The sequence below is a fragment of the Dunckerocampus dactyliophorus genome, chromosome 17 (genome assembly GCF_027744805.1).
Source record: "Dunckerocampus dactyliophorus isolate RoL2022-P2 chromosome 17, RoL_Ddac_1.1, whole genome shotgun sequence".
NCBI lineage: Eukaryota > Metazoa > Chordata > Actinopteri > Syngnathiformes > Syngnathidae > Dunckerocampus > Dunckerocampus dactyliophorus.
In genome coordinates, this window is record NC_072835.1 from 22,575,932 (window position 1) to 22,829,551 (window position 253,620).

General features: G+C 43.1%; 5 protein-coding genes across 22 annotated transcripts; 2 read left to right on the forward strand and 3 right to left on the reverse strand.

Annotated features, from left to right (window-relative positions):
* Positions 1-68,217: 68,217 nt before the first annotated feature.
* Positions 68,218-74,302, forward strand: dipk1b (divergent protein kinase domain 1B). Its single transcript, XM_054758268.1, has 5 exons — positions 68,218-68,631; positions 69,694-69,828; positions 71,369-71,476; positions 71,566-71,742; positions 72,256-74,302. Exons 1-5 carry the CDS (start codon positions 68,566-68,568, stop codon positions 73,066-73,068), a joined length of 1,299 nt encoding a protein of 432 aa, XP_054614243.1. The 5' UTR covers positions 68,218-68,565; the 3' UTR covers positions 73,069-74,302.
* Positions 74,303-75,978: 1,676 nt separating this feature from the next.
* mrps2 (mitochondrial ribosomal protein S2) lies at positions 75,979-77,733 on the reverse strand. Its single transcript, XM_054757792.1, has 4 exons — positions 77,195-77,733; positions 76,872-76,985; positions 76,675-76,795; positions 75,979-76,564 (listed from the first exon to the last, which is right to left on the reverse strand). Exons 1-4 carry the CDS (start codon positions 77,250-77,252, stop codon positions 76,018-76,020), a joined length of 840 nt encoding a protein of 279 aa, XP_054613767.1. The 5' UTR covers positions 77,253-77,733; the 3' UTR covers positions 75,979-76,017.
* A 378-nt stretch (positions 77,734-78,111) lies between these two features.
* ppp1r26 (protein phosphatase 1, regulatory subunit 26) lies at positions 78,112-86,727 on the reverse strand. Its single transcript, XM_054757791.1, has 5 exons — positions 86,493-86,727; positions 82,115-85,058; positions 79,302-79,419; positions 78,670-78,737; positions 78,112-78,595 (listed from the first exon to the last, which is right to left on the reverse strand). The coding sequence occupies exons 2-5, from the start codon at positions 84,988-84,990 to the stop codon at positions 78,529-78,531; spliced, it is 3,129 nt and encodes a 1,042-aa protein (XP_054613766.1). The 5' UTR covers positions 84,991-85,058; positions 86,493-86,727; the 3' UTR covers positions 78,112-78,528.
* Positions 86,728-87,561: 834 nt separating this feature from the next.
* On the forward strand, positions 87,562-99,421 carry ttll11 (tubulin tyrosine ligase-like family, member 11). 4 transcript variants are annotated; one of them, XR_008566602.1, is made up of 11 exons: positions 87,562-88,663; positions 90,441-90,540; positions 90,620-90,753; positions 91,132-91,422; positions 93,874-94,158; positions 94,235-94,330; positions 94,405-94,517; positions 96,749-96,976; positions 97,062-97,168; positions 98,466-99,040; positions 99,155-99,421. XR_008566602.1 is itself a non-coding variant. In XM_054757984.1 (11 exons), exons 2-11 carry the CDS (start codon positions 88,193-88,195, stop codon positions 98,771-98,773), a joined length of 2,133 nt encoding a protein of 710 aa, XP_054613959.1. In that variant the 5' UTR covers positions 87,562-87,965; positions 88,067-88,192; the 3' UTR covers positions 98,774-99,421. The 4 variants fall into 4 exon arrangements, 3 of the variants coding, with proteins under 3 accessions (XP_054613959.1, XP_054613960.1, XP_054613958.1); XM_054757984.1 differs by having other exon boundaries at positions 87,562-87,965; positions 88,067-88,663; positions 98,466-99,421; XM_054757985.1 differs by having other exon boundaries at positions 87,562-87,965; positions 88,537-88,663; positions 98,466-99,421.
* Positions 99,422-102,274: 2,853 nt separating this feature from the next.
* Positions 102,275-206,362, reverse strand: dab2ipb (DAB2 interacting protein b). 15 transcript variants are annotated; one of them, XM_054757968.1, is made up of 18 exons: positions 205,999-206,362; positions 199,142-199,266; positions 198,571-198,694; positions 161,186-161,313; positions 153,429-153,547; positions 124,121-124,274; positions 122,028-122,126; positions 120,348-120,902; positions 113,878-114,022; positions 112,410-112,554; positions 112,089-112,325; positions 111,800-112,001; positions 111,139-111,326; positions 109,817-110,684; positions 108,712-108,849; positions 107,105-107,307; positions 106,936-107,023; positions 102,275-105,418 (listed from the first exon to the last, which is right to left on the reverse strand). In XM_054757968.1, exons 1-18 carry the CDS (start codon positions 206,042-206,044, stop codon positions 105,251-105,253), a joined length of 3,732 nt encoding a protein of 1,243 aa, XP_054613943.1. In that variant the 5' UTR covers positions 206,045-206,362; the 3' UTR covers positions 102,275-105,250. The 15 variants fall into 15 exon arrangements, with proteins under 15 accessions (XP_054613943.1, XP_054613942.1, XP_054613944.1 ...); XM_054757967.1 differs by having other exon boundaries at positions 161,177-161,313; XM_054757969.1 differs by lacking the exon at positions 108,712-108,849 and having other exon boundaries at positions 161,177-161,313; positions 205,999-206,359.
* Positions 206,363-253,620: the final 47,258 nt, after the last annotated feature.

Below are 253,620 nucleotides of genomic sequence, written 5' to 3' on the forward strand. Positions count from 1 at the left end.
GTATTTACTGTATTCTAAACTTAAGAAAGGGTTTAAAACGTAGTGAGGAAGAAGGACAAGGAAGCCAAAAACGTACCACTTCCACACGGGATGGGAGGAGAACTTCTTTTCACTCTGTCATGTCGGACATGCCATGGCTGATTCCATGCAGTGTGATGGTAATCTAATGTCATGTCTCAATCATGGCATGGTGGCCAGAATACTACACATGCCGTCATCTTCACGATCCTTTGACGATCTTATCGAATTGCATTTGACCTTCATGGGGCATGCCGTACAATTGAAATCCCTTTCATAATTCAGGATTCAAAGTTGGAGGGTAAAACATGGATCAGTGTTGTTTTTACTGTGTCCGCTTTCCACTTTGCTCAGCTGGACTCACTTCACTTCACACATTTGACATTTATCAGTTCTCCAGCCTGTGATTGATGCGGCAGTAAAACAAAAAACATGCCCACCAACACACCGCCACCCATTCCGAGCCGCAGCCTCCCAGTTGGGAAGCCGGCCATGTTTCCCTCCTCTGTGCAAAGAAACCGACATCCCATCCGCGGAAAAGAAAACACGACCTTGTCTTGCTATCGCTCTCTTGTTTGTCAGATGCAGTTTGTCTAAATATCATTAGGCCCTTCCAGGTCCCACACGTGGAAATCCATACGCCGATTCGCGCAGCAAGCTGACAGCAGCGCGACTCCACCGAGAGGAAAATGCTAGCGAGGCTCGATTTATCTCGTTTGCCGGACATTTGCTGATGCTTGCGGCACAAAAGAGGGGAAATTGCCCTCCCGGTTATTTGTTTCTAGCGTGTCGCCCGACAGGATGGCTTCTCGTAATAAACGCCAATTTGGATTATCTGAAGCGCTTTGCAGTGCATTTGCATACCAGAGCGGTGCTGGTGTCTATTAACGTAGAGATGAAATGTGAAATCCTGATGAGAACAAGAGAGTGGAAGTGATGATTGCCCGATTGGACCCAAATTTAAAATGACTTTGAATGATGGTGGGAGGTCAAAACCGAAACAGGAGCAGTCTATGTCATCCACAAGGTCATTAAGGAATAGAGTTTTACAGCACCGCTCTTTCAATCGAATGGGATGTGATTGCCAAACCTGATTTAATTAAATGTGCTGGCTGTTTTATAGCATTTGAATGCGAGCTCGTCTTTGCTTTAAAGCCTGCTCTGAATGAGGCCATAAAAAAAGAGCACAGGCCCAATTTCTTCTTGTGGTCGTCGAAGGCGGGGGGGTTCTACACATTACCATTCTTCTTCTTCTTTTTTTGAAAGATCACCCTCGTTCTTGACGCCCCTGGATTCCTACAAAGCGGCAGAGATAATGGAGCGGCATAATTACAGGCGCTTGGATGGAAATGAGATATTTCCAAACCGCCAAAAAAACACCTGGCTAAACAGCTCGCAGTGTGAAGTCAGAGGAAACATTATATCCCACCACTCTGCAGCAATTAAAGTTGCCCACTATAGCGCTCCCGGAAAGCGCTTGCTAATGGAGAGGCAGCCAAACATTAGTTATGGTGCATCGGGCCGGCTCATTTGCAGCCCCAGTCCTCCGAGGGCTGTAGAGCATCAGTCCGCTGCTTGCCACACAAATGCACTGTGCCGGGGCGTGAGTGCTGCCTCATACTGGGTTACAGCAGCTGCTGCAACCTGAAACCAAAATGTCTCAACGTTATCATGAATGTACAAATCTCTTTCATTTTACAGGTTTTTACTGAAAAAGAGACCCAGAATGTGCATTCATGGGATAGTTCGGTACGACATCCCCATCAGCAGTGTACTACAACAGTGACTTACCCCCACATTTGTTCTGGAAGGTAGTTCTGCTTAGTTGCCTGGACATTTAAGTAAAGAGTTTCTCTTCTCAAAACAATATGCGTTCCAAAGAGTAATACATTTGCATCATAAAAATGCCTACTGGAAAAAATCAGACCTCACCAATCGCTCGGCGTTATATTTGTCTCTTGCCGTATCCCTGAGCAATGTCGCCTCTCCATTCTTGTGTATGTGACGAAGATGCTCATTAGCAATAAAGCTACGGACACACAAAACACGTGCTTTCAAGTCAAGCTGAAACGGTCTAAATTCCAGCATCAAGGCCAGATTTTGAACAACACACTTCCAGTACACTATTGCGGCACGTCCGACACTTATTTAAAATTGTAGATTATGGGACCTTTCACAAATTTGTACCTGTTTTTTTCACAGATGCTTCTCATCCGCACTCTGCCAGTCGTAATTCTCCATACTTTGAATGTTTATCCAAAATACAAGTGCACTGCTTTTGAATGTGTGCTGAGTAAAGATCCCACAAATGGGACCTAAGCGACCTGGCTGGTCCGCCCTTTCTGTCAGTGTGTGCAAAGTGCATGTAAATAAAGAGCATCTACGCAGAAAGGCAAGTCCCATTGTGGGAGAAAGGTTTTTTTTTTCATTTCAGGCTGAAAGGAGGCAGGTCATGACTTGGGTTCTGATTGAAATGCATGTCACTAAGCAGCCAATAGTCCAGTGTCAAGCCAGCAGGGAGCTGGAGACCTGCAACTCACATCTCTGAAAAGAAAACGCCTCGGCTCTAGCGGACGTTGCCTCAGCTGAGGCGGTGTGATTCATAAATCTGTTTCAAATGATATCCAGCAATGTGAAGGAAGTGTGAACAAAATGTTAAAGGAACTTGTTTAGCACATATAAGTGGAGCGCTTTAATAGGCTGCCTGGCTTGTAGAAATCATAAAAGGCTGTCCTTTAAAGGGCTGCAGGTCACCTCATTAGCTTGCAGAGTATTATGCAGCACAATTAGAGTGCGGGATCCCGCCATCGCCAGCAGCCTGTCACACGGGCTGCAGCGACAGGCTGGAGGAACATGTGGGAAAATAGGGAAGGTGAGACAGTCCGGGATGAAGGCGGCGGCGGCGAGCGAGTACGCGCCAGATGGTGTTCATTGATTATTCATTGCGCGTGATGGATGTCACTGTCACCGCGTGCAGCTTCGCTCCATTCTGCTCTCCGCCTCGATGCACCTGAGGGCCAGGATGGGGGCGGTGTGGGGGTCTCGGCTCCAATAGGCAATCACATTGTTAAATCGCGGCATGTCCCAATTCATGTATTTACACAAATGTATGTGGAAGGATCAGAGGGATTTAGGCTGGAATGTTACATTGGTGCAGGATTAGCCGACTGCCGACGCCGATTGGTTTGCAGGCCTGTGCCGCTTGAACCTGGAATGTCTCATTTCAAGTGCATGTTCAAAAGCATCTCAATGTTGTGCCGTGCAGAGGCCTGATTGAGCATTGTAGACCGCAGCAGTCACGCACACGCGAACCAGCGTTCCATCACAAACACGGCCGCGCTGTTCCTCCGCATCCCCGCGCGCTGGAATTCACGATTAACCTGTCACTTCCAATTTGCATCTTTGATGACAGCGACGGGGACGGGAAGCAGCGGGGGCTGTGAGCGAGACGCGTACTAGACGGGAAAAGCGCAGCTCGAGGTGTTCATGTGCGGCTGATGACCTTCACTGAGACGGTCAGAGCTTGCACGTGATTGAGGCTGAAACACTTAAATACACCGTGACTGTCGCGCTGCTCTGTGACACCGGTGTGGTGCTTCGTGTAGTAATTATATCTTTTCATTTGAGATATTCTCAGTCTTTACTGTGGTACCTCCTACTGCTCCTCCCTGTTTGCTTTTTTTTTTAAGACATCGACCAGCTGGGTGGAGCTACAAGACACGGTCGCAAATGTGTCTCATTGACCTTCCTACTTGTCAGTAGCTCCTCTGGTCAGTCTGTTTACCTCTTGTTATTAGCCCATTTTACGCAGGGCCATTTTGGTTGCCTTTTGCTACCTGTGTTGTACAGTTATCTTATGTACTTTTGTCCCATTGACTGTATACGTCCTGCTGTGCTTTGACATTGATATTTGTGCTACTTTGTATTTCGTATATAAAATATTTTCTTATACTGTTTGCAGTCGTTCCTCACAATATCGCAGTTTGATTATTCAGAAAAGAATGAATTGATATATGATTGTTGTTTTGTGGTAGACTATGGTCTATTATTAGTCAAAACATATTGAAATACATGTGATACATGTATGTAGTGTTCTGGTCACTAGGTGGCAGTAATGACACAAAACATTGAGACATGACCTTACATTACCTTAAAGGGTCCCTGACATGATTGATCAAAAAATGAACAAAGATGAATGAAAATGACCAATCCTTATGTGAGACATAAACACACGTCTATCTCTTTTCTGCGTGTTCTAAAGATATAAAAACAGATGCACGTAGTGGGACAGCTCCAACAACCTCCAACAAGGTTTTATATCCATGCTGTGACCTTGTAGTAAGAGGCACATTTATGATAACATGCAATACTGACAGTATTTTGCCGTATTTTGGTTTTTAAGCATTAGCGGAACTTCCTTCTCGGGAGCATTGATTTCACATAGCAACATAGAAGGGAACGCTGCACCCAGAGTTAACTTTTACAAACTCAAAAACAAAAAGCACAGCAGCAGTGGCGGCAGTGTCAATATGTAGCGTTACCTTTCGCTAGTGGCCTGAGGCATTGTGAGCGAGTGTGTGGTGAAGTCCAGGACCACAAGGCTGGCAAACAGCTTTTACCCACAGGCCATCAGGCTTCTCAACGAAGCACGCAACACACACTCATAACACTTTATTTATTTATTTACTTATTTATTTGTATATTTATTTGTATTAATGTCTCTTCTTTTTGTTGTTGCTTAATTTATTGGTATATATGTTTATGTGTTTATGTTTCTTATGTTCTTATTCTTTCTTGTGTTTTCCTTTCTTTTCTTGGGAGAATGAACAGAATAAGATTTTCACTGCATAGTATAACTGCTGTTTTACCATGCACATGACAATAAAACTCTCTTGAATCTTGAATCTTGAATCTTGAAGTCGCTAGCCGGCTCGTAGCTAGCCAGTGTGGTGTGCTGAGGTGTCACTACGCCAGTAATGTAGTTCTTCCGCGTAAAAATGTTAATAATAACAATACTAACAATGTTGCTGTAGCTTGATTAATATGCAGGTCACATGATGTAAATGGGGCGTTGTTGGCGCTTTTTGGTGTTTTTCTCAGAAGGCTTTATAGGTGGAATACAGTTTTTGCATCTTTAGAATGCACAGAAACACGTGTGTGTTCATGTCTCACATAAGCATTGTGGATGATGGGCAAAATTCCAAAAAAGTGCACTTTTCCTTTGAAGTGTAATGTTGCTTACTTTTGCGTTCTTCTGTGCCGCTCCTTAATGTTACATTGTTGTATGTAATATACGGTGTCTATTAGGTTGGACAAGCCCCGAGTTGCAGTGTATAAGTAAAGAGTGGCTAAAAGTGCACAATAGCTCTTCTTGGAGACACACACACACACACACACACACACACACAGTCCATTAGCATTAAAGCTACAGACACACAAGATGGTCTTCCCAGGAGGGCTTACTAAAAGCACTTTTAAAGGCTAGATTTTGGCCAATGCACTTCCAATAGCCCACTGAGGCTGCCCAGCTTGGCCTGGCTAAAATGAAATAGAAATCACAACAAAAAATGTCCAGCCTCTCCCCGCACACAAACATCCGGCTTCATCCATCTTATTTATCACCTTGTCCTCCAAACGGCTTCTGTGTCTCCATCCTCTCTCTTTTCCTCTCACCACAATCACCCATCAATCAGCTCGCTTGCACACATTCTCTCCCAGAGTCATGAATTATAAATTCTTTTATTTGTCCCCCGCCATACTAAAGCGTTTCATCACACTCCGAGTGCACTTGCGGGGAGAATATCCCGCACATGGCCGACATCTCGTCTTGCAATATGTCAGAGGACGTTTCTCCTCGGCGGATTACAAAGTGAGGTCATCACACCGGATCTCATTTGTTTGTTCTGTGTCACATCTCTACCCCCACGTCAGCGGGGGGGAAATGGGAGGGAAGCAGCGGGAGAGGAGACGATGGGATGCTGATAGGAAGCCATCTCATCATCTCTTGATCGTCCCCTGACACCTCACGCTGTCGAGTGTTTGCTTCTGGGGGAGGCGTGTGTGTTTATTGTGTGTGTGTGTTCTCTCGGCATAATAATCAGATGTAGAAACTGCTCATATCACAGTTGCTCACTGAAGAATGGCAAAAGACCAATAACTGGCTTCCACATTAGTCACATCTTCTGGCTGCTCGTGGATCAGCTGTACAGAGGACCTAAGCGTCAATCAAAAGTAAAGGCAGACGTATGGAGTCGTCGGTGTACTACCATGCGGCCATGCCATGTTTCCCAAGGGAGGGCAGTGTTTCACACATTTATTTACTTATGGCTACACTCACAAAAACCTGGAGTAACATGTACTTCAAAAAAGCTAAGTAACTTTTTCCACGTAGATAATCAAAGTAAATATTACAAGGGTCTTTCTCATGTAAAGTATACATCCTTCTCTAGTAAGCTCTACTTGCTCTTAAAGAATGAAAAACATCTTAAGTAACATGTACTAGCATGTCGCTTTGCCTCATAAAACAATTCAAAATGTGTAGTTATTTTACTTAGACGGTGCTTGCAAATTATTTACATTTTTTGCAAGTAATCCCTACTTGCTTATTTCAAGCATCCTACAGAAATGTCTTAATGAAATATAAGTGGTAATATTCAGAGTATGTTTCTTCAGCTTTCAACCTAGCAGTGCAGCCAATTTATGACCACGTCTAATCTCACGACATCTCCTGCACAAATCGTTTAGATACTGTGCCGCTCGCAAGTCAACAGCTCATTCTTTGGCAGAAGCCAATCACGAGCCACACAGCCAAGAGAGCTGGAAGATCTGGGTTTGAATCGCCGTTTGTGTGGAGTTTGCATGTTCTCCCTGTTTCTCGGGTTACCCCACTTTCCTTCCACATTCCAAAAAAAGTATGCATGTTAGGTTTATTTTTCTCATTAGAGTATAGCTTTTTCCTCCTAATATTTTACTTTATTTATTTTACTTTAATATATACTTTATCTCATAAAATGACGGCTGTTTTTTCCTACATCTTTTGTTTTTTTACTTTCGTCTTGTAAATTTTCCTATAATATTTTCACCTTATAATATTATTATTCCCAAATGATTACACGTTTTTCCCAAACCGAATTTCCAAAAATGTCAACGTTATTAGTTGTTTAGTTTGTTTTCATAATATTTCAACTTTATGATACTAAAATGACGTTATTTGTCCTCATAAGATTCCGATGGTATTCTCGTAAAAAATATGACTTTTTTTTTCCTTAAGATGAAAACTTTTATCTTTTAATAATTTCACTTCATTCTTGGAAAATGATTGCTTAATTTTTGCAGTTTTTTTGTGAGTTCTATTGTTAAATTGTATTTTTAGAATATTCTGTGTGCCGATAAAAAACAAAACAAAAAAACAGCCGTGGGCCACAAATGGCCTCCGGGCCACACTTTGGCCACCCCTGCAGGAGAGGGGATCATGCTCTGTGTCACAGTGTCACAGTACACACTGAATTAATCCTTCCCATTAATGAACCTCAGCTCCCCAGTGCCTGCAGCACTCGTACAGCCCCGGACCTTGACGTTAACGCCTCTCTTGAAAAGATATACTGGAATAAAAATGCCCGCTGAAATGTGAGGGCTCAACTCACTCTCTACTCACGGTGACCATTCGTCTGCTTCCTGCTTTCCCATTCTTCTTGTGTCTCTCCCTCCCTGAGTACCATGGATAACCTCAAAGATGTTATGTAGTGGCTTCTCCCTGGAGAAATGGTCGCCTGGATTTGACGCACATGGGTTGGGCTGGCGAAAGGCCAGAGAGGAACGTGCTCTGAACAGGAATGCATCACACAAATGCACTCCTCGTGTGCATCTACAGTGATTAACGAGTGACACTTTGATGGGGAAGTAGCTCCACCTTGAACAAGCTAATAGCAACTTCAACTAATCTGGCAAAAGTCTAAGGGGGGGACTTAAGTGATCACTAATGGATGTTGTTAGGGGAGGCGGCACTCGTTCCTTTTCCATTTTTCATCCCGCGGCAACGAGACTCTCCAGGGAATTGGTGGAAGGGGGCTGGAGTCAGATGGTAATCCAGATTAAGATTTCCCTCCCTAAACCTCCATTAATCCAAAACAAGCGAGAGCGCACCAGAGCATATGTGACAGTGGCGACAAAAGTAGTGCACGCACAGAGATGCTAAGATCTTCTGACTAGACCGGGGGTGTCCAAAGTAAAATATTATTTTCCTTGAAGTATATCTAACTTGTTAGCATATCTACATGTGTTGCCTTACAAAATATCAAAGCGGCAAAGTTGCATCCTTTCATTTTTCACTATGTGGCCCTCTCTGGAGAACATTTGGACCCCTTGGACCAGACACACCCGGTACGCCTGCACAATGGAATGACATCCAGTTCACGAAATGCTGCCTTTCCAAAGATAATATGTTGATTAGTGTGGTTTTTGGTGTGCACTGCATCACACTTAAAGGTGTTTGTAATATTTATCTTACTTTGCTATATGAAGGAGTTACATTTTGAACATAATCAATCCACTGTAGGTCAATATTTGCTCAGCGGTCTGAAACAAACGTCCGAGGTGATAAAGCATATTTGTGCCTTATATAATCATTTTTATTTGATTCATTGGTGAATTTTAATTTTAGTATTTGTTCCATGCCAATAACTAAATATCTGCCAGCCGAAAATGGCCCTGTGGCCAACTCCTTCCCTCCATTAATATCACCAAAACACACCCACATCTTCATTTGGTGTCACCGTGAGGCCGCTGCAAACCCCCGCTGTCGCCTGCATATCAAGAGCAGACGACCTAAAGTAAATATGGGATACGCTTTACGGGAACATCTGCCACTCGCCGTTCATGAAGTATTCACCGCTACACGTGGAGGGTGAGGACGAGGGGCACGCTGCCGTTTGTCACGGTCTGGGTGCTCCATATTTGAGGATGTGAGCGCTGCATGCATGGGCGCGTGGCTAGCAGGGAATTCTGGTAAATCCTCTTACTGGACAGACTTAATGTGTTTTGTAAGTGCAGAGCGTAAACAGACGCTAAGCTTAGCTCGGTCCGCCTCGTCTGGCAATCATTAGATGTCCTCGGGTGATTTTTCATGTCAAATATTCGTTTTATTCCCATTGTTCAGGAAGGTGACCCTTTATCCCTGAGAATGTCAATGGAAAGCAGCAGAAGTTCCACGGTGTATTATTCATGACCTCATCAGCACAGATCGTGCCGTCCCCTAAGGTTGAAAATGCTACAGCGTAGTCACTACGCCAGCCCTTCCTAAAGCTTCCTGGCTTGCAGTTTTCTACCAAAACGCGAGCACAGTCGTGCCTCACAATATCACGGTTCGATTATCGTTCCCGCCCTATTCAGCGTTTTTTGAGAAATGAATGAATTAATAAATGCTCGCTGTTTTGCATTGCTGTTTCAGTGAGCAAAACATATTAAAATACAAGTGATATGTAATTCTGGCCAGCAGGCGACAGTAATGACACAAAACATCGAGACATTAGCTTACGTTGCATTAAAGTAAACTCGTGCTCATGTGTTTTTCAATAAATGTCTTCCGGACGTGTCGACAGGAAGTGACGTCGGGGACTCAGATTTGAGTTTTAGCTGGAGTACAGCAACATCAGTACCCCGTGTTATTATTATGATTCTAATGATGATGATTAATTATTATTGTTGTGCCTCTTGTGAGATCATTCAAACCTGCAATAATTGTTGTTGACAGCGATCAAGTCTGGTGCGTGTGTTACTAGTGACACCTAGTGGCCAGTGTAGACTACAGTTCATCAACGTTCTTTAATCCCTTAAACTCTATTTGTATTTTAATTCAATTAGTCGTTTTTAAGCTTGACAATGCTTAATGTAGGCCAAGAATACGTAAGAATGTCTTATTATTAGGGGTGTCACAAGATATTGTGTCACAAGATCTCGGGAGATTAAAACATGACATAAAACAAAGATTTGTTGTTCAGGAAAAAAACGTCTCGTGGGCACTCGGCCCATGACAATACATAAGACATAATACATGACAATACATAAGACAATAATACATAAATTAATTAATCACACAATAAATGAAAATGAACTGGATCATTTTGCCGGCCTCAATATATCGCCATGTGCATGCGTGTCTGTTTTCCTCGTCTCTCGCCTTCAAACAGGCAGGAAGAGGTTCCCTCTGTGCATCGCTTTCAGCACCTTGGCACTAGGCTTGCGTTTGTCACACAAAGACAAGCAGCCATTCACACTCACATTCATACCTATGGACAATTTAGAGTCTCCAGTGAACCGAACATGCATATTTTTGGAATGTGGGAGGAAGTCGGAGTACCCGGTGAAAACCCACGCACGCACGGGGAGAACGTGCAAATTCCACACAGAGATACAAACCCAGATCTGCCAGACTGTGTGGCCAACATGCTAACCACTAAATCGTGTCTCTTCTTGTAGACCCAATCTCGTGCATCATCTCGTCTTGTGAGCTGGGTGTCTCGTGAAACACCTGATTAATATGCATGTTTTTGGCTAATAGTAGACCATAGTTGACCACAAAACAGCAGCTGTTTATTAATTCATTCATTTGTGAAAAACCGTGATAGAGCGAGGGCGCGATGTTCAAACCGCGAATAGGCAAGGAACGACTGTACTGCCGATGTTGTTTTTCTATAATGTTAATAATTAATGGTGGTGCGTACGTAAGGGCAAAACACGGAACGCCTTAAACCGAGGACCACCAGTAGTAGTGGACAATGTTGACTGGCGTGACATCCAGATGGTTGTCGGAGCTGGAACTAATTGATGCGGAACGTCAGTCACGTTTTTCGTACATGTTGCTTTAAAGCCGCTCATATTTACAGTACATCATATTCATAAAACTGCTGAAACACCCCTCAATTTGCGCCGTTGTTTCTTTTGTTCTTCACCTCCTCCACCGTCCTCATGCCGCCCACTGCCTTCTCCCTCCCAGTCCATCCACTAGTTCCAGGGTCCAGCGTTTCAAAGAGCAAGCGGCACCTCATATCTGCGATCAATCGAGGCTTAACCGAGCTTTCTCGGCCTGACGACACACGGTCCAGTTCAAAGAAGACAAAAGGATGAGTGGCTGTGGGAAGAGGCACACCCCCATTTCCATCTCTTTCTCTCACACACGCACACACACGCACACACACACACACACACACACACACACACACACGCACACGCACGCACACACACACACACACACACACACACACACACACACACACACGCACACACACACACACACACAACCTTCAGCTCCCATAAATCTTTTAATCACGACTCCGAATGAAACCATTTTTTCCCCTCCTCCCTCTCCCATGATAGCACAGACTTTTTCCCTTTCTTCTCTTGTGTTCAGCACCCCCCACCCCCAAACATGCTCCTCACGGCCGCCGATGCATCTTCGCCCCATCCCTCGCCATTTGACAGCGATGGCCCCTCCCCCCCCGCTGGTTGTCTGCCTACTGTAGAGCCCTAATGAGTACACTGGCGCTGCTCTGTAAATTATTCAATAACTGGGTGAAGAATCTCAACTCCCAACCCTCACCCAACCCCCCCCTTTCAAACCCCCTTGTTTTTTTTTCTCTCTCAAAATAGACTTCCTCATGTTGGGGGGGAATCATTCACAGCTACTGGAAATGGAGAAGCCGGTTGTTCTTTGCTGACGGAACACCCAGCTCCACATTTAATTAGAGGATTACAGGAATGCATCATCATGCAAAATAAATGGCAAATCTACCAAAAGCAACCCTTCCCATCACAGTATATCTTGTCAAGGGTGAACTTGGATATGCTTTAGAGCAGCGGTTCTCAAATGGTGGGTCGGGACACAAAAGTGGGTCGCAGACAGCAAGTGAAAAATTCCATTCAAATATGTAATCTACAAGTCATGTCTGACTTCAGGCGAAATATCTGATTTTGTGGTCTTTTTGGTATTTAATTTGAATTTATGCATTATTTGTATGCATGCAGTTTATCATGTTTTTTTCTCATTTCCTTGGCAGCTTAATAAATTCCTCTGTAATACACTTTGGACATGTAATTATGTGTGTTCAAAAGATGATTCCATAAAAAAATACACGGAATACAACACTAGAAAATGGATTAAATCAAGAAATACATCAAAAATGAGAAAAGACTTAAAACTGTTAAAATAATAAAGTAAATACAAATAAAAATGACTTTAATAAAAGTGTAAAATAATAAAATACATCGTCTAAATGACTTCAATAAAAGTGTAAAAATAGTAACATAAATAAATACAAATAAAAGTGACTTAAATAAGTGTTAAAAATAAAAAAATAAAATGACTTAAAATGTAAATAATAATAAAATACAAATGATTTAAAAGTGTAAAAGATAATAATCAAGATGAAGAAAAATTAAAATGACTTAAATAAAAAATGTAAACAATAATCCAAATAAAAAGTGGGTCATGACTTAATGACCATTGGAACATGGGGGTCCCAGGTTGAAACCATTTGAGAACCCCTGCTTCAAACGCTAACGGGGGTGAACACCAATCGAGGTTCTACTGTATATTATTATGAATATATTTATTCCCATCATATTTTGACTTTATTTCCATCATTTTCCCCAACCAAATTACATTTTTATTTGTTGTTTTGTTTTTGTCTTTTTTTCTTTAATATTTTGACATTATGCTACTAAAATGATGTTATTTTTCTCGTAAAATTGCCACTTTTTTCCCGTGATATTTTTTACTTTATTCTTGTGAAATCACTGCTGATTTTCCCATTTTTGCTATTGTTGTTGGTTTTTTTTTTTTTTTTTCTTGTTAAATTGCATTTTTAGAAAGTGAAGCAGACCAATAGGACCACAAATGGCCCCGTGCCGCACTTTGGACACCGCTGGTGTAGCTTGTAAGGGAGCAAAGGTGTTTTCTCCTAGCAAATCATGTTCTTTGCTGAGCTTACAATAGCAATAAAGCTATTCAATTCAAAATGCTTACAAAGATGCAGAGTTGTTGATCGTCAGGGAGCAGTAATTAAGGGTAAAGCAAATCGAAAATGTAAATCACTGTAATGTATGTCTGCTGAGGGGCCGTGACGGTCCACACGGGGGTGTTTTTTCTTGTCAGAGGGAGAAAAAAATAGATTCTTACTTCAATATGTGATTCCATCCTGACATTTTCTTGTTTTGGCGGGGATCAGCCCTAATCCCTCCTGCGGGGGCGCATCCATCTCATCCCCCGTTTAATTTTTCTGTCTGGCGAGGTTGCGCGTCTAAACCGTTTCATTTAAAAAAAAAAAAATTTTAAAAGATGTACAAAAGTGTCACTGTAATACAAAGGATGCAACATCCCAAAAAGTTGCCTCTCTTGAGTGGATAAATGTCACCCAAAAGTGATAAAGGTCACGTAACATGGTGACATTAAAGCATACATTGTAGTCTTTGAAATGATGGATTCTGGGGATTCTTCTTCCTTCAAAAAGTGTCAAAAATGACATTTGCAGAGTTTGAACACGTGGTAATAGACGCATGAAAGAGAAAGAATTATGAGCGCTGGATATGATAGAAGTATTAATTATTCAACGCCATTTATTGTTGTTTGCACACACAACTAAATATGGCTGCTATGTGAGGAGCAGCAGTATTGACGCGAGGAATACAACACACACTCTGCAGATGAAGTGCCCGAGATGTTCTATTGACTGCGAATGCTCACGTGTAGTCCAATTTCAAATCAATCTGTGCTGGGAGATGTTCTTCTCTCATCCTCGACTGCCAGGTGAGCTAAATTGATTCAACAGTGATTTATTTTTTCCTTTTGAGTGACAAAAGCATTGTCCACGCGGTGCTAAGTTGCCACTTTTCATAACGGTGAAGCGCGTCTTCCCCCGCGGCGGCGGCGTCGAGCAGGTTAATTGAGGAGACCACTGGCGGTGTCGCCGTCGCACAACAACTGGCACAAAGTACAAATGAACCCACGTCGCGAGAGGACAAAGCGCTATAATTATCACATTGATGCTCACATTGATTTCCAGCTGAGTCTTGCAAACTCGATATTTTCACTCTTGCCGCGACTCAGGGAGGATGTTGACAAATAGGCTCCAGTCTTATTGTCTCTGAAAATAATCCTCCTGGTGTTGTTTTTTAAACTTTTTTGGACACTTGTAGGATAGGTATGATAGGTTTTTTAAAGAACACCTTTTGTTTTGCAGTCAAACCTCTGTTTTCTTACACCCCAGTTTTTGTATGAACCATTTTTTGTCAAAAATTTTGTCTAAATTTTTGATTTTCGGACAATATTGCACATAACAAACTACTATCATCCTTTGTTTTTATAAAGATATTGGATTCAATGTTAATGCATGGAATATTTTTTCTGGATAGAGCGTAGAAAACCTGTTTATGACTTTCTAAATACAGTTTTTGACATTATTACAGCCCTGTAGACATGAAATAACACCCCTACAGTCACCTTTACACTCCTATTATTCTTTGTTTACATCATATTGCACAACTCTGCGCAATGCTGCAGGTACTCGAGCTAGCAAGCTAACAAGCCCTATCATGTGGGCCATGCCATGGCTGACCTCATGACTTCATGCAGTGTTAAGGTAATGTCATGGAAGCTAATGTCTCAATGTTTTGTGTCGTTACTGCTGCCTAGTGACCACAATACTACTTATCACTTTTATTTCAATATGTTTTGACTAATAATAGACCATAGTCTACCACTAAACAGCAATCATTTCTGAATTCATTAATTTCTGTAAAAACACGATACAGCGAGGGAGTGATAATCGAACCGCAGTATTGCGAGGGACGACTGTATAGGCAAATGCAAAGGGCGTTGTGACCTCCCGGGGGCGCCAGAAAATCCGGGGAAAAAAGTCACCTTCAATATAATTGAAACTCTTTTAACTGGAACCAATTTACCGCTATAACCGAGGGACGACTGTATTGCTACTAGGCCAGACGGCGCTTACTATGGGAAAAATCATTGAAATCTCTCAGCATTCACACAACAACTGAAGTATAGGATGAGTTAACTTCTAATTAAAGTAGCTCATATTTGGGAGTGTATGTAATTAGTAAGCATGACATCAGACAATATTTTCCTTCATGCGCATGCATGATTAAGTGGTTCATTACGAGCTCCCGCAGTGTAATTAAAACATGTCAAGAGGCTTTCTGTTGCCCATAAAAATCACAGTTTCCGTGTGCATCTGCATCTTTACGTGATGCTGCATGTGCACGGTCCTCATGTGAGCAGCAGAATCACACTCCGTCAGCAGGGTTGCCCCCTCTCCACCCCAAAGTGGCACTAATTGGCACGAGCTCTGACAGCGATCCCGCTCGCTGGTGAAACTTTTAATGACACCGCTCGCACCCGCCAGCGTCCTCACTGCGGAGGAGAGGGTAAAAATATTCTCTTGCTTGCTTTTACTACTATTTTTCTTTTTTTGCCTGCTCAAATTACTCTAGTGTTCACCATCGCCAGCACAGATGGCCGCTGCCTCACACAGCTGAGTAGCGTGCAGTCATTTAGGCTACCATCAGATTGGTTGTCTGAGCAGTTAACCATAGGAAATAATGGAAATGCACATGTACCAGGGTCTAACCTCTGTTAAGTGTGCAGGCAATGTCTTCAGTACAAGTATAAAAAGAAGTTAACCATTACTAATATTTAGACTTGAAAACACTCCAAGTTCTGGATAATGCGAAGCTAATTTGCAATTTTTCCACAAACATTAGCATTCCTAATGATCAAAAAGAAGTTAAAGCCTACTGGTTCATGACCTCAGTGGAAACGTAATGCCACCGTCTCTTTGTCCCCCTCCGTTAACCAGGAACTAGTCTGCTGGCAAACTGTTGTACGAACAAGCCACATGCTACAACTTTTGTTTTCACTTTCTCAGTCGTGGCAGAGTTGTGTGTCTCCAAGGTTGGACAATTGTCAGCGTATTCTCCTCGAATGTTTCGGGCAAATCTGAAATCGTACGACCTCAGACCTCCGCCAAGGCCAAAAGTGAAGCGTCTTGTTTGCGTTTGGATGACAAAATAAATACAAAGTGATCAGCTTCTTCCCTGGTGCGTACACTCCTCAATAAAGTTGGATGTACAGGCGGTCCTCGGTTTATGGCATTCCGAGTTTTGCCATTTCATGGTTACTTACGCACTGCCATTCATTATGAGTGTTTTACAAAAAGAAAAAGAGAACTAGTTACACGCGTGTAGCGGAGTAACACGTAGGTGGATGAATACATCGGCTGACTGGTGGAGTAACCTGTAGTCGTGTCGCTGCTCGCAGCGTCAGCCAGTGACGTGTGGCTGTTTTTTCCATCCAGCTGCTTGCTACTTGTTGATGTCCAAGCGCCCTTCAGAGGGTCGCCTCTGGTGGGCACAGGCAGCTGAATGAATCATTGCAACTGAATGAACTGATTTCTTGGGAAGCAATGCATGATGGGAAGCCGGTAGAATAGTTGTTGTTTTTTATTCTAAACTGGTATTGGTACTTGTCTTGTATATTCCTTACCTACCTTTTGAGTGTTAAGTTGGTGTGTGATGATTTTAGCATTCTTTGTAAGATGACACCGTGAGTCAGACTGTTATATTGAGAAATGACCTCCTGCTATTTGCGATGGGTTGACAAGGTTGTCGTGAGTTCCCTTGCAGCTCGTGATTGTAGCTCACTGATTTGCAAGAGGCACAGTATTTCAACAATTAGTAGTAGTTGTGAAGTATAGAACAAGTCACCAGATTAGAACATGGCCATAAATTAGCTGCACCTTTGTGTAAGTCGCCGGGTTCAAAGTTTAAGAAAATAGTAGCGGGTTTTACACCGGAAATTACGGTAGTTCTCTCAAATAGAAATGAAAATTTTAGACATTTGTTGTCCAAACTACTATATGCTTTGTGTTGTTATTGGTTGTTGGTTTCAACATTTTGGCTTTTCTCATTGTGTCTTTTGCTGTATTTTTATAATTTTAGCTGTTTTTTTTATTTACTTTTGTTTCTGCAGTGATGCAATAACAAATGAGCTGCGAGACGCAGATGGCCCCCGAGTCACTTTGGGCACCCCATAACCCTACTTTTGTGGCTCTTGGTCCGTGTTGGGCTTGTGGCGTCGGCTCCATTAGCAAACCAAAACGATTTGGCTTGTTGTCAATGGACGAGCGATGCAGATTGAGGAGAGAGGGGCTGGTCAATGCACTACAACAGTCAGCCCTGAACGAGCATCATCGTCGTGGCTCATTGTTTTGGAGGTGCACTTCTATGGACCTACACTGTATTTGTGCCTTAACTTTGAGGTAGCAAAGGCAGACTTTGAGACTTTATTAACATGCAATAATTAGTTTTGTGTGTGCAGGCACATCACTGCAGCGCTCTGTCACTCCCTCCCTCTCTCGGCTGACCTTTTTACTAGCGCGGGGGGCATCGGTGTACGAGGCGAGCCGGTGTACTAGTGTACCTAGGTTGGTGGATAAAATCAGTGGATCAGATGGGTTTCATATGTAAGGGTCGGCCGATCGCAGAACCCAGCAAATTTAAGGAACTCGGTGCTGATCAATTGGGCGGCCCTTCAGTCGGTGAATGTTTAATATTTAGTGTTTTATTACTGTGTTTTATATGTCTTTCAAGTGTTCTGTGTACCGTGTGAGTGACTTAGGTATGACGATATCATTTAAGTATACAATTTATACCAAAACCAGACTTACATCACAGTCTAGAAACGGAGCTCGCATCTGTATATGTTTTCCATCATCGATATGCATCCGACTATTTTCTGTTTTACGAAAAAGCTAGTGGAATCTGCCTAAGACAGATCCTGCATCAGACATCCTTATGGTGCAATCATACTCGTATTTGCCATAGCATCCAGCATAATCTGTAATTCCTCCTTTTCCTTTAAAGGCTCATTTGTCTTTATGGCGGTCACATTTGAAAGCGTCTTCCTTGAAAGAATTTGCACAAAGTGCCTCGTTCGTCTTAAGCATTCAGTGCAGCTTGAACTCCTCATCAATCGGCGACTGTCAAACACGCAGACGACACTTGACCTCGTTGTTCCTCTGGTTTCGTCTCGTCTTCCAAGAATCCACATTCCGCTCACATTCACGCTGTCAGTCATCATCTGTCACACTTTTTCCTCCTTGCAGTCGAGCAGAAATAAAAGATTCGGGCAGCGAGAGGCAAAACATACATTTCTTCTCCGCTCACGAACGAGCCTGTGTGATGTCTCCACGCGGGGCGGGGGGTGATCCTGCTCCTTATTCTATATTGGCACAGCGTCCGTGACGGCGGGGATTATTGCATAGAGGGTGAGAGGCGGGAATGACAAATAGGATGAAGTGCGGCAAGGACCACACAGGAACAGAGGCAAGAGGTCATCAATCCGCCACAGGTGCTTGCATTGATGATGGGCTCGCTAGTGGGAACGCCCGCTGCATCCATCACGCTGGGTGGCGGTGGGAGGTCCCCGAAGGCGTCAAGCAGTCATCTCAGCGGGGTCACCTTGCATTCACAGCTAGCGCTTGCCTCTACGTTAGCTACGTTGCAGAATATATTAAAGGTAGCCAGCCATAAAGAACACTTGTGTACGTCTTGATTCTACCATTCTTTGGTTTTGTTTTGAATAATTCACTTGTGGGGCCTCACGGTGGTCTAATGGTTAGCATGTTGGCCACACAGGAGATCTGGAAGATCTGGGTTTGAATCTCCTTTGGGCATCTATGTGTGGAGTTTGCATGTTCTCCCCATGCGTGGGTTTCTACCGGTGCTCCGGCTTCCTCTCACATTCCAACTAAACTCTAAATCGCACGAATGTGAGTATAAATGGCTGCTTGTCTAGAAATGCCCTGAGATTTGGTGGTGACCCGTCCAGGGTGTTCCCCACCTCAGCTGGGATAGGCACCAGCACACCCCCATAACCCTAATGAGGATTAAGCGGCACAGAAAATTCAATTGAATGAGTAATTCACTTGCAGTGCATCTCCCAGTTTACCTATTGTATGGTTTCATATGATACGTACCATATATCATATACATGCAACAACATACTGAAAATCCATATATTTGCTTAACCCCTGCCGTCACATCAAAGAAAATATTTTTGTGATCAATCCAGTTTGTCGTCTTTCATCTCTGTCTCGGCTCCTCCAGCAAGGGCAAAAACTATTGATTTTCATCTCCCCTCAAGGTTTTTATTCAAAATGACAAATCGGCTGACCTAGCGTTATTGGCGACGACACGGCCTTGGCTTTGTCCCTGCGACAGCGACCACGTCGTCACGTATGTAATGATTTGATTGCGGTATGCCGTGGTGCTGTGTGTAGGCACAACCAGTTGCAACCATGTGACCGAGAGGAAACTGTGCAAAAGGCGCATACGGTTACGACTCCGATGCGGCTATTTTGCCGGATGTCTGCGTGAAAGAGTCTTCTGATTGACAGATTTTCAGCGCAAAATCGGTGCAACAGAGTTGTGATGGTTGCAGCAACCGTGCGTGCTTTCACATGGTAAACACTTTTATGTACGTGTATTCAACACAACAGGCTGGTAGAAATCCCGGCATGTCCTGGCGTTCTGCTATTCCCTTCCACACAGCTCTCTCTTCATTACAGCTACTACTTCCAAAGTCCGAAAATTGCCAGGTTGAATTTGTCCTCCCATTTTGTTGTATAGTTGTATGATTTTCAATTTGGGGTGTGAGATGTTCAATTTCCGGACGAGCTCCCAATAAATATGTTACGATCGAGGGGCACATAACATATTTAATGAGGACACAGGAGGTCGAAAAATCAAGTATTTATTTGTATTATTTATTTGTATTAATGTCTCTTCTGTTGTTGTTGCTTAATTTATTGGTATATATGTTTATGTGTTTATGTTTCTTATGTTCCTATTCTTTCATTTGTTTTCTTTCTTTTCTTGGGAGAATGAACAGAATAAGATTTTCATTGCATAGTATAACTGCTGTTTTACTATGCACATGACAATAAAACTCTCTTGATCTTGATCTTGATCTTGATCTTAGTAGATAAATAAGCTAAAAAAAAACCCTCCCTGATGCGCCGGCCCAAACAAACAAAAGAATGGTGAAGTGAACTGGCCAACCCTATACAGAGCCAGCTTCCTGTCACCTCGCCGCTACCCCTAACCAGGAAAAAAGACACAACTAAAACCCTAAACAAAACCGAAACAGGACAGCCGGTCACACCAGGACAACCACAAACTAAAAACTATCAGAAGAAAAGAAACCTAGGCAGATGCTCAGCGTCATGCCAGCAGCCGAGTGGCCCATGGAGCGTGACGAGGTGGGGATGAGGTGGGAACGAGCAGAGTAGGGAGCAGAGAGCAGAGACCTGGGAGATGGCACACCTGCACGCATTTATAGGCTCCAGAAAGGGTGGGGCCAATCAGCTTCGAGTGGTGTCAAAAAGATCCACCACAAAAAAGAATAATGCTCGTACCATCCATTTTCTATACCGCTTCTCCTCATTAGTGCTCTTATGTAAAAAGAAAAAAAAGCTGTCTTTTTAGGCAGATGTGAACAGTCCTGAGAGAAGTTCTCAGTTCTCCATATAAAAACGTGACCGGACTGTGAGGCCTCTCATTTCCCACGCCGTCGACCTCCTGAGATTCACGTGAGGAAACACACTCATTAGATCAATCTCCCAGGATTGAAAATGCATCGTTTCATGTCCGTGGACATGAAGGCCTTCATCCTCGCGGCCATCGGCGAGGCGCACGACTCAGTGGGATCAACTTCAAACGCTGTCTTAACTGCTGGGTGCTGTTGGTGCTGAAATGACATGCCAGCCCGTTGGCGCGGCATGTAATACAATGCGTGCCTGCGTGTCAAAATAAACTGCAGGAGAATTCCAGAAGACACCCAAAAGGTCACCTTGAGATATTTGCAATGTTGTTGTTTGGCGGAATGTTCATGGAAGCCTGTCTGTATGTATCGAGGAGAAGATGCTGGCAAGCAAAGACCATGTTTCCACCATCTGCATCCAGTAAGCGTTTGATCCTTCGCCAAAGTTCCAGCCTGCCGTGCGGAGGGAGGAGCTCTCCAGCCTGTGAGAGGAGCCACATGGCGGGCAATTAACAGGAGGCGGCCATGCCTCCACATCTCCTTAAAACGAGCGTGCTAAAGTAGGACGGTCTCCACCAATCTGGATGCAGCAGGGCTGAGCTGTGCGACGGCGCGTCGTGACGATGTTTCCCGCTATGGCGCCGTGTCGTTACTGTGGGATCACAATTACATTTCATGCTCCCAGGTAATGCGTTTACCTCCAGATCGATGGCAGAGGCGAGGCTTAATATGCCGTCCCAAGAGGTGGTGGTTGGGAGGAAACAGGGCTGCACTGACAAAACTGCCAATGAAGAAGAAAAACAGACTTTATTCGTCACATACAGTATACAGGTACAATACATAGACCAGCTCTCCAACCTGTAGATCGGGAGCTACCAGTAGCTTGCCAGCTGATTTTGAGTAGCCCACCAGGATCAAAGAAAATTAGGGCTGTCAAATAATTAAAAAATTCACTCAAATTAATCACAGCTTTTAAATGAATTAATCATGATTAATCACCATTGTGGCTTCTGCATGTGAAACTATAATCATTCTTTATAACGTATTTTTTGGTAATTATTTTGGGTGTCTGGAACAGATAAAAGTTTTCATCTAACCTTTTGGAGCAAATTAATAATGAAAACACTGGGAGACCACGCAACATCTACCCGGTAAGGCAAACTGGGATTTGAACCGACGACCTCTTGCATTGGGGAGATATTGCTAACCACCAGGCCTCACTAGTAGCTAACAGTGGCTGTTAAAGTTGTAGCACAGCTTATACCATCATGTAAACAATCCACAAAGCTAGAAGACCATTGAGTCGCGATACGCATCGTTGGAAGCTGCTTGATTAGTATACAAAAAATGGGTGAACAAAATGAAAGAATGTCAAAACCCGAGATTAGCCTGACAGATAAAAGTGAATTAAGCCAGGATTGCTAGATGTCACGTCCATCTGGAGCTGCCAATCCCTCTCGACGGACGGCAATGCGCCAGCAGAGCGCCGGCTGGCCAACCGATGACTCACAGCTCGCAGTCGCCAACTGCAACCTTTTGTGGCTGCCCCCCCTAAATCCACTCGAGCTGAATGTATGAGCCGATAACGGCTCTAACTTAAAAGTATCTGAGCCTTCACTGGCAACTCAGCAAGAGTTGGAGCGTTCATAGAAGCCTCGATTAGTCCAACTGAACTCTCGTGGGTTGGCTTCTGGTTGGTTGATTTCCTACTGTTTATTTAATTCCTGATTCATATGTTTTTTTCCTGTTTTGATGATCAGTGAACGACTTTACATGCAAGTCACGACAGCATGTAATGCCCCCCACGGTCACTGGATAATAGACTTCTCCAACGAGTGATGTGATGTTTCTCGTGGGGTTGCGCTTTGACCTTTTGTGAATTCAACCTGGACCAACTTCAGGTCTGAAATGGTGTCTCATTCTCGCGTTGGTTTGATTAAGGACACTGACCTTTAAGTCAGAACAAACCCTGAGCTCAATCTCACACGAACCTTCATCCTAGGCAAGGCAGAGCAAGTGTCACGGTGCACAATTTTACAAAAGAAGCCAAAACGGTTCCCGAACCAGTAGACGTCTGCAGACTAAAGCAATCGAAATCGGAGGGAGTGAGTGACCACTAAGTGGATCAGGCCTCCACTGCACTGCGACTTGTGACTTGCTAACTTTGGACATGCTAATCAAACGAGCCTCTTTATTTAATGGATACTTCACTGCAGAAACTCCATTGTCTTTTTGAGTTAATGATGCTTGCCTTTTGGTTATGTTTTTTTTTCACATTTTTACATCAAGTACTACCTCAAGAATATTTTGCTTGGCCTGGCTTGCTTGTTTAATTTGAATTTAGCTTGGTTGATAAATATGTGTTTGTGCAATTAGTTCATACGTATATATCCTGATATCCTGACACCTCAAATAGAGCCGTTCAATTTCAGCATTCCAAATCTCAAACTTATTAAAGGAAAACTGCATGACATGAACACACGTCTTTCTCTTTTCTGTGTGTTCTAAAGATCTGAAAACAGCTCAAAAGAGGCAGGTAATTAATGCATGTAATGGGATGCACCTATACTGCCTACAAAGCCCGCTATTAAAACACCTCGAAAAACCTCCAACAAGGTTTTATGGTGTTATATCCAGTACACGCTGTGAGCATGTAGTAACAGGCACATTCATGATAACATGAAAGACTTTATTTTACCCTATTTTGGTCATTTTAAGCATTAGCAGAACTTCCTTCCTGGGCACATTGATTTCACTTAGCAACGTAGAAAGGAACGCTACACCTAGTGTTAACTTTTTCAAACTCAAAAACAAAAACACAGCAGCAGTGGGGGCAGCTCTCATATGTAGCGTTACCTTTCGCTTGTGGCCTGAGGTGTTGTGAGCGAGTGTGTGGTGAAGCTAGTGCTAGCCAGCTAGTAGCTACCCGGTGTGGTGTGGCGAGGTGTCACTACGTCAGCAAAGTATTTCTTCAGAGTTTACGCCCACAATAACAATGTCGCTGTAGCTTGGTTAATTTGCAGGTCACATTATGTAAATAGAGCGTTGTTGGGGCTTTTAGGGAGTTTTTACAGAAAGCTTTATAGGCAAAATAGGTGCGCCCCATTATGTGCATTCTTAGCTGTCTCTTTTTGGCTGTTTTTATAAGGTTTGAGCGCACAGAAAAGAGAAAGACGTATGGGCAAAATTCCCCCCAAAAAGGGCAGTTTTTCTTTCAGGCCAAATCTCTGAGAGTAACTGTAACTGAGAGTAAAGTGCGACCCTGTCCACGGCGTTTGTCAGACAGCCAGATTGGATATTGATAATTTTGGAGACGCGCCGTCCCAATGAGGACGCCTGCTCAAACATATCCACAAACAGATCATTATCCGCGAGGCGTCTGCATTTCATCATTTCATCTCACAAAGATCTTTGATTGGGAAACTGGCTACATTGGACACGCCGCGTCTAATCGACGGGGGTGCGACCATCGGAGACGTGGGCCCCCCTCCTCCACACAATGAGCTTGACTGGCTGCCTTGTTTGTCCCCCTTGTGTCTCATGTGAGCAACAAGTCTAACAAGCCTCACGATGCTCTCGCCACGCTGTGATATTTATATCTGACGGATCGGAGCAAAAACTTCCTCCTGGACCACAGAAACATATTCCCCCTCCCTCGGTGGGAATTCATACCTGCCAGCTCCTTTTTTTAAAATTAAAGCAATAATATACATGGTGCAAATGAGTGTGGGATCATGGAAAATTAATAGCATTCTTAAATATGCAAATCTGATATGAATTTCACAGGAGAAAGTGGAATCAGCTTTAAATAAGATTCCCTGAGGGAGGAGCAGGTATACCTCATGTTCTGAACTTTTCACCTGAGGTAGCTCATCTATTCTAGGTTGTACTTTAAAAAATTGATACTTGCGATATAAACATTCCATTTTTTACAAGTACCCATTTTTTTCACCATAGATTGACGATACGGAACCCAACACATGGATAAAAAAACTGGATATGACTTGGATATCTGCCCAAGCGACTGCACTGTAAACTTTCATAATGATTTGAAAAGGACACTTAGCCCGCATTAATAGCGCGGAAGACTTCATTTTAGCCATACGGACATTTTAAAACACATGTAGAGGTAGATAAAGCAGTCATTGAGGTTTTGACACATCCGTCTACCCAAACAACACAATAACAAAGCACCCAGGCGGCCTGGCTCAGGTGGTTGATTGGTCTTCTTCCCATCCTGAAGATTGCTGGTTCGATCCTCCGTCCTCCAGTGACTATTTCAAAGTATTCATGGACAAGATACTGAACATTTGCTCCTGATGCTGCGTATAGTGTTTAATTAATATCGGTCGGATATCAGCCAAAAAAACAGTTATTATATCGGCCTGCATCTAAAATCCTTGATCCAAGCAGTCCATTCCAGACTTCGCACCGGGAGTAGCAGTCATATCAGCCGTTTGGCTGTGTTTTCGCAGCTGAGTGCAAAACCTGTCATGCACAAGTTTCCCATGGTGGCACAGAACCCGAGGAATTTAATACGACCATTTGAAGAAGGATTTTCACAACACACCACGGCTTCCTGAAACATCCACCGCTGTATGACACATTTGAAAAGCGTGAGAATCTCCCACGGGACGGCAAAAAGTCATTGGGTTTAACAGAAAAAAGCCAGCCCCTGGCGGTGGCGAGTAATGTCTGGTTTCAAGCCTCGCTACATTATGCCTATTGTCGGATAAAACTAGATACCAGATGCATCAAGAAGTCAATGGGTCAGTTTATCCCCTACCTGCTGTTGGTGACTATTATTCTCTGTTTGAGTAATGTCACTTGATCAAACCTTTTCCAACATTCCACGCAGTAATAAAAGTATGTATGATCTGTGCCGATATGGGATCGGTATCGGCCAATATTACAGCATACAATACCCCATGTGGTGACAGTGTCAAAACACTTTGAGTATCTTGACGTAGAAAAGTCCACTTATCATTTACCCGTGATGAATTCCAACTCCATTTTACAATTTTACGTAAATAAGGAAAACAAATGAATGCTGTTTTATTGCCGCCAATCAGTGTACGTATGCTCCAGTCTAAATTCACATTGATATCAGATGTGTCTCACTTTGAAATACATGTAAAAAGATGTGATACTATACGAATAGTCACTGCATCACTTCCAGCTGAAGTGGAAATGCAGCCTCATTGAGAATGAAGTGTAGTCTTTGGAGCATGGCTGCCTATTAACAGAGTCCATCAGGTCCACAAGGTCACTGGAACTGCTCTATGATCGTTGCAGAGACTGCCGTGGGGGCGTTGATCTCTCAAAAATAACGTCAGAACTCCCAGATCGGGTCTTGTCCTACCGACCAAAGCTTCCCTAGTCTGCCGCGTCGGCGAGTTCAGCAGGTGAAGGACCGCTGTGATCCATAAATCTACTGAGGCTTCTTAAGTGGAGAGACCGCGTTGGGTGATATAAATCCTTAGTGCGGGAGATGAATGCATGTCATTCCACATTCCTTTGTTGTCATTGGTCAAACAAAAAAAGCTGACCCGCCAAAACGCACTCACGACGTAATAGGCTGTAAATCTACTGTATCACTTTTTTTTTTAGTACTTGAGGAGTGTGTCGCCAGCAGTGCACGTTGAACTTCTGATTGGATATCCTTTACTGTGCATAAAGGACATTTGTGGTAGATAAAGGACATTCGTGGTAGATAAAGGGCAGTCAGTGCAGTGTGTTGCAAGCCTAATGTGGTTGCCGATAGCTGCAAAGAACCATTGGAAACCCTGTTTTATTGCAAGCATGATAAATCTCCCATCTGAAATATCTACTAGTGCACGCAGCTGATTAATTAGTCACCTGTAATTACTTATTAAAACTTAATAGCTGATTAGCAAGCACAGTCTGATCTATCCAACCAATTTGAACTAGTTTGCTAATTAAGAAAAATATCACAGACTGCTTCTAAGTTATTTAAAAAATAAAATAAAATAACTACTGGTCTGCTGCAGTCTTTCCCACAGGTCGTTTTTTTTGTTATGCCATCGACCGTCAGAGTAAAATGCTGCAAGCTATTTTATTGATTGTCATGCAGGCACACAACTTCTTGGTGAAGAGCTTTTTGGTTCATGTCTGTAGTCGTAAATCCATGTCTCATATGGCAGTATGTGTATATGTGTGTGTGTGTGTGTGTGTGTGTGTGTGTGTGTGTGTGTGTGTTCTAAGTGTATACTGTATGTATGTGTACTGTATATAATATACACTGGTATGGTCAGTTTGGGCACGCCTGACAATTTCCATCATTTTCATGAATAAATCATTGGGTGTTTGCAAATCTACAAATGAATTTGAATGCATCAAATAAGTGATGGGCACAGCAATATTTCAAGAGTGAAATGAGGTTTATTGGATGAACAGGAGATGTGCAACATGCATCACCACAGCACTTTATTCCAAAATGAAGCTTGTTTGTCCAAATGTTCTTTTGCATACCTCAGGTGACAAACTACAAGTTGACGTTACAGTTCTTTGGCAGTGGTCTGTAGGTTATGGACAGTTCTCAACATCCTTCGCCTTTGCCAATGTTTTTCCTGGCCTACCACTTCTGGCCTTAACAGCAACTGTATTTGTTGTCTTCTGTTTCCTCATTATGTTCCTCACTGTGAAAACTGATGCTGAAATATCCGAGATAGCTTTTTGTAGCCTTGGCGTAAACCATGGTGTTGAACAATCTTCATTTTCAGGTGGTTTGGCAGCTGTTTTGTGGACCCCGTGTTGCCCGTCTTCACAGGAGAGTCGGAGAGAAAACCAACTTGCAACTGGCCACCTTAGATAGCTTTGATTAAATGATTGGATGCATCTATCTATGAAATTCCAGGCTTAATGAGCTCACAAAGCCCATTCTGTGTTCCAGTTAACCAGTGCTAAGTAGATGGAGGTATTCAAATCAACAAAATGACACGGGTGCCCAAATTTCTGCACCTGTCTAATTTAGTTTTGATGCATATTGTGCATCTTGTGTTAGTCCAAAAAAACTCATTTCTCTTCTGAAAAACGACTTTGTCCTTGAGTTATGTGACATATCAAAATGAAATAACAGATCCAAATATCCATTGATTTATTCAATTTTATATATATAATTTCAATTTCATATATAATTTCAATTTTATATATATATATATATATATATATATATATATATATATATACTGTATATATATCATATATATATATATATATATATATATATATATATATATATATATATATATATATATATATATATACTGTATATATATCATATATACGACCCAAACATCGATTCCTCTCTCTATCGCGGTTTGTGAAAGAAATTCTTGAATTAATAAGTGATTGCTGTTTTTACTGTGGCATATTATTTGTAAAACTAATTTCCATATTTAAGCAAACTGTACTTATTTTTTGCCCGAGCAAGGCATTTTCAAGCATTGAAATGGCAAAATGAACTCACATACTACTACAGTATGAGCCATTAAGACCACCATTCAATGAAATGGTGAATGTAGTTTACTACATTGGTCACTCGGTGTCAGTAATTATTCGGTGAGACAAGCACCAGACTTGTTTGCCCCAACAACAGGCTTTTAAATGGGTGTTAATTCATGTGGCTAGGTGGCTCTAATCTTGTAAAAAAGTGTATTTAGTAGATAGTAAACATGTTTTGTATGCCATAAGTACAAAAATATTCCATTTATAAATAAGGAATCCTACTTCGTGGAAATTCACTTATCACGGTCAGGTCTCGAACCAATGAAATGTGATAAACGAGGGATTACTGTATTTTTATTTCAAAGATACAGTATGAAGGAGGAGAAGTTTTCTTTTGCGGCTCGCTTCAACGGCCTCCGAGTTCCAGCCATTAAACCAAACTGCAACAAAATGAAGCCTCTGTCGTCTTCTCGTTCCTTCCTCCTTCATGCCATTTTGCCTCATTTGGGTGTAATACGTCCCGGAACAGGTGCACGCCCATCAAATACACATTCTCAGCACCAAATATCGCCCCGGTCTCCGATTGGGATTAAATCTCTTTTTATTTTAATAAGAGATTAGGGAGTGCTACTGTAGATAGGAGACCTTACTGTTGAAGCTATGGTAATAGTATGCAGTACCGCACCCACCCACGCACACACACACTCATATGGACACAGACATGATCAACAATGTCCCCTTCCATGCAAATGGAGCACATGATGGACCGCAGCTTGGTAGACATGTTTGTCTTCATGTCCAACAGAGAAGGCGTTAGCCATGCCGCTGCATACATTACGCTTAGCCTGACTGGCGGCGTGTGGACATTAATTACTTTAACAGTGTTTCCTCCATGAAGGTAATTTCCCAACGGGATCTATGGGATGAGACTTGTGGGATAAATGAACCTTTGCTATTTATTTTTCCATTTGATTAAGAATCAAATATTGTACAAACATAGCAAGACAAGCGACCGACATCATTAAATGATATGTTCTTCTGCATGAGTGTAGCAGCCAATGGAAACATCTTTTATGACCTTGTTTGTTTTTTTTTTAACAAGTATCTCCATTGTGTTTGGGCCAACCAGGTTCTTTAATTCTTCCAACTGTGAACTACAAGCAATTGCCAGCAAATGCCAGCACTGGAGAGAACGGTCAGCCGCCCAGCCCAGGTACAGCGAGGTTTCTGAAGTGAAACCGAGTTCCTCTTCCTCATAAGGCCCCTGTGGAAACAGTGCCAATGATCAGGAAAATTCCTGTTAACCGTTTCGTAGTGGTCTGATCTGATTTCAACCAGTCCTGGCGAGGTGGCTGGGCGTGGGGATAAGCGGCATAGAAAACAGATGGATGGATGGATTTACTGATCGCTGTTTGGTGGTGGACTGTGGTCTATTATTAGTTAATACATATTGAAATACAGGTGTTATGTAGCATTCTGGCCACTAGATAGCAGTAATGTCACATTGATGAGACATCCATCCTTACTACTTTACCTTATCTTGCACTGGATGTAGCTAGCCGTGGATGCAGAGTGGAAAAAGGTTCTCCTCCCATTCCATGTGGAAGTGGTAAGTTTTTGGCTTCCTACTTTGCCATTCTTCCCCACTCCTTTTGAAATCTTTTCTTAAGTTTAGAATCAATAAATTTTAGGCTAACTGGTGAGCTTGCGAGCTTTCTAGCTAGCGGCCGTCTGTAGTTCCTGTAGCATGATAGTTGTGCAATGAGCTGTAAACAATAAATAATAGGCATGTAGTGGTGACTATAGGAGTGTTTTTTCGTGTTTACAGGGCACTAATTATGTTAAAAAACAAATTTAGAAAGTCATTAGCAGGTTTTCTATGCTCAAAGTATGAAAATATTCCATTTATTAACACTGAAACCTATACCACCGAATGCATTGATGTCGCCTGGGTCTGGAACCAATTAAGCGCTATCAACGAGGGACAACTGTACAGTATCAGTGTTTTACATTTCACCGTCCAAAGCAACAGGGGGCAACATATTACTTGCCAGGTGCCTTTTTTTAAAGGTAGTACTGACTTCCTTAGCATTAGCGGAACATGCAAGCATATATTTGCTGTTGGTAGGGTACAGTAAAGATGTTCAACTCCAGCATTCTGCGGTCCACCTAAGCTAAGCTATGTTAATAAGTGCTGTCCTTGTGTATGTAATGCAAACACAGATGCTTGAGGTATCCTGTGAAGCCACACGGCTTGTTGTGCGAGTCACGTACATACCGTTAAATACGCATTATGTTGCCAGATTAGCATTTTATGTGCATCTCTTAGGAGTTTATTGCATCGGTACTTGCAAAGGTCGCGCCGTCTGATCCTACGGAGGCGGGATTGTAAACTTTTTCTTACCTTCACAATGAATAGTGGTGTTAGAAAAAGCCAAACAGCCATTATGCGACACTTCCGTCAAGTCAAAACATCATTAAATAACCCAAGCGTTGGAAACAGACCAGTGGTGTGTTTTATTTGTGTTTAACTTGGTATATTTCATAAGCATCATTTATAAACGGCGAGCCAGCGAGTGAATAATGCAGCGAGTAGTGTTTGTCCAACTTGCTTTGAGGGTTATTTTACAGGCCGCCGCTGAGGTGAGCCGTGATCGTGCTGACTGGCAGATGGAGCGCTTAAATAACCCAATTGGATTATTTCCGTGTCAGCGCGTTTGCCCACATTTAAACGCGCAGACGTTGCGTGTCGAAGGTCAGACGTCAATTCTCTAATGGGAGGGAGCTCGTGAAACGTAATTGATTGGCGTGAAGCGTGCTGGAGTCGGAGCCTGACTACACGAAGTATGATAACATTTGGAAATAGAGTAAGTCATTACAAATAATCTGTTCCAGGGTCAAACTGTGTACAGACAATGTTTTAAATCACATAACTGCCATGCAAGTATAAGAAGAAGTTAAACATATAAACCCCGGGTACAAAAATATCAAACCATTAATATTCATTTATCTAAAAGCATTTTAAGGAACAACATTTGCAGATACAGTGGTACCTCGGTTTTTGTTACTAATTCTTTCGAAAAGCCAAAAGTACGAAAACTGCGGCAATGCTTCTCGTAGGAAATAATAAAAACCTACCTAATCCTAACTCTAACTACCACTCACTATTTACTCTTTAGTTCTTCATTAGTTCCTCAGTAACTACTCTAAATATATGTGCCTTAGTTCCGCAGTAACTACTCTACTCATTAGTTCCTCATTAGCTCTTCATTGGTACTTCAGCCTACTTTTATGTGCCTTAGTTCCTCTTTAGTTCTTCATTAGTTCCTCAGTAACTACTCTAAATTTATGTGCCTTAGTTCCTCAGTAACTACTCTACTCATTAGTTCCTCATTAGCTCTTCATTGGTACTTCAGCCTACTTTTATGTGCCTTAGTTCCTCTTTAGTTCTTCATTAGTTCCTCAGTAACTACTCTAAATTTATGTGCCTTAGTTCCTCAGTAACTACTCTACTCATTAGTTCCTCATTAGTACTTCAGTAACTAGTCTACATTTTGTGCCTTAGTCATTAGTTCCTCTTTAGTTCTTCATTAGTGCCTCAGTAACTACTGTATTTTTATGTACCTTATTGTAGTGTGACCCAAAAATTCATTTTCTAGAGAATAATTTAGTAGTTTTACATGCAGAAAACAATGCAAAATGATTATCAATGACAAATGTATGCAATTTATCGTTGATGCCGACTTCCTGAACATGATGGCGAGATTGAATTCTATCGTGTTTCTCACCATCTTTGTCAAATTGATGGCACATGCAACTTTCTTTGGCCCCATGGGGGGTTACGAGGGCTCCATGAAATCCTTTTCATTTATTTTCAAAAATTAATTTTTTTTCCATTTAAATTGTTTTAAAATTTGGTTATTTACCTTTTATACTTATTTTACCGACATAGAGTGTGTACTTTTGTGACAGTACACAAAATGTCTGTTAATTAAATGCAAAAATCCTTCCATTTATTGATTCAGTACATCATTAGCCAATTTTGCCCAGTATTTCAGAAAGTGATGTGGCTTTGCTAACTTTTCTAATGGGATGTCAGCCTCTGCACACACAAAGTCCTCAACAAACTGTAATGCCCATGTTTGTGATTTCCTTTACACAGTTAAGAGCGTATGTGGCGAACAGCGCTCTTATTTTGAAGGCCGGAAGTGTGTTGTGTGTGTTGAGAATGACTGTTGAGGGTTAAGACGAGCTGGGAGCAAGAATAAACGTGCCTCCCATCCTTATTTCACTCAGAACTCGCACGACATCAGCGGCCATCGCAAAACACTCGCTTACATTAACAAGCGGTAAAACACAACACGGTGCAAACATGCGCACTCATACAGCCGCTTTAGCGCGCTCTGCTAAAACTAAGCTAACCCTGCTAGCTTCCATTCATGCTACGTAGGAGAGGAGCTGTTGTTTCGCCAACTTTTGCCGGTGTTTCAGGTCGCCGATTCGACATGTTTAGTTCGGGTGAAGATGGGCTCGTGTTTGAGATGAGATTGAGCCTCGATGACAACATTTCATTCACATTATGTCAATCGCCGCGAGAGTCCGTGTTTAACAGTAGATTCTGTTTTTATTGGCCAATTCCACGATTCCGTTCATGAGGAAATGATAGGGGACTCACACAGTCAATGAGAGAGTGAGTCAGAAATGCGTCCATTGAGTCCTTTGGGCACTCGCTTGTGCGTAATGATAGCGTGCATACTGTAGTTTGTTACATGCTATATATTCAGTGTAAGAAAATCTTGGCACAATATATACTTTTTACATCATTTTTTTATGTTTTATTATGATGTAAATGATGTATGATGGTTTTATTTGGTGATGTTTTAAATTATTATTTTTATTTTTTATTATTTATGTTATTATTTCATTTTTGTAGTATTCAAATTCAACTATTATTTTTTATTTTTTTTATCTCCATATTTGGAGATACATGCTCTTCACTGGTTGTTCTGCCTCATGTTGATTTGTGCTGCACAAAATCAAGCCATGGCGGAATCCATCAGGTGTCTGCAGGCCAGGTGCTCCAATACATCTGTAGGCCTCCTCGCCCTCCTTCTTCTTTGTGGATTCCGCACAGAACGCCGGTTTGTTTATGTTAGCATTCCACCTCGAGTGCCGAGCGCTGACTAAAAGTGCCAACGTGATTGGCTCTCAGTTGGTGCTTCGTTCCTTCATGAGAACGATAAGGGCGGTGAGGGGAAAAAAGCCTTATCGTTAGTCCGGGCGGCAGCCGGGATTTAATTATCTGCACATCCCAAATCATCTGCATCCCTCTTCCTCAGCACATTATTTTGCTCCTGGAGGACCTAAACTGATCTGCCTCCATGTAGGAATGTAAACCAGCAAAAGAAGAACCTGCTGTGTGTGTGTGCGTGTGCGTGCGTGTGTGCGTGTGTGTGTGTGTGTGCGTGTGTGTGTGTGTGTGTGTGTTGCGCAGCTCCAAAAATAGCCTCATGCAAAATTAATGTTGAGAAGGAAAACTGACCCAGATGTGGCGGAATCTCATTGTGCTTAAGTGCATCCAATGGATCCCATGACGCTGCAACAGAGGGGTGGGATGAGGAAGCGCTAACCAAGGAGGAAGAGGAGAGAAGGGGAGTAGTGGAGGGGTGGGGGCTTGGACCCCATAATGCCAGTGCGCCTCGTGTCTTAATTTTGGTGTGGATCACAGCGACTCTAGCGGGAGCTCATTAGCTCCAGGCGATGCAGGCCTGCTATTTCCTCCCTGGGAAGTACATAAGTTATAGTGCAATAACGGGAATGCCATTAGCTAGTGGCTACATGCGCAAATAGTCACGTCAGCTAAAAACCCTCCCCCCCATTCATGCAGCCCTCAGCCTGCCCACCTCATTTGTGCCTCTTCATCTCAATTTTAAGGGCTGTTTAAAAGACGTCTTTTACGAAACACTATGTTGGAGAGCAGTGTGTGTCGTGTTTTTTGGCAAAGGGATACCGTCAACTAGTGACCGGCATGCGCATTAATTTTTGCTTTTTATTTTGTCTATTTTGTCTATTTTGTCTCCCGTTTGTTGCTGTGACAATGTAGCGCAAATGCTTCATTGTTGTCCTTTAGTATTAAACAGTACTGTACTGTTATAGTGTACAGCAGTGGTGTCCAAAGTGTGGCCTGGGGGCCATTTGTGGCCCACTGCTGTTTTTTTATTGGCCCGCAGCACATTCTAACAGCAAAAATGGAAAAAAAAGTTGCAAACTAACGAGAAAAGGTTGTGATTTTATGAGAATAACACTGTAATATTATGAGGAAAAATAACGATGTGATTTTTTTTTAAAGTCGCAGAAACAAACAAAACAAAGTTGTGATATTTGGAAAATTAGGTTGGGGAAAAGTGATAATATTAGGGGAATAAAGTCTTAATAATATGCAAAGACAATATACATAAAGAATGTTGAAATAGTTGAAAAATGTAAAAAAAAAAGAACAGCTGCAATTTTATGAGAATGGTCAAAATATTAAGAGAAAAAAGTCATATTCTAATTAGAAAAAAAGTCACACTTTCAGGAGAATAAAGTTGTAACATTATGAGGAAAATTAATGAGGAAAAACACCGTACTTGTAATAGTATGACAAACAAAATAAAGTTCTAATTTTTAGAAAATTAGGTGGGAGAAAAAGTTATAATATTATGGGAATAAAGTCAAAATATTATGGGAATAAAGTCATAATATTAATATAAATTATATATAATATAAAGTTGAAATAGTTGGGAAAAAACAACAGGGAAAAGAAAAAAACAGCTGTAATTTTACAAGAATAATGTCAAAATATTATAAGAGAATATATATATTTATAATAATATATATAAGAGACAAAAGTCGTATCGTAAAGAGAAAAAAGTCGCACTTTCACGAGAATAAAGTCATAATATTACGAGGAAAAATAATGTCATTTTAGTAGCATGCATAGAGTTGAAATAATATAAAGTCATAATATTACGAGAAGAAAATATACGAAGATTATGTAAGAAGAAAGTTAAAATAAAAAAAACAGCAAAGAGCGAAGTTGACACTAAGAATACACTTTTTCACCTACATGACAAAGCTGTGATGCAGTTTTTTCTTCAAAAATACAATATGTACGTACCTTCATAGCATACGTATACAAAGTGTCAAAGTGGCCCTAGCATCCTTTCATTTTTCAGTATGTGGCCCTCGGTGGAAAACCCCGGTTTTCAGTCGCCTCAGTTTTTGTCTGATTCAGTTTTCGGCAAAAATTTCCGCCAAGATTTTGTGCGACTGCTAAATAACCTGCCACGGGGCCAAGGAAAGTTGCGAGTGCCATCAATTTGATTAAGAAGGTGAGACACACTATTGAATTCAGTCTCTAGTTCCACACTTTGGAGGATCTGGAATTGACTAATTGGGTTTCTTAGGGGGAAAATTGCCTCGTTTTTTGTAAGTTTCAGTTTGGACTGACTTTATGATGAAAACCGAGGGATCCCCGCAGGGATTTGTTTTGTTTTTTTTACATTCCAAGAGTATTCATCCCTATGGACTCCAGCTAGAGAGTGGAAGGACCAGCGGAAAGTCGTTTGAAGGTGACTGAAAAGAGACAGAGTACTCCTGGTAAACACCACAAAAAAATATGTTTTTTGTATCTCCCCATGCCCTTCAACACAAATCCAGCCGTGAACCCGGTGTGTATCCACTCAAGCTACTTTAAAAAAACACTTCTTTTTTTCTCACTCTGGGATCACAAAAATTCTACTTAAACGGCCGAAAACAAAGTCTGAGAATCACAATTTTAACCCACAATGCGATGTTATCGCAATATCTTGCCAATTGTAAGAACAACTTTGCGATACAGTGATGAATTGTGGAAGTGGGGGGGTGACATCTAAAATACACAATGATATCAATGGACGTGAATAAAGTGATGTACGGGCGATGTTAATGGGATATACTGTATATTGCGGTATGTCATTTGCATGTGGACAAATGGCTAAACATTGCAAAATAAATATTCACTTTTATAAAAGGCTTTTATTGATTACCGTCGCTCATCATCTCTTTTGGCATTTTGGAGCTGAAATTGACATTTTGAGTGGAAGAAAACCATCACCGCATCAAATGTTGTGGGGCTTTTGTCCTCATAGATTTTTGTCTCTTTTTAATTAAAATCTATAGCGCTTGAGCCTGAGCAGCAAACTTGTTTTGTGACTATCAGCAAGCAAGCCTTCTAATCTCACGCTTTTTTTTTAACTTTGTAAAATATGAATGCATCGAAAACGTTAGCTCATAAAGCTGAGGGAAGTCAAGAATATGTTATTGATGCGCATGCAGCTGCTCTCCAACATCTGCCTTGAAGACAATACAGGAGCTGGAGCAACTAAACTCCCACGTACCAAAGAGTGGAAGAGATGGAAAAAAAAAAAAATGTATGTCGACACCTCGACTGCTGGGGTGTGAGTTTCACCCCAAACGGTGAACAATGTTCACGTAACGATGACTAACTGTGAACAAGAAAAGGAGGAGTAAAAGACAACCAAAGTGAGATGTTTACGTTTCCCTAAAAGTCTCATGTTCTAGTATTTTTCAGCAAATGTAAACACGTGTCAGAGGTGCCACAGCGGAAGGGTGTTAGCCTTCATGCTGGAGTTTAAAGGAAAAGTGGACCTTCTGCTTATCATCCACAATTTTTATGAGCCATGAACACACGTCTTTCTCTTTTCTGTGCGTTCTAAAGATATAAAAACAAGCTAAAAAGAGGCAGCTAAGAGTGCACGTAATGGGACGCACCTATTCCGCCTGTAAAGCCTTCTGAAAAAACCTCCAGAAAGCAGCAATAACGCCCCATTTACATATCATGTGACCTGCATGTTAACTCATTCAACCCCAGCCGTTTGTCAAAAGACGACCACGTCAGGAGCGGCCATTTTAGACGATTTTGACTCATCTTTCAAGGCACGCAGAATATTGTGTTCTATGGCTACATAAACACGGAACCTTCCAAAAGAAAGACTAGACTCCCATCTTTCATCAGCTAGTTTCTACCTTTTTCCGTTGTTTAGTAATCAGCAGTAGAACATCAGTAGGTTTCAGGGAAATATCAGTTCCTGACAAGAAAAGGGAGAAAAACTGCTTTTTGTGAAAAGATACATTTCAAGCATAACTTTCACTTTGACACAAATATTTTTTGCTTTTGTGGCAGCTCAAATATCTAAACAACTACACCACAACATAAACAACACAAAAAAGGAGTTTGTTTTACATCAAAATAAAAATGTATTTACAAATATGACACTATGAACTATGTGCAATTTTCACATTGGGGACTGCGTTCGCGCCCATGCCTTTAAAACTTCCCAACAATACGTAACCTTCTGCGTGCTACACTCCTCCATGCTCTTCCACTTCCTCCTTGCTGTCGAGTGTGTTTTTACATGCAAAAGATCAATGCCGAGCGCTTATTGTTCGGTCGAATTTGGCTCATTTGTTAAAAATGAGCGTCGCGTGACAATTCTTATGACCATTATGATGCTAAATGTGCGCGTCTTTCAATTTTAATTCTTAAAATGACCAAAATACTGGAATACTGTTGGAGTGGCTCAAACAAGTGAGGGAGATGCTAGATTTTTCTCACGTTTGTGTCTCAAAGTGACACATTTTACTGTTAGAGCATTATTAAAAAGTCACTTCCTGATGAACTCAAATTCTCCTCACAAGATGGTTAAATAAATCAGCTGGCTGCGTGGCGGCGCTTCATAAAGACTGACGTCGCCCGCCGATTACTGGAATTCCTGAGGAGCTTCCCGTCGGCTTTGATGGATGGGAAGAAAAAAAAAAAGTCACCCAGGTTTGCTCACTGAAGCCCCTCCCTCTTTCTGGCTGTGATTTGAGCAGCTACCAGCCATCAAAGCAGAGAACCTCGTCTGAACGCGACTTCACAGGAATAACGTCCCATTCATCAGCTCAGGAATATCATAGTAGGGGAAAGCGCACACGTCGATTTAAGAGGGTCGGAATTTCAATTCCATCTCCCTGAAAGTGTTCTACACCCCGACCGTCCTGCTGTGGCAGCTGATCAAATGTAACTGATATCGTGCGCCGTGAGAAATGTTGCTTCTTATATCACACCTCGACGACAGAGTCATGCGCTTCAATTAACGACATAATTACTGTAATATATTCATAGTGGCTGCTTAATTAATCATGAATGAAACCTGAATTACTGACAAGGTTAACCTGATTAATGTGCATTGTTAAAAACAATCATTTTTTAACGGTACAACTCACATTTTTTGACTCTGGGCTCATTACCGCAGGCTCTTTTTTTGTCCTTTTTGTCTAATGTTTGATTGATTTCCTCGCAGAGAGAGGTTTGGAATGAGATTTGTGGGCCCAAAAGGAAGAAATGAGACCAAAAGCTGTGTGATGAGCTCTGCCTGTCAAAAAGGAAAAGAGAATAGCTAAGCAGGGCTCTTTATGGGCATGCTTTGTGAGGACAATACATCCAACTTCAACATTTTTCTTCAACATAATTCAAGTTATTTCCAAAGAATCCCAAGATATGAACGTACTTGTATGAAGAGCACCATATCTATACCTGAGTGAAATTGGCCCCCAAGCCACACAAAACTTTGGTCAAACAGTTTCCTTTATTTGTGCTGCGTTTGTGCTGTTTTGTGAAATTAAAATGAACGTTTGTGTTGCTTTTGTTTTTGAGTTATTACATTTATTTTCAAGGTCAATCGAAGTTCACCCAGCCCCCCATTTGCTCCGAATTAAACCAAAATAGTCCCATTTGTTTGTGCTGCGTTTGTGCATTTGTGCTGTCATACTTTTTGAGTTATTAAATATTTGCGTTTTGGGCTGTTACATAATCACCCCCCCGACATGCTCAGAAAGAAACCAAAATAGACGATTTTTTTCCCTCTTTGTTTGTGCTGTTTTGTGCAATAACAATTATTGATTGTGCTATGTCATTTTTTTTTGTTATTAGAGTTATTAGAAAGGTCGACGTGCGTTCACCCAGTCCCCCATTTGCTCCAAATTAAACCAAAATAGTCCTATTTGCTTGTGCTGCGCTTGTTCTGTTTTGTGCAAATAAAATTGTGCTGCTTTTGTTTTTGTGATTATTACACATTTTTTTGTCAATCAAAAATTGTAATATTTAAAATATAAAAAATATTCATTTTACTTGCACAAAACAGCACAAATGCAGCACAAACAAGTGGGACTATTTTGGTTCAATTTGGCACAAAGTGGGGGCTGGGTGAACTTTGACCTATAAAACAATTTTTAATAACTCAAAAACAAAAGCAGCACAAATGTTCATTTTAATTCCACAAAACAGCAACTTCACTCAGATCGTATACATTTGTATTGCTTTTTTTGTACTTTATTGTACTGAGCAACCAGATGATTTCCGATGTAGTAGGTTAATTTCCTGTTCTTTGGTTATCATCACACTTTTCCTCTTTCTGTCATGGCTTCACACCAAAACGCTCCAAAAAGTGCAAAAAAATGCTAATTTGTTTGACGTTTGAGGCATATTTTTTCCGTATAATTTTGCTTGAAGTCCAAATTGTACCCATTTTGTCGCACTGTAAATCCACCTTCCCCCATTGGGCAGAAATCCATGTTTATGACGTAAGCAGAGGCTGTCACATCTCTCACGTATCACCACCAGTCTTATATTCCTTAAGGACTTTTTTTTTCTTTAGATTGTCATTTTCATGCGTGAAGACACGTGATCACCGGGGGAGGTGTGCAGCAAAAGAAGACTTCCAAAATAACACCACGTCAACACTCGGCCCAAAGTGAAAATGCACTGGAGCTGGCGTCATTTGGGTCTGAAGATAGCCTCGCACCTTGTTTCAGGTGAGCTCAGTGGCTTCGTGTCGCAGCCTCTCAACACATTCCTTTGGGAATTGGAGCTGGGAAGTGTGATTCATACGAGATGAGATCTCACCGCACAAGACGAGATGTCAAAATGAAATCTGGAATGTTCCATGAAAGCTGACGACTAGAATGATGTGGCCAACATCACATTCTTTATTCAAGGCGGTGTATTTGGTACCTGGGCCTTCAGTGTGGACTTAACTGTGAGAGATGGGGTACACTCTGGACTGATGGCCAGTCAGTCACAGGACACGCACTCACCTTCACACTTATGGACAATGGAGATCACATGTGTTAAACTCGTGCCCGGTTTAATTGATGAGCTCCTTCCCTCAAACTGAAGGTGTTGGTCATTAAAATCACCTGCTTTAGTGACCGGCTGGAAAGAAAACCTGCAGTGTCTCGGCCCTCCATGGCACGAGTTTGACACCCCTGATGTAGAGTATCCAGTTCGCCTAACATGCATGTTTTTGGGATGTGGGCGGAAGCACTCGCAGAAAATCCACGCACAGACCATGCAAACTCCACACAGAGATGCCCAAAAGGAGAGGTGAACGCTTGACGTCCCGACTGGGAGGCATACAAAATACAAATATAACACTGCATAGCGTGTACTGAGAATGGACTGATTTGAACGCAGTAAACCTGAGGCGTTGTTTTCCTTATTTAAGGGTTTGTGCTTTCATTGTAGCTTTTATTTACCACGGATGTATTCTTAGATACAGCTTATTTTGGAGTATTAGTGTTTGTCCAAAGATGTCATCGATCTATGTATTGCAATGAACTCTGCCATTCACAGGGTATTATACTCGATCCGTTTACACTGCAGTAACATTGGCAGATCAATCCGGTTTTGATCCACATTTGAAAGAGGCCTGATTCCGATCTAAGGATATTTGATTCTATGTCTTTTTGTTTTTCTCTTGACACTGCCATAACCCATATACCTGTCCGAACTGATATGCAATCTTACCTCAGTTAGAAAGCATTGATTTTCACCAATTCCCATTCTCAGCAGTCCAGGTGGTCCTTTGAATTAACTTAATTTTGGTCCATAACTCCAAGACTCGCTCAAGAAGTGAAATTGAAGTGAAAATAAACATCATAAAAAGCTCAGAGAGAGGAGAAGCGCCCACCAATATTGGCCGCACTTTTGATCTCAGCACTTGCGAGCATCATTACAGACAAAGATTGTATTGTAACGTCTACCCGGACGTTGGTAAGGACGATGAGGAGGTAGTCGATCAACAATCTCTTTAGTGCAAAAACAAAACATGCTACAAGCATGCCTTGAGCTTGGGAAAAGGAAAACACACGTATCCAGGTCAGTCGGGTAAATCCAGCATGGCAAAGTCAGCGCATTGTCGCAGGTGTAGCTGATGCCAGCTGGTGTGGCTGCGCAAGTGTATGTTGGTAAAACCTCAGTCCCTTACCCTTAAGGCCCGTGCTGGACGCTGGGTTGCTTGTCCGGGCTTTTGGCCCAGCTGTCAGCACTATCGACTGACTATTCCCTAGGTCTTGTGTTCAAGCCCGGCGTAGGGCTGGCTGAGACAACCGGGTTACACAGGCGCATTGTCGTGGTGACGCAGTCTTCTCGACCTGCTGGTTTGTCATCTGGCTTTGTGGCAAGAACTCGCAGTGGACGATGGCCCCTCACATCCAAGAATGCGATCAACTGTCTTGGAACTTTTCTGACATGGAGATCGGGGCAAAAGTTTGGATTGAAAAATCATTAATTTTTACTTTTATGCAGTCCAATTCAGAATGAAAAGGGCAACGTCCGTGATGTTTTCCGTCGTCGTCCATGAACCAGGAAGAAGAATGCAAACTAACATATTGGCAAACAAACACCACACGTCAGTTCAGCCTCGCTGACCTTTTAGTGCTATTCCACTTGTATTGAGAATGCAAACGTAGCTCAGCACCGCCTCATCAAAAATGTTGAACTATTTGACGTGTACTAGAAGTGCACTATTTGACTCACACTTCACTGTTGCGGAAAAACCCAAGGGAATCGCCCCATCCATTCGTTCATCACAGTGCACGTAGTATTCCCAACGGTTTGTGTGAGGAGGGGTTTGGGGAGCATTAGGCTAGTGCTGTGACCCAAAGGAGAAAGAGAGAGTGTGATTTGTTGAGCAGCGCCTGGCACATGGCGCACGGGACAGATGGCCGCGAGGGTCCATATGGGACGAGGCGAGTGTTCGAGTTCTCTCCACTGGCATTCTGTGTGTCTGCCTGAATGCGTACAGTTTAGCACCAAAGCCCACTCTGCCATGTGGTTATTTTTTGTCCCATGTCACCGGCCCCCGCTTCACCGCAGGTCAAACTGGCCTTCCTGCAGGAAGCCTCAGGACATGAAGTCATGAACGTCAATCGGTCAGTCGTCGGCACGACACCGCACACGTCCTCAACAGAGTGATCTCTCACGGAAATTAGGGTGCAGGATGCTTGTTTATGAGCATCAAACCTAAGAAAAATCAATCATCTCCCTCACTTGTTTGCTTTACTTTTGGGAGAAGATGATCTGCTTTGAAGTTGTGGATTTTTCATAACTTCATGAAGGAAAAACCTCCACCCTCCTGGACATGATGCCGTCTCTGACCCTCCCCTAGCTGGATGAGCCTACCCTGTGTAGGCCCACCACTTTGTAGAAAAAACAAACATGCTTCGCTACACATCTGAAAATAATGCCCTGCCAGCTATCCATATACTTAAAAAGGCTTTGCTACATGTCTTCACTCACGGCATTGCCTTCAGCCGTGTACTGACGGAGGAGGTGTAAGATTAGCAAGTGACTGCATGGTTAGCACTGCACCTCACATAGCTATGCTAATACTGCTAACGTTTGTATCCTCCAGTCAAACCAACAACGTCTACCTGTCTTAACATCACCACTGTGCCATTTAGCATTAAACCTGAGTGCTTCATTTGACTGCTTTCTCACCGCCAGAGTTTGTTTGGAGCCGTTTATGCTTGAGCTTGATTATTTCAGATTAAACGAACCACACCAAACTACCTTCCAATTTCGACGCTAGCACCCAAATGTAACCGATGTCGATATTTCTCCACATAAGTTGTGGATTGTATGTAAAATCCGACCTTGGCGCCTGACAAATGAGCACTCATGGCTGCCAGACCTGATCATGTCTGATGCTGTCGTTTAGCATACGCGGAAGCTCGGGGACAAATAATCTTCAAGGAGCTATGCAATAGGTCTATAATGAAATGTATAATTTATTTATTCAGGGATGCTGGAGGGCTCGATGAAATAAACATGAGCGAGCGAGAAGAGATGTGTGAAAGAGAGGAAGAGGAAGTTGGGCCAATAAACACTATACTGTATGGATGCCATGTGATTATGTATTCAATATTTCTTATCTAATACATTTTTAATGATCAAGGAAATGGTTACATCAGTAGAATTATGCTGTTTCTGATCCACATAGTTACTTGCTTTCTCTCCACCCCTACTTTCTTTTATTCTGAAGAGAATAATAAGGCAGAACTTCATTCTGGGTTACGTAATACAGCAAACTTTTCAGAGTATGCTGCTACAGAAGGTGAGCGGGCTCAGTTGAATATGATTTCCTTGCACTGACAAGGGGTGGATGGATGGAAAGGAAACAATTTAGCAAATGATACAGCTGCTAATGTTGGACTTGTGGAGACATTTACTAAAACGGGAACATTTTAGCATGACTGCCACTGGCATTTGTTGCTTTGGTGTGGTCCTTCAAAGACTTTCACTGAGATATGATTTCAATAGCTCTGATAAAATCAGTGTCTATGTATGTATGTACTTTATTTATCCCACAGCGGGGAAATTAACTTGTTACAGCAGCAAGCAAGATACGCAAGTAAAGAGTCACTAGGAACATAACATTATTGGCACAGCTAAAAAAATCTAACGATTGTCGAAACGGGAGGAACAAAAGCGCATTGATTCAGTGTTTTATCATTGAATTGTTACTTCCTCCCGGTATTTCTTTGGGTTGGGTTACTCTGTTCCAGTATTTCTTCCCTCACTTTGTTTTTGTGACTTCATCTGGTGAGCTCATTCATTCATTTCTATCCCGCTTGTCCTCACTCGGGTTGCAGGGGTATGCTGGAGCCTATCCAGCTGACTTCGGATGAGAGGCGTGGTACACCCTGGACTGGTCGCCAGTCGCTAGTCTGCCAATCGCAGAGTCTCCAATTAACCAATTATTTTTGGAATGTGGGAGGAAGCCAGAGTACACGGAGAAAACCCACGCACGCACCGGGAGAACATGCAAACACCACACAGAGATGCCCAACGAAGATACGAACCCAGATCTTCCAGATCTCCTGACCGTGTGACCAGCATGCTCACAACTAGACACAGACAGAGTTTAAAGTTTTATTCTCTGATGAGAAAAAATGTAAACTTTACGGTCCTGATGGCTTCCAACGTTACTGGCATGACAAGGAGATCCCACCTGAGATGTTTTCCACACGGCACAGTGGAGGGGGCGCTATCATGATCCTTTAATGGAACAATGAAGCTTGAGGTTGTGCAGGCTACGTGGAGATGTTGCAGGGGACGTCCCTCATGACTGAAGGCCCTCGTCTGTGTGGTCATGACTGGCTTTTTCAACAGGACAACGCTGCACTTCACAAAGGACTTCTTCCAGAGGAATAAGCTCACTCTTTTGGACCATCCTGCGTGTTCCCCTCATCTACATCCAATGGAGAACATTTGGTGATGGATGGCAAGGGAAGCTTACAACAATGGACATCAGTTCCAGACAGTGGATGCCCTCCGTGAAGCCATCTTCACCACCTGGAGCAACATTCCCACTAGCCTCCTGGAAACACTGGCATCAAGCATGAACAAACCCATTTTTAGATGATTAACAAAAATGGTGCAACTACTCAGTACTGACTCCTTTTAACAACATTTTATTTCTATTTTAGGGTTTTTTTTTTTACCTGAACCAACACTACAAAATGGTGTCGTCTGTAATTTATGAACTACTAAAAAGCCTAAGAGATATCTTTGGTGTTGAGTGTCAGGTGCTGACTTGTGAAGTGACAGCATGCCCGTGGCTGACAACCTGCTAATTACATGCGGTGCTGAGGTCTGTAAGACAAAAATATATAAATAATGTTTTCCTGAATCTAGTTCTTGTGTCAAAGGAGACCTATTTTCCAAAGCAGAGGCTAATAATAAAAGTTGTGCTGCAGATGACGCAGCGTGACGAGCTCGTGCGGGACATAAAAGCGGCGCTCCATTTAGCAGCGCCTCAAGGTAATGCTTTCCCCCGCGCAGTTCTGGGAGGTGGTGCTGGTATTTTCGGAAAGCGCTCCAAATCGTCCTGAGAGCTCCTCTCTCTTTCTCTCTCGCTCTCCCGGCTGACAAGATGTTCTGTTCATGGGCCCACTTTTTAATACCACCACGCAGCATCTCTTCGTAAGCCGTGCGACTTATGGATGATCCGCGGAGAAAACAAAGCTGTGAAAAAGTCTTTGTGGCCGCACACACCTCACTATACTCCGAAATATTGTATCTTGTCTTTTTAGTTTTTTCCTAACCCCTTAAGAGGCGGGAATTGGTTTTTGGTCCCATACCACCATCTGCTTCCCACAAAAATCCATCACAAATATGAAAGCCATCACTTTAAAGCACAAAGAGCAGACAAATGTAAGGATTAAACGCCATTTAAGAATATCAAACCAACTTTAATGCCAATGGGTTTTTTCAAATTCTTTTTCATGATCAAAAAAAGAGAGAAAAAAAATAAAATAAAAGTAATTTTTCCTATACATTTTATCATTTTGTTCTTTAGGTTATTAATTGCTTGAAAACTGTATTATTTTATTTTCACGGTTCATTGATTCCAGCCGCAACAGCATTAAGTGAATTTCAGCAATCTAGGATTCAATAATAATAAATGGAATGTTTTTGTAGTTTGAGCAGAGAAAACCTGTTTATGACTTTCTAAATACGTTTTTTAACATTTCACTAAGTCCCCAACTTACGAACATCTGACTTGCGGACATTTGGAGATACGAACACAAGCTGACTGGTCTATTTTTTCAAGTATTTTGCCTTGTATCCATATTGATGCTGCTACATGCTTGACCAGCAGAGGGCACTGTGACACTACGAATGGGAGCAACAGGTAGCGGAAGACTGGGGGGAGGAGAAGTGAAGAAAAGCTACGTTGTAGTTGTACGATGCAACCCAGACAGAGCGTGTGATTAAAGTTTATGAAGAGTTAATAGGCCTGCTTAATTCTACACCACCCACAGAACACTACCTCTTTTAGAGGAGTCTAACCACCACCACCATTTGTCCTTTTTTTCAATAACTCCTCCTCCTCCTCCACAGCGACGTATGCTCGACCACTCCTCTTCAAAGGTAAATAACATTTATCATTACGTATTATTATATCACTTTTATTATTGTTTTATTTCATTCATTATCCTGGTTTAATATTACTACTGCATCCAAACTCATATTTACATACATACACATATACTGTATATGTATACACGTACATGTAGTACCTATATCATTGCTAATATTACCTTTTGTTGGACTTACAAACAAATCGACTTGCGGTCGTCTGGAACCAATTGTGTTTGTCAGTTGGGGACTTATTAGAGTGTATTGGAGCCTTGTAGACATGAAGTAACACCTTTACACTGCTATTCTTCTTTGTTGACATCACATTGCTCTGGCTACGGGATCACTGCAGGGACATAGCAGACGGCTGCCGCTAGCATAGCAAGTTAGAGAGGTATCTAGTTAGCCTCTCACTTTTACTTATTCTAAACTTAGGAAAGTGTTTCAAACGGAGTGAGGAAGAAGGACAAGGAAGATCCAAAAACTTACCAAAAATGACCACTCGACCTCAGCCACTGCATGTCGGCTCAGTAGCGAGTGTCTGTGCAGTGTGAAAGGTCATGGAATCTAACGTCATGTCTCTTAACATAACTTGTCTTTCAGTATTTTTGGAGTGAAAAGAGGCCGTAGTCAACCCCAAAATACGGTCATTTATTCATTCATTATTTTGGGGAAAAAAGGCAATATAGTGCGGGAGCGATATTCGAACCGCGATATAGCGAGGGACGACTAGGCTTCGCTTTTCCTTTGATTTATTTTCCTTATTATCATGCCTTTTCCAGGAAATGACTTTCTTCAGACTCCCAACAGGCTAGAATGGACTTCAGGGGTTATAGTGCCACCTTGTGCCTTGGCATGCACGTGGCAGCTTCCATCTCTCCATTTTCTATGTTGCTTGTCCTCAGTAGGGTCGGGCAGAATGCGGGAGCCTATCCCAGCTGATTTTTGCGTGAGAGGCGGGGTACACCCTGGACTGGTCGTCAGCCAATCACAGGGCACATATAGACAAACAACCACTCACACCCCCCGTCATTCGTATGGACAATTTAGACTCTCTAATATGCATATTTTTGGAATGTGCGAGGTAACCGTAATACACGGAGAAACCCCACGCCCGCACGGGGGGAACATGCAGACCCCACACAGAGATGCCCAAACGGAGATTCGAAAACAGATCTTCCAGATCTCCTGATGGTGCGCCTACAAAATATTAAGAAGTCATGCTGTTTTGTGGTTGAATGCAGCCTATTATTAGTCAAAAATATGGATATTTCCATAAATTTTACATATATTTTGCTTAAATTAAGCATTTTTGAGCATAAAAATGCCTAAATGATGTAAAATACAAGTATAAGGCATTGAGAAGACGCATTCAAAGATGTAGTGATGATGTGTAGCATTCTACACTGGCCACTAGGTGTCAGTAACACACAAGCTCCAGACATGATCGCCAGAACGACAGGCTTTTATTGCAGGTTTGAATTATCTCACAAGTCACAATAATCTCTAACACGAGCTACAGCTGAGGCGAAAACTGAACTCTGAAGACCCGACGTCACTTCCTGTCCACCCCCCCAATCAGTTCCCCAATCAGCGGAACACATTTACAGCAACACACACGAGCATGCCTTTAATTTATGTCTTCTTTCTCTAATTGTGTCTACGACATTGGGTGACACAGGTATAAAGGTGAATATAGGGGTGTTATTTGATGTCTAGCGGGCTCTAATGTTAAAAACTCTATTTAGAAGGTTGTCAACAGGTTTTGTATGCGCAAACTGCAAACATTCCATTTATGAATAATGAATCCTACTTTGTGGAAATTCACTTATCACAGTCGGGTCTGGAACCAATCAACCGCGTTAAACGAGGTATTGTTGTACTATTCTTTGCTCAGGTCGTTGCTATTCCACTGTTCCACCCCATTCAGCCATGTCTGGACTCGGCGTGCTAATGATAGCAACAAGGCTAGCAAAAAAGCATCATTTTTTGATAGATCTGTCCCATGCGTTGCTTCTCCCAGCTTTACACCCAGCATCTTTACTGCTCCGTTCCTGTGTTGCTTTAGTAGACTGCAATACTTTGCTGGTTGTTTTCACCATCCTTTTCTCTTCCTTACCTACGATGGCACCTGCTCGCGTCCGCCCCCGCCGTTTCGCCAGCTTTGTGTTGATGAGAAAGGAAAACCCAACACTTGAGGGTCTTGCTGTGATTCAGTCTCACTTTTATTTGTGGTGTTTGCATTGCTGCTGCTGCTTCTGACTCGTTTATCTCCACGACGGAGATTCTGCTGCTTCCTTTATTGCTGTTATATAACCTGTTTTTACTCACTGGGACTGTAAAGGAAAACTCTTCACAACGACGTCAGGTGACTTGCGTTCACGGCAGTGTGGCTTTAACCTCGTTTTTTTGCTGCTATCGGCTCGATAACCGATATCAATATCGGGTCGGGACGCTCCTTGTTGTTGTTGTGGTTGTTTCCGGGCGTGGCTGCTGAACTTCCGCTCTGCATAACAATCAGTTATTCGCCTGCCTGGTGGCAAATTGTGGCCACTCTTCCCATGGAATGAGACAATCTTTGGGGGAGAGATGTTAGGACATTGTAAGCAGAGGATACGTGGTGGAGCAGAGCTTCCACCCCAGTTTGACATGAATGGAACTGGAATAGCATCACCTGGATGAACCTACACAGAAATGTTCCTTTACACTTTCTCATGCACTACAAATTAGTATTCAAGTTCAAATTAATTTGTGATATATGTAATGAGTTTTACTGACTAATCATCACCTGCTTCCAACTATTTACGGAAAATTAGGTTGTGGAAAAAAGTAAAGCCAAAGTAGTATGTGAATGAAGTCATAATTGTTGAAGAATTTAAAATAAAACAACAGCAGAAATGTTCAAAAAAACGCAGCTGCAATTTTACAATAATAAAGTCAAAATATTGAGAGAAAAAAGTTGTAATCTAATGTGCAAAAGTCCTAATTTTACAAGAATAACCTTGTCTTGTTATGAAGAAAAATATCTCGTATTAGTGGCATAAAGTTCAAATAAAAAAAAAGAGGGTCTTTTAGAGTCGTAATATTATGAGAAACAAAAACAATAAAGTTGTGATTTTTGGAAAATTTGTTTGTGTAAAAAATGAACAAAATCAAAATATTGATGGGAATGAAGTCATAATTCTGAGAAGAAACTTCACAAGAAAAAAATTGAAATTGTTGAAAAGTGTTGAATAAAACGAGAGCAGGAATGGAAAAAGCACAAGAATAAAGTCCAAATATTAAGGGAAAAAATTCTATTCTATTTTTTATGAGAGTAAACTCATAATATTAGCAGGAAAAATATTGTCATTTTGTTGTCATTTATTTTTTGGAAAATTAGGTTTGGGGAAAAGTTATATGATGTGAATAAAGTAAAAAGATTATGGGAATAAAGTCATAATATTATGAAAAGAAGCGTTACAAACATTATTTAAGAACAGCTTGGAAGAAAGTTTAAATCTTTGGAGGAAAAAACAGCAAAAATGGGACAAAAGCAAAGACTGAAGTTTATATTAATAATTGGCTTTTTCACCGATATCACGAAGCTGAGACGCAGTGTTCTTCAAATATCTCTAACTTCTGAGCATATCCACATGTGTTGCTTTACAAAATATCAAAGTGGCAAACTCGCACCCTCGCTGGAGTCCGTTTGGACACCCGGAAACCATCGATGACAGCACATCAGTGAAGGCTGTGAAAAGATCGCTGAACGTTTCAGGTGCTAAAGCTGCCATTTGGTTTGTGTTTTCATGAAATCCTTCATGCTTTAAAGCGTTTTTTATTGCTCCTGAAAAATGTGACATACACGCTTGTCAGCAGACAGCAACAATAAAAAAAATGATGAAGGTATTCTTCGGTTATTGCCGTAGTCGTGACTGCAGGAAACGATTTAGATGGATGATAGCGTCGGCGCCAGAAGCAAAATTAACGCCTCCTCCAAACAATGAGGAAATAAATCTGGGTCAGAATTCCAGGAGAGACTTGACAAAGCTTCTCTCGCTGCTGCCGGAGACGTGAAAATGGGGCAACTCCGAGGAGATAATGAGCTTAAAGTGTGTGTGAATGTGTGTGTGAGTCTTAATGGCTGACCTTATCTGTGAAAACACTTCTAATGACCAAAGACAGAATTACACTCACTTGACAAGGAAAATTCATCATCAGCTGTTTTAAACTGGTTCATTCTGCACAGCGAACAGCTCAACGCAGAAAGCTTGCAATTTGCTCTTATCAGGGTGGGGCTTTTTGTCATTCTCAATAACAATTACAATAACGGGTGTCCACACTGCGGCCTGGGGGCCGTTTTTGGCTTGCGGCTCTTTTTTTATTGGCCCACGGCACATTCTAAAAATATAATTCAACAAGAAAACTATTTTAAAAAACAACAACAACGGCAAAAATGGAAAAATCAGCAGTAAGTTTACAAAAATAGGGTGAAAGTATTAAGAGGAAAAAAGTTCAGCGTGAAACTCAGAATATTTATCATTTTGTCCAAATAACGTCATAATACGATGAGGAAAAAATACTTCATTTTAGTAGCATAAAGTTCAAATATTAAAGAAAAAAGATGTGATTTTTTTAAAAAGTTGTGAGGTTATGCGAAACAAACAAACCAATGAATCAAGATGTAATTTTTGGGAAAGATGTGGAAAAGGTTAATAAAGGCAAAATATTATGGGAATAGAGTCATCATTAAAATTCCAAATAAAACAATAGCAGAAATGTAAAAAAAAAAAATCTGCTGTAATTTTACAAGAATAAATTCAAAATATTGAGAAGAAGAAGTTATAATCTAATGAGGAAAAAGTCATAATTTGCAAGAATAACGTCGTAATATGGGGAAAAATGACTTCATTTTAGTAGCATAAAGTTCAAATATAACGTCATAGTATTATGAGAAACTAACAAAACAGTGAATAAAGTTGTAATTTCTTGGAAAATTAGGTTGCAGAAAAAGTTTATATTGTTACGAGAATAAAGTCCAAATATTATTGGAATAAAGTCAAAATTTCAAGAAGAAACTTTACAAGAAATAAATGGAAATTGTTGAAACATTTAAAATAACAACAGAAATGGAAAACTTTTACAAGAAGTAAAAAGTTGCAATTTTACGAGAATAAACGTGTCATATGAGGAAAAATGTCATTTTAGTAGCATGGAGTTGAAATAGTATGTATAGTAAGTATATATGTAAGTATAAGTTGTAACTTTTTGGAAAAGTATGTGAATAAAGTCATAATATCATGGAAATAAAGTCATAATATTATGGGAATAAAGTCATAATATTATGGGAATAAAGTCATAATATCATGGGAATAAAGTCATAATATTATGGGAATAAAGTCATAATATCATGGGAATAAAGTCATAATATTATGGGAATAAAGTCATAATATCATGGGAATAAAGTCATAATATCATGGGAATAAAGTCATAATATTATGGGAATAAAGTCATAATATTATGGGAATAAAGTCATAATATCATGGGAATAAAGTCATAATATCATGGGAATAAAGTCATAATATTATGGGAATAAAGTCATAATATCATGGGAATAAAGTCATAATATGATGGGAATAAAGTCATAATATCATGGGAATAAAGTCATAATATGATGGGAATAAAGTCATAATATGATGGGAATAAAGTAATAATATCATGGGAATAAAGTCATAATATCATGGGAATAAAGTCATAATATCATGGGAATAAAGTCATAATATTATGGGAATAAAGTCATAATATCATGGGAATAAAGTCATAATATTATGGGAATAAAGTCATAATATCATGGGAATAAAGTCATAATATTATGGGAATAAAGTCATAATATTATGGGAATAAAGTCATAATATTATGGGAATAAAGTCATAATATGATGGGAATAAAGTCATAATATTATGGGAATAAATTCATAATATCATGGGAATAAAGTCATAATATCATGGGAATAAAGTCATAATATCATGGGAATAAAGTCATAATATTATGGGAATAAAGTCATAATATCATGGGAATAAAGTCATAATATTATGGGAATAAAGTCATAATATTATGGGAATAAAGTCATAATATTATGGGAATAAAGTCATAATATCATGGGAATAAAGTCATAATATTATGGGAATAAAGTCATAATATCATGGGAATAAAGTCATAATATCATGGGAATAAAGTCATAATATTATGGGAATAAAGTCATAATATCATGGGAATAAAGTCATAATATCATGGGAATAAAGTCATAATATCATGGGAATAAAGTCATAATCTTACGAAAAGAAAAGTTACAAACATTATTTAAGAACAACTTGAAGGAAGTTGAAATATTTGGGGGGAAAAATGCGCAAAGACGGAAGTTGATATTAATAATAGGTTTTTCACCTGTACAGTATGACAAAGCTGACATGCAGTTTGTTGTCAATGTAGTCTCTTCTCAGCATATGTACATGTGTTGCTTTACAAAACATACATATAAGTGGCAAAGTTGCACCCTTTCATTTTTCATGATGTGGCCCTCGCTGGAAAAGAGTTTGGACACCCGGAAACCATTAAGTTCAAAATCGCACTTAAAAATTGCCTTGATGGAGTTTTCCAGCCTCCCCCTGCGAGCCTCGGGTCTCCAAGTGTTTGTGTTTGCAGAATGCGCGGCTTATTTGGGTTCTGTTTGACCGTCAGGAAAATGTACTTTTTCCGCACACGACCGAGAGCCAGCCAGCGTAATTGCACACTAATTGAACCCTCCTGACCGGCCAGCCAAACAGGAGGTTATCAGGAGCCCCGAGGTGGAACCGCAGCAATATCACACACATTTATATTCGCAGAAAACTCATTAGAAGGTAAAAGTGCTTTTTTTCATTTGTGTTGTTATTATCCACGTGCTTCTTTAGTTGGGTGGAAGTTAGCTGAGAAGATTCATGCTACGACATGAAAGTGACCAAGATATTTGCCTTGGGATGTTGTTTTGTGGAGAACTGCAGTATAGAGCGGGAGGCCCGGCAAGGTGCACCGTATTCGGACACACGCTCCGAGCAGCCGGTGTGACGTAACGGAGGTCTCTGGCAAACCTACAACTAACATGCAAAATGTTTTCCTCAGAAAGTAAATGTTTGTTTACAAGTGAGCTCAGCGGAAGTTATGACAGGCCGTTAACGTCACAGGCTGGAGAAAAAAAAGGAGTGCTTGATTTGCTCACCCGCACAGTACGGGTAATCTCCCCTCATTGGAGCTTTTTTAAAAATTATCGGTTATCGGAGCTATTTTTAATGTTATCTGACTTATCCGTATGACGTCATCATTCCCTCATGTCGGCCCCATAGTGCACCCCTATAATATACAGTGGCTAACTTCTTTTTACACTTGTATGACGTACAATAACGTTGAAATGTTGCTCATAACATTGCCTGTTCAGTTTCTAAATGTATTAGAATGGCCACAGTTTGACCCTGGAACAGACTTTTTTGGACTTTCCATTGTTTCCTATGGGGAACTTTGTAGCTGCCACGAAGAACCAATAGGCTGCATGATTGTATTTTTCATGTTGTCCTGCATTATGAATGCGGTCCTGTTAAAAGTTTTACCTTGCGGCCGGCGGCCAAAGAGCTCGTGTGCTCCTTTCTTGGCAAAGGCGCAGTTCTAATGAGCGTCCAGGCTTATTTTTAGCTTGGCGCCACGCACGGACTCGCTGGTTGCTAACTTGATGCATTACCGTTCCCATTGAGCTCGTTGTCTCGTTACAGGACTTTCTCGATGGATGGGCGTCACGCTAATAAGGCCGTATTTAGCAGATTTCTGCTGAAAGCAACAAATGTCTCTTAAAAAATGGTTTTCTTGAGCTTCAAGATTTCCAGTTGAGCTAATAAAAGCGCATGTGCGGCTGTAAGAAGCTGGCAGTTTCTCCACTCTTCTTTTTATCAATAAACTGCAGCGGTTTTGTGAATGTGTGCAAAGCCGTGGCTGCTATTTGCATAAACCCTCAATAATGCATCAAGCTTTTATCACGGAAATACAACTTTGAGCATTTGTTCTGATGCTCCTGCAGGGGGGGCCCAGAATGTCTGTTAGTTATTTCCTTTAATCAAACCTCTCTTTAAAGCCGATACGGAAGTATTTGTGTGCACGAAATGACTGTTTAGTTGTTGAGAGGTCATTGAGTCGCAGCACCCATTTCACTGTGCTGTTCATTCTTGCTAGTTATTGCACCCCCACTTATTGCACATTGAAAAAGCACCTGGGGCAGTCATGTCCTCCCTTTGATTAATGCCGTTGTTGTCATGTCTGTGCTCGTGCTTTTACTTGATATTGTATGTTTTTATTTCCTCATTCTGTGTTTTGTTGTCCTGCCTCGAGACTAATTAGCAAATTAGCAAAATTAGCAACTATGCTAGAATCGGGCTCATTTACAACCCGTTTATTTATTTAATAAATAAATGACATTCAATTTAAACTACAATAGCATAAGAAAAACTACTATTACTACAACTGTGCTAATAAAAATAGAATTGTGTAAAATGTAAGTATGAAAAAATAAATAATAATAAAATAATAATCATAATATTGGCTGGCGACCAGCCCAGGGTGCACCCCGCCTCTCAGTCAGCGGCCCTAATGATAATAATAATAATAATACAAAAACATGGCCTGGTATGTTTAAAGGAAAGAAAAGAGCAGAAATTACATGTTCATTTTAGCACAGATTTGTTTTAATCAATAATCAGGAAAATAAATAATTATTTTGAAAAAATATCGAAATGAATTAAATCAGAACTACAACAACATCATTAAAAACTGCATAGCTAAATTAACATAATTAAAACTGGAACGTCACTGCATTGGCTCTATTGGCTGTGTTGTTAGCAGGGGCGTCACGAGACACTCAGTTCACAAGAGGGGACGACACACGAGACCTGGTCTACGAGAGCAAGGCCACACAAGATTTAAACAGTACTTTTTAGAAAAGTACAATGAAAGAATATCAAAAATGTATGACAATATATTGCAATCTACTTATTCAATTTTTACTGCGTTACACTCTTCTGCACTCTGTGTGTATGCTGGCGGCCCCGCCTCCCCCCACCGAGACAAAGAGACTGCATGGCTGACAACAGGGCTCACTCCATTCGGGCCAAGGTGCTGAAAGATGTGCACAGAGTGAACCCTCTTCCTGCCTGTTCGGAGGAGAGAGACGAGGAAAAGAGACACGCATGCACATGGCAATGTATTGAGGCCGGCAAAATGATCAAATTCATTTTCATTTATTGTGTGCTTCATTTATTTATTTGTTATCGTCCCAGGCCCAGTTCTCACAAGACTTTTTTTTTTTTTGGAATGAGAAACCTTACGTTTTAATGTCACAAGCCCTTCTGACATGAGATCTGGTGACACCCCTAGCTGTACCTCATCCCTTCATAGTCGGGCCTGATTTCTAGCAGTTCCATTGCAAGCCTGCTGTGTGTGATACAAGCAAAAGGGCCTAATGACACGCACACACTAACACACAGTGGTCACCTGCAGATAAATGGCTTGAGAGATGTTCTGTGGCAAGCCACTGAGCCCTGCTTTGAACCACTAATGAGCCGTGTAACCTGCTGGGGGACTGACACGGTTCCTAACCGTCCCTCCTCCTCTTTCTTCCATCTTTAATTTGGACACGTCTACAGCCTGGTTACACGTGTACTTCTGTACGAAAGAAAAGAAAACAGAGCGCAGCAAAAGTGAAGAAAAGACAAGGTAATAAATAAGGAACATGTGGGAGGATTAAGAGGAGATGTTGATGTGAGACTTGCAGAGGAAGAGACTTCATGCGTTGAAGCGCCAACAATGACAGAGTGTTATATAAATCGCCAGAGGAATGTAAGAAACAACAAGAGGAAGACAGTTGGAAGTTAACGATGTCGTCACGCCAGGGAATGTTTGTAAGGTTGCAAGGTTACCATCGAATGCAAAGGACCGTCATTTATTGGTCACCACATTAAGTATCCCTGCACCATCACAGCGCTATACACTTACAGACACAGTGGAACCTCGGCTCGCATCATTCATTCCTTCCAGAAGGCCCAACGCTAACCAAAACGAACGCTAACCAAATCAATCTTTCCCCATAAGAAATAGCGTGCATCCAATTCCAATTCCAATCCCTTCCAGAAAGCCAAAAACACATTTTTAGAGCTTTACACGCAGAAAACAATTCCAAATATCTATAAATGATGACTGAAATGTATAAATGAACATTTAAGGTCACCTCTGCCTCCACTGAAGTCGTGATTCTTGATGTGATTGTTCCCAAAGACACAATGCAGCAGCAAGATCAAGCGCCACCACCTTCCTGTTTTGCCGTGAGTTGTTTCTTGAACTCAATAGTGTTTCTCACCTCAATAACCCAAAATGGATCCACAGAAAGTTTCAAGTGGCAGCATTTTGACAAAGAAGGTGAAAAACACTACTGAATTTAATAGAATTCAAGAAATGCGTGTAAAACTGTAAAAACGTGTTTTGTGTTAACATCATAGACGGGCTACATAGCTGACTTTGGGTTCCGGTTGCTGTTTTGTTGAGCAAGCTAGCTGCTTTCTTAGAAGCGGAGGACATTTTGTGATGAGACTACATTAAGAGCACAGTTGGACTGTATTAATAACACAACATATTGTACGCTAACCGGGAAGTGTACATAAACCGAGGCAAAATGTCATACATTTTTGAAAAACATGCTAACTGGGGTGGTTGCTAAGCAAGGTTCCACTGTATGTTCATGATCGTGCTTGCAGTTTGCCTTGGATCATACAAAGAGCAGCTTATAATACACTAATCCCTCGTTTATCATGGGTCAATTGGTTCCAGAGCCGACCGCGATAAGTGAATTTCTGCAAGGTAGGATTCATCATTATAAATGGAATATTTTCACACAGCAGTTTTGAACATTATTGGAGCCTGCTAGACATGATATAGCACCCCTATAGTCACCTTTACACCCATGCTGCCCAATATAGTGGACATAATAAGAGAAAATAAGAGGAGGGTTTTAACTTGGCGTGGGTTACGGCCCCTCCAGTCTGGTAGGCTTGCGTGTTTCACCGAACATTACAGTAACATTACTGACACCTAGTGGCCAGTGTAGAATCATCACAGCGTCTTTGAATGTGTCTTCTGAATGCCTTGTGTTTGTATTTTACTTCATTTAGCCATTTTTATGCTTGAAAATGCTTGATTTCGGCAAAAATATAGAGTATTAGACTTTTTCCCAGTAACCTGGAAAGACTGCTTCAGGTCTTCAGGAGTTATGGAGGGGTTCGCTCCTCCTTCCCTGAGCAGGTTCCTCTTGCCTTTTGCCGTGATCTTGGAGCTTATGACCACTCTTTTCTATAGATAGATTCCATACATCTGTATTTCATTACTGCAAAAGTATTCACACCAAGTCATCAAGTCATCAAGTCATAGTCAGTACTTGCTTGCAGCTCCTTTGGCAGCCATAACAGCTTCCAACTGCTTCGGATAGCCAGCAATGAGTTTTGCGCAATGTTGTTTGGGCAGTTTCGCCCACTCCTCTTTGCTATACCGCTCCAGCTGAGTCAGGTTCCTTGGTGATCTTCGGTGGACGGCAATCTTCAGACCCCGCCACAGGTTTTCTCTTGGGTTGGGATCCGGGCTCTGACTTGGCCAGTCTAGAAGCGTCACTTTCGTCTTCCTGAGCCATCCTTGTGTCACTAGCTGGATGTTTTGGATCATTATCCTGCTGAAAGATCAACCTCCTCCCAAGGTACAGGCCTTTTGCAGACTTGAAGAGGTTCTTCTCCAGGATGTCAGTGTATTTCGCACTATTCGTAGTCCCTTGTACACGGGATCACCGGGACCGGCTCACCCACCTCCATGTTCCACGTTTCATCTGACCAGATCGCTCTTTCCCACATCGCTGGAGTGTCTTTCTGATGTGTGGTAGCATCCTGCAAACGAGCCTTGAGATGTTGTTTCTTCAGGTTTCTTTGCAACACGCCCATGGAGACCTTCCTTGTGTCGTGCGGGATATACTGTACGTCAAATGTGCTTAAATTGCATTTTTTAAATTGTATTCAGACACAAAACTGCATGATTTTGAATAAACGTGAATTTGAAGTGCGACGTGGTTTGCCGTAGTAATTCTTCACACTGCCTCCAGGTGGAGACACCGAATGGGAACATACACTATATTAGACTCACCGAGATGAAGAACCTGTTGGACAAAGTCTTGGAAACCCCGGCTTCTCCTTAACTTATTCATGACTTCTATTAAGTGCACACTCGCTTGTGTTCCATTAATACCAGCAGAATAGATCTTTGTCAAAAAGCAGCCACGTTCCAGCTGAGCCAACTCGGCGGACTGTGCCAAACTGTGTCGCGTTGCCATCGCTTCCCCTACACCTGCCGCGGCAGATAAGCCCCAGTTAAACGTTCCTGTGTTTGACAGCGCAGCCGCCGCCTGACTGTCCTCATCAGTCGTGACGTTCAAATGTGTGGCAATGACGCGTACGCAAACTCCACATGAACTTGGAAATGTGCTTGTCGGGGAAAGCCTGGATGACATGCTAGCAGACAGCATCCATAATTCAGCCCGTGGCGTTGTTGTAGATGCTAAACATGCTCTTGCTAGCGCATGTCTTGCTTCTCACCTGTCTAGCGTCCACTGCTTCCCAGAGAATGGAAGATTCTGTTGATACAACACGAGCTAGCCTTTGTTCATCTCCTGTAACATTAGCGATTATCTGTTAGCACCCCGTAACAACAAGCCAGGTTCACTGGAAGCGAAATGATCAAGAACACCCAAGTTGGCTACACTGCAAACTCAAAACTGTCTTCTTCGTTCTTTAAAAAACAGGCAAGCAAGCCAGGTTTGTTGGAGAACTCACGTGACGAGACGGTGCACGAGACTGGGTCCGAGAGAACGAGACGAGATGAGATTTTAACATTAATTTGAATAAAATTACAATGAAAAAATATGACGGGACACACAAACTTTTTTGTTTAACGGAGTCAAACAACAATGCAGGTGTGGTTTGAAATGTTTATGGTCCCACAAATTCCGCTCAAAGGTATTATTGTCAACTTGTTTTGAAGCCAAATAAACCACGTTATGATAATATATGATCATCGTAATACAGATCATTGTTTATTTGCGTTATGGCTGAAAAATACGAAAAAGTGTCACTCTTCTTCTACTCCAAAACAGACGTGGTGCGCATTTGGTGGGATACTCCCTCTTGTGGCGAAACAGAGATATTACACCCTCTGTGCTGAGTTCTAAACTTACATCAAAGCCAAAACATATGTGGGAGTGGCTTTCCTTATCCTACAAATGGCAGTGGATGTCTACACAACACCTCAGCTTCTCCCCAAAGTCTGAATTCATCTTGTCAACAGGATTGAAAAGGGCCGCTAGTTTCGGGAGATTTTCTACCTCCATCTGTTCAAAGTCTCTTACAAGGCAATTCCAAAATCCCAGCAGGCACCAACCACGTTCTCCAAGGAGAATGTTCCTGCTTGCTTGATGTCACAGTCCATTGGTCACCACTGCTAAATTAGTGGGTAGGTTTTCTCTTCTGGTCTACTTGCAAAAAGAGATGCTTGACACTTCTTAACATTCTGAAGCGCTGCTCTCTTCCAAGTCGTCCTGCATGTTAACATCAGGAGGCTGGGGGCTTCCTGGGAGAATGTAATCGAGGTCGAGGTGTTCGCAGTGGGTCTTTGTCAGCAACCTGCTGACTTTTTTCCACATTCCCCAAGAACAACCTGTTTTTCTTTCATGTGTGTCCAGGGTGGAAAAGAACAGAAAAACGGAAGCGAGCCTCAATCTGATGCGGACCTTCAGTGTCCCCCGCTGGTGAAACAAGTCATTGCTAATGAGTGGAAGGTCCATTCAGTGCGCATTTGTTGATCCATATTGGTGAACGGTGCTCCTGAGCGATATTAAAGTGACATATCAATGTTATGTTTCCATAGCAACAAGGTTTGACGCTCACACGCTAAACATTTTGTGTTTGCGTGGAATCACAGGTTACATTGTTCATGTTTTTCTTTCCACATTCCAGCTTTAAAAAAAAAAAGAAAGAATAGTGGAGCTCTGTCTGGCACATCTCTGAAAACCTTTAGGCACTACACTGTTGTCTCCTAGCAACCAGCAAGGAAGACAAAAAAACATGGTAGGCATGAGTGCAGAAAGAGCTGACATTCTGCTCTAGCACTTTTTAATAATTCCGTTTGACCATCTTTTATTGAACAAAGTATTAACCAGAGTGGAGATTATTTTTTTATTTGTTGCCGAAAACAACCGTACAAACACTAATCGAAGCTCCGAGTACTCCGGTCCAAAAAAGTGTCTAAAATGATGTAGGTTGTATTTGAGCTTCTGGCCTTACATTTACTTCTTATTTTTTGATGATTATTCACTCAAATTTCTGTTGTGTGCTGCTAACCATCTCCTGGTTGCGCTTTTGGTGACATCATATCCGGTCTTTTGCTCTGTTGGTGCGCCTCACTCAAGACTAGAGTCGCTGGCAGTTGAACTGGGACCCATTGCTCAGGCGGTCTTGGTCCCCCTGTTTGGTTCGATCCTGGACTGCGTTCACACTTGACCAATCGAACTGTTTTAGCAGAGAAAATGGATTCTACGCCAAAAAGGAGAAGTGTGAACTTCTTTGCCCTTAAACTCACTCAGGACTGGAGTCCGCTGGCAGTTGAACCGAGACCTATCTCTCTGGTAGTCTTGGTCCCCTTGCTTGGTTTGGTCCTGTACTGCGTTCACACTTGACCAAAATAACTGTTCTAGCAGAGCAAATGGATTCTAGGCCAAAAATGACAAGTGTGAACTCACTCTTAAGTGTTTTTGGGTTTGCCCTTAAACTCACTCAAGACTAGAGTTGACTGGCAGTTAAACCGAGACCCAAATCCCAGGCTGTCCCCTTGTTTGGTTTGGTCCTGGACTGCATTCAAACTTGACCAAACGAACTGCATTAGCAGAGCAAACGGACTCTAGGCCCAAAACGGCAAGCGTGCACACACTTAGTGATTTTAGTTTTACCCTTGAACTCACACAAAAGCAGATAAATCCTCTAGAATGTCACCTCAAGCAGCAAACACTTTGACCAGTTGTATATTTAAATCTTATGGGTTTTTTTAGGCAGTTGCAGCGCTGGGGGGCAACAGGAGGACTTTTCACAGGATATTTATGTTTCCCCAACAAAGGAAAAGATGGGTCCTTTATGTTGTTGTGAAGAAGGATTGTGTTGGCTGGAGGCTATTGTGGTGCAGCAGGATGGATGAGGAGGTAATGCTTGGGGAATGTGGACGGGGTCTCATCTGGGTTTATGACTGCACCTGCCAGCTGCCCCTGCCAAAGGGATCTGGGAATCCTGGTCCACAAATGAGGTCCACCATTCAGGTTGACCTCTTCTAGATATCAGTGACGTGCGGTCAGGGGAGGCAGGTGAGGCTCTTCATGAAAAATCATATTTTTTTCTGTATGACTCCAATTGTTTTTAACATTTTCTCAAGTAGAGATCGCTGAATTTGCACATTCCTTGAACGAGTACAAAGCAGGAACCTGAGATGAGGCCTTTCTCCAGGCCGTCTAATGCTTTTCATGGAAGTATGTCATCATTATTCTTGCTAATCGGACCTAAAGTGCATCATTATCTTCTTTTTTCTTGTTATCCTCTTCATGAGCATTGATTAGTAGGGGTGCCACTAGACTCAAACCTGACGAGGTTTCTCATTCAGGAAATACAGTAAGTGTCTCGTCGTAATAAATTCATTAATCGTGCAATAAATGAAAATGAACGTTGCTGGCCTCCACATATTGCTATGTGCATGCATGTGTGTCTGTCTGCTTTACAGAACAATGGTGAACAAAGTGAAACTGTCAGTCACACAGTCGCTTTGTCTCTGTGGGTAGAGGCGGGGCCACTAGCATACGCACACAGCAAAAGAGTGGAGCGTCGTTAGGAGCAATGCAAGGTAACATAGTGGAAGTTAGGAGGGAAAGAGACGCTTGCAAAGCCAAATGCCACACAGGTCCTGGGTGGGAATATTAATCATGAGCAAGGTGAGCCCATCGACATGAACCAGCCAGTGTGCCCAATTAGTTCGAAAGTGGTAGCAACATAAAAGGCCACAAAACTAACTAGCCCACCTCAAACTACACAGCGAGATGCAGAGCCGTCATTGTGACAGTAAACACTCACTGAGACGTTTGGTCGGCAAAGTAGATGCAAACGGAACAGCGCAAAATGGTGTGCATTCTCAGAAAGTCATCGCCAAAGAAATGCTTCCCTTTAATACCGTTCAAAAGCCAGCGTTTGAAGAAATGCTGCAAACGTTTGACAGACAGGGCAGCTTGCCTGTGAGAAAATACATATGACAAAGTCCATGTGACAAGCGCCAATTCCACAACTTTACGGAATGAAAGATGACGTATTAAAGTAAATATCGCATTATTGTTATTTATCATTATTTATTATCAGAACTTTAGCGGCTTGTTCGGTCTCCAAAAATGTTGACTACATCGTTTTGTGTCAAATGAATAAACATTTCAAAACGCACCTGCCTTGTTTTGTGATGAGGTTAAATAAAAAAGTTAGTTTGTGCAGTCGTATTGTTTCAGTGTACGTTTCATCTCGTCTCGTTCTCGTGCATCTCCTTGTCTCGTGAGTTGGGTGTCAGATTCAATCACAAGAATTTAAAGTGAAAAAAACCCAAGAGTGCCTCACCAGCCATGAACCTCACCCACCGCACGTCAATGCCGCTGTACATGTAGTCTCTCTGAAAGCAAGCGTGAAAAGAAGTCCAGTTCGGTTCAGTTGAGCACAAAGTGGTTTAGAAAAGTCAATCCTGACGAGGCACCAGTCAGTTGAGCAAAGATGAGGAAGGACGCGCCGTGAACAACAACAGAGGACATTTGTCTTCTTGTGTTTGTGACTTTTGGGACCATTGGGACTTTTTTTCCATCCACCGGTCAAAGCACTGCGCTTATTTTATGGAAAACTTCCTTCCTTTTCAAATGACTGGATTCAACAGCAGCATTTCCCGTGTGTTTTTCTGTTTTTTGTCATCACCACTTTTACACGCATGCTTCCAATTTGTGGTCATCCGACTTTTTTCATAAGCATAATAATAAAACTCATCTAAATAAGACATTTAGATGACATTAGTGTCTTCCTTCCTCCCCTGCATTGATATTTGAATAGCATGGATGTTCATGTGTGTGGCTGCACCCACAAAGGAGCATGTGTGTGTGTGTGTGTGCGTGTGTGTGTGTGCGTGTGCAGTGTGTGTACTAAAGCATAAATTATGACTGAGGTTTTCCTCCTGCAAATGAGAATACATGAGGGAAAATTGGCTTTACATTTGCATTTTAATATCACAGTACAGTGTGCAATTTTTTCAAAAGGAACATGAACTTGCAGAATGAGCTGTTTTGGGGGGGTTGCAAGAAAAAAAACAAATTGCAATTACATGTTTTTGCATATTCATTTGAATTATAGCTGCTTTATCATTCCGAGGCATAAATCTCCTCTCAGTGTGTTTTTAGTTTAGAGCTCTCGAATATTCCCTCAGCGCCACACACACACACACACACGCACACACACACGCACACACGCACACACACACATTGCCAGCAGCGCCTGCTGTTGCATGCATATTTTATAGACAACCTTTCACTCCAGTTGCGCTCAGCAGTCTGCAGGGGGCATCCTGGTCAAGAGTCACGAGCAGCAGACAAACTAAACCTTCAGCCTGCCAACAACTCAACAGATGTGTTTAAAAACGTCAGCGCACTCTTGAATAATCTATGCATTTGTACTTAAACGCTACATCTGCTCCATGCAGGCACCTGAACGTGATGTGTTTATCAACCTAAAGGCTGAATTGTGCGACAGCGTAGCCGCTGCGCTTCATCCTGCTGTACTGCAGTTAGATGTAGACTTGAAATTCTCTGCTGGAACGCTAGGGGGACTTTTCCTGAGAGTGAGCAAACCACAGCTCTCGACTAGCTATTTAGTTTCCTGTGTGGAAGTAATGAACAACGGCGACTGAAGCGACATCTGGGTTGTTGTTGCAGCATAATGAAGCCGCACGGCAGGTCTTCAGGGAGATGATGTCATCGAGCGAACGGGAAAACAAACAGGACTCTTGGGGACGCTCGTCCTGAAGCAACACGCGTGTTTGTCACATGTTGACGCTTCTCTACTCAGTCAAGAAAATGATGTTAGGTTCCGCTCCAGTGCTGTGGGTGACAGTATTTCACATTCAAAATTCATTCATTTCAGTCATTCAGTCATTTGCTGTCACAAAACCCCCTTTCAAACTTTTAAAACCTGACATATTTCAGCCTTTTTTTAGATTTGCTGTCTGTATAAATGGCACCAACACGGAACTTTGTGTAAAAATGGCAGTACACGGGTGTCGCTCTGTGAAAACGCACACATTTGCGGCAACATCCCACCTCTGCTGGATGGGTTCTGTGTAAAAGGCAAAAGTTGATACATTTCCTTACAACTACCAAGAGGCTAAAGGTGATTTTTTTATACTAAATTACTAAAAAAGTATTGTCAAAGTCTACAGTAAATAAATATATTCTTTGAACCACGAGCCTTGTTTGACATTATACTTACAAACTATCAAGACTCCTCTACAGAGCGTGGCCAAATTGAGGAATTCTATTCAATTTGTTTTATTTTTGGTGCTGTAATTAAGCACATTTCTGCTGCATTGGCGTGTCTCTGAATGAATAGCATAAATAATAAATACGAGCAAAAACTCACACGCACAAAAAAAGCTCCATAGATGCTCTGCGGCCCTCCTGAGGCGAAAAATAATAGTGCACCCATTTTTCTTTTTAATGTGGTCTTGATGTGAATTACAGTGGTTAATCTCCTAGCTATATGTCATGATCAACAAATGCTTCGTGTATTTTGAAATATTCGTAGTATGTGTGCCAATTGGAGGTATTTTATATGCCTAATTCTAGTTTTACATCAGCAGTTCCTGTCGTGTCATTCATACAAAGATGGACGCTGCCATCTGGTGGCGCCTCGCGGTATAACATCAAACTGACGTCATTGGGTCGTTTTTATCGACCGTCAACTTTGTTTCAGTCAGACTCAATCTGCATTCCATGAAAATTGTGACTTTTGAAGAGAAAAACACCGTGGCCGAGCCAGGCGCCTCCTTGTGGACATCCACTGCTCTTGTTCCGAAATCAGGTTAGCTCGACATTTTTGTAGTACAAGTACAGAAGCAGTAGTAGTAATAAGTAGCAATACTAGTGACTTTTGTAGAGAAAAACACTTTGGCCGTTTTTTTACCCCATGATTTGATGTGAAAAGAATGTGTAGTTGAAAAAGGAACAAGATTTCTCTAAGTGCAAGGAAAGTGGGCGAGCTAGCCGCTAGCTCCTAAATCAAAGGTGCCCCCCTGTGGTCATCCACTGCTCTTGTTTAGGAATCAGGTTAGCTTGACACTTTCTACTAGGACTAGTACTAGTGCTTCAACTTTGTTGTGTATAATGATGGTTGTTTATTCACATTGCTTTTATGAAGCACAATAAACTCTTTGATCTTTTGAGAATTATGACTTCTGAAGAGAAAAACTGGTCTTTTTTTTGAGAACATGAAAAAAATGTGTTGTTAAAAATAAAATACATCTGATTAAAAAAAACATTTTTTACATAAAAGTAGTGGCTGGAAAGAATTCCAAACCCGTACAAGGAAGGTGAGCGAGCTAGCGGCTAGTTCCTTAATCAAAGGTGCTGGTCATCCACTGCTCTTGCTTTGGAGTCATGTTAGCTCGACACTTTCTGTTGCTAGCATTCGTGTTACCGGTCTGGACCCTGAACCGAACCGTTTTACGTCCAGACCTGTTTATGTCAAACTTGACGACAGGCAATGTGAGGTAGCTAAATTTCGTAGAGATACGTGGTGCCGTTGTTGTACACCTTATCAGGTGGACCTTGTCTTGTGAAGGACAGGTAGGTGTCGCTGGCCTCGATGGTGATGTCGTCCGCAAACAGGTAGGTCCAGAAGTGTCCTGTGTGTCGGTCCATGCCGGCGTGGCAAATGACGGAGGACAGCCTGTACGTCTGCTTGGTGTTTTCGTCCACGTCCATCTCCAGCTGCTCAGGCGAGTATACGCGGTCGTGGCTGACTAAGCCGTCGCTGGAGATTCGGTTGACGAAGAATGTCAGGATGTCCGGGTGTGTCCAGAACTGCCTCTTGTCCATTTTGCGACCACACACCTTGCAGCGTCCTCGCCGCCCACCTGTGCCGCGTTTGATCAGAGAGTTCAACGTCTCGCCGTTGAGCGGTTTGGGCAGACTGATGATGCTTCCCAAGTCGGTGGTGGACGAGGTGGTGAAGTTGCAATGAGGGCACTTGCTGACGTCCCGCACCCGAACGGTGGTGTGGATGCCGCAGCGGTCGAACCAGGACAGCAGAGGCATCAGGAAGTCCACGGTGTCGTTGCTCTCGTACAAGATCAGCGAAGGCACATAGTGGCAGAGCTCCTCCAGCCCCATGCAAAGCTCTGCCGACGTGAAGCACTTCCCCGGGTTTTCCAGGGCGGACAAGTAGAGGCACACGAAGGACGGCATCTCTGGAAGCAGAGTTACAAACCTTTGCACCTGCTGCGGAAGCTTCTGCTGCACCACGGCCAAATTGAGCGTGGCCTGCAGGGTGGCGTTCATCCAGCAGTTGTTGGAGTAGTTTGCAAAGCGGCAGATCTTCTTCAGGGGGTTCATCTTATCGTAGAGGCTCTGCGTCCGCACGCCTTCCCACAGTTCGTCGGCGCTTACGTTCCCTGCTCGAACTGTTGGGGTCGGAAAAACAGCAACGGGTTGAAAACAGCCAACGTTTTAGGGATGTGGTGATGGTACCAACCAGTAGGCGCCGCTGGACCGCTCCCTCTGTTGATGAAGGTCCTCAGCATGTTGGTGGCCACGGCGCCCAGAGCAAAGCCCACGAAGAGAAAAGGCATATTGCTGCAGAAAAGGCACCACGATCCCCCCCGTCCCTCGAGAACCCCCGTTACAAAATACGGCAATGTCGGCATGGGGTACTCCCACTTTGTGACGTCATGCCCTTGCGTTGACTTCCTGTTGTGTGACATCATCGCTTTGTCATACAGCCCCCCCCCCTCAGTGAGCCACAAGGCCTTGAGCTACCTGCCCGTTCAGCCCAGCACGGTTAGGCTGTGGGACCCCTGATCAGGGGTGCTGTATAGGGGGAGAAAGAGGTGACAATTGGGCCCCACTGGGGGCCAAATGCGTTTGTTTTTTTTAATGAGGCCCAGAATTTTGATTTACCACTGGGATGGGCACAATTTGTATCTCATAATTTGGACTTTCTCATCTCATAATGAAGCCTTTTTATCTCATAATGAAGACTTTTTATTGGGATATGCAGTTTGTGTCTCATAATTCCAACTTTTTATCTCATAATGAACACTTCTTATCTCATAATTATGACTTACCACTGGGATTTTTTTTTCTGTGGCGGAAACCGTCTTCGCTGTACTCTGCACTGTGATATTTTTCACATTTGTATTTATTTACCCCCCCTTCATTATGTATGTGTGTGTGTGTGTGTATGTGTTTTTACATATTTGAGGCCAAAAATCTGGAATTGGGGTGATGGAAGGGTCCTGTTGCCACCCCGATGTTGCGAGGGATATTACAGTCTGCACTGTGATATTTTTGGCAGCCATATTGAGCCCTGCTGATTTGGGGCTACGTCCCCTTTACGAGGCGGGCTCGTGGGGGCGGGGTTTATCCCACCAGGAGGAGGAGGGGGGCAGTGAAGCACCGGCATTTTTTATTATCTTATGATCGTCTTTCTCATGATTTCTTTTTTATCGTCAGGAGAGAGAATTGCATGACGTCACTGACGGAACATCATCTTCGTGCATCCTCAATCTTTCTGAGCCGGTCAAGGTTATTTTCAGATACTACTAATAATAATATTAGCCAATGTTATTGTGAGGGAGCTGCACGGGGAGACATGCACTGCCCAGCCGAATTCGACGAGGTGGATTCAGGGTTAGAAGCGAGGACGTGATCATCGGATCCAGAAGAGGAAAGGGGGCGACGACGACCTGCTTCCATGCGTAGATCGTCACCATGTCCAGGGCTTTCCGGAGACTGGTCCACTTGGTGCTCTTCTGTCCTCTATCCAAAGGCCTGCAGGTACTCACCTGAGCATGCATGCACCCTGATGGTACAGTCGTGCACGAGAACCAGAACAGCACAAGGGCAGGCCTCAGTATTTCAATATCGTCTTTCCATTTGGGCCTGTAGTGTTTGAATATTACTGTAATAATAATCATAACAAGCTACTTTTATGCTGTTGTCCATAAGGCTGAAATCTAATATAAATGTATATTATATCAATAGCAATGTATGAGTGCAACAACGGGCCAAAAACATGCATGCTTGGTTAATTGGCGACTCTAAATTGTCCATAGGTGTGAATGTGAGTGTAAAAAAAAAAGGTACAATTTGGAGTCCGTAACTATGAAGTAGATGCTAGCAAGTAACATTTAGGTGAAAGCATAACGGCTAACTACTAGCATGATTGAAATGACCAGAGAATCAATGTTTGCCAACAAATGGCGTATTTGTACCTCTTCAAAGAGTGAGTAATGTTGCTTTATTGTAGTTTAATTCAGTCAAATACATTTTTACCAAATTGATGCTAGCAAATAACATTGCTTAAAGCATAACGGCTAACGAGCAGCATGGTTTAAACGGCCAGAGAAGCTTGCCCACAAACAGTGTGTTTGTAACTTCATAGAATGAGTACTTTTGTTTTATTGTATTTTAATGAAGTAAAATACATGATACGTTATTGAGCAGATGCTAACAAACAACCCATAGCTGAAAGCATAACAGCTAACAACTAGCATGATTTAAATGACCAGAGAAGCAAAGTTTGCCAAGAAACGGCACATTTGTACTACTGCAAAGAGTGCGTATTTTTGCTTTGTTGTAGTTTAATTTAGTTGAGTACATTTGTACCTAGCAGATGCTAACAAATAACACTTAGCTGAAAGCATAATGGCTAAGAACTAGCATGATATAAATGACCAGAAAAGCTTCCAAATGGTGTTTATGTACTTCTTCAAAGCAAATTTTAGTTCAATTTAGTTGAAATTATTTTTTTACCAAGGAAAGGCTAACATAAATAGCATGTAGGCATCATGAAAGTTGCACCTTACATCCTATCCTTCCTTCCTTCCTTCCTCGAAGAGTCGCCTCCCGGGCATCAAGGTCAAGTACCTCCTGCTGGCGTGGTTGGGCGCCCTGGTGGCCAGCTGGGTGCTCTACATGCAGTACGCCTCCTACGCCGAGCTCTGCCGCGGACACGTCTGCCAGGCGGCCATCGTAAGTCCACAATGGCTGACAGCGCGTCGTCAGAAATAATATCAGACAGTATGTGTGAAAAGTGAAGAACTGAAAAGGCGGGGGGCTTTCATGCTGCTGCTTCATGTCCTTTCATGCTGTGTCCAGCTGCTTCCTGCCTCTATCAGCCATCTCATGAAAGCATGCTAGGATAAACAGGATCAGTTGTGTTTCAGCAAAAAATGGCTCAAGTCAGCCTATTACTGCCTTTCTACACCATGGTACCTGGTCCCCTCTCCTTACTAGTGACCCTTTTCCACTGGCACAAGTACTTGCAGGTCATTTTTGTCGTACCAGGATCACTTGTGGTTCCTAGTGTGCCGAGTGGACACCATATACTGTAAACCGCACTATGATTACAGGGAATTCTCTGAAAATGAAAGTTAAGCTTGTGTGTGTGAAAGAGAGAGAGAGAACAATGCACCTGTTGTGTCCTTGCTTCTTGTCCCAGTATTTGTTCCAAGTGTTGTGCAACTCTGATTGTGCTATGTGAGCGTGTCAAAAAGGTCTTCTCTGATTTGACTGAAAGTGCACTGAGCTAATAGACTGAATCTACAGGTGTAATAATAATATCTAACATTAGCATGTCTCAAGTGTTGCGCAACTCTGATTGTGCTATGCGAATGTGTGTTAAGAAGGCCTTCTCTGACGAGCTATTTGACTGAAAGGACACTGAGCTAACAGACTTAATCCACAGGTATAATCATAATATCTAACATCAGCATGTCTGAAGAGTTGTGCAGCTATGATTGTGCTATGTAAGTGTGTCACAAAGGCCTCCTCTGAGGAGATATTTGACTGAAAGTGCACTGAGCTAATAGATTGAAATTATAAGTGTAATAATAATGTGTTAACATCAACATGTCTCAAGTGTAGCGTAACTCTGATTGTGCTATGCGAGTGTGCGTCAAGAAGGCCTTTTCTGAGGAGCTATTTCACTGAAAGTGCACTGAGGTAATAGACTGAATCCTCAGGTGTAATAATATCCAACATCAACATGTCTCAGTGCAATTGATCCGTTCAATGTGGTGTGCTTTTTGCAGTTAAGCCTTGTGCTGCCAGCATGGGTGTCCAAAGTGCGGCCTGGGGGCCATTTGCGGTCTGCGACTTGTTTATTATAGGCCCGGGGCATATTGTAGAAATAAAATTAATAAAATAAGATAAAAGGCACATAAAGAGAAAAGGCTAAAATAGACACAAAATAAAAAATATACATCAAAATATCAAAGTTGCCCATCTTCATACTAGTGGGGGTCTTATTTTAACAAATGACAATTATCGTCGCTTCCGTCTGCGCCTCTTTTCCAAGCTTTGATGCCTGATAAATATCATTGTAGCCAAACAAACATCACAGGAGAGCCTCTTTCATGTAAGACAACCATGAGAAGCCAGGAAATTCTAAAAAACACGTAAAATGTGGTTCAAATATGCCGTTATTTACATTGCACAGCTCCACCAGACAGCCTAAACATTCTGGAGGTCATCCGGTCCGCTTCCTGTCGCTTCCTCTTTCCTCCCGCAGTGCGATCACTACAGGCGCGGTGTCATCGCCGGCTCGTCCTGCAAGGCGCTGTGCGAGCAGAGGACGCTGACGCTGCAGCGTTGCATGTCCACTTCCTCCCAACATCAGGTACCCGGCGCCTCACCAGACACACTCTCATTTTGAAGCTGAAGAAGGTTAACGCTGCTCGTTTTGGGTTTTGGTCTTTACGCTTGCAGGTGTACGCCGGCCTGTGGAAGGAGCGGCCCGTCGTGATCAAGTGTGGGATCGAGGACCGCCACAAGGTCGACGGCGCTCCGGATTCGTCGCCCGGGCGGGAGGGGAGCTTGTTCGACAAACCAACGCGTGGAACCTCAATGGACGAGTTTAAAGAGATGATGCTCGGCTTCCTCAAGGTTACAGAAAATACTCGTAATCTGTTCCAGGGTCAAACTGTGGCCATCATGAAACCTTTTAAGTGTACGGGCAATATTTGAAGTGACATTCTTACCTCGTACAGTGGTTAAAAAAACAAAGCAATAAAACACTGTTAGATGTAATGATGCAATAATAATGATAGAAATAAATAAAAAACCTTGGTGTTTTTCTGAATTTAATTGAATAATAATAAAATAACAGCCTACAATGAAGATATGAAAAAAAATGAAGTAAATATTTCTAAATATTTTTTTCAGTATTAACTTATTTATTTCTATTGGAGATTTTTGTTGAAATATTGTATTTTTCCACATGTAATTATAAAAAAACCACTACTTAGATATTATTATGACGTGCAAACATTTAATTATATTTTTACATGTTTATAAGCATCTCCTTTTTTGGGAATTCATCTGTGTTATTGTTTTAGATTCATCAGGTGATGAAATCCTGTGCTTGGCTGAGGTAATAATCATCTCCTTCCTGTGCAGGCTAATTTTGGGGAGCAGCCATCTTTGAGTGCTTTGGTGGACAGGATTATTTCCCTGGCGGACATCAACCAGGATGCGAAGCTGTCTCTGGCAGAGGCCAAGTCCATCTGGGCCCTCCTCCACATCAATGAGTTCCTCCTGATGGTGGCGCTGCAGGAGAAGGAGCACACCCCCAAGCTGCTGGGTTTCTGCGGAGACTTGTACGTGACGGAGCCTCTGGGCCACACCGCCCTCTACGGGCTGGAGGCGCCCCCTTACCTGCGCCACCTGGTCCCGGAGGCCCTCATCACTGGTTTGAACCGGTGGCTGGCCCCCGCGTGGCCCCGTCGGGCGCGCATTACCATCGGCCTGCTGGAGTTCGTGGAGGAGGTCTTCCACGGGCCCTACGGCAGCTTCCTCATCTGCGACGCCAGCCCCCGCCACGTGGGCTACAACGCCAAGTACGACTGCAAGATGGCCGACCTGCGCAATGTGGCCTCGGAGGCGGCGGTGCGGGCGTACCTGAAGGGGCGGCACTGCAAGACCAACGCCGACTGCACGTACGGCCGCGACTGCACGGCCACCTGCGACCGCCTGGTCAAGCAGTGCAACACGGACGTGGTGCAACCCAACCTGGCCAAGGTGTGCGCGCTGCTGCAGGACTTCCTGCTCTTCGGGGCGCCGGCGGACCTAAGGGGCGACCTGGAGAGGCAGCTGCGCACCTGCGTGACGCTGAGCGGGCTGGCTAGCCAGATGGAGGTGCACCACTCGCTGGTCCTCAACAACCTGAAGACGCTGCTGTGGAAGAAGATCTCCAACACGCAGTACTCCTGAATGACACACGGTGGCGACAAATTTTCCCTCCCGTTTAACCTGTGCAGGATCACGGAGGGGGTGGAGCCTATACCAGCTGACCAATGAGGAAGTAAAAGACAAGCAAATTGCGATGAGGTGCAACTGTAAATATTTCCACTGTGAAAGTGAAACGACTGTCGACCTGATTTTATACGCTGGAACCTCTAAAGTCCAATACTTCGTTTACATTTTGAGGTAAAAATGTACCTCACAACTCCGCCAGCATCAAAGAATTTGCGTTTTCTTTCTTTCTGTCACGCGAGGCGGCGGCTATCATGACTAACTGGTGGGCGGAACGACGGCGTTGGTTATATCACACGTCTAGGTTGGACATTCGTGCTTGCGCTTATGCCTGAGCAAATCTTGTACTTTGTGGATTATTTTGAGTTATTTGGGGTTTTTGTTTTCTGTTCAGCAAGGTGCCACTTGTCAGTCATAACTGGTGGGAGGAACTGCGTGTGTGCTCGACTGCAAGCAAGCATGCCTTTGTGGATTATTTCAAGTTGTTTCCGTTCTATTATTCTTGCTGACTGGCGAGCGAAGCAACGGAATTAACTATATGACACGTCCTGGTTGGGCGTTTGTGCATGTGCTCATGCGTGAACAAGCATACCTTTGACTTTGTGGATCATTTTGAGTCATTCTGGTTCTTTCCAGTACGCAAGGTGGTAGTTATCGTCCATAACTGGTGGGAGGATTGCTCGTTTAAGCAACTGGTCTTTACAAGTGAAGCGTGGCCAAGCCCTGCAGTGCGACCGCACCCCAAAGTTAATATCTTTTTACACTTACATGACGGTCAAGAACAGATGACTCATTTTCTTGTCACATTATTATTTCTCGATGCAAACACAGCCAAGGTCAACGAGTGTCTCGGAATGTTGGGCTTTCGAGGTTCCGCTGTATAAAAGTCCAAGGGGCTGATGTGGACAATCAGTAGTGATTAAAAACTTGTTGGAACACGTCAGTTCAGAACATTCTCTTTTTTTCAGACAATGATGAGACAGCTTCAGTTAAGATTTTTTATTTTTTTATTTATTTTTTAATTCAACAAAATAAGTCAACAAAATAACTCGCCAAGCACGTCTGTCCGCTCGCCTCGCAGCATCTGTGAAGGCAAGTTGTGGTCTTGTTAATGTTTCCATTGGTGTTCCACTCGGAAGCTTGTCAGTTTTAAAGGTGTCAATGTGCGGCTCGGTTCCAAACCCAAAGTCCACTGAGGGTGGACGCTGAGCCATCGTGAGCCACTTTTGCTTTTTGCCCGCTTGCTGCACAACGATGGCACAGGAGCCAACGCGCGTCTCAGCGGGCAAGGTCAAAGTCAAAATCCTACTTAATGTGCCTCCCAAACATAAAAAAAAAATCATTTACTTTTTATATACAAATAATATCATCAAAATAATTATATTACAATATAATTAGGAAAAAATGCTATTTATTAAATACATTTTACAATAATATTGTGCTTGTACAATAATAATATATGACAATAGCATTGTTAAATATCACAATGTGAGCTCATTTTAAAAAATAAACAATCATCCTACCATTTAAAGTTAGACAAAGAAAATTGTAATTCTCTTTTTAACGAACACATACAGCAGTAATTAAACCACTTTGCAACAATACCAGAATGACCTGTTAAACGAGTCAAACTGGAAACTCTTTGTGGAAGTCGTAAAAAGTTAAGTAAAATGAAATCAAAATCAAAATAATTGCGGTGGTCCACTTATTGCATGTAGTGAACATGTGGCAGCATTCTGTCAAAACATGTACATTAACTTAAATTGATATTGTTTTATTCCGGTAATTCATTTTTGGAGGAGCTCGTCTGGCAGACATTAAAAGTCAAGCTTTTCGACCGATGTTTTTTAAATCAACATATATACGCATAACATTAAATTTTAACCTAATTAGCTTAAATAAATTATAGGAAAAAATAAATACATAAATCACCAACCCACCAGTCGCCTCGGTCACGTCCTTCCGTTGAGAGCGTAGAAGAAGAAATGACAAACCAGTTTTAGCGAGTAGAAGAAGACAGACCGGTTTGAACTACGGTAAATGAGAATAACCAAAACATAATGGAGTTCGCTTTACCGGACATTCTTTAAACTATTTTAAAATATTCAACCATCTGATCTCCATTAAGAGTCAGTGACTAGTATAACATTGGAACAAATCAGAAATCGTTTATTTTGTAATATAATGTTCGGGGGCGTGTATTTATTCAACGATGGAGACAAATCCTGTAGTCCACATGTGTCAAACTCGTGCCCTGGAGGGCTGAGGACGCTGCAGGTTTTCTCCAACCAGTTTCTTCAGCAGGTGGTTTAATTGATGAGCTCCTTCCCTCAAATTGAAGGGGTTGATCATTAAAATCTCCTTCTTTAGTAACTGGCTGGAAAGAAAACTTGCAGTGTCTCGGCCCTCCATGGCACGAGTTTGACACCCGTGCTGTAGTTGTACTAATGCATTTTCATATAACAGTAAATACTCCACTACTATGAATTATATACAACTATAAAGTACATTTGTTCATGACGTTATTGTTAGTAGCTGCGGTATTTCGTAAATATGATCGCTGCCTTGTTTTGTAAACGGCAGAGTTCAGTGTTGGTGTCTTCTGTCTCCCTCTAGTGGCGAAAAATGTTATGACGAGGGGTGACGAGGGTGTTTTTTTTAAAGTGGTCTACTTTTGTGCTTCACCCATAAAATTGTGTTATAATATAATATAATAGTAGTTTTTGTTTATGGGTTTACTTCCCCTCACATGGACGATGATATGCAATATGAAATTGCTGGGTGAATTTATTAATCAACAGTATACACACAGTGGATGTTTTCAGCCACTGAAACAAAACAAAAAAAATCCCAAAAAGAGATGCGATGAAGAGGGAGGAGTGTCTTTTATTGAGGATGTGAATGAGGTCATTGGCTGGGTGACGAGGGCGCCATGAGGCCGTGCACCAGCTCCATCTGCCTCCTCTTGTCCTTGGCTCTGTTGATGGTCATCTTGAAGAGGCGACAGTACAGCTCCATGGCCACGGGGGTGTCGTCATTCCCAGGCACGGGGTACGTCAGCAGGCTGGGGTTGCAGTTGGAGTCCACCACGCCCACTGTGGGAATGTTCATCTTGGCGGCGTCACGGACGCCCACGTGCTGCTGGAAGACATTGTTGAGCGTGGACAGGAAGACCACCAGGTCCGGCAGGCGGACGCCGGGGCCGTACTGGATGTGGGCGTTGGTGAAGAGACCGCCCTGCCAGTAGCGCGTGTGAGCGTACTCGCCGCACTCCCTCGCCATGGTCTCCACCAGGTGGGAGAACTGGCGGCGGCGGCTGACGAAAAGGATGACGCCGCCGCGGAAGGCCACGTGGGCCGTGAAGTTGAGGGCAAGCTGGAGATGCTCCATGGTCTGGTCCAAGTCGATGATGTCCTGGTCCAAACGGCAGCCGTACAGGTAGGGCACCATTAGCCTAGCACACAAACACATTTATGTTGACGTGACTTTATTACACTAATGTATTACTCCATGTAAAATGTCCAGCATTATTAAGATTCTATATGATGTGATGCTAGAGCCAACCTGTGTCTGCATCCTTTCTTGTGGCCAAGATGCACTCTGGCGTCAAACAAGTCCTTTAGGGAGAAGAGCTCAGACACCCTGAAGAAGTCTGGCTTCTCAAGGGTCAGGCTGAGAAACTGGTCTGCACGTGGAAAAAAAGAGTTACCTGAAGACCAAAATAAGCGCTAAAATAAGCCATGTCGTCATTGCTCGATTACCGGAGACTTGCTCTGTTTGTGGTGGGGGAGACTGCAAGGATGCTGCCGTGGAATAACAGAAATGTCCTCCACATCCGTCAACCTTCACAACAGCATGTCTCAATCCCAACAAACCTGGGAAAAAAATTAATTTAAAAATAAACAATTGTACCAGAAATAACAAGCTACTGTATATGGGTCGCCTCCCACCTTGCGAGCCATTACACATACACTTAAGACTTATCTTACGATATATACACAAAATACAACCATATTTTATTAATTCAAATGAATTATTCAGTAGCATTTGGTACAAAAACAGTAATAATTTCCAGGAAAAATACCTCTTGTTAAAGCCCGTGCAGCCATGCTTGCTGTAAGGAAGGTCAGCACGGTGCGCATGCGTCCCTTCGTCTTCCTCGTTGTCTATGGGAGTGTTGTTACTGTTGGCCGCTCACTACTGCCACCCTCAGGCTTTAGTCTATCACTACACCCTATACTGTACGCTTGCTTTCAGGTCTTTCAAACGTCTCATCCTGTCTTTAAATTAGACTAAGATGTGTGTAACACCCCCTCTCCCCCCAACACACACACACACACGTACTGTATTTACATTTAATGCCCTCATTAAAAAGTGTACTGTTGCCATAGACGTGACATTTCGTGGGATAGTGTCTCTCTATTTGACAAATAATACCATAAAGAATAATAAATAAAATACCATATTTTCTATTATTATTTTCTACTATTTCCACAACTGCAGAGAGTACCAGGCATCTATCTGTACAAAAGAAATATTGTGATTTTTTTTTTAGACAATACTTTTAAATACTAAAGAAAATATTTTTCTCCAAATAACTGTTTAAATAAATAACTTATAAGATGGTGCTATTATATATGACATAAAATATAATTATAATGCCACACGGTGGCCTAGTGTTTAGCATAGCACACGGTCAGGAAATCGGGAAGATCTGCGTTCAAATCTCAGTTGGTTTGAATGTCCATGTGGAGTTTGCATTTTCTCCCCGTGTGTGTGGGGGTTTTCTCCGGGTACTCCGGTTTCCTCCCACATTCCAAAACCATGCATGTTAGCTTCATTGGAGACTCTAAATGGTCCATAGGTATGAATGTGAGTGTGAAGAGTGGTGAAGTGTGGTTGTTTGTGCCATGCCATTGGCTGGCCACCGGTCCAGGGTGGACCCCGCATGTCGCCGAAGTCAGCTGGGATAGGCTCCAGCATGCCCCCGCGACCCTAAAGAGGAGCGGCATAGAAAACGGATGGATGGATGTTTGTAAGAATTGCAGTATATAGCACTATGATTAAATACACATTTATGCTAATTCACTGGATGAATAGGTAAAAAATGTTTTTTTTGGGGGGGGGGAGTAACTCATTCAAGATAAAGGAGCCACTTTGTGTTGTTTTTTTATGTCCAAGACTTGAACAGCTGAAGGTCATATCAACAAAACAAACACAGACATTGGGCGCTGACAAACAAAGTGAAGACAAATGGTGACACTCTGAGGCAGCTTCACAGACGCAAAGGCCACTTTATCATTGAAGGCTAAGAAAACGAAGACAAAATAAGGCTCTATTCTCCGAACGTAAACAAACGCTGCCTGCTCTGTTGATGAATTATGTGAACAAATGATGAACAACACATTTTTCTTTCGCTTAAATCCAACAGGAGCCGTCACATCGGAATGATATGTAATTCAAACCAGAACAGCAAACTCTGCTTCTGCAACATCCAACAGTCGTTTCAGTGCAAAACGTGCACGATGAAGGCGCAGCCCTCAAATACACGCCTAATACCTGCGCACAGGAACAAACTCAAGCTTCCTTTTCACGTGGTGCTTCGTCTTGTCGGCGGGCGCTGTCGCCTGCAAGCAAGTCACATGCAAGCATCCGTAATATTAGGCACCCCTGCACTGTTTTCATCAAACAGTTTGTGCTCATTTTTCTCAAATATCCATGTGTTGTATGTCTATGTGTGGAGATACAGAAGGGATACGGTCCATAATATCATAAATAATAAATATACAAACCAACTTTGTGCAGGTTTGCACCTGATTATTTTTTTAAAAATGTACTAGATTGTCCCCCCCCCCGCATTACATATCTCACCCCAGAATACAAATAATGTCAAGTATTGGCTATGGACTATAGTTTGATACAATTATGAGTGTAAAGTCTATTTTTGCATTCAAATATTCAACTTCTGTGTTTGCCTGATGTGCAAAAAGACCTTCAGCTACATAATGATGGGTCTTTTGTACACTATAGTGCCATGTGGATTTCCTACCCCGACTAAAAAGCTGAGCTTTATCTTTGCATTGGATGTCATATTTAATATGACATGTTTTGACATTGCATATAATTGTGGCCGCTAAAAAACATTCAACCATGGCCTGTCAATCATGTGGTCCTGCATGGTAAAACTGTACCTCCGTGCTCCTCGTTTCACCCTGGTGTCTCCACCTGAACATCAAGCGGCGCTCCTCTGTGGAAAGAGCAATGCAAGGCCTGAAGACAATGCCGGGGTCGATGGTGCTGGACAAGGACCTGCAGGAAGAGGCAGAGCAGGGCACATGTCACTTGCCTGCATGAGGTTAGGAATAATCGCTCTTTGACCAAACGCTATCAGTTCAAGACCTAAATACAAATGCTATGCATAAACTACATCATGTATTGGCATAAAATGAACATATATTGTAGATAAATGAATGCTAATAAATGCATTTGACTCTGATTAGGGAATAAAAAGACCTGTGACTCATTTGCGTACTAATAAACTAACATTAATAAAAAAATTAATACATTTAAAATTATATAGAAAGAAATACAATCAAAATACCAACATTTTTCCATACGTGTACAAACAAAAAAACAAACGTTGCTTGGATTCCACTCTTTATTACACAGATGCACTTAAAAGACACAGCAAAAAAAGTATATAGGGAAATGGGGGGGGGGGGGGGGGGGGGCAGTTCATACAAAATATTTACACAACTGGCAATGCACAGCATGTTCAGTAACTTCTTTTTTTCTCCTCTGATAAACAAAAATAAATAAGCCTCATTTTTCTTTTCTTCTTTACACAGGAGCCAGGCGGAGGGGCGGAGGGCCGAAAGGAAGGCAGTAAATACTGGACACCATAAAGTATGCGTCAGTGTTTGTGTTTTTACCCAAAAGATCATTCATTCAAAGCAGGTCGTAAAAAAAACAAAAACACTGGCAGGTCGTAGCATGTCAACATCTTTGTCCGGTCCGGGCTGCCGGGTTCGGTTCTAGAAGGTTCTCTTTGTTTCCATGAAGAACTTTTTAAAAAGTCAGAGTTTGTGGTCAGTAAGATGAATTTGCTTTACATACGAAACGAGTGATGCAGCCGTGCAAAAGTCTTAGTCCACCGTTAGACGTGTTGTTTTGGTACCGTAGCTGCTGACAAACATTGCGTGTTAGTTAGCTGGGGCCAACTTTGCATTTCAAATACAAAGCATGCGGTCGTCCCTCGCAATATCGCAGTTTGATGATCGCTCCCTCGCTATATCGCAGTTTTTTATAAATGAATGAAGTCCGTGGAACTGCAATGAATGAATGAATGAATGATGGCTGTTTGGTGCTAGACTGCGGCCTATTATCAGTTAAAACATATTGAAATGCAAGTGATATGTAGCATTGTGGTCACTAGGTGGCAGTAATGACACAAAACATTGAGACATTAGCTTACATGACATTACCTTAACACTGCATGAAGTCATGAAGTCAGCCAATGGTAAGCTTTTGGCTTCTTAAGCTGAGAAGAAATCTATTCGAGGCTAACTGGTTAGCTCGCTAGTCTCAGAAAGCCATAAAGAGGTTTTCTGTGCTCTAACTATGAAAATATTCAAATGTATTAACATTGAATCCTATATCACGGAAATTCATTTATCGCGCTCTGGTCTGGAATCAATTATCTGGTATAAACGAGGGACGACTGCATGATTAGTCTGACGTTTTTACACTACATTACACTTTTTTTTGCTCATTTTTTCCTTTTTTTTTTAAACAAATATTTCAACTTTCTTCTTGTACCTTTTATCTTGTAATTATGTCTTTATAATTATATTTTGAGTTTATTATAAGAATATTATAACTTTTACCCAACCTAAATTTCCTAAAATTGAAACTTTTTCTTTGTTTTGTTTGTGAGTCACAATTACACGCCTTTTTAAATTTATATATTTAAAATTTTCGCTATTTTTTCCACTCAATATTATGACTTTATTCTCCTAATATTTAATTTTATTCTCATAAAGTAATTGTTCCCCCCCATTTTTGCAGTAGTTTTCTTGAATGTGACGAACGCCAATTAAAAAAAACAAAACAGTTGTAAATGGCCCCCGTGACGCACTTTGGACACCACTGTGCTAAACTGTAGAAAAAAAACATTGTATGAATCGATGAGGGTATTGTAGCGCGTATGCTAATCGACATCCTCATCGAGGTTGTCATGTGTTTTTTTGCTTACGTTTGACTTGAAGTCGAACCTGGGACGTTCCAAGCGGGATATTTCCTCTTTCCCAGAAGTCTTTAAGGCCGCAACAGTGGCTCAGATGTTTCAGCTCGCACCAGCACTCTATATCTGGTCTGTGAAATCTGTCTGTGTCCCACTATTTAGCTAAATAACGGTCGTTCAAACAACAAAGCTAGTGGCGGACTAAGGCTTTTGCACTCTCGCTGTCATGGAATATTTAAGATCTACTCAGCTGGGAAGCTGATATGATGATATCATTGTAAAATGCTGTCATTCTCATTCTGAAATGATGTCCCACAAAGATTGCGCTACCACTTCCTGTTACATCATGGCTGAACATAAAGTTTTTGCGCGATCACGTCCACTTTTGATTATTGATCACGTCGTTGCTCGTCGTAAAGCTCTCAATAGGACGACACAAGAACATATTTCAGCTTAAGCACAATAATTAGATCTTCATTTGAATTCTTTTCATGTTTTACTTGGCTGTCACATTTAGAAATGTTGTCCCTCTCTGCCCTTTTTCCGAATGATGTTGACTTCTCTCAAGCCAAAATGTTGCAGTATTGCTTTTCAATAACCTCTTGGCACATTCGCACAAACATACACACACACACACGAGTGCTGCTGTACTGGCATGAAGGTACAAACACAGGAAGAAGATGTGTATAAATAGGAGGCAAGCTAAACCATGATAAGGAACACGATGACGCCATGGGACAGAGTGGCTAAAGGAATACTTACAAAGTGCTCTGCTTCTTCTCTGGACTTTCACTCTCTGACTCATCTATAAACTCCTCCTCAGCTGCTTCTTTCTCGTCTATCTTCCCGCTCTTATTCTCACTCTGCCCGTCTGCTCTGGCCTTTCCCTCACTGCTCTGCCTGCTTTGGACCTGGACGTGGTTGGTCCTACCGGACTCCAGCTCCACGAAGACGCTCTTGTCTCGGGGAACGTGCACTGTGCTCGCCGCCGCCTCTACCGTCGGCCGGTGCGGCCGGCCACTCGACGTGAAGGCGCCTTGGTTCTGCCTGGTGGTGGAGAAGAAGCTCAAGACGGGGCTCGCAGTGGGTGTCTTGGCGGTTGTGTCCGTAGACCAGGACAAAGGGGGTCTGCTGGTTCTTGCAGGGGACCAAAGAGGGGCTTGGGTGGAAGGTTGGAAGTCAGTGCCTTTCCCTTGATGAGAAGAAGGCGCGGATGGACTCTCTCTCTGTTTGGGCAGGCTGATATAAAACGGAGTTTGATTGAAATTCTTGGGGTCAATGATGGGGAGTCCAAAGCTCTGGCGCCACTTGACTGACTCTGCATAAGACCGATCCACGCTCGCTCCAGAAAGACTCTCGACTCTCTCCGTTTGTTGGGTGGACACCTGGTCGATCGGCGGGCTCGGCTCGGTCCGAGCCGACCCTGCCCCGTCCGCCGCCTCCAGAGTTCGTGATTGTGGACCAACAGCACAGTTGTCCGGCATCTGAGGCACAGGTTTGTCTTGATGTGCTTTGGTCAAAGGGCCACCCAGAAGAGGTTGACCCAAAACACTGATTCTTTGTTGAGGAATTTCAGCCAGCTGATTTTCCTGTTTAATGTTGTCAAGTCGAAGTGAGGCAGCACCATTCCTCGGCATCTCCTCATCTTTTGTCCTCTCTGAGACCTTCTCCGCCCTCTCGGCGAGGAACTTTCTGATCTCCTGTTCGATGCTGTCATCACTGTCCACTGAGCTGCTGTCCTCCTTGATCTGACGAGTGTCTTTCTCCCTTGCAGTGTCCGCTGGCCTCTTGCTGGTGTGGTTTGCTTTCGTCTTTTTCACCAATCCATGCTTGTCCTTCGAGTTGCTCTTCCTCTTGTGGGCCTTTTTCAAAATACCAGCCTTGGATGGAGGATCGCATTTGGCCTTTTTCATAAGTGGGCCTCGCGGTGGCTCCTCTTCCTTTGGGCGCTTCAGTGCATTACGCTCCGACTTGGTCTTCCTCTTGGTCTTCTTCGTCTTGAGGAGGTCTTTAATGGCTGTGTCGAGATCTTCGTCGCTGTCCAGTGAACTGCTCTTGTCTCCAGTTTGCTTGTCCAATGGTTGTGATTGACTTCTCTGGGAGAAAAGCAGCGGGCTTAACTCCCCCCTATGGACTTTCGAAGGTTTAGCAGACGCATCTTTATCTGCGTTTTTATCCACCGCCGTCATGATGGCAAGCCGGTTGTTTTCTTCCTGGTGTTTCCGCCTCTGCGTTAAAGACAGTCCGGGAGGTTTCTTTTGCACTACCTTGTGTTTTTCAGTCACCGTCTCCGGTTCGTCTCGAGGCGCAGCGCACCCTGGTGTCTGTTTGACCAACTGCGCCTTCTGCTCAAGAAATTTCATTATTTCCTGCTCGATGCCGTCTTCACTGTCGATGGAGCTGTCGTTGCTTTCATCTGCTGGAGTTGCACGCGAGGATCCAGCGGGAACACAGGCGCTCGGGGCGACGCTGTGATGGGACACGAAGGCTGCAGGCATGACCGTTTTGGAGATGTCCAGGATGGCTTCGGCGCACATGAGCTCGGCGGTGGTATTGGCTTTAGGGGGCGCTTGTGTAGGCTGGTCTTTAAAGCCATCAAGTCCAAATGACAGCAAACCGTTGCCTTTGGTTCTCTGGCTGACATCAAGCGAGCTTTTGAAGAGAGTCGAAGATGGCAGTTCCACGGACTTCATCACCTTCTCCGCTCGCTTTTTTCTCTTTTGAAGTTTGTGCTTGTTTGCATTTTCAGTGCTAGCGTTTGTTGTAGTCTCCTTCTCGGGTAAGGACATCTTTTCTTTGAGCTGCTCCAGCTGGTAGCTGCGAATCGCCTCCTCAATGCCGTCATCGCTTGAAGAATCCGAATCTTCCACAAGCGGTTTGAAGGCCTCTCCCCTCAACTGCTGCTCCATTCTCTCCAGCTGGTACCTCTGAATGGCCTCCTCGATGCCGTCGTCGCTGCTGCTGGTGTCGTCAGAAAGGTTCTCCGCCTTCACTTTGCATGCAAGACTGTTTGGGTTGACCGGACTGGTTGCCCGATCTCGAAGGATGACCTTGTGTTTGATGTACTTCTTCAAGGGGACGCCTGCTGGGGCGGCTTGGGTGGCGCTTTTGGAAAAGTTGCTGGTCATGATGGAAAAGGTGTCGCTTTCAGACTTTATTTTGACAACCTGGGGAATAGTTTGTGTCTGTTTGGACGACTGAGCAAGAGCGCTGCACAGTTCCATCTTACGTTTGTGGCCATCCTTTTCCTTCAGGTATTCCAATATTGCCTCCTCTATTCCTTTGTCCACAGAATCATCACTTTCAGCGTCGCTGCTCTTGTCACTGTCCTGGATCGGGGATGGAACACCAGTCGTATGACTTTTGGAATTGGCTGGCGCAAAAGAACCCACGGCAGCCTTACAGGCCTGGGGAGGCGCGTCCTGATTTTCCTCTGTCTCGTCGCCCATCTCCAGTGAGGACTGAGTGCTCCTCAGGCTTTCAATGATCATCTGGACCTTGTTTGAGATAGAACCCCTGCTGGACAACTCAGCGTCCGAGTCATTGAAGCAGACGGGAAGGCTAAAGCCCCCGGGTGGACCGCATGCTCTCCATTCTGTGCGAGGCGCTGCGACAGTCGGTGCGTTCATCAAGTACATTCTAGTGAAGTAAGGTGAGGTGGTGGACCATCGGAGAGCTGACTCCTTCTGCGGTCACATTGTTCAACCTAAGAAGAAAACACAAATATGTTTTTACTGATGACCACGTGCGTTACGTATAGCATTGTTTCGGTAAGCATGTGGTCCCGTGGCAACGTCGTAAGTCTAGTGACAATTTGAACGTTCAGAGAGCCCCGATGATTAACAATCACAGTAAATATATATTACAGACATGGACAAGTCCGCTTCAACATTTTAAAACACTAAAGGTCCACATGTTTGTTTCTGTTACTAAAAGTAGATAAGATGATAAGCTATTAAATGCATTTGTTTGCCCTCAATACCTTGTTGTCAATTAAACATGCTAATTATCACAGTAATTAAGGCTCTTACATATTTGTTTAGTTCAATCAAGGTGGTAATTTTTTTTGTGTGTATGTTCGTTTTGGGAGTTAGGCGGTGTTTATTTACACTGAACGTGTTCGGTTACAACATTCTAGGCCCAATGGAAATTGTTAGTTATAGCCACAATTCATGTAAAAGCATGTTTTTATCCACCTTGTGAAAATGGGTAAAGTACATTTTAACTAGGACTTAAAATTGAAAAACAGAACAAAACTACATTTTCCTCCATTATGTGACTGAATGCATTTGCATTGGATGCTAATGTGGGACTGAGAGGTCCACCCTCCCAACCAGCCGGCCATAGCCGGCGAGGAGGCTCTTCAAGCAGGTTTCTCCATTCTCCAAAGCACATTAACACCGTCTGGAAGCCACAAGTCTCATAATTTAAATTCTCTATTCCACCTTACACAGAAGGTTTGATTAAAGCCGGACAACAGGCGAAAACTGAGCCCCCCTTTATGACACATTCATGACCGGCTACAGCCATCAGAAATGGCCGGAAACTAACTGCACCAAGCGGCTTTGCTCTACCCAAGGCGCCCCGTGGAAAGGCGAATAAAAACCAAGCAGAAATCGTACAACTTTTGCTTCACGTTGAGAGGAAGTTTCCACAGACAACAATTATGTGAATGAAACGCGGTTTTATGCGTGGATGTCCCACCTGGTCGTTTTCTGGACTGCCACGGAGCAACCCCCGATCCCCCTGTCACCCTCTAGCGGCACAGTGTGCTAGGCTGCTCGGCGTGCGGTGCTACGAGACGCCGCAGAGCGACCATGTTTATCGGTACGGACCGCGGTTGTCCACAAACGACGGCTATAGGCGTCTAAATCCTAGTCAACACTGGCCGACTTGGTTGAAAAGACAAACTAATTCGCTTTGCTGTGTGAGAAGCGTGTCTTGTGGCGTGGAACAGCGGAAGGTTGGCGGGGGGAAGGCGGCGACTTGAAAGGAGAGAGCGGGCCTCCCGGCTGCCGCAGCCCCGGCATTTTCTCCGGCTAAGAAAGCCTTTGTACTGAGCCACGATGCACACCCTCGACCTCGCTCTCCACGCCGTGCTTACAACGACAAAACACGGGACAACGAAGACAAAACTCACCGTGCAAATGAAGAAAAGTAAGAAGCCAGCTGCTCCGGTGCGGAACGCCGCGGTTGTTAGATTTCAGTGGCCGTCTTTCAGCTCACCCACCGGCCAAGTCTGTCGGCGTTGAGTCCTCCTCCAACTGGCGGGTGGACAAGCTTCCTTAAAGGCGGCTGCTGCCTGGCTACAGCCGAGTGCACACATTCAAATATGGCTACGGTCGTTTTTGAATCATACGTTCCATGTGCAAGACAAGTAGACAATTAAACATGAGATGGAAAAGTTTTATTTCTCAAGCATGGGGTTAATTATGGTGCTTTCAGTCAGAATCTTTGTTCAGTGTGAGATGACAATCACACTTTAATGATCATTTGAGGAAACTTGGATGCAAAATGCAGGAGGTAAATTATAATATTAATTAAATAAAACCGAATAGATGCACTCAGCAGCCTTCCTTGCACAAAGTGTATGTACAATATAGTTGCTGTATGCGGACAGCCAGAATGCAAATGCTAAAAATAATGCTAACAATAAAGCAATATGCTTCTCTTTTAGCATCCTGTTCATCCACTTTGCGCTCATGCAGTGAGGGGAAAAAGTCACAGATTTTGGAAAATACAACATGAGTTTGGCTTGTGGCTCTAGCCCTGAGCCACGAGGGACACCAAAATCAAAAGTGACAATTTTACATTAATTCAGAGAGGTGTATTACATGTGAATGTTTAAACTGCTTACTCCCATGGTTTTATGTGGTAATCTAAGAAGATATCAACTTTAAGTTATCCACATGCTACAAAAAACACACACACGGTCATAAGCTACTGAAGCATGTTTTAATAGTTGATTTTTGTTATTTTTAGTTATCAGGCTATTGGCTTGCTCCCCTATGGAGCAGTAGTTATATTGTTATAATAGACTCTATAAAATGTACTTTAAACTGTTCTACTTTTAGGGTATTGGTGTTCATAACATTTATTTATTCATTTTATTCGTTTTAACTGAAGATTGTTCGGTTACTTAAAGGGTGGACGAGGCCAACAGAATCTGGCAACCACGTATTGCCTTTAAATACGGTCGGAAATAACATGAACACGTTGTTGGAAACATCTCGAATGAATAACAGTTGAACTGAAAGGAACACAAACAGTATAAAATAATAGCATTTCTATTGATATGATATCCTAAAACAATTAGAGCTCTGTGTCAGCGTAACGTGACGGGATAAACTGTCCCAAACCTAAACGGACCATGAACTAACGGTGTTAACGAGGATCCTCGAATGCAACACAGCGCTCCACAGATGGAGGCTGGGCTAGCGGCTGCTCAGCGACCAGCTGCTTGGTGTCAGCAGAAGCAGCCTCCGAGTAGGGACCAGGGAGTGTGGAGTATGGCGTCGCCGGTGACTGCTTGTATGTAACCTGGGAGCCGCCTGTACTTGGGAGGTTAACATCACAGAATCGTCGCATCAGCTAGCATGCCGGCTAGCATCAGGTTAGGCTAACATCAGGTGGCTAGCTCAGCTGTTGACAAGTGTCACTGTTTTTTTATGCTAGCTAGCTTTGTTATGTAGCCTCACTTTTCCTTTCCAATAGCACGACGTTGTTGGAATAGTGGTAACCAGCTCGCAAGCAGTTTCCAACAGCAATGCAGGTAGCGAGAGCGGACTGTTTGCTACATCTCCACCCAGCCTAGCAGCGCCGGTCTGAGCACTGCGCATAATGACTGATTATTATGGCAAGGCTCAGCCTGATCTGCAGATGCAAGCTTGTGTCGAGGGTGTGCAGAAGAAGCAGGGCGTGGAAGCCGAGGAGCAGGTGCCTCCTTGTTTGCTTCCATCCCCGGTGTTGCTGGATGAGGATGCTTCCGGCATCCCACCCCGAGCATCCGCCCTCGCTTGTAAACACACCACAGAATGCCGCAGTACAACTGGGAAGGACTGTGCTCAAGTTGGAAAACATCTCAGCAAAGTTGAGAAGCAGCTCCTCGTAAAAGGAGCCGCGAAGGTGCTGCACGGCAAGTGGGAGACTAATGGCAACTATGCGACTATCCATCATCCTTCCAGTAATATCCACAGCGAGGAGGGAGGCAAACTTGCAAAGAAGAGAAGACCGGTCAGTGTGGACACATCCAAAGCCAAAACCTCTCTGGAGGCAGTGAAGATGAGCATCAAACAGTTGAAGTGGAAAGAGGTTTGTAGAATTGTTTTCATGTTCTTGATTTGTTTGCATTAAAACATGCACAGTGGTACTGAGCGTCATTTTTTGTTGTTGTTGACATTTTACGGTATCACAAGTGTAAGAAGAAGTTAACCTTATATGCAAGTAAAACATTAGCATATGTTAGCTAACGTTAGTGCTGAATGTCACCGTTCCTTCACTTTGCTATCGTAGCTATCAAAGTTATTTTGAGTTTTTAACGTGGTTTTGCGGATTTTATGGTCTTTGTGGGGTTCATATTTTTAGTTTTGATGATCATCAGACAACGTGATTCGGTGTGGAGAGCAAGGAGCAGCACCCTGACCACTGAGCCTTGGGGGGCGCCAGCGTTTATTCTTCAGATCTTGCCGGCAATCAGCTGTATTACTGGTGTCCCACTGAAGTGTTGATAACTTCTAGATAAACAAGTCCATTGGTGACCCGCAGGTTGTCGTTAAATATTCACAGGTTGACTAATCGATCCAGTTCTTCTGGTCCGTTATGACCACGGCTTCCATTATGCATGAGGAGTAAAAAGACGGCTTTGGCAGGTAGGCAGCTGCTCGCCCGTAAACCCAATTACGTGAAACAGTAGCTGCTTTGTCGTCATGGCATGGACCCCCCCTGCAGTCAACATTGTCAATTTCTAGCTGCCAGCCCGCTGGAGGAGTTTGAACTCCTTCTACGTTATCCTTTAATTGAATTTGACCATTGGCGTGTTGTAGCTTGCATTTAGAGTCGGGCTTCCATGCATCTGCAGAGCCAGGTGTTGGCTGATTTTAAGCATATGGCATTCACTTGAACAGTGGAAATGGTTAGCCTTAAGCTGGCCTAATCCAATAGTGGCTAAGTCCTCTTTCAGGCAAAGAGAATACGGCGAGCCAAATTGACGGCAGCGGAAGATGAGAGTGAATCAGCGGTAGTTTGAAACGTTCCGAAAGAGCCACGAGGTGTCCCACACAACGTCCGGGGGCTTGTGGTCAAGGCCTCAACAAAGTTTGGCACGTTAAAGTTCAACGTCATCACAACGACTCTTCCCACTCTTGATTTCCGTGTGGTGGCCCTCGCTCGGCCGCCATGGGGGCTTTCACGCGCTCGCATGCCGACCCACTAATGGGATGCACTTCCTTCAGGGATCATCCTCATCCCAAAGTCGAGGTGGGTTTGTGTCAAGATGGACTGCGCTGCCAAGAGCGATAGCTCAAAGAATGATGCCATCTTTTTAGCCTTCTATCGAGCAAGGAAGCATATTTGGGAAGGCATCATGTTGTAATGCGCTTTGTGGTCCTAGATGTCCTCACGCTTTAAAATCCTTTTAGAGTCGCACATTCTCATCACAACTTGCCTAAGCTACAGGTAATCAAGATTATCCTTCCACTCCAGCACCAACAGAACAACACGTGACACACACGGCAGCAGATCCCGCAAAGATGAGTACGATTTGTTGTTTTAAAAAAAAATAACACTTTTTCTGTAGAAAATAATGGGGATAATCATTTCCAGGGTCAAACTGTTGTGATCATAAAACCTTTATTAAGCGTTAAGAGTTATGATGCCATCTACTGTCCAGAGTTGTAACGACAAGCTACACAAACACTCGCATTATAATGTGTTTGCGAGCAGATAGCGGCAAATCTTAAAAAAAAAAAAAAAAGTCGGCGTCTAGCTTTAGCAGCCAACACCTGTTGCGGTCACACATCAGATTGTTCCCAACGATTCAAGTGTTTTGCTTTTCTAACCGTACGTCTTTTGATACATTTGTACCGAGCAGTTTCCGTCGGGACGACGAGCGCCGTGCGACATCTACTGGCACGGCGTCTCCTTCCACGACAATGACAACATCGTGTCGGGCCAGGTGAACAAGTTCCCAGGTATTCCGTCGCTTCCTTGATTATTTTCTCATGACAATGTGACACACGTGCCTTTAAAGGCATCTCGTCCTGTGTTTAGGAATGGTGGAAATGTCGCGCAAGATCAACCTGAGCCGATCGGTGCGGACTATGCAAGAGCTGTTCCCAGAAGAGTACGACTTCTACCCGCAGTCCTGGATCCTGCCCGAGGAGTACCAGCAGTTCTCCACACAGGTTATTACCATTCAGTGTGTTAGTCATATTGTTATGGCCCTGTTAGTAGCAAAAAATGTTCAATAAAATTATTTGTGCTCGTCAACCCAGCAAACCCTAAAATGAAAATGCATTTCCACAGTATGTCCAGCAGGGAGCACCAGCGTATCTTATTTAAGCACCGTAAGGCTGCCTCACCATCAGGCAGTTACATAATATTCCATGAGAACTTATGTTTCACCTCCAGCAATATTGCATCTATCTCATTTTTGTGACTGCTGCCTATTAGACGGTTGAAGTTTAACTTTAACTTTAATTTCTGCAATAAAGCATGTGATGCAATAAATACAACATCAAATGGGCCGCATGTGACGCTCCTTCTCATTTCTCTTCTGTCAGATCCGCATGGTGAAGGAGAATGACGCCACGCTCAACCCCACCTTCATCGTCAAGCCCGACAGCGGCTCTCAGGGCGACGGCATCTACCTCATCCGTGACCCCGCTGAGCTGCGGCTGTCGGAGGGCGCCCAGGCCAAGCAGGCGGTGGTGCAGGAGTACATCCAGAAGCCGCTGCTCGTCGACAAGCTCAAGTTCGACATCCGTCTCTACGTGCTGCTCAAGTCGCTGGAGCCGCTGGAGATCTACATCGCCAAGGAGGGCCTCACACGCTTTTGCACCGAGCCCTACCAGGTAGCCATGGCGACACAGTGCTTTGCTTGTGATCAGTGTCCAGTTGATCCCCGATTTTCACGGGAGTTACGTTCTGCTTTGTTAAACGTTCAGTCATTCCTTCATTCATTTTCTTTGCTGCTTGTCCTCATGAGGGTCGCGGGGGTAGGCTGGAGCCTATCCCAGCTGACTTCGGGCGTGACTTTTGCAATTATTAGATTAGATTCAGCTCCAGAACCCTCCCCGTATCTCTTCAGTATGCCTCACACACCTATTAAACACATTTTAATTCATAAAAGGTCTCTCACCTCTAATGTATGATAACGTATGATGATGCATTATCAGGTGGAATCGGAGTCATGGTATAGAAGTTATATATAAGCTTGTGTCTCCAAGCAACTATGGTGCGTTCAAGTGGTGCGAACAAAGTGTGAAATCTCAGTGCTTGACAAAAAGTGAAGTTTAAAGACAAACATTTAAAAATTATGGGCTTTTTTTTAATTTTTGTGTGCTGTACATTTTACCTGTATTATCACATTTTTATCAAAGATTGCTATATTTTTTTAAATCAGCAGATTTGCAAGGCTGGGAGTGCTGAATTGCGGGGTTCCGTTGTAAAGCTTTTTAGTCTTCAACATTTTTGTGGCTCATGTGGCATTGAAATAGTGGTATCCCAAGTCTAGTTAACGTTAACGTCTAGTTGCCGAGCCCTCATTGAAGTAGTGTTTGCGCTATGTGGCATCAGCCAGCAGGGGGTGCAAATACTGTTGGCCAAGCTGATTTGCTGCCTAAAGGGGATGCAGAAGAAAGGGAAAAGGGGAGGTTTAATTGAGGTTTCTCCAACAAGTAAAGCTAAATGCAGGCAGAAAGTTGTTTTGCTGATATAGTGACTGCCAAGTCTCATTTGTAGACGCTTCTGGGTGCGGGGAATCCAGGTAATAATGCAATGTCCAGACAGATGATCATGATGGAGTTAAGGCTGTACAGTCAAACCTGTTTTAGTGGCCACCTTTATAGAACGGCCACCTGCCTATAGCAGCCACTGACAAATCCCCCGCGGAAAATGTACGTGTTATAGGCCCTGTGTATAGCAGTCACCTGTCTAACGCGGCCAGCGGCCACCCATTTTGTCTCCCTTGGTCAATATCTGACCGCATATAGCGGCCAAATTACCGCCTCAAGTAGAAGCTTCATGCACGAAAAAGTTTTCTTTTTCAATCAAATAAGCCGTCGTGTGTAGACTTTAATTACTGAGTCCTAGCTCAGTCACAATCATTCACAAGATCCACACAAACTGTCAGTTGTTCCACATTAGAAAAAGCCGTCTGCTTTGGAGCTTGTTGCAGACAGTGACACCGTTTATTTCCTGGTGTGAGACAATGTGCACTGGTCAATACTGTAATGCCGCTTGTTGTGGGGAAGGAGAGACTCACGTCGCCGATGCACTTTAATGGCTTTATTAACAGCGGTTTATTAACCTAGTAGTTCTTTACAACTTTTATCAGCAGTCCCACAGTGCCCTCTACTGGTCAACATGTAACAGTATAATTATATGTATCTGCAAACACAGCAAGCTTCTAATCACAGACATGTTAATATGTGAGCGCACAAATTCAAAATGGCCGCCAACCTGTCTATAACGGCCACCTGCCTATAGCGGCCACTTTTGCCGTTTCCCTTTAATGGCCGCTATAGACAGGTTTGACTGTATTTATTGTATTAGGATGAAAAAAAATAGTTTGATGTCCATAATGGCACATTATGGAGGGTGTGCAACTTTTTTTTTTTTTTTTTACTAGGAACAAAATCGACTTGCAATGTAAATATTCACATTTCCTCTCATTTTCACTGTATTACTGATAAATACTTGAACAATAAATGGCAACCGTCATCTCGAACCACCCTGTTTCTGTCCCTAGCTTCTGGAAGGGCTCTCTGATGGCCGCCAGGTAGCTGCCGCCACGCAGAATGTGTAAACCAAGATGGCAGAAAAGTCGAACTGCAGACAGATTGAAACGTGAACGCTGGCATCGATAGGCTTAGACTCTGACAAGCTGTCATCAGTTGCCTCCACATTTTGCACAATATTTTTCATTCTCACGATAGTAAGGGACAAAGAGCCTCCCTTGTCACTCAATACGGGACGTGTACTTTTATCTGGTCGCACATGTGACCATTTCGTGCATGAGTTTTCATATGAGCAGTCAAAACCATGTGACCTCCCGTCACTCTAACACCCTCACTTCGGCACCTTCACAACACCTCCATACTGCCCCCAGTGGTCATAGTACGCTACAATAAACCCCACAACAAACCAGATAAACTAAACCCAAACAAAACATAAATGCCTCCTGCAGTTCAAAATACTGCAATACTACATACTGTATGCTTGCAGCACAAAAAGTGATGGCGTGAGGTGGCGCAGGCTGGCTAAGGTCGCGTACATTGCCTCTCCAATCTGTCCCGCTTTAGGAGCCGAGCCAGAAGAACCTGGGCCAGGTCTTCATGCACCTGACCAACTACTCCCTCAACGTCCACAGCGGCAACTTTGTCCACTCGGACAGTCAGAGCACAGGCAGCAAGCGCACGCTCTCCAGCGTGCTTCACCGGCTGGCTGCCAAGGGCGTGGACATCAAGCGTGTGTGGTCGGACATCATCGCTCTGGTCATCAAGACCATCATCGCCGTGGTGCCTGAACTGAAAGTTTACTATCAGGCTGACATCCCGCCTGGGAAGCCTGGACCCACATGCTTCCAGGTAGGTGGCGTCAAGATGCAACGTTTGTCCTTAAAAATCAACCCCCCTCAAGCTCTCATGCGCGTTTTCGCATTAGATCTTGGGTTTTGACATCCTCCTGATGAAGAACCTGAAACCTGTTCTGCTGGAAGTCAACTCCAACCCCAGCATGAGAATAGAGCACGAGCAGGAGGTAAGGGTTGCTTGCTACGCTACGCTACAGTACTCATGCAGCAGCAGTGCTGAAGTCCACAGCTTGTCTTCCAGGTGGCGCCAGGAGTCTTTGAATGCGTCAACAGTCCAGTCGATGAGGAGGTCAAAGTGGGCGTGATCAGGGACACTCTGCGCCTGGTGGACCCCGGCCTCAAGAAAACCTCCACGTATGTACACTATGCATTTGAAAAAATAAAAAACTCAGGATGTGATATCTCGCTTTGTTCCGTCCCTTGGAACCCAAACTTCCCCCTGCATGTTTAGTGGGAGGATTAAGCAGGAAGTCCACATTGTTGTTGTTGTTGGAGTCTGGCTGACTGCCTCCCATGTGTGGCAATTCATCTTACAAGCACCCCCCGCCTCTTGTCTGTTTTTATTCCTTGACAAAGAGGATTTACTCTTTCTATTTTACCACCAGCTCTACTGCCTTCAGATCATCTACTAAATCTTATTTTTGCTCGACGGAGTGATTGGGGTATCTCCTCAGAGATAATACTCTCTGCGCTGTTACATTCATGAATACTCGTGACATATTGCTGTAATCCCTCTGTTTAATCGCCTTTCTCCTGTTTCTACACATCTTCATCTCGCAGGAATCGGCATTCTTCACTTGCCCTTGAACATATTTATTTTGAACATACTGTAAATCTCCAGCATTTATCTCAATATGACACAGTTTAAGTGCTACTTAGAAATATAAAAGCTGCACTGACAATGGAAGAAAATGCTCACAGAATTAGGAGAAAAAGTTGAGCTATAGAATAAATAAACTATAGTATTTTCCAAGAATAAAAATGTATTAACTTTTTTTTCTTGAAAGTTAAAATTACACTTTATTCCTGTAATTGTACAAATGTTTTATTTTATAATGTTTGTGAACACTAGCATTTTAAGTAGGGTGGGGCTGGTGTGAGGCAATTATGATGTCCATCCGTCCTCTTTCTATGCCGCTTATCCTCATTAGGGTCGTCGGGGCATGCTGGAGCCTATGCTGGCCTGGTGGCCAGCCAATGGCAGGGCACATTGACAAACAACCATTCACACTCACATTCATACCTATGGACAATTTAGAGTCTCCAATGAAGCTAACATGCATGTTTTTGGATGTGGGAGGAAACCCACGCACGCACGGGGAGACCGTGCAAACTCCACACAGAGATGCCCAAGCGGAGATTCGAACCCAAATCTTCCCGAGCTCCTGATTGTGTGGCCAACATGCTAACCACCGTGGTTATGATGTCATACCTATAAATAAATCTGTTAATATTAAAAATAGCTCAGATAACTGATAATTTAAAAAAAAGGCTTAAATGAGGTAAGATGACCTGTACTGTGCAGGTGCAGGTTCACTTTCGGAGGAAGACATTTCACGTGCTAGTTGTATCAAATGCACACAAAAAAGCCAAATGAGCCACCTGAAACACCAGCGCCGAAGACCAACAGCCGATCAAATTTAGAAGTATTTTTATACTAGTTGACTCGAACCTGAATTTAGTTGCATGCATATTTTGGAGTAAAACAAACAGAGTAATCCCTCGCTTTGAATTTCCCAGCTTCACTCTATCCCGGTTTTTCAAAAATGGATACGCGAATAAATCATGTTGGATTGTGGTTTCATAAAAAAAAAATGTCATATTTAAGCAAGGATTTCTTGTCAAAATTAAGCACTTTCAAGCATAAAATGGCTAAATAAATGAAAATATAAAATATAAGGCATTCAGAAGACACATTCAAAGACGTGATGATATGTAGTATTCTACCCTGGTCACTAGGTGCCAGTAATGTTACTGTAATGTTCGGTGAGACACACAAGCACCAGACTTGGTCATTGGAGGCAACCCTCCCCACACTCAGCTCCCCTAGTTTACAGCATCCGACACGAGCACAAGTCTTTTTATATCTTAAATGGCTTATTTTCTCTTATTCTGTCTACAGTATTAGGTAGCAGGAGTGTAAAGGTGACTATAGGGGTGTTATTTCACGTGTAGATCTAATGTTAAAAAGAAAAACGTATTTAGAAAGTCGTACACAGGTTTTCAATGCTGTAACTGCAAAAATATTTGATCTATAAATAAGGAATCCTATTTCACATAAATTCACTCATTACGGTAGGCTGGGGAAGCAATTAACCGTGAGGGATGACTGTACATGGGAAAGAAGTTGTTTAATGAATTATGTATATGTTATATCAAAAAGGCAGCAGCTGTAGCATTACACCACCAGGGAGGGACAGGCGAGTGGGTTTCATGATAGGCCCACATTTTGCCAGTAGGGAGGGGTGGCTCTGCTGAGGTTCATATTGCTACAATGTAAAAAATACCTCATACAGTGGAGACGTTGAAATTCCACCATATTGGCTGTCAAAAGTAGTATAACTATCTTATTTATTCTTTCAAAGTTCCCAAGTGAAGGCCGGTGGGGAGGAGGCGCCCGTTGAGGCCCGGGACAGGAATCAGCAGGAAGGTGGCACCATGCCCTCGCCGTGTCTCAAGCAGGTCTATCCAAAGTACAACCGGCAGTTCAACTACCTGCGACTGGTGGAGCGGATCGCCGCCCTCTTCATCCGCTTCCTGGGCGTCAAGGGCAACATGCGCCTGGGCCCCACAGCGTTCCGAACGTTCATCAGGTGCGTTCCTTGCAAGGACGTCAGGAGCCCCAGCCTGAGCTGATGTTTGATTCATCACCGTCGTCTTGATTGTGTGTGCGTGCAGGAACTGTAAGCTCAGCAGCAGCAACTTCACCATGGCCTCCGTGGACATCCTGTACATCGACATCGCACGCCGCTGGTCCGGAGCTTTGCCGGACTCTCGAGAGGCAGGTAAGGAAACACTTAAAGAGGAAGGACAGCTTGGAATCAGCAAAATCATCAAGATGCTTTCTGCATCATTAGGGGGTGAATCGAAATATTGGATTTCTGGTCTGCATCTCTTTTCACCATTTTAACACCTCATATTCTTCTAAAAATAAAGTCCTCGCTGGCCTTTAAAACTTTCGCACATTTTCTCCAGTCATTGCCAAAGATTCCGCTCCCCTTCATTAAAAAAATGATGAAATGATCACATCATTTCGTCTCTACAGCCCAAATTCTTGCCTTAATGAGCGGAAATAGCAGAGGCCAAACCTGCAATAGGATGTTACACAGACATTTCCTTGGTCAACTTTGGAGAAAATGTACTTAAAAAATATATATTTTGAACAGGATGGAAGAATCTAGACCAGGGGTGGGCAAACTTTTTGACTCGCGGGCCACGTTGGGTTAAAACATTTGGCGGAGGGGCTGCCTACATTTAGGTGGTCATCAAACAGAACAACACACTTGCTCACGGTGCAACCAAACAAAAACACAACACATCCACAGCAAGTTAACACATCACATAAATCAACTTCTACTACCGCTGTAAAGGGATGATAGACAACAACTAATGGCTAAACATAACACGTAACTTAAAACTGTTATTTCCAAAAGCCCACAAGGCATGCTGGGCAGTCCAGCTGCAATAACAATATCAACTATGAACAATACAACACTGGATATCAGGAATATGTTAACTCCAACTTGTTTTCTTCTCTGACGACCTCCTCAACATATTTTACAATCAAGCAAAAATGCGACAAACCACAAGCTACCCAGCATGCCTTGCGGCAGGAAAATATGGGTGTTTATTTTGGCACGGGTATTATGCATAGATATTTATTTGCAGGTTACTTTGGTTACGAGTTGTGTTGCTTGGGTGAATTTTTTGTACAAGCTACATTTAGATTGCATTTTGGCGACTCAAGCGTGCCCCAATAGCACTGAAAGTCAAGTTGCCGGCCACAGTTTCGATGTTAAAGGTTTAAAAATGACCGGCGGGCCAGATTACCATGCTCGGCGGGCCCAATGTGGCCCGCGGGCCGCAGTTTGCCCACCCCTGATCTAGACTCGACAGCACCTCTGGTGGTTGCACCAAGTAGTGCACTTCATTCGGCCTCACTGACCTCAAGATGCAATGCCACTCATACTTTTCTTATTATGAATGATTATTCATTATTTTCTATGTGAACAATTGTTAAGAAATGCCAATAAATTGAAGGTGGGCCTTTTTTAGAAGGTTTTTTTGTTCTTTCACCTGCAGGTATGGGACTGCAGGCCTTCGTGGAGGCCTTCCTCAACCTGGCGGCGCGCAGGTTCAAATCCCAGTCGTCGCGGGAGCAGGCGCTGTCGCTGCTAGAGCTCTGCGAGGCTCAGCTGGAGTCCCAGCCGGGTGCGGAGGAGCGTCGCTCGGTCAGCTGCGGCAGGTCGGCCTCGCGGGGCGTCAAGAACCCGAGCCCCGCCAACCCCAGGCTGGTCTCGCCGACCCCCCTGCGTAGGGCATCCAGCCAGGACTACCGGCTGAATGCAAGACTCAAGCCTCGCACGCTCAGGGCCAACGTGGAGAACTGAGGCAGCAAGCCATGACGCTGGCAAGCGTTTATGTGTGAGTCGAGGCGCGAGGGAGGGGGAGAATGGACACTAAAGGTTTGTCAGCAGTGATGGAGTGAGGAGGCGCGAGGAGGTTGGTGCTCTTCTGTCGCCGTTTTCAGCAAATATGTGCTATGGACTTTTTAATTTATTTGCAGATCCTACGTGGCAGCTCTTTGCTTGCCTTCACCTTTGCCTGGCAACTCATATTGTGGCTGCATTCAACTCCTGCTGACACGAGGACACACGGTACATTGTTGTTCTTATTATTACTGACCTCTTGATTGATTTTGCACTAAGAGACATTTTGCACAGAAATGCATGCGAGCCAGCGTGTGTTTCAATGAACATTTCTTTTTGAAGCCCATCACTGGCGAGCTACACGAACTCGCATTCAACACTACGAGCATGTTGCAGGTAGAACACACACATGCACAACTAACGAGGGGACACTTGACTTCGCCATTTTACAAAGCTATTGTATGTCCATGAAAACCTGCTGATGTATGGTAAAAAGTTCTACAGTGGAACCTTGGTTAGCGTCATGAATTCGTTCCAGAAGGTCCGAGTCAAACAAAGAAATGCTAACTGAATTCATTTTTTACCTCATAAAAAATCATGTAACTCCAATTGCAGTCATCCCTCGTTTGTCGCAGTTAATTGGTTCCAGACTGGAATGTTTTTTAGTTTAACATTATTAGAGCCCCGTAGACATGAAATAACACCCCTGTAGTCGCTTTTACACTCCTATTCTTTGCTTACATCACATTGCGCAGGCTACGGTATCACTGCAGCGACATAAGAGACGGCCGCCGCTAGCATAGCAAGCTAGCGAGATAACTAGTTAGCCTATTCAAATTTACTTATTTTAAACTTAAAGTGTTTCAAATGGAGTAGGGAAGAAGGACAGAGAAGCCAAAAACCTACCACTTCCACATGGCATGAGAGGAGAACCTTCACTCGATCTCAGCCATGGCATGTCGATTCAGTAGCCAGCCTCAATGCAGTGTGAAAGGTCATGTGATCTAATGTCATGTCTCATAACATTACAGATGCCGAGTGACCACAATACTGCATATAACTTTATGTACATATAACTATTTACACATAACTTTATTTACACATAACTTTATGTGCATATAACTATTTACACATAACTTTATTTACACATAACTTTATGTGCATATAACTTTATGTACATATAACTTTATGTGCATATAACTTTATTTACACATAACTTTATGTACATATAACTTTATGTGCATATAACTTTATGTGCATATAACTTTATTTACACATAACTTTATGTACATATAACTATTTACACATAACTTTATTTACACATAACTTTATGTGCATATAACTTTATGTACATATAACTTTATGTACGTATAACTTTATGTGCATATAACTTTATGTACGTATAACTTTATGTGCATATAACTTTATTTACACATAACTTTATGTACATATAACTTTATGTGCATATTTTTTGACTCATGCTAGGCCATAGTCAGCCACGAAACAACGATCATTTATTGATTATTTTTTGAAAAACTGCGATACAGTGGGTGAGTGATATTCACACCGCGATATAGTGAGGGACGAATGTAATCCGTTTCAGAAAGCCAAAAATGATAACTGGAAAATGCAGAAAACGATTTAAAATGCATGTAAATGCTGAATGAAAGGGGTAAATCAACATTTAGGTTCCCTTCTACCTTCCTTGAAGACGTGACGGTTCCCAAAGACACGATGTGGCGGCGAGATCAGCACCTTCCTGTTTTGCAATGAGTTATTTCTTGAATTCAAGAAGTGTTTCTCACTTCGATAACCCAAAATGGAGCCAAAGAAGGGTGCAAGTGCTGGCATTTTGATAAAGAAGTTGAGAAACAGTATTAAATTCAAGAAATAACTCATGACAAAACAGGAAGGTGTCGTTGGAGAGGAAGGTGTTGATCTCGCCACCACATCTTCCTGTCTTCAGTGAAGGTAAAAGTAACCTTTGAATGTTTGTTAGGCTTGGGCATCATTTGAATGTGAGCGATTCCGGTTCCGATTCCTCGTTTCAATTCCAGTTCCTAACGATTCTCGGTTCCGATTCTTTCCAGAGGTAGGGTCGCAAAGGTTTGCATGGTTTAAATGAGGGCGCTAACCAGCGTTCTTGAATGAAATGTCTGAATGTCTCCATGATTTCTCAAAAATGATATGAGTTTTCAACCAGTACATACTGTAAATATCAAAGCATTGAACTTTGTCCTTACATAGGACTCCACCTTCACAAATCATCCATATTTTTGAAAAGCTCATGAAAAAGCAATGACACATATCCCGTTTATGTGTCTCATGATGCAGAATAGACAAAATGTAAGTTAGCCATGTTACTGACATCCTACGAAGCTGCGTGCAGACTATCAGGCAAATACAGTGAATGGAGTAACGCTTCACGGGGTCTGGTCAACTTCCTGGCTAAAGCTAGCGTTAGCGTCATGTCGTTTGTCTGAAAAAGCACACAGCCTTACATCGGATATGGGAGTTACCCACCGTATTCGCACTATAAAGTCAAATTTGTTTGCTGCTTCAATGTTGGCATAAGATCAACGTAATTTATTGTTTGACTTACCTGGCTGGCTGGGCACTCTGAACACCCTGAATCCCGAGATGACGACTCATGTTAGCGGTGCGCCCTCCTCTCCATCATACGGTGGCGTCGCAAATGTTGCACTGCACCGACCGATCGAGTGTCGTTGCGCGCTGTCCGTGGTTGAGATTCCCATCGATGCTCGATGCCCGATGCCCAACTCTAATGTTCATCTGTCCCTTTCATTCATTGTTTTACGCATGTAAAACTATAAAAACGTGTTTTGTTTTAACATCTTTGAGAGTCAACCGCAAAACGGGCAACATAGCTGACTACCGGTTCCGGCTGCCATTTTGTTAGCAAGGTAAGGGTGCTAGCAAGGATGCTTTGTGTTGGACTCACACAGTGTGTTGATAACATGGCAAGACGCGAAGCATATTGTACACCAACCGGAAAATGTACACAAACCGAGGTTAACCGGAAAACACGCTAACCGAGGTTCTGCTGTATTCGTTTTATTTCATGCCAATTACCAACAAGCATATGATGGAATTCCAACACGAATGGCAAGTTACCAATAGCGCTGTTTTACAAAATAAAAAACAGGACTGAACATTTTAAGTGATGTTGACTTTTATTGTGTAGCTACATTGTAAACAATGCGGTTGGCCTTGCCTTTGCTAGCATCTCGTACCTGTAAATATTTGGAATTTCACTACAGGACTATCACAGCATCCTCTTTGTGGTTACTGTGAAGGCCGCAGGCTTTCTGCGAGCCGCTACAGGGAATAACAATCAGGCAGTATGTAGGTCAGCCTCGCTTCTCAAAGCTCGCATCGCACCTCCTTTTTGGAGTCTGAGCATATGTCCTTCCCTTCAACAACGAAGCGGACGCAGGGGGCTTAAAATAGCTAAATAAAACTTTAATAGGTCTTGTTGCAAATGTACATCAATTGCACGGCCACATGTTGACAACACAAGTTCCTCTGTACATTATTGTTTTGTCGCGGTCGTTAAAAGAATGCAACAAATACTTTATAGACTTTCAACATACTTACAAAAAGTATTTTCTACAAGTCCATAGAAAACATACATCTTTTTTTATTTTATTTTTTGCTGTATTTATAGCTGATTCATTTTCTGCTTGAGCTCGTCCTGTAAACTCGGCAAGATTCTACGGCGTTAGCGTAACGGGCTAGACAACGTTAAAGAGTGTTTTTATGTACGGGAGCACAAGTAACATTCGCATCAGTCACAAAGAGAGACTGTGCAACTTTTTTTGGCCACTTAGCTAAAAAGTCGGCCTAAGAGCTAGTTTTACCATCACAGGGGGAGCAGCTAACGTACCAGAATCTTAGTACAGGGCCCCACAAAGGTTCAAATAATAAAACAAAACAACAAAAAAGAAACTTTACCTGGAAACATCAGGAAAGTATCTGGTAGTTAATGCCTTATATGGCACACCTATTCTTGCATGCCTTTATGCAATTAGTTTGTTCTGTCTTGGATCCCAGCTAGCTAAACATTGTGAGGGAAGCCATAATTATGAGGCATTGTTTAGGAGAAGTAAATTTAAAAAAAAAAAAAGGACTTCAAAGCTGCATAGTCTTCATTTTAGTGTTAAAATCTTTCTTTCTGATTCTGTGTGTAGTTTTTTTCAGATTTCATCAGATACAATTTGACAGAGGTGCTGTGTAAAAAAAAACAACCAAAAAACAACAACAACCCAACAAAACAAGCTAATCAAACAGCCACTTAACATAAAAGTGCATAGGCATTGACTGATGAGAAATACAGGATTGTGCTTGCCAATCTCGTCAAGATTGAACTCTGCTTGAACTTGAACCCGACCGCCCAAGACTCCCTCCTGTTTGCGTAATCTGTTGTTTGGCTCGCGATCGTACAGTCAAAACATCGCCATAACGAGGGGGGAAGAACACAGAACGGGTGACAGGTAAACAACCGAGCTAGTTTGTATTTACAAACACCCATGACGATACAGCAGAGTTGGAGCGAGCGGTGAGGTACGTTTACAAAAAGCTCTGTCAACTTTAGGTAAAAAATAGTGTCAGCTTTTTATTTACACTTTACCAGACTCTCCAGAATCACTCGTGTATTGACTCATATGTCTTCTAGCATCACTTTCTGAATGGTAACAAAAACAACATCTAGCACTGGTAAGGAAGGCAAATAGGATCCACGATTAGCATAGCAGGACTTGCTAGTGGCTTCACATTCAGAAGAATCACGGGTAGTGGTAAGGGTGGTAGGGTTAAATGCTTGGCTTTAGGGTGGGGGGGAAGGGATTTTCGGAAAGGTTTAAGGGTAGGAGTGTAAGAGATTAGAGTTGGGTTAACTTTGGGTTTCGGGTTTTAGGGTAGGGTAAGGATGTGGGTAAGGATTTGGTTTTAGGTAAAGGGTGATTAGTTGGGGTCAGCTTAAGCTTTATGCTTTTAGGGTAGGGTAGGATTCAGGAGTTTTGTGTTGGGGATAGGTAAAGGTAAGGGTGGTGCGGTTCAGGGTATCAGTGTCGGGATACGGTTAAGGTTTCCGTATCAAGAAAATCTTTGGGTTAGATTTCCAAGGATATTAGTGTTAGGAAGTAAGCTAAGGGTAGGGTGGCGATAAGGGTAGGGTGGCGTAAAGTGGTGTGGCGGTAGGAATCCAATGCTGAGGTTAGGTTTAACAGTAGGTTAGGATTGTCGGGAAGGTCCAGGAGAAGGTTTAGGGAAGGACAAACAACCCATGGAGCGGATTCTGCTTCAACCAAGTCATGTTTTGGACCTAAAGTCCTCACCAAACCAACATGGGAAACAAATCAGAACAAACGTCCTTTCCAGCTGCGGCTCACCAAGTCCAGTGTATAGCGTGTCCAACACATGTCTGCACATCTCCAGCTACTTGCGCAAGAAAATGACCTGAACCAAGAGTCAAGACTACCTTGAAGATGCTTCTCAGAACTGCGGCAAGCACTAGAAGCTGTTTATCAACTACCGGTGCTTCCGGCTTGCGTTCTCCTCCCGTCTCCCGTCATTCATCTTTTGAGAAGAAAAATAAAACTCCTAAATACAAGTCTGCTCTTATATTTGAAGTTATCAAATATAGGTATGTGTGTGTATACTCTAGAAGCAAAAAAGGAAACGCATACATCTATATTACTGTAAATTGCATCAATATAGTATCACATAAATCTGATTTACTTTCATAATACATATACGTTTGTACAAGCTCTATCCTTTACAAATCCACAGTATATAATTGTGCCTTTTTGTATTTTTTTTCTTTGCAAGAAATAGCCGAGCCGTGGAATAAAGTTGCGATCCTAGCTTAAGGCGTTTCATGTACCAATAGCTTTCACAAAGTGCACTACATGGGGGTTCGGGGGTGGGGGAGGTCACGTAGGACGCTCAAGAACACGCCCAAAGGCTGAACGAAGAAGTTGTTTTTGGACTAAAAATATCAGGATTTTTAGTTCCTATTTGGTTGTCTATAAACATGGACTTTAAGGTAAAGCACTAGTTATTTATCCTCCACAATGATTCTGCAATGTTTCTGAGTGGTTGTCGGCGAGTCCGCACTCCACGTAGTGGTTCATCCCAGGCGGTTCCATCCGTTGTCCCAGCAGCCGCATACATCCAATGGAAACGTGTTGGGTGGATAGTTCATATGTACAAGCTCTGCCCCGCCCCCACAACGAAGGGGCGTCCCGTGCTCTGTCCCTCGAGGTAAAGTCTTGCCTCTTGCGTCCCACGACGGCTACTCGCGTTCTGCGCATAAAATTCGGAAATGTCTTCCACAAGCGCTGTCCTCATTAAAAGAACATGCCCACTGAGTTTTCCAATCTGGGGTCTGTCCCCGCCTTCTTAGCGTCCATGTCTCTAGCAGTTACTGCTGTTCCGGAACTCTCCGTTCTCAGTGATCTGCAGTTTGCTGGGGTTGGTCGGCGAGATGCCGTTGCGCGACTGCGTGCTGTAGCGCTCTTTCAGCTGGGTCAGGGCGCTCATTAGACGGGCGTTGGCGGCGTCCAACGAGGCGATGCGCTTTTCCTGGACAGAAACACACATTAGACATACAAGATCAAGCAAGAAAGCAAATCCACTTTTCAACAGTCCAAATCGTGGAAATGATCATTTGACAACTTCATAGGAGATGACTCATAAATTAGTCGGGTACTTGGTAGACAGCAGTTCTACACCGAGGCCTACCACCTGTGTCCGGTAGGTGGTGCTAATGTACACCATTTTCATAGTTGTTCCTTGATCGCCCTATGTTCTTTACTTGTGTGCAAATTGTGTTATTTAAATTGGGCTGGTAACCAACACTGCCTCATTGTTGGAGTAGGTAAATGAAAGTGCTCATGACACCAAAAAACATGTTAATCGTATTGTTTTTGCTGTGAAAAATGACATTGAAAGGGTATTTCCTATGTTAGATGTGTGCTCGAATGTTATCTTTTGTAAAGGTTTCGTCACTAAAAACAGTCGGAGTCTGGGGCAGATTGCAGAAGTGACATCACACCCGGGACGCCCCCTCCATTGTTTCAATTGTTTTTGTGTTGTGGTGGTACATTTTTGGTTGAATTTCCGTTGATGTTATACATATTTTTTCATATTATGCCTGAGTGTTGTGTGGTAGGCTTTTGCTCAAACACTCGAGCAGAAGGAGTAAGCTTCATCATCTTTCGCCGCGATAAATGGACCAGGCAAGTGCAATGAACGCAAGCAAAATGGACACCGTCAGATGCGTCGGTATTGTGCTCGGCGCACTTCAAGGACCATTGTTTTACTATTTCCTCAGTTAAAGGAAAGTTTGGGACTAAGTGTGTATTGCCGCAGGGTGATTCCACTATCAGCTGTCCCGACTATCTTTCCTCAACCCAGACCAGGTGTGAGTAAAAACACAAGCACCGACGCAGACGGCAATCCAAAAAGTCAGAAACCCAGAAGATGTTCAGCTGTGGAAAAGCTTGCCAAGGTGACAGTAAGTAAATCCACATTTTTCTGATAGATATTTTCTACCAATCTTAGAATAATATGTGTTTTCATGTCAAATTTCAATGCTAGCATAAAAGCTAAACAAACAGTCATCAGTTTTTCTCAATCACTGCTCACTGGTCTTGTAATTTATAGTCTGCATATACAGTATCTCTATGGCAATCACTGCCAGCAAAACAACATTCCTGTTTGTTATCATTTATGTATTTTTATGTGTTATATCAGATGACAGTCTCCCACTGTCAGCTGGTGTACATCCACATCGCCTTGACAATCATTATTGGTCGCCTGGTCTGTAAATTTGTCAGGATCTGTGCCCATGTTGCTCTCTTACTTGTCAAAATATGGCTCAAATCTGTATGGTCTAATGCCCAACGCGCCCTCAAACACTCATTTTCTTCGACTTCAAAAACAGTCTTCAATTACTGAAGAACAGTCTGAGATGTCAGAAAATAGCTGTCTTTCTTCACGCTGCTGTGCCTCCACGGCTTGAGTGACTGTCGAAAGGGTTCCGGGTCTTCCGGGTGTGACACAGCCAAAGAGAGATGTTGTAGTTACAACTGACTGACCTGTGCATCGATGATTTTCTGCTTCGAGTCCACCACGGCCTGCATGTCGGAGTGATCTTTCTTTAGCTCCTCCTCCACTGACATTAACCTGAGCAAAGAACACCAAGAGCGTCAGATAAGCGCAAAACTGTAAGCAAACGTTACCGTCTTACTCCTTACGGTTCCCCACCTGCTGATGATGCCCTTCATCTGGAGGTCCTTGTCGTCCTGCTGCCGGCGCAAGCGCTCCTCCGACTCCTCCAGCCTGGCCTGGTACTCCATCAGCACCTTCTGGGCTTGCTCATCCTGGCCTTTGAGACGGGCCTCGTACTCCTCCAGCTTCTGCACAGACGCCCGCAGCTTCTCCTGCAGCAGGGCGATCTCCTGCTGGTACTTCACAAAGAAGACCCGGCGATGAGACCATAGTCTTCATCAAGAATCATCAGTCATGACTTCCCTTGTCAGGAGTTTCCCCTTTCCTCTTGAGCTGGACCAGTAAGGACTAGCGAGAACTCTCTTCATCAAGCCTTTTGTTTCTGTGACTGAGCACCGGCTTGTGGGACCTCACATTGTCCACAAAAACTCACTGAAGTAGCTCCGAAATAAAGTGAAAGTTTCAACTGAAAGGACTACGAGAGTCAAGGGACTAAGGAAGTAAAGGGTCGGAGTCACCAAGTAAAGCTGATGACAATCCTGGGTTCCCATCTGGGATCAAGAATGGAATCCCCTCAGAAAGGAAAGGCAAAAACTAAGGAACATTATGGTCGTGTCTCCTCACTGTCACAGGACACTGAGGACTCTGCTCCACCGCAACCGACATCATTGATTTGTAAAAACAGGATTTTAGATTTTCGAATTGAGTTTTGAATGAGGAAAGGTGCACGATATGTCAAGACGCCTTGACGTCTCCCGCTAGTTTCATTACGCCGAACTGACGGAGGACCAACACAGCCGACCGGAGCACCCAGAATGATTCAATTACACGCTGTGAGGAACGCCGCCTCTGTGATTTATCTCCACTTGTCACCTTCTCTTAGTTTATCACATCACTCTGCTGCCTGCCGCCCACTGGGACGCGTTTCCCATTAGACCCCCCACCACCTCTGGCATATGGAATAGTAACCTCAAACTGATTTATGCTCTACCCTTCTCTACCCCCCTTAGAATTACTAACAACTACCTTTGCCCTCCATGGCACTCCTACCCAAAACACCCCCACAACCCCGCCACTCCTTCCCCTCGGGCGCAGCACGTATGTCACTCACTCTTCTCTTGATGCTACTTTTTACGAGGGAGACCACAGTGCGGAACTGATATCCAACAAAAGTGGCTGGTGAGGGAAGCAGGGAAGAATAATAGGGTTGCTCTTGCTGACAAAGACGCAGACGCACAAACAAGCTGCAATGCACATGAACACATACAATACACATGCACACACACGCTAATCTCCACCTGTGCCTAAAAACATTTACACCGTATTTCCTCAAATAGTGGTTTGCTCAACTGCAGGATTGTGTAAAAATTAAAATGAAAAGTCAACTAGTGGAACCACTTGTTAGTTTTCTGAGAAACGGATCAATTTATTTGAGGTATGGCATTTCTTAAATAGGTAGTAGGCCACTATTTGAGGAAACAGAGTAAGTGCATTTACTCCAAACATGAATATGAACATCCTTGAGGTCAGGTCTGTCTTCGGTAGGGTCGATTTATGAGGGAGGGGGTGGTTTACACAGGGAAAAAGAGAAAGGTGGAGGTGAGAGGGACGTCAAAAGGTCTGTTTCGGGGGGGTCATGTTACCTTTTGCACCTGTGTCAGCTCCTCTCTGTGTCTCAGTGAGTCGTGCTCCATCCCCTCATGGTCTAAATACTGCATATTCATATTCAATAGCCAGGCTGCTGTGCGGTCCAGCGCACTGGGGTTCACTGGGGAAGGGGCCTAGTGGGAACCAACACACACACAAACACACACCACACACACATACACACACATGAGCGGAGTGCACGTGTGGGGAGGGATGTGGGAGGGCGAGGGGCTGGAGAGGTTGGCAAACAAAAGCACAGGTACAACAGAAAGAAGCTCAAAATGAACACCTGGACCAAAAGCGGGTGGAATGGACGCACGTCTGCAAGCTCACACATTCAGCGCCTTTGTGCGAGTCACGTGTCTCTGTAACAATTTGGTTTGGACCTTACCTCATTCCAAAGTCTTAGCGTTATAGACCAAATAAATTCAGACATACGAAAACTCAGGGTTCACACTCACGACGCTGTTAAATATACATGTGAAGTCTCACTCTGATGCAAATTGAATGAATGCTTGGTGTGACCAGCGAGCCGGTTAATTTAACGACAAGCCTGTGAATGATTCAGCGGAGACTAGAGCATGAAAGTATGATGGCTGAAACGTCCTCTCCTTCATCTGGTAACCAAGGACGACCATTAACCACTAATAGGACTACGTTTTTTTAAATGCCGCCATTCCCCTACACACTCAGACAGACAGACAAGACACCATCAAGCCAGCTGTTTAGCCCCCTGGCGAGGTCTGTTTCCTGTCACCTTGTGTGCACATGCGGGCGTGAATATGAGTCGTTAATAAGATGCTAACTGTGCCTCTGCCACCCTCGCGTAAAGCGCACTAAAGCAGTAAAACAGCGGTGGACTTGCATGCAAATTACGTGCGCAATGAGCAGAGGGGGCCCGCCCACACTGGCTCCTTGCCTGGCACATTGGTAAACAACTTTAGCTGTAATTTCTCAGAAGTCTTGTCTAACGTCAATGGTCTCCTTGGAAATATTGTTGCTGCGCTGCGTGTGATTGGTCAGATTCTCCACAGGATCAATTGTTCTGTAACATGGTAACATTCTCCCTGCCAAAAGTTTATCTTAAGATGCCTCCCATACCTGTTTGTGCTGGGCCCTTTGCTTGGTCTCAGGACTGTCCCCTTTAGATGATGATGACTGTTGCCGTAAACGAGCGCTGCTGACGGGCCAGTCCGGGGACGATGTCATCATGCTGCCAGAGCCGGGCCTGGGATAGGCTCCACTGTTAAGCAGATTAGGAGGCGTACGACCCCGCGTGATACTCTGTGGAGGAGGTTGGTCTATCCTCCGCTGGGGGCCGGCGCTGTTTTGTCGGGGGACAGCGGGCTGGTGCTGGGCCTCGGTGAGGGAGAGCTGTCGGCGGGTAAACTCACCGGAGCGCCTGGTGTATTCATCGCTGCTACTCCCGCCGCCTTGGTTCAAGAAGGAGTGCTTCCCACCTGCTGGTCCATCCTCATTGTTGCTATGGGAACTGACTGAACTGTGGCACTCTGAGCCTGAGTCGGTCATACCCCGCGGGGACACGGGCAGGCAGGTGGCCATCTGGTAAACTGGATTCTGGAAGGACAGGGGGGCTAGCAGCTGGGCAGGTCGACCCGGAGCACTGTCCGTGTTTGGCGTGGTCGGGGTCTGTCCGGGCCTCCTCAAGGTTGGACCACCTGGGATGTTGCACTGTGGGACCCTGGCGGACCAGCCTCCCACAGAGACCGGAACTTCAGCCAGGTTGTCAGGGGTTCCAGGACCTTGACCACCTTCCATACTGCGGGGGTCTTGCAGGTCCACCATAGACAGACTTTTGCTTCCATTGGCCATGCCCAGATCCGGCTCATTGGTCTCAGAGTAGCTTGAACTGCGTGCCGGGGAAGGCTGGATCCCTGAGCTCCTCGTCACAAAAAAAAGGTCTTTGTTTTCTGGGGTGGGGGACGGCAGCCTGGTGAAATCAACCAATCTGAGAGGAAGAAGGTGCAGAAATATTAATTGTTGGTGGGAAAGGAAACAAAACAAAGGCGGCTTCAAGCAATAAACCACACCACTCTATCTAGAGCAAACCTTCTGGTTGTTCTACTCCAATCCTGTAGGTGGTGGTACTGCACTACAAAATAATTACCATTGGCCATGGCCGCCTACCTTTTTGAAGGGTATGAACACGCCACAGCTAAGCTAACCTTAATGGTTCTGACATTAGATCATGCAGATCATGCCACGGCAATATTGTCTTTATTGTTCCAAGCCCATCTTTATGGAATCATGATATCAGCTTTCTGTCTCTCTGGCTTCCTGGTTCTGACTCACCTTCCTGTTATGCCAAAGAAGGTCTTATTCCCAATGGCTTCTGTTCAACCATGGAGTCAAAGAATAGAAAATAGGATGTCATGTATAACAGTTTTTGCTTTTTTTTTTACCCTGTGATGTCGTTGTCGATGACCATCTTCTGCAGCCCGGTGGAGATGCTACAGCTCGCCTCGGCGGGGGGCGAGCCCCCCGGCTGCGACGATTGCCCTGACATCACCTGGACGCCAGCGGGGTTGGTCAGTGCCGCAGTCACCTCTCGCAGAATCCTTGGCAGAGGTCCCAGCTTTGAGGTGGCACTCTTAAAGCAGAAAGTATCATTCATGGTTTCATCTCTTGTGTTCACTCGCATGTCACTGAATTATTATGAAGTCAAGATGGCAACCCCCGCTTTGAATGATTCCTGAATTATTGAAGGACAAGGTTTCAGACAGATGGAACACTTTATCGAATGATTACCAGTTTCCCATCTGCTAGCAGGGCAAATGCTAAAAAATCCATTATTGTGCTTTCCTCAGACTCCACACTGTTCACCCATTGCGTGCTGTTTATGTAATGCAATCATAAATTATTGATTGCATCACGATAAACATCCAAATGTATTCCTAGCACGATGCAAGCATCCAACTCACTGACAAGCACAGTATATTATCTACTAATATCTCAGTAGCTCACATATGTAGCTTTTTTCCCAAATATAGAACTGTGCCACATGATACCTAAATACTGACATATGTTACATAATATAGTACATAACCTGGCTGCATTCATTACCTGCTCCATTTGGGACACCACCTCCGAGAGGAGGGAGTGCAGGGTGGACAGTTCCCGGCCCAGATCGATGTAGCCCTCAAAGCCTGCCGTGTTGGAGATGGTCTCCGGGTTTGAGATCTCCAGCAGGAAGCGTTGCATGTTGGTCCACTCATGCTCCAGGAACTGGTTCATGAAGGACATATACTCTTCCTTGTTCCCAAACCTGGGGGTCGAGCAACAGGTATTAGGGCACACAGCGTTGGCATTATGCAGGTTTTTAAAACTCGGCTTGTGTGATTCAAACACTCACTTGGTGAAGTTGGCCAGGTTTTGCGTGACCTTGGCGATGAGCGTCAGTGTCCGTGCTGTGCGGTCGTCAGGGTACTCCTGCATCAGGTTGAAGAGCGAGGGCGACATGATGGCTGGACACAGGAAGCGCAGGAAGAGGGAGGCGCTGATCAAGCGCTCACTGATGTCCGGTCGACCCCGGTTGCCGCATTCCTGCCGCCACGACGCAAACACCTCTTTCAGCTCTCGAGGGAAAACGCTGGGTGGAAACCAAAAGACAGGACCAAAAATCAGTTTAGGTTGCAAAGATGGGAAATCTGGATGTCGGAACCTTTTAACTCACCAGTAGGAGTTGATGATTTTGCAGAAGGCCAACTCGCAGCACATCTTCAGGTTGCTCTGGTGCTCCGCAAGGTCTCCTGAGGAACATTTGGAAGGGTCCACCTCGCAATTTTCATCTGACTCGTACAGAGCCTTGATGAACTCACCTAAAAAAAGAACACACACACAAGAGCAATTGAGGAATAAGTAAAGTTGTTGCACGGAATAATCGTGCAACCAGTGCAACCTACCGAAGATACCAGGAAAACATTTGTTACATTTTAGTGTGTGATGTCTTAAGAGGAACTTTTGCCGGTCATTTCCGTGTGCAGCAAAGGTTGGACAAGCACTATTCGTAGCTCTCTTTTTAAACTGGCATTAGGGCTTATACAAAAGGAGCCATGTCTGTGTCTAAAGATCTGTGGACACCATGGCAGTGATGTTATTCTCCTTATTTCAAGACAATCAAGACATAGGATGGTCCTTCCTGCTTCAGCTGAGAGACATAGTCTCTCCAACGTGTCACTATCCACCTCCCCAGGGATGTGTACGGGGGGCATCCTAACCACATGCTCAAGCCACCTCATCTGGCTCCTCTCACTACCGAGGAGCAGCGGCTCAACTCAGTTTCTTCCGGATGACAGTGCTTCTACCCTATCTCTAAGGGAAACCCCAGCCACCCAACGGAGGTAACTCATTTCGGCCACTTGTACTCGCGATCTTGTCCTTTCAGTCCCGACCCAAATCTTGTACCATCTAAATGACATGGAAGTAGAAAGGCACTGAACAGAGAAGATCCACAACAAAATAAACAAAAACTATTTTAACACTGCTTTGATCCAGAGCAACATCTTAGAATATTAGCAGGTCAGGAACACATGGATGGCTAACGGCTTTAACCAAAAATCACTGAAACAAGGACAACGCTGTGCAATGTTGTCTGTGATCGCAAGGGGAACTGCCTGGTTGTTTTCCTTGTCTTTAATGCAGAACCAGAAGCTTCAAACTTTCAAAGATTTCAATAGTTTTTAGCCAGATGTCAAAACTGCACCAGAGCAGTGATGCATAATTTACGAGCCTCTGATACTCTTGCCCCATTCATTCCCGTTGAGATGCGTTTTAAACAAACGGGCTTTCGCTGCAGAGAAAGGCAGCTTGGGATAAACATGCATGAGGATTAATGTAAGCATTCTTTTGGAATGCCAGAAAGGGTTAAATGAAGCTGTCGCCGTGTACCTTTCTGAAGACCACTTGTTCAGACAGTCAGCTAGAGGTACATTGTCGCAAAGACAAGAATTGAAGCACATAAAGAGCGATGAGCGCCAACAGTGTCCAAACAAGTGGGACATGGAACACCGGTGGGAAGACTTGTTTACACTGTTGCTTGCTAATTGTTTATGCATACACAAGAGGGCACCCTCCTGAATGTATTTGCTCTCACACAAGCTCTGTTGTTTTCTGCTTGCCTCTCCAGATCCACTCACACTCACCGAGAGCATCTTGCAGGTACTTCTGTCCCACAAGCTTAAGGTATTCCTCGATGGCCTTTGTGGCTAACGTGTTCTCCCTAAAGATCAGATGCTCATTCTCCCCGCAGCGGTCCACTTCCGACATCATCAGGTCCGTGAGGAAGTCCTTCACAAACACAAACACGCACATGGTCAGTTGAAGGACAGTCATAATGTAGAAAGAATTGAGATGGTGACGACATGCTCTTAAAAGTCCTTCCTTTAGAGTTTCTGTAAAGGTCAAAGACAATTAGTCTTCAATGAACCTATCATACTTGTTAGCGTCATTAAGTCGTTTTCAAAGCTTCCAAAACCCACAGTTGTGACCTGATTGCAAACCACTGGACCACTGCACACCCAGCATTTCAAAAGGTTGTATTTTGGGGGTACTCTAAAGGCAGCGTCTAGTCCCCCGGTATCTCATTAAACCCGGCGAGGCAGCACAGCAGCAAGGGAACAGAGGTTGAAGTGACAGACGCGAGAAAGACAGTAGGAGGAGACCGAGTGGTGGTTCTTTAAAAATGAAAAGTGGGAGGAGGCGGAATACGAAAAGCGTCAGAGGCTCTCAGGCGGCACCCGAGCCTGCTAAGGAGCTCATCAAACATACACCTCGGGGGGGCTAATCATCCGCTGAGGTGCAGGCGAGGAGGCCTTTTACTTTATTCATCTGCATGGAAACTTCCACCATCTACTGCTTTTACCGATGGCCAAGAGTATGAATGAATCTTTAGCTGTTAACCAACCGTAGGCAGTGCTGATGATGCCGTTTGGCCTCAAGTCTCCTCTAAATATCTCATCATTTGACCATTTGAGGTCTGGGGCTTTTTTTTAATGTCACCTAATTATGATCTTCCACACAACCTCTGACTGTTTTGTGTTATTTCTATGGCTTGGCAGTTTGCGAGGCGTAACCAGGCAGAGTACTAGCGAGAACACTCGAGATGAAGAGAGACAAAATAATAACACATTTATTTATGTTGGTAGCCATACAAATAGGTGCTGGATTTACTGCTCAAAAACAGCGTACTGTCAAGTAAAGCCAGCTGCATAGCCACCTCCAACCATGCTAATGTTACAACTGGATGCTCTGGACTCGTGTGTGTCATCTGTTAAAGCTTAGCAGTGTTAGCGAGGAACTCTTTCATTACCAAAACAAAACTCACCAAGCATCTATCAATTTCAGATTCACCGTCTTAGATTTATTTTACATTGTGACTGATTGAAGCAAAAAGATGCAATTCCAGGTGGCCGTTCCAAAAAGGGCGACATCTTAACTTCTCATGACCCCTTCCACTTTCAGCTTAGAAGCGTCCTTATACTATCCCCACCTCCCTCGGGTCATGGAAAGGGAGGTCTTTCATATCTGTATTTGGCCTGGGACACCATGGTAACGCAGCCTGTCCTAGCTCCATCGATGCTTTTCCGCTCCGCCTATTATACTTAAATTAGCGGGATAGGCTACAGACTTAACCCAGCCCCCTACCCCTGAGCAGTACACAAAATGGATCAGGACAACAGCAAACAGGGTTGCCTTGGTGGAGGTTTGAGGATGACTATTTGGACTGGATGCCGACAGGCTTTGTAGTTATGGACTAACCAGTGTTACATAAGACTATTTCTCTCAGTGAGCAACATTAAAAAGAAAACTGTGCAGCCTCCTTTTCACTTTTATCGTCTATCCATTTGTCCACTCCCTCCTCCCTGTGCTTCGCCGCTAATAAGAAGAAGTGGAACGCGCTTTGTATCGCTGCCACATCTCATCAGCCATCAAGCATGTCTCAAAAACATCGCCAGAGACTGAGGGTGGTATAGAGACATGGCTGATCAGTTCTAATGAATAGCGGGGAGTGAACTGAAAGCTGAACGAGACGATGAGGAAGAAGCCGTAAAAAAGCTACACAGGGCTGCTTTACAAGAAAATAATCACCACTTGTCACCGTGCCTGTTGGTGTGGCGCTTACAGCTCAATCCAGCATCATAGTTGGTGTAGAAAACAAAAAATGGCTGCCACTGACGGGACACGCCAATGCACTAAGACAGGATCCTTGTCGAAGTGACGAGAGCTGCGGAATCTGGGAGGGGAAAACGCTGACAGAAATAACTCTGTTGACGCTTTCAACCTGCACAGATTTCGTCTCTGTGGCGACATGAAGCACATAAATAGGAGCCATGCAACACCTTAAAAGGAGAACACTGTGGCAGGAAACATACAAGAGGAAAAAATGACAGTTTTCTAAAATCAGCACAGCAGAAACAAGCATACCAAGTAGAACCATCCCCTAGTGATTGATTACAATTCCCTTCCCAGTGGTGAGTGATCATCAGTGGGATTAGCGATTATTACAAAGTCGCAACTACAACCAAGACTTCCAGCTGATGAACCAAGAACCCTTCGACTTTAGGACTAATCAGTTACAGTACAAAATTAGATTCCGGTTCACAACAGGATCACGAAAACTCTGCTTGACACACCTTTACTCACTGAGGCATGGGAGCTGATACTGACTACAGGATGTTTGACCCCAAGCTACCTTCAGAGATTTGTACGTTACCATCCTACCAAATTCTTCAGGTTCTCACTTTTCTATACCACCATTGGACTTTGACCAATCGCGCACTTGTTGGGAGCCGCCGCGGAGGATTCGGACCGCGTCCAAATCCAATATGGACGACAGTAATTCCCGCTGTTAGAGACAGTTATTGAGTACTGTCTGTCTGGGTCAACTAAAGCTACAGTGTGTTTATAAAAGGCCAGAGGAGATGTTCGTGTGTCACAGCATATTAAGCCTGCACGGTCACCAACATGTGGACCAAACCAGGAAGTAGACAAAAGGCCGCTGGCCAATCTGAACACTCTCCTCAGCCAATGGACTATTCCACAATACGAGAAGCTATGACCATGTATGACAGGTAATTGGGGATGTAGGTCATTAACAGTTTCTTAAATGCTTGACTAAAAATGTCAGCAGATACACCTTTTTGTCCATGTTGAGATCTCAGAGACACACAAATACTATGGACTATAAATGTAACTCGCATTCACAGTTCCCAAGAAGCGAATTATAAAGATGCAGCGTGGCACACATCTGCACATCAGTGCAGCGTTAACAATGGCGTCTCTCTTGAGATCTTCGGCCCTCAGGATGCTATGAGGCTTTCAGGAGAGACAACAGGAAGTAGAGAGCATGGCAACAATTCAAACTACGACACACGTGGCTGCTGCTGCTGCTGCTGGACAACACATCCTTCATTTGACAGGAGAGTTGCATGGATTACAGGGCTGGAGGATGGAGTGGGGGGATAAATAACCAAAGGGAGGAAAACAATAACATCTAGCTTAACAGGCTTTTCTCTGCTCAAGGAGCTGCTCGACTCCTTAATATCACTCCACAACGAGGGTGTGACCACATCCTGCCTACAGGCGGCCTGGAGATTTAGATCAGCACCAACTTGTGAAGCTTCATAGATTCACACATACTGCATGTGCTGGAACTTTGTTATTGGATAACAACATAAGTTCCTTGACAGAGGTTACACACTACTGCACTGTATTTAGCCCGTTACAGGATCAGGGAAAACTTGTTAGGCTGGCATTGAATGGTGTGTTATGAGCATTACTTCAAGGTCAAAAAGTCCTGATAAGCAAACTCTAAATGCCCCACACTCCCGACTGTGCTGCCCACAATTATCCCACCGCTGGGACAGGCCAGGGAAAAGAAAGTGCTCCGCACGGAAGGAGGGAATTAATGGAAAGTAATTAAGGATGCAAGCGTCTCTCCGGGGGAGCTGCTGAGCTCTTCTCCGCCATCAATCAGCAGCCATCGCTTCTACCGAGACGTACGGGCCCGGATACACATCGCTTTTTCAAAGCGCTAATCATTCATCACACCGCTGAGCCATGATGAAGTCAAAGTAAAGTTTTCAAAGCTGCTCCGGTGAGCCACTCCAGTCGAGAAACAAAAAAAAAAAGACGACGGATGAAACAACGAAAGACGAAGACGATGATGCTGCATCAAGTAAAAGTTGACACCGGTTATTTTGGTCTTGAAACAACAAGAACAAGATGACACCTTAATTTCCTGTTCTGCTTTGCTGATGCTTATTTAAGTCGGAAGGGTGTGGTCATTCTGCAGATGATTGCAACCCAAACTTCAGGGCTTCTGAGCAAAATGGATCCACTCAGCGAATTGCCGCCATGGGAGTCGTTGGCTGTGGTACAGTTCAGGTTAATTAAACAACGACAATGACTGCAGTGCACAGTACCTGTACTGTCCCATTCCATTCATTCCAATAGACGGTCTCTAACTGCACCCTACACAGGTTTACCAAAGCGTACTAGCACCCCATTGACGGGATACTGAACAGCTGGACGATCCAGATATTTTGGGGCCCTTCACAAGGAAAATGTAACATACTGTGGACCGTGCCAGCAACGGACCTGAACATGCCACTAAGTTGGACTTACAGTATTTCGCCACCATCTGGTTGCCTCTGGCATCGGTATGCCGCCTGTCACGTCAGGGGATACATGTACAGGATTAGCCTGAGCTAAAAATGTAATACAGGCTGGTGCGAGTGAGGAGGAAATTACCTGCCTGTCTGGTGTCTGTCTGCCTGCACTATTACAGCTGTAGGGGTCAAAAGTTCTCTCAAAGAGCAGACGGTGCGGGAATATTTAACCTTTGCGTCGCAAAGGCTCTCGACCGGGCCCGGCGGTAACAACCACTCAGATGTGCTTGTTTGCTAAACATGGTGTTTGTCCACAGAGAGTACATGCAGGGGCAAAATAATAGCTGAATCATCTGAGTCTGCTCTTTGAGGAATATAATAGAATTTGCTTTGTTTTTTGTACCTCAGCCAAGCGCGAATCACGCAAGGCAAGGTTATGCTCCGACTACGATTACTTAGTTTGCTTATTAGTTAGCATGAGGATGTAAAAAGCACGCCTATTTCCATGAAACTTTGTAGAAGCAGTCACTAAATTTGGTGCATGCAATTTGGTGTAAAAGTTTTATTTTTGTTTTCATGACTTCAGTAGTTATATGCTCCTTGTTGGCTTGATACATCCATCCACCCGTCTTCTTCCGCTCATCTGAAGTCGAGTCGTGGGGGCAACAGTCTAAGTAGGGAACCCCAGACTTCCCTCTCCCCGGCTACTTTGTCCAGCTTTTCCCAGTGGATCCAGAAGCATTCCCAGGCCAGTTGAGAGAGATAGTCTCTCCAATGTGTCCCAAGTCTTCCCTGAGGCCTCCTACTGGGCGGACGTGCCCTGAACACCCAAGGAGGCGTCCGGGAGGCATCCTGACCAGATGCCTGAGCCACCTCATCTGGCTCCTCTCAATGAGAAGGAGCAGTGGTTCTACTCTGAGTTTCTCCTGGATGACAGTGCTTCTCACTTTATCTCTAAAGGAGAGCCCAGACACCCTACGCAGAAAACTCATTTCGGCTGCTTGTACCTGCTTGTTCTTTTGGACACGGCCCAAAGCTCATGACCAAAGGTGAGGGTAGGAACGTACATCGACCGGTGAATTGGGAGCTTTGCCTTTTGGCTCAGCTACCTCTTCACCACAACAGACCGATGCAGAATCTGCATCCCTGCAGACGCTGCACCAATCCGCCTGGCATCCTTCCAATCCTTCCCTCACTCGTGAACAAGACCCCAAGGTACTTAAACTCCTCAGGGTCTCATCATCCCCAACCCAGCGATGGCACTCTACCCTTTTCCAGACGAGAACAATGGACTCAGACTTGGAGGTGCTGATTCTCATTCCAGTCGCTTCACACTCAGCTGCGAACCGATCCATTGAGAGTTGAAGATCACAGCCTGATGAAGCCAGCAAGACCACATCATCTGCAAAAAGCAGGGACCCAATCCTGTAGCCACTAAACCGGATCCCATCAATGCCCTGGCTCTGCCTAGAATGTCTGTCCATAAAAGTAATGAACAGAATCGGTGACAAAGGGCAGCCCAGGCTGATCCAAACCCTCACTGGAAACGAGTCAGACACGGTCATGGCTTGTTGCAGTCCCCTTGCATTGTGGCAGCAACCCACCAGATCCTATCAATGGCGTTGTGGTTTGCAATCCACATTGCCAGTGTCAGAAGAAGACAGAAAGAAAGGGGAGGAACAGTGTAGCTTGGTGTGGCAGAATTTGTCAGTCAAACAAGCGAGAGATGTTTGGGGTTGCCAGAGGTCTGCGCTCTACAGAGTACATTTCTGTATTACAGTTTGCCTTTACAGTCTGCTTATATTGTGGCCAAGTGACCCATTCAATCCTAGATGGAACTGTAGTGAAATAAGCATCAAGTTTGTAATCCACATTACCGCCTCCTGCAGGACTGAAGTGGCTAAATGAGTGACAAAAATTTTGGAGTATTCCGCCTTGACTGTACTCATTGTGTAGCACACAGCCACACTAGCAGGCAATCATTACATATGCATGCGACTTACTTTGGCTTTGCCGGTGCTCTGTAGAATGTGCACCAGCGCGCACGCCATCTCCTCTTTGTTCTTGACGCTAATCCCAGGCTCAAGCACGGAGCACAGGAGCATGTAGTTGTTGGTGGTGTACTCTGCAAACTCCTTGTACATCTCCATGGGCAGGATGCTCATGCTCTGATAGCGGGCCTTGATCCGGATCATAGGTCCTGACGTCTTGCCCTTGGGGGGATTGGGCATGCTCACCTGGTACCACTTCTCCACAAACTGCCGGCCGGTGACCGCCGCCACTGGGATGTTGACGAGTCCAATGTAATTGTTCTTGTCCTTCTTCTTCTTCTTGTCAGTGTCCTTGTAGAGGTGGGCCGTGATGCTGCGCACTGCCGGCAGGTTGTTGAAGTCAAAGTGCTCCCCCCAGAAGACATTGTCTGCCTTGAGCTTGCAGGTGGTACGGGCGTACAGCGAGTCATCCAGGCACAGCTCGCAAAAGTATTTCTTCTTGGCTGGGAGGTCCTTTGCCTCGATGATCCACAGCCGCAGCATGTTCTCCACTCGCCGGCTGTTGTCCTGCAGACGAGACAAGGACAGGAAGGGCTTGAGAAAATCTAGCTAGATGTACCTCTTTTGGAGCTAGCAGACGTTGACTGAGCAACAGTATCACCTAGTAGGGTTCCACGATAAAACCACAGATACTTTTGGCAAGCAAGGCAGCAAAGACAGACCTGACAACTGATGAGCCATTACCCCGGAGAACGACTCGTCATTTGTTTACGGGAAGAAAATGCTAAGATACGAATTAAATTGGTACTAATACCATTCACTGTAAATCATAGTTATATAGACAGTAGTTGCAATAAATTATTGCAACAAAAAGAGCCAAATGTGTCGACTGTGTTGTCATGTCGGAAGTATCTGAGGAACACATCTGCCAATCATTGGTTTTATCCACTCCTATTTATGACGTCACTGCAGTCAAACTTCGGCTTTTGTATGCCCCAGTTTTTGTATGATTAGTTTTTTGTCTAAAAATGTCACCAAAATTTTGCCCCGGTTTTGTACGCTGTCTCGATTTTTGTACAATACTGCTAGTCCATTTGCCCCGTACTGTACACAAAATCGAGTGCCCGTCATTTCTAATTATTTTGCATTGTTTTCTGCATGGAAAACTATCATTATTCTCCATGCGTTTCTTTTTTGTTGGACCGTTTGGAACGAATTAATAACGAAAACCGAGGTACCACTGATGTGGTATTAATAAAAAGTCCAAGCTGACAAATAGACTTCTATGGAAGTAGAAGTAATAAGCACCTCATTTTGTTAACACAAGGCAAATATTTTGAAGTATGCTTGTATTTCATTTATGTCTGCTTATTTAAGTAAACTGTATGCATTCACTAAGATATCTCATACAGTACATGCCACAAAACAAATATCATTTCACTGCATTTAAATTAAGATTAAAACACAAAAGCCGGCACAGAGAAGTCAAAGAAATGATGCAACTAAGCTAAATAATAAGCAAAAATGCCGTGTGATTCCGCCTGACACATCTGTGAGACTACAGATGGTATTGACACACACAGAGACTTCCTGGTAACCCTTGGAGCTGTAGCTCGATCACAACATAATAACAGAATTTGGGATGTGCATCATCTCCCCTCGGCCCGCTGTACAGCAGACTTCCATCCTTACCTTGTTTGGCTGGACCGCCCTCCTGAGGTTCTCCATCCATTTGTCTCTCTCGGCCGATGAGCGGCAGGAAAAGCACTTGCTTCCCGAGGAGGTAGTCACCTGCCGAGTAGGAAAGATGAGCGCTTTAATGCAACCGCACTTTTCCAATTTGTGTTGCGTTAGGTTCACAATTTATTGGTTTGAAATGTTTTGTCATACTGTGGTTAACTTATTTTTGCACTTAAAACATTGCCTCTGCAGTTCATGCAGGTTTTGTGATAGTGACAGTTTTAGACACGGGAACCGATCAATTCACTTTACTGTGGGGAAAACTACATTACAGTGCAGAATGGCTGACAAAAGGCTAGCATTAAACTCTCTTTGGAGCAAAACTAGATGTTCTAAGCCAGAAGAAGTCGTTATTACTGGATGTTGTTGAAGTGCACAGTGATCTGGCGAAGGCGTAACAAAGGAATGATGTAACGAGGCGGATGACAAAGATTAGAGGAGATTTCAGGCCTGTACAAAAGATGATGAGAATGTGAAGTATTACGTCTCCCCGTGATGCTCCATACACACACACACACACACACACCCACACACACACACTGTAGCATCACATGCGTGTGACTGGCAATAATCAGAGGCAGTGCCTTTCAGAGCGCGTTTCAAATTACCTCAGGTTATCGTAAGGTTAAATCCCACAGCCAGAGACACAACAGATTACCCGCCGCGCTTGCATTTATTTCCCCCAGCCATGTCCAATGACGAGAAGGTCAGTTTGAGTTTGGCAGTGAAAAAAAAGCTCTAAAAGACGGTGACACTGAATATTTCCGATTGCTTTGGCATCTACACTCATTACGTCACCGTACCTTTAATCCAAAATCCAAATAAAAAGTGATTTAAGGTGCTTAGTGTGTTCTCAGGGCCCCCCTGCGTATTATAATCTTTATATAATCTTTAGCCTCAGTTGGTCCAGCTTAGAGCTGGGGGGATTCCTCCTTTAAAGCCTAGGTCACAAACAGATGTACCATTTTTTGGCCTTGCAATTTATGGCGTTCCTCAAATCGCTGCTTTTTTAAAAAATTCATGTAGAATGTAGTTGTGGTGACCATGAAGGAGTAAGATCTCAATACGCATGGAGGACGTACACATATCTGAACATAGGTTGGCCACAGCAATTACGGATGTAGGGTGCACAGGAGTCCGCCATTTTCCCAAACCTGACACCAACAAAACGTACGAACGTTGGCTGTATGGACGACACACAAAGATGTACGCAGTGCGTAAGTTTGTCTTGCAACCTGAAAAAACGTAAGCGCCTGTAGAGTTTGTTTCACATCATCAGCCCTTTGTGCCTTTCTTGCCGTAGGAGCCCGTACTGCCGATTGTGACCTAGGCTTTAGCTCGGTCTGCATGTATGTTAGCTTTCTGATAGGAAGCATGCATTGTTTTAACTTTACTTCCTGTTTTTATCCCAGCTTTATACGTTACGTCGAGGGATATGTAACTTTGAGGTGGAGATTGTGTGTTGCTATCAAAGTATTTTTATTGATGGAGCAAAACGGTAGCACTAAGTAGGCAACACTTAAGTGACTAAATTGATGTTTCATATAATAAATGAACAATCCAATGTTCCATATGACTCGTTGGATGCACATTACTACAGGTGGGTGGCAGTGCAAGTGGACTAACGGCTAAAGGTGGAAATAAATTACTTGAGCCGCACCAAAAAAATGAGTGTCTTCATCTCTGGGCCATCTGCCACCCCTCTACAAAGTTTAGTGGGAATCATTTTTGTGTCATAATTAGAGTCAGTGGTTTCCACCTTGACCCTAGCCTTGCCGCTCTACAAATGTTTGTACAAATGGATCAAATAGTTTTGAACTATGCGTATGTGTACATAAAAAAACAAACATAATCTCCACTATTGGCAGAGGCAATAAATATATACAATCATAGGAATGCATCCGGGGTAATAATGAATGTTTCTTGCAAATATTTAATTTTTACTGATGACAGCAGCAGTTTTCATCAGCCACATGCTGGTCGGCTCCCTCAGCAGAACTCAATGAAGTCTTCAGTCAGTCAGCGCTAGCTCGCTGTTTTCTCACCTCAAAGCAGTAGTCCTGCCCAAGGATGCTGCTGTGAACGGGCTTGATGATGACCTCGTCCTCCATGCTTAAGTCCAGGGCTTCCACAGCGCTGCTGGGACTGAGCAGTGACTCATGGGAGCGAGACTCCTTCAGCCTTGGCATCAGATGAGATCTAAGAGTGGGAGAAGAGGAAGGGGAGTGAGTCACCCCAAGGAAACACATGAAGAAGAAGAAGAGTCGACAAGAGGGCGAGCATATGCGCCACGCGCGTTAGCCAGTGTGTCACGGCGAGTGCGAGGGAGGAAAGTGTGAGGAGAGGGAGGGAGGGAGAGAGAGAGAGAAAGAGGACGCTCGACTTTGCCTGGAGCGAGTCCTCGCTGCGACGACATCAGCACATGTTGGCACGAGAGCTGAGCACGCCGGCTAATGGATGCTTCCCATCTCATGAGCATTGGATGAGGGAGCTGGAAGTTGCTTTTGCATCAATGGAAGCAATCATTGATTGTCAATAATGGTTAGGTTGAGACAAGGGAGACAAATTGAATACTTGCTAGCTACAGGATTTGTCCTATGGGTAGTGGTGAAAATGCTTTAGGTGACATGCTGGTGTGGCTAAGCGGACCGTACTGGTCCTTTTACAGGGCAAAAGTCCACCCTGATTCTTTTATTCTAATAACTGTGAAATGAGTCAAGGCGTCTCAAGGGCAGTTTCCGATTTAATTCAAACAGGAGTAGATACAAACCAGCGCTGGAGAGAGCTACTAGCAGCCAACGAAGGTTTGGCAAAGTCCAATCAACCTCAGTTCCGATTTCTTGTACGAATTTTGTCAGAGAGGTGCAATGGGTGTAAACTTCACTTTTTTTAGTTGTTGGGATGTTAGGCTGGGCAGCTGATCGCTCCTCAGAAAGAGATTAAAAAGCAGGCATATTTAGAAACTGTGTGTGTGAGTGCGCGCGGATGAAATCAATAGGGTGCCTATTGTTCAAAGTGAAAGGTCTTGTGAATGTATTATATCTCTGTGTTAGATTGGCACAAACATGTTGCTCTACTCATTCAAAACAGAGTGGAAAATATTCCATTCCTAACACTCCTGGATGACTCGTTGACAGCTTGGGTTTTTAGCTCATTGGCTTGCACTCCTCAGCTTTCATTTAGCGAGGATCGGTGGACCAGGGTTCAACCCCCGGCGGGTGCAGGGTGAGATTACATTAGCATACATGTAATACAGATATCCTCAAAATGTGATCATCATTACACAAATGCTCAACAACTTATGGACAATTAGTTTGCCCGTATCCCTGGAAAGATCTCATGATGGCAGCCATGAGCCATCTTGCTCATATTTGACGTGAGTGAGTGTCGGTCCCCTACAGGTGTGTATCAAATTTGGTGGTCATTCGGCCAAACACACAGAAGTACAATGGGGGAGAAATTTCAAGTCATTTCGACTTATGTGGGGTCAAACTTTGGGGTTTAATAACAGCATGACCGTGTGGTGTATTTGCCACAACAATTTACAGCACGGGCAACACAGTAGGGGGTGCATGTTTTGACGAATGTCGCCCTTTTGTGTGCAGCAGTTCAGGATTAGTAGAGTGAGCTAGCAGACGCTCATCTTGTTGGGAAAGTGGGCCACTGGTAAATGTGTGGTGCTGTGTAAAAGTCTTAGAAATACGTTTCATCAATGCTAGCATGACCATGTGTAACTAGAATGTCACTCAGTCAAGCGGATCTCCGCCAAGGCTAGACTATGGGAGGAAAAGAATGCATGGCCTTTCATATTTGTGTTTGTTTATTCGTTAGCGGACTACCTACCGGTTCATGCTGTTATGATTCTGCACATCCCTTCCATTGATGCGATGATGGTCACTAAAGATGCACCTTTATTCCCTTTTTTGCAAAGCCAATGATGGACTAAGACTTTTGCACACTCCTTTAATATAGCTTTTGAACGGGCCCATCGTCCATTCCCGTGAGAGCACTCTGATAAGCCCCCTCCCCTCGTGGCACTAGTGGCCACAAAGGCGTCAATTCTTCCACATCAGTCCATGTACAGTATGTTTGTGTGTGGGTGCCTGAGACAGTCCACGTCTTCTATGAGGACTAAGAGATCCCAGGAGGAAGCATAGCCCCCGCCATGAAAGACTGGCTGGATCACAAGCTCAGAGGTTTCTATGACCTCCATTATTCATATCATCCTACATCCAGACTTCAGTATTTTACAATTTACAAGGTAGCATTAGGCAGTTTCCTGTCTGTCTGAAAGTGGGGCACACTTTCCCCTTCTGCTGTTCGATAGAAACCCAGTTAGGGTGGACGTCAAGCAGAGTAATGGATTCTGAGTGTGTCTGGACAACAACCTGCGCACTTTACTTATGCATCCTGGAAAGAAAAAGACTTCATGTGATTGTCAGGCTCTGATAGAGTCTGCAAGCATCCGGGCGTCTGAGCACTCAGACCTGCAACGAAGTGAACCTCAAGGGAATATATATATATATATATATATATATTTTTTTTTTTCGAGAGCTGAACTAATGCACCGCACATCCCAATAACAAAGCTTTGAACCTGCTGCGCCGCTACTACAACATGGCTGCATTGTTTCAGCACAATGGCATGCCGCAACACGGCACGTTACAACCCATGTGAAGCTAATCTTCACTGTGCTGCTAATGCCCCCTTTGTGTGTCGGCCATATTACCGACATGCAAAACAATCACAACAATAAGCACTTTACTCAGGAGAGACTTCCAGCAGTTCTCGTTTACCCTCTCAACGCAAACGTCACCGAGGCAAGAAACAGCCGATGTGCTGGCCGTGTATGACAGCACCATTGTTACCGTATGTCATAGGGAGATCTTGCACGATTAAAACGGGACAAGATTTCTTGTTCAGAAAAAAACTCCCGTAGGTGTCTCGTAGACTTGATAATTTTGCCAGTCTCCATGCCATGTGCATGCACATCTGTTTTCCTCGTCTCCCGCTTTAGGGCAGGCAGGAAGAGGACTCACTCTGTGCATTGGTTTCAGCACCTTGGTGCGTTTGTTACATAGAACAACGGCATGAACGGAGTGAGCCCTTTTACAGTCTCTTTGTGTCAGTGGGTGGAGACGGGGCAACTAGCATACACACAGAGTGCAGAAATTATATTAGTGGATTGCAATATATTGTCTGATGTTTTTTTATATTTTTTGCATTGTACTTTTCTGAAAAGTAAAGGTAACCTCTTGTGTCATTCTCTTGGACCCAATCTCGAGTACTGAGTATGTCAGTTGAGAATGTTTTGTACAGTTAATTCTCTCTAGCCAACCTGCATCAACACACCTGTGCTCACCCCATCCCTCCTCCCCGACGCCAATACATGCTAGCACACATGCAACCTCGTCACGAGTTTCATTGCAAAAGATGTGCACCGCGGGGACAGACAAAAAAAATGCCATTATTCACCTATCCTGCAATGAAAGTGTCCATTATTTCCACCGCTCTGATGCTGACTCAACAGCAAAGGCCGGAGGCTGTAATGAAGCGACCAAGTGTCCATCAGGCCGCAGTGTTCTGCCTCACGGGTTTGATGGCTCATTGGATACCAGCACATGTGGTGTCCATCGACACCGAACAAGCATGTGGACAATATTTGAGATGAGGGTGAACATTGTCAGTCGCTGCTGGTGCAGAAGACTGGACGTCTGACATGTCGCTACAAGCCTAACAATCTCATCTGTCGGGTTGGACAAGACAGCGGAAGACAAAAGTCCAAAATCTTCTGAGAAGAGGCTCCAAATAGTGCCTCTGGACTATGAATAGTGGTCCACCACAATGTAACCCTTTTAGACATGTGGATTAACATTGGCGCATTATAGTTAAATCAACATGCAGGGGCAAAATAAGAGCTGAAATAATCTTGAGGAATGTTTGATGTAGTCAAGCAATGTTCTCGGGCCCTGGTTGATTTGAAACATTTTTCCATAGAAAATCATAGGAATAGACACACAGTGGAACCTTGGTTAGCATCCGCCCCGATTAGCGTCGAACATTTACTCCAAAATTTTGCATACAAGACTATGCGCGTCTTGTTGTGTTATTAATACACTGCGTGAATCCAACTGTGTTCTTAATGTATATTTATCACAAAACGTCCTCAGCTTCTACCAGAGAAGCTAGTTTGCTAACAAAATGGCAACCAGAACCGGAAGTCAGCCGCATAGCCCAACTATGATGTCATCAGCGGTTTATTCTCATGTTAACACAAAAGACGTTTTTGTAATTTTACATGCATAACAGAATTCTAAATGACCAATGAAATGGAAAAATGAATCAAAGTTACTTTTACCTTCACTGAAAACGTGATTCTTGATGTCAGTGTTCCCAAAGACACGATGTGGCAGCGAGACACAACACGGACACCACTTTCCTCTTTTGTCATGAGTTGTTTCTTGAATTCAATAGCGTTTTTCACCTTCTGTATTAAACTGCTGACACTTGAAACTTTCTTTGGCTCATTTTTGGGTTATTGAGGTAAGAAACACGATTGAGCACAAGAAGTGACTCATGGCAAAACAGGAAGGTGGCGTCCGTGTAGTGTCTCGCTGCAGCATTGTGTCTTTGGGACCACTCCCATCAACAATCACGTCTTCAATTAAGGTAAAAGTAACCTTAAATGGTAATTTATCCTTTCGTTCATCATTTGTTGTATTTATATGCACTTGAAATTGTTTACTGCATCTAAGACCCAAATTGTAAAACTATAAAATCATGTTTTGTGGTAACATTTTTGGATTTCTGGAACTAATTAATTGGATTTACGTTATTTCTTACGGAGAAAATGGATCCAGTTAGCGTCCATTTCGGTTAGAGTCGGACCTTCTGGAACGAACTGATGACGCCGACCAAGGTTCTACTGTACAACAAAGCTCGGTTTTCATACAATTCAGTTTTTGGTGAATATTTTCACCAAAATTTTGCTTCGGTTTTCACACACAGTCTTGTTTTTTAAACAATATTTGTTTCACTGACTCACTGTCCACGCATTTTCTAATGCAAACCAGTGCCAGCAATTTCATAAAGGTGAGGAACATTATTTAATTCCATCTCACCAGAATGTACGGGAAGTTCGTCTCAACAATAAATTCCATCCATTTGCTTATTTTCCATTGTTTCCTGCATTGAAAACATTTTCTCTGTAAAATGTGTTTTTGTTAATACTTTGGATTTACATTATTTTTATTGGAAAAATTGCCTTATTTTTTGTACCTTTTGGAACCAACTGACAAATGAAAACCGAGGTACCACTGAATGTTCCACAGTAAATGTATTAATTGTCACTGTCGTACAAGTGTAAAAAGAATTTAAAGCATCTTCTGTTAGATTATGGTCCTGAAGGTTGTGCTTCAAAACTGACATTATGTGCAACTTTTACAGGCGGACTTTGTAAAATTTGGACTATACAGGCTCAAAATGAGATCTCTGATATTCTTAACACGCAAAATGTGACCATGAAAATGTCATAAATAAAGCCATGTAGTATGGCAGAAACATTGATAACACTCAAGCTATTCGCTTACAAACTGCGTCTTTAAATAGCGAACATAGCTCAGCTTGCAGGGTCGAGAATAGCCCACATGCTAGCGACTTCTTGTTTCTTCAGGCTCGTAACAGCGCCAGAGGGCTAACGCACCAAGACAAAAGAGAGATTAACCAGGAAACGAAGGACGAGAAAGGCGTATACACCGCGGGCGCAACCAAACAACAGGGAAGAAAAGCTTTGCTGTGACCGCCTCCTCTGTAAAAAGACAAAAGTATGAGATGCACACACTCACAAAGACAGCCTTTCATTTGCTGCTAGGAAGGTTGCTTTTAAGGCAAAAGCAAAGGAGTGACGGGTTAGCGTTTGCTCTTGAGTTAGCATTTTCTAAATGCTCAGCTCCTCCAGGCCTCTGTGTTTTTGGGGAGTCTACAGGGATGCCTGACTCAGAGCGCTGGCAAACGTGGTGGGAATCTGTGGACTGCTAAGTGAGATCAGCTGTTGAGGGAGCAAGTGTGCAGCGGGGCCGAGGCGAGCCTGGGAGGTCATTTGGTCTAACATCTGCTAGGACGCTCACGATATGAAACATTGACGAATACCAGAGGCCATTCTTGGTCATTATTCACCAACTACAATAATAAGCATAATAAAAATAGCGGCAGCCGTGACAGAACTTTTAAGGGCAAAGAGTATAAAGATCATTGGGTAATGATGTAGATAAGTATGGTCTACAGTTGTGGCCTTTGACCACAAGTCTATCTGCACATAGTCAAACGTCAGAACAGAGATGTTAAAAAGGGTTGAAAGGTCACACTAATGACCGCATGAAAAAGTAGTCGCTAAGGTGAGAGATTAAAGGTCAAATGAATGATTGGCACAGCTCTGGGAAAGACAACAATGCACGGCGGTGGTTGGCGTCATGGTAACCGTACTGCGACTGCATTACACCCACAGACACCCTTCTGTAAACATAAAGATGCCATCAAATAAATAGATCTCATTTAATGCCACACTGCAATGAAATGAAGGTGCTGCAGCCTCATTTGCAAAAAGTGGTTTGAGGACAATGTCTGAGTGACCTTTACCTGTCAGCTCTGATTCACAACTCTAAAACTCACAGAACAGTGCGGCCTTCCAGGGGATTTGGTGAAAGAAAACAAAGACGAGGGACACTTAACTCCAACTAATTGGAACAGCTGCCCAATTTACAGAGTGTGAATTCATTTTGGGGCCAATCAGCATTCCTTGCCATCCAACGCCAGAGGCTAGATAGATGCCACGGCGGCATTTGAACTGGAATTTGTTTCGATGATACGACAAAACGCTGCCAACCAAAACGTCTTGTACAAGCCTAACCTGAGTCACAGACTACGGACTAGCTCGTTAGACGTAATTGGACTGCACTGTATCAGCGGTGTGAATAGAGGTCGCATGTAAACAGCCAATTAGAAGCCGGAAGAAAGACATTTCTGACAAAGGCATGATTGGTCAATAGATGAAAAGGGGAATCGTACACGTGGACGGATATCACACCTGAATATCCCACTACAATGGGCGTGGGATGGTTACCGGTTTCATGGTATACCACGGTACAAAAAAAGTCACGGTTTCAAAACCATTAAATTGTGCGTTATACCGTTTCTACAATATGAAAGCAGCCACTACGTGGAAATACTTTGTCACGTCCTGTGTTATTCCTCGCAGTCGGAAATGGGCTTCAATGTGTTGCCAAAGGCCTGCCACTTTAGCATTGAGCGGCTCTGCTACGGCCGCGCTGTTCAATAAAGATATTTCAAAATGACTCATTTTAGAGCTGTCCATACAATACCGTGAAATCCTCAATCCGTGATCTTTTTGCCCAATCTCATACTGGCCCATGCCTACACTACAATAACATGACAACCCCCCCAAAAACACTCTGTGGATGAGAAAAAACTGTTAGCGTGCTGATAAAAGACTGTTCTACATGTTTTAAGTGCAGACACAACACTTCCAAGTGTTGACTCAGATGAGACCAAGAGGCGGAGAAAGACCCTGTCATGCAAGGTCACAGAAATGAGAGTGCATCTGCGCATACAAATACTCAGAGATGGACAAAAAATCTTCATAACCAAGTGCACATAATCGGTCTTTTTGTTCTTGCGCCAACTTAACTCGCCGCTACAAGAAAACTATTGCATAACAGCCAAGTGCGCGTTGAGCCAATTGGAAGAGGAGCGGAAATGTGCTTCTCACTTCTTGACCTGAATATTCAATCAGCCCCGTGGCGCTGGACAAAGGCGCAGGCAAACATGAGGAGTTCACAAGGAGAGAAAAGAAAAGGAGGCCGAGAGAATTTCTTCCCACGCAACACTCTGCAAGATGGGCGACTTCTCGCCCGGAGTGCTCCCCAATTTCGACTTTTGGTGCTTTGTTCTGAGTTTCACTGTTTGCGTGACTTTTTGCTACATTAGGACAGGTGAGGTGACTTTAGCGCATAATTGCTTCAAAATTGCGGAATGCTGTCAGCATCAAGCGCCCTCTTGGCCCTCCCAAGCAAAGGTTTGCCTCCAGTGCTGAATATTTTTTGTCTTCAAGTCCGCACATGCCCGTGTGTTTTTCTCTCAGCAACTACACAACTCTGCAACACTTTTTCTCTTTTCAATGATCAATCCTTTACATTGAGAAAGCACACAGAAACTATGTAGCCTAAACAACAGCCTCCTTCCTGAGACCTCAGTGGACCGTGCAAAGATAACCTCCAGTGGAACACACCCAGGATGAGCTCCTCAGACAAAACAATACTTACGACCTGATGAATAAATGAAACATGGTGCAGCGGAATCTCTGCAGGACGAACGCGCGGCTTCACTCGGGCTCGCATTCCTCAAAAGCAGATGTTTTCCGTGTTTTGCCGACCATTTCGGGAGTCCTGGGAATGCGACCGGAGCCTCTGTCCTCTGAGCACGGCGCTCCCAAAGGATGTGTGTTGCTACCAACACACTCCTCTCCACATCGCATTTAAAAAGACAGCGCTCCACGCTGCCAACAGACAACATGGTCGATGTAGGCTCTCGGCTGCTGCCGCAGAAATAAAACTTGCAAACTCAAAAACACAAGCTGTGCTCAGGGATCAAACATGGCAATAGTCTTTAATGAGTTTGTCAGTCATTTGGGTTTATTGTGCTGGCTCAATAGCATCAGCAGATAAAGGGGTCCAGGGTAGGATAGGTGCTCTCTGATTTTTTTAAGGATACGACATTCATCTCTTGAACTGAACATGAGGGCCGGTGTGATGTCATTTAGGCCCTCATGTGACGCCAGTCTAATCGTTCAATGTCAAACCCCCTTGAGGTTGTACAATTACAAATTGTCTGCAATTGTCTATATATTTGCCCTTAAAGTTACAAATTACCATCGTGTAAAAAGACATGTGTGAATAATAAACAATCCAACATGGCCCAGGTAGCTGTTGCCAATAGTCTGATTGGTTCATGTCCCGTTCTCCGACAAACACTACCGTGTCTGGCTGCTGTTTTGTAACGTTGCAAACAAGATTCCGTTGCCTTGCCATCACCACATCTGTGAAGGACATATATGGAGCGTGAGTCGGCAGGCAGGAAGTCCCTCCCTGTTCCGCTGTGGCAGGAAATAGGCGCTCAGCTTTGTCGGAGTCCAGACATACAACATAGTGGCGAACAACGTGGTCAGGATGGACTGATGTCACCGCTAAGACAACTAAAGCGATCTACAGTAAATGTTTAACATGGAATTCCATGTGGACCAGTTCAACACACAGGGTTGGGTTCATAATGATTTAACGTCAAGAAGGAGCCTTGATGCACTCGCTCACACTGATGCGGCAAATTACACTTTGTCTTATCGCAGGCGTTCAGTAAGTGAGACGTGGTTTCAAGAGAGCGGCTGGTTAAAGGTTAACTACAGAGGCAAGGCAGAGGCCTGGGGGGGATTTCCTCATTCCAGTCCTGGTGGTGATGATGTCATAACTCACAGGATTGTTTGGAGTGTAGCTGCTCCGCAATGGAGCACGGGCCAGGAGATTGTAGCTGCACAAGATGCTTATTCTGTTGCAGAACAACATTGAAACCCCTGAGGCCCGATATCGTTGTAGCTTGAAAAACTGCCGTCACTACACGAAGTGGTTACAAATGAACTGTGTTACAAAAAAAGGAGTATCCTCAGCAATGGGTGTTAAAGAGTTAAAAGCAATTCACTCCTCACCAAACGGCCAAAACCAGACTAAATGTATTTGTACTGCTACTCTGTAAGAGATTCTCATGTCAAATCATGCCAAGCAGTGTGTAGGCTGGTATGTGTGCACATGCAGCAGTGCCAAGATGGGGTCAGCGGAAAGAGGCCGTCCCGAAGGGGGGTGCCCCGGGAAAAAGACAAACCTATTTAGTGACTCACCACCTGCCTGCATGGAGGTTACTGATGCTGCACATAACCTGGCTGCTCTCTCGCTTCGTTATCACCACACGTACAGTATATCACCTGGTGTATTAGAGATGTATGAGAAGCAGGGAAACGGGAGGAAAAACAATGGTCAGGACAATCTGACAAGAAGATGCCGTGTACAGCAACCGTGCTAATGCTAAATGACTCATTACAGTAGAGATGCAAATCTCAAGAACAGGGCAATATGCTGCCCCCCACTGACTGGGAGCTGCTAGCTTGTTGGGAGTTGTTGGAATAATCAAAAGAAGTTGAAATTGTGATGACATTCACCCAAAGTGTTGTTTTCCATCGCATTTAGAAATAGTCTGCATTCATAGAAGGAAATGCCAAACAAAACTGACTGAACTGGAACCACTGCACACGTCAAACCCCATAAGTCAATAAAATCAATAAAGTGTTAGTTTCAGCCTTCTCCTGCCTTCGGTAGTGTTAGAGTTCAACTGCACCCAAAGACGACATTTAATACTACAAAGTAGGACACATGATTGGAGGAAAAAAAGGAAATCACCCAATCTGTGTGCCTATCAATACCTTCTATGAGGACCCAATCACTAGTGATTGCAATGCCAGTGTTCAATTCCTCTCCTGGAAGAGCCTGATCGATGAGATCTTGTGTCACTTTGTCAATATCTGCTGAGCAGATGTTAAAGGATCCGCCTCATGCACGGAGAGCATCTAAAGCCTAAAGCCGTCCCGGTTTCGTAAGGATTACAGGCATATGCATTAAGGCGGAGATTAGCGAACACCATCAGCTTGTGTAGAAGGCCCTGTTAACGTGTGCAGAAATTTGGAGAGTTGGGCTGCCTGTTACCTCCAGGGCAGGAGAGCGCGATTGGCGGCACCAAACGTAGGCCCATCGTGAACATGTGTGCTGCCGAGTTCCAAAATAATCCTTCTGAATGTCTTCAAGCCATCATTTCTATGCAGGGCCAACCTGGTTGTAAATATTCCAGCATCCACCATGTCATCCAGAGCGGCTAGTTCTCCACCCTCACAACCAGCACCTCCTCTAAACCGCCAGTGGTTACGACCTCTTGACCTCCTCGTCGAGCGCAGCACTGGCTCTTTTTGCTGCATGCATCTGATCCAATGCCCTGCTGCACTTCATCAGCTTTAAGAGGAAGTCACGCGCATCACAGTTATGTGCTATGATTGAGTGCTTACTCTGGGATGGGACTCGATGATACGAGGACTGAGGACTGTTCTTAAATGCAGTGGGTCAAAAGCAATGATTAGATAAAGGCTCAAGCGTGAATGATACGGGCTTAAACCCTTATGATAACATTGGGTGCGTTCTACGGGACATTGTTATAGTTTAACGTTACCACAGTTCGCTGAATCCGACGTAAAACTGAATGTAAATGAGTGTAGACTAGGTTCAACTATGTTGCTAATTGCTCCTGTCATGCTAACACAGACGTGATACAGTAACGCCTCCATACCTTCAAACGTCTTTTTTGTTTTGCTTTGTCACTCATCTTATTGACTTCCACTTTCTCATTCTGCTTCCCCATCTCACAATTCACTCTGGCTTCATCATCATCCCTTCCCTGACCTAAAATGTGATACTTTGAGCACATCCGATGATTCCATGTAGCCGTTTAGGTTGTGCACATCTATTCATGTGCATAAAAGCGTTTTCTCATGCTTCATCCCTCCGGACTCGGAGGGGGGGGGGGACATGTTGCATTTAAATACAGGCTGACGCCAATGCGAGTCTGCTTCTAGGAGGATCAATGGGATGATACGCTGTCACTGGAAAATGTCTACAGACTTCTAAATTAGTTGGATGAGACTCCTTAGTTCCTCCAAAATGCTCATTATTCATCTGAGCAAGGCATTTTGGACAATTCTATAAGACCTTTTTCCCTGTTCAGAGATAACCCGGACCTCAAGCCCACCACAACATATTTCCACAATTCCCAGTGACATGCTACACAATCTTGTAGCAGGTCTTCACACAACAATGGAGGCTGTTTTCACCCACTTTCATTGTACAATAACACGTGTAACGGTACATGTACGGAGCGTTCGGTTTGGTACAGCTGCGTACCAATTTCACACAAGGTTATAGGAAATGTAAATTTGGCGTTGCAGTGCACCTCCACAAGCCTGGGTAGTGTGTCTAAAAGCAGACAAACTTACGAGACATTCAGCAAAGAAACAAAAAGCTAGCAGCAGTCATGGCTAGCAGTGTTGCCAAGGAGAATCCAGAGCCAGGAGACCCTCTTCTGTCATTTGAACACTTCATAAATGGGTACATACAAGTGGATAAGGCGAAAGCGGTGTGCCGGCATTGGTCAGTAGCGATCCAGAACGGGGTGACAAGCTAGAATTATTAATGCTGCACTTCAACCAAGAAGGAACTTATTCATTTACTAAGAATCAAATAATTGTAGCGACAGTTACGTCTCGTTCTAGTCGCTTCTGGGTGAGGGGAATCCAGGTCATAACGCGCTCCAACAATGCTATGTCCAGACAGATGATCACGTTGGAATTAATATTGTGTTAATTGTATACGAAAAAAAAAGGTGGTGCAATGGTGTGCATGAGTGTGCGTGTGAGCGGTAAAAACCGTGTGACCTCCCGTCACCCTAGTTCCATGCACTATCACTTCTGCACTTATACTGTATATGCAACACCTCCATACCACCACCAGTGGTCAACCAATTCTAGCACTCCACAATTACCCCAAAACAAACCAGGTGAGCTAAAGCCAAAAGCAGCATAAATGGCTCCTACAATAATGGTTCACACTCTTCAAGCTGTTACTGTTGCATTTGCACTTTCCTAGAAAGAAACTCTATAAACCAGGGGTGCCCAAAGTGCGGACCGAGGAGAATAGTCAGAAACTTGCGTCACAGTTGTCCCTTGTTTGTCACAGTCAATTGGTTCCAAACCCGACCGCGATATGTACATTTCCCCAAAGTGGGATTCAATATTAATAAATCGAATATTTTCATATTTGGAGCATATACATCTGTTTATGATCTTCTAAAAAGGTTTTTCAGCATTATTAGAGCCCTGTAAACATCAAACAAGGCCTTTATAGTCACCTTTATACTAGTATTGCCTAATATAGTAGACATGATTAGTGATAAGACATAACTCACCGTTAGCATTGGGAAAGTTCCTTGTTGTAGGATCTCAAACATAATGTGGGTCGATCACGAATGGCTTAAAAAAAAAAGATAGTCATCAGCCTATCATCATCCTCACTAAGACGTTTGTCACTTGATTGATGGATCCATGATAGTCTGACATGCAGCTGCCATACACACACATACACTCCGACAGTACTGCTAGCTTTGTTCACATCACATTGCGCACCGCTTGTGCGCAGGCTACGGCATCTCTGAAGTGACACAAGAGACGACTGCCGCTTTACACTTAGCAATAGCAACCGAGCTAACTAGTTAGCTTCCAATTTATTCATCCTAAACGTAAGAATGGGTTTGAAACTGAGTGAGGAAGAAGGACAAAATAAGCAGCCTAAAACGTACCACTTCATGGATAACAGTCCATAGTCAACCACGAGACAGCGATCATTTATTAATTACTTTTGAAAAAGAGGGAGCGATATTCGAACCACGATGTAGCGGGGGGGCGACTGTAATTGGAGAATTACCTGGCAGCAGATTACAGTTTTTAATGTTTCATTTTAAAAATCACTGAACACAAAAGCTAAGCAGTTTAATGTTTTGCATTTTATTCGCTAACTGTACTGAAAATGAACTGAACCATGACCTGACTACCGAGGTACGTACCGAACCCTGCGATTATGGCCTACCGTTACACCCCTACACTGTACAGTACAATACCAGTTTACTGAAGCAACAACACAATGCTTCTATTGTATCGATGAATAGCGCTCTGTACTAGCTACTAATCTTACAAGCTGTCATATTATCCATAGCTGCATTTTCATCTTAAAGCACCCGATTCATCTCCCAAGTGACTTTGAACACGAGCTAAGGGGAATCGAACCGCGATCAAGATACAGCGACTGTAAAACAGGTAATCATAGATATGAAGTCAGCCACTTGGCTTTGCTGCAACTAACAGGTTGACCTTTAGACTTCAGAATGGATATGCCACAGCTTATTTATATTTATCTAACAAGATACTCAGACATCGTGAACAACAAGATGCTAAGATCATGGTGTGTTTGTACCAACTGAGGACACCGCATGGTGTTCCCACGGCAGGTATGACAGATATGCTAGTCATCTAACCGTGGATAATCAACAGCTTAACGTTGTCATCATCACTAAAAGTTGCCTTTAAATCACCAAAGTATAAGGGACACTGTAGTCCTTGAATGCACAAGCAAACCATGGTTCATGAGCACTGACTAACCACTGAGTCGCACTTCTAAATCCTCCCTGCAGATGGGAAGCGACAACATGAGCGGTCAGCATCCTCATCCCGCTACATGCAACCCCCAAGCCTGGTCCGGTTCGGGCCCTTTAGCTTGGCCACGTCGTATGACCTGTCCATCACACAAGGCCGGCTTTGTGAGGCGTTAACAGCCAGTGCTGACAATGCCAAAAGCCCTTCTCTTGGAAGCCTCCACAGGGAAGCCACTTGGGAATTGAAGGCAATTATATAATAATGGCAGCTGGAATGCCCACAGGATGGAGTCAGGAGTGTGTCTCTCCCTCACACTGTCACCCCTGCAAAGACAGCTGTAGCACAGGCAGCAGAGTGCGAGCATCTTCCTCCGCCTGAGACAAGCCGAGCGAAGCAACGCACCGAGCGGTGGGATGGAACTCACCAGGCATCGTCAGAATTCCTCGGAGCAATCGAGGGCGGGCAGAGAGAGATGGCCAGGCTGGACTAGAGGGGGAGGGAGAGAATGGAGGAGAAGAAGCCGTGAGGCAGGGATGGATGCTTTCCTTTCAGAGCTCCATGTTTCTTTTTTTGGTTTGTTGGTCTCGCTGTCCTCTGTAAGACTGTAAGACTGTTGCTCACCTCGGCTCTTGACTTTCTCCTTCGCTCCCAGATTCCCTCTCTCTCCTCCTTCTTTCCTCCTCCTCCTCCTGCTGCCGCTTGAAGGCAGGGCTGGAGAGCGAGCGACACAACGCTGCCTCTCGTCCTGCCCCACTTCCTGTGTCCAAGCCTGTGCAGTCCGGGTGAATTTGCCGTGGAATATTGCAGTTTTGTCCCCCCTTTGTCCTCTGCCGTCTTTTCCCCCCACCCTGCCTGCCGACTGAGTTCGGCTCAACCTCTCCCTTTCTATGTCAGTGATTGACTGCACCTCCCATCTCTGTCTCCTTGTGCAGGGAGGAGCCTGACTGTGGTGTGCAAGGCGGGGGGATCACATGGATGTGTGTGGTGCAGGCCAGCTTAGCCCTGCCCCCCCTCGTGTAGCTTCACTGGTGCTCTTTGTCCTGTCAACTCTTGTGCGAGGTGCATTGCTTTTCCTGTCAGCTGTTCTGATTGTTGTTGTTTTGGGAGGGGTTGGCATCAGTCGGTCACAAAAGAATGATGGCACTGTACACGTGAAACTGGACTACTGCTTTGGCAAGGAGGCCAAGAGGGCTGATAGAACATAGTGGGAGCATGGGAGCAGTAGCTATGGGGAGGTGGTGGGGTGGTTATTTGTAGAGTTGGCACAGATGGATAAAGGACAGCTGTGGCGAGCTCCCCAGCCACTAATCTCCACTCCCTACACGTTTGTGGTGATGTCATCAAACATGACATCACCCCTATTCTTCTGGACAAACGCTCATTCGCACACAACACCAGCGCATTTGGAATCTTACAAATAGGGCTTGGAGGGAAGTGGAAGTCAACGTCTTTGAGCTCAGCAAAAGGCACAAATGCACCCGATCCAAAGCCACCTGCAATGACGTCAGAAAGCGCTAACCCAGTTTTAACAAGTACCAACTGTTAACATGTTGCAGATTACAGATCAATAGGAATCCTACAGTTGGTGTCTGATGCAAGCCAGTGCAACATCCCCCATGCTATTGCCACAAACTGTAAAATCATTTGACTTCAAATAAGCCAACATTAGCTTGGCTTGAGAAATCAGAAAGCCATGCTAAGGAAGTTAACATCCCACACAGCAATGGGGCTGAATAAATGAAATGGGGCATACTGTTTGTATGACACATTCATTATATTGGCTAACGTTGTCTCACACACACGTCGTAAGAAACTGTACACAAAGGTGATGTCAACAACGGTAGGGTGACCATATTTTGATGACCAAAAGCAAGGACACTCAGCCCAGCAATGAAATAGTCAGATGATACTGAAAGTTTACTCAAAGATGCATTATAATTTCAATGTCTTTAAAGCATGATAATTATCGGGCCGATGTGAGGGACTTATGACATCATACTGATAACTCCGATAACATGAAAAATAGCTGGATAATTTAAAAAAACGCTCCAATGAGGCAAGATTAGCTGTACTGTGCAGGTGAGCAAATCAAGCGCTCCTTTTTCTCCTGCCTGTGACGTTAATGGCCTGTCTTAACAATTAGGCATTAGAATTGACACGTGGTGATAGTTATTTTGATCTGAGAAGAATGAGGCATGGTTCGGCCCAGTCCTCACATTGTATTGTGACTCCTTTGTATATGGCCCCAAAATATCAGTCTCACCTTTCAGTACCCCATTATTGAGGAGTGCCCGCCACCGCCTGTTGCAAACATGGCTTCATTCACTTGGTCTATTAGCTTGCAACTTCACAGATGACTTTAATAATGTGTCACAAACTGCATGCTCGAACGTTCTGAATCACCAAGCTGGTTTCAAAGATATATGGTTCTCTAGAGAGAGAGGATGACAGATAAGAGGGCTGTCTACTATTTGAAGGCTTCATAAATGCACAATCAAGAGCTGAAAGTCTGCCCCAGACACAATGTAGCTCACAACAACAGCACTTCAACTCTATGCCGTCTTTTCAAGGGCGTGATTGTGAGATATATCAAGTAGGATTTGAAAGTATTCTTTGGCCGGCTGAAGTGAGTACACAAGAGGATGCAAGACTACAGAAATGCTGTCGCTTGCATTTATGCATCATACAAAATGTTGCCGTCCAGCTGCGAGTCAAACATGCACCTTAAGCGTCAATGTTTGTTTCTAACTAGGTCACAGTGCATCGTCGCCAGATTCGCAGCACTGTGGTGCCACACATGGCACTCTCTCCACTAATTAACTTACACCCCGTCCAGCCAAATGGGATCAAATTTAGCGGCAAGAGGACAGCGTTAAACAAACATCATGTAATCATATTGTAATGTGTCCATATAAGTGTGCAGTAAACTTTTAAAAAGTATGCAATTTCCCATGCAGTTCAGTCCGCCACGGTGCATTTTGGCTCAATCCTGATCGGGTTTGCGTTTGCCACATGATATGCAACAGCTAAACTAAATACACCAAGCATACTGTTGTGATCACTAGCCCAATGAAAGAGTGCTGAAAAGTGACAAAACGGGTCAGACACTGTCCAATGAAAGTATACATACTGTACTAAACTGAATAGACAAATGGTTTATCAATCGGTTTTGTAATTTGACGTTAGTGTAGCTTAATTACCAGTGCCTGGCACCCAATCACCCGCATCATCCTCATACTCTTTACGGTTATCATTTCTCAGGTGTATTATTGTGTCATAACGATGCTTCTAGAAGAGCTTTTAATGCTGATACTTGTGCACGATGCGGACCTGAAAGACTGGTGACCAACAGTGGTGGAGAGATTGCCATGAGAGGGCAAGCTATTTAGTGCCTGCATGCACGGGCGTTTGGAGGGGTCGAGCAAGCGGGGGTGCAGCTTTGATGAGGCCCTCGGTATTCCCATCACGCTCAAGGCTCATCCATTACAGCTCATTACCCAAATAGAGAATGAAAGAGCGGAGAATCTTAGCCATGCTCGCGCTGCCTCGCAGACGCCCCAACAGCTCGGACACGTATGGGCTTCATTTTTTGAGTTTTCGTATGATTCGGTTTTCCTCAAAATTTCAGTTTGGTTCTCGTACACTATCTTGGTTATCATATGCTGTTGCACGTAACAAACTAGTTTGCCCAGTACTTTGTCATTTTGCGGAATCGAGTGCCCAAACAAAACACCCTCATGCCCTAGTCCAGAATGCCATCAGAATGAACATTTCTGGTTCATTCCTGGATATTCAAAGTGCATTCTAAAAATTCTGACTGCATTCTGAGTGCATTCCAAATATTACGGCTCATTCTTGTGGCCTGTCCGAATGTTTTGAGCATGCTAAAAACTTTCGAGGTGGATTCAAAGTGGAAAAATATTGAATGGCTTTCGGAAGGCATTCTGGCTGCATTCTAAATATTCTTACAGTATTCCAACAACATTCCAAACATTCTGATCACATTTGGAAAAAAAATAACGCAGCCAGCTGCTGCTCAAATGTCGCTATGACGGGTCGTAATACATCTTAATACATCACTTCATTGGCCAAGGAAAAAAGGAGCCAAGGTAACTTCACCAGTGGCCGCCGGCGTGGATAGTGCAGAGGCGGTGCTGAAACCCAAGAAGCCCGCTGAAACGCCACTCACCATCAACGAGTCACCAATCCTCATCACGTCATGCCGCCGAGGAAATGAGTCTAGCTTACGAATTTCAAATCCTCTCCCATATGTGGCGCAGATTTTGAAACTTTTTCAATCTGGCCGGTTCTGCTTGATTCATGCGGATTGGTGCGTAGTGTGACGAGAGCTTTAGCGATGGTGGCTCACTGTCCTTGCATATTAAATTCAAAATCAATGTAATTTTTAAAATATATACAGGATACTGTATATATTTAAAGTTAAAAAAACCCACCTGCATGTTAGCCTTCTGTTGTGGGTCACAAAGCCTCTTATTATTATTTATTCAACTTTCTTGTTACATTACACCATTTTGCACTTTTTAAAATGTTGCTGTTCTTAGCTTTTTTTTTTGTTTTCTTATTTAATTGTATTTTTAGAATGTGCCACAGGCCAATAAAATAAGAGCTTTAGGCCGCAAATGGTCCCTGATATCTCTGATTTACTCAAAAGGCGTCCTTGCAGCCAGGGTGTTGAGGGGCCCGGTTTGGTGGCTTAAGATAGACACACGGATTGGTGCGGCGTCTGCAGTCATGTGGACTCTGCATCGGTCCGTTCTGGTGAATCTACGTTCCTACCTTCACCTATGGTCATGAGCATTGAGTAGTGACAGAAAGGACAAGATCGCGGGTACAAGCGGCCAAATTGAGTTTTCTCCTTAGGGTGGCTGAGCTGTCCCTTACAGATAAGGTGCGAAGCACTGTCCTCCAGGAGAAACTTGGATGACTACAACCTTGGCTCCTATACATTAAGAGAAGCCAGATGAGGTGGCTTGTGCAGAACGCCCAAACTCCCGGACGCCTCTCTGGAGAGGTAGTTAGGGCACAGCCGACCGGTAGGAAACCTCGAGAAAGACCCAGGACACGTTGGAGAGACTATGTCTCCCAACTGGCATAGGAACGTCTTAGGATACGCTGGGAGGAGCAGGACGAAGTAGCCAGGGCGAGGGAAGTCTGGGCTTCCCTGCTTAGGCAGCTGCCCCCGCGACCTGACCTTTGATAGGCAGATGAAGGATGGATAGCTTCACACAGCTTCACAGCTACAAACTTAAGCAAGCCTTTTGCAGAATCGCCTCTTAAAACAAAACACTGTTGAAGTGAAAACTTTCAAGGACATTGTACCCCCATGGTCTTCAAAAGACCTGGGCGGTCATACGGTTAGTGTGGATGTTTAGTGTTTCTTTGCAAAGTGACATCGCCAACTAGTGACCTGGCATGCATATTGCAGATGTTGTAGCCTTTTGTTTTGCTGGTGAGTGACAAGACCAAAATCCGCAGTCGAGTCTCAGCCTTTATTATATTTTTTGCCAAACCCACATTCGTCTAGAGATGAATGAAAACTAACAACTTACATGAAGTCTCGCAATTAGCCCTGCAGTGTTCCGAGAAGCCCAGATGGTGGGCGGCAGATGATAGACGCAAGAGAAACAAACCTTTTACAGACGCTTCAGTCTGGACACACTCGAGCGTCTTTTAATAGACTTGTAGACAGTAGCTTCTCTAGCAGGACACTATAGACGATACCAATGATGCATGGCAAGCTTGTTTACTGAAATGGGTAAAACACTTCACAAACAAGCCACGCGTGTCCTTGGCAAAGAGAGAAGTAATCAAATTGATGCTTCACTCTCCTCTGTACCTCACATCTTGCTTAAAATGAAATGTGTTTGAATCTTGGTTTAAACCTTTTTTAGTGGAGTTTGCATTGATGCTATTTACTATTGGCTGTTTAGTTCATGCTCTGGACATTTGAGCATGTACAGTATGTCATGGCTGTACTGTAGATGATCATAATGAATTCTACTGCACACCCTCTCTATTTTCCTTTGCCTTCCAGTACACATGTAAGGTGTATAAACATAATTAACCCTTTGCCGTCCCGATGGCCAACAGTCTACTATTTTCACAACGAAACCGGGGTTGTACACCGCCCCCATATGCGTTCCTAGGCCTGTTATAGGTCAATGTAAAGCTTGTTTAGTTGCCGTTCGACCAGTATACACCATTCCAGGATACAGTCTGCCGGCTCTGTGACTGCAAATGTTAGAGTAGTCGCACATATAAACATGAATGCAACGCACAGTATTCCAGATCCGACAAATAAGGTCCTGTTACGTTGGCAACGATGCAGTGAATGTAGATAAAGACGACACATCGACTGCTGTTGCACACTTCCATCAATTTTGTCAGATGTGTCTATTTTCCATAAATGGTTGATGGTAATTTCAGTTAGCATGGATGCCACTTCAAGGTACCTAATGAACTCAGAACTGTGAACAATGGTTTGGCATATCACTCGGACCAATAGAACTGTTTGACCCGTCTGCTGTGGCACAAATAACAATCTGTGTGCAAATGTTTACCAGCCCAATCTTTAAGGTGACTGAGGCATTGAATAGCCAATGAAATTGTGAAAACACCGATATGCCAGTTGATGGGTGGGCTTTTGCCATAAAAGCAAGGAAGTACTGTGTATTCGAGCACAGCAAAACATGGACTGATTGTGAATGACTGACTCATTTTTTTCTGTCTTTACTTTCGTGTCAGGTAGCCTTGAAGCTGTTTGCATGGAGTTTGGGGAGACTTTGACCAAGTTGGGACCAAGGCTAAGGTCACACTGTAGGTCAGTTTTGATTGTTTTTGCTCATATGTGACATGTATCTGATTTTTTTCATGTTAATGTGAACAGTACAATTCCGATTTTTTCAAATGCAACCCAGGCCTCTTTTGTATGTACCTGTAGATATAAATCCGATATGTATCTTAGCTACTGCAGTCTGAACGCTCATGTCGCGTATATCTGACCTAGTCGTCATTGAAAGGCAGGTTTTGCAGAGGTACCCACAGATGTAGACAAAAGTTCTTCTTGTCATCCAAAAATTATTCAAAAAACCTGTGTCAGTGAAGTAGCTCACGTTAATGTCCCACCACTCCTGGCTCCGACATCCGACCACAGGCTCCTCGGAACAGACGTCGCAGTAAGTTCCCCACGGACTGCCATAGCCTAAATTCTTACTGTTTTCCTTCTGAATGTCCCACGCAAAAATAATTTGGTGGAGAAAATGTTGACTCCAGTTGCACAAAATTCAGGAAATTGCCACAAATTCTCCAAGGCTAGATGCATGTTTACTTTCGTAAAATGTCAAAACGTAAAACAGTCAAAACGTAAAATTTGCCGAATGCATTACATTGACATTACACACAAATACAAATCACATTTTTTTTTGTCAGGTAAACAACTACATAAAAAGATTGGATTTTAACATAAAATCCGAATTGGGCGCCATACCCTGCAGTGGGAACGTACCCCTTGGGAACGCCTGATCCTAACTTTAGAAAGTCCTGTGTAAAATACTCCATTTTTGGTGGATCATGGTCAAATTTGAAATGAGGACTCAAGCTATGGCACTATTGTGTTTTCCAGTCCACACTAGTAAACAAGTTACTTTGAAGGCACGTTTGTGAAAATAATATTGCCGTACCTAAAGAAAAAAAATCCTTCTTTACAGTGTTTTCAGGCTCCTATTCCTCAGTGTGAGTAGCACTTAGACACATCATGACTGCTGGGGAGAAAAGAAATCTGCTTGTTAGCTTTCAAAAGAGTCCAAAGCCGTGCCGCTACTCCTAATGGTTTAACGACCAAACCTTTCTTGAGCCTTTTCACCAATAAATATAAACGTGTCAACATTTATGGCTAATAATAGTACTGTTCTAGCCGTAGAAAACAAAGCTGTGGCCTGCTTTCTGCACACGATAACAACAAAAGCAAACATGTGAAGTGTTACTAGGGGATGGGGGACAGAATCCATAAGCGAGGGGGACTTAGGAGGGTTGTATATTGGAGTTGGACCACCTGGGGTATGTTTACACAATTTAATAACTCTAAATGTCATCACTTTATTGGATTTATTGATGGATGCCCCCCGTGCGCACAGATGCTCAACCTGCTGCATTGTTGCTGCTTCTTCACAGGGGAAGGACATCCAGCCATCAAGAGCTCTTCAATCCTGACACTGGAAGTTATTTACTGTCAAGGGGTAAAGCTTCATACAACACCGCTTACGCTTGATCGCCACATGTTATGGCCGCCAATACAAAGCGGAACAAGCATTCAGACCTCCGGCACAGCTGAAAAATTTGCTACCTAGCGACAGGTAAAAAGTTGACATTTTAATTATTGTATTTGTTTATTATTTCACGTGGACAGTAGATCCACCTACATACAAACCCCAAGCAACCAGAAAGTTATTGTACACCTTGTGAGTATATTATATCATTTTTCTAAATACATTTTTGTTGTATTATTTAGGATAACAATAAACCGATGTGACCGGATATCCTGTTTGCATCAGTAGCGGCCTCCTGGATCGATGAGAATGAGCCATAAATCCATAGACTAATCAATTGCAGAGACATGCACTGGGTATCGCAAGTTTAGCAACCGGTTGACAGTCTGTCTCTTAAACAACGCGAGAGCCCGCGCATGCTTCGTAGCTTAGCATGACTGAAGATGAGAATGGATCTAAACAGCATTAACAGCACGTTAGCTAGTCAGCTGGAAATATTTTCAACACATCAGCAAAACATACATACATTATAGTGATCTAATTGATCTTATTTTTATATATAAATTATATTGTGTAATATAATTTAAATATATTAAATAATATATATTGTATAAAACTAAGACAGGCACAACATCAAATCAAAAGCAGCAAATGAATACAGACCCACCATCCACCAGTTTGGGCCTGGAGTTTGTTTTTCAGAGAGGTTGTGGACCGAACATATATGCACATTAGCACTCGACATCATCAAAACATACCTTGATGCATTACCACATACTGTAGTATCAGCATTTGGGAGCAAATTTCAGGTGAAATGTGCAGCGTGGGAGAAAGTTAGACGGTGCGTTCAATGGCCGTCGAATGAAGTTGGACCAGTCACCGTTTGCAACAAACAACTTAAACATGCAAAAACTGTGGGATTTCTAACTGTAATTCAAAAATTGAGATACGTTTACATACATTTTGATGTTATTTACAAATGATTTTATTTTTTAAGTGTTTTTTTTTTTATTTTTATCATTGCGCCTGAACGCTTCCCGATGCCGTACAGCATGGTTGGGGATATGATGTGCTCTTGTACACAAAATACTGTAAGAATGCCACTTTTATAGAATTGGCTTCTTTATTCTATAATGTAAGATTAATGTCTACATAAACAAATGTAACCTTTGCATTGCATCAAATCGAATCGAATCACATCGTATTGTTTGTACACTGTATCAAATCGTATTGAAGTCTTCTGTCTTGAAAACATATTGTTTTTGAACAACAGTATAATATATTGGTTTTTAACTTAACCCGGGTATCTAGATGTCGAATTGTCTATCATCAGCTGAGACACATAGTCTCTCCAACATGTCTTGGGTCTTCCCCGAGGCCTCCTACCGGTCGGCTGCACCCTGAACACCTCCCCCAGGAAGGCGTCCGGGAGGCCATCCTGACCAGATGCCCGAGCCACCTCATCTGGCTCCTCTCAATGTGGAGAAGCAACGGTTGTACTCAGAGTTTCTCCCAAATGACCGTGCTTCTCACTTTATTTCTAAGGGAGAGCCCAGCCACCCCATGGAGAAAACTCATGCACCCGCTTGTACGTGCGATCTTGTGCTCAAGGTGAGGGTAGGAACATCGCACCTGTCAATCTCGCGTTGCGTCCTTCCCTCATACGTAAACAAGACCCCGAGGTACATGACTGGCGAGGGATTATTGTATTTCAAAAGAAGGTTGTAGCATTATCATTCGATTTTTCTTTACTAATTGGCTGGGAAAATACCCCAAGTTATTGAACAGCCACTTAAGTTGGCCAATATGTTTCCTCGCCTAATAAAGGACGACAACAACTGTCTGAAACTCGCAGTAGCAGATGGTCTATCACGCCAGTAAGCAAACACACAGTTGTATGCAGCGCAGTTGTTAATCTACATTCAGCAGGCAGTCTGAGCCCGTTGCCGACGGAGCAACGGAGAAAAATAAATAAATAAATAAATAAATAAATATAGCTGGTCTTTTTTTATCCATCTGCTAATGTTCCGAGTGGAAGTCTGAGAATGAAGCTCGCCTTGCTTTTTGATGCGCCGCAGGAGCGTGAGTCATTGGTGGCGCACATACACAGAAAAGTGTGCAATCACATAGAATCGCAAATCAGTTCCAATCAAGCGCTGCCGCCTGCCTTGGCGCTAACATTGCCACCCGGCAAACAAATATTAGCCCCTCATGTGACAATGGTGCTGCAGATGGTAATGTGCTCCAGTGTTACGACCAGCGATACACAATACGGGAACACTCAGGAAGGATGTAGGCTGGCAGGGAATACATTTGAATGTGCGCACAGGCGTTGCATTTATTTGTATAATGGGCAAGGGTTGTCCAAAAACACACCCATGCACGACTCCACTCTGCTTAGTCATGACATAACACAGCAGTTGGAACACGTTCACATTTAGTTTTGTTCTTTACATACTGTAAAATGCTATCTCTTTTGAACATCCTTTGTGTGGAAAGCTTTACAGGAAAATGCACTTTTTGGGGAATTTTGCCCATCACCCACAGCCCTTATGTGAGACATGAACACACGTCTCTTTTCTGTGGGTTCTAAAGATATAAAAACAGCTAAAAAGAGGCAGCTAAGAATGCACATAATGGGAGGCGCCTATTGAGCCGTCTGAAAAAAATTCAAAAAAGCGTCAACAACGCTCAATTTACACAATGTGACCCGCATATTAACCAAGCTACAGCGACATTGTTATTATTATTGTTATTAACATTGTTATGCCCAAGAACTACGTTACTACTGTAGTGACACCTCAGCACACCACACCGGCTAGCTGCTAGCTGGCTACCGACTAGCTTCACCGCACACTGCTCATAGCACCACGCTCACAACGCGTCAGGCCACTACCGAAAGGTAAAGCTACACACTGGATGCCACCACTGCTGCTGTGGAAAAGTTAACGCTAGGTATGATGCTATGTGAAATCAATGCGCTCAGGAAGGAAGTTCCACTAATGCTTAAAATGACCAAAATACGGCAAATAATTGTAGGTATTAATGTTGTCATGAATGTGCTACATGCTCACAGCATTGATATGAAACCATAACACCTTGTTGGAGGATTTTGGAGGTGTTTCAGTAGCGGCCTTTGTAGGTGGAATAGGTGCGTCCTATTACGTGCATTCTTTTTTTTTTTTTTTTTTTTTTTTTTTTTTACCCCTGTCCTGTCCAGCCTTTAAAGCAGATAGAATTGTAGATCTAAATGCCCTCAAGTGCTCAACAGATTTACTCTGCCAGGGAGAAGTGTGATATACAATTCCTCTGTTATACAGAATTTATTTGACTTAGATGCTTGTTATTAAGCAAATTTGGAGCGACCGGACCAGAGCAGGAGGGGACAGAGAAGAAGAGAAAAGACAAGAAACAAGGACAACAGCAGCAACAACAATTGTGACAACAATAACAGAACAACAGAAACATACAGAACTACATCAGCAAATAAATGTCTCTGACAACTATAAAGACCCTGATGGAAAGGACAAAATAACATCAACAACCACAATGACAATACTGCATTGAACAGTCACACATAATAGTAGTCATGAAATGAACTATGATAGTGAACAGAATGATAATTACTGTAATGCACATCATTGTAAAAAAAAAAAAACTATAGTCATACTGCTGATATCACCGTCGCTGTAATAAAACCAACAACATAATAACACCCTGGTTAACTCAGTGAGTAATGTGGGGAAGTACGTATGTACCGTGAGTGTGCATATGTACAGGTATCTCTGTATGTGGGGAAGACTTCATATATATAAAGGTGCAAGAATGTGTGGGCGTGTAATTGTCACTGAGAATGCATGAAAGGAATTCACCTCCCAGAGAGCCCCGCCCCAAATAGCCAGGCCGAGCCCCCGCCGCCATTACGTGCATTCTTAGCTGCCTCTTTTTAGCTCTTTTTATATCTTTAGAACGCACAGAAAAGAGGAAGACGTGTGTTCACGTCTCACATACGATGTGCAAAATGTGGACGATGGGCAAAATGAATGTAAAAAAGTGCAGTTTTCCTTCAAAGCCATATATTTTTCTGAATTGTACAACCTCAACTGCATTAAGGGGAGTATGCTATGGGATGTTATGTCTAGTAAGTGTGCGTGGATGTTTTCAGTGTTTAACTGTCCCAACAGTAGTTGTGTACATTTCATTGTGCACAGGAACAATCCAACGGTGTGTGCTGTACTAAAGATAGAAATGCCCAGCGAGTGTCCATCCTCTGATTAACATGGATGAATATTTCATTTTAGGAGTCCAGCTGCTCCTCATCTGCAGCTCCCTCCCTCGAGTCCGCCCCGAACGCACTCTGATGAGCGCCAAGCGAAAACTACCAAGCACGCAAACAATAACAAGTATTGATTTGTGTAAATAAGCATGTAATGTGCAATGATGTCGAGCCAATGCAAAGTGTTTCCTGCGTCTCAAGGCCCGTGCAGCTTTCAGGGTATACAATACCCCCCCACACCCCACACCCCCCATCGTTTCATCATCCCTCCTCGCTCGCGCACCACTACCCCCGCTGCCGAGTTCCATACCCCCAGGGATGCTGCTCCCACCCCGACTCCTCTAGCATCTCGCTCTCATTTTGCATCTTTTTCATGCATCCTCCATGCATGCCACCCCCCAATCCCAACCTCAAAAAACACCCACCCATCCTACCACACACACACATCACAATAATTTTCCTTCCCAAGGAGCCTCACAAATCATCTACTGTCTGTGCTGGATGTGTGAATCATTACATAGGAGATTGTATCTTTGCTAAAAAAGGTGTGAGCTCCACTTTCTGCTGTCATCGCCTTATCTGAATGGAGAAGGTGTGAGGAAACCTGAACAGAAAGCGGAAGAGATATGAGGATAAATGACGAGAGAGTGAAAACTTCTTGAAATGGATAACTAGAAGAAGGGTCGATGTGTGAAAGATAGACACTTGAAGAAGTTCATAGGAGGGCTGGAGAGGAGGCAGGGAGAGAGTTTGACAGCGGCATCGATGCATCGTTAGAAAGGCAGACGAGCCAAACGTTCCACGAGGCAGGTTGACTTCCAAGTTGTTTCATTAGCGCTCATTAGTGTGCAGACCTCCACCAAGGTATAAGTGTCATACAGTCGTCCCTCAGAAATGTATTAATACAAAATTAGACTACGCTCTATTATTAGTGAAAACATATGGAAATACAAGTGATATGTAGTATTGTGGTCACTAGGTGGCAGTAATCACACAAAACATTGAGACATTAGCTTACATGACATGACCTTACCACGGCATGAAGTCATCAAGTCAGCCATGGCATGTCCCACATGATACAGTTTTCTCCTCCAATTCCATGTGGAAGTGGTAAGTTTTTGGCTTCTTAAGTTTACAAGAAATAAATGACAAAGTGGAATTAGGTGGAGCTATTACAAAAATGTCAACCTGAGACAAAATTCAATTAATATCTGTAGTGCTGTAAATTAGGGTGACCAAACGTCCTATTTTCTCAGGACGTGTCCTGGTTTTTATTGTTTTTCACTAGGCCATCACATTGAGCGGCATTAGAGCGCTCTTGTGCGTGTGACGTAATCCCTGAGAGGCTGCCGTGTGGGCAGCTTTTTGAATTAGCTTTGCCAAAAAGACAAAGAAAAAGCAAAATATATGCACAGAGTTAATCCCCTGAGGCTTGCCATCTGCTGACTTCATGCACAACTGCTGTTCAAATTCCCCAGTTCTTGCAACTTTAGAGGGCACATTTTCCCCCCAAATATTGGTTACATCAATCAACAAGCATTTGACCTCATGTTCCTGTGTCATTCTGGTTTTGGAATCATTTTCATGCCATTTTTTGAAAGTTTTTGAACAGAGGAGGCATACTTTAAACGTATTGAAATTGTAAGGCTTTGTTGTGTTGTTATGACACCTTCTGTCTAAAAGCTTCTCATAGAAAGCCTTCCTGGCACACACACTCACATAGCACAATTAGGAGTTGCGCAACAGTTACATGTGCCTGATAACACACAATGGATGTCTTGTTCTTACTCACATAAGCTTCACTCTCACTTCTACACAAGCTTAACTTTCACTTTGTAGAGGGGCACGGCAACTGCCATGTATACTCTGTGTACTTGCATTCGTCGATGCTAGAGTCCAGCACTGTAACCAAATATATTACTCTTGTTTTTTAATACAATTGGAAAACCTTTTAAATTGTGTGATCACTGACTACTTCTCCGAAAGCAACGCGGCCCAAAGAACCAGGAAGAAAGGCTAGAAAGAAGAGATAGCTTTTATAACATTTGAGTGTCTCACCCTACTGTGGATGAAACATCTGCCAAAATGGTTAAAAAACACAATCTGTTTTGTCAGTTTTTTTCACATCCACAATCGCAACCTGCACATTTGACCCAACTCGCACAAAGAAAATACACAATCCAACCCAAAACTGCAACTAAATGCACCGAATTGAATGAAACTGTGCACAAACTGTTACCCCGTCCGGTACCTGGCAATTACTGCTTCGGAGTGCATATTTCAGCACGTTTTTAAAAGTTGTCTGTATGTAAAACCTTTCCAGGACAGGTTGCTGTTGTGGAAACTGACCCACAAAGATAAGGTTCAGGCAGCGACGAGGCTTTAAAATGCCTAATTAGGGAGTGACTGCATCCACAGCAGACAGATCTTACCTGTCATTGTCCACGCTCCTGAAGCCAGGCAGGATGTGCCTGAAGCTGGAGTTCCGGTCCAGTTTGGGTTGACTCTTGGTGCGCTTTATCGAGCCCTTCAGCCGCCGGCTCAGGAAGCCCTGGTGGTGACAAACACATCTATTTTTATTTTTTTTCAAAAAGGCTGGCAACTTAGTGATGAGATGAGCAGATCTTCATATGACAGAGTGATGGTCAATCACGTCCCCTGAAATTAATAAAGCGAAGGGGTGCTAACAACCCTTTACAGGAGACCCTTGCCAAAAAGAAATCTCCCTTATTGAACAATTGCGTGTCGTTGTTGCCCGCTAATCGCACGAATGTCTGCGTCGTGTTGTTATTCAATCACTGTAATCACGTTGGCATGCTAATTTGACGCATGCACGCTTCTCATTTGACTCTTTGTCTGAAATCTGAGCATGTTCTTTCCCCTCCAAACATCTGCAGTCGCACTCCCCAAGCGCCCTGCCGTCTCCATGGCAACTGTTGGCTGGCATTGGCAGCCAGCGAGGAGGAGAATGTAAAAAAAAAAAAAGAAGAAGAAAGAAAGAAATTGGCAGGATGCTGCCAATGTTACCCAGACACAAGCCTGCGTTTATTCAGCACAGAAGCACAAGTTGGATAAGGAGGATGATTCACAGGATGCGGAGGATATGGTGGAAGCTCCCGGATTGGAAATGATTAAGCATTTAGGTTTTAAGTGCAATCATTTCTTATTTATTATCTTATGAGTGGTCTTTGTCCAATGAAAAAGTGTTTTTTTTTTAACTTACTGATGCTAAACATCAAGGAAGATGCAATACAGAGAGGGAATGACTCAACAGATTTGGACAGAAAGACAAAACATGTTTGTGCTAATGGGAGAGTTTCTGGTTGTTGTTAATTATTAGAATGGTAGACAGCAGACACGGCCTCCTTTCCTTTAGTTGCACAGTGCTGCCTCGGTTTTCGTTATTAATTCCTTCCAAAAGGTTCGACAGTTCATTTGAGAAAATGTTTCCCATAGGAAATCATGTAAATCCGTTCAAGACACACAAAAATATGAATAAAAAATACTAGGGGTGCACAATAATTATCGGGCCGCTAATTATCGGGCCGACGTGAGGGAATTATGACGTCATAGCGATAAATCCGATTTAGATTTCATTAATTTCTTTGTCTCTAAAAGAAGGCTCAACATCAGCTAGTGGTGTCAAGAGGAGAAGAAGAAGCAGCGTCACTCTGCTTGAATACTCTTTTTCCACTTGTGTGGCAGTATTTGTACTATTTCCTATGTGAATGTAGCATTTTTGTTCAGCAACTTGTTTCTGCCACTGCTCGTCTATTTCCAATCCATTTCCCTCACTCCTGCAACCCAACACACGTTTATGGGCCTTGTTTTCAGCTTGACTCGCCCTCCAGACAGCTTGTTGTTTACTCAGGTCGTCGACATTGTTCTACAGAGTCCTCCGAGCTCCTTTTTTTCAATTTATTTTTTTTTGCTTCCTACTGCGGTGTCACCATGAAATGACCTACTGCTGTCCCAGTCTTCCCATTAACACACCTGTATAATTACCAGCAAGCACATGAATAGGCCGCCCTGGGCTTTGGAGATAATTAGAGAGCAACTTTACGGCAAAAAGGCAGCACATCACAGGCGGGATGACAGGTGCTTGTCTGTGTTGATTGTCCACAGTTTTGTAAAGAATCCTGAGTGGGGAAACTGTCACATTGATGAACGAACACCAACAGAAACCTCATAAACAAACAAGCGTCCTCTCCCATCTGATGGATGGCGAGAAGGCTTGTAAAAAAGAAAAAAGTAAAAAAAAGATGATATTGTATTTGGCAACAGTGGGCACGGATGACTAAGGGTGTCACGATTCACTCAGCTCATGAGACGAGACAATTTTAACATTACAAAATATTGGACTGGACAAGCAGACTTCTAAAGAGAAAGTAACCGAGTCACAAAACAATGCATGCATGGCCTAAGCTTGTTGAGATTTTTTCCACAAATTGAAACAAAAGCTAAAGATGATAAAAGTTAAAATAATGACAGCAGTTTTAGCTACTGCTTCTGGTTGTTTATGTTGATGTGTAGTTATCAGTGGCGGCCGGTGCATTTGGTAGCTGGGCCTTAACTGGGGACTTGACACTGTGGGGGCCAGTATTGTTACAAAAAATAATGTCATTCGTTGTCATTTAGTCGGCGTGGATTTCAAACAATAGTCCGCTACAACAATCAGCCGCATTAAAAAAAAAAAAAAAAGCAAACTCTTACATTATACATCAGTGCTAGTATATGTAAGTTCCTTACTGGCTGAAGTGCTGCATTCATAGTTCCAGCTTGTGGTTGAACAATGCCAGCTCACTGCTTTTCTCTTATCTCCTTGTCTTTGTCTATTTACGTCAGGGCTGTCCAGCTCACCTTTGATATTTAGAATTTTTTCAAAAATCCATGTTAGATATATATGTTTAAAGACATCTTTATTTGCTTATTATTATCAACATTTTAGCTTTTTCTAGTTACATTATGCCTTTTTGCTCTATTTTTCCACTTTTGCTGGGTTTTTGTTCATTTTATGAGCCACATTCCACAGATGGCTCCTGAGCCACACTTTGGACACCCATGTGTGTTTCGCGAGGAAGGCAAGGTGTTGCCAGGTGACAGAGGTGTGTGTCCCAGCTCTGCCTTCTTGGCTCTGTCGCCAGTCAGAGGTTGGGTTGCATTGAGGAGGGGTTTATGCAGCTTTACTTCATCTGCATTGAAGGCAGAGCAGAGCTCCACTTCCGCTCACTTGCGTGGCAGGTAGTTCACCTTTGTTCACCGTCCATCTATCTTCTTCCACCTCCCTCCCCGGAGAGGCGTCCGGAAGGCATCCTGACCAGATGCCTGAGCCACCTCATTTGGCTCCTCTCAATGCAGAGAGGAGCACTTCTACTCAGAATTTCTCCCGGATGACCGTGCTTCTCACTTTATCTCTAAGAGAGAGGCCCAGCCACTCTATGGAGAAAACTCATTTCGGTCGCTTGTACCCAACGTCTTGTCCTTTCGGTCACTACCCAAAGCTCATGACCAATAGGTGAGGGTAGGTACGTAGATGCAGCGGTAAATTGGTATCTTTACCTTTTGGCTCAGCTCCCCCTTCACCACAACGGACCGATGCAGAGTCTGCATCACTGCAGATGCCGCACCAATCCACCTGTCGATGCTGTGCTATTTGGTGGCCGCCTGTATTTAATTACCAAATAAATGCATGACGCAAGAAAGATTTCCTGTCTTTCACTTCTAATGTGCACCCGTACTTGCTAAATATAGCCACCATGTCGCTAAATTGTCAACACAGATCTCTTCTACGTGTCAGGCGTGTTATGAAGCGGAGTTGGTCGCCACAGTACCGTTATTCATCAAGCAAGACACCCACTTAACCCTTTCTCTTCCACCACATGGCCACCGACATGCCTGACTTTCAATTCTGCTGCTCACATGGAGCATCAGTAACTAACGTCCACGAGTGATTGCCGGTGCTTGTAAAGTAAAAGTTTGTTAAAGTCCAAACATCTACATGTTTTGATCTGATAAATCTTAAGTAACTTTCATCAAATGTAGAATTAGTACAGCTTCTGCTTGGACATTAATTGGAAAAAACAGCCACGCATCACTCGCTGACGCTGGGAACACTGAGGCAAGCTGGAACCCAAGGTTAATAGTGTGCGTAAAGCACTTCATGTGGACACTGCCACTTCCATATTGCATGTATTATCATTCATAGTAGCAGTGCCATAGTTCACAGTCTGATTGTCTTCTGGCTGCCCTGTTCTCGCGAGACAGCTTTTCTTTAAATGAGAAATATCATCACGGTTTAATCTTGTCAGATCTTGTGACGTGAGATCTCGTGACACCCCTCGTGATGACCACAGCTGTTACTCCACCACGTACAACAGGCCTATTTTCTCCCTTTCCATCAGTCTATAAGATGACTGAAGCCTACATTAACCCCCAGAAACCCTGAGGGAGGTCAGACGCAAAGTGCATTTAATTTGCCTCCAGCACCTGCTGAAACAACTGAAAGGAAAATATATAATATCCACAGAGGGGAAGTAAAGACGGAGACACGCTGGGATAATGGGAGGAAAAAGACAGACGGTAGAAATAGATACTGCCATATATATATATATATATATATATACACACACACACGTATATTTACTGAGGAAATGACAGCATAAATGGAACATCAAATGCATGTAACTCAAATGACTGACAAGGTCTAGGAAAAGTCAGTCGAGAATGACCAAAAGAAGGACATATACTGCTGAAATCAGTATTTGTGTCCTTGAATTGTCATCGCATAAAGGTCCAAGTGGAATACTTCCGTCAGTACTTTTGACAGTATAGTGCTGTCCCAAATCCTTTGCATTGCAACCACTCGAGTTAGTCCCTCCCCTTTTGCTTTGTAGCCACGATGGCGTCTGCGGATGGTGGTATCTGTCCATCAGAGTACACTTATGACCGATCGTATGTTGGTAAAACTCACTCCCTGACACCTGAAGAGTCGCACCAGACATCGAGTTGACAGTCCGGGCTTTTAGCTAGACAGCTAACATCCTCGGCTAGAGCTGCAGCAACGAATCAATGTAATCTATTATGTTAAAAACCATTTTAGAAAGTCATAAACAGGTTTTCCATGCTCTAACTACAAAAATTTGGATATCCTATATCAAGGAAATGTGTTTATTGTGATCAGGCCGATTAACCACTGTGGTGTTCCATTTAAGACAGACTTGACAGACTTTTAAGACAGACCCAATGATTTTATTTCTGAGTTCATGTGTAAAATATGCTGTCAAATTGCATCTTAATTGGAGTGGGAGAAATATCAAGTTTACTTCTCACAGGAAGCAAAAACACCTACATTTTAGTCATATACTGCCCCCTACTGGCTTGGAGTACCACACCTGAGCTTTTACCAGCAAATCAACCAGTGTTCATTACTAGTTAATTCCCCTCTGGGAATGCAATATTCATGCATAATTATGTGAGTTCAAACACAGGACATAAGTCATGTTGCGTATTCGTTTTTCAGAATTCTCATTTAATTGTCGGATCTCTATTATCACCTGTGTGTGACTCGCAGTTGTACGTTTCATTATGCGTTAAAACGGTAGTAACCCCGGGTAGATACGACGGGGGTCGTCACAGCGTCACGTGTTGCGTGGAAATTTTAATTATTCAACATTTGTACCGCCAACGGCTGTGCAAGGCCGACCCCGCGGTCGTCGCCCACTGTGTTCCAAGGGGAATTTAACAGCAAAGAATGTGTTTTTTTTGTTTTGCTTAATAGTTGTTTACACTGCGAGCAAGCATGTGCTAGCTTATCTGTGTGTGCATTCTTGATTATTCAGCCTTGTGTGACTATAAAGCTCACTCTTACAGCTGGTCTTACTTTACTTTACCTCCTCTCGTGCTTCGCTGCTCCTTGCTTTTCCGTCAGTCTCTTTTGTCGTCTTCTTGTCTCAAAACAAGAGGCCTACCTGCCCGATTAGACCCCCTGCTTCTTCCCCACGCGACCATTTTATTCTTTCCTGAATTATCTGTGGAGAGTTATTTCGAGATTTTTCATACCAATTAGGACATTGATTTTTGACGACGGGGGAAGAGTGTGTGCGAGCTGGTCTTCCTTCCCGAACGAAGAACGTGACAGAAAAACATTTTGACAGATTTAGCTCAGGGCTTAGGAGGAGCACTTTGCATGTCACCGCGACGCTTCACGAATGGGGGGGTGGAGAGAAAGAGAGCGAGAGAGCGATGTAGTGTGGTTTGTTGTTGCTAAAAGTGGAATGTGCACCAGACGACGCGTTTGTGCTCGCATCCCATTGTTCACTCACTGGATTACAAAGGCTTTCCAAAGATGGATACTACTGAAATATAACTGAGTTAATTAGTGTGTCATTATAGTGTCACATTGCAGACGTAAACTTGCTGGGAAAAAAATGTTAGAATGACCTCAGAGAAACATGGGTACAGTCGTCCCTCACCACATTGTGGCATTTTGCATACTTATGGCCTGAATTAAGCATTTTCAAGCATAAAAATGGCGAAATAAACTGAAATACATGTACAGTATAAGGCATTCAGAAAACGCAATGAAAGACACATTGTGACATGTAGTATTCTACACTGGTCACTAGGTGTCAGTAATGTTACATTTATGAGACAATAGCCACCACAGGAAGTTTGACGGTGTTATTTCTTATTTACTTCTAAGATGTCGTATTTCTCTTATTGTGTCTACTGTATTGGGTAATTTGAACCTAAAGGTGACTATAGGGGTGCTATTTCATATCTAGAGGGCTCTAATAATGTTAAAACCCATATTTGGAAGGTTGTAAACGGGCTTTTTATGCTCTAAGATGTGATTGAAAGACATGTGGCAGCAAAACACCACACGGACACTACACTACCTCTTTTGCCATGAGTTATTTCTTGGATTCAATCGTGTTTCTCACCTCAGTAACGCAAAATGGAGCCAAAGAGAGTTGACAGCATTTTAATCAAGAAGGTGAGAAACACTATTGAATTGCATTCAAGAAATAACTATGATAATAACAGGAAGGTTGTGTCCGTGTTGTGTCTTGCTGCCACGACGGGCGGCCTTTGGGAACACTTCTATCAACAATTACGTCTTCAGTGAAGCTAAAAGTAACCTTAAATGTTAATTTACTCATTTCATCAGTGATTTAAATTGTTTTATGCATGTACATTTTGTGTTAACATTTTTGAGAGCAACCGCTGGTGACATCATAGACAGGCGACATAGCTGACTTCCACTTGACATTTTGTTAGCTAGCTAGCTCTTTTGTTAGAAGCTGAGGACGTTTTGTGATAAAAACATATTAAGAACACAGTTGGACTCAAGCAGTGTATTAATAACGCGACAAGATGCATGCCATACTTGTACGCTAACCCGAAAATGTATGTAAAACTGAGGCAAAATTGTGGCTAAGTTTTTGAAAATAGACTAACTAAGGCGGATGCTAAACACTTTTTTTTTTTTTACTTAAATAAAAAAAAATAATATAATACAATAAAATAATAATGAATGATTGGTTAAGTCAGTCAGAAAAAACACACATGGGATGCGGCAGAAATCCTTTTGTTCAATTGCCCTTCATCAAACCGACAAACACAACTGTGTCATTTATTGCCGCTATTGCCGTCAAGCTGTGATCATTGTACCGTGTTAAAAAGTCCTGACTCGCTACACCAAAGTATATTCTCTCTATTGTTCCACCTCTGAGCCTCCCGGCTCATTTTTTATTTATGCGGCCGCTAATTGCTAATTAGCTTCAAATAGATGAGTCATCACTGAATTTTTTGCTTCGTTAACTTAATGGCTTCATTGTTTATCTATGAAATTAAAGGTGGCGCAGCGCATATTGCATTGGAGTAAGAGCACTCACTCTGTGTGTGTGTGTGTGTGTGTGTGTGTGTGTGTGTGTTTGTTGCACATTGGCCGGCATGTCTTTGATGTCATGCGGGCTGAAATGAAAGAGAAATCCACGTAGGACTTGCACGGACACGCTCGACGGCACGCTGAACTTAAACCCGAGGACGGTCCACATCAAAAGAGCCATTTCAACTTCAAAAGTGGAAGCGGGTCGGCGCCGGGTCCATCTGTACGCCAGACCGGACACACTCAGGGCGATGTGAGAAGTGAGAAGATGCGACACGGGAACACACTCACAGTACTCACGGTGACTCTGAAAGGCGTAGCGGCGGCGCCAGTGGTGGCGGCGGACGTGGCCTCCATGCTGGGCGGGTTCTTGTCCGACGGGCTGCCTGGCATGCTGCGTCGGCGCCCGGTCCTCTCTGGAGGGGACTCTGCAGACACACAGAAGTCTTTACTTGATGGACTGTGCAGAAAAGTGCAGAAAGTAAAGAAAGGCCTTAGTGAGGAGAAACTGTAGCTCTAAGCTAAGCTAAACTATGTTATGACACTATGCCAATCAAAGCAGACACCAAACTCTGTTGGATATTTTGTAAAACTCCTTCCACCTAGCCTTCTACCCTACCTAAGCTAATCACATACTAGCTTCACATTTAGCATAGCCAAACATTAGATATTAACATTCACGGTCGTTAAAACAACTGTTGAGTGACACTAATCAGAGATTCACCACACAAAAAGCAGATGAATAGCAATTAGGCCTAGTCTATAAATTAGTTTACGGCACTCGACCACAACCTGTCTCCATGGTCTTCACAAATGCCATGTTTCGGAATGGATCTGGAGACCACATGCATGGAGTTGAAAGGGCTGCGATGGTGCTAAAAGACAGAGAGTAAACGTGGATGCTGCAAATCCGGACATGTCCGGCAGGAATGTGTGGGATGTTGGGAACGCAATCCTCCTCGGAAGTGGCACTAACACCCACCGGAGGTGTGTTATATGTTGTCATTGATCTAATCAGGAATAGCATCAAAACACCTTTAATTTGATACTCAACTCACTTCCCAAACATCAGTCTTAAGGAAGTTACCATAACTTTTGATACTGCTACTGCCATTGTTTCACCATTGACAAAAGCTGTGGTCGAGAACACAACTATCTTTCTTATTATTTCTCCAACCTCAATGCCATTTTCAACACTAGATTCAAGCACATGGATAAGTAATTCATGACGGTCCAGAATGGAAACATGGAAAGATCTTTCACCATCTTCTGTACCAACAACATTGGTAGCAAACGTATATGCATCATTGATTATAGCGCACACACAGATGATCGTTTGAAGTTGCAAACATGACAGAACATAGAAATTAGGTTGTTCCCAATAATTCCATGTAAAAAAAAGGTATTTTGCATATTGGGATTGTTTTAGATAAAGTTTCACAAAGTAATAATCGCACATACAGTCGTCCCTTGTTTATGGCGGTTAATTGGTTCCAGACCCAACCACGATAAATTCATTTCCACGATATAGGATTCAATGTTAATAAATGGAATATTTTCGTAGTTAGAGCATGGAAAACCTGTTTGGCTTTCTAAATTTGAGGTTAAAATGTTTTTAACATTATTAGAGCCCTGTAGAGCCCAGTCATGTAAGTTAATGTCTCAGTGTTTTGTGTCATTACTGCCGCCAAGTGACCAGAGTACTACGTATCGCTTGTATTTCAATATGTTTTGACTAATAACAGACCAGAGTCTACCACGAAACGGCTACCATTTTTAATTAATACATTTCTTAAAAATCGCAAAATAGTGAGGGAGCGATAATCAAACCGCAATATTGCGAGGGACGACTGTACCTTTCTATCCCAGTCGCATGTTGCGATTCTTCTGCTTTAACGAGTTGAATTTGTGCGTCATTTTGGCCACTCGTGATGGCTAGACAGTAATTTAAGTCTACACATAACTTTGATACCAACTTGAAGCCGAAAGCTCAATAAACATGACAAACCAGTCTCTAAAGTGTAAAAATACATACGACCAGCAATGAAGCCTCATTTCCAGTTACAGGTTTTCACCGCCACGCAGTTTGGGGATTGTAACGTACAATACCTACGAGCAGCTACTTCAGCCACAATGCTAACCACAAACGAAAGTCTGGAATTTTGCTTCAAATTCGTCTCTGAAACAACTGAGATTGGTGTTTGTTGAAATGGGACTGTTTCAAAGGGAGAAGTGTTTTGTTCCTGTAAACCACAACGGTTCTCCTTGTTGGCAAGAAGTGAAATTTTTGCTCTGCAGAACGTGCACTCATCACAACACAGAGACAAACTGTGGACCAACAAACCAGAACGATGGTGATTGAAGACAATGTGCACATTTACATCAAGGCTAGACATGAATATCCTCTGAGGTTCGCCCATTCTACAATTCCTAACAAAACCCAAGATGATACATAATATGCGCTCTTACATGATTTCCGTATTTGTCAGCGCAGCCCCCTGCTGTTTAACGGGCCATTTGGCGTAATTACCGCAGGGTATAATTGGCTAGGAATCGCACGTCTCGCTGTGCAGATTGCCGCTTTCCATCGCAATCCGCCCACTTCTTAGCCTCTTCGGCGTAAACACAACGTGGAACAGACGTCGTCTCTGGCCACACCAGTCGAGTTTCTTTCTATGAGGACCATCTGGATCCGCTATCTGCGATCTGTTTCTTTGTCAGTTAAATTTGTTTCTAGCTTTGATTATGCTCGCAAAAAGTGTTTTACTTGCTGTAAAGTTTGGAGCTTTTTCATGTGTGCTAGATCAGGTGTATAAAAAGGGTCATGAAGCATTTAGTCCAGTTCCAGCCCGTATTCCAACAATAAAGTGTTAATTGTCTTCAACAGATTTACCACAAAACCTTCAAGAACCAAGAATGCTTTAAGAACACACACGAAAACACTATTGTTGCGCGCCACATGCTTCTACCATCTGCCTGCAATGTTCCTCAGTGAATGAACGGAAGCTCTTCCATGGTCTTAACATGCTTCCCGCTCCTACGGCAAATGGCAAACAGATCTTCGTGTCGTGTCCTTATCTTAAATGGAGGCCTGACTCTGAACCTTGTTCCAGAGGCATGTGTCCTAAGTACTGTCCTGGAGGGACCCACCAAAGGTTCTGCTTCACACTGCCTAAAGCGGCTGCTTTCACTTACTACTAAGACAAATTTAAGGAGGCTGATTCAGGTTTGGTTATTGGAGTGTCTGCGCTGTGACAGTGGGATGGAAGGCTTCAAGGTCTTTTACAGTCGAGTAGGTTTCCATTCATGGGTAATCTAAGGCCCTGTCCACACTGAAAACTTCCAGGGATGTTTTTTTTTTGGCGGGTTGAAAAATATTTGTGTCCACACTGTGCCAGATTAGCAAATACTTGTATCCAGACAGGAACGGATCACTGGGTCAAAACAATGTAGTACACAAGGCACACCCACATGTGGCGCTGTAAACGGACACACAGACGGAACCATGTGACACACCAAACTATAGAAGAACAAAGAGCGCATGCGTTCGTTGTCTTCCGCTTTCCAAGGCTCGTCTAGCCTTAAGACAAAATGGAATTACTTCCATTCAGTGGTTACTTCAATCGAGGCGTTACGTGCAGCACAGGTATGAAATACACATTACACTGAAGCAGTGGACAGCTACTATTTGAAATGTCAAATTCCAGGGTTGGAACTCAAGCTCATTGGCTATCAGCAGACACCTGATCACAACACCTCCTCCTTTCCCCGCTTCCTTCCTTCCATTAACTTTCAGTAATATAGGTCAAGCTGCATATTTCCACTGTGTTTCTCCAGCAGGAACGCGCCATCTATTGCCAGTTAACTTGTCGTCCTTCCAGCACAGGACATGCCCATTTGCCCAGAGACAAAGACTATGAACCTGAATAAAAGTGTGAGCAGGCAGGTGGAGACGAGTCCCAAACCTTTTCTGAGAGGACGGTAGATGTAACATTTGCTGGCGTGAATGCTGTGCTTTTGCCCAGAGCAATCGGATGTGCCATTTTATTTGCTCGCCTGAGGAGCTCAGCCATGATTATTGTGAGCCAATTTGTTGCTATTTCATCTGACAACACAGTCAAAAAGTTGCCTATCCACACACACACACACCCACACACACACATCTTCCTCGGTGCTCTCCTGGAGTGGAAGTCTGTAGTTCTGCATACGCATTCTATAGCTATACTTCCTCGAGTTCTAGTTAGACGACTCACATTCGTTTTTAGATCCAAAAATGAACAACAGCAACAACAAACATCAATCACCACCAAGATAGTGCTCGGCTGTTGCGACTGCACTCCATCTTTTAGTTATTTGGGGAGAAAGCCACCACAGACAAAACACAGAAACTTCAAACACAAAAATGCAAAAAAATACTATAAAACGGTTACATGTGATGGCACTTCCCAATGGGTTCCAACAAAAACAAAATGTACGGGTTGTGGTTTTAGAGAGTTTAACTATTACTTTTCTTAGCTGCCCTAAAAAAAAGTTATCTTTTCCTTAAGGGAATCACGGCAAGATAAAAATAATACCACTGCTGTAAGATTATAGCGTCTACAAAAGGTCCAATCAGATAGCTGGCATGTCATCCCCCATATCAGTGGATTGCTATGATAAGCTGTAATGTACTCATCAGTTATAGTCCCCACTTGGCATATTAGCTCAACATTTCTGAGTCAACTTGCTTTTCAACCTTACATTTGTCCTGTATTTTCAAGTTAAGGACAATTCTACTTGCCTAGTCGATATTTTCAGAGTTTCTTGAGTACATTCATAACAATTCAAGGTGGACGGACCATCTTGTGTACAAATGAATCGGCAGTCATTCTAAGGTGCCTACGAATGAGCAGCATAGAATCGGGACCATGAAATGTAAGCAAAAAATATTATTTCTGGGGCGACTAATGAAATGTGTCTGTCCTCAGCTTGTATACCACTACTGTAATATACCTCACTGTTGCTTCATACACTACCCAAAATGTGCCTAAAAGTGGTGCCGGTGGAATCAAAGGTACCTAACCATTCAGCAATATTAATGTTTAGCTACTAATGTTTGGCTTACAGCATCACATGCTACTCTTTTATTCTATTTATTTCATAACACATGCTTTTGCAATAAGGTAAATATCCTATCTTATTATACTGTGGTAATTCATCCTCAAACACTAAAAACCTGGCAACAACAACATTCCTAAGTGTTTCAGCGAGCCAACAATCTCTTATTTTACTACTTCATACAAATACTGTATACAGCTCTTTACGTCGGTAATCCCCTCATTTTTCAACGCTGCCTGCGCTTTTAGAGCTTTTTTAACCAAGAACAGCTGCCCATTTTATGGAAAGCAAGAATGCCGACAAGAGGCAAGATGTTGTCGGTGGAGCTCATCAGTAAAAGTTACCTCCTGTAGTTTTAATCAACATTTAATGCAACACTTGGACACAAGAAGGTGATGAATAATAAACATTTGTGAGTCTGAGCACCAACCTGGCAATGACAAGAAGCCGACACCCTCAGGACTTAAAAAGACCATCCACAGAGAACCAAAGGTCTTGTCTTATGACAGTAACAAACACACTTTGAACTTCAACAATCTTATAATAGATCCTTTTATTCGCTCTCAGTGCTTCCATAGTGACAAAGCAGAAGTGGATTTCCAAATTAAGGTTCTTGAGTTCATTTCTAAGGATCCTCACATGACTGCTCAAATGATCGCACGTGCTTGGTACACCTCAGATTCAGAGGTTTCTCGCAATCTTAATCGTCAAGTCTCCTTTTTAATCAAGAGCCGCATCTTTCTGAGGTGATGCTAACGTTCTGGTTTCCCAGTCTTCCAGGCCTTTTTGTCTCAACATTTTAGCTAGGAAGCCTTATCCTTTGGCAGTCATTAATGATAAGAGCATCATCACAGTGTACAGAACTTGACTTTTGGACCAGAAAGTATTGGTGGATGGAGCGATAGAGCGATAGGCTGGTTCCCTTCCTAAGTACCGCAGAGTCAGAACCGCTGCCAACATTGAAGACCATAAGACCATTGAAGACCATTCCTTTGGTCAAGAAGATCTCAGACATGGAACCTCAGAGTTCGAAATCAACCCTGGTCACAGGACACTGGCCTGAGATGTAAAAAAAACGTTGGGTCGGGCAGCAGTACCTTCAGTGCTTGGACAGGACAGGATGTTTGCCAAGTGGACCTACTTGCTTCTCTCAAAAAGAAGTCCCCCAAATGTCTGAAGACCTCATACCTAATTCTCTTAAAAACCCGTCCTTGGGTGTTGACAAATGAGACTGTTGTTACCAATGAATCTAATTTAAGATCAGTCTGAATTGACAGAGCAAAGAAGACTTGAAAAGCTTTTGGAAACTTTTCATGCACTGTTTAGATCCTCTGAGGAGACGTGCAGCCAGAAAAGCAAAAATCACAGGGCTGTCAGAGCGTGTTGACGGTGTTCTTTCCACCTGAAACACAGACGACGTTTCTCGGCCCAACCCGCCTCCATCGTTCTCCCTCAGAAATACTTTTCGTTGTTTTCCCCCTCCGGTGCGAGACAACCACAACCCGTTTTGACGGGCTACGCTGAAAGTGGAGTCTAGTCTTTTGAATATAAATCTATGAATTAACGTCAATCAAAAAACAATGTGCAAGGCAGTTCTTGCTCTTTCCAAAGCGCACAAAGTCTCATTAGTCACATCAGTCATCTGACAGGCGCTTGAACAGTGATCCGTGTAATAGGGGTCGCATAGGCACACAGAGCACATTGAAGCATACTTTGTTGTCAGGCTTTATGGCTCACTATAAAACACATGTTGGCATGTGCAAGAGGCAAGAGGCAAGCTCTTTCTTGTGTGTGTAAACAGAAGTTACTGTAATGTGCTAACACTGGACCGTGAGGACCGTGCTGGACTCTTGACCCCTAACCCCTAACCCCTAACCCCTAACCTCTTGACTCTTGTTGGGGCAGCCCTCCCCACACTGCAAGACATTTATACATCTAGAGTCCTACGCAGAACACACAACCTCATCAAGGACAGCACACATCCACAACACTCACTATTCACACTCCTACCGTCAGGCAGACGCTACAGGAGTTTGAAGTCCAGGACCACAAGGCTGGCAAACAGTTTTTACCCACAGGCCATCAGGCTCCTCAACGAAGCACTCGCACACGCCGCACGCAACACACGCACACACTCATAGCACTTTATTTATTTATTTATTTGTATTATTTACTTGTATTAATGTCTCGTCTGTTGTTGTTGCTTAATTTATTGGTATATATGTTTATGTGTTTATGTTTCTTATGTTCTTATTCTTTCATTTGTTTTCTTTCTTTTCTTGGGAGAATGAACAGAATAAGATTTTCATTGCATGGTATAACTGCTGTTTTACCATGCACATGACAATAAAACTCTCTTGAATCTTGAATCTTGAATCTTGAAGATGTAGTATTTACTCAGTGCTGAGACGATAAAGAGGTGCTATGCTATCCTCTTGGACTTACTCTGTGGACTGAGAAAAGACACGGTTTCATGATCCAGGCCAAGGAGAATCGCTTTAAATTACATTTTCACGAAGAGATTCAACTAGCCTCTGTAAGACTGATGACAATGTCAGTGTTTCCACTGCTGGGGTGAAGGCAGCTATGGCATTCTGTACATAATAGTACAACATCGAAGCATTGAGATACAATGACATTCAGTGAACGTGCCCATATTGGCCGCGCAGTCTAAGAGAAGCTATCGACAATTAGCAGTCATGGCTGAGCAGGAAGATGGTGTGATATACAGTAGTATGTTTGAACACTAGCGCCCCCACTGCATGACCTAATCATAACAGACAGCACCTATAAGTGTTAATTTAGGTATGGCTTCCGACTTACGCTAAAGTTCGTCGTAGGAACAGAACTCTCTTGTAACCATCTATGCTAGGTTTCAGAAGATGACAAAAAGTGGCGCAGAACAAACCTGTCCTATTTGTTGTAAAGCGCAGTTCACTAAGGTTTAGCTTCCAGCCTCAGCCTGACTTTTGCCTGTGTCATCACAAAATCGTCAAATATTCACAACGCTAGACACAAATACTTGTTCATCGTGGTTAATTGGTTCCAGACCCGACCGCGATAAGTGAATCTCCGCAAAGTAGGATTCCTTATTTATAAATAGAATATTTTCATAGTAAGTGCAAAAACCTGTTTAAATCCTTCTAAATATGTTTTTTAGCATTATTAGAGCCCCCTAGACATGAAATAACACCCCTTCTAAATGCCTTCTGTTTGTATTTTCATTCATTTAGCCATTTTTAGTATTGAAAATATTTAACATGGGCCAAGAATACCTACAATGTGCTTATATAGTATATGCATATGTGTTGATGAATAATAGGCTGTATTCAACCACGAAACAGTGATCATGAATTAATTAATTCATTGTTGAAAAACCATGATACAGTGACGGCACGATGTTTGAACCAAAATGTAGCCAGGAACGACTGTACTGTCTTCTTCTTTCCCCACAAAGTAGAGTATCTGTACTTGTCTAATCTAGCAGTGGCATGATTCAGTCTCTACGGGAAGAAGTGGAGGATGTTAGTAGAAGGAAGTTTGTGTTTGTATTGAGGTCGACACAACGGCAGGCTGAAATCCATCGTGACTTACAAAGGCACAGGTGGTGTGACGCAGAGTCACCTCGTGGTGAAACTTGGCCGGGCTCTGCACTTCTATACGTTATCGCTCTTCCAAACTGTGTACTTTTTGCTGCCATTCCTTTAAACACCTCTGCCTTTCTCCATCGTGTAATCTGAGCCCATATTTATGCTTTAACGTTGGATTAGCCTGCACCTGTTCCTGTTATTGCAGTCTTTGTGGCACTCAGAAGAAGCGCAGCACATCATCTGGCCCCGTCTCTGCCATGTACCCAGGCTGACAGGCCAAGACAGGAGGGAAGGATGCAAGTTAGCTTGCGGTTTTGCTTCGCTGCTAATTCACTATGTCACATTTTCAGAGCGCAAACAAGATTGAGCGTATTTACTGTAAGATTTAATCATCACACCGTCTTCCTCTTTCATCTAATACTCTCCTGCTGTTAAGCTTAACTGTTGACTTGTGCCAATCCCATTAATCATGCCAAAAAACGGATGCTTTGAAAGGTTTAAGAGACAGCAGGAAAATGTAATCTTACTGCTTGAAAAAGTGAGAAACACTGATAGAGGTTTTCTTGACTTTAACCAGTTGAAATATGGCTGGCTACACTGAGAGAGGAGAACTTTGCATGAACATCGCTGAAGGCCAGTCTGGTACCGTTCCCGATTATATGATGGCAAGAAGCATAGCTGCAGGATCTGCCCACACTGACAGGAAGTAAACTTGGATGAAAACACTTCACATCTTAGTGGAGATAAAACATCTGCGAGAGCTACATAGGAACTACTGTAGTTGAGATGAGGGATTTCGTGAAAAGCAAAGTTATTGCCCGAGAAGCCTCAAAAACAAGTCATCTTGGACAAGACTGGACTTGCCCTCTCTGCCCTGATGTAAGCTCCACTGTTGTGTTTTTGCTATGCAAATATCACTAAGTTGGCTCCAGAAGGGAAAACACACTGATATGAGACTTTCCATCCACACACACTCGAAACAAAAACACATGATCTCATGCAGCCCTCGCAGAGACAATGTGCAGGTCAAGAGGTGCCTAGAGGAACTTCCTCCAGATTAACGCCGCATCGTTGTCATGAACATCTACAACACCTCTCCTTGTCATTTATTTGGGTCGGATTTACACTACACGGTTCACAGAGAGACAATTTAGTCTCTGTGAACACAGCGATATTGGATATGAACCACTTAAAGGAGTAAATCATTGTCTATGGGCACTAAATTGGAATTGGGCATTAAGTTCTTGTCTACAGTTATTGGCTGCTTCCCTGAAAGTGTAACAGAATTTATGTAGCAATTATTGGCCGAACCAAATCGTTTGTTCCAAAATCCCAAAGCAATTTACTTTAAAACACAAACAACTCAAAGCCAAGATGTGTTCAGATGTTCCTTCTTAAAACGTCCAAGAAAAAAAAAAAACGTCCAAGGAGAGGTTATGTAGTATGTAGTGTTACAGTAATATATTGTTCTTGTAAACAGAGGCCATGTGGTGTCTGATAACTCATTGGCATTGAATGGATCGCAACTGGACTGTTCAGGTAGTCTTAGAAGACGTTTTACCTCTCATCCGAGCAGGCTTCATCAGTTCATGCTCAATGACTAGGTGGGACACACACTAGTCTGACTGGGTAGGACAGCTATGAGTCCTAGGCCTATGACGCCTGCGTCTTAACACAACCTGAACGTGGTTGAATGGGAGTATTTACAGGCACGTCTCTGATAGCATTAGTCAATGCAGTGGATGATACGCCTGCGTCAGAAACAGGCGCTATTATCTAACATATTCACAGTTACTGCTACAAAAATCTGTCTACTTGAATTGGGACACGGGGTGTGGTACTTGGTCTGACAACAATCGGTAATAGTTTCAAGAGGTTAGTTAAAACAGTAGAGAAGTGACGGGAAAAATAGGCTGATTTGAAAGTCAGTCTCAGGATATCAGTCGAAATCCTCAAGGGTAGCAAATAACGAGAACAGAAAGCAGATTTTAGGCAACTGGTTGCTACCGTTGCTCGTCGACTGTTGGCTATCAGATCAGCAAGTCGTACGGCGGCTGTTCAAAGGTTCTTTAGTTGAAACCAGCTGCCCCGTCGCTGCTGATAAAGAGGCTGACTAGAGGGGAAAAGAAAGCTCTTGCAACCACAGTTGGATGATTATTCTCAGCGTGATCATCACTGTAAGCGCTACGTGTTCACGTGAGGCAAAGAAGTGTTGCTTGGGGTACTTTTGTCCAACCTTCTGTGAGAATGTTGGTGCTCTGTCAGGTTTTGTGGTGAGTTCAAGGGCCACAACCCAGCAAACTAGTGACTGCCTTCGTATCATTTCATGAAAAATAAAACCAGGCTCTGTCATTTTGGATTTAAAGCGCAACGAGAGTCAAACAAAGCATCTAGTGCTTGTATGCTTGGCCCCGGAATGACCCTACTCTGTCTTGTTGTGTGTGGCAAAGTGGCGCACATGAGCTTGCTATTAGACGCAAAGATCAAGGCGAAGTGTGTTTGCGTGTGTGATTTTCTGCACAGATGATCCCGATAGACTTTTAAAACACTGCTGTCATCTTCCATTTAAAAACACACACACACACACACATCCAGCAAACACTAAGCAACAGCCTTCAACTTAATGTGTTTTCACTTGCGACAAGAAAGAAATCAATACTCCACTTCTTCGTTCTCTTAATTTAAGTAGCTAGACTTAAGCCTCGGGAGCAGCCTTATCACCCTAACCGTGCAGTTTGCTGTCTCGAAGCAAAACACTGCTTACAGCCTTCACGGCTTGACCCCATGGTATAAGCTGGCAGCTGTTGCCACGGCAACCACAGGCTAGCGTCAACCTGCTAATAATGACGCCAAACTGTCAACCCACTTTTCAAGCTGCAGCGGAGGTAGGAAATAATGTTCCAGTAAAGAAAGATCTATGCTGAGATGGTTATGTTGCTTTCACAAGCAGGATAATTCAATCCATGAAAGCCACAATGATTTTTTGCTTCAAGAAAATGTCTCCCAGCAGCTGCAGGGCCATGCTGCGAGACCTCCACACAACATTTGGCGCTGTAGTAGTTGTATTTATTTATTACCCCTGCTGGCAGCCGGCCTGGTACGACTGCGAGAGCGGCTGCGCTGACGCTGCAGTCGGGACTTGCCCAGGAATCTGTAGTAGTATGATGGTCTCCCGGATCCCTTCCTAGTAATCCCAGCCATCCCGCCGGTCTGGGAAAATCAAGTCCTTGTCAGGGTGGAGTGGAGTCAAAAGCCAGGCAAAGTCCTCAAAGGGCAATCTTCACTCTAACAAGAGTCCTCCTGCAAACTCCTCCATTGCCCAAACATTCCACAGTGCAGAGCGAGGAGATTGAGCCTTCCTAAACATGCACTCCAGCTCTGTGCTTGTGTCCTGTCCCGGCAGCTCAGCCCTCTACTCCACCTTTAAACACTCCCCCTCAAAGTTTCCCACAGCCAAATCCCAGAGGCACTGTGTCCGGAATACTCCATGAACATGTATCCTGACTGGCAGGAAAGCTGTTCCTGTTCCCAGTGGCAGACGGCTCAGGAGGAATTTTATCAGAGGACAAAAAGCCAGTGTACCCTTGTTCATACGGCATAGAAAGATCCCATTGTGGCGCAGTCAAGTACATGCAAAACCACACTCTGTGCATGTGTGTGAAATAAAGAGGAAGGGGGTGTTCAGATAGAACAAAAGTGTCAGCTGCAAAGCAAACAAGCGTAGATAAAGGCTTCAAACGGACTGGAGTTAACGACAGCGATGTCAGAGAATAACACGCATTTTAGTCTATGCGAATAAAGCTAATTGATTTTTTACGGGCTCAACAACAAAACTGGTATTTTGTCTGCAAAGGTTCTTGGTCATCCAGGTCATGGTGATCCACAAATTTGAGATGAAGGCAAAAGAAGAACACCTTCTTTGTTCATTCACTTAGCTAACAAGGATCAGAATTCCTAAAGGACCCCAGTCCTGGTCTGGGTTTTTGTGATCTAGACAGTAAATGACAGATGTCAGCTAGTCAAAGGTCTCTTCCAGACGTTGAAAGCAAGCCACAGTGATAAACGACCGCCATGTGCAACCATAAAACATTTTATAACCAAACTCAGCAGTTTAATACCAAAATTGACTGCAACATCGGATTAGGAGGAATTTCCATAAAAATTTCAAAAAATTCAATTTTGTCATTCAAGTCTGAAGTCCACAACAAACCTGCCTCTAAAGTGGCACAAAACTTCCAAGTTGGGACCACCCTCATGCATAACGTCAGCATACACTTGAGGGCACTCGGATAACCAAATTTGAGTTGAAGTAAGCAGACTTGCATTCAAAGCAGTGGGACGTGGATGGTGTCCCAGTACCTTTGGCATATTTCTGTTGTTCTTAAGTTTTACAGTGGTTAACTTCTTTGTACACTTGTAACATTGTCTGTACAGTTCATAACTGCAACACGAGGCCTGAATATCTTGCAAGACCTTTGCAGACAAAAAGTACCTGATATATTGACATTTAAGCCATACCTGAATGTTGAGGTCAAAGCTCTTCATACTCTTGCTGTCTGCTTTCTATGGCCGTTCAAGCATTCACAGCTCGCTAGACTAAAGGCCGCTACTGAGCCGAGTCGTCAGCCCGTAACATTTAGAGTGTGTGTGGAGTCTTTGTTGTTATCACAGCCCATAAACTTGTAGTGACAGAATGCAGCACTCTGTATCTGGATGTCTCCAACACATGCTTCACTGTTCCCTGGGACCCCGCAGGGACCACTTAGCAGGACCAGGTAGACGCCAGCCAATGGCGAGACACTGCACCTCAGCTGTCACCTTAAGGCCTTCAGGCAGTGGACGCTGTGTTCTCTTACACTGATGCTGCCATGCTTTAAAGTAAAAGTAAAAACTTGCAGCGACTGTATCATAGTTGCCGTGGGATCAATTACCTCGTTAGACACAGCAGAAATAAACACACGGACTCTGGGTTTGTGCGCTCCTTTCTTCTGGCTCAAGACGGTCAGTACTGAGAAAGGTAAAAAAAAAAACTGATACAACTTTTGAGCTTAGCTATCACTGGTGTTAGAAATGCTGTTACTGTTTTCCCGTAACAGGTACCTAACTAATTATTATTACAAACATTACAATGAAATGTGTTGCCTTACAAAGCACTGATATGCATACAGATGTGACGTTCGCGAACGAGTTGAGTCTTTTCAACAGCTTTTTTTAGTGAACGATGAGAACCAATCCACAGATATAAGAGTATAAGGCCCTGTCTACACGGGGACGCTCCTGGGGTTTCCATTTCGGCAGGTTGAAAATAAAACCACGTCCACACAGTGTCAGATCAGGAAACAGTCACGTCCGCACGGTAACGGATCACCGGGTGAAAACGGTGTCATACATAAAGCACACCTACATGTGGCATTGTAAACACATACACAGACAGAACCACATGACACAACAAAACTATAGAAGAAGAAAGAATGCGTGCACATAAGGTCCGTTGTCTTCCGCTCGTCCGGCTTGTCTGGAATTACTTCTGTGAGTATCAGACAAAAACATCAGGAGAATGTTGACATAATATATTCAGAAAGGGCGATTATCGCGAGCCTCCGTCCAGCAAAGCGATAGCAAAATTTGTGCACGTTAAATTTTGTGCTTGTGATCCTAGAATCCTAGAAAGTTGAACAATTTTCACCTTTCCATCGCTATCCCTCAGATGAGGACCAATGAGCGGGAGTTTCATTGACCGACCAATGAGCGGGCAGGATGCCATTCAGTAATATTTGCCGTGTCGGATTTTCCGGAGCTATTTAACATTTCTAAAAAAGAATATAGAGACATAAACAAAAAAGGTGCTGGAGTAAACATATCAGATAAGTTGACATTAATTTACATGAACATTCATGTAAGTTTATCTTTGATACCAGCAAGATCTGAGACGAGCAAGAGTACTCGATCAACACCGGCCGCTTTTTCTCCTCTGAACGACTTTGATAAACCAACATTCCCTCTGAAAACCGTGGGAGACTCGTAATTCGCTGTGGATGTGAGCATGTCACTCACCGGTGTCGCTGGCCACGTTCATCACCTCGTGTGTGTGGAGCCCATAAGCCACATAAGAAAGCCCGATGCAACAATGGAGAGCCGGAGGGGTCCGTTGAGTTAAAACTGCCGTTTTTGGCATGTAAGTGGAACCCGCATGGTTCAGCCAGCCCCGCGTTCCTCTCGGTTTCAAACCAGGGTCTTCCATAACTACAAACAATGCCTTATTTTGAAAGTTATTCTCCCAACACTGGTTATCACTCAGCATAATCATGGTTCTTGACTGGACATTTCCAGAAAGTTCCAGAGTAGATCTACTGCAGTTGTTAGGACTTAGGTTAGAAGACGCCATTGAATGAAGATGGTAATACAGTTCGACAGCAGAAAGAAGCCCTCTCAGACCCATAGACTCGTACCCTAAAAACAAAAGGAGTCATTGAAGTTGTTAGACTTGGAGCAAATAGGTGCAGAGAAAGCTGTATTGATTCCTGGCACGACCCTATTGTCTTTGTATCGATAGTGGGCCTCACACAGTTGGCTTTGTGCTGTGGAGGCTTTCAGACCTCAAGTGTAGTCGCCTATCGACCTCCTGAGAGTCTGTGAAAGCAGCGACTGCAGGAAACTTGAAAACCATGACAAATATGTGGAAACGGCAACATATGTAGGGTTATACCGTATAAACCAACATGTGTGCTCACTAGAAGTGAATGATAAAGAGTATTTATTATGTTATTATTCCAGCATTATCTGTCAAGCAGCCTGAATTAGGAGGTTTTTCTGGAGGCCACTGCAGATTAAAACTGCATCAACACTGCCCTCTTCTGGAGAGTCTGACAACACACATCTGACACAGGTTTTCCAATTAGTCATGTCCAAGTTATATAATGCTGAGCTACAAGGCAATTAAAAAGGATTAGGATTAGATTAAAGGTGCATCCCTTCAAATCCCGAGGGAGTTTTTGATCTTTCATCTCTTAATCGCCAATGGAAAAAGACAATGGAAAGCAAAAAAATAAAAGTCTGTGCCTGCCTTCTCTGCCATCTTGGCACCAAACGAAAGGCCAAACAGTGCACCATCCTATCCCAAAACAGACGCCATTAGGCACTAAAAATGAAGAGAAGAAGAGAACAGAGGCGTCTGTGTGAGACTGCTGGGAAAGACGAAGAGGAGCAAGATTAAACGGAATGAAAGAGCACAGAGAGAGCGCTAGGAGGCAAGATGGAGATGAGAGGTGTTGGACTAATGATGCCAGCAAAGAAGGACCTCTGGCACGGTATCACCAAATGGAACCCTGCCCAGCTGTAGAACAGCCCTCATATTTCAACAACGATAGAAAATAAGTTGATTTTCTGTAATATTGTCCCCTGGGAAGATACACTGTCATAAAAATGCTTGCCGAAGAGTGACTTTCGTGAGACATTTTCAGTTTTCCAACCACGTCGTCGACAAAAGTCCGTTGTCCGTGGTGGACAAGTTCAAGATGGCTTGTGGCCCTCAAAGATGATACGAGGTCTGCAGGGATTTAAGCGTTAAGCCAGCGGTATACTTTTCTTATCTGCAGTTAAGCAACAACCGTTAACAGTTAAGTCCCCGCCTTAGACGACATCCTTCGGTCTCCGCGTCCAGCGATACCCTGTGACCTCACGTCACATCAGATTTAATCACCCTCATCAGCACCGTTTCCGTACCTTATCACGCGCTTATTACGGCCCAGTGAATCAGTCACTAATGTGCTGACAGCGGAAAGCTTGCTACGAACTGTGACGTTCTCACCGTCGCACGCAGAGCTCGCGGTGCAACAATGTCAGGATTAAATGTAAGAATAGACGGCAGACTGCCGACATTCAAGCAAACGCTTACACGGGGAAATCTGACTGAATCAAGCAACCGCAGATCAAACGAATAGTTAGGAATAAAAAACAAAAACAAGCACACGTGGCAAGAGGACCGTGCACTGCTGACACAAACACACACAAAGTGCATCCCTACCCAACACAGATCGCCAGAGACCTCATTGATCCCTCTGGAGAGAGCAACCTCACGCGTGTCAGTGCGTCTAAAAGCCTCCGCTGTCCATCTCCTCCTCGTAATCCTGTTCTTTTTTTAATCTACCAGCCAAGTCACTCGTAAATCCCTTGGCAGACAACATGCTGCAGAGGAGGGGAAGAAGTTAGGAAAATTGTAACCATTTGACACAACATAAACTTTCAATAATATTAAGTAGTACTATTCAAGCCAACACTTTTTTGCTTTCAGTTAGCCGAGGCACTACCACCAACGTAGACGCATACAGCAAGCATAGAAACCTGGTTTTGCTAACCCGTAGCCACTAAAATCACATATTTTCACAGCCATCAACATTGTTGATGTTGCTATGCATATACAGTACTGGGGCAAACTGTACTCAGAAAATGTAGAAAGAAGCCAACAACCAGTTTATAAACACACATTTGCCACTCACAGTGAATGTATCATGCTATCAGCCAGCAGCTCTGTTAGTTTGCTATAGTAAACGTAAAATATATTATGTTTCAATGTTTACACATTATACATCCGCTATTTTAATTTAAGCTAAAGTTAGCTTAGCCCCAAAATATATAAAGATGCGTGGGCAAAAACCTCCACAAGCACAGAAGCTTACCATAGCCACGAAATACAACGTGAAATACTTTTGTGTTAACAGCTAGTAGGTAGATTGAAAACTAGACATATAGATAGATACTTTATTCATCTCCAAGAGAAATTAAAAGTAGCTGAGTAGCTTAAATTGTTGTGGAAACAAACCTAATATATTTGATACATGTTTTTATGTTACTGCTTTGTTACCTTAAGCACAAGTGAGTGTGTCCCAAAATGTTGAAAGAGGCGCTATCAAACAGCATAGAAACAGAATGTTGCTACCAATAGCCACTAAAAAACAGTTTGAATCACAGCTTAGCAACTTGTAGACAAAGAAGTCCTTGTTTGTGTTAAAGCACAAGTTAGCTTTTCCCAAAAATGAAATCCAGACTAGCACAGAAACCAAATTTTGCTAACCATAGCCATTAAAATCACGTATTTATCACAGCTAGCAACTTGGCCAAAAGTTGTTGTGGAAACAAATCTGAAATGTTTGATGTATCTTTTGATCGTCAGCTACTGTTTTGTTAATGTAGTTAGAACATTTTGAAAGATATGCTAGCTAACACAGATGAGAACAGCAGCACAGTTGAGCTAACCATCAAACTAAAATCAAATGTATTACACCCAACATCGGCAAGCCACATCCCCAAAAAGCCAATAACCTTTAACAACATTCTATTGAGTTGAGGAGGATTTCAATCATAGCAAAAAAAAAAAAAAAAGGTTAAATTCCTTATCGAGAAAGATTTTGTATTTGCTCTGGCAGGACGAGCTGCAGAGATAAACAGAAGATGAAGAAAAAAGCCTGAAGTTAAGGAAACATATCATTACTGGGGTAAAGCTGCAGTTCGAGACTTTTCTGTCTTTGCTTTCTTTACTCCCAAACAGCTGATATGATGTTCAGTAAGCACAGTCATTATTATTATTATTATTATTATTATGACATTTAATTGTCCACTTTATGACACTACTGCATCTTCTTATATGTCGGAATTTGTGGAATTCAGTTAGCCGCCATGCTGGGGTCATGACTTCCCATGCAGCCACAGAGGCTCCATTGTCAACACAAACAATAGGCGTCATTTGTTCAACCGCCATGTGCATTTTAAGTGGTGCTGCAGAGAGACACAGGGAAAGTACACACGAGTACTTGCTTCCCTGTGTTGTCTTCTTCTACTCTGCAGTAACTTTAGCCGTCTGGAACGCTGGTCAGACTTGTGGAATTTGTACGACTAATTCAGATAGCACAAATACTCCCCACCTGGCAACAGACAGAGGAAGCAAATGAACTCCTTCCTTTATTCACTGCGGGACTGCACCAGACGGGACGCAGGCGGGAGTCCACAGCTGCTTGAACAACAAACACACTGGACAGCGTTTTTCTTCAAGTACACAAACCTCAGCCCTGATTGTTGTGGACGTTTGTGGGTGCGGTACAGAGGGTCAAGAAGGTGGCTTGGAGGGTAGGTGGGGGGCAGGAAGTAAGGTACATTGGAAGGAAAGGGGGAAGTGGGCTGAGTGGACTTTATTTTATTCCCTTTCCTGTTTTTTGTTTTGTCCGGCCCAAGAGTTCAGTTCAAAACCCAGGAGCGACTGGGCTGAGTCCTAAAAACAGCAACGTGCTCCTGTCATTTAGTTGATTTGTGACTTGGAAATTTGCAGCAATTTCCTAAAAGTAGTAGAACGTTCCTGTCATACAGAGTGGAGCATCTTGGACTTGCAATTTTGCAGTGGGTCCTTAAAAGCAGCACAGTGCTCCTGTCATTTAGACAGTCTTGGACTTGGACATTTGCAGCAGATTCCTAAAAACAGCTGAGCGTTTATGTCAGACAGTCAAGAGGATTGTTGACTTGCAATTTTGCAGTAGGTACTCCAAAACAGCACAGTACTCCTCATATAAACAATCTGGCTGTCAATTTTGCAGCTGATTCTTAAAAACAGCATAGGGCTCCTGTCATTTAGATGACTTTTGAATTAGAAATTTGCAGTAGATTCGTAAAAAAAAAAGAGCAGAGCACTCGTGTCGCATACAGGATCTTTGACTAGCATTTTTGGAGCAGATTTTTAAAACCAGTCAATATGTGCATTTTTTTCTACTGCCACCAACAAATGAGCGTCAGTCAGCTGACTATTTTGCTAAAAACAGCTGCTGAGTGAAGCAGACAAAAAACACGATTGTAGACTTGAATGTCTCCATAAAATCAGATGCAATCTGTGCTACTAGCAGTCCTCAGGCCTGCCCCCAAACATCCAAAACATAGAATAGCTCATTAGTTTCAGTAGTTTTGCAACAAGTGCTGCTTTGGACGCATGTTCCGCTTTGGGCACATGCCTCCACACGCAAACCAGGAGGAACTGAAGACACCATCCAGACACGCTTTCATGTTTACGCTCTCCTATAAGCCACATTCACAGCGACAGCACCCCCAAATATGGCTGTCAAACACCCTCTCTTGTCAAGAATTTATGAGCGGCTAATTACATAGCTGCTCCTCAGCTGTGGGAGGGATGAAGTCAACCTGGAAAGAAAGTGGAGGAAAGGAAGGCCGGACCCGGAGAGAAGACGCTATGTCACCTTTTCTAAAAACAGTCTATTAAATATTCACACTTTCCTCTCTGCTCCCATTTAGTTTGTCTTGATGTTCGCTGAGCATCTCAGCCTTCAAGACAAGAAGCAGGACTCTTTTGGATGCCAGACCTTCACAATGGCACTGTTGGCGGTCTCTCGTGATGAAGGTCGAAGCTTCCCAAAGAGCTCAACACCACCGCAGGAAGAGACAGACTGACGGATGTAAACACCTCCGAAGATGTCACATTTTTAAGCGCTGCGAGCCAGAAACACATCTCCGGAGAAGATAGCCATCGTTCATCACGGCCGTCATGCAACAAGTAGTTCCACTTTCACTGTCGGCTAGCTTGCCGAGCGTCATCTGGACAAAGATCCTCTAAGATAAAGATGTTACAAGGCGGCGGGAGCACACTTGAACACTTCTTTCTGGCTGTCCCAAAAACGATACACCTTCTGGCATTTATCTGCATAACCTACTTTCCAGAAGCTCTGTGGAGAGATGAGGTATCGGGCCAAAGAACAATGGTGTGTAGATTCAGATTAACAGAGAAAAGTTACCATTTTGGAAACACCTCCAAGACTGAAGGGAACAGTATCGACCACAACTTATTGGTTAAAAGGATGTAAACAGGAAGTTAGCAGCGCAAATTGTCAGAGGTGCCAAAATAGTGAATTGGAAGTGTGTTAGCCTTAATGCCGGAATTAACGGTGCTTTTCGTAATCCCAACTGGGAACACAGTGTTTTATGTGTCTGTAGCTTTAATGCTAATGAGCTGTGTTTGTCCACATGCCTCCCAAGAAGCGTGATTGTGTACTTTAGCCACGTTTTACATTTGTAACTCTGCACTTGGCCAAGGGAATAGATGCCGTACACCACATACAACAGCGTAACATTAACGAGTGGGACAGGAGGACACAAACGTTTGCAATGCTTGCATCACTTTGTGAGCTACAGTGCTAACATTACAGCATATACATTTCAACAGTGAAAGTGGCTCTTAAATTGTATTCATTATGCTCTATTTGACGTGTTGAGACCTGCAGAGAGACCCTGCGTTGGCTTCGGGTGACCAAACCTCCTGGTTTTCCAGGACATGTCCTGTGTTCACATCCTGTCCTGGTCCTACATCTTTTCTCTTTTTTTAGAAAGTGACGAAAATGTCCTGGTTTTCATTGTTTCTCTTTGCGCCGTTGCATTGACCGTACATTGAGATGGCTGGATAAGGCACTCTGCTTCATGTGACGTGCTGCGTGGGGGCGGCTTGTTGAATTGGTATTGGCAAAAGTCAGAGTTAAACCATCTTAAGTCTTGTAAAATTGGGGATGTCATGCACGACTGGTCAAATTCCCAAGTTCCTGGACATTCTTTTCAAAAATATTGGTTACATTCCATAGCTTAATAAGCATTTGATCTCAGGTTCCTGTGTAAACTTTGAGTATCTATTGAGTATTTCATTCCGGGGTCGAGTGTCCTGGTTTTCGGAAATCAAAATAAGGTCACCCTAGGTTAGCCTATTCCCAGAACAAAAACTAAACGATCAAACTTACAGCTCCCACGTCTGTCGCTGACTGACGGATAATTGGCAGAGCTCAGTCCTTTGTTTTAAGACATGTAGCAAAGCCTAGGAGGCAGTATCTATCCATCCATGTTATTCCGCTTATCCGAGTTTGGGTTGCAGGGGCAGCAGCCTAAGCAGGGAAGCCCAGACTTCCCTCTCCCCAGCTGCTCCGTCCAGCTCCTCCTGGCGGACTCGAGGTGTTCATTTGAGAGAGATAGTCTCTCCAACATGTCCTGGGTCTTTCCCAAGGCCTCCTACCGGTCAGACATGCCCTTAACACCTCCCCAGGGAGGCGTCTAGGAGGCATCCTGACCAGATGCCCGAGCCACCTCCTCTGGCTCCTCTCAGTGGGGAGGAGCAGTGATTGTTTGCTGGGTTTCTCCTGAATAACAGTGCTCCCCACCTTATCTGTAAGGGAGAGCCCAGGCACCCTACGGAGAAAACTAATTTCAGCCGCTTGTACCTGCGATCTTGTCCTTTCGGCCACGACCCAAAGCTCATGACCATCGGAGAGGGTAGGAACGTAGATCAACTGGATCCATTGGCTCAGCTCCCTCTTCACCACAACGGACGGATGCAGAGTCCGAATCACTGCAGACGAGGCACCAATCCGCCTGTCGATCTCATTGGTAGGCGGTAGACCAGAAAAATAGCAGAGTGCTTTTTAAGAAGCCGTTTGGACCAAAATGGACATACTGTATTGACATTGGGTTACGTGCTACATGATGATGTTGCGGCTCAAACGTGGTTTAGCTACAAGTTGTATCGGACTGACTCGGAATGTTGAGGCCGATGTGTTTGTTCCTGTGTTCACATCTGTCCAAACTTGCCCAAATTGACTTTGATTACAGCAAATCAAAGGAAGTGAACGTGAAGTCCCTCTAAATCACTACTATTACTCATCACCCCACCTTGGGAATATCGTTCCGTGCAGAAATCAGTCCATAACTCCCGCTCTATTGCTAAACCAGCCCCCCCACCCCTAACATTAATCCCTCTTCTTTGGATGCCTGCTTCCTTCCCTCACAGCTGCTGGTGCTCTAATAATAGGACAACAATGTCCAGACGCACACTCACTACTCCACGACTACTACTATGTGAAGGCTTCTATCCCATGAAGTGTTTTGGCATGTTTCAACACATGGAAGACAAAAAGACAAGCTCCTGTTTAGTCTTAAAGCAGCATAGCTAACAGAGCGCAGCATGTAAACACATGTTGGTGCTGGAATGATGACGGGGCTGCACTCCAAGGTGATAAGAGTGCCTAAAAACAAACCTAATGGACAAGACACATGTCTGAGTGCTGGTGGGACGTCCTCTCTCATTTGTCCCAAAGCGGAATCGCACGTTTCAGCTCTTTGTGTCTTCCTGGCTTCGATCACTGTCCTTGCCGTGTCCATTCCACCAGTGGGGCACCCCCCTCTCAAATTGCAGTATAAATCAACCAAGTCTGACTGGTTCGGGTGGAAAAGGCTTCAGTGACTCACCTCAGGCGAGAATCATCCTCATTTGGCGCACACAGAAACCCAAAAGCAACAAGTAGGATCTCCAGATTCCTCCTCTGCCACCTCCTCCACCTCCTCCCCTCCTCCTCTCTCTTGCACTCCTGCTTCCCTTGTTCTCTCCCGCCTCGCTGGCCCTCATGCAGGCGGTGGTAGAGCGGACCAACTATTCCAGAACTGAGAAAGAGCGAGTGCATGTGTGTCCTGAGGACTCCTGCAGGGCTCAGCCCCCACAACACACACGCCTACCCCCCTATTTCTTTTTCTTCCCACACACACTTTCTCACACAGCTCACCCCCCTCCCTCCACCCACACACACACACAGAAAGCAGGTTTCTTTTGTGTCCCTACTCACTTCCTTGCTGATTTTACTTAGGAAGTGTAATGGTAAAGTGTTATCCCCCCCTCTTTCATTGTTAAAAGGGAATGTGTGTGTGTGTGTGTGTGTGTGTGTGTCTGCATGCATAGGGAACGCCGATGGAGGAGGAGGAGGAGGAGGAGGAGGAGCTGTTGGGGGGTGGGGGGAGTTAGGCGGAGTTTCGAGCTCAGAGAGCCAAATTCCTGCATCACATCCAACCAATGGGAGTCTTTGTTGCGGCTGACCAAAAACCGCGGGGCCAGGCTGGGCCTCACTAGCACACTGCTGCAGCTTTTAAACATTAGTCGACCCCCCCCCACTCATATCTCAATCACAACTCAGGTGATCATTTTTTTTCTTCTCACTCCCTCCAGTTTCATGACCATAACTCACTGGAGTTATTTCATTCAAAATGAGTGTAAGTACACCTCCGCACCACTAGGTGGCGATGAGCTCCCTTTCGGTGTGTTTGGCTGCTTGTGTTTTCAGCTTACGTGACAGCAAAACCAGGAAGTTTCAGCAGGTAGCACGAGCTACCGAACGTATGCGTATGCTTTTGTCATTACTTAAAATATTTTACCATTTCATTTCGCCCTTTTTTACCTCCGCCAAGCACTTGTTTGCTTGTTCGTTTGTGTGTGTGTGTTTGTTTGTTTGTTTGTTTGTTTGTGTTCAAAATAACTCTAATAATTCTGAATGGATTTGGATTTGGATTCGTTAACATTCGTTAACATTGGGAAGCTTTTGTGCATAGAAATCCACAAAAAATGGTCAGAGCACTTGGAAAAAAATACAGGACAGCTTTGTGATGTACCTGTAGGTGAAAAGCATATTATTAGTATCAAATTCACTGTTTTTTTCCCCCATTTTGCTGTGTTTTTTCCCCAAATATTTCAACTTTCTTCTCGTAATATTGTGACTTTATACCCATAGTATTTTGACTTTATTCCCACAACATAACTGTTATATTTTTTTATATTTCTTACTTTTTTTTGGAATATTTTACTCAACTAAAATTACATTATTTTTATTCTTGAGTTTATTCTTGTAAAATAATATATATATATATTGCTCTTTAGACTACAACTTATTCTTGCCTTTATTGGTGTAAAATTACTGCAGATTTTTCCTTTTTTAAATTTTTTTATTTTTCAATATTTCAACTTTAATGTAAATTTTCTTTTTGCAACATATTGACTTTATTCCCATAATATTATATATTATATACTTTTCCCCAACCTAATTTTTAAAAAATTTCAACATTTTTTTGTTTGTTTCCTAAAATATTATGACTTAAAAAATGTATTTTTTCTTGAATATTTCAACGTTTTCTCGTTAGATTGCAACTTTAATCTCTTAATATTTTGACTGTATTCTTGTAAGGTTACTGCAAATTTGTCCATTTTTGTTGCTGCTGTTTTAGTTGTCTTGCTAAATTATACTTTTGGATTGTGTGGGGGGCCAATAAAAAAACAGCCGCGGGCCGCAAATGGCCCCCAGGCCGGACTTTGGACACCCCTGTTGTAGAGCCTGAAAACGGTGGAGGTTTTGAGAATAACGGTCAAAAAACAGTAACAGTTGACCACAAGGCTGTAGTAGCAAGTTTTTCGGGTTAGATTTACTGCCCTGCTAATGTGTCCAACAGAGTTTCAGATAAGGCTGCAGTGACATCGCCAACTGCTGGTCTGGAATGCATATTCCAGTGTTTCACTCGTCTTATTCAGTGATTTTCATCACAAGAAGAGGTTGCGCAGTCCAAGAAGCTATTTTGTTTGATTATTAGCAGGAATATGTTATTGTTAAAGATGATTTTCTTTGTTTTTATTTATGCATTTTTATGTTGTTTTTTTCATCTCTATCTGACACTTTTTGGATGTTTTCTTACATATTTCAAAATGTTCACGTGTTTCAGCGGCTGCGGCCAAAGCCCGGTGTCATGGCTGGTCTACAAATGCTCCTCTGAGATGGATCTAAAGTGATGGACAGAGCCACCAGCGGATTCAAAGGTACAGCACTTCAGGGTTTCGTCCCGCCGTTGTCTTGTTGTGTCATTACAACTTTTATGGAGTCGATCACAAGGATCCCGTGTATTCTTAAAGTCGGATTTAACGCAGATGTTTGTTTTTGTCCAGTGTCATGTTAACGTAGCGGGTCAGGACACCAGCTATAGCAGGGGTAGGCAACCTGCGGCTCTGTTATTCATAAAGTTATTTAGTTAGTGTATTTTAATTCATGTTGGACAGTTATCTTGGAATTTAAGGTGAAACTTTTTGATTTTTTGTTTTTATTTTGTATTTTTTGTATTTGTCAAATAAGATAAAGTAAGAACATAATGAATTATTCCTAAATATCTTCTGTTGTTGTTAAAAATATGAAAACTGTTAAAAGTTTACAGAAGCTGTGTCATGTGCTGCAGCTCCACACTATTTTTCTTTAGTGGAAGAGGGGACAGAATGACAAAATACTTCTTTTGACAGTAAAGGCTGCTGACCACTGGTTTATAGGCTATATTATTCTAAAACCCCCCCGAAAAAGCACATAAACACAACAAAGATGGCTAAAGTTCCCAAACTGTTGAAAAGAAAAGACACCGCGGTGAACAATCCGGTTCAAAAGGTCTGACACGGCCCTCGCCCCTCCCTGCCTTTAAAATGACGACATGCTCGTGTTTCTGCAGGAGTCCTTCTTCACTCAGACATTTGTCAAGCAAAGCATTTGTTCACCGCAAGTGACAGCAGACAAACTATGGGCCCACCCACCCCCAGGCCCCCCCGGCCCCCCAGCCCCCTCACACTACTCCTCTTGTGTCTGCTCGCTTCCTATCTTCCCACCATGCAGTCACACTCGGGCCTTGAGGCGACCGCACGGCGTACAATTCCAAACATCATCCTGACCTCCAGTTAGCTTCCCTCCCTGCAATTATTTGGTATTTCAAGAGGAATGCTCTTAAAGAGATAAACGCCACATTCCCTTTTTTGCTAGCATGCTACAAAGGAAGTGATAATAAAAATAATCCTACCTCAACTTCACTGTGAACCAAATCAAAAGTATTGACCACATGCATAGTTAAACAGTTCAAAAGAAAGTGAAACGCAATATTTGACATGACAGTTGAAAATGCATCAACTTAAATCAGCAGAGTAAAGAAAGGCCGTTTGATCCTTGAGAACTTTGTGGGCTTGAATGCGTCGTAAGGACTCGAGGTTACTCTTTAATGGAAACACAAAGTGCTGGAAAGTGTTTAAAGATATATTATTTTATTAAATGTTTTTATTTGAAGATGAAATTGTGACTTTCCCAACTGAACTTTTGACATGAACTTGCTAATCGTAATTAATTAATAATTACCGTTGATTCATTAAATATGAATGTAATATGTAATAATTATTATTCCCTGATTAATGGCAAGAATCAATACATTCCAATGTGAAAGAGCTGTGAATAAATAATATAATCAATAAACATTTTTTTTAAAAAAGCTTGTACGTCCAAAGTGTGTTTTTTAGTGGCCCATTGACACATTGTAGTACTAAAATTAAACCACCCCCCCCCACCAAAAATAGGAAAAATAGAGCAAAAAGGCAAACTGTAAAGAGAAGAACCTGAAATGTTGATACTAATAACTAATATAACTAATAATGCAACAAAGCTTTGTCTTGAAATATGTATGTTTTTTTTGTTTTCACACCCCTGATGTAGCCCTCCAAAACACATTAAGAAATGAAAAAAGACAACAAAAAAACATTTGTGGTTGTGTGAATTTATGGTATTTATGGCCAATAATTTTTGCTTTGCTTTTTATTTTGAGCTGAAAAACATGAAAAAAAACATGCTATGACATGCTTAAACAAAAAAAACAAATGCTATATTTAATATTTACACAGGAATATCTATACGATTGTGCAGAAAAAAGAAATTAAACTAAAACAAAGAAATAAAATAAAATATGTTTGCATACTAACTTGAGCGCCAAAAAGCGGCTCCAAGCGGGTAAAAGGCGTGAGCTGCAGAAGACCCACAAAGGCTGCAATGACACTGTGAGCGAATACGTTGGTATGTGGGTATAGAATTACAAAGACCCAGAAAGTGAAGCAGTGGAGTGCACTTCAATAGGCGGCTCCTGACACGCCTCTTTTCTTTTATCTCGCTGTTTGTCTTCCCTTCCTGTCCTGTTAATCCCGCGCTCTCTGACGCCCTCTTTATTTTGGACTAGTTCGCCTTGCATGTGTGTGTGTGTTTGTATCTGAGAAGGTGTGAAAAGTTAATGAGAAGAGTGCAGAAGCAGTAGGTGTCAGTGCTTTGAATGCCACGGCGAGGCAGGGATGTCAAGCACGCGATGCTGGCAAGATAACGACAAATATGATGAACAGCAATGGAAGCAAAAAAATGATGGAATATGAGGTTCCGTTTGATGAAGTGCGGCCGTGAAACAAGAAGCGCAAAGCAAGGTCCAAAAAGGCACGCTTGGATGAGTTTGGTGTGGAAGATCAAGTGTATCCAGCACCTTAAAGAGTTGACGTCAAAAACTGGACTAAATGTCCCGCAGTCGGTCTTCCACTCGCCTTGAATGACAGGGGTGTCCAAATGTTTTTCGCGCGATGGCCACATCGTGAAAAATCAAAGGATGATATTTTGTAAAGCAGCACATGTACTAACTTTGCTCTTTTTTTGCCCATTTTTTAAAAATAAAAATAGTTCAACTTTCTTCCTAAATAAGGTTCGTAATTTTTCTTTTTGAAATATGACTTTAATCCCAAAATATTTTGACATTATTCTTATATTATTACAACTTTTTCCCAAACCTAATTTTCCAAAAATTACCATTTTATTTTATTTTGTTTGTTTCACATAATATTACAACTTTTTAAAAATGATGTATTATTATGTTTTTTCTTTTTTATTTCGACTCTATGCTGCTAAAATGATATAAAACGAATCAGGTTTTCCTCGTGATAATACGCGTTTGTTCTCATAAAATTGCACATTTTTTTCTTGTTAGAATACAACATTTTTTCTCTTAATATTTTGACTTTATTCCGTAAAATTACAGCTTTTTGTTCTGTTTCTGCTGTTGTTTTTTGCTAATTTTTTCAACTACATTCATCCTCGCAGTTAATTGGTTCCAGACCTGACTGCGATATATTAATTTCCATGATACAGGATTCAACGTTAATTAATCCAATATTTTTGTAGCTAGAGCACAAAAAACCTGTTTAGGATTTTCTAAATATGGTTTTTAACATTATTAGAGCCACGTGGACGTGAAATAACACGCCTATAGTAACCATTACACTCCGGTTATTCTGTGTTTACAACACATTGCTCAACTCTTACGCTGCAGGGACTCGAGACGGCCGCTAGCTACCAAGCCAGCAGGATATAGAGCTAACCAGTTAGCCTCGAATTTATTTCTTAGAAAAATGTACCACTTCCACACGGAATGGGAGGAGAACTGATTTTCACTCTATCATGTGAGGCTGACTTCATGCAGTGTTAAGGTAATGTCATGTCTCAATGTTTTGATTCACTACTGCCACCTAGTGACCAGAATACTACATATCACTTGTATTTCAACATGTTTTGATAATAATAGACTACAGTCTACCACCAAACAGCCATCATTTATTCATTCATTTTGGAAAAACGGTGATAGTGAGTGTGTGATAATGGAACCGCGATATTGCTAGGCACGACTGTACCTCAACTTTCTTGTAAATTTTCTTCTCGTAATTATGACTATATTCCCACAAAATCGTTGAATTTATTACTGTACCATTCTCTGCAACCCATTTTTTCAAAAATGACAACTTTGTTTGTCTCTCATTGTATCACAAATATAAAAAAAAAACATTTTTTTTCTTTATGACGTTATTTTTCATCATGATATTACGTTATTCTCGTAAAATTACAACTTTGTGTGGCAAGATTACAACTTGTTTCTCTTCATATTTGGATTTTATTCTCGTAAAATTACCATTTATTTCTCCATTCTTGCTGGTTTTTTTCTTGTTCAATTATATGTGTGATATTTATTTGATGGCTGACACGCAACACAAGACGTTTTCTGTATCGTACCAGCCAGAGCTCGTGATACATATTTGAGGTCGACTCGTTCCAGTCTGAATGCACCGCTGACATCAGTCGCTGGGGGGGAAAGTCGGACACAGGATGGTCAGGAATGCTCGCATCTGCCATCCAGAGGACAAAGTGATGTGTGGGTGTGTGTTCACCATGTGGGGTCAAGCTGCTGCCATGCCAACCGTGCCAGCACAGTGTCTTTTGTGGATGGACTCCAAAACAAGGAAGGTCACACACTCACTTTGCAGAGGTGTGGTCGCACCGTAAAGAAGGAGGGCAAACCAAAACAGCGGCATACCACAGCCTTGTGGTAGTGTTTGTGTTTAGAAAACAACTTTCCCTGTTCATGTATTTTTGTATGAAATGTAAAAACAGGTTATCTGTTCTCCAAAGCGTCCTACTTTGATGTGGAACAAGACTTGCCAGGCGGCATTCTGACTCAACTGGTTGCGCTCACATTGCGCTGATTTATTTTCCGAGCCCGTTTTTTTTTCCCTTTTTTTTCTTTTCCTCACCTCATTCTCCCGCCGCTCTCACCCACCAGCCCCCGGCACACTTTGCTCAGTGTGGGATCGGCGCATTTACATAAGATTTACAGACGAGAAAGGCGCATTGCAGACGCAGATTTTTGCTGAGAGCGTGCTGGCGGCCGCGTTTGGCTCGCTCGGGGCCCCTCGCAGTCGCTTCAGCTCAGACACGCTTAAATTAGTGTGGAAACACACACTGAAATTCTTATCCTCCCCCCTAACTTACAGTGAAGGCTGTGTTTACTTTTGTCCACAGATCTCCATTTTTGAAAGCAAGCAGGCTATTTACTGTGTGGTGCCTTCCCATCCTTCTGCCCGTCTTTCCTCCTGCCTTTGACTGACAGCCTCCCTTCAGGGAGTCTCTCTGACAAAACAACACCAAATGGAATACTGTAGTGCCTCTCCGAGGTGACATAAATATCCTCCATTAGCGGGCTGGTGTTTGACTTGTCTGCACGGTACCTACTTGTCATGGCTCTGCTCGTGGTTGACACTTTTCCATTGGCAATACATACTGTAGTACTACTTGTGTAACATTTGAGGATACAGAAGAAGAACTCTTATTACGGTGGCCGACAGATGCAAACGCCAAGCAACGTCCAAAGGCTCCAAACGCATAAATGATTCAAAAACACACCATAAACATCAGGGTCTGCCGAGGGACCCCATTTGGCCAGGGTCGGCCCCGTTTGGACCACTGCACAAAGTTTCCCAACTGTCCTCTCACTTTTTAATGATGCGTTGCCTCGTTCTTAACCCGGTTTCAGTCGTTTCCGCAATCTTCTTAAACAGGGGAGGCCCAACTGTGGCCCGCGGCTGTTTTTTGTATTGGCCCACAGCACGTTCAAAAAATATAATAAAAACAAAAACCAGCAAAAATGGAAATAGCAGTCCACACCTTCAGAGGAAAATGTTATAATTTAGCGAAAATAATGTTGTAATATTATGAGGAAAAATAACGTCATATTAGTGGCACAAAGTTGAAATATTAAAGAAAAAAGGTGTTACTTTTTTTAAGTTGTAATGTGAGAAACAAACAAATCTATGACTAAAGTTTTAATTTTTGGAAAATGTGGTTGCAGAAAAAGCTACCATGTTACAAGAATATAGTCCAAATTTACAAGGATTATTTAAGAAGGAAGTTAAAAATGTAAAAAACAACAGCAAAAATGGGAAAAAGTTGATATTAAGAATAGGCTTTCCTCACCTATCTCACAAAGCTGCAATGCAGTTTTTTTTAATGTATATAACTTATATCATACTGTATCTATATCTTATAGCATATCTACAAATCAAAGTTGCAGCCTTTCATTTTTCACTTTGTGGCCCTCACTGCAAAAGGTTTGGACACCCCTGCTTCTGATGATGTCACATGACCAGAAGTGAGCTTTGATGACAAGCCTACATAATATCTTGAGTATTTTGAGTGTCATGACTCACTGCAGTCGACCTTCTCCTTGCATTTTCTTGTCTTGTACTCTCAAAATGACGCACATTTAATTCCACTTTGTCGTAAGTCTAGACAAGCCTTGGAAAGCGGAAGACGATGGACTTATGCGCATGCGTCCTTTCTTCTTCTATAGTTTGGTGTGTCACGTGGTTCGGTCTTGTGTCTTTTCCCAGCGCCACACAAAGGTGTGCCTTGTGTATTACATCGTTTTCACTCAGGGATCCGTTCCCTTCTGGATGCATGTATTTACTAATTCGGGACAGTGTGGACGTACATTTTTTTCAGCTCGCCAAAAAAAAATCATGTGGACGGGGCCGCAGTAGTCACTTTGCCGTGACACTCCATAGTCTTCCGGCTGTCCTCAGTCTCCATCCATCCATTTTCTTCAGCTTCTTCCAGTCTCAGTAAGGAATTCCAGACTTCCCAGTCTTTGGCCACCTCTTACAGTTCCTCAGGCCACCTGTGAGACATAATCCCTCCAGCGTGTCCTGGGTCTTCCCCGGGGCCTCCTCCCGGCTGGAGATGCCCAAAACACCTCAACTGGCTTCCTATCAGTGTGAGGAAGCAGTGGCTCTCCTCGGATGGCCGAGCTCCTTACCCTATCTCTTAGGCTGAGTCCAGCCACCCTACGGAGGAAACTCATTTCGGCCGCTGGTATCTGTGATCTCGTTCTTTCGGTCACGACCCAAAGCTCATGACCATAGGTGCATAGGTGAGAGAGGGACCACAGCTCAACCGGCAAATTGAGTGAATTCTCTGTGAGAATTTCTCTGGGAGATGAATAAAGTATCTATCTCTATCTATCTCTATCTATCTCTATCTATCTATCTTCTGGCTTAACAGACCACAATGGTCTGGTAGAGCGACAGCATTACTGCAGATGCTGCGCCGATCGCCAACCTTGCCTCATTGATGAACAAAACCCTTGAAGGGTGCAAGCCACCCTTTTCCAGCTGAGAACCATGGCCTCAGATTAGGAGGTCCTCAGTGTCTTTTCCGATAAAATAGCACAGCGGAGAAATGGTGAAATCCACATCCCTCAAAATGAGAATGAGGGCCTTCAGCATTGGCAATTTTATTCAGCAGGAAACTGAGGGCAACAACGCAATGTAGCGCTGCATCCAATTGGAGATGGTGCAGATTTGTTGGCATAAATTAGCCCAGGGAATAGAGCAGGTCGTCCAGTAACCGGAGGATTGGTGGGTTGAACCCACCTTGCCTTCGGGGTCGCTCACACATGTATCTTCAGCTGACTGAGATTCTGGCCTAAGACCCGCTTCCGGTCCCACTGCCCCTCAAAGGATGGGTTAAACGCAGACAAAGAGAAGACAAATTTCTCTGTTTCTTTGTTTATGCTATTACCTCCTTTTGCCAGCAAGTAGGTACTGTGCAGTGGAAACTTGCATTGTTTGGGCATTGTTTTGTTGTTGTTCATGTCATGAAAAACAAACATGGACACTTTTCAATCCAACTCGGCTAATCAGTAAAGATTTCGACCTCATAAAGATCACAGCTGTGTCTTCTCCAGGCTAAATTTAGCTGTGCGGCCGACCACAAAACAGTCTTCCCTCTCTTAAAACAAGATTACAACGTTTAAAAAACAACAACCCTGCAGCCCAGCTCCTATATTTACACGCCTCGTTCCATGCAGCGCTTACCCCCGTAGCTAAAATTTTTAAGCACATGACAAAACGGGCGAGGATACACTTCAGCAGGAAAAAAACGCCCGGCGGCGCTTAAACCACAAGACCACACTTACATCTGGATAAGATCTAGAAATTTGAAAAAAAAGCAAAAAACATGTTCGTGTGGAAAATGGGACCAAAGATGTTGTTTTGACCTCTTTTTGCCAAAAAAATGCCCTGATGGAGAATGAGACGCAACAGCCTTTGCTGGAAACTTGTCAAAATGGGATTTCTCGTATCTTTCCGACAAAAAGTGCTGAGTGCACAGGAGTCTGGAGTCTTTAAAGCGGTGGTGCTGATCGAGCTCAAACGCGGTGCTGCTGTTATTGGAGTTATTCAGCTGCTACAGTCCCGCTCCTAACACACGCTAAGTGGGGGAGAATGTCCAGCATCAGCAGAACGCCTGAATGTTGCGGATCCAAGCAGGAAGTGGAGAGATGCTGCTTCATCTGAGTGCTTAAAGACTTTGTACATAACTAAACAACTGCAGGATATTTGTCGTTTCGTGAAAATGTCAACTGATCGTTTACATTCCAAGAGATTGATTCAAGAATCCATGACTGTCCAAGAAATTTTCACCAAGGAGTTCTGAAACGCTGAATAAATCTGTGAGCGGCATTGCATCTTTTATGGTCTATTTTAAAATGTGGTTGAACATTTAAACGGGTGGTGGGGGAGCAGAAGAGGCCACAGAACAAGATGAAGAGGGGAAAGAGAAAACAGCAAACGAGCACTCTCGCTGGTCGAGCTGTCGCCTTGATCTCCCACTGGATTTATTTGTGTACATAACTCTTTTCTCTCTGTGACGACTCAACAGATCTCTCACAGACAAACTCTCACAGGCTGCTAAGCAAGAACACGCTGCATACAAATAAGGATTCACACATCTGTCACATTATCGCACCGCTTCTCTGCGCTTCTTAGCACCCTTAAACCTCCTATATTGCACATTTAATGATGCCTTCTACACAGCTGCTTGCACTACGATGCCCATAAGCGATGGTGGGGAAAGTACCAGCGATGAACAGTCAGTACTGTTTATTACGAGAGACAATCCGATGTCTACTCACTCACCATGCTGAGCATCCGGGTGTGCGTCAGGCTCCATGATCCGCTCACGAGACCACCAACACGTCCATGGTCAAAAGTTGGGTTTGCAACTGAAGAGCAGCGGTCCGAAAGTGCTGCCAACACAACTTCTACCTTCTACGTCTGCCTACTGCGACGCTTTTACCACCTCCCCGCCACGTCTCCAGCCCGAGCTGCTGGCTATGGTCTGGTCTGGACCGAATCTCACATGAGTTGTGTGTGAGAGAGCGAGAGCAGAGAACTGCACAGGATTTGAGGGAGGAGGGATACAAGTGGCTTCCCCGTGTGAGGGGGTGGAGAGAGGGATGTGGTTGTGGAGTTTTGGCTGAATGTTTCAACTCGCATCAACATCGGCATATTTGTCTTCTTTATGAAAGTGATATGAAAACTAAAGAAAAGGGTGAGGGTCATGTAACCGCCAACATTACCTGGGAGGACAAGTACTTGGCATGTTTCAAAATCCAGCCTAACACCCACCATGAGTTGAAAACCTTAAAGTTGGGGTTAGCGTTTGTAATCAGGGGGTTAGTGTTGTGGTTTCAGATCCTAACCCAAGTTATCAACCCTAACTCTAACCTGAACTGTAGCTTCAAACCGTAGACCTAATTAGAAAACCTAATCCTCATTTGAATCCTAACCACAAACCCTAACCAGGGCAATACACCCTCACCCTAAAATAAATCTAACCTTGATCACAAACCCCAACCCTAGCTATACACCCTCACCCTAACTTGAAATCCTAACCTTAGTTACAAACCCTACCCTAGTTACCAACCCTAACCCTAACTTGAAATGCTAACCATAGTTACAAACCCTAACCCGATCTTAAAATCCTAACCCAAGGTAAACACTTAACCTGACCTTGAAAACTTAACTCTTGCTACAAACCTGAACCCTAACCTAACTTTGAAACTTCAACCCTAGCTATACACTCTCACCCTAACTTGAAATCCTAACCTTAGTTGCAAACCCGAACCCTAGTTACCAGCTCTAATCATAACTTGAAACCTTAACGTTAGTTACCAACCCTAACCCTAAGCCTAGCTGAATACTATAACCCTATCTTGAAACTCTAACCCTAGCCACAAACCTGAACTGTAACATAACTTTGAAACTCTGACCCTAGCTATACACTCACACCCTACCTTGAAATCCTCACCTTAGTTACAAACCCTAACCCTAGCTGAACACCATAACCCTACCTTGAAACCCTAACCTTAGTTACAAACCCTAACCCTAGCTACAAACCTGAACCCTAACCTAACTTTGGAACTCTCACCCTAGTTACAAAGCCTAGCTCGAGCATGATATCCAAATCCAACTGGGGTCAATCCAATAACATTGGACTGATGACATTACTTTAAAAGGAGGTTTAAAAAGGCATCTATCCCAGTTCTTGCTGTTTGACACGAGCTGCGATTATGACTCCTGCGGTGAAAAAAAGCGCCCATTTTTTTGGCAGCATTCAATTTTATGCAATGCAAGCAATGAAGAAGAAGACACAAGTCTGGTTATTTGTCCTTCATCATACATACCTCGCTTGCGAGACAAATACCTTGGGAATTCTTACATGTCATTAGAGATAACGCTACAAACACAACACAAAGTCAGTTAGAGTGATAACTAGTTACCCCATAATATGTAATTATTGATTTGTACTTCGGGTTAGGGTTGGAGAAGTGTCAGCTGATACACAGTATTTAGAAACAAATGTCACCCTCTAGTGGTAAGGAAATAGATTGCTAGATACATACTTCATTAATCCCCAACAGGGGAAATTCATGTGTACGGCACGAAGAACACACACAATGTATGCCAAAACACAGTGTCATGTTAATAAGGTACACGTGGTCAACAGGAACTGTTTACAGCATCGTATTATCAGGAATGAAAGACCTCCTGTTCTACGGCGTAGAGAGAGGAATCTGTTACTGTGGCTGCTCCTCTGAGCTGCACGAGGCCCATGCAGAGGGTGTCTGCATTTCTTGAGGATGGACCGCATCAGCCACCTCATTCCCTTCTCCACCAACTCACCCCACAGAAAACACTCTCCCACCCAGCACGGACACACACTTTCTGATCAGGTTGTCAAGCCTGTTACAATCTGGCACAGTAAAGCTGTTCTCCCAACAAACAACGCCCAAAAACAGCACTGGCCACAACAGATTGATAGAAAATGTCACTACATGCATTAAAGGATTTCAATTTCCTGAGAAAGAAGTCCTTTTTTGTGTGGTGTGCTACAATTGAGCGTATTGACCAGTCCAGTCTATTGTCGAGGTGGACTCCAGGATATTTATAGGACTCTACCGCCTCAATGTTGCCTCCATCAATAACAACAGGCTGACACTGAGGTTTCCTCCTAAATGTATGTGAACGCAACCTCACATCATCAAGACTGAACTTATCATACTTGGAAAGTTCATACAAACAGGGTTACGGTGAAGCTGGGTGGGTTTAAGGTAAAGGTTAGAAATTCATGTTAAAGGGATTATAGGGTTAGTGTTGAAGGGTTGGAAGCTGGTTCTAAACTTGCAGGACTGTACAACTTAAGTTAAGTGGGTCTGGGCCTTTGTCCCTACCCCTAACTTGAAACCCTAAACCCCGTTACAAACTCTAATCCTACCCCTAAATTGAAACCCTAACCCTAGTTATAAACTCCAACCATTCCCCTAAATTAAAACCCTAAACCTAATTACAAACCCGAACCCATTACAAACCCTACCCCTAACTTCAACCCCTAACCCTAGTTACAAACCCTAATCCTAGTTACTAACTCTAATCCTAGTTACAAACCCTAACCCTAGTTACAAAGCGTAATCCTAGTTACAAATCCTAACGCTACCCAAACCCTAGTCACAAACTCTCCCAATAACTTGAACCCCTAACTCTAGTTACAAACCCTAACTCTAGTTACAAACCTTAACCTTAGTTACAAACCCTAATCCTAGTTACAAACCCTAACCCTAGTTACAAACCTTAACCTTAGTTACAAACCCTAACCCTAGTTACAAACCCTAACCCTAGTTACAAACCCTAATGCTATCCTTAACTTGAATCCCTAACACTAAACCTCCCCCCAACTTGAAACCCTAACCCTAGTTACGACCACTAATCCTACCCTATCTTGAAACCCTAACTGCACTTATAAACCCGATCCTAGTTGAACTCCAAAATGTGTAGAAGGGAAAATAAATCCCTGAATCCGCACGTTATTTCTAGCCTCACCAGAAACGAAAGCCTTCTTCATTGGGACGTGTGCCACCCGACTACAAAGTTCGGTGGAAATTGGATGTTGTGGTTTTGTGTAATCCTTCTAACATAAAACTGCGGGGGAAAAAACAACCTCTGCTACTTTAAGCTGATACAACTTGCGATGGACGTCACGCAGACTGCTCGTATGTTTTACATAACCATGCTGGACAAATCTTGAATATTTAATACCTTGCATATTAATCATTGAAGCACTTTAAAAAAAACTACACGTGTGCGTGTGTGTGTGCGTGTGTGCTCAGACTGCTCACCGCTCTCAGTGGACGGCTGACTGCCGAGCTCAGAAAAGAGCGTCTCTGCCGGCACGCTGATGGTACGCCGCAGAAGATGAACCCTGCTCGACGCACATCGTCTCTGCTCCTCCTGGAGGAAAATCTAAGGGAGGAAGACAAGACGCCAGGTACGAGGTACAAGAGTAGAAGACAGAGGACAATGGTGGACAATAGGTGGTCACTAGGGGGCGCTTATCTGTAGTGTGCAACAACAATACAGCTGTTGATAAATGAGGAGCATGGAAAGAGAGAAAAGGCATCAGTCTATGTCAGGACTTATCTCCTCAAAGCCTGCATGAGCAATGTTTGCTGGTATGAGATTCAATGAACAAAGGGAGGGAAAAATAATAATGAACGGCCTCAAACATGTTCGCCTTTTGTCTCCCAATTCTCACAAACAAAAAACATTCTAACATTCGCTACAATTCTATTGCAAGTCAAAGGGTACAATAGTATATTGTTGCAGCGCAAAAAAATCCTATAAGGTTTTTTAAAAACAATTTCTATAAAGAAACCCTGTAGCATACATGACAGTACATGACGCAGCTACCTGGTCTTCATGCCGAAGCATCATGTGACCATCACAAACCCCGTGTTGATGCATCTGCTTCCACGCGCTTTGTTCTTCGAAGGATTGGCCTCGTGACAGCCAGTGTCGCAAAGGACATTGGACATCTGAGGAGGGAACAAGGAAGAAAAATTGTTAAAAAAACAACAACTACCCATTCCCACACACCGTGTAAATATGTCCCCTAGTGGCGATGAGCGGATGTCACAGGTCTTACCACCGCATCCACCGATGATATGTTTTTGTGCGCAGCACACTGGTCACAGTTTTATTCGGATTATGTTCAAATTTTGGGTGTGTGTAACAATGCTGGAGATCTCAACATGTCACAAAAATGATATCTCTGTCTTTGACTATGACAAAGTTATGTCATTTTTTCCCCCTAAGATTTAATGCTAACCGTTAATAACCGCTAATATTTAAGATGGACTTACTAATTAACGACCTTTGTGGTGCATCTAAAAATAGAGTATCAAAGCTAATTGGAGAACGGCCATTGGGATGCATGGTGGTGATCTGCAACCAAGGAAGTTAGCGATACAACATGAAGCTTGGGTTTGTCACAAATCTGTCAGTTGTGATTCTTGGAGCGCTCCCGCGGCGAGAGTTTTAATATTTCAGGTCGACTCGTCAGAGTGCTGTCAAAACAAGTCATGTTTAATCAAACACACACACACGCACACGCACACACAGGTCTTATCAGCTTACAGTCGCATACTGCCAGGATTCACACCCACAAGTTCTTCTATTCAGGCAGGTGTTGGTTATGTAATGTTATTAATAAACGAATAAACATGTCACATTCATGTGCGGTTTGTTTTCGTGTGAACATACATATTTCATTAGGTTTTAGTGTCAGAATTGACATCCAAGAATGATTAGTTTATTCCTCTAAAATGCCATTTGTTTTTTAACGAACTACGACCATTGTCTTTTAAAATTACAATTGTATCATCAGAACTTCTCCTGAAGTTGCACAATTTATTATGCAAGACTTCCTGTATTTTTATTCCAATTTTATTGTCATAAAGTGATGCATATATTCTTGTGCAATTACAATCTTTTTCCCATCAAGTGTATTTTGTCATTATACAGTATTACATACCCCCGCCTCTCGCCTGAAGTCAGCTGGGATAGGCTCCAGCATGCCCCCGCGACCCTAATGAGGATGAAGCGGTATAGAATTAAAATTAAAAAAAACAGTATTACAATTTCACTCCCTTAAAACGACTGCATATTTTTTCATGTTATCATATTAAGTGTATTTTACTAAAATGATGAGTAAAATTAGACGTTTTTAAAGTAAAATAATGATTTTTTTTTTTCTGATCAAGAGTATGCGCATCAAAGACAAGGAACGTGAAAGTGAAACATGAAGTGAAATTAGGTCCAGTGGAGAAATGCCAGCCGATATTTGCAGCATGCTTGGTCTAAGCCGTTCACCTATCAAGACCATCATGAAGGTATCTTTGAACATGTGACAGGATCTGCTCCTATGAAAGCGACAGTGATAACTAAGCTGCGTAGTGGTCTCATTATTGAATTGATCGCAACTGGACTGTTCATGTTGTCTTAGCAGACGTTTGGCCTCTCATCCGAGCAGCCCTCATCAGTTCGTACTTAAAGACGAGGTGGGACAAACACCAGTCAGGCTAGATAGGACAGCTCTAGTCTGAGAATCTTGTGCAAGATCCTTAATTGCCTAAAGTAGGAGGCATGCCGAGACAGGAATACTTTGGCTCTTTAGTGGTGTCAAATAACCATTGTTAGAAAACGATGGAGTGGGGCCTCTGCCCGCCAACAATGGTCGTTTGGGTGGTATCGCCTTTGTTAGCATCCCATTCAGATGTAATGTTGGTCATGGACCCACCTGAAACCAAGGTGGCTGTGCCTTGTTTATTTGTTAGAGGCTAAATGGTTGAATCCTTTAGGAAGGGATGAAAGGACAGCACTGTATGTGGGAGAAAGGTGGTGTCGCAGACCTCCCCCTCCGTTCAGAAATGCTTCTCAACCTTAACATAGATGGCTTCCCCCACTTCTCTTTCAAACCATCTGTATTCTTTGTCCAGAATCTGTACATTTTTGTCCTGTACATTTTTGTCCTTTTGTCCCAAAGAATGTCCTTCCTCTTGGAGGTGCCGGTAGACCACAAAGTCTTGACCCGAAGAGTTAGCCCGTCTGTGTTGTGACAGGCGCCTGCTCAGTGGCTTCTTGGTTTCCCCAATGTGACAATTGGTGCATTCCTCACTGCACGGGACAGCATACACCAACCTGAATACATGAGAATATTCACAGGCTCATTATTGAGACTTCCTTCTCGCAGTAAGCCTGTCTCTCCCTCCAGTGCAACGTCCCTTCCTGCTTAAAAAGATAACAATTCTCACTTTTGATTGATGCTGTCTTGTTTGTTATTATGCTGGTAGTTTGTGGTTTTGATTTAGTTCGACGGGAGCATGAAAACAGCAGAAAGAGCTCTCAGTATGGCTTAGGTCAGCCCGTTTCCGTCTTCAAGCAGCTTTGTGTTGCCTACAATCTGCAATTCAATAACTCGGCAGTCGGAGGGAGAGATAATATGCGGCGTTATTCATTGGCCTTGTGTGCCCGTGAAGGCACACGGTCATGGATGAGTGTTCTCCACTCTGCTGTGCGAGGAAAAGATAAGGAGCCTTCTGATCAGATAGCACAGACTGGAGGCCGAGCATTTGCATACATACATCTGGGATGCTGCCTCCTAGTGGCTCAGCCATAGATTATTTGCTGCCCCCTGAATAAGACCTCCACAAAGGCTTAACCATTTGTTCCAGGTGGCTGCGGTATGCTCCTATAATGCCGTCTTCAATATCGACATAACATGTGTGCTCCACTCCTTCACCAAGTCTGGTGCAAATCTGCCGTGTCCTTTTTTGCCGTGAAGCTGCTGACAAACAAAAACCCACAGCGATGAAATAAACATCAGCTGGAGCAAGCAGTAGTACCTCCAAGTGGTTTAAATATTTCAAAAAACTTGGAATGGGAAAGAACATGACACGCTAGGAGAGCGCTTACAGCGCTCGCTGTGCATTGGAAGCAAGACTTTTGTCTGTGAATTCATACAAAGTCTCGCTTAACATGAAAGAAAATGGCTGCTGTCATGATTAGGGTGGGGCAAAAATACACTCCAGATCAAAATGTTAAGACCAGTTGAAAAACTGCAAATATTTACATTTTGCACTGTTGGATGTTATTGAAATTGTCAATGGAAGTGGATAAGAAAGCGAATGGATGGAGGGATGGATCTTAAGGAGGTTCTTAGTAGAGCTTCAAAATGCAAAAAAGAAGAAAACATTTCTGAGCAAGCGAAGTATAGCAAACAAGCATTCAAGAGAAAGAGGCTGATCATCAGCTGATCAAATAAGATTAAGATCGATTAAGCCAAAAAAGGAATGAGTAGCTGCGCTGTTCTTGTTAATGAGCTGAAAAATGGGTTTGTTCGTGCTTGATGCCAGCGTTTCAGTGTTTCCAGGAGACTGGTGGGAATGTTGGTTCAGATGGTGAAGACGGCTTCATGGAGGGCATCCACTGTCTGGAACGGATGTCCATTGTTGTAAACTTCCCTTGCCATCCATCCCCAAATGTTCTCCATTGGATGTAGAACGGGTGGACATGCAGGGTGCTCCAAAAGAGCTTATTCGTGTGGAAGAAGTCCTTTGTCAGGTGGTAAAGTTCGGTTCTAAAAATCGGCCTTTCCACCGATATCACAAAACTCAGATGCAGTATTTTCTTGAAATGTGTAGAACCTCCTAGCATATCAGCATGTGTTGCTTTACAAAGTATCAAAGTGGCAAAGTTGCATCCTTTCATGTTTCACTATGTGGCCCTTGCTGGAAAAAGTTTGGACACCCTTGTTCTAGATGTTTTAAAAGCCAAAAAAACAAGGTAATTCCATGTTGAAAGGAGCGTTTTTCCTCAGTCCAGCACCACCAGTGTGAAGGGCCATCAAGAGCCTGTTTGCTGTCTTACTAGGAATAATTTAGAGGATATTTCAGAGTCTGAGTGGCTTTACTGTACGGCGACAACGCAAATGTCACGTCGTCTAATTAGCTGACCTGAATCAGCTGTCCACCCTGGCGTGGTCGCCGTGGTGATGCTTCCTGGAGCGTGACGAGGATTGATAAGGCTTCAAAACACTCTCCTTTGTCGTAACGCCTCTAAAAGGCTGCGACTCCTTCTTGTGATCGATGAAGGAGTATCTAACAGTGTATGTTTTATAAAATGTTGGCTGTTTTGCACTTTTTCTTGTCTATACGCTCCTTCTCTGCCCTGACGTTATGTAATCCTGCTGGCCACCTGCTGTCATCACCGCTGCGGGCCCATGCGACACACTTGAGCGTAAATAATGCTGAGCTGGCGTTGCTAATTGCGTCCGTCTGTCTAACCAGCGCTAACTAGAAGACTCAGCATCTGCAACCCTCAACTCAGACCCTCCTAGCAATGTTTTAGTCCCTCACACCCAACACTCATTTATTCACAGATAATGCGGAAATGCTAAAAATACCAATGGCTAGCATGCTAGCAACTTGCGTGTATGCCTTTGATAACATGAGAACATCTCTTGCTTCAGTATAAAGTTGCCAAAGTGCTAAAGCTGACATGCAAAATATTATATTTTATATATTAAATATATAATAGCATTAATAGTTACCATGCTAACATCTATCGCATGCTAGCATTGTATGTATGTAACTCCATATGTACAGTATGTAATTATGTATGGATGTAACTATTTATGGATGTAACTATGTATGGATGTAACTATTTATGGATGTAAATATGTATGGATGTATGTACAGTATGTAACTATGTATGGATGTAACTATGTATGGATGTAACTATGTATGGATGTATGTACAGTATGTAACTATGTATGGATGTAACTATGTATGGATGTAACTATGTATGGATGTATGTACAGTATGTAACTATGTATGGATGTAACTATGTATGGATGTATGTACAGTATGTAACTATGTATGGATGTAACTATGTATGGATGTATGTACAGTATGTAACTATGTATGGATGTAACTATGTATGGATGTATGTACAGTATGTAACTATGTATGGATGTAACTATGTATGGATGTATGTACAGTATGTAACTATGTATGGATGTAACTATGTATGGATGTAACTATGTATGGATGTATGTACAGTATGTAACTATGTATGGATGTAACTATGTATGGATGTAACTATGTATGGATGTATGTACAGTATGTAACTATGTATGGATGTAACTATGTATGGATGTATGTACAGTATGTAACTATGTATGGATGTAACTATGTATGGATGTATGTACAGTATGTAACTATGTATGGATGTAACTATGTATGGATGTAACTATGTATGGATGTATGTACAGTATGTAACTATGTATGGATGTAACTATGTATGGATGTATGTACAGTATGTAACTATGTATGGATGTAACTATGTATGGATGTATGTACAGTATGTAACTATGTATGGATGTAACTATGTATGGATGTAACTATGTATGGATGTATGTACAGTATGTAACTATGTATGGATGTAACTATGTATGGATGTATGTACAGTATGTAACTATGTATGGATGTAACTATGTATGGATGTATGTACAGTATGTAACTATGTATGGATGTAACTATGTATGGATGTAACTATGTATGGATGTATGTACAGTATGTAACTATGTATGGATGTAACTATGTATGGATGTATGTACAGTATGTAACTATGTATGGATGTAACTATGTATGGATGTATGTACAGTATGTAACTATGTATGGATGTAACTATGTATGGATGTAACTATGTATGGATGTATGTACAGTATGTAACTATGTATGGATGTAGCATTAAAATGTGCTGCATTGGTATGGAATTTACAGCCTCTATTGCTGCTGTACAGGCCCATAATAATATATTACATAATAATACTAATATTCTTAATGGCCTTAGCATCCTACGATGACAGCGTTTTTGTCTTGAAGAATTAGAAACGTAATCTCGTAAAAAAAAAAAAAAAACACCCAGACTTCATCCTCATAAGAAAATCATGCTTTATTTTATTATGACTTTTTATTTGAAACAAATTTTACTTCATATTTTTATGTATTTTATTACTTACTTTTTTTAAAATACTGAAGCACGATTTTCACTTAAAAAAAAACATCTCTTAAAAATGACTTATGACTTTTTACTTGAAAAAAAGCTGACTTTACTTTCTTTAAAAAAAAAAAAACATCACATTTTATTCTCATAAAACTGCATTTTTTTGCCATTATTCCCATTATTCCCATAAAAATATTACAACTTTTTATTGGAAAAAAATCAGGCTTAAAACATATTTGTACGTGATGCTCTTTGTCTCGTCTCTTAAGACTGATTGAATTTATTCATGCAAGATTAGTACTTTTTTAAATATATTTTTTTACTTGAATTAATTATTTTTTCCCTTGCAAAAAAATCACTATTGTCATAAGATTCTGACAAAATAACAACTTTTATACTTGTAAAATAAATCTATATTGTCAAGTATAATATTGGATTATTTTGCATCACCTTCATTTAATGATTCAATCAATCAACAAATCAATCAATTAACTGCTGATTTGGCCAGAAGTGACTGAGTTCAGAGGTCATAGTTTGTGTGCACACTGTTGCTATGACAACGCTCTTGAAAAAGGCGCACATGAACTGTGACATTTTGCACAAGTAAGAGTTTTGTAAGAAGAAAACCTGAACCGGGACTTTGCATCTGGAAGCAGGTTGCTTTCATGCACTAACAAAAATAAGCACAAAGATGCTCTCACCTGACAGGTAATCAGACGCCACGCTGTCTTGCAGCTGCATCCCCATCCTTACCGCCACTCTGTGTGTGCGTGTGTGTGCGTGAGCTCAGTGTCAGTGATGGAGAGCCGGCCGGCCCCTCATCTTCTCACTGCCTTGTGTGGTAGGCAAAGTGAGAGTGTGAGATGATGAGGGAGGGGGGCAGAGGGAGGGTGGTGGTGATGGGTGGAGCCTGAAGAGGAGGAGGAGGAAGGAGACAGAGTACAAGTAGTACGTCCTCCACGTGACCTTGCAATGATGCAACTTAGTGGAGCAGAGCATCATTTTGCACACAAGGAGGTGGGGCTTATCTTCACTCAGAGGGTCAGCGCTGTAGGAAGTCTGCCACCTAGCGAGCATCAAGCCAAATTGCAGAGTACACTACATTCATTACGGTACATGAACAGACGCTTTTTATTTTATTGTGGGAAAATAGCCTCTTTTCCCTCATAAATCTTCTCATTAGTGCTTTCAAAAAATACTTTTTTCTTGTAAGTTTTATTTTGTCTTCAAACCAACCATGACGATGACTTTTTTTTTTTGGCCTATAAATATTTGGACTTTCCCCCTTGACTTTTGTTTGAAAAATATTGTACCTGATTATTTTTTAATTTGATTTACATTTTTTGTCTAAAAAAGTCAAGCTCCCAGATTGTGACTCGACATATTTCAACCTGATTCTTGTACAATAACTATTTTATGGTGTTCAGGGTCCCATCTTGTAATAACAAAAAAAAAAATTAAATATTTTTTTAACTTATATGATATTTTATTTTTTAACTTTTTCTTTAAAAAATGGAAATGTATTGTCGTAAGATTCCGACTTTTTTAAAATGACTTTTTCTTGACTTTTTTCCCCTCTTTTTTTCTTTGACTTTATTATTTTTTTTAAATAAAAATAAAAAAATCCAAAATATTACTATTTATTATTACAAAAAAAATCAAATCAGACAAAAAACATACAAACTCCACACGGTGATTCGAACCCACGTCTTCTCGATCTGCTGACTGTGTGGCCAACATGCTAACCACTGGGCCTCCATGCGGCCCTCAATTAAAACTTTCCCTACAATATTTAGAGCTTTTTTCTCAACAAAATAAACAGACTATGACAATTTTCTGACTGAACACAAGAAGTGATGAGTGTGGCCATCCAACCAGCGTGTGGTGTTGTCTTATTTACATCCCCATGGCTGTGGTGGTCACGCATTCACACAAACACTAACCCACCACTTGATGGAGACAGTCTCATCTTGGTTTCCATGGTAACCACAGGTACTGCAGGCAACAATGACACGTTTGTCTGTCGGCAAATGAAGTTACTTGCGGCTGGTTGCCAGACGTCATGGGATTGAAACCCACGCGCGCACGATGGATTAGCCACCGTACAAAGCTCTCGGCCACCTCGCGTTCTGTGGTAACCATCACACTTTCCCTCTTTGCCATCGCTGGTATCCAGTCATGGTATCACAAAAGAAGCCTAAAGTACCAAATAAAAAGCAAAACACACTTTTAGTAAACTTGTGGCCAAATTCAGTGTTTTAGGACTTTAGACGCATTCTAACTGATCAGGAAATGATTCTTTCAGGCAATGCCAAAAGAGTCATTATTTATTATCATTATCATTATCACATTCATGAGGATGACACCGAAAATGCATCTAAAAAAGAATTAAAAATGCTAAAAATCTATATTTTAAAATCAACTAAGTGTATAAAATACATTTTAATGGTTAGAAAAGACAACATTTTTACCCGGAGAAAACCCACGAACGCACGCACGCACGCACGGGGAGAACATGCAAGCTCCACAGAGATGCCGAAGCAGAGACTCAAACCCAGATCTTCCTGATCTCCAGACTGTGTGGCCAACATGCTGACCACTCGGCCACGGGGGAATAAAGTCATATTGCGAAAATAAAATTCACGAAGACTATTTAAGAGGCAAGTTGAAATATTTTGGGGAAAAAAGAAGCAAAAATTGGGAAAAAAGAGCGAAGATGGAAGTTCATACTACTAATAAGCTTTTTCTCCTATATGACAAAGCTTGAAAAATATATAACGTCTTAGCATATCTACAGCACATGTGTTGCTTTACAAAATATTCATGTGGCAAAGTTGCATCCTTTCATTTTTCACTATGTGGAAATCATTTGGACACCCTGCTCTCTTGTAATGTCACAAATAGAATTCAGGTTTTACAAATCTGAAACTGTGCTTTTATGAACCATCAGGGTCTGTTGCATAACCTAGTCCAGGTTTGAGAAGTCAAGGCACGGTGTTTTTTTAACTGGACCGAGTCTAATGTGGTCTAGAGCAATGGTCCCCTACCTTTTTTGACCCACAGAGCGGCTTGTGTTCCTACAAATATTTATCTTATTTATCTTATTTATTATGTATTGTGTCAAGTTCCAGCCAAGTTTTCCGAGAGAGATGATTACACGGCTGTTTGACGTGTGTGTTAAAAGGCAGTGCGCTAGCATGAATTAACTTGAGACAAATGTGCACATTAGCACTCAATAAGTCATCAAAACTTACCTTTATGCATTCCCACATAGTATCAGCATTTCAGACCAAATATGAGGTGAAAGAAAAATGGTAAAAATACAGTAGTAGTCTATCTGTGCGGCATGAGTTAAAGTTAGCACACGCACAATGGACATGCGTCAAGTGAGACGGATGTAACAGAGAGAATCGGGCCACTTTTCAAAATAAAAGTTAAAAAGAAATAATGGAAATTATTTTTTCTTTCTTTCCGGCCCGATACCAAATGACCCACGGCCCGGTACCGGGCCGCGGCCCGGGGTTTGGGGACCACTGGTCTAGAGGCTGATGAAGAAACACGTATGTTCGTCTATTGCTTTGGCACAAACAGAATTCAGGTTTTGACAAACCTGAAACTAATGTTTTTTATGAAACATCAGGGTCTGTGGCATAACCCAGTCCAGATTTGAGAAGTCTAGGCACAGTGGTTTTCGAACCTAACCAGGTCTGATGTGGCGTAAACGCTGAAAAAAATGTATAAATGTGCCTTTGTTGTATTTTCACAAATAGAATGAAGGTGTCACAAATCAGAAACCATGTTTTATGACCCTTCAGGGTCTGTAGATCCATCCCGTCCAGATTTGAGAAGCTTAGGCCCAGTGTTTTTTTTAACCGGGCCAGGTCCCCATATGTGTCTTTATTTCATTGTCACAAACACTATACAGGTTTTACAAATCTGAAACTGCGTTTTTATGAACCATCAGAGCTGCTCATTCATCCAGTCCAGATTTCTCGGCACAGTAGTTTTTGAACTGGATCCGGTCTAATGTGGTCTAGTGCTGAAAAAATGCATGAATGATCCTTTATTGCATTTTCACACGTAGAATAAAGTTTTCACACAAATAGTGGGTGTCAGGCACAGGCAATAGCTCAGCTAAAGTGTTTTCACATCGATAAGTGTCACAAAAACAGACAATCAGTCGCACTGCACATTCAATTCCACCTCCAATCGCATCGGAAGCCAACTTCAGCGGTACAGTAAGACTGTGCTGTGATGGCAAGCAGTTGTTCTTCTCACAACGACCATAAGGGGGAGCTGTGGCTCCATGTCTCTTTTCCATGCTCTGTGTACTTTTTCAATGGAGAAAAAATTGTTCATTTAGTAGGTGTGTATGAAAAAAGTACAATAAAACTCATCGACTGAAATGAAATGTAAATGATCCAACGCGTTGAAATGCATGACTCATCCTGCTCTCTTCTTTTTGCTTTACCTTGGACCTGAGTCTTGCACCCTGTGAACCAGCAGGGAGTCAGCAAGTCGGCAGTGGGGGGGCGCCACATGAATCCCAGCCTCCGCAAAAGGCTGGGATAGATCACATTAGCACTTGTGAGAGGCCACTGGAGGTCTAACAACTAGCATTTCATCTGCAGAGGGCTTCACTTCCCACTGAAAGGACTCCTGTTTGTTAGATGTGAGAAACATTTTAAAGGCGTGCATAATGAGGCAATGCAGTCCACCAAGGCTACGAGCAACAGGTGGCCTCTTCTCCAATATTCAGAAGCTAATTTATCTCCTTCTGCAGCAAGTTCCTTTCATTTGCCAGCTTGGCCAGAAGACTCTGGAAGAAGATGCCATTAATCTCAGTTAGGGCGTTTAATCCAAGACAGGATTCATGCAAAAAACGACGAAAAGGGTTCATAAAAGTAGACTTCAAACCAGGACTGCACAACAAGAGTGTGGTTGTGCCGTGATGCTTGAAATAGTAGAATCTGAAATAAGCAAGGATGATTGATGTGTTTAAACTGCACCTGTAAGGGAAATTATTAGCACTGGGCAGAAGCTAATGATGTTTGTTATACTTTTATTGAATATTTTATTGTCATTTTTCACACCGCTACTTCATCTAGTCTTCAGTCAACGCTTTTTTCCTTTCATAAGTAGTCAACAAACCTGAGGTACAAACAGAATACAGGCTTTACAAATCAATCAGAAACCGTCTTTTTATGAACGTTCTTGGTCTGCAGATTGATCCAGTCCAGATTTGAGAAGTCTAGCTGGTTAACAATGATGTATAATACCCGTTCTCCATCAACAGCAGAGTCTCCAGCTTTGAATGTATGCTGACTTTGTGTGTGTTTAGTCCCATCTTGTTTGATTGAGGGCATGGATACCACAGTGCAACTTGGTCGTTTCTTGAAGCAGCTTCGGATAATCACGACGAACCAATTTAAGCTACATACTTTGCTGTGGAATACTAAATAACGACAGACACAGCTTGACGGTAAGAGAGAAGAGGAGTGGTCCTTAGTTTATTATAGATTCATTGATATAAAGCTTCGACCGCATGACGGTGACATCGATCATCAGTTATCTTCCCAAGAGAACCTTCACAAACATGCATACGCACAAGGTTCACAACAGATAGCAATGATGTGTAATACCACTTTCCATCAACAGCACATTCTTGAGCTTTGAATGTATGCTGACTGTTTCTGTGTTTAGTCCCGTCTTATCTAGTTTTGTGGCCTAGTTTGCAAGACACTCTATTATTCAATACTGAGTCATTCTATCATATAAGACCCCACTCTGTCATGGGGGTCCCTCAACCCCCAAAACGGGTGATTGATGACATAGATACAGTTCAACTTGGTTGTTTCTTGAAGCGGCTTTTGATAATCACAATGCACGTACGTGAGGAGAAAACACTGACAACAAATCACAAGTATTTTACGAATCTGACGTGCGTGCTTTTGTAAACAGCAAAGACAATTTAGTGTATAAGAAACACTAAATACAATGTAGGTTTCCACCAACCTGATGAAGGTGTTTTTGTAAATATCAAAAACTATTTCAAGTCTTCAAATCTAGCTCTGAAGAACACTTTAGCGTGCCAACGTAATGTACGCGATTTGTAAACACTGAAGACGATTTTGAGTTGCGATGAATCTGACGATCGTTTTTTTCGTCTTCCATGAACGTAATGTATGTGTTTTTGTAAACATTAAAGCAATGCACTGTATTTTCTAAGTACTCACAAAATGTTAGGGATGTTTGGCATAAGGGTGAAATTTCAGGATGAACCTAAAATGTACGACAGGCGTCCCTCGCCACTTTGCGCTTCCAATTTCACAGCTTCACTCTTTCACAATCTTTCAAAAATATATTAATTAATAAATCATCACTGTTGCACGTTAAAGCACATTTTTACATATCTACATGTGTTGCGTTACAAAATATCAAATCTTGCATCCCTTCACTGTTCACTATGTGGGCGTCACTGGAAAAGGTTTGGACACCCCTGGTCTACTATCTTGGGTAATAGGAGTGTAAAGGTGACTATAGGGGTGTTATTTCATGTCTAGAGCGCTCTAATAATGTTAAAGTGCATATTTGTTGTAAACAGGTTTTCTATGCTGTAACTACGGAAATATTCCATTTATAAGTAGGGAATCCTACTTAGCGGAAATTCACTTATTACAGTTGAACCGTGATAAACGAGGGATTACCATAAATATCAAAGACAATCTTCAATAACCGCAACGTACATGCTTTTGCAGTCTTCAGTCAACACGTTACGAAGCTAGCACACGTGTTTGTGGATTGTGGGAGAAAACTGAAGTAGCTAAAGCAGGTAGAGGCAATCAGAACATGCAAACCCCATTCACAGTGTCAACGCATTTCAGCGAGTTGAAACTCGGGCTTTCCATCAGTATGCTTCACCCTGCACTTGGCATGTAATTTCCAAACATCCCAGCAGCCCATAATGCAGCGCTGAGAGGTCGCACTTAAGACTTGAGTGATGCACGTGAGCTGGCAAACAGAGGTCACGCAGAGTGGAAACACTGAGGGGATCGCTCCTCTCGCATGGTCTCGAGGAGCTCACTTTTAAGGCAAGATGGGAAGCGGGGAAGGAAAGTTGGGACAATACAAGCCACTCTCGGGTCACATAAGTCCTGAGGACGGCACTTCTGAGGACGTGATTACCTTTAAAGGGAGACAATGGGCCTCCCAAAGAGGTTAATTAAAAAAGTCATGGCGCTGCGTGGAACATCTGATGGCCCCCCCTCTGTCCTCCTGGACAGACACTTCACTCCATCACAGCTGGTGCCGCCGACATCTCACAGAGTCTTGACAAGAAGAAATGAGAGCAGGAAAAAAACAACACCAGCACAGCCGAGACCTGCCTGCCAAAGTCCCTGGAGTAATGAAACCTCTCCCCTCTCAGGGATCAGACAAACACCATATCTTGTCATCTTCCCTCCGTCTCCACCTCCTTTTTTCTTTGCTTTGCCCTCAAAGTCACAACAAGAGCAGCACATGAGGCCATTTATCACAAAACTGACTTGCTGTTTATTCCTCCCTGGAAAAAAAACAAGTATTTACGTTGGCTTAGCAACCAGAGTCGCAGTGTTCATATCCAAAAAGTACGGTAAGCGTTTAAGCCTTTCTCCCGCCAGGAGGGGAAAAAAATGTGGAGGAGCCTCGCCTTCCTGACAACAGCTTGAAAGAGAAAGAAAAAAATCCTCCAGCAATCCTTGCGGACAAAAAGATGGGGTTTCATCCCCTTTTCTGAAGAGTTCTTGGAAGCCAGGGGAAAGGTGTGATCGCATGCAACATGCAAACAAAAACATAGACTAACGAGTGAGGAAGACGGCTTACATCAGGGGTCCAAACTTTTTCCAGCAAGGGCCACATAGTGAAACACAAAAGGATATTTTGTAACGCAACATACCCAAGAAGTGCGAGACGAGATTGGGTCTACGGGACAAGAGTTTAACATTACCTGCAAGAAAAGTGAAAAAATATATTGCAGTCTACTAATTTAATTTCTACTACGTTACACTCTTCTGCACCATGTGTGTATGCTACCGGCCCCGCCTCCACCCACCGAGACAAAGAGACTGTATGGCTGACAAAAGGGCTCACTCCCTTCATGCTGTTGTTCTAGGGAACAAACGCAACAAAGTGCTGAAACCGATGCACAGATTGAACTCTCTTCCTGCCTGTTTGGAGGTGGGAGACGAGGAAAACAGACAGGAATGCACATGGCGATATATTTCCTCCATTTTTTATGGTTTTTTTTTTTTCAAATATTTCAAATTTCCTCTTAAGTACTTTTCATAAATTTTCTTCCCGTAATATCATGACTTTATTCCCATATTATTTTGACTTCATTTCCATATTATTATATATTATTACCCAAAACTGAAATGTTAGTGACGAAGCATAAGCTAATATCAGCTAATACGCACCTTAAATCCAAACACGCTCATACTCCCCAAATAGCAGGAGAAATAAGGAATAACTGTGTCGCCGGGAGGATCTTGGGAGAAGGCACTGAAATACAGGAATCTCCCAGGGAAATCAGGAGGGTTGGCAGGTATGATTGACGTGTTGTATATTTATTGCTTGAAGGGTTTACATATCACAGCTTTTGATTTTGACACATAAATTAAAAAAAAAATGTTTGAGGCAGCAGGGGTAAACACGGATACACTAGATGCTCACTTTGGCACGGCCAGGCAGCGTTCCGGGACCAATAGCCAGTGGCGAAAAAAACATGAGTCATCGAAACACCCATAAAAATGTCAAGTTTTGACATGCAGATCTGTGGGAAAAGCAACATATCTGGTCTTTGCTTCAGATCAACTCTCCTTTCCTCCTGCCCCCTTCCTACCGAGCTGCATCATGGGTGCTCGACGAAGACTCCTGGACTCACAGGTACTTGACAAAAACTTGAGTTTCACCGACTCACAACTACTTGATAAAGACTCGAGTTCCACCGACTCATGGGTAATTGATGAAGATTCAAGTTTCATCGAATCACCGGTACTTGACAAAGACCTGACTTTCACTTACTCACGGGTACTTGACAAATACTTGACTTTCACTGATTCACCGGTACTTGACAAAGACTTGAGTCGGCAAAGACTTGAGTTTCACCAACTCACAGGTGCTCGACAAAGTCTTGTGTTTCACTGACACAGGGGTACTTGATGAAGACTAGAGTTTCACTGACTCACAGGTTCTTGACACAGACTCAAGTTTCACCAAACCATGGGTACTTGATGAAGATTTGAGTTTTACCGACTCACAGGTACTTGACGAAGACTTGACTTTCACTGACTCACTGGAATTTGATAAAGACTTGAGTTTCACCGACTCATGGGTACTTGTCTAAGACTTGAGTTTCACCAACTTAGGGTTACTTGATGAAGACTCGAGTTTCACAGACTCACAGTTACTTGAGGAAGACTCGAGTTTCACCGACTCACGACTACTTGACAAACACTTGATCACAGGTTTTTGACAAAGACCGGTTGCACTGACTCCGCAATTACAAATGAGAATGAGATGTGTTTTCGGAGAATGCTGACTCACAAGTGAATCACAACTGTGTGAGGATCCAGTGTACTTTATCAAGAGATGCTCCTTTTGCCATTTGTACGCACGTAATTATGTTCTAATGATTCAACTTACAATACAAATTTGTATTGGTTTTTAATCTTGTTCTTGTGCAAAACCCTGTCACTTTGTTCAGTGCAAATTAGCAGAGTGTGGTGTGTTTGTGGCTGGAATATCGGAAATTGGCGAGGATTGAGCTAAAAACAGGCGGCCGGGGGGCGTGCTGGAGGCGCTGAGCACCTCTTCTGTTTCCTTGATATCATCCCCTCTCCTTTCCTGAATGAATGAATAGTTTCCCACCCGGGCCTGCTGGAGCAGCACTTATTATTCCCATCTTCACTGCGAAGGCAGCTGATAACCTCCAGCTGCTGCCAACAATTAACAAGAGCTTAACCACCAAGAAATCCTTTCAAAGCCGAGGGGGAAGGACGGCGATGGAGAGAATAAGAGTGAAGGAACGCCGCTTTTTTTCCCTTTTGGTGTTGATCCCTTATGCGTGGCGATAAGAACCAGCTAGAAAGCTTTTGGGCTGCTTGTGTGCTATAGGTGGACCTGATAAGGAGGCTAGTCAATACCTGGAGTGGCGCAATGATCAGGTCGCTTAGGTGACTCACATGTAGCCAATATGGATTATACGATAATCTTTAATGGGATGGCGCTTCATGTAAACACCAGTGTGTTTACTGATGCTTTTACAGCCTGAGACACGCAACCAGGGCTGGGAAAAAGCCGCTTTAGATCCAACAAGCTTGAGCTGCAGTTTAAAAACACGTCCTTTAGGGTGTTCAGCTCTGGTTCAGTTCAATCATCCATCCAACATGCATGCTTTTGGAATGTGGGAGGAAACCGGAGTACCCGGAGAAAACCCTTTCTTTTTGTCACATTTTGAAGCTCTACTTGGAACCTCCTTATGATCCAACAGTGCAAAATGTAGCAATTTTTGCTAGCAATTTTTCAAGTGGTCCTAAGGTTTTGATCAGGAATACAAATAAATTAATTGGTTTGTGCAACAGCTGTGGCAAGCTCATTAGCGCTAGCTCCTGCATGTCGTATATCAAAAGCCAGGAAGCTAACTACTAACTAGTTAGGTGAGCTAAATTCAGTCATGTGACACAGAGTCTAGTTAGATACCCATGAGCCCCATTTTCTGCTATGTGATGTTTTACACCTCAGAGTCAGCGTCTACCAAAATAAAAGGTGTTTTCGCGTATTGTCATGCTGGGTTCTGCTATAAGCAGCCATATGTGACTAAAGGAATGTTTTTTTGCCAATAGAGTTGAGGCAAATGCAACGCTGTGTTGCAGGTTTTTCCCTAAAGAATTGTAGTGGGACGGTGCGTAAAAATGCTACAAATTAGCAGCGTCTCCCCCCACCCTGCAGGTTTTGCAGGTTGCACAACTGAACGTATTTGCGCTATCCTGCAGCAGGTATCTTTTGGCCTCCGCTCCGAGTTGCCGAGTTGCGGGGCTTACTTGGGATAACAATAGAAGCAGGAGTCTCCGAGATCAAACGATTTTATTTCGGCTGTAACCAGGAGAAGAGGGGGGTGAGAGTTGGGGGGGGGGGGGCTCTTGTGGGAACGCTGCTCCAGATTCCTGATATCCTCTTTTGTTTTCTCTCTCGGCCCTTTGAAATATTTAGTGCAGATCCTTGACTAACATGCACACACGTTTGCGGTCGCCGCGCTCCCCACAGGCATCCGTCAGCCGTCGTGCGCTCAGCATCTGGACGAGGACAGCCGCTCCCTCTGGACGCTTCAGATCACGTCGGAGCAGCGAGCTCCTCCCCAGTGGCTACTTCCCACCTTCCTTCGCTACCCCTACTTTTCTTTTCACCACCCCCTTGTGCGTGCACCATCCCTTGTATCTCATTATGCCATACCATGCCGTAAGAAGGAGAGGTTCCGCAGGTCCTTCATACCGACCGCTGTCAGGCTCTACAACACCTGCACCACCTGAACCATGTTGTAGTCACTATGTATTCTTTACACTGTTCTCTTTACTTGTCTTGCTGCTGTAACAAGTAAATTTCCCCGCTGTGGGATAAATAAAGTACATACATACATACATACATACATACATACATACATACATCCATTGACTAGCATTGGTTTGGCTAGCGTGCGTGCACTAGTTGGTGCCGAGGCACGGTGCACTTCCATTTCCTTGGTAGTTCAGGGCCTGGCACAATTGCATGCACACGCACGTGTGTAACGCTGTTCAGCCCTGCACCCTGGCGGCGGCTTGAATCCACATATGCAAATCCCTGCTAAACGAGAGTAATGTTGACCAGCACGAGCCAACGAGTTAAAAGCCTGAGCTGTCAACTTGTCGTCCAGCGCAGCTCTTTAACGCAGCTGCTGCCATTCGTTAACTGACACAGCCGACACAGTAATCACTTGTTTATCCCTCGTTTATTGTGGTTAATTGGCTGCAGACCCGACCATAAAGTAGGATTCCTTATTTAAAAATTGAATATTTTTGTAGAGCACCTGTTTACAACTGTTTACAACGTTCTAAATATACGATTTTTAAAATTATTAAAGACTTCTAGACATGAAATAACAACCCTATAGTCACCTTTACACTCCTATTATCCAATATAGTAGACATAATAAGAGAAAATAAGACATAATACACACACACACACACGTTAGCATTGGGCGGGTCCCTTGCTGTTGTCCTTTTTTTTACCTTCTGGACAGTACCTCCTGCAGTGGCACACATAGTGACCTGTGTGGAATACTCCATATCATCCCAATGTATTTGAATGTGTCTTCTGAATGCCTTATGTTTGTGTTGAGAATCATTACAAGCAAAAATGCACAAATATAGTGATATGTATAGAGTCCTTCCTCTCTATATTTTCAGAAATTAATTACCGTAATTAATACATGATGGCTGCTTTGTGGTAGACTATGGTCTCAAAACATATTGAAATACAAGTGATATGTAGTATTCTGGTCACTAGGCGGCAGTAGTGACACAAAACATTGAGACATTAGCTTTACAGACATTACCTTAACACTGCATGAAGTCATGAAGCCAGCCATGGCATGTCCCACATGATAGAGTGAAAAAAGTTCTCCTCTCATAATATGTGGAAGTGGTCATTTTTGGCTTCTTAAGTTTAGAAGAAATACATTTGAGGCTAACTGGTTAGCTCGCTAGATTGCTAGCTTGCGGCCGCCTGGAGTCCCTGCCGCATAAGAGTGTAAACAATGAATAATAGGAGTGTAAAGGTGACGAGAGGTGTGTTATTCCATGTCTACAGGGTTCTACTAATGTTTAAAAAAATGCATTTAGAAAGTCATAAACAGGTTTTCTATGCTCTAAATACAAAAATATTCCATTAATTAACATTGACTCCTATATCACGGAAATTCATTTATCACCCTTGAGTCCGGAACCAATTAACCACTATAAACGAGGGACAACTGTATGTAGATACTGTACCTACAATGTAAACAGAAGTTAATACAACAAGAACAGAGTTATGTGACTGCTGCCCTTCAAAGACGTGGTTTTGTAGGTACTGCTGGAACTAACACGTGTTGTGTGTTTGATGCTGCAGTTTTAATTCCTACAATAGAATATGCAGAAAAAGTCCAAGAAAAAGCTAAATATATTTTCTCACTCATGATGATAGTTTGAACTTTGACTTTTTGTTCAAATTCCTCCAGAAAATTGTGGTTGAAGTCCAAGTTGTACCACCTTTGGGTCGCGTGATCACACTTTATACATCACGGCCGCTTTTACCATTTTGATGAACAGTAACGATCACGGTTTCCGACCACTTCCACCTGCATTTTTGCATTTTTAGACGTACAGTGGCCATGTAGGACTGCATGCACTGAATGAAAACGATGAGAAGCACTGTGCTGCTGCAGTGTTACTGGTGAACACACATGCAAGTCAAGGGTAAGCCGATGCAAAACTGACATAATACTATGCAACCCCGCCGTGACCCTTTACCTCCTGCAGAGGCGAAAAGAACCCCCGACCCGCATGCGGCGCGCCCCCACCTTGTCAGGGCACCTGCACCATACGAGGCCTGTTGTATCAGCCATGCTAATGTGTGCCCTCTTATCCATGTCGATGAGAGCGAGAATACGTCCGACAGATGGCCAGGGAACGCCGGAGTCACCTACCACAAAATTAACACCCCCCCACGGCCGCCCTTTCACATTTCCTTTGGGAAGCGAAGATTCACAGCAGTAAAAATGTCAGCGGTTCTTCTCCGCAACGTGTTGGCAAGGCGCCAGCCGGGGCCGTTGGGTGTAAAAGTTACAAGGAGGGCAATTAATCTCACCTCCCCTTTTCCTGCTGTTTGTGTTTTTTTAGCGGGCGCTCGGTTATCTCCAGGTGTGAGAGGCGATCGATAATCTTTCACAGCGAGGTGTTGGTTTTCTTCACACGATCGCACAAAACAGACCAGTCCGATCACGGGAGGCTGTGCGCTGGAAAACGTGCATGTCAGGCGTCACATCACGTCGACTCATTTGCATACGGAACAGTAGGTGAAATTAAAGCACTCAGCTGCTTTTTAATAAATCAGGGAGGCACAGAGGTGGAAAAAAATAACCTTAAAAGGTTGTTGTTTTTTTTCCCTGAGTACAACAATTCTATTTGTCACGCTAACCTAATAGGGGGAGATAACACCAAACAGACACCTGGAATGTTAGCTTAATTGTCAACATAACTGGTGAGCTGGAAGGACTGAAATCACAGGGAAATTGTCGGAACGAGGTTGAGAACTGTGCCCCAAAAATGCAGCGATGTTGCCCTAAATCAGGGATGTCCAGACCTTTTTCAGTGAGGGCCACATAGTGAAAGATGAAAGGATGCCACTTTGATATTTTGTAAAGCAACACATGCAGATACTGTATGCTAACACGTTATTTCTATTTCAACAAAAAACTGCATCTCAGCTTTGTGACGCACTGGAGGCGAAAAAGCCTATTATGAATAAGAACTCTATTTTTTCAATTCTTGCTGTTTTTTCTGGGGTTTTTTTTTCCAAATATTTCAACATTCTTATTAAATAATCCTTGTAAATTTTCTTCTCATGATATTTTGACTTTTTTCTTCTGACTGGTTGACGTCTGAAAGCCTATGCCTGACACTCAACGTTACCAGTGCGCTAGAACACATCATCACATGAACAACGCAGGGCTGAACTGTTCCAACACATGGAAAGGAGACCTCTAGAGTTGTTCATCGTTCTGTGTGAGTTATATGCAAATTAGTGAGGTTATACCGTATATGTGCATGGCTCAGATCAAGGCTACCCAAGTGTTACATTTAAAATGTTAAACTGGTGGATAGACCTTGGTAATGTTATCAACACAAAGTTCAAACATTGCAAAACACACACCCAACATACCAGAGCTGGAGACATCTTCCATTTCCCATAGCAACCCTGCCAAGTTCACTCTTTCTTAAATGTAAAGTACATAACTCGGTGTCCACTCGGTGTTAGACTTTAGTTCAAATAATCTTATTTTACTCTTTTATACACAAACAATCACTTTAGTTGCAGAGTTGAGTAATTATTCCATGAATATATACCATTGTAATCATCATGGGGTTTGTTTTTCCATGGAATTATGTTCTTCAACATTTCCATCGGCAGGCGGACACGAAGGTTATGTAATTTTCACTAATGATTACACGACAATTATTTTGTTTACATTGAAAATATTTGAATAAAACACATTAGAAACCAATTTCAGACATCATTCTTTAATTCTAAGTAGAAATCATGACAACATTATCAGAGAAAATATTGTTAATTTCACAACAAAAGTAGACATGCTTTACATGGAACATTTCAATGTCCAAATATAGACACTTTTTTACAACATAGCCGTGCTAGCGCAAAATCAAAACATGAACAGGCTTAATTGATGGTTTGGTAAGCTTCCTCACTCTATAAACGTCAGAGTGATAGGGATAGTACACGTTGTTAGAACAACTACTTCAAATACTACTCAAGTGAAGTTGAAGACAGCAAAGGGTACCCTTGATCTGAGACATGCACATATACATATTCTATATAAGTCAACCTGGCCCTTTTTTTAAAGTTTTTATCATGTTATTAGATAAATACTGTTTCTGCACCGCCCCAGATGACGTTGTAGTGCAGAGGTTTGGAGTTTGGAGTTGTTTAGAGACGACGTATTGGAAGATAAAGGCTTAAGTGGGTTTGTTGCGTCAGTAGTAATGGATCTTTCCAATTCTGTAAAGTCACACCCTGTTATATTGCAGTTTTGTATACTTGTGACGTGATTGCGGTGGTGTTAAGAGGCAGATCGAGTCCCCACTGAAGGCTGAATTTGAGGTATCATGAGAGCAGGTTTAGGAGAGCATGTGCTTCTGCATGCGCTTTAAGAAATGCATCTACTAGAGCAGGGTAATTATTTCTAGATTGTTTTACTGTCAGCTTCCAAGGGAGCAAATCGATGAATCGATCCTTTCTGAACAGTTCTTTTCACAGACCAGAGTTAGCTAGTTTTATCGTTCCTGACAGTTTCGACTTCCTCAGAGCGGTCACGTGATGTTCCTGTGACGTGTCATGTCAGCTGATTCATACAGATGTTGTCGCTGTCTTCCTGTCAGTGAAGGCAGGGCGACAGCGCCATCCGCCGTCCGACTTCTTTAGGACCACATCCCAGGTGTGATAGGGTGCAAAGGCCCCCTCTCCCCGGTTTATGGTCCTATGGGCTCATTTCCGATTTTCAGTTTCCTCTTTGATCCATCGGTGGTGTTTGTTGCCCGCTGTCCCACTGATGTTTGCTCCACTCCAATCCAGAAGGTGGTTTTCTCTTTTGCAATGGTCCGAAATGGCGGATTTGAGTTGTTCCTGCTCTGCTTTGTGTTTGGTTGCTCGTTGCACGCCTGTGCTGTTTCCTTCTCACATTCTGTCCCATGTTCCTTTTTTCTTCTGTTAAATTCCCTCCCTGTTTCCCCAATGTATGTTTTATTGCAAGACATGCTGGGTATTTCGTATATGACGTTACATTTTCTCTATTTTATCCTTTGGATGTACTAGAAATTGTTGAGCTTTATTGGTGTGTTTTCTCATTGCTGCCCGCACTTTCTCTGTGATGCCCCTGATGTATGGCAGTGCAACCATGGCTGTGTTCTTTTTATACGTTTTGTTTTTATTTTGCTTCTTTTGTTTTTCTTTCTCTCTGACCTCTTGTGTTCCTTCCTGTTTTGCCCATTTAGGGTATTGGCACTGTTCTAGTGTATTGTAAATGTGTTAGTCCTCCTCTTGTTGGGCTTGTTCATGCAACGATGCTTGTTCTGTCAGAGACTCTTCTTATTACAGACAGTTTGTGGGCTACAGGATGTTGCTTTCCTACGGATTTTTATTTTGATGCTGCTATCCTGCTTGTGTGTTATGTTCATGTCCAGAAAGTACATTTAATAAACGATTCATCGATGTTTGTAGTTTGTGTTTTGCGCTCACGAGGCTAGCTCCTAACTAGCTAGAGGAAGCTGCATGGTTGACGTTGATATGACGGCAGAGATGATAGGTCGATCAGGTGTTGACTTTACTGAAGCATGCTAACTGTTTGCTCGTGTGTTGTGCAAGAATGATAACTGCGCTCCTCAACATCTAGTTCTTAATGTTTATGTTTTGCAGTTTGATACGCAAGGCTTTACTGATGCTAGCTGTCGCACAATCGTTTGTATTCAAATGGCCTCTGAGGCCAGTAGAGGCTCCAAAAATGGCGAGCAGCGGTCCTTGAGTAAGGAAGCATCCGCAGCACCGAGTACGGCGTTATGATTCATGTGTTTGGCCTACTGCAAAGTCCACAGGGACGGCCGCCAGAAGGCCATTAGTTTGCTTGTCATTGCTAACTGTATTACGCCGGAGACTTCGCAACATCCAGAGATATTGCTCTTTTATTGCTCTCGCTGAATTACACGCAACTTTGCGATGCGCAATGAGTCCATTGATTTCCAGTCCATGCTGAAAATAATCAGACTGTAAGGGACAAATTGCAGACGGGATGGAGGGCGGGGTTTGTTTTCCTGCCGTGGTGCCAGTCAGCGGCTCATTCTCGTCACTTGTCAGAGATGCTTTGCTGACCTTACGCCTCCTGGTAATAACTGCCGTGGGACCGTATTGTTGATAATAACATGGCGCCGCTTCCAAATCAGCTGTGTGAGTGTTAAAATCAATATTTGGACTGATGATAAAAACTGCTGCCACTCCAAGCACTCAAATAACTCTGAGGCCGGATTTACGCTACTGGCTTCCAAATGACAATATTACATTTTTTTTCTGGTTATGCTTTGAGTAGAAAAACAGGCATGGAATCGGAAATGCTGAGATGTGCGTCACGCACATACACACAACATTGTGTAGCAGCTGCATTAAAGTCTGCTGGAACACTTATTGATGTAAAAGACACATATAACATTGTGGAATGACCACAATACATTCTACTGGAGCAAACAACTTTGTGGAGTAACCACAATAGAGTCTCTTGGAAGGCTAATTGCCATAAAAGACAGACACAACATTGTGGCACCGCCACATAAGAGTCTACTGGAACAGTAACTGCCATAAAAGACACACACTACACTGTGGAGTGACCACATCAGAGTCTACTTGAACACAAATTGCTGTAAATGACACTCACAATATTGTGGAGCAGCCGCATTAGATTCCACTGGAAAACTGATTGCTGTAAAGGACACAAACACAACATTGTGGAGCGATCACATTAAAGTCCACTGGAACACTAATTGACATAAAAGACATTCAAAACATTGTGGAGTGACCAAACTAATGTCTACTGGCACACAAATTTCTGTAAAACACACACACAACATTGTGGAGCAGCCACATTAAAGTATACTGGAACAATAATTTCCGTAAAAGACATTTACAATATTGTGGCGCCACGACAATAGTCTCCCGGAACAATAATTGCTGTAAAAGACATTCACACTATGGTGGGAGTCTCCTGGAACAAAAATAGCCGTGAAAAACATGCACAAAATTGCGGAGCCACCACATGAGACTCTACTGGAGCACTGATTGCTGTAAAAGACACACACAGTATTGTGGAGCACCCACATTAGACTCTACTGGAGCACTAAAGGCAGTAAAAGACATTCACAACATTGTGGAGTAACCAAAATAGAGTCTACTGGCACACAAATTGCTGTAAAACACACACCCATCATTGTGGAGCGACAACATTAGAGTTTACTGGAACAGTAATTGCTATAAATGACATTCACAACATTGTGGAGCGACCAGAATTTTCTCCTGTAGCATTAATTACTGTAAAACACACACAGGCACACACACACAACATTGTGGAGTGTCCGCAAAGTCTCCTTGTCCACTTTAGGGTCTCCTTAATATGCCACACCTGTGAGGTAAGGTCCATCATTAATTCAATTATTTTTGGGGGGAAAGTAACTAGGAACTATAACTAATTAAAGGAAACCTTCATAGTCGTGATTCCGAGCAGAAACTAAAGCTGGTCTAAGCCCCCCACTAGCTCCCTAACAAGGTTTGGATGTGCCGCGGTGCCAAACAAAGACAAACATGGTGATCTGTGAAAATGGATGGAAAAGAGAGGAGAAATTACAAAGAGCCTTCGAGGAGCTGTCGAGTTATTATTAGTTTTTAGATGGAAAACACAAACGCTACCCGGGAGGCACACGGCTGACATTTGAAGTAGGGGGGGTTGAAGACAAGCAGACAAATTAACTACAACATGAATAAAATACGTTGGTCACCCATGGCGAGGCGAGACAACACTTTGCATCATTTGGACTCACTTTGCTGCTTTCTGCAGGAACCTTATTGATTTTGTGCAATATCTGGTCCAAGACTTTATGGGTGGAACAATAAAGGCTTGGGTTTGTGTGGACAGACTGATTAGGAGAGAAAACGGATCATTCAGTACTCCAGCAATTATCCTCACTGCCAATCAGCCGCGTCTTCGCGGCAGACGTCAGACTGGAGTTTGATACTTGTGCAGAAGTCCACAAAAGACACTCAAGGGCTCCGAGGACGACAGCAGCGCTGATAAATAAACAATAGAGGGTCCTGATATCTGGCCTGAAAACCTGTTTGGTCCTGTCAGCGGAGGAGGCGCTTACATCAGTCTTGGCTCTACCTGGAATGCTGAGGAGAGGATTAGAGGCCAGCGGGGGGAAAAAACAACAGCTATTCCTCAGTAATCCACCTCCAGATCTTCACGGGGAATTAAAAGAAGCTAAATCCTATTTGCTTCAGCCAATAATGACTGTAATCTAGGGGTCAAACTGGGTTGATCAGTTTATCCATGTGCGGTCTGAAGAACATCGGTTAAACGCTGCATGGAATGCCATGTCGATAAAGCACACGGCTGCGTTTGTGAACCGAAACCGATACCAGATAACATACGCTAAACAGGGATGTACACAGCATTGTGGAGCGGCCAATTAGTGGAACACGAATGACCTGAAAAGCTGCTATCCACACATAACGTATACGTGCATCCATCCATCTCGTTACTCGTGTGGACGTTACTACAGCTAGTGTTTTTGTACATTCAAGAAGAGATGATGCGTTGTTAGCAGAGCTGCAATAAAATCATAGGGTGGCTTTAGACGAATCGAAACGTCTGTAACTTTTAACATCACGTGATATCACTTGAAAATACAACTAAACAGTCGGGTATAGAGGAAAAATCTTGAATTAAAATGCAGTTTAAATCCAGCCGATTTGCCGACCTTCTCGGGACACTGATCGCTCAATTCAGGAGAAACAAGCAAACTGCTCGACTTCTGTCGACAAATATCCAAAGTTGCCGACAACGCGGTAAACAATCAGCACATACGGTACGGTACGTAGATAATGCAGATCCTCCAGGATGTTGGGACCGGCCCTTTGGCAGGGCGAAAGTCCCCCCAGATTCTTTCAATGCCATTACACCGCTAATATCGTGTAGTAGTACTTGTAGCACTTTCATTTGTCGCTACCACTTTGAGCTATGGCATATTTTCAGGGATTCCAGCAAGAAGAATATTGAAAAATAAACCTTTTCAGTGTAGCTGTAACATTTCAACATTCTTTACTGACATACAAGTGAAAAGAGGAGGTAACCACGGTACAATAAAACTAATAATAATTACACTAATAACTAATAACAACTAATAAAATCAAATGAAAACGATCACCCTTTGAAAACGCTCACAGACACATAATGGACAGGAAGTTGTTGACAATACTGTCACCTAGTGGCCTTTTATATGTATTGCCAGCGTGGTGCAGTCTTCTCGCACATATTACCAGGCACACACAAAAGCCTCAGGGTCGTAAACCGTACACGTCCGGGTCGTCGGCGTGACAGTTCGTCACGGCAAGCGAATCAGCGGGCGCGCCGAGATCGTGCCTCTTCATTTACATGGCTGTCGACGTCGGCGGGGAGACTGAGGGCACTTAAGCGTTGCCTCTGAGCACGCCGCTTGCCGGCCAGGCGGCGTGTAACGCTGCCACCTATGATGGATGTTGCACAGCGGCACATGACATAGAGGAGGAAGAAGAGGAGGGGGATGAGACAGATTGAAAGCGACGGAAGAAAACAACAGCAGAGGAGTCGCGGGCAGGGATGATGTTTGGGAGAGATATTGGAACCAGGGGATTTCATCAACCATGAACAAGTAGATTGACGCACAAATGAAGCAACTTTCATCGCCATTAGAGACGCTTTGACTAAAAGAAAGAAGAAATGAGCAACTTGTGTTTTATTTATATTTATTAAAATACGTCATTTATCATTTATAATTATATTTATAATTTAATAACACGGTCACGGTTCGATGATTACTCACTCACTATTTCGTGGTTTTTCAAAATTAATAAATGAATGAATGATCACTGTTTCGTGCTTGAATACGGCCTATTATTCGCCTATTCGTCATAACCCTAACCCTAACCCTATTATTATTTTTTAATGCATATTTAAGCAAATTTGACTTATTCTTGGCCTAAATGAATCATTTTCAAAGCATAAAAATAGCTAAAATATGTAAATTACTTTGGAGTTGTTTATCCTTCAATTATCGTTTTCAGTCAGCTTCTTAATGAGCGTAAAAGGGCTTCTATGGCAGTTTCATTGTACACGTGGCCGCACGTCAAGCGTGACCGTGAAAACATATCGTTGTGAAAAGATGTTTATGTAACATGATGCTTTCCAGCCTTGTCACTATTGTGGAATAGACTTTAGAAGTCATTATATAAACAAGGTATGACTTACTCGCTTGTGCTAACTTTGACATAGTGGTCGTTCTTTGTTGTCCTGTTTACCGGCGGAATAGCATCCTTTTTCAAAATGCATATATAACGTACTTTCAAGCTAAATGCTTCATGTAAAGGTGTTCCTTCGAAGCAGTCATCAGTGAAATGATCACTGCAAAGCACAGAACTCGAGGTGGGCGTCCATCTGTCTCTCGTTCTCTGCACTTTCTTCCTCCATTGCCGTCTTAAACCTTCCTTTTTTTGCAAAAGAAAGCAAACTTAACTCGCTTGGATCCTGTGAACATCCAGAAGCAACACAACATTTTGGCATGACTGCTATTTTGATGAAAATGAAAATGCTCACGAGCTACCTGTTGGAGACCCCTGTAGTTGCTCTACCTCCTGCTGCTGCTTTTTTGCCTCTCGGCGCGGATATTTGGATGAACACTTCAGCGGTGTAAAGTGGACAGATGAGACTGTGTTTGCAATCTTTTTCAGCCTGGGCGGGCAAAACACTATTGATTTTTTCCCTACTTCTGCAGGTGGATTGAGAAACAAGTTTGCCTCTTTCAAAGAGAGTAGCGACCTGGGGACGGCTAAATATGAAATGGCCGTGTGTGACATTTGGCTGTTTGCTCCTCTGACATTTATTTCGACATTCCAACAAACAAGGGAAAATTTGTCAGCACCCAAAGACATACAGTATGCCAACATAGAAAACACGTCCATCCATTTGGACCCCACTGGAGAGTGTTCATTTACCACCGCAGTATATACACTTAGAGTTCTACACAGTGATTATAATACAGTGAAACTTCTACGGCTGACAACAAACCGTTCTGGAAGATCGTCAACTTCCGATTCCACAGGAAAAAGAGATGCCGTATTTCCTCAAATATTCACACCTTTTCAGCCTGCGAGCTACTTTTAAAATGACCAAGTCCCAAAGATCTACCTCATACTATAAACATAGAGAGTATACAGTATATATTTACTATATTTATACATATGAGTATTTATGTACGTTGCACATGTGTATCAGTACACACACTTTTTCCGCATGCAAGTTACAAGTCGACATGATCTATCTCTTACTATAAAACATATGACATATATATCTAATCTAACCAGTCAATTTTGAATGAACTAATGGTTAGTATTTATTTATATACAGGTAATCAAAGTAGTTGATATCTTTCAATAATTCACAATTCACAGCCATATGGCAATAAAGACAGTTACACTTAATAGTTGTGTACATAACCTGAATTCCGGTAAAATGTCAGTCAAAATAGCTACATAGCGTTCATGAGACACACAGTTGATGTACTATGTGCAGTTAGCATTTGCTATCAAACTTTACAGATATACAAGAAATGAAAATGATTATGTAAAAGACAAGGCAGCCAAAGTCAAGGCAACATATTCAAAAGGTTTCAGCAATGGGCGCATTTTCCAATGAATCATATTCTGTAATAATAGTTTAAGAAACACAAGTGTAGAAAACACGCATTTCTATAGTGGATTTCAGGACGCAAAGCGCAGTCATCAAACAATTCACATTTTTTCTACATAACTACACTCTGCAAGTGAAAGGATAACTTTTGCAGTAGATATGGGCCTCTACCAATGAGTTAGTTTATCCGTAAATGGAATAATACAGATGAAAGTTGCATTATCCAGACGTCTGTTCACTGCTTCACCCTCGCCGGGGGTGCAAGAACGAATCAGGAGGGGAGCTTATTGTCAGCTGACTGATGTCATATGACATCTACAAAGTGACGTTTATGCGATCGACCCACACTACCTTTGCGATCAACCGGTAGCTCGCGATCGACGTAATGGGCATCCCTGCTCTAGACACCATGCCTCTAATATGTAATAACAATCCTTTCATCCTTCCACAAAACTCAATTTGGAATCCTATATTGTTTATTTTGTATTGTAAAACACATGAATTGAAGTATTGCCCTGGTAATACGCCTGCCCAATGCCGCCATGGGCCACTCCATGTCCAACACCAGTGCATTTTAATGATGGCATTTTGGATGCACAGACATACCGTGGCGAGATTTTGATGTCTATTGTGGCGCCATTCTGGATTCAACCATGTTGTGGTCACTATGTATTCTTTACTTGCGTATCTTGCTTGCTGCTGTAACAAGTGAATTTCCCCGCTGTGGGATAAATAAAGTACAAATACAAATACAAATACAAATACAAATACAAATACAAAATTCATCCGCGACCATCATCTCATGTTGCAACATGATAGTGCACAGCCCCTTTTAGGGGTTTTGGGACCCCCAAAAGGTAACTTTTTGTAACGGCACATCATTTGTTATTGTTATATTTTTATTATCATTTAGAAGTCTAAGTATTGTTGAATAAATGAGTGGAGCCCCTTCTCCCTCAAACTTTCGCTCCATCTATGTCTAAAAAAGCAACACTAATTTCAAGATGTCCTATTAAACACATTCACATCGCTCTTATTTTCCTTCCTTCCTGTATGTGCAGTTCTCGGCCGACGTGTTATGTGCCTTCACAGGAAGCTGACAAGAGCTCAGTGGGTGCATCAACGACCCCCTCTAGATGCTGCAACAACCCGTGATAATCTACAGTATGTGAGATATTTTAGTCTGACAGAAAAAAAATGGTTTGTGTTAGGAAACACTCCTCGTGGTGTAGCCTGCATAGCCCGGCCGTGACAGTCAAGACAAATCCCATCTGACTGCTCGTGCCCGCCTCTCCAGCGGTGCTGTCTTTTTACCCGCTACGTCGAGGCAAAAGGTAAAGACCCCTTTTTCTTCCCGACGTCCCGATGCTATCAGCTCTCTGCTGATGCTCACACAAAATGACACCCCCCCACTCCTCGCTTTGCGTCGCCCGATAACCACAAAGGGCAGCGTGAGCAAAAGGGGTCGGAAAAAACACCAAATCACATTCCACTAATACTTGCAGAGTTGACAGCGTCTGTCGTCGTTGAAAATACCGGGGCTTCTTCTTCTTGAGTAGGTCTGCGACTTTTTCCTGAAGCATCCAGTCGAGTTTGTGCTCAGGTAAACAAAGGAAATGTCAAGGACAGCATCACAAAAAAGGAACAGAAAAACTGCACGTTGTATGCAGGGTGTCTGTCAAGGAATAACGGCTGGGACTAGGAGTCTCGTTTCAGGTCCACAGAGACTTGAGCTGGTCTTTGCAACACTTTGATTAGAAGGACCGGACTAAATGGAGACCCAACAAGTGGCACAGTCTAGTTAGCCTGCAGGTTGGAGGGTGTTAAGGCAAGATGGCGACACACAACACACAACACACATACCAATGGGACACACAAAAAATGTTGATGTGTTTCAGTTGTCCAGTTGTCCAGTTGTCCAGTTGTCCATAGTCTTGAGGTAACTTGTATTTGACCGTCTTTGGTGTTTCATGAACTTAGCGGCCTGGGGACCGTTTGTGGCCCGCAGCTGTTTTTTTATTTGCCCATGACAAAAATATAAAAAATATAATTTAACAAGAAAACTAAAACAAAAACAACAAAAACTAAACGACAAAAACAATTGCAAAAATGGAAAAGTCAGCAATTTTACAGGGAAAATGTTTTATTTAATCTCGTGAGAAAAAGCCACAATTTTACAAGAATAATGTTGTCGTATTATGACATGAATAACGCCATTTTAGTAGCATAAAGTTAATAAGTTAAATAAGTTGAAAAAAGTCGCAATGTTATGACAAAACAAACTAAACAAAATAAAGTTGTACATTTGGGAAAATTAGGTTGGGGAACGTCAAAACATTATGGGAATAAAGTTAGAACATTACGAGAAGAAAATTTACAAGAAAAAAGTTGAAATAAAGTCAAAATATTCTGAAAAAAATGTTGTACGGTAACAAGAAAAATATTCATTTTTGTAATATTGTAATAAATATTAGAAATATTGGAAAAAATGTCAGTATTTTTTCTTGAAATACATCTAACTTCCTAGCACATCTACATGTGTGGCAAACTTGACTTGTGACGCTCTGTGTCAGCCAGCCCAACAGCTTGTTTATTTTCCCTTTTTTATCTTTTTAGTGCCACTTTTCCTGCTTTTATTTTGTAGTACGTCCTGTTTTCCTTGGTTCTGTTTTCGCCCAGCATGACTTGTGTTAAAGTAATGTAATGTAATGTAAGATGATGTCTCAATCTTTTGTGTCATTACTGCCACCTAGTGACCAGAATAGTACATTTCACTTGTATTTCAACATGTTTGGACTAATAATAGACCATAGTCTACCACCAAATAGCCGTCATTTATTAATTAATTTCTGAAAAATGTGATATAGCAAGGGAGCGATAATCAAATCGCGATATTGCGAGGGTCGACTGTACCCAGAAGCAGACCAGATTTAGAAAACATAGGTTGTTTCCCTACAGTTCATTTGCCAGAAGATAAAATAAATGAAAGACAAAGAAGAAAATACACTGACCAACACAAACGGTACAGTCCACGAAAGCTGGCCAGCAGCTTTTGCGTTGCCACCAAATATGGTCAGGAGGCGGAGCATCCTGCATAGGGGAAGTTGCCCCTGCCTTCCTTAAATGACTGCCCCCAAAGCAGTGCTAGCCAACAGTGTGCAAACATGCCAAAGCCTCAGCTTAGCAACATGCCAGCTGTCTCTGATGGCAAGTCAGGCTTGCGTTTTTTTGGCAGGCGAGACCAGCAGAGTGTTATCAAATCATATGTGCTGCATTGACCCCGTCTTCTCCCGTGGGACAGCAGCCTATCTCCCACTGGCGTTTGAAGAGGAAGAGCTTGCGAGGTGTGCGTGTTGAGGCGCAAGTCTGCAGGTTTACACCGCGGAGAGCGGCGGGCGTCGGAATGATGGCGTAGGAGGCGACTAATGTCATCTTTTGTCAAGATAGGAGCATGCTGGCTGTGGTGTCTCTCACCTTCTGCTCAGTGGGTGTTTGGATGCCACTGCCTGACTAGGATGATGCACACAGGCAATGCGGCTGCTCACACAGCCAGAACTGTATAATCAGACAATTATTAGCTTCCGTTCTGCTTCAGAGGGCTGGATATTATGTCACCAGCGCTACTAATAGTGCTCTATAATGATGGAGTACTACTATCATGAAAAGGGACACGGGCGGTCCTCGGGTTACGAACGACTTCCGTTCCTACGATGCCCCTCATACTGTACACATACAATACACACAATACACATACAATACACTAATAAAAACACACAACACATCAGCAAACTCATTTGCAGCTTTACCATCCCCAGCAGCTTCGCCTTGAACCTTAAGGCTATGCTGAGAGCTGGTGTTACCACGATGCATCCTGCTATGTTTTGACGCAAGTTGAGATAGATTCCTAATATTTAGACCTCTGGGATGTCTAACTTTAAACACTGTATGCCTGTGAATATTCTCATTCATCCAGGTCAATGTATTCTTAGGCCTGAATCAATCGCAGCTGGACTGTTGAGGTTGTATGACAAGATGTTTCGCAGCTCATCCGAGCAGGCCTTATCAGTTCATGCTCAAAGACTAGGTGGGACACACAGTCGGAGAACGTTATGCAAGATCCAGTGTATTTATTCTCTAAAGGAGGGGGCATGCCCAGACAGGAATGGTTTTGCATTTTTGTGTTGTTGAATGACGGTCGTTAGGAAACAATGGAGTGGGGCCTCTGCTTGCCAACCATTGTCGTTTGGGAGGTATCACCCTTGTTAGCATTCCATTCCGATGTAATGGACAGCATTTTATCTGGGAGAAAGGTGGTGTCGCAGACCTCCCCCTCTGTTAAGAGATGGCTTCACAAACTTAACGTCCCTCACTCCAGAATGTGTACATTTCTGTCCTGAAAAGGTTGCTCTTTCTCTTTGATGTGCAGGTAGACCACAAAGTCTTGACCTGAAGAATTAGCCTGCTTGCTCAGTGGTTGCTGGGTCTCCCCAATGTCAAAATCGGTGCATTCCTCACTGCACTGGACAGCATACACCACATAGTTGTGTTGGGTTTGAGGTGTCCTGTCTTCGGGGTGTACCAACCTCTGTCTCAAAGTGTTACCAGGTTTGAAGTGTACTGGTATGTTGTGTTTGTTAAAAGTCCTCCTGAGTTTCTCGGCTAGACCTGAGGCATACGGGATGATGACGTTATTGCGTCTGCTCCTCTTTTCTTCCTCATCCACCTTGCTTTTGTTATTTCTGGAACAAGGTGCACCCTTTACAGTACAAACGACCAGCCGGGGTAACCAACGGTTTTGAGGGCATTCCTCAGGTGCTTATACTCCTTCTCTTTGGTCTGTGGGCTGGTGGGAACTGGTGGTCCCACAGTATTGTTTTTGTATTTTTCAAAGTCACGATGAAAGAAGGTAAATCCAATAAAATGTGTTTAAAGATAGTCTGGTGCTGCAGAACTGTGCATCTGCCATTGATCTTGGTAGCTCTTAAAAGTTATTCTTCTGTAATTGCAAACGGAACAGTTTTCGGCTCATTCGCTGCGTTGTTTTGTCCTGACAACAACTTCCCCCGCGGGGGGCGCACCCCTGCTTGCATCCTGTGTTGACGTCTTAAGTGAAATGTCACATCTGAGGGACGGGTCGCCATCAAACGAGGCACCGATGTTCCCTTTCCTCTCCCGCTTTTGTCAGTCGCTCTCCCAGCTGACTGCGTCATGCACGGATGTCAAAAATCAAAAGATGGAGAAAGGAGGTGGGGGTGGGCGGGGCAAAGACATGAAGAAAGCTCAGCAACACGAACATGAGAGCATCTGCTGTTGTCTTCAAACAAAGACACAACACGGCTGATCTCAGGTGCCAACCTCCAGAGACTTTCATGTGCAAAATGTTAATGTCGTGTTGGATTTTCACGCCAGGCAAAATCTGCCGTGGGCGTCACGCTGAGTTTGAGGTCTTACGTGTCACAGGAGGAAAACGCACACACCCGCGTAGAAATCAACGCTCATGTTGCAGAAGCCCTTCACATCATTTCAATCATGGAACGTAGCGCGTCTGCTGTCGCTGATGTTCCGCCAGGCTTTCAGCGTAACTCATTTATGAAAGCAAAAGCCAGACACCCCGCCGCGCCGTCTATTGGCTTACTTTTGTGTTTGTTTCTCTGACGCATTAATATCGCTTCGCAGGCTCGCTTGCTCGAGAGCAGCCAGCCTGAATTTACTGCAGCTGTAATGCTGTTTTCCCCCGGAAAGGTGACCTCCACTCCGGGTGTGATGAATCTGTCGTGCCTTCTTTCTTTCCACCTCCGCTCCTCCCGGCCCGCTTGCTGTGTGAAGGCTCTTTGCTAACTGTGGAAGTAAGTTAATGAAGCCTATAAATAGTGAATGAATGCCGAAGCCCGAGCAAAACATTCCGCTATAAAATGAGCATACACATGCATTAAAGCGCTCTTAATTCTAAAGGCAAAAACTGTAAATATGAGAAGCCCGTATGACTTGACTGACCTCTGGATTAACTACGTGGAACACGTCTGGTCCGCCCCTGGGTGTGCTGAAGGAGAGTCGAAGGAGCACTGAGCGGCATCGGTTACAGATGCATAACAATTGGATGGTACAGGGGCAAACTGGGCGGAGGTCACCCTTTTTGGCAGTAGTTTAGTTTTTTGACCTCACGGCAGCAGAGAATGACGTTGTGGTCCCTCTCAACCAAACTTTTCATGACTCTCAACTGCAAACCTAATGAGCCCACTTGGGGATCGAATCATTACCAACATGATTTTGTTGCAGTGCCAACACCACAGTGAAAAGAGACCTTTGCCGTCAGTCCTCTGCACAAATGGCCCACTGGCCGCACTTTGGACACCCCTGCTTTAGCCGGTAAAGTCAGGCCTTCAAAATAAAAGAAATATGGCAGTAAAACAGCATAGTTGCACCACTTCTGGAAACTGGAAACTCTTGTGGAAGATCACAATTTCCCTTATTTTTCCCAAACATTGCCCTTAGTGTATAATGCTAATATGAATAGGTATGGTTCATGTTTTTGTGCCATGAATGCCTTCTCACCTGGTTTTGAATCAACATTTGCAATAAAAAGTGACTGTTGTAACACATTGACAAGCTCCAGCTCCAATAACATTACCTGTCTCTCTTTAGTTGTGTGACGAAGGATGCCAACAAGCTAAATAGTCGCCGAGTCTGACGGTTGCTCACTGTGTTCTCTCAGCGGGAAACTCTGCCCCTAGTGTTTTGGCAGGGAATTGCAGGTCACACGCTCCAACTTGATGCGGAACTTAGCAGAACCAGCAATGTCGTGGGGACTACCCAGCAGCATAAACCAGCCTCAAGAGCGATCAGCTTTGAAAATCAAGTCTACCCATTGTTTTCTGCATGCAAATCTATAATTATTCTCCAGAAAATGCATGTTGTGTTCAGTGGAAACGCTCCTAAGATGAATACCTGTGATCTCCGGTGACTTGTGGTGAGATCAGGTGAGGAAAGGGCTGCAGGGACACGGGGTGGTGGTGGCAGTAGGGGGGGTCACGCTATGTAAAACGCTGCACTCCATTAATATCACGGGAGTCGTAAAGCTGTCGCTGCCACTCCACCATCTTCTCGCATAAAGGTGATTTGTGACGAGGGCCTCGGTTTCCCTAATGACAGCCGGATCCATCACGCTCATTTGGTCAAAGCTGAAAGGAAAGCAAAGACGACGGATGAGGCCATTGTGCGTCTCCCCGGGCTCTTCATAAAGTCACTGTGCCACCCCCGTCCTGTTCCCGATGACATGTGGATGATAATCATCATCATCAGCAAGCCACCTCCATCAAAGTGCTTCTTTTTTAATCAGGAAACCGACTTGTTCTAATTACAATTCAACCTCATCCATTCTTCAAGAAGCATGGACAATACAAAGAGTCAGACTTTCATCACCGTCGATAAAACACTTTCAGAAATACAAGCACAGGTGAAGTTAGGCCAAAATGTAAGCTATGCTATCTGAACAACAACATGAGAGAAAGACAGCCCGTGTTTTATGAGCCTGATTGGCTTGCATCACTTTAGGAAATACCAAAACGCATTAACAAATACTCACTTGTCGCGGTTTATTATTTTTTTTTATGTTTGCAAACATCGCCCGGTCTATTATGCTCTCCTGATGAAAATTTCAAGACCAGTTGCTGGAATGTACATTTTGCACTGTTGGATGTTAAGGAGGTTCTAAGTAGAGCTTCAAAATGCAAAAACAAGAAATGGGAGTGAGACACAACTCTGATTGCAAACAAGCATTAAAGTGAAATCGGCTGTTTGTCAGCTGATCAAAAGTTTAATAGCACAGCCTTTAAAAGCCAAATTGTTGGCAAAAATGTGGATTGAATGCGATTTAGTGTCAGGTATTCACACTGTCATGACCTCTTGGTTCTCTTTGAATGCGGTGGGATTGTTGAGCTGCATAAGCGAGGCCTCTCACATCACGCCATTGCTGCTGAGGTTGGACGCAGTAAGACGGTCATTTCAAACTTCTTTAAACATCCCAGGTAGGTAGATACTTTATTCATCTCAAAGGGAAATTCACATTTCCACATTTCTAATTTTCCTGAGGGTTATAGAACAAAACAATTCAAGCCGAGCGCAGTCCAATAACCATCAGTCACCGTCTGCCAGAGAAGGCTTTTAAGAAGAAAAAACATCTTCAAAAGTCTCGTCTCCTTCAACACCACAAAATTGGCCGTTTGGAATTTTCACAAGAGCACCAAACACGGGACATTGAAAGGTGGAAGAAAGTTTTATTCTCCCTTGACGGTCCTGATGGCTTCCAACGTTACTGGCATGCCAAGGAGATCCCACCTGAGATGTGGAGGGGGCGCCATCATGATCCTTTAATGGAGCAATGAAGCTTCAGGTTGTGCAGGGGCGTCAAACGGCAGCTGGCTATGTGGAGATGTGTGGTGATGAATGGCTTTTTCAACAGGACAACTCTGCACTTCATAAAGGACTTCTTCCAGAGGAATAAGCTCACTCTTTTGGACCATCCTGCGTGTTCCCCTCATCTACATCCAATGGAGAACATTTGGGGATGGATGGCAAGGGAAGTTTACAACAATGGACATCAGTTCCAGACAGTGGATGCCCTCCGTGAAGCCATCTTCACCACCTGGAGCAACATTCCCACTAGCCTCCTGGAAACACTGGCATCAAGCATGAACAAACCCATTTTTAGATGATTAACAAGAATGGCGCAGCTACTCATTACTGACTCCTTTTAACAACATTTTATTTCTATTTTAGGGGGGTTTCAAGTTTTTTGAGCTACGGTCTTAAAGTTTTGATCAGCTGATGAACAACTGTGGAATGAACAACACAGCAAACGTGTGGGCGGCATCCCGAAACATCAATTCATCCATTTTGTATACTGCTTGTCGTCATTAGGATCACAGGTAAACTACGGCCTATCCCAGCTGATTTCGGGTAAGAAAGGCCGCCCCAAAACATTTTTACCAAAATCCCCAGTAGTATTCTCCTGTTGGTATTCCCTCTTCATATACTGTATGCACTTGCTGTACGGCTGTAGGACCATGCTGATGTGTATTTTGTTTGTCTAATGTTTTAATAATTAAAAGGTGACTTTTGAATGAAGTCCTGGCAGTGATATGTTTACAAGCACCAAACGTGAAAAAGCAGGCTTTGCTGCACATCTTAAAATAAAGCCCTGAGTTCTGCCTTCTATAAGTCAGCCAGCTACATAATACAAAAATATGCTATATAAAAAGCATCCAGTGTTTTAATGTCTTGTAGCCGTGACAAGAACACGCAGGAGGATTTGAGAGACGAGACAGGCCGGTAAATCTCCAAAGCAGACGGCGTTACACATCTACTGTCAAGCAGAAAGGCTTTATGGGTCCTCATCAACACTCGCCAAGGACAAGTCATCTTTGGCTTAGCCTCCAAAATGTTGTTTTGTAAAAGCTTTTCAAAAATGGGCAGTTTGCAGACTTTTGACGGACAGACGCAATTTTAAAGGCCTGCAGTCAAATCAGGAAACAGTCGATTACTCACGCCGTACGTGGCGCGCTGCAGTAAGTGCGGCGGCGCCTCGGATTGAGCGGTCGAGCGATCAGGCTGAGGTCAAGACTAAGTTCTGGGATGTGTGATCTCACAGCCCTGGGAAGTTTGCGATGAATGGAAGCCATGTAGGAGGAGGTTTGTATTCTTTTTTATAGCTAAAAACAGCAGGTTTACATTTGATACCCCCATTTTTGATAGATTTATGGTAGTAAATGCTGTAAATATATCAAGGGTTATTGGATAATTGGAGAGAGGCTGTTATTTCCCGAAGTTGAAAACTCATATAATATGAAACAAGGTAGGAAACTATTATTTTTCATCTATTTATTATTTTTCATGAGTTTATTCCTTGACTTCCTCTGCCTCATTTTTGTCCTGCCACATTTCTCAACCAATTCAAATCAATTCCACGTCAGGACATGTTGGCTGCCTGTCAGGACTTAAAAAATCACATTTTCTGTGACAATTTTCCTATTAAAAATGCATGGGAAATTTCTTTATTTCAATTACTGTAACATTCCGCTTGCTCTACAGGGTGGCCTGGCTCAGGTGGTGGTCGTCTCCCAACCCGATGGTTGCTGGTTCGATCCTCATTCCTCATGTAAGTGTTGAACTTATTTGGACATTTCAACAATCACTGGTTTCTATTGCACTTCTAATTGTTTCTATTCATTTTATTACAGTTTGAATTGCCCTTTTAATCATTATTAGCATGTTTTTATTTATGGTATCTTCACTACTATTTGACTGTATCATGCTAGGTATAGCACTTTGTGACTCTTTCTGTGAAAAGTGCTCTATAAATAAATGTTATTTGCTTACATTCTCCATTTATACATTCCAACATTTCACATTAGGAATGGAATATTTTCCACTGTGTTTTGGACAAAGTACGACAACGTGCTTACCCACAACAAAGACATAGCACATTCTGACCTTTGACTCAGAAAAGATTAGGGGTGTCACAAGATCCTCTGATGCCAATGTCCTGTCCCCACCCTCAATGTCCAAGCGTCATACCTGGGGTGACAGAACCTTTAGTTTTGCTGCCCCCTCCCTCGGGAACTCGTGAGCTAAGGTTGATTTTTCTTCTCCCAAATCCTCAGGATTCTCTGTATATTTGACAGAATTTCAACACAGACACTGTGAGAGCTGGCATTGTAAAAGGCAAGCCTTCACCCCCCTTTTGCAGCAATCAACAAATAGATAAATAAATAAATAAAAACCTCTCCGAGAGCGAGCTGTCCATCAGCCTCCATTCCGCTTCCCTGCAGCCTGACCCAGTTGTTCAGCATCCATCTGAAGCGGCACCGCATCAAAGCCTGACACTCCGCGTCTGCGACCGGGCGGCTGATGTCATCAGACGTGAAACCTCATTTGGCGACCCCGCGGAAGCCCGCCCGCCGCCGACAGCTCTTATAAGTGAGCGCTGGGAGGAGAAGCAAAGAGTCGAAATGGTGTGGAAAGCCAGCAACCCGGAGGTGGATGGGATGATGCAGGCCTTGCAAACAGCTGAAGTGTGACAGCCAGCAGAAGACAACTGTTGTGTCACGTTGAGTCACACCACGGTTGAAATGGTCATTAGCGCAGAGCACGCCAATTAAAATGTTGCTGTATCACATAAGGAACTTTTATTTTTGAAAGGTGATGAATTGATGCTGAACAGTGATGCTGCCTTAACTGGGAAGTCAGAAAGTTTGACAAAGAAAAGTGACGCTCAAAGTCAGCTCCATGCTACAAAACGCTAAACTATTGTGTGAGTTTTAGAGTACGTCAGAACTTAACTTAAATACGAGTACAGTTGTCCCTCGCAAAATCGCGGTTCGATTATCGCTCCCTCGCTATATCTTGGATTTCCAGAAATGAATGAATGAATAAATGATGGCAGTTAGGTGGTAGACTGTGTCTACTATTAGCCAAAACATAGTGAAGTACAAGTGAAATGTCCTATTGTGGTCACTAGGTGGCAGTAATGACACAAAACATTGAGACATTAGCTTACATGGCATTACCTTAACACTGCTTAAGTTTACAAGAGATACATTTGAGGCTAACTGGTTAGCTCTCTAGCTTGCAAGCTTGTTCGGGGGGGGGGGACGCATGTTGCTGCCGTAAAATTGATTGACAGCTGGCGTTGATTACACATGCCTAACATGTGCCGACTGGATGTAGATGCGTTCTGCACATGCGTAGGACCGATTCCGTTTCCGGTGCGTATTGCGTAATGGCTGTCTCAAAAGTGGCAGCAACATAAAAGGCAACAAAAGCAACTTGCCCACCTCAAACATATCCAGCTGACCCAGCTTTCCCATCTGGGAATACGGAAGCTTCAGTCAACACTCACTGAGACTTTTGGTCGTCAAAGTAAATGGTGTGCGTCCACAGAAAGTCATCACTGCTCTTTAAGTTGAAAAGCCAGCATTTCAGGACGAGCTGCAAACGTCTGACAGACAGTATGAATTGCCTGTGAGAAACGGCAGTTCCACATCCTTACAAAGTGAAAGATGACATATTAAAGGAAACATTGCATAGTTATGACATGTTGTTATTATCTATTATCATATATTATCATAACATTAGCGCTTTATGTTGACAGTATGACAAAATGTTGACAGTAAAAATGTTTAGCGTCAATTTGTGGGACAATAAAAATGTCAAAACGCACCTGGAATGCTTTGTGACTCGGTTAAGTAAAAAAGTTTGTTTGTCTGGTTGTATTTTTTCATTGTACTTTTCTTCAAATGAATGGTGTCTCGTGACACCCCTAGTATTTAGTCTTTTAGATCCTTACTGTATGTAGTATTTTATGTCCTTCACAGTCTCGAAACGGATCTTGCACCTAAACCGAGGACCTCCTGTGCTCGTATGATTATTTCAAGCTTGGCAGGTCTGTGACGGAAATATCGTGTACTGTAGAAATGAATGCAGGATGTACACTGTAGATGAATATGCATGTTGAGTAGTACATTGTTGTCTAGGTACTGTATACGCTGCGCTAGAATTAAATGGCTTGCCTGTCTCTGGTAGCGTCCATATACGCGTGAAAACACCAGGCAGCGGGGTCTGCGACCTCTCCGCAGCGTGAGACTTCATCGTACATTAGCGCCTTGATGGAACTGGTGTGCGGAAGGTCCCAGTGGGGCCCGCTGGGAGCGCTGGGTCTGATATTGCCGCTGACAGACACCGGCGGAGGTAATGCCGGAGCCTGATTATTACCGCTGACACTTTACAAATATGGAGCATACGGGCGAGCTTGCGCCCCCGTGAGAGCACGCGGAGGGGGGAAAATAGAGGTTTGGGCAAACAGGCCTTTAGTGAAATTACCCCAAAAGGCTGCTCGGCATACAAAAGATGGAGGGCAGCCCCGTGCCTGTCTGTGTTTGCGCTTGGAAAAAGTACATATTGACATGAGTCACATCATAAGAGAGAGCTGCAGGAGACCTTTTCATTCAGGAGAACATGTGACAGCTGGTACAAGGCCTGCAGGGACCATTAGCTCCCTTTATGAAACCAGTCAGCCTCGCTGCAAGAAAAAGTACTTGAGGTTCCCTGACTCTTAATGAGAGTGTGAATGGTCGTGATTGACAGGCGATCACTCCAGGCTGTGTCTCCAGTTGGGATAGGCTCCAGCCCCTCAACAGCATTTAAACGAGATAGACGTCGACTTCACATCTTCTTGGCGCTTGAAGGTGGCCGTTCCCCCGATCCCATTCCCCGCCACGCTTGAATAGGGCGGATATTCTCTATTCTCTCCCGCGAGTGACCTTTCCCTGCTCCTTTTGTGCTAAATGTGTGGCATCTGATGAGGCTGTCTCCCCTAAAGCCTCCCCGTGGAGGATAGTCTGGGCACGTCTGACCAGCAGCAGCCAGCCCCGCAAAGAAAGAAACACTCTGCATGGGCAGTCTGGGCAGCCTCGGGATCCCTGGGAGGGACGCTCGGACATCTTAGTTCTGCAGAACGCTGTTCATAGCGGGAGGATTGCGACAAAACTCCCTCTGGATGCAGGCTACTTGTCAGTCCTCGCTTATTGGTTACACTTGCTGGGCGCACAATCATTAGTCATGTGAGGATTTAGACCAGGGGGGTCCAAACGTTTTCCAGCGAGGGCCACATAGTGAAAAATGGAAAGATGCAACTTTGCCACTTTGATGTAATGTAAAGCAACACATGTGGATTTGCTAAGAAGTTACATTTCAAGAAAAACAGCACCTCAGCTTTGTGATATAAGGTGAAAAAGCCGAATATTAGTACCAAGTTTGCTCTATTTTTCCCTTTTTTGCTGTTGTTTTTTTATTTTTATTTTCCAAATATTTCAATTTTCTTCTTAAATAATCTTCATAAATTTTCTTCTCGTAATATTATAACTTCATTCCCATAATATTACAACTTTTCCCCAATCAAATTTTCCAAAAATAAAAAAAATGAAAAGAAACAATGTAATTTTTCTTTAATATTTCAGCCCTCTGTTACCAAAATGTTGAATTCATTTTCCTGAAAAAGTTTTTCTCATTAAATTACAACTTTTTTTCTGGTTAGAATACATATTCTTGTAAAAATGCAGCTGTTATTTTTCATTTCTGCTGTTTTTTTTCCAACTTTTTAAATTTTCTTCTTGTAAATGTTCTTTTCGTAATATTCTGACTTTATTCCCGTATTTTAACATTCTAACCAAATTTTGCAAAGATCCCAGCATTATTTGTTGTTTTGTTTGTTGTTCATCATGACTTTAGAAAAATAGCGTCTTTTTTCTTTAATATTTCAATTTCATGCTATTACATTATTTTTCATTTTACGCTATTTTTTTCTCGTAAGATCACAACGTTATTCTCGTGATATGACGACTAAAATTACATCTGATTTTTCTATTTTTGCTGTGTTTTTTTCCTGATGGCGGTCGATATATTTTATGCTCTGCTGAATGAATGAATGAATTTGACGTTCAATTTGGAGGATTATACTTCCAAGCTCACCAGAAGGGAATCCAGCTTTTACAACAAAGTATCAGAGCTTGTCCTGGAGAAGGCTAGGGTGCGTAAACGTCATATACAAATTGACTAAAGTTTATTTTTTTTTTAAAGTGCACTGTACCGGTATCCTCAAAAATACAACCTAATGCCAAACATTTGGGCACATAGACTCATAGACTCTAGAGCTGTTTCTAATATTTTGGTACGTACGACGCAAACTAAAACTTCATCCCTTGCAATATTGTGTGCTCAATTATCACTCCCTCTCTGTATCGCGTTTTTTCAAAAAATATTAATAAATGATAACTGCTTTGTGGTTGAATATGACCTCTTATTAGTACAAAATAACATATTTAATGGCTAAATGATCTAACTAAATGAACTAAAATACAAATACAAGGCAGAAGAAGCATTCTAATAGTGAATGTGGTATTCTACCTTGGCCACTAGGGGTCGGTATTTGGTGAGACAGGCACTAGACTCCTCACCAAGGTTCCCCAGGGGTCATATTTACCATGACACTGCTCCATCTATCTATTTTTTATGCTGCTTGTCCTCAATAGGGTCACGGGGGCAAGCTGGAGCCTGTCCCAGCTGACTTTGAGGGAGAGGTGAGCGGCCAGCCAACCGCAGGGCGCATATAGACAAACAACCATTCACCCTCACATTCATGCAATGTAGACAAGCTAGAGTCTCCAATGAAGCTAACATGCATGTTTTCGGAATGTGGGAAGAAACCGGAGTACCCGGAGAAAACCCCCCCACGCACAGGGAGAACATGCAAACGTCTTACATGGCTTATTTACTCATATTCTGTCTACTACATTAGGCGATGTGAGTGTAAAGCCATTTAAAGCCGCAAGGGAGTACGCTGTCCAGAAAAAACAAGGAACTACTAACGTGTGAGTTATCATATTTATGCCCAATATGTCTTATTTTCTCTGATTATGACTACTATATTGGGTAATGCAAATGTAAAAGTGACTACAGGGGTGTTAGTTCATGTCCTGAGGGCTCTAATAATGTTAAAAACCATACTTAGAAGATTTTAAAAAGGTTCTCTATGCCATAACTATGAAAATACTCCATTTATTGATATTGAATCCTACTTTGCGGAAATTCTGGAACCAATCAGCTGCCATAACGATGGATTACTGTACTTGTTTATTTACAACGGAATGGCAGACACCTTCAATCTAGTGTGTACTGCATATGAACACATGAATACCTGCAAGTATCTGGGGAACGTGCTGCACAGCAGCAGGCGTGCTGCTGCGAGGTAATTACGCAGCGTTTACTCGCTGCTGAGAAAGTTACAAGAAGAAAAGGAGCGATATAAGAACATCATCAGTAAAATGCCTTCTTTTTTCTTCTTCTTTTAAATAAAAAAGACTATTTCCTCCCGCTCAAAGTACACCTGTGGCCTTTTCAAAATGATTAAATTCCAATTTATGTTCCGTCCTGCTCCTGGCTTTACGTTCTTTGATGGTTCCACTCAGGACAAAGCAGAATGGGCCGTCTAGAAATGACTCAAAAGAAAGAAGTCTTAATACCTCCCTATTGCCGCGCTCTAACGGCGGCGGAGGCTGATGAGGTCTGACCGAGATGGAGACCACGAGTGGACTTTAAATGTAGCACAGAGAATTAAATTACATCAGTTCACTTTCCCCCCATTATGGAATATCAAGTCATTAAGGCTGCCGTTCCGCTGGAACTTCATGAATTCTAAGGCAGCCGCTTATCCAAGCATGAGGGATGACCCGGAAAGCCGTTCATTCCCTGCAATTCCAGAGGACCCCCGCGCATGTGCAGCTCTGCTTTCAGGTTGGGGATTTTTGGTAAAAAAAAAAAAAAAAAAAAAAAAAATCATTTTTTTTCCCGAAAGAAAACACATCTCATTCATCATGTCATCATGTAATCATTGATGAATACGTGATGTACCACCTAAAAACTACTTCGGCATTATGCCTTTATGCTTCACTGATCATGTTTTTTTAAATCAAAGATTGAGATTTTGCGCTTTGCTGGGGTGGGGAGGGGGTCCTTGAAAGCACCATAGTTTAGCTTGTTTGGCTCAAAACTTGCAGCGAGGTGAACACAAGTTAAGATATGACGGTAAACTGGAATTACGACAGGAGCACAGCGTGGATTCCGTAGCGCCTTCTCTAGCTTGCTGCAGACATCAAGCTGCATGCCAAAAATAATAATAATAATCATGGATTAGATGTTACTGCGCTTTACAAGGTACCCAAAGTGCTTCCCAGCCAAGTGAGCCCATTATTCATTATTCATTCCCTCCTCAGTCACACACTGGTGGTGGTAAACTACATCTGTAGTCACAGCTGCCCTGGGGTAGTCTGACGGAAACAGACATTTTCATGGGAGTGTCAGGTACTCACAGTTTTTCGCCATTCTCTGGTGGTCCCGGGAAGTAAAGGAACTCCTGTACAATGTCTGAAACTGACAACTTGAAAGGCGGTAGACAAATTTGGAGCCGCACCTAAATTTTGTGGTCTCAAGAGTCAAAGCATGGAGTTCCAAACAGCGTCAACAGATCCCGTCAGACTTCATCTAATGGATATTAGCTTGAACATGTTAGTATGTAATATATATTTTTGTTATATATAGAATAAATGTAATTAATAATTTGATTTGATTTGATTTTATATAACCTCCATATTGAATGAATGTACAGTATATATGTTTTACTTCATTTTAACGACTACATTTATTTCTAATGAACTATGCATAAATAATACATATAATACTTTTAACTAAAGAAACTGTCATATCACATCATATCATTAAATCAAACAAGAATTATAATAATAATATAATAATATGAACAATAATTTTAATAATAATAGCCCTCCAGGCTTCAGCAATACAACGAATTAAAGATCAATGAACTTGGAAATGAACCTGAAAGCCTCAACATGTGCTGTGATGCTGTTATGCCATGCTGCTGTATTCATGTATTCATGTATTCATGTGAGTAATACACACATAAAGGCTGTGAGGTGGCAGCATCGGTCCGCAAACAGCGTCCTGTTCCCTCTGCGTCACGTGTCTCGGCAAAGAGGGAAGTTGTTTTGGTTTTGTGGTCGACGTCTTGTGTGACAGTTGCAGTAGGAATGTTATATTGTTACCTAATAAACGGAGCAGTTGGAGGCCAGAACAAACAAAATGGCTTTACAATATTTCCTCAGTGAAAAATGTCTTGCGAAATAAGAGCAAGCCGTGTATTTTAGGTCCTGCATCTGCTCCTCAATTAGTGTATTTACTCTGAAAACATGCAAATGTGCACGTCTGGTACCTGCAATAGACTTGAATCCCTGGGAATCAAACGCTCTCCATTAGCAGCACTTTCCAAGCACACAGAAAGATGATGTTTTTTTCTTGTCTTTTTTTTTCAAACCCGCTGAGATACGATCCGTCTCAGCAGCAGATTACTGCTCCCCTCCCTCGTCATTTGCATAGCCTTCGCCTGCTCGCGTATGACCGGAATAAATAACGGGAAGCTTGTCTTTAGCTGCACGCCCCACACATCATTTATTAACCAAACCAATACTGCTGCTGCTGCTGCTGCTGCTGCTGCTGATGATGATGATGATGATGATGATTCCCAGAACCCCCACACGCACCCCCCCCTTTGAAACTAAACACATCCCTAAAGTTAATCTAATCAATATTGATACACTCCTGATCAAAATTTTAAGAGCAGTTGAAACATTTAGATTTTGCGCTGTTGGATCTTCAGGAGGTTCTAAGTCGAGCTTCAAAATGCAAAAAGGGGACAGAAAAAAGCCAACAAGCACTCAAGTAAAACAGGCTGTTCAGCAGCGGATCAAAAGTTTAAGAGCACAGCCTTTGAAAGGCAAAATGTTGGCAAAAATGTGGATTGAAAGTGATTGAGTGTCAAGTATTCACGCTGTCCTGATCGCTTGGTGGCAAAGGCAAGAACGCTTTCTCTCTTTGGACACGTTGGGATTGTTGGGCTGCACAAGCGAGGCCTCTCGCAGCGCAACATTGCTGCTGAGGTTGGACGCAGTAAGACGGTCATTTCAAACGTCTTCCAACATCCGGAGGCTCATGAAGGAAAAAGGTTAAGTGGTAGACCGAAAAAAATGAGCCGGAGGATCCAATTGGCTGTCCGTCAAGACACGGGACCATCCTCGACCCAAATGGAGGTTGTTACTGTTGTCAAGTGCATCAGACACCATCTGCCAGAGAAGGCTAAAAAAGCCTTCAAAGAACTCGTCTCCTTCAAGGCCATCAAATTGCCCGTTTGGAATTTACAGGAGAGCACCAAACACGGGACATTGAAAGGTGGAAGAAAGTTTTCTTCTCCCTTGACGGTCCTGATGGCTTCCAACGTTACTGGCATGGCAAGGAGATCCCACCTGAGATGTTTTCCACACGGCACAGTGGAGGGGGCGCCATCATGATCCTTCAATGGAACAGTGGAGCTTCAGGTTGTGCAGGGGCGTCCAACGACAGCCGGCTATGTGGAGATGTTGCAGGGGGCGTCCCTCATGACAGAAGGCCCTCGTCTGTGTGGTCATGACTGGCTTTTTCAACAGGACAGGATGTCTTTTGGACCATCCTGCGTGTTCCTTTTGTCTCGCTCCCATTTCTTCTTTTTGTAATTTATTGCAATTTTTTTTGCCACACAAAGATGGAACAACAAGAGTACACACACACACCCCCCCCCCACCCAGATAGAGGGTGATAAGCGGTGAGTCCTGCTTGGCTTTGTGCTCTAACCTGATTGCAGTCTTTATTGGGGAGCTCCACTGTAGAAGTAACCTCATTTTGCCTGCTGGAATACCGAGTCAGCTATTTGTCAGGCTGCATGCAACACCCCCTCGGCATTTTCCCTTTATATCCCTGTCCCCAATACACACACACACACACACACACACACACACACACACACACACACACACCTCCAGCTGCTTCAGTGTTGGCTGTGCATGTATGCTCTGGAGGTAAACCACATGCTCCTCCAGTGATGAGTGAAGCTTACTGTTTGAAGGAAGTGAAGATCACGTTCATCCACTCATCCACTCAACATTTTACTGGAGTGGATTTCGTCTCTTTGCCAACACCTAAAACTGTTCATGGCGTGGCCAGATGCGAGTGAAAGTGCTTTTTTATTAGCGGAATGAGGACCTTTCAGCTGCAAGCGAAGCGCTAAAGTGGTAGAAAGAAGTTGTGTTAGCGAGACTCATGACAAATATTCTGACATTTTGAGGAAAATTCTTTCATTTCGAAGGATTCTAGCGTGTTTTAATCAATGGATGGATGGATGGAATATTTTACATTTTTTGCTACACACAGAAGGAAAAATAATTATTGAACTGACTGAAAAGTAACTCCCTATTTTAAAATAATTACAAATCATTTATTTATTCCATTTTTTTCTCAAGTGTTTTTTAAACAAAATATGAATTTAATTGTAATTAAATAAATTGTCTATATTTTTTGTGTTTGTTGCACTAATGATTTATTTATTGTATTTTCTTCTCAAACATTTGTTGTGTTTGTCCTTAAGTGCGAGGGAATTGAATGTGTATGATTTTTTCCAGCAGCGAAAGGTGACCGTGCGTGCATGTGCACGTTGTTTGCTGTTGTGCTGCGTGTGTGAATGCAGAGCCACTAAAGGCCGTGCGTCTGTTTTCCACATTAAACTTAGTGACTTTTCTAGAACAGCGGCGGAACAAATGAAGCAAAAGGTCGTTGCACCGATAGCGTTGCCGCATCCTTCCTTCTACTAGATGAATACACGGGCCTCCACGGTGAGGTGATGAGTTGGGGAGGGAGATTTCAAATTAAATGTACATTTCGCTGCACTATCAGTGGTGGGGGGGGACTGTTCTCCTCCAGATTGGAAGCATAAAGTCGAGGCGAGGAGCACAAAAGGCGGCGTGCATAGATCAATACGCGCGGATCCAATGTGGAAGATTAGCATCAGTACATTTGCAGCTTCAATGTTATCGCGGATAAAGTTACACAAGGCCCCTTTTTTTGCTTGACGCACCGGCAAAAGATACGGACGCCTTTGCAATGCGTCTTTCAGCCTGATTGCTGTCAAATAGCAACTTGCTCGCTAGCCTCTTTGTTTGCAGACGCACATTCTTGCTATCTGTCATGTCTTTCTTACTTTCCTTACATCCTGCAGAATACCAAAAGTCGTCATGCGGCATCCACGTGTTTGTGAGCCAGGACTTTTTGAGCTGCTCAGTGGACCAAAGCGGTACTGCAGGTTATGATGACCTTGCAGAACTAAATACCTGACAGTCGCTGATAACCGGAGAAGCCCGGAGGGAGCACGGAGGGGGGAATGTCAAGTAGACGTCTCTCCGGGCTCCAAGTCCTTCTTAGCGCTTCTAACCTGCAGCCGTGTTGACTTTGAACTGGAAAACGCAAACTTGCTCTTAACCGGCATCCGTTGGCACGGACACCTGGGAAGCAGGACCGCTTGGTGAAGAATACGCCTCAAAAGTCTCAATAGTACAGAACTCCTTGCATGACAGATAACATTGTTCACTTGTGACCTTTTAAAAGCCCCAGCCCCCTCCACTGGGGTCGCGTCTGTGTTGCTACGCTAGCTTTTGTGCGATGCTTGCATCAATGCGCACAAGCTACACGTGCACATGACCAGAAGAACAAGCAGGGGTGTCCAAAAGAGCGGCCCGGGGCCATTTTACAGCCTGCAGCTGTTTTTTTATTGGCCTGCAGCGCATTCATTTAACAAGAAAACTATTTTTTTTAAAAACCCATAAAAAATGGAAATAACAGTAGCAAAAATGAAAAAATCAGCAGTAATTTTCTGAGAATAAAGTAAAAAATATTAAGAAAAAAAAGTAATCCAGCAAGAAAAAGTCATAATTTTCCGAAAATAACATCAGAATATTGTGAAGAAAAATAACATTATTTTAGTCACATAAAGTTGAAATATAAAAAAAAAATTATAAGTTGTAATATGATGAGAAACAAACAAAACAAGGAATAAAGTTGTAATTTTTGGAAAATTTGAGAAAACTTTATTACGTTACCAGAATCAAAGACCAAACTTGAAATAACCTAAACCTAAGGGTTAGGGTTAGAAGGTTAAGGTCAGGGTTAAGGTTAGGGTTAGAAGGTTAGGGTTAGGGTTAGAAGGTTAGGGTTAGGGTTAGGGTTAGAGTTAGGGTTAGAAGGTTAGGGTTAGGGTTAGAAGGTTAGGGTTAGGGTTAGGGTTAGTGTTAGGATTAGAAGGTTAGGGTTAGGGTTAGGGTTAGGGTTAGGATTAGAAGGTTAGGGTTAGGGTTAAGGTGAGCATGATCAATCATCTCCAGACTCTTCCCCAATGGACACCAATGAATCCACTCTCAACTCAACTCAAGTATTTCCAGACTATTTTATTTGAGTGTTTTGCAATGCAGCCTACGCGGCAAACACACAAGCTGCGGCACATTTGATACGTTTTTATTAAAAGAAAACAACTGCAAGTCCAATATGGTCAACTTTTCTGTAAGTGCATTACATACATTTAAAGTATTGATACTCACCCCCTAACCCTAACTTGAACCCTAACCCCCTAATCCTAACCTGAACCCTAACCCCCTAATCCTAATCCTAACCCTAACCCTAACCTTCTAACCTAACCCACTAAATTACGACAGGCCGTTAACGTCACGGGCAGGAGAAAAAAAGGAGCGCTTGTTTTGCTCACTCGCAAAGTTGAATTTTCGATTACCGGAGCTGTTTTTAATGGTATCAGATTCATGGGTATGACGTCACACTTCCCTCACCAGGCCGGTCATCATGGTGCACCCCCACCGCAGTCACCGCCAGTCTCCCCTTTCCATTGACTGCAGGTGTTGCATGTTTGGATGTCATTCAAAAGGAGAAACACTGGCTGTCCGGCGAGTGAGGGTCGCATGATGGCCACAGTTTGACCCTGGATCAGATTATTTTCCTTTCCATGCTGTCCTATTGGGAATAATAACTTCCAAATCTGAAGGAGGATTGTCCCAGTTGGCTGCTAACGTTGTTCCAGGTGTTCTGCTGCGATGTGCAGCCGGTCTTCAAGCTACGCTCCTCCCAGGCACGCTTGCTCAGCTCCAATCAAAGACAAGATGAGGATGATTATGACCGTCTTTGTCACGCACGCCACTGCAACACCGCTTCAGCATGCTGATAAATACTTCATAAATACTCCATTCTCACTGACTGTGACCCAAAAGCAAACAGTCACATGCATTTCATCCTCAGCACTCCGCCAACTGGGCTCCACATCAAACTTTGATGAGAACAAATGTTCTCGCAGTTCCATTTTACATTCCAATCTCTGCTGGAAGCTTCAGGCTGTCGCGTCCGAGTGAAGACGAGGCCGGGCGGGTAGATCGCATCCCAACCCCTCGGGTGTTCACGCAGCACAGCCATGGCAACGACGACAACAACACCGCCGCTGTTATCAGCGTCAGAGCCGGCGGGTGAATACCCCGTATCAGATCGAGCAACAAAATGGACAGAATTTAATGCTCGGATGCGCCGATATGACGATATCGCCACGCTTCCTCGCTGCTCCGTCTTAATCCAGCTGGCAGCCCTGCAGAGCCAGGACAGGAATGCTAATGGAGGGCTAAGTCGGGGGTGTCCAAACTTTTTCCACAGAGGACCGCGTGCAGAAAAATCAAGGAATGCCAGGAGGCCACTTTGATTTTTTTTTACATTTGATAAAAAAGCTAAAAAAAAAGAAAATAACAGTTACATATATTTCAAGCCAAAGCGTTGCGTTATGAATTTTTAGGATCAACATTTCAGTTTTTTGCTCGGTGTTTTGCTCAATTTCCCCATTTTGCTGTTTTTTCAAATGTTTACCTGTACTTCCACAACATGCCGCGGGCCAATCATAAACAAGTCACGAGCCGAAGTGGCGCCCGCGCCGCAGTTTGGACACCCCTGCTACACGTCAACAAGTGTCGTGGACATTTTTGTCACGTAATTTTTTTCTCGTAGTATTACACGTTTATTCTTGTAAAATTACGTTTCATGAATAGAATAATCGGAATATTTAGACTTTATTCACTTAAAATTACAACTCTTTTTCCATTTGTGATTGTTTTTTTAAATTTCCAACCATTTTGACTTTATTTTTGTACATTTTCTTGTAATTATGACTTTATTCCCATAATATTTTGACTTTATTCTCAAAACTTTGTGCATTTTTCCCAAACCTATTTGCCAAAAAAAATGACAGCTTTATTTGTTGTTTTATTTCTTTCTCATAATATTAACATTATTCAACTTTATGCTACTAAAATGATGTTATTATTCCTCATAATATTATGACATTATTCTATTGCAAGATTACAACTTTTTTCTCTTAATATTTTGATTTTATTCTTGTAAAAGTACCGCGGATTTTTCCATTTTTACTGTTTAAAAAAAAAAATTAATTTAATTTAGTTTTGTGAAATGATATTTTTACAATGTGCTGTAGCACTTTGACACCCCTGCACTAAAGCACAAACGGCGTCCTGGAGCTCGCTGTGGCTCACATCTGAAGTCCAGTCTGTCCTGCAGTTGGAAGAAAGATGCATCGTTCCTCGTCCTTGACTGATCTCAAGTCAAGGTGCTCAGGAAAAAAAAACCAAAACATAACCAACACATACTTTATGCCTCTCCAGAAGAAGGCAATTCATGTGGGCTGCCAATGTTTCTCCTGGAGAGAATGAATCCCCCCCACCTCGCCACCCCACACCTTGGATTATTGGCGCCCCATTTATTGAAGATCACACATCCTCTTCAAGGCACCACCGCCTTTGTGCGCCTCCTTGCATGCAATTAATGCTGGCCTGCCTTTTAGGCCTCACGCCGACACTCAGGGTGGAACGAGTGGCGCTCTTTGGAGGAAGAGAGCTCTCTCGTGGAGGCGACAAGACAAACAGCAGTCAACTTCAGGTGGGATGAGACCCGAAGGTAATAGAAACAAGCACACTTCATTAGGCACACCCGCACGGCCTAATGACAAGCAACGCAACACAACACTGCACTGTACGCCGCCTTTTAGCCGTCTGACAGTGCAAAGACACGTTTAAGTTGAAGCTACAGACCCTCGATGGCTGTTTTGTGGTACAGTATGGTCCATTATTACTCAAAACGTCCCGAAATCCAAGTGATGTGCGGCATTCTGGTCACTAGGTGGCAGTAGTGACTGCATGAAGTCAGCCATGCCATGTCCGACGTGATAGATGGAAAAAGTTCTCCTCCCATTCCATGTGGAAGTGGTAAGGCTAACTGGTTAGCTCGCTAGCTTGCTATGCTGCGAGTCCCTGCAGCATAATTGGCGCCACACACGTCGCTCTGGATTTATTTTAAGAGATAAAAGTCAAAATTATGAGATAAAATTCAAAATTCTAAGATAAAAAGTCATAATTCTTAGATAAAAAGGTAAAATTACGAGATTACGAAGTCATGATTATGAAAT

What these genes read in the sequence shown, in the direction of transcription:
- dipk1b (XM_054758268.1), top strand. Translation starts at nt 68,566, where the DNA reads ATGTCCAGGGCTTTCCGGAGACTGGTCCACTTGGTGCTCTTCTGTCCT. An exon ending in CTCTATCCAAAGGCCTGCAG is followed by an intron (nt 68,632 to 69,693) that starts GTACTCACCTGA and finishes CCTTCCTCGAAG; the next exon opens with AGTCGCCTCCCGGGCATCAA. An exon ending in TGATGCTCGGCTTCCTCAAG is followed by an intron (nt 71,743 to 72,255) that starts GTTACAGAAAAT and finishes CTTCCTGTGCAG; the next exon opens with GCTAATTTTGGGGAGCAGCC.
- mrps2 (XM_054757792.1), bottom strand. Translation starts at nt 77,252, where the DNA reads ATGCGCACCGTGCTGACCTTCCTTACAGCAAGCATGGCTGCACGGGCT. An exon ending in TGCACGGGCTTTAACAAGAG is followed by an intron (nt 76,986 to 77,194) that starts GTATTTTTCCTG and finishes TTTTTTTCCCAG; the next exon opens with GTTTGTTGGGATTGAGACAT. An exon ending in ACAAACAGAGCAAGTCTCCG is followed by an intron (nt 76,796 to 76,871) that starts GTAATCGAGCAA and finishes TTCCACGTGCAG; the next exon opens with ACCAGTTTCTCAGCCTGACC.
- ppp1r26 (XM_054757791.1), bottom strand. Translation starts at nt 84,990, where the DNA reads ATGTACTTGATGAACGCACCGACTGTCGCAGCGCCTCGCACAGAATGG. An exon ending in GAGAAGAAGCAGAGCACTTT is followed by an intron (nt 79,420 to 82,114) that starts GTAAGTATTCCT and finishes CTCTTCCTGCAG; the next exon opens with GTCCTTGTCCAGCACCATCG. An exon ending in GAGTTTGTTCCTGTGCGCAG is followed by an intron (nt 78,596 to 78,669) that starts GTATTAGGCGTG and finishes TGGATGTTGCAG; the next exon opens with AAGCAGAGTTTGCTGTTCTG.
- ttll11 (XM_054757983.1), top strand. Translation starts at nt 88,193, where the DNA reads ATGACTGATTATTATGGCAAGGCTCAGCCTGATCTGCAGATGCAAGCT. An exon ending in ACCAGCAGTTCTCCACACAG is followed by an intron (nt 90,754 to 91,131) that starts GTTATTACCATT and finishes CTCTTCTGTCAG; the next exon opens with ATCCGCATGGTGAAGGAGAA. An exon ending in CTGGACCCACATGCTTCCAG is followed by an intron (nt 94,159 to 94,234) that starts GTAGGTGGCGTC and finishes TTTTCGCATTAG; the next exon opens with ATCTTGGGTTTTGACATCCT.
- dab2ipb (XM_054757967.1), bottom strand. Translation starts at nt 206,044, where the DNA reads ATGGGGATGCAGCTGCAAGACAGCGTGGCGTCTGATTACCTGTCAG. An exon ending in AAAATCATCAACTCCTACTG is followed by an intron (nt 112,326 to 112,409) that starts GTGAGTTAAAAG and finishes GTTTCCACCCAG; the next exon opens with CGTTTTCCCTCGAGAGCTGA. An exon ending in AACCTGGCCAACTTCACCAA is followed by an intron (nt 112,002 to 112,088) that starts GTGAGTGTTTGA and finishes CTCGACCCCCAG; the next exon opens with GTTTGGGAACAAGGAAGAGT.